General features: G+C 46.8%; 15 protein-coding genes across 30 annotated transcripts in view; 4 read left to right on the forward strand and 11 right to left on the reverse strand.

The window, feature by feature from the left end:
• fgd1 (FYVE, RhoGEF and PH domain containing 1) overlaps positions 1-5234 on the reverse strand; it is a 12618-nt gene extending 7384 nt beyond the window's left edge. Inside the window, exons 1-6 of the mRNA XM_054746230.2 lie at positions 5028-5234; positions 1954-2217; positions 1674-1872; positions 877-1597; positions 345-434; positions 29-177 (exon numbers count right to left, since the gene is read on the reverse strand). Of these exons, the coding sequence (XP_054602205.2) occupies positions 29-177; positions 345-434; positions 877-1597; positions 1674-1872; positions 1954-2217; positions 5028-5085 (1481 nt within the window). The 5' untranslated portion in view covers positions 5086-5234. The remainder of the gene's footprint in view (positions 1-28; positions 178-344; positions 435-876; positions 1598-1673; positions 1873-1953; positions 2218-5027) is intronic.
• Positions 5235-12669: 7435 nt separating this feature from the next.
• On the reverse strand, positions 12670-29766 carry mecp2 (methyl CpG binding protein 2). 2 transcript variants are annotated; one of them, XM_015968778.3, is made up of 6 exons: positions 29642-29766; positions 24031-24220; positions 23729-23919; positions 23450-23643; positions 23243-23370; positions 12670-18768 (listed from the first exon to the last, which is right to left on the reverse strand). In XM_015968778.3, the coding sequence occupies exons 1-6, from the start codon at positions 29671-29673 to the stop codon at positions 16108-16110; spliced, it is 3396 nt and encodes a 1131-aa protein (XP_015824264.3). In that variant the 5' UTR covers positions 29674-29766; the 3' UTR covers positions 12670-16107. The 2 variants fall into 2 exon arrangements, with proteins under 2 accessions (XP_015824264.3, XP_054602198.2); XM_054746223.2 differs by lacking the exon at positions 29642-29766 and having other exon boundaries at positions 24020-24156.
• A 2847-nt stretch (positions 29767-32613) lies between these two features.
• Positions 32614-77327, reverse strand: LOC107391406 (uncharacterized). Of its 4 annotated transcripts, none has more exons than XM_054746225.2 (7): positions 77273-77327; positions 52494-52683; positions 52192-52382; positions 51913-52106; positions 51712-51839; positions 35130-35672; positions 32614-34521 (listed from the first exon to the last, which is right to left on the reverse strand). In XM_054746225.2, exons 1-7 carry the CDS (start codon positions 77296-77298, stop codon positions 34054-34056), a joined length of 1740 nt encoding a protein of 579 aa, XP_054602200.2. In that variant the 5' UTR covers positions 77299-77327; the 3' UTR covers positions 32614-34053. The 4 variants fall into 4 exon arrangements, with proteins under 4 accessions (XP_054602200.2, XP_054602199.2, XP_054602202.2 ...); XM_054746224.2 differs by having other exon boundaries at positions 77201-77319; XM_054746227.2 differs by lacking the exon at positions 77273-77327 and adding an exon at positions 76060-77184.
• A 3096-nt stretch (positions 77328-80423) lies between these two features.
• tsr2 (TSR2 ribosome maturation factor) lies at positions 80424-82710 on the forward strand. The gene is made up of 5 exons (XM_015941576.3): positions 80424-80519; positions 81347-81437; positions 81564-81655; positions 81732-81887; positions 82331-82710. The coding sequence occupies exons 1-5, from the start codon at positions 80442-80444 to the stop codon at positions 82427-82429; spliced, it is 516 nt and encodes a 171-aa protein (XP_015797062.3). The 5' UTR covers positions 80424-80441; the 3' UTR covers positions 82430-82710.
• A 2064-nt stretch (positions 82711-84774) lies between these two features.
• On the reverse strand, positions 84775-121049 carry srpk3 (SRSF protein kinase 3). Its single transcript, XM_054746221.2, has 17 exons — positions 120783-121049; positions 120187-120283; positions 112266-113608; positions 111052-111160; positions 110882-110969; positions 110236-110323; positions 110051-110157; positions 107115-107280; positions 106885-106910; positions 106161-106253; positions 105595-105649; positions 103706-103888; positions 87087-87184; positions 86898-87005; positions 85453-85522; positions 85280-85372; positions 84775-85185 (listed from the first exon to the last, which is right to left on the reverse strand). The coding sequence occupies exons 1-17, from the start codon at positions 120790-120792 to the stop codon at positions 85001-85003; spliced, it is 2919 nt and encodes a 972-aa protein (XP_054602196.2). The 5' UTR covers positions 120793-121049; the 3' UTR covers positions 84775-85000.
• A 5915-nt stretch (positions 121050-126964) lies between these two features.
• plxnb3 (plexin B3) lies at positions 126965-174320 on the reverse strand. 3 transcript variants are annotated; one of them, XM_015968776.3, is made up of 39 exons: positions 174186-174320; positions 151333-151734; positions 148301-149033; positions 145958-146137; positions 145251-145379; positions 145057-145157; positions 144843-144975; positions 144460-144619; positions 144279-144387; positions 143958-144066; positions 143755-143871; positions 141214-141327; positions 141045-141135; positions 140421-140590; positions 140196-140347; positions 137931-138036; positions 137591-137727; positions 137286-137462; positions 137046-137211; positions 136836-136967; positions 136094-136198; positions 135858-136016; positions 134059-134210; positions 133832-133932; positions 133552-133769; positions 133293-133471; positions 131713-131779; positions 131490-131636; positions 131310-131390; positions 131148-131226; positions 130973-131076; positions 130807-130888; positions 130432-130598; positions 130074-130234; positions 129850-129997; positions 129710-129774; positions 129543-129618; positions 127407-127481; positions 126965-127298 (listed from the first exon to the last, which is right to left on the reverse strand). In XM_015968776.3, exons 2-39 carry the CDS (start codon positions 151716-151718, stop codon positions 127194-127196), a joined length of 5673 nt encoding a protein of 1890 aa, XP_015824262.3. In that variant the 5' UTR covers positions 151719-151734; positions 174186-174320; the 3' UTR covers positions 126965-127193. The 3 variants fall into 3 exon arrangements, with proteins under 3 accessions (XP_015824262.3, XP_054602194.2, XP_054602195.2); XM_054746219.2 differs by lacking the exon at positions 174186-174320 and adding an exon at positions 165654-165708; XM_054746220.2 differs by lacking the exon at positions 174186-174320 and adding an exon at positions 151833-151850.
• Positions 174321-178984: 4664 nt separating this feature from the next.
• abcd1 (ATP-binding cassette, sub-family D (ALD), member 1) lies at positions 178985-198037 on the reverse strand. 3 transcript variants are annotated; one of them, XM_015968775.3, is made up of 17 exons: positions 197129-198037; positions 193675-193930; positions 193480-193583; positions 193242-193399; positions 185800-185987; positions 183810-183984; positions 183540-183730; positions 183268-183448; positions 183043-183185; positions 182755-182935; positions 181976-182070; positions 181551-181696; positions 180945-181090; positions 180726-180810; positions 180293-180418; positions 179966-180053; positions 178985-179686 (listed from the first exon to the last, which is right to left on the reverse strand). In XM_015968775.3, exons 2-17 carry the CDS (start codon positions 193801-193803, stop codon positions 179543-179545), a joined length of 2280 nt encoding a protein of 759 aa, XP_015824261.1. In that variant the 5' UTR covers positions 193804-193930; positions 197129-198037; the 3' UTR covers positions 178985-179542. The 3 variants fall into 3 exon arrangements, with proteins under 3 accessions (XP_015824261.1, XP_054602192.1, XP_015824260.1); XM_054746217.2 differs by having other exon boundaries at positions 197059-198037; XM_015968774.3 differs by having other exon boundaries at positions 196904-198037.
• A 760-nt stretch (positions 198038-198797) lies between these two features.
• Positions 198798-208853, reverse strand: ccdc120a (coiled-coil domain containing 120a). 2 transcript variants are annotated; one of them, XM_070544960.1, is made up of 11 exons: positions 208715-208853; positions 206351-206502; positions 206167-206279; positions 205959-206064; positions 205751-205864; positions 205524-205665; positions 205324-205380; positions 204674-204767; positions 203620-204341; positions 202807-203062; positions 198798-201806 (listed from the first exon to the last, which is right to left on the reverse strand). In XM_070544960.1, the coding sequence occupies exons 3-11, from the start codon at positions 206214-206216 to the stop codon at positions 201701-201703; spliced, it is 1647 nt and encodes a 548-aa protein (XP_070401061.1). In that variant the 5' UTR covers positions 206217-206279; positions 206351-206502; positions 208715-208853; the 3' UTR covers positions 198798-201700. The 2 variants fall into 2 exon arrangements, with proteins under 2 accessions (XP_070401061.1, XP_015824259.3); XM_015968773.3 differs by having other exon boundaries at positions 205959-206083.
• Positions 208854-209134: 281 nt separating this feature from the next.
• irak1 (interleukin-1 receptor-associated kinase 1) lies at positions 209135-228691 on the reverse strand. Its single transcript, XM_015968772.3, has 15 exons — positions 227691-228691; positions 226670-226837; positions 226106-226207; positions 224988-225079; positions 222049-222249; positions 215384-215448; positions 215180-215291; positions 212990-213111; positions 212648-212861; positions 212432-212500; positions 212174-212261; positions 211713-211807; positions 210243-210672; positions 210075-210155; positions 209135-209951 (listed from the first exon to the last, which is right to left on the reverse strand). The coding sequence occupies exons 1-15, from the start codon at positions 227800-227802 to the stop codon at positions 209833-209835; spliced, it is 2070 nt and encodes a 689-aa protein (XP_015824258.3). The 5' UTR covers positions 227803-228691; the 3' UTR covers positions 209135-209832.
• A 132-nt stretch (positions 228692-228823) lies between these two features.
• On the reverse strand, positions 228824-241516 carry grm6a (glutamate receptor, metabotropic 6a). The gene is made up of 14 exons (XM_015968771.3): positions 238167-241516; positions 237613-237829; positions 237331-237466; positions 237063-237217; positions 236847-236987; positions 236575-236775; positions 236371-236510; positions 235841-235963; positions 233241-233505; positions 232934-233169; positions 232693-232854; positions 232392-232541; positions 231559-231699; positions 228824-231470 (listed from the first exon to the last, which is right to left on the reverse strand). The coding sequence occupies exons 1-14, from the start codon at positions 238710-238712 to the stop codon at positions 231381-231383; spliced, it is 2703 nt and encodes a 900-aa protein (XP_015824257.1). The 5' UTR covers positions 238713-241516; the 3' UTR covers positions 228824-231380.
• A 139-nt stretch (positions 241517-241655) lies between these two features.
• Positions 241656-243772, reverse strand: rad51c (RAD51 paralog C). Its single transcript, XM_015968769.3, has 4 exons — positions 243592-243772; positions 242964-243186; positions 242678-242894; positions 241656-242472 (listed from the first exon to the last, which is right to left on the reverse strand). Exons 1-4 carry the CDS (start codon positions 243710-243712, stop codon positions 242041-242043), a joined length of 993 nt encoding a protein of 330 aa, XP_015824255.1. The 5' UTR covers positions 243713-243772; the 3' UTR covers positions 241656-242040.
• Positions 243773-245051: 1279 nt separating this feature from the next.
• abt1 (activator of basal transcription 1) lies at positions 245052-248457 on the forward strand. Its single transcript, XM_015968770.3, has 5 exons — positions 245052-245665; positions 246124-246414; positions 247348-247523; positions 247754-247936; positions 248001-248457. Exons 2-5 carry the CDS (start codon positions 246135-246137, stop codon positions 248172-248174), a joined length of 813 nt encoding a protein of 270 aa, XP_015824256.1. The 5' UTR covers positions 245052-245665; positions 246124-246134; the 3' UTR covers positions 248175-248457.
• A 272-nt stretch (positions 248458-248729) lies between these two features.
• Positions 248730-268006, forward strand: cdk16 (cyclin dependent kinase 16). Of its 2 annotated transcripts, none has more exons than XM_015968768.3 (17): positions 248730-248864; positions 250245-250433; positions 252529-252672; positions 252879-252997; positions 254105-254233; positions 254309-254365; positions 255679-255793; positions 258568-258662; positions 258748-258810; positions 259738-259861; positions 260849-260969; positions 262686-262783; positions 262873-262978; positions 263067-263109; positions 263197-263287; positions 263365-263439; positions 264159-268006. In XM_015968768.3, the coding sequence occupies exons 2-17, from the start codon at positions 250319-250321 to the stop codon at positions 264242-264244; spliced, it is 1581 nt and encodes a 526-aa protein (XP_015824254.1). In that variant the 5' UTR covers positions 248730-248864; positions 250245-250318; the 3' UTR covers positions 264245-268006. The 2 variants fall into 2 exon arrangements, with proteins under 2 accessions (XP_015824254.1, XP_015824253.1); XM_015968767.3 differs by having other exon boundaries at positions 248732-248864; positions 250263-250433.
• A 124-nt stretch (positions 268007-268130) lies between these two features.
• Positions 268131-283571, forward strand: part of snphb (syntaphilin b) — a 25580-nt gene continuing 10139 nt past the window's right edge. For 2 of the 5 annotated variants that reach the window (XM_070544955.1, XM_070544956.1), the window contains exons 1-3: positions 268131-269361; positions 279792-279907; positions 281710-281868. In XM_070544955.1, coding sequence (XP_070401056.1) covers positions 279864-279907; positions 281710-281868 — 203 coding nt within the window. In that variant the 5' untranslated portion in view covers positions 268131-269361; positions 279792-279863. Of the gene's footprint in view, positions 269362-279791; positions 279908-281709 lie in introns of those variants that run through there. The other 3 variants (XM_015968766.3, XM_070544958.1, XM_070544957.1) reach the window with 2 other exon arrangements.
• Positions 281531-283571, reverse strand: part of sdcbp2 (syndecan binding protein (syntenin) 2) — a 27991-nt gene continuing 25950 nt past the window's right edge. Inside the window, exons 10-11 of one of the 2 annotated variants that reach the window (XR_011516698.1) lie at positions 281942-281982; positions 281531-281864 (exon numbers count right to left, since the gene is read on the reverse strand). The gene's annotated coding sequence lies outside the window, so the exon portion shown is untranslated. The remainder of the gene's footprint in view (positions 281865-281941; positions 281983-283571) is intronic. The other variant, XR_011516699.1, reaches the window with a different exon arrangement.

Here is a 283571-nt window from a genome sequence, read left to right on the forward strand (position 1 = left end):
AAGGGAGGTGGCAGGCACAGATTCTCACCACTCCTCCATGCGTTTCTGCAGAGCCGGCAGCAGGAACTGCTGATGGAAGCAGTAGATGGAGCAGATGTTTGAGAAGATTCCCTGAATGACATCGGGAGGGAAGAAGGGGCGAGACTGAGCTTCCTCCATGAGTCTGGCACAGAAGACCTGCAGAAGGAGGAGGGCGAAGAGGAGTCAGGCATTGATACCTTTAAATATCTGGGGTTGCTATGGCAACGGACAAGCGCTGAATCTCTCCCAGTTGATGGCACTGCAGCTAGGGAGGCGGTGGAACTCCTCGCCTCCTCTGCTGCTATTGGCCCTGCGCGACTCACCTGATCCAGCAGGTGGAGCTTAGATACGTAGGTGAGCTCCGTGTGCAGCAGCTCGTTGGCAATGTTGAAAACTCTCTGATGGACGGACAGCTGGACACAAAAACACAGACGTGATTGGGTAGGTCTAGGGTCGGAGGTTAGGGTTAGGTGCCGCCTTTGCACCACCGCAGCGGCGCTTTGCAGTAGAAACAGCTTTTATTTTAAACTCTTACCATCGTTTATTTTCTACCTGCTGCCCCGATCCTGTTCAGGATTAAACGGTTCTGAAATTTAGTGAGCAAGAATCTTTTACTTTGAAATTTTCCTGAATTATTGTGCCAGTAAAGAGACGCGGTGCTGGTTTCTGATCGTCCACCGAACTGCTGGACCTTCAGCAGCAAACAACACAGAGACTAACCCGTTGACCTGAGATGACGCGGACTACCTGCCTGACCAATGAAACGCCTGGGTCGCATCTCTAACTGGCGGGAAGTGATCGGCACCACTTTTACGATTCTTCCCATGTTGGATTGTCGGGATTTTCTCGACTTACCTCGGCAGAATCCTGTCTATCAGTCTTGGGAGGGGTTAGCACGAGAGTCAGCTCCACCTCCTCGTCGAGGTCACTGTCTCCCTCCTCAGACAGCCCCCTTCCTCTAACTCCTCCTCTCATCTCACCTTCGTCCCCCTCACCTCCCTCTCCAGCATAAGACGATGAGCTGGAGAGGCGGGGAAGGAGGGCGGGGCTACAGGGATAGGCCACAACTCCATCATCCACGCCGGCAAAGCAGAATTCCTCGCTGTGGGAGGGTGAGCTGATGCTGTCAATGCCACTGTCCCGATTAGCCAACTTCCCATCTGTCTGTGAGGAGGGGAGGGACAGACGCTCAGAGGGCAGCTCTGATTGGTCAAGAAGCAGCCTCTGCTGCAGGTCTGATGTTTCTACAGCAGCAGCATCATCTTCCAGGTGTTTCTCTGAGGTACAGCAATCAGGTTCGATGGACAAACGCTTCTCATGGGGAATGTCACTGCACGCCGCCATCAGCTCTTCATCTTCCTCCTCGTCATCATCTTCACATAACTCCTCCTCTCCATCACCACCATGTGTGATGTCATCAGGTCTTGTGGCCTCACGCAGTGACTCTCCCTCCTCAGGTAGAGGAGTGGTGGATGAGGATGACGCTGGTGGCCATGAAGGTCGAGGAGAGGGGGGGTCCAGTGGGCGGGGACACATGGCCCCCCCAGTGATGTCCGGGACCACAATAATCTGCTCCCTGTAAACAAACAACGAATGAAGAAAAACTACCAAACACAGCGATGTTATCCTTCATCTGACCAATCAGAACTCACCGCTCAAACTTCTCAATGAGTGACAACACACAAGTGGGGGAGGAGGTGCCATCTGCGTGGATTGGAGGAGTGCGTCCCCCCCATTGATCTGCTGGTATGGCTCTGCAGGGTGGTGGAGGTGGGAGGGGCTTGTCGGAGACTCGAGAGCGGAGCCTTGACCCGCCTGCCTGCTGTTGGAGATGGGGGGGCTTTGGCGGAACTACAAAGGGTGGGGGCACATGTTAAGCTCGTAACGACTCAAACATACACCAAACAGAAGACATAATGAGGTGATGTTCACCCTGAGGCTTGGGCCCTGGCAGCAGTGGCCGGATCTTGTTTATTGGTGTTATTGTGGTAGCTGGTAGCTCTGGAGGACCCGTGTCAATCACGGAGCCGCAACACTCAAGCTCCGCCCCTTCCTCTGCTGAACTGGGCCCCAAGTCAGAGCTGGACAGCTCAGGAGCATCAGTATCCAAGACCTGTTGGTGACCACATGAAGAGCAGGATGGCTCCAGAGAGAGGGTCTTACTCAGCAAGCTGGGACTGGAGGAGGAGGCGGGGCCTGAAAGACAGGTAAGAGAGGCCACATAGTGCTCCTCACGTAAAGGTGCATTATGTATGAATGAAGTAAGAATGACATCCTGTGGTCGAACTTGGTTACTACATCCCATTTTCAGAACAAAACGATTGACTGTCTCCCTCCCTTTCAGTGAGTTTCATGGCTGTTGCTGGTTCAGCGCCAGTGGCCGGGCCAAGGCGAGTCATACACTAGAAGTTGATGAACGGATAAATACATTTCACTATAATATCGAGTTCTTGGTAATTGAAACAGTAGCTTGAGATACTTTTAGAGCCGGCTAATGGTTTCTAACTCATTTTTAGCATTGTTAGCTCAACATTAGCTCAATATTAGAGAAAAACAAAAAGACGCTGTGGCTTCTTACGAGGTACGAGAAACAACTTCTGGGTCGCTCCAGTTTACTGGCTTAGGATCTTTAGAAAGCGCTGCTGTATTTTACCAGCTGGTGTCGAATGACCACGTTAGCAGCATTAGCTGGCGCAGACTCCGCAACCCTGTGGGCTTAAAGATGGTAAGCAACGTCTACCATGGACGTAATTATCACTTTAGAAGTCGGGGGGACACGGGGGGGGGGGGGGGGGGGATCTTTACAGTATGCTCTAATGGGAAACAGGCTTCAACACAAACGGTTGTTTTCCGTTTATTATTTCACTGTAGAATTATTGAATAATGTACCTTTAATGTCAACTAAAAATTCTATTCTCGCAAAAGGAGTTTGATGTTTTATTAGATCAGGAACGAAAGACCTTTGATTTGAAGTGCAAAGCTTTAGTTTATATTTGTTTTTTGTACTTTCCAGAAAAGAATGAGCCTTTTTAACCCTCTGGAGGCAGGCAGGTTAAAACCTACCTACCTGGTTACTCCACATACGTACTTCATGAGCATTTTTTAACTCAGAAGTACCCCTGAAGGACGTAGTTGTTTGTCCTTTTAGCAAAACTCATTTTGAGCCTGAGAGGGTTGCCTCTAAACCCTAAAAGGATGAACATCTAAGTCCTTCAGGGGTACTTCTGAGTTAAAAAATGCTCATGAAGTACGTATGTGGAGTAACCAGGTAGGTAGGTTTCAACCTGCCTGCCTCCAGAGGGTTAACATTCTCCCAGTTGAACTGTAGTCTGGATTTCCCGTTAGCAATGGAAAAGCACAGCTACAGCCACAGCAGCACCATATTTCACCGTTTTCAGCACGTTTGTTTTTATCTTCAGCCTCAAACTAAACTCAGAGTCCACAGAGGTTTGATCCGATCTGGCTACTGCGGAGAATTTGGGTTTTTATGACACCTCAGATATCTAGACCCAATCTCAGAGCTCTGATCCCTTGCCTCTGCTGTTAGCATTCCTAGCTGTGTTGTAGCTTTATTAGTGAGTAATCATGATGCTACCTGTGTGACCTCTGACCCTGTTGCTTAAATGGGTCCAACTTTCCTTCATTCTCTTCTGAACTCACCTGAGGACCAGACTTCATGCTGTCTCACAGAGCAGACTTCACCAAAGTGGGCTCTAGCAGAAGGCTGCATGGTGGAGCCGCTAGCACTGATGCCTCAGAGCAAGAGGGTTGCAGGTTTGAATCCCACCTCCAGCCTTTCTGGAAGGAGTTAGCATGTTCTCTCTATGATTGTGTGAGTTTTCCAAAACTTGCATGTCAGGTAAACTGGAGACTCACTGTAGGCGTGAGTGAGTCTGAGACCGGTTGATCTTGTGTGTCCTACTAGAGACACGTCTAGGCAGTGGACTGGCTTCATGAAACCACGCTTAGGAAAAAGTGGTTCAGAAGAAGAAGAGGAAGAACACTTTTGCAGATTAGAAGAGTTCAATGAGCCTTTTCCTAGGACTTGGTTTGGGAACTGAAAGTGATTCAGGCTCCTGGTTCCTGACAGACCCTTGGGTTTCAGGCCCGCTTCCCCTGACAAGAACTACACAGGGATCCTGAGGTCACCTTCAGACCTCCAAAACTGGAGATGATGGTTTGAGTCAGATATGATTGGCTAATCATCTTTAGAAGCATCAAAACTGGGACTGGATCGTTTAAAGGTTCAGGTGTTTGGTCTGCGCTGGTCCCCCTCGAGTTTATCTGGTTCTCACAGCACACACACACACACACACACACACACACACACACACACACACACACACACACACACACACACACACACACACACACACACACACACACACATTCTTGACATGAATTTGTCTCACCTTGCCTCTCCTCCGTCAGTTTGCCCCAGGGCAGCTGTGGCTACATCGTAGCTCATCACCATCAGTGTGTGAATATGTGTGTGAATGGATGAATGATACACTGTAGTGTAAAGCGCTTTGGAGTCCTTACTCTGAGAGGCGCTATACAAGTGCGGGTCATTTATCATTTGTCTGTGCGCGTGCTAGGAGGCACAAACTTCAGCCTCAACATCGCTGGATCGGGTGTGCACGCGCACGATCGGTCGTTGTTGGGGCCTTGTGATTGAATGGTGGAATAAAACAGACATTCGATCGTGGATCAATAACAGCTCGATCAGCAAACGGTCACGTGACTGAGGCTTGGCCTGATGTCGGATCAGATCCACATCTGGCAGCAGCTGCATCCTGCAGTGAGATGTCGGTCAGTTTGTGCGCGTGCACGCCCCTCCTCCCCCGTCTCCCTGTTAACCCCCATCCGGATTATTCTGCAGATTCATTTTATTTGTCAACAGAAATCATTCAGATAGGACAGAAAAACGCCGCAGATGTGCGCGCACAGGTGTAGGCGCGTGCATGTGTTTGTGAGCGCGAGATGCAGACGCAGTTTGGACTCACCCCTGGTCGCGCTGCTTCGGTCCATGTACATCGCGCAGCAAAACACAAATCCGGTCATGAAAGAGACGTTGTTGCGGGGGAAGAGCGCGCCCCCGGTCTACAGCAGCAGAACAAACCGGGTCACACACGCGCACTGACCGGTTCGGGCGGTCCGGACCGATAGCAGGCTGCCGCTTCAGACGGTCGATCAGCGCAGGCTGCTTCTCCCGGTGCGCGTGAGGCGACGGAGCTGGAGGGGGCGTGGATGCACGCACTCGCTTCCTGTTCGGTTTCCATGACAACAAATTAAGGAACGGGGGATGCAAACCTTTACAGGTGATGTGTGGGCTTCCTCCCGCAGACCAAAAACATGCAAATCAGGCTAATTAGAGACTAATCACTAAGTGTGTGTGTGTGTGTGTGTGTGGCTGTCCCGGCATCCCTGTGATGGGCTGGAGACCTGTCCAGGTGTGTCACGGTCTGAGGTGGATTCCTGCTGTCACTCCCTGTCTCTTGAGCTTTCCCTCTGCAGGTGGGCGTGTCTGGAGGTGACCAAGCTGCAGCAGATCTGTTCATCAGCCAGCCAGGTGTATTTAAGCAGCTGAGAGACTTCTACACTTCGCTGGATGATTACTCTACCTGGGTACCTTCTAAGCCACCTCTTCACAGTACTTTCGAGCTCTTAGGACCTTTTGAGACTTTAGATGTGTTTTGGATTTTGCATTTTACCCTTCCTGCTCTCGTTCACCACATCAAACCTCCACCTTCATCCCCGACTGGCTATTCTCTGGAACTCCAACCTGCTTGTCTCTCAGCTTCTCCCTGGCCAGAACCACCTCCAACAGCCTAAGCTCCCTGGATCTCCACAAACTCAGCTCCCTCCACGTCTCCCCTTCTGGATCCCAGTCTCAGGAATCCCCTCTCAGCCCAGACCGGACCACTCCTCCCTCGAGCTACTTTTCCCCCTCTCCAGACTAAGTCCTCCGCACAATTCAGATTCCTTGTTTTCCCCTTCGAGTTGGATCTAACTCCCATCTGTCCACAGATTTCCCGCACCGGCTCCCTTTGTGAAAGAACTCGGCTACGTTCAAGCTGCTTCCTTGGGTTCCCTTTTAATAAATTCTTATTTAAACCCTTTCCCCGTCTCAAGCTGATCGTGTATGTCGTGGGTTAGACATCTACGCCACAACATGACAAGGTGTTCTCCGCCTCTCACCTGGTGGAGGGTGGAGACAGACACCGGTACCTGTGACCATTGTGATGAATTAGTGCAGAAAACGAATGAAGATGGCTGCAGGTTTATAGCGATTTATAGAATCAGACAGAAAAACTCTGAGTGGGATTTTCAGTTCTGGTTCTGTTGAGTTACAGCATCTCTGTCCTGGGTTGGCCTGGTCACCGGAGCAGAAAAGGAGGTGCTGCAGTGAGGCAAGGTTCACAAACTCTTTTTTAATGACTGACATTAAAACAGAAGAGGCGACAGAAATAAAATCAGCTGTTTCGAACACGAGATGAAGCTCAGGGCGCACCTGAATGTCGGCGGGCCAAGTGGTAAGGATGCTGCAACAGGAGGAGTCCAGACAGGTTTCACACCTGAGAGCCACTAAACCCTAACAAGAGTCCAAACTCAGAGACAGTTCTCGGGAACCCTAACCCTGAAACTATCCTGAAAAATGTAAAAACGCTTGTTTTGCCAAATAAAAAATGTCTCAAGGGGCAGCAGCCCTAGCAGGAAGACCAGGACCATTCAGAATCTCCTCCTACACCTAAAACACCTCCCCAGTGGGAGCTGCTGGTCCACCTGATGGGACTACAAAGACCTGAGATCCTCCTGCCAGCAAACCGGACTTTGAGTCTAGACCCTTTTCACGCTCACCTGCCAACCCTACCTCCTGCAGCCTCCTCTTCATCTCTCTGAGCTCCTGCAACAACTGCCAGCTCTGCTGAACCGGGTCTCGGTAGCAGACAAACCAGCAGCAGGACACACACTCCGACACACACCACGAGTCACCACAGACACCAGTTCCTGAATGAACACGCCCCACCTGACCAGGTGAGAGCACTCACCATGCGCAGATGTTCTGGATGATCTGAGCACGTCATCATCTAGTAAATCTTCTTCCCACAGGCAGAAGTTCAGACACACCAACAACAGCAGCGCCAACCTAAAACACACCAATCAGACAGCTCCGTTAGGTCACATGACCTCCACTTCCTCCTGGATGTCCCAGCACCGTCCTCTCGGCACCTCTGATTCTCAACACGTTTCACTTTTGCCCACACTTGGATTGGCTGACGGAAAAGCTATAGGCGGCTCCTCGTTCAGCCGGCAGGTGTGCTCGTGAGACTTTGCTCAGGTGAGACATCAGGTTCTAGAGTCAGACATGTCTCAGTAGAAGAGACACAATCAGCAGAACCTGTGAGTCCATTCTACAGAAGGTTGGTCATCAGTCAGCTGACTAACTCTCTTCTAATTATTCAGGTAATTTAAAACCCAATGATCAGCAAGGATCAACCTGTAACGCCTCCTGCTGCTGCTGCCTGGAGGTGCTGCTGCGATCTGAGAACACTGACTGCAGACCTGAGGACATGGGTAGAGACAAGTCACAGGTCAATCACCTGGCACCAAGTCTAAGGATATTAGAGTAATTTTACCCTGGGTGGTGTGTCCTAGTTCCTCCCCACTGGAGAAGTAGCCCGGCCTGCCAGACTCGTCCTCTGTCTGCACAGAGAACGAGTCTGGTTACTCGAAGGCAGAGAGGCACACGAGGGGCGGGACTAGCCAGCTCAAACATAACCAATCAGAAAAAAAGACGGAAATGCCGACTGTACCGTGCGACGCTGTAGTTTTTTAGCTGTAGTCAAAAATTGCATGTGGCGACAGCGCAAACATCTTTTAGAAGAAAGGCTTTTAGCGCTTCAACATGTGGTTTTAAAGACATTTACAACAGAGGAGAGAGCTGCAGCGAACTCTGCTGCCGACACGTTTATGAGAAACTCTCAGGTGTGTGTGAGACGTACGCTGCTCCGCGCTGACTGGCTCGGTTAGAATTCTCAGGGGGTGGGGTTATTTGAATAGAAGAGTTCCCAGACCCAATGCTTCCCATAAGGCTAGTGGAGAGGATGCCTCTGTGAGCCTGTAAGGCAGCACTCTGGGCTTCAGTCAGCTCATGGGCCATCTCTTTGGTGTGGTGGAGCCAGGGGGGCTGCCAGAGATTTTGGGCCCCTGGCAGCTGTGGGCCCTTAGAATCTTCCTAATCCCTCACCGCTTTACGGCGCCCCTGGGCGGAGCTCCTCAGTGGCCGATTCCCAATACTCGCACTTCCACCCTTCAATTGTGCAATCCCGACCAGGGGCACGAGTGAGTGGGGTGTCCTGATTCTCAAGTGCGGAAGTTGATCACACCATTTTTGCACCTTTGATCCGCTCTTCACCTAAGTCTGCATCGATGCGGATTTGGGTGAAGGATGTTACCCACAATCCATTGCTGTGGGAGAAAAGGCTCAAGTGCCTTTTCTGAAAATACATATTTTCTAATTAAAGTAGTTTATTTTAGGACAATTAGTTGATGCTCTGAAACTTTTAGACAAAGGAGCAATAAATGTAAATTTATTTCAAATAATTGTTTGGTTGTTTGTTTGAAAGTTGTTAATAAAGGTTTTGTATCACAGCAACCAGCATTCCGGCATGTGTGTGGGCGATGACGCAATACTCCGTCTCAATTCGGCTATTAGTTGCACACTTGTGTACTACGTACTCAAAGTCTTCATGCACACTTTCTCCTAGAGCTTTGCTGAAGACTGCAGGACGCAGTGCAAGTTCTGAGTCTCACCTGTGTATGGTGCTCCCGGCTAAACGTTCCCAGATCTCAGACTGCAGGAAGTGACAGATGGCATATTGTGAAGAGCTCAATGTAGCTTTTGAAGGTCAAAGAGTCCATCCCAGCTGTACAGCTGCTGACCTCTGACCCCTCATGGCGCAATGAGCTGCAGGTGTGTGCACGCACAAATTCAGATTTCAGTTAGTCAGTTATTCTGTATAACTTGTTTCACAAAAGCACCAACTGAGTTCTAAGGATTTTGACATTAGTGTAGGATGATCTAGTCCGGGTCTAAAGAGTCTATTCGTTTTATAATTACAGCAGATCATTTTATAATTACGGGAGATCGACAGGCGGATTGGTTCGGCGTCTGCAGTGATGCGGACGCTGAGCCGATCTGTCGTGGGGAAGAGGGAGCTGAGCCAGAAAGCCAGGCTCTCGATTTACCGGTCGATCTACGTCCCAATCCTCACCTATGGTCATGAGCTTTGGGTAATGGCCGAAAGAACGAGATCACAGATTCAAGCGGCCGAAATGAGTTTCCTCCGTAGGGTGGCCGGGCTCAGCCTTAGAGATAGGGTGAGGAGCTCGGACATTCGGGAGGGACTCGGAGTAGAACCGCTGCTCCTCCGGATCGAAAGGAGTCAGTTGAGGTGGTTTGGGCATCTGGTCAGGACGCCTCCCTGGGGAGGTGTTTCGGGCATGTCCTGCCGGCAGGAGGCCCCCGGGTCGACCCAGGACACGTTGGAGAGGTTTCATCTCCAATCTGGTCCGGGAACGCCTTGGGGTCCTGCCGGAGGAGCTGTGGAGGTGGCCGGGGAGAGGACGGTCTGGAGCTCCCTAGTTGGGATGCTGCCCCCGCGACCCGGACAAGCGGAGGAAGACGACGACGACGATGACAAATTACAGCAGAGCAAAGACGAGTCAAAGATCTAGTTGGAAATTTTCTTAACAAAATTTCAGATTTGTAAACAGAAAAAATAACCCAACTTCAGCTGCATCCCACCCACAACAGAACCAGAACTAGCAGACTGTTTTCTTGGGTCCATGTGAACCGGCCCTTTAGGACTACAGATGGAAATTAGCCCTTGGCTATAATCTGACGTGTTTAAATTCATGTTTTTTATTTTGCGTGTGTGTTAATAAACATGCACTGTTACCAGCCAAATAAATAAATAAACACCAGAGTGGTTGATTTGCTTAAGCTGCTGATGTTTAGTGACGTTCTCGCCTGGTCCTTCAGCGAGAGGGCATGGTGGGGACACTTTGACCCTGGCGTAAGCACATTTTGGAAACAGGAAACGCGTGGCCAATGAGATTTAAATACAGTGTCATGTTATTTTACACCTTCCAGAGCAACAATAGGCACGTTAAAATATCACCTTTAGCTACTGAGGTATCGTTGAGAAATCTTAGGGTTAGGATATTTTTTGTGAGCCATTCCTTCTAACCAGAAATAGGACGCGTTTCCGATTGTGAATTCCACAATAGTACACGGCTGTAGACCCGGAGACCACAGATTCACACCAACATGCCTCACTCAGCTACTAACAGGCTACTCAAACACAGAAAAGGTAGCTCAGACGATGGATTCCCAGCCTGAATCCTTGTCCCGGTCCGTCCTTGACAGTCACACAACAGACACCAGTTCAGCTAGCGGCTAATCGTTTGGTTGTACTCACAGCTCTGGCTCTCCACGGGCAGTTTTAATGTTGGAATGGTGCCGGTTTGAAGAAGTAAATCGTCTCAAAACCCATTCCAGTAATAGCAGTCTGTGAAATCCAAGTCACATTCTGGCTTGGTTTTTGAGAACTCCTGAAGCTAAAACCCAAACAATTCTACCAATTCTTCAGGAAGACTGGCCAGGGATCCTGTCCTTCTTGCAGACAAAAATTCATTTTTGGTTTCTAGGCGTTTAAAGTGTAGACCACAGGGTACGATTGAGCAATTATTCACTTTCTTTTGTTCGTTATTTTGAAATCCAAAACCTGAACTTGCTTTTATTCAGGAACAGATTTGTGGGGTTGGCCTTCTCTTTAGCATACACTGAACATAATAAAACAAACAGCCTATTTATATAAACATATTTATCTTTTCTGGTGGGGCTGGAGATATGTTCCCCCACCCACCTTTTCAGTATTTGCCCAATCACGATTTCTACCGAAACGAGGCAGAACTTTACGAGGTTTATTGATCGGACCTCTGAATGGAAAGGCAGAAGAGAAAGAAAGCACTTTTATCATAGTTATAAGTTAAAGGAAGGAGCCTCTCATCTTCACTCATCACCACATCCGTTGCTTGCTGAATTTTGGAATGGAATCACAGAACAACGGTTAAACATGAACTTCTGGGACAAGTGATAAATTATGCTTCTAATCACCCGACTGTTCGTCAAAATCCCATGTTTTGGTTATGCTGCTATAGAGCTCCGGACGTCACGTGACTCTCAAAGAGAGTAGACGCCATGTTGGCAGGCAACAAAGGTAAACAAAATGAACGGGATCGGCTTGGATTTTACTCCGTCGGAGTTTACTTCACACTTTAAAACCGAAGAAATCATTTTATATAGTCAGAAATTAAATAGACTAAGCATCTCCGACCCTTACCGTGCCCCTGGGATACTTTTTAAAAACGTCAGAAGCTGTCGGAGCGGACCTGGCCAGGGAACACCTTGGGATTTCCCCAGAGGAGCTGGCCCAAGTCGCTGGGGAGAGGGAAGTCTGGGCCTCTCGACTTAGGCTACTGCCCCCGCGACCCGAATCCGTATAAGCGGATGAAAATGGATGGATGGATGGACAAATAGCATAGATTTACATGTAAGTAGTTTAAATAGAGTGCTGTGCTGTTTGAATGTATAAACTGAACACCAAGAGAAATCACTAGTCTGATTTTTTTCCGTGAATAAAATAAAAATGTCAGGCAGGAGCGTCTCAGGATCTGTCTGAGATCTGTCTTGGTGAGACAGATAATAGCAATCCAAAGTGCTTTTTATGTGTGATCTGACAATTGATCAACCATTGCTTAAAAATTAAATACAGCTTAGCCGGTTAATTGCTGTGATCATAAAACACGTAAACGGCAGCACGCAGAACTCACGAGGCAACGTTTTAGGTGACGTTTACTTGTTGCTATGAGTAATAAGACAGAAAAAGCCCCGCCAACATAAGTTTAGGAAGCCCACTAAGAATTGTAATAAAAGCATTTAAAATAAATACCATACACAGTTGAGGAAACGTTGGTTTAAGTACCTGATATGAAGCGGTCGCTGCATAAGCGAAAACCTTTACTCTCGGGATCCCAGTTTCATTTTAGCCCGGTCACTAGCGCGTTTTATTACAATGATCCAACGTTTGTGGCGCTCCGGATCTTGGGGAATCCTGTAGAAGGCTCATTCCTTATGTCGTCCGCGTCTGTTCTGCATCCTGGGGCACAACAGGAATCTACCATATTTACCGTTTGTTTTCTGACAATAACAAATAGTCCAGCTGCGGGCTTCTGCCTGCCAAGATGGCGCCGTTTCGATTTGAACTGTTGCATGCCGGGAGAAATGACGTCAACTCCCGGAGCTCTATGGGCTCAGACTTCTGTAGGACATAATGAGTTATTCTGGCTCATCCCTTTAGTGATAACGGAACACAACTTAGGTCAAGGTTCTTCCCAGTCACTCCCAGGAAAATTGTCAGCTCTTGTTTACATAACTATCTCTTTTTGAGACAAAAAAAAGTACAACTTTTTGCCTTTTGGCTGTGAAACTCTAGAAATGCTGCGGCAGCAGTGAAGGGAAGCTGCTTCTCTTCATCCTATAAATGTGTAGAAGATGAGATAAAACAGCAAGAAGACAAATCAGGGGACAACGATGCTTTTAGTTAGAAAGAAAAATAAGAAAATGTTAAAAACAAGTTCGTCTACAGCGACACAGTATTTTGGAGTTTCACTGAATTCCAACCAGAGTAAAAGCAGAATATTCATCCTTAATATTAGCAACTATGAAGTCACCACACACATCACTAAGTCTAGAAACACAACATGGCTTGGCTGACATGGTGGCTTCTGGCAAGACGCACAATATTATAGGCACTAATCTCTGGAACATGCAACGTGGTGGCTGGTTACTGCAGATGGTGCCGGGTTTGAGTTTGGTCACAAAGGAACCTTTGCTGCAGCAGCTTGAAGCTGAAGGACGCACCACTCTGAGTCGGTGGTGCTGCGTACAAAGAGGCCTCATCACCTGTGTTAGTTCACAACCACACTTTCAGGTGCGGTGCCAGGTGCACGCATTTCAGCTGCTCCAAAGTACAACCTAGGGACTGAAAGGTCCAGATCAGGAAGTCACAGAGGCCCTGTTCTTGTTCTAATCACCTGAAATATTTCTGAAAGCACAGCTGCTCCATTCAGCTTCTAAATGTTTTTGTTTTGTTTCTTCTTTCTGATAATAAAATTGTACCACACCCTTGATTAAATATTTTGCTCTTTAAAGTTCAACTTCCATTTTAAACCAATCTGAGCTGAATTGAATACGATTGACATCTAATTCTAAAAGCATCTTACTGTCCAACGAAAACCGTAAAAATCATCAGACAAAATAACAAAACTCCTCGAAAACCAAACTGTTGACAATTTGCTCGGAATTCGTGACGCAAAACATTTAATCACACAACCGTTAAAGCATCAGTAACAGTGCATCAGCGCTCACAATGACCCCTTACGGATCATTACAATATTTTTAAATGTTTTCTGGTGTTTCATAATAATGATGTTATAGTCCCGAATATTTTTCTGATCATTTCTGTTGGTTTATCGTATTTTTCTGAACAGTGACTGTCCAAACCTCATGGTAGGAAATTTTTTTCATTTAGCAAAAAATCCCATTGATGTTTTTTTTTTCAAATTATTCCAACCAATATTTGTTGCGGTAATAATATGTAGAATTTTCAAATGGTCACTACAGTACCCACTGGTAAACGCATACGAATCTGCAGTGCGTGAGGACATTGTTCTACGTAGTTCAAAAATGTCCTCCTTGAGACACTCCCACGTCTGCCAGTTGGGTGGGACTAGCTCCAAACGTTTTCACAGGTTACACTGCATATGAAGAGGAATTCCTTTACTTCACCGTATAATTTTCACGTGCAGCTTAACCGGGGTTGGGGCTAGATCAATACTAACCCTAACTCATAGATATAATTTTGAGCCAACAGAGACCACATCCCAGCATGCTAGAGATTATTTGATTTAACCAGCCTGACCAGGCCCTTAATCCTGAAACCCATCTTCCACTCACAAAGATCACTTTTGCTGTAATCATCGGCCTAAAGCAGACACCCTAATAGAGGTTGTTGACACGCTTTACTTTGAAGTTCTGCCGCCTAACTCGTACAAACCTCACAGAGACCCAGAATATTGGGTATTTCCTAAAAGGAAACAAGAGGTCTGTGAATGTCCCAAATGTCCGGACTAAACTACAGCAGGCACCATCCACACAGACACAAATATCTTCCACATTAATCCTGACATACAGCCTAACACAGTCTGCTGCTTTCCCTGCCAACGTCATGAACAACGCTCCAGATTCAGTTGTTCGCCAAATAGTTTTATGATCTAAAATTAACTCAATAAATGGCCTTTGAATGGAGTGGAAATTTATCATCATGTGAAACATCTCAGACACAAAAACTTGACTGAAGTTCAGGTGAAGGCTCCCTGTAGTCTGAATGAGTGGAGCAAAACCAAGTCTCCGGTTTTCTGAGATGTGATGCTTTGGAGGATTTTGTAGTGAATTCCTGTTGTTCTGCATGTTCAGAATGACTCATCTGCACAGATCTGCATCCGATGAGGTGGTAAAATAGTCAATGGATTTTTTTAGACCAGATGTTGCTGGTTTTAGCAGTGACAAAAGAACTACACAGCAAAGTTTCATGGAGTGCAGGGAATACGGGGGCCATATTTCAAAACTGAAAGTGAGTTTGTAAGTATGACGTTCTGCGAGGCTTACTTTCCTACTGACTCTGTGACTTTCAGATGAGAACCTACAGTCGCAGTTCAAAACGTTTTCTCTTTTGTCTTTTTGCCGGAGCCCACCTTAACCAGATCTTGGGCCAGAACTGACGCCTGCAGCAGAACTCAGTGGATGGCCTCTGCATACGAACACTTCCTGTTGAAGGCCTGCAAGATCTCTGCGCAACATGCAGGCAGTTGGTTGTCCAAACTGAAGAAGTAGAAACTGTTCCAGACATTTGACACAATGAGTCCAACACATTCATCAATACATAACTAAAATAAAGCTACCATAGAAGTGTGTTTGGTTTGATAGTGAAAGTGCTTCCTTAAGAAACAAACCATGACAGAAACAACCAGACTCATAAAAACCAGTTAGGAGAAATCCTGGAAGAACTGGCTACACTGGAAACATCTGGAACATCAATGAGCAGATTTTTTTTATCCACCTGTCTCATTGGGTTCTGGTTTTATCAGAAGGAACAAAAAGCCAAAAAAGTACTTCAAGCTGCATGTAGACTCAGGACTAAATGGAACCGCAACTTGAGTATGACCTCTAGATTCAATGGGCCTGGAGGTGAACTAGAGGAGTCCTTGCTACAGATCCAAGGCAGAGAGACAAGAAAAATGAGAAGTTAGAACTCAAATATTCTTTGCTCATTGGAGGTTTAAAAATGCAGGAAAAGCAAAAGAAAGAATCCTAGGCGACTAGGTTAAGGTGCAAACTGCCCTCCCCACACTATACTTCTGAGTCTATAAGTCCAGGACCAGTTTCAGGAAGGGATTGTCAGTTAACCGGGGGCGTTTTTAGTCGGAGAATGACATTAATTTTAAATATTAAAGCTATATAACAAAGACCAAACAAATAAACTACTTCATAAAAACAGATTATACTTCGGAAGAAATGTTTCATTAACATGTTAAGCTCCAGACTAGGATCCCCCACTCAACCCCCAACCCCTAATCCAGAGACTAACAGGACGCAACAGCTGCCTTTTGATTATGTACACACACGCCTTGTTGGTTTTTGCTTTTCAGTTCATTTTCCTAAAAAAAGACATTATTTGTTGTCCCCATCTGTCCTTCGGCACCAGGCTGGTACTTGCATCCAGAGATTACAGTCTCCAATCAGCATCAGACAGATCAGAAGTTGCAGCAGTCCTTTGAGCTCATTTACAGCTGGACCACAATCCCCTTCCACCTGGTGCTGTCTCACTCTGTCAAGCTACCAATCAGCTGGTCTTTTTCTTTACTTACCAATCAGCTGGACTTCATCTGTCCAACTAATCAGCTGACCCTTTCGCTGACAGCTGTTCGTGACTCTACCGTCTCCTCGCAACTGGGACAGGGTACGGTGGATTGGGGGACAATGTCTCTAAGCTCCCTACCCTCACCTACTGCCTCTGGCTCTGCCCGTAACCTAGCCCTGCCATCTGCTGCAGGCACAATACCAGATCCTGCTACTCCAGGTGGCCCAGAGCTGTGAGGTCTCCTGGTACTGTTGGACCCTCTGTCCCCCCCTAAAACCTCTCTACTCTCTGATGCTGTGCCCAGCTCCCTTATGCCCTCTGTTCTGACACTCTCCACGCTGGCCTCTCTGCTTGAGAGCTGACTTTCTCTGTTAGGCCGCGTGGTGCTCAAGTCCTGGGGCTGTTCATTCTGGAGCTGCTGAGCAGAAATGAGGTTTGTCTGTGTCAGAATGGACGATGATCGGTGGGATGACAGGCTCTGCATTTCCAGTCTGGAAAGCTGTGAGTGGGGCTGAGCTTGAATCTGCTGAAAGTGGGGTTGTGCTTGGGACTGAGACACATGTGGCCTAGACTGAGACAGAGGTTGTCTGGGTTGGGCTCTGTATTGAGTCTGAAGTTGGTATTGCAATGGATCCCTTGTTTGTGGTAGCAAGTGAGTCTGAGTTTGTATTGGAGTTCTGGTCTGGGGCTGAGACTGAGTTTGTGTTGGAGTTCTGATTGGGGGTTGAGATTGAGTTTGTGTTGGAGTTCTGGTTGGAGGTTGAGACTGAGTTTGTGTTGGAGTTCTGGTTGGAGGTTGAGACTGAGTTTGTGTTGGAGTTCTGGTTGGAGGTTGAGACTGAGTTTGTGTTGGAGTTCTGGTTGGAGGTTGAGACTGAGTTTGTGTTGTGGTTCTGATCGGGGGTTGAGATTGAGTTTGTGTTGGAGTTCTGGTTGGAGGTTGAGACTGAGTTTGTGTTGGAGTTCTGGTTGGAGGTTGAGACTGAGTTTGTGTTGGAGTTCTGGTTGGAGGTTGAGACTGAGTTTGTGTTGTGGTTCTGATCGGGGGTTGAGATTGAGTTTGTGTTGGAGTTCTGGTTGGAGGTTGAGATTGAGTTTGTGTTGGAGTTCTGGTTGGAGGTTGAGATTGAGTTTGTGTTGTGGTTCTGATCGGGGGTTGAGATTGAGTTTGTGTTGGAGTTCTGGTTGGAGGTTGAGATTGGGTTTGTGTTGGAGTTCTGGTTGGAGGTTGAGACTGAGTTTGTGTTGTGGTTCTGATCGGGGGTTGAGATTGAGTTTGTGTTGGAGTTCTGGTTGGAGGTTGAGACTGAGTTTGTGTTTTGGTCTGAGGTTGAGTGTGAGTTTTTGTTGGAGTCCTGGTCTGTGGTTGAGTCTGAATTTGTGTCCTTGTCTGAGGCTGAAGTTGTGACTGTACTGACATCAGGGACTGGGACTGTTGTTTGAGTTGGGTTTGGGGTTGTGACTCGGTTTTAGGTAGGATCTGAGAATGAGATGCTGTAGAGGACTGGGTTTGTAAATGTGGATGTCCTGTATTGGGTGGATGAATGTGCAAGAAGGGTGGAGAGTAACATGGAACATTTGCAGACTGAGCTTCATGATAGATTGCAGACTGGACAGGCTGTGTCTGGGACTTCTGGTTGGTACACTGGGACTGAAAATGGGTTTGTGTTGGGGGCTTTGGGGTCTGGGGTGATATGTGTCTGGTTGGAGTGATCTGAAGTACAGGGTCTTGAATGTGGGCTTGCGATGAACTAGGGAGCTTGATCTGAGGACAAAACTGAACTTGGTGGGGTGGTTTAGGGACACGATGCTGAGGTTCAAGCAGAGACTGAGGTGCAGACTTTGCCTGTGTCTTGAGGAGAACTTCCTGTTGAGGAATGAGCTGAGGCATACTTTGGGGTTCAATTTCCAGCCTGGATTGGCTGGAAGATTCTAGGAGTCCATATGCAGTAGGATTAGGAGATGGCTGCTCATCTAATATAGAAACAGATGACTTTTGGTGGTGATGATGATGGTGGTGATGGTGGTGGTGCTTATGAAATGGTCGTTCTTTCTTTTTGTGGCCTTTTGTTGGGCTAATGCTACTAATGCTACAACTACTCCTTCCACCCCCACCTTCATCTTCCTCTAGCTCATCTCCTCGGCGTCCTCCATTGCCAGATTCTGTTTTCTCCTTGTGCTTACGACCTTTATGAGTTTTATGTCCATGTGATTGGCTGGTATCTGCAGAAGATGGTTGCCTTTGTAATTGTGTTTGCTCAGTGGGTATGGACTGAGGATCAGAGCTTGAAGTCCCTTCTGCTCTACTTCCCTCTTCCTCTGTGGTGGTCTTCTTTCCGGTCTCTGTTGTTAGAGTTGGAATCTGGACGCTCTCCATCTCTTCCACTGTCTCTCTTGTTTTACGTTTTTTGATTGGCAAGGCTGTTTCCTGAACAACAGGTCTAGTGGAAGACTCTTTGGCTGCTTTCCGTTTAGCTTCTGCAGCCAAGATGGCAGCTGCCGTGTAGCTGACAGCTGTTAAGCTACCAGAGATGGCTGCAGTGGAGGTGGAGGTTGTAGCAGCTGATGAGGTTTCTGATACTACTGTTGGTTTCCTTCCTCTTTTCTTGGGGGCAGTTTGAGGTGGAGGTGGAAGTTCCTGTTCAGATTTCCTTTTTCTGCCTGGACGTGACTTGGACACAGTGATAGGAGACTCCACCTGTACGGGAAGTACCACATTGTTAAGACACATTAGCATCAGTTTGATTTGAGTTGAGTTTTATTGATTGATTTGAGTTTTATTATTGGATCAACAATCACAAATTTCAAATAAACAAATGCACAGTGAACTAGATAAAAGTATTCTCCAGTGCATGCAATCTGATGTTCAGTCATGGTTGGGATGAGTTTTATTACATTCATATTTGAGATAATAACATCCATCCATTTTCTTCCGCTTATCCGGAGTCGGGTCGTGGGAGCAGCAGCCCAAGTCGAGAGGCCCAGACTTCCCTCTCCCCAGCCACTTGGGCCAGCTCTTCTGGGGGAATCCCAAGACGTTCCCTGGCCAGGTGAGAGACATTGTCCCTCATAAGTGTCCTGGGTCTTCCCTTAGGCCTTCTCCCGGTTGGACGTGCCCGGAAAACCTCATCAGAGAGGCATCCTGACCAGATGCCCGAGCCACCTCAACTGACTCCTCTTGATGTGGACGAGCAGAGAATCTACTCCGAGCCCCTCCCGAACGACCGAGCTTCTCACCCTATCTCTAAGGGAGAGCCCAGACACTCTGCGGAGAAAACTCATTTTGGCCACTTGTGTCCGTGATCTCGTTCTTTCGGTCACTACCCAAAGCTCGTGACCATAGTTGAGGGTAGGAACGTAGATCGACTGGTAAATCGAGAGCTTCGCCTTCTGATTCAGCTCGCTCTTCATCACAACAAATCGGTACAACGCCTGCATCACTGCAGATGCAGCACCAATCCGCCTATCGATCTCACGCTCCAGTTTTCTCGTACTCGTGAACAAGACCTCGAGATACTTAAACTCCTCCACTTGGGGCAGGACCTCATCCCTGACCCGGAGAAGGCATTCTACCCTTTTCCGAATCAAGACCATGGTCTCGAATGTAGAGGAGCTGATTCTCACCCCAGCTGCTTCACACTCTGTTGCGAACCGCTCCAGCACAAGCTAAAAATCACGTTCTGATGAAGCCAACAGGACCACATCGTCTGCAAAAAGCAGAGACCCGATCCTCAGGCCACCAAAACGGATGCCCTCAACACCTTGGCTGCGCCTAGAAATCCTGTCCATAAAGGTTATGACCCGAATCGGTGACAAAGGGCAGCCTTGGCGGAGTCCAACTCTCACTGGGAATGAGCCCGACTTACTGCCAGCAATGTGGACCAAGCTCTGACACCGGTCATACAGGAACCTAACAGCCAATATCAGACGGCCTGGTACCCCATACTCCCAGAGTATCCCCCACAGGGCCCCACAAGGGACGTGGTCAAATGCCTTCTCCAAATCCACAAAACACATGTAGACTAGTTGGGCAAATTCCCACGCACCTTCCAGGACCCCCCTAAGGGTAAAGAGCTGGTCCAGTGTTCCACGGTCAGGACAAAAATCACATTGCTCCTCCTGAATCTGAGGTTCGACAATCCGACAGATTCTCCTCTCCAGAACCCCTGAATAGACCTTACCAGGAAGGCTCAGGAGTGTGATCCCCCTGTAGTTGGAACACACCCTGCGGCCCCCCTTTTTAAATAGGGGAACCACCACCCCGGTCTGCCAATCTAGTGGAACTGCCCCCGATGTCCACGTGATATTGCAGAGCTGCATCAGCCAACACAACCCCACAACATCCAGAGCCTTAAGGAACTCCAGGCGGATCTCATCCACCCCTGGAGCCTTGCCACAGAGGAGCTTTTTAACCACCTGAGTGACCTCAGCACCAGAGATTTGAGAGCCCAACTCAAAGTCCCCAGACTCTGCTTCCTCACTGGAAGATGCGACGGTGGGATCGAGGAGGTCTTCGGAGTATTCTGCCCACTGATCCACAACGTCCTGAGTAGAGGTCAGCAGCATCGTCCCCACTACAAATGGTGTTGGAATTAGGACTCTAGTTGGAGCTATATCAAATACAGGCCATTTACTTCTTTTTTTTTACCATCTACAGCTTATTCATGCATTGTGATTTGTTGTGAAGCACAATGCATTGTTATGTATATAAAGTCTTGATTGATTGATTGATTGATTGAACTCTGCAACAGTATAATTTCAATGGTAGGTTTTTAAACAGTGATGCAGAACAACAATATAATAATTCCAGAATCATGAATTTCTGGAATGGAATCCCTTTGCGAAACATGCTTTAGTACTTGCTGGCAGTCACAGAGGTCAAAAGTGTCTTGTAGCTGGCCACAAGTTTTGAGCACATCTCATCTTTGCAGATTCTCTTTAAGTTATTAGTGTTTGGTGACCAATTTTTGGTAATTGGAACCTTCAGCTCCCTCCAAAGATTTTCTATGAGATTAAAGTCTAAACATAGACTAGGCCACTCCAAGACCTCAATGTGCTTTTTCTTGAGCAAATCCTTTGTTGCCTTGGCCATGTGTTTTTGATCACTGTAATGCTGGATTACCCACCCATGACCTGTTTTCAATGCCCTGGCTGATGGAAGGAAGTTTTTACCCAAGATTTGATGGTGCATGGCTCCATCTATCCTCCCACTGACTTGATACAGTTGTCCTTTCCCCGTTGCAGAAAAACATCTCCAAACCATCATGTTTCCACCTCCATGTATGAAGGTAGGGTGTTCTTGGAGTCATGCGCAGCAGTCCTCCTCCTCCGAAAAAAGCTGAATTTTGTTGTCATCTGTTGACAACACTTTCACCCAGTCCCACTATCAGGGTTTCCCCCAGAAAACTTGCTAGACCCGAAAGACCGTAAGGGGGGTGGGGGGGCGGTTCATTCTGCTGCCGTCCACCAGGTTTATAAAGTGCTGGGGGAAACCCTGTACTATGTAGCATTCAGATGTTCTGAGACAAAATTCAACTATGCTTTTTTGAGCAAGGGGCCTTTGTGGGTCATGCAGGATTTCAGTCCTTCATGGCGCACCAAGTGATGTCACCATCTCACCCAGCTGCTTGGATATGGTCTTGTAGCAGATTTCAGCCTTGCATGGCTCAACAATCTTGTCCCTGACATCCTTGAAAAGCTCTTTGGTCTCAGCCATGATGCAGACTTTTGGGATCTGGATGCATAGATTGCTTCTATGGACAGGTGTCTTTTGGGCCTTTTCTGCCAGTACCTACTTAACACTGCTCAACTCAATTTGGCCTGGTTCAATGGGAATTCCACTGGTATGAGGTATCAGGTTCCAACCTCCTTTTTAGTACCTCCTTTGAAGTAGTTCCAAGCATCTCTGTGCTGAATTTGATCCAAAACGTGGCATCAGAGAATGTGAGACACTGATTGATAAGGGGGCTCAACTTTTGGTACTTTTCTTAATCTGAAATTAGGTTTTACTCTTTTTTATATTTATATTCTATACCTAATATTTTAAATTACTTTGACATTTGAATCAATCCGGTACTAATTCCTGGTACCTTCGAATCGATCCCAGTACTTAACGGTACCAATTTTCGATACTTTTGAGTGTTTAATATTTTTAATTCTCTTTTATAATTAAATATATATTTTTCTCAATATATAGCCATATTTGATATCATGATAAATAACATTCAACTGTTTGTATTTTAACATCGTCCTTGTAGTTTTATAAGCTGATAATTAAACTGAAGCAAACATCTTTACTGTGAACTAAATTTACTGTGTATCTTCATTCCTTTTACCGTCCTTTTTCAATTGATTTTTCCTACTGGGAAGTTAGAATTTCCGAGGAGAAAGCGAACGCACCATTTGCTGATAACAACGGTGGCAATGGAAGCTAACATATCAAGCTAACGTTATCTTTAACAGTTTATTTAGCTGCTGGAGCAGATTAAAACGATGATGCCTCACACTTAGATCGTTGTCACTGGTTTCATCTTCACCCAATCACCCGTTGCATTTAGTAAAGTGAAGCCAAACTTTAGAGCGCGTTCATGTTCTTCTAGTTGGAATTTTGGAGTTCCGAGGAGAAAGCAAACGCACCAATAGTGAAACGGAAGCTAACAAATCAAGCTAACATTATCTTAAACATTTTATTTACCTACCAGAGCAGATTAAGATGAGGATGTCTCACTTAAGATTGTTGTCGCGTTTCATCATCACCCAGTTACCCATCACATTTAGTGAAGTGGACCCAAGCTTTAGCTTTCGTTCTTTCTACCATGCTGCTCTGTTTACAACTCGCTCGCAGCGACCGATGACATAACGCTCTTGCGCATGCGTAGCTGTCCAGGCAAGTTCTCGTTGTGAAGGAAGGGTACCGAAACGAGGCACCGTTTCAAATGAAGTGAATCGGTGCTCGGTCGGTACTGTGGAATTTGGTCGGTACCTTAAAAAGTACCGAATTTGGTACCCATCCCTAGCCACAGCCTCCTTGCCCTGGGGCACACCAACAGAAGTGAGGCTGTTATTCCTGCTGGCCAACACTTGGACCACCACTAGCAGTCAAATCAGGTCAAGCACAAACCTTTGGCAGCAAACCAATTACATGTAATCATAAATTCATACAAATCAAATACCTTTGATGAGGTGCCAGCAGATGAGTCTGCCTTACCAAAAGGCATTTTAACCAGAAGTTTGCCTGGAGTCTTTTCAACAACTCGTTTCATGGCTACACCCTCAGTGACCTGTCGCATCTTTCCACTGCCTACACAAACATAAAGGATAAACATACAACTGCAGAGACTTGTTACCGTTACCAGATTCACTTTCACATCACCGAGTACCTTTAGGCCGCCCACGACCTCGCCCTGACGGCTTCACCACCTTTGGTTTCTTGAAAGGCCGCTTCTCACGACGGGAAGGGCTTCCACGTCCAGTGACAGTAAAATCAAAATCGTTGGGGTCAGTAGTTGTATCACCAATCTTCTCAAAGTAGGCAATAAGTTCCACCTTGGAACGAAAAGCCTTCCCCTCTGAGCTTTACAGCACGGAAACAACAAAACACTAACATTATTCATCTGTATCTTTACTACACTGCAGCATAACCACTGAGTTTGGCTTACTTGATTAGGTAAACGTCAAACTTTCCAGCAGAGCGTCCAGACTTTCTTTGTTTCAGTTTACGGGTCCAGCCTTCGGGCAGTGTAGGGTCCTCATACATTGGCCCCCGGTCCCGAATGATGGAACGTCTCTGCCTGAGAGATGCTGCAGACTCAGACCCTGGCTCTGAGGGGCCCGCCTCTGGTTCCAACACCTTCAAGGATGAAGTGAAGAGAAAATTCTGAAAGTGTTTATATCATCTTGGACTATGTTGTGTTGTTTGGTGAAGGATCAAATGGAGTCTAAAGGTTCACCTGTTCTGTACCTGACTCTGAGGCTCAATGCTTGTCTGGGTGTGCCCTCTTGCAACTGAAGGCGTGGTTGTGGTCTCAACCCCCTGGTCGGCATGGTGACGCTCCCGACGGGCCTTCTTGCTCTTACTGTGAGAGCTATCTCTTTCTCTGGTGGGGGGTCTGGGGTTGGCTTGTTCCTCATCATTTGCTTGGCTCTTCTCCCTTTGGAAAAAAGAGGATATTCTGAGTGGGAATACTAAACTGCATAATGACAGAAAAGTGCTTGTTGTCTGACAAACCGGAACGTGTATGTAAGGGTGAAAATGTATTAAACTAGGAAACTTGTAACAGCTCATCACCATCATTTCCAAACCAGTAATCAGTCACTGTGCGCTCAAGATTCAGTACATTTCCTCAGTAAAACGATATATTCGCTTTCCTCCTGTGTGCAGGTGAGTGGCGTTGCAGAAGCAACAAATCACGTTTTCAGCATGTGTGCAGCCAGCCAATGTATCAAACAGCCAGCGACCCAGATGTATAAAAGTTGGTAGTTCACTCTGTGGTCTTCATTGCAACTTCAACTGGATGCTTGAACTCTTTAGAGTTTTATTTTTTTTTCAATAAAATATTCCAATTTGTGGAGGGCTAGGGTTGGCTTTTTGTTAGCCCCAAGACTCTCTGCCTGTGTGTTGGGGTTTACCCCGGGGGAAGAGAGGGTAGCTTCCCTGCGCCTTCGGGTCGGGGAACGGGTCCTGACTGTTGTTTGTGCTTATGGGCCAAATATCAGTTCAGAGTACCCACCCTTTCTGGAGTCCCTGGGACGAGTGCTAGATAGTGCTCCATCAAGGGACTCCATTGTCCTGCTGGGGGACTTCAATGCTCACGTGGGCAATGACAGCATGACCTGGAGGGGTGTTTCGTTATTGGACTTCTGTGCAAGCCGCAGTTTGGCCATAACGAACACCATGTTCGAACATAAGGATGCCCATCGGTACACTTGGTACCAAGGCAGCCTAGGTCGTAGGTCAATGATAGACTTTGTAGTCGTATCATCTGACCTGCGGCCGTACATTTTGGACACCCGAGTGAAGAGAGGAGCGGAGCTGTCAACTGATCACCACCTGGTGGTGAGTTGGATCAGATGGCAGGGGAAGATGCTGCGTAGACCTGGCAGACCCAAACGCATAGTGAAGGTCTGCTGGGAATGCCTGGCAGAAGAACCTGTCAAGACGGTCTTCAACTCCCACCTCCGGCAGAGCTTTGACCGTGTCCCGAGAGCAGTGGGGGACATTGACTCGGAGTGGGCCTTGTTCCACTCTGTGATTGTTGAGGCGGCTGTTGCTAGCTGTGGTCGCAAGGTGGCTGGTGCCAGTTGTGGTGGCAACCCCTGTACCCGCTGGTGGAAACCAGAGGTTCGGGATGCCATCAGGCTGAAGAAGGAGGCCTACAGGGCGTGGCTGGTCTGTGGGTCTCCGGAGGCAGCAGACGGGTACCGGATAGCCAAGCGGGGTGCAGCAGTGACAGTTGCCGAGGCAAAATCTCGGGCGTGGGAGGAGTTTGGTGAGGCCATGGAGAAAGACTATCGATCGGTGCCAAAGAGGTTCTGGCAAACTGTCCGGCGCCTCAGGAGAGGGAGGCAGCAACTCGCTCACACTGTTTACAGTGGGAATGGGGAGCCACTGACGTCAACTGGGGCTATAGTCGGATGGTGGAAGGTATACTTTGAGGAGCTCCTCAATCCCACCTACGCGCATTCCGAGGAGGAGCCAGAGCTGGGAGACCTGGGGATGGACTGTCCAATCCCTGGGGCAGAAGTTGCTGAGGTAGTCAAGCAACTACACAACGGCGGAGCCCCGGGGTGGATGAGATTCGTCCAGGGTATCTCAAGGCTATGGATGTGGTAGGGCTGTCGTGGTTGACACGTCTCTGCAACATTGCGTGGTCATCGGGGGCAGTTCCTGTGGAGTGGTAGACCGGGGTGTTGGCCCCCATCTTTAAGAAGGGTGACCGGAGCGTGTGTTCCAACTATAGAGGGATCACACTCCTCAGCCTCCCTGGAAAGGTCTACTCCAAGGTACTGGAGAGGAGGGTCTGATCGATAGTTGAATCTCTGATTGAGGAGGAGCAATGTGGTTTTTGTCTTGGCCATGGAACTGCAGACCAGCTCTATACCCTTGCAAGGGTGATGGAGGGGGCATGGGAGTTTGCCCAACCAATCCACATGTGTTTTGTGGATTTGGAGAAGGCTTATGACCGTTTCCCCAGGGACACCCTGTGGGGGACGCTCCAGGAGTATGGGGTGGGTGGCCTTTTGTTAAGGGCCATTCAATCCCTTTATCAGAGGAGTGTGAGTTTGGTCCGCATAGCCGGTAGTAAGTTGGACCTGTTCCCGGTGAGGGTTGGACTCTGCCAGGGCTGCCCTTCGTCTCTGGTTCTGTTCATTACCTTTATGGACAGAATTTCTAGGCGCAGCCGTGGTGTGGAGTGTTTCGAGTTTGGTGGCAGGAGAATCTCGTCTCTGCTTTTTGCGGATGATGTGGTCCTCCTAGCTTCATCCAGCTCTGACCTTCAGCTCTTGCTGAGTAGATTTGCGGCCGAGTGTGAAGCGGCTGGGATGAGGATCAGCACCTCCAAATCTGAGACCATGGTTCTCGACCGGGAAAGGGTGGCTTGCCAACTCCGGGGAGGGAGAGAGGTCCTACCTCAAGTGGAGGAATTTAAGTTTCTCGGAGTCTTGTTCACGAGTGAGGGTAGGAGGGATCAGGAGATCGACAGGCGGATTGGTTCTGCATCACTGCAGACACCGAGCCGATCTGTCGTGGTGAAGAGGGAGCTGAGCCAGAAAGCCAGGCTCTCGATTTACCGGTCGATCTACATCCCAATCCTCACCTATGGTCATGAGCTTTGGGTAATGACCAAAAGAACGAGATCGCGAATACAAGCAGCTGAAATGAGTTTCCTCCGTAGGGTGGCCGGGCTCAGCCTTACCCCAAAATTCCACTATCTCCGCTCCGGCACGAACTCCGCAGTAAAAACGGTCCTGTTGTAGTCAATCAGAGCTGCTCCACTACTGCGGCCATGCGGCGCAGTGCGCCGCCCGCCGTTCCGTCATCCGGCAAAAATAGGATCGATCCTATTTTTGCCGGACGCCAGAGCACCTCCGCAGTCAATGGACAGAAATCACAACCGCCCAACAGGAAAGGGGAGCAAGCACAACTTCCGTTATTTCACAATAAATCGATAAACAAAAAGCGTTTTTTGTTTCATGTGCACAGATTTAACAAATTTTAACAACTGTCAATGGCGGTTGAACTTTAAATGCACGAAAATAAGCCATAAATACAGTTTCCACTATCAAAGTAGTCACGCTTTGTTGATCCAAACACTGCTGATCTCTCAACACAAATGATGGGCAGAATTAACAGTTCATTTCGATGCTTCTCCCACACAACGGGTGTTTGGATCTAACTTCCGCGTTTATTGCTCGGACTGTATCGCAAGATCTCGAAAATCCTGCGCATGCCTGTTTGCGCACCTCAGGTCTCCACACTGGAGCGGAGCCGTTGTAGAGCGGGTATAGTATAATTTGAGTTTGGAAGCGAGCGGCAGCGGAAAGCGGGGGCGGAGCGGAGCAGAGATAGTGGAATTTTGGGGTTAGAGATAGGGTGAGGAGCTCGGACATTCAGGAGGGACTCGGAGTAGAACCGCTGCTTCTCCAGATCGAAAGGATTCAGCTAAGGTGGTTTGGGCATCTGGTCAGGATGCCTCCTGGACGCCTCCCTGGGGAGGTGTTTCGGGCATGTCCTGCCAGCAAGAGGCCCCCAGGTCGACCCAGGACACATTGGAGAGGTTACATCTCCAATCTGGTCCGGGAACACCTAGGGGTCCTGCTGGAGGAGCTGTTGGAGGTGGCTGGGGAGAGGACGGTCTGGAGCTCCCTAGTTGAGATGCTGCCCCCGCGACCCAGACCCGGATAAGCGGAGGAAGACGACAACAACGACCTCTTGTGCTATTGTGTCTTTAGGGTTAATATAAATGTTAAATTTATCTACATGAAAATCAAACTTTTTCCACAGTTTAGCCATTTTTTTAAATGTTTTGCTCATAATTAGTTAACATTGTGAGTTATTTTCAAAATTTAAATCTGCCTTACTATCACTTTATTTCTCTGATTTAATTTATTTGACTCATCTCAACACACAGGTGCTTTTGTCTCATTCTAATTAACACCAAAATGACTAAAACAGGACTTTCCCTGCCAATCATGTCATTTTTGCCAAACATAATGCTCTTCAGAACATGGCTCACGCATCACCATCATCAACCCACCAAAAATGAATCTCACCGATAGTTTTCCAAAAGTTGGCAGCCTTGCCTTAATAAACATTAATATGTCCATATCACATGAATTAACTGAACAAAAACATTTTTCCTTACTCGTTTCTGCACTGATTCAATTGTCACACTGTCATTGTGTATGCCTAGTATTTTACTATTTATTTATACTAATGTTTACATGTATACACAAGTGTATTGATGATGATAGCACCTCATTGAAAGTGTATTCATAATTTTCTTTTACTGTCTCAATTATTGTAAAGTGACAATAAAGTCATTTATTTAAAACAACTTGATAAATGGAAAATGCAAACAAGTGTGGCAAGGTGGATAAACGAGGGCCCGGGCAGGATTCGATCCCCAGACTCCCGGGTGAGAGTCACACGCTCTAACCAGTCAGCCAAAGTGACATCCCCTTGGCCAAGTAGCCAGGGCGCATGATCAATCGGGACATTGTGACAGGACACACTGTCACACAAGCAAAACAGCAGAACATTTGACATGTTGCACAAGACCAGCTCTGGCTTTCCCTTCTGATCAGCTGTTCCAAGCTGAGAACGTGCAATTGGTGCACATCGTTTCATGGATAGGTTAGGACTGAATCATAAAGAACGGGCGCTCACTGTGATTGTATGGTGTTTTTTTATATGGGATTTTACGTTTTGAGGGTCATTAAAATAACTTATTCTTTAGAAGAAAATACATTTATTCGGTATGTGCAAAAAGCTGCACCTTGAATGTACTGCACATTTTACTGTATAAATGATCCGCTGTGTGTGTTTTTGTGATGCTGCAGATGAACCAGTTGCTACCGGAACAGGAAGTGAGCTCCTAAGCGAACTGGAACGCACGCACAGGCTGCAGCGACAGTGCGCGCGCGCTTTAACGCGCACACATCTACTCAGCCGCCTGCTAACATGCTAGTAAGGTGCTAATAGTAGCTTGGGCTTAACCCGGTCACTGAAGTTAGCAGATAGCATGCCGTTAGCTTAACGGAACCAGACGGAGACTCCGCCGCAAAGTTCGGAGCTTCATCCCCGGACTCAATGTAGCCAGCCTCCGGACGTCCTGACCGAAACTGGGTTGATGTCGTAGCATCAGGCGGTGCGTTTGGCGGAGGCTAGGCTAAAATATCAGTACAACCTGATTTGGTGACGTATTCCCACTAACCCCGCTCGGGGGAGACGGGCCGAGGTTGAAATCAGCACACTTCATCAAACGCAGAATAAAATATGACTTGGGTGGGTTGGAGACGACGGGTTCTGCGGGGCTTAAACGGAGGATGGAATATAAAAAAAGACTTACAGTTTGTCCGCTCCGCTCCCCTCGGCGGCCATTTTTATTTAAATAAATAAATTTATATGAAAAAAACTCACAACATCTCAGTTGCACACCGCCCCCTCTAGCCACAAACACCGCGATATCTGGGACTACTTAGGCACAAGTAAGTAGCAAGGGCGGCGTAGTATCGCGAGAGCTGTTCTTAATGACGATAGGTCGAGGCGTTCAGGTACAGCTCGGAAACTGTTAAAAAGTTTTGCTTGTTGATGTTAATTTTAATAAGACACAAGAGCACGAGATTACATTTTTGTGATAATTAGCTGGAAGGTTTATAATAAAGTGTTAAATTTTCAAGATAACGTTAATCATATCAGAATTTCTATGAAAATGAAAGCACCATGTCTACAGTAGCATTCGCTTTCTTGTTTTCCCGTTTCTCTTTATAGTTTATTATTCTGCTTCTGTACGTTATTTGGCATTTAACTTCTTCCACAATTCTTCAGCTACTTACACAATTTTGGTATCAAAACGTTCAGCTTATACCAGCTATGATTTTTGGTATTGAAATACTTTATACTTTTTGAGGCATTCAGCTTTTTATGCTATTTTTCCCCCGTTGAAATGAATGGAACTGCTCAATTTTCAGTAAAATCCTGTCACTTTTTGACCTTTTACTCTAATAGGTTAACCTTAATCTAGAGACTTCATTCAAGGTTCAACAAACTCACAAGACGTTCGGCTATTACTGGTTAAAAAAATTTTATATCTTCCCAGGTTTTTCTAAAATCACAGGTAGAAGTTGAGGTACGGCTTGAGATTTTCAGAAAAATTCACAAAAATTATAATGGACAGAGATAAGAGCAAGGACCCTCCTTTGCTCTATTTCTGCTATTGTCCTGAGAGAACCGTAGGTCAGATTGAAATGAGACGCACACTGGTTTACAGGTAACGGACATACCTTCGTTTTGAGCCTCCATGACAACCCAGGGTCCAGACCAGGAAGCAGAGTCGTAGTTTAACCCACCCCTCTGCAGCTTCGGTACTGTTACCCGGGCCACACTTTGGATGCTCCTGCCTTTGGGACTGAACCCAGAGTGTTAGTAGTGCTAAAGCATCAGTGGATAAAAGGCTCAGCATCAGAACCCGGTTCTGAATAATGCGAGTCCGGGATCCGGGTCTTCTGCTGTTTCCTTTTAGAAACGCTGCTTTGAACATGAAACTAAAACTAGCAGATTAACAAAAGACTGTATTTCCTTTCATCTTTTCTATTTTCAGAATTCTTTTATTTGTCAGCATTTCCATTTCAATAAAAACGAGTAGAAACAGAACAAAGATTTTTTCTACCGCTGAGGTGGACGGCCACAGACGGCCCACAGGCTGCAGCCAGGAGCCGCAGGATGTGCCGACATGTACAGGAACGCCTGACTGACAACAATCTGGAATAAAACAAATTTCCACGAGCCCTCTGGTTTCAGGAGGAGGAGATGAGCCCATTCATAACAGAAGGTCACTGGGAATACTGGGAGACCCCCACTCAGAGGTTACAGGTCACTTAAACAGTCCCAGCTCCCTACCAGGGCCATTTTCTGGGGTCAGGTTCCTGTTTTGCCTTTTGTCCCTGTTGTAGGAACCAAAGGGGATAAATCCTGACTCCACATAAGGGTCCTGGTTCCTGGACCAGGATTTAGAGGAGGAAACATCTAAACCTGTGAGACTAAATTGGTTTTAAAGCTATATGTGGTGGAGATGTTCTCAGACCAGTTTAACAGAAGTACAGAAACATCACTGCTGCCCCCTGGAGGTAGAAACACCAGATTACAACAGTCTCCTCCACCTGCTTTCAGTGGATAATTTAAATCTTCTCAACCTACTGTCTGTAAAACACACAGAGCCTGCAGACACCGCACAGGGCGGAGCCTGCAGACGCCACGCCTGCAGGCGCTGCACAGGGCAAGCGCCACGCAGGGCGGAGCCTGCAGACGCCGCACAGGGCAGACTGCAGACGCCGCACAGGGCGGAGCCTGCAGACGCCATGACTGCAGGCACTGCACAGGGCGGAGCCTGCAGACGACACGCCTGCAGGCGCTGCACAGGGCAGGCGCTGCGCATGGCGGAGCTTGCAGACGCCGCGCCTGCAGGCGCTGCACAGGGCAGGCGCCGCGCAGGGCGGAGCCTGCAGGCTCCAGTCTCCTCCACCTGCTTTCAGTGGATCATTTAGATCTTCTCAACCTGCTGTCTGTAAAACTCTCAGAGCCTGCAGACGCCGCACAGGGCGAAGCCTGCAGACGCAGCACAGGGCACAGCCTGCAGACGCCACACCTGTAGACGCTGCACAGGGTGTTGCGAGCGTGTCCTTTTTATTGGTTCCGTTAGAACCTTAGAATACGCTGCTTTCTCAGGGAGGTTGGGGCCACAGGTGTTTTGTTGTACTGGACCCTGGTTTGGACCAAGCACCTGAATTAGGACTCGCTATTTTCAGGTTAAATGAAATTTGCGCTACTTGTTTTTCCGTACTAACACACTTTCTTTCCTTTTAACTCTCCCGTTATTTAGTGGTTTTAAATACTAGGGCGAAAGTTCACGAGGCCATCTTTGTGATTATTATTTGGGTCCTATCAGGATTAATTTGCGCCTTTGTCAGCAATGTGGGCGGTGGTAACTAGAAAATGATTCTTGTTAGTTGATCAGGCTAACGTAGATTTATCGATTAATCTAATTAATGGTTCCTTCCCACGCTAAACAAAGACTTTCTAGTGCAAAAAAGAGCCTGTTTGAACCAACGAACCGTCATGACCTAAAATCCTTAGGATGTCCCACTACCAAGAGGGAGGGGGGACAAGCTCCCTTACCTAAGGTATCTTTTCTTAATCTGTCACAACCTGAAAACAAGTCCTGAAGCACAGGTACAAGCAAGGTGACTTACCTCTCCTAGAGGTCTGGATCGGGGCTCCCAACTCAAAAGGTTAAAAGAGACCTTTAAGAATCGAGAACGAGGATTCTTTTTCCAAAAAATGTATTTCAAAATTAAAAAATACAAAAAATAGGTAAATATAAGACTAACCAATCCCCTTTGGAGGATTCTAATACTAAAATCTTCCTGAGAATAACTGATTGACTTGTGTCAACACTAAACTGTCACACTCTAACTCTAAGTCTCTGCATCTGCCGACTACCTCGCTCTAAGCTCTCCGTCTCGTCATCCTCTGTCCGGGTGACCTCTTCTATCCCACCTCTACTCTCTACCTCTGCTCTGTCTCTCTCCTGTCGACTCTCTAACTCTTCTAGCTGCCCTTTTTATACTTATCCTAAACAACTGCCAAGCAATAACTCAAACAGTCATGAGACAGCCTAAACAATGTAATCGTTTTTCAGGTACATACATCTCATTATCACAAGACAGCAAAATAATGTGTTCATTTGTCAGTTTCATATCTTAGCTCAACACAAGACAGCCAAACCCATATGATGTCATATATGTAAGCTGGTCTCCGTCTCCACCCAAAGTCCAGAACTTTCCACAGAGGACTTTCACTTCCTGGGATGTCCCTTTAGTTGGCCTTCTTCGGTACCACCTCTTCTGCTGTGTCATGTTCAGTTGGACCCCTCCTCCTTATCTTCTGGCTGTGTTTACTCACATGAGCAAGTTCAATCTTACCTCTGTGTCCCTTCTGTTGACTCCGTTTTTTGCCACCGTCTTTGGCATGCGAGAACTTGCAACAAGGGCAGAGCCTGCAGGCGCTGCGCAGAGCGGAGCCTGCAGACGTCATGCAGAGCGGAGCCTGCAGACGTCATGCAGGGCGGAGCCTGCAGACGTCATGCAGAGCAGAGCCTGCAGACGTCATGCAGGGCGGAGCCTGCAGACGCCGCGCCTGCAGACGTCATGCAGGGCGGAGCCTGCAGACGCCGCGCCTGCAGACGTCATGCAGAGCGGAGCCTGCAGACGTCATGCAGAGCAGAGCCTGCAGACGTCATGCAGGGCGGAGCCTGCAGACGCCGCGCCTGCAGACGTCATGCAGGGCGGAGCCTGCAGACGCCGCGCCTGCAGACGTCATGCAGAGCGGAGCCTGCAGACGTCATGCAGGGCGGAGCCTGCAGACGTCATGCAGAGCGGAGCCTGCAGACGTCATGCAGGGCGGAGCCTGCAGACGCCGCGCCTGCAGACGTCATGCAGGGCGGAGCCTGCAGACGCCGCACCTGCAGACGTCATGCAGGGCGGAGCCTGCAGACGCCGCACCTGCAGACGTCATGCAGGGCGGAGCCTGCAGACGCCGCGCCTGCGGGCGTCTGCAGGCTCCGCACAGGTCCAACCTGAGCCATTTAAAGAGCTCAGGTAAAACTTCGGTTTCTAGCTGAGTTTGTGCTGCTGAACTGAAATGTTACATCTTAACTGATTTAATATAAATAATAAAGTTAACTTAGACTCGGGGGGGGGGGGGTTAAAACATGGCCGACGAGTAGAAAGCAGCGGAGTCCTGCATTAGTTTGGCTTTCAGCCGAGCAACCCGCTCCTGGTTTTCCAGCGTGGTGAATTCTAAATCCCCGAGCATCGAGGATCCAGCAGATGACTCGATCCTGGTCCAGGTCTGGGCCACGCTCCGGTCGGCGCCCGGACCGTCTGTCTGTGTATCCGGGTCATTCCAGGCAGTGCCGGGCGTGTCTTCCTCCCCAAAGTCGTGCATCTCGTAGCTGCTGGTCGTGATTCTCTGGTCCTCCTGAGGGGGAACCAGAACCGGCTGCAGAGCTGCTTCCTCTGAGACCGGTTCTGGTCGGAGAACTTTAACGAACGGTTCGTCCTTGTTGTCAGAGGGCTGAGGAGAGGAACGCTCTGACCCCACCGTGGATCCGTTGGGTTTAATTTGACCTGCAGCGTGGTTGACCTTGGCTCTGCCGTCGCTGAGCTGCACCTGGAATGAACCAACATCACATCAGCTCATCTTCTACTAACGGTTCCTCCAGCTGCAACCATCTTCATCTCCTCCCAGCCTGCTTACATCAAAACATGAAGCTTCTTAAGGAGGACCAGAGCGCAGATGTGTGATGAAACCATTTTGGTTATTTTGTTCTAGTAAAACACATTTTGGTGCTTTAAGATCAAGAAGAACTTCATGTTTTCCGAGGGTTAGGGGCCTCGCTGATTCTGCTTTAAGGCGAGTCTCATCCTAACAACTGCTCTCTCTACGCGTTAACTCCTAAAGCTGCTCAGATGGGAACTGAAACTTCTGCAGGGAACCAAAAAAGTCCAGTTTCCTTTTTTCTGACCCTGCTGGGGTCACTGAGACCCGGAAAACCTCATGAACCTCACCTGCAAGTGTTTTGTTACCAGCTTATTCATTCATTTATTTATTTACTGTGACTGAAACATTCACAACCTGCTAAAAGACCAGAACAGAATTAAAATAGTCCTGGTCCTTCAGAACGTCCACACCTGCTCTGGACTCTTCTACCTAACCAAATAAGAAGTTTGGAGTTTTCTCTCCTCGTTTGTTCTTCTGTGGTTTAAAGATTCGGTTACCTGCTTCGACTTTCCAGAAGGCAGCTCAGATGACCGGGAGGATGTCTGGAGCTCACGTGTCTTTGGTTGACCATGGTTCCCCGAGGACTTCCTGGTGCACAGGTAGATCAGGCCGTTGTGGATGAAAACAGCGTTCTGGCTGACCAGCGGGGCAGAGTCCTGACGCAGAAGTGGGGTTTTAGAAAACTGTGCTCCAGAGATGTTCGTCAGAGCCTCCCAGGCTGCTCGACTGGAGGAGCTAAAACTCGTCTGCTGACGAGCTAATCCGGCTTGAATCTTTGCTTCCAGCAATGACTTTGTGTTTTCTGCAGAGCCTCTGCCTTGACCCGAGGCCGGTCCCTGGTCTTTCCTCCTGGGGACAACAGGACAGATCCATATGACGTCTGGAGAGCCTGCAGACATCCTGGAGGCTTTGCCGTCAGCGAGACCCATCTTCCTGAGCACAGGCTTTGGTAAATTCTGCAGGGGGAGGATGATCACTTCAGCAGCCTTTGGAATGTAAACATCTAGTTCTTTATGCACGTCCATTCTTTCTGCGGTCACCTGTGTGAAGAAAGATTAAACGCTTTGTCAGAAAGCAAGTTCCAGTCCGGTTCTGCTGATAAAAACACAAACAAGGACGAAAAGCACAAGAACAGAAGTCGATCTGTTTTCTGTATTGACCGGCTCAGTGGCCGAGTGGTGGTGTCCATCCTGGGACTGGGCGATCGCGGGTTTCAATCATACCAAAGACTTTAAAAATGAGACCCAACGCCTCCCTGCTTGACACTCAGCTTTGAGGGGTTGGACTGGGGGTTTAAACCACCAACGGGTTCACCAGCACAGCTGTGTCTGCAGCTCACCGCTCCCCCAGGGGATGGGCCCACAGCGGAGAGCAAACTTCACACACACCAGGGTGACATCTAGTGGGAATGTACCTTGGGTTTGAAGTGACCTCAACGTCTGCTTACAGCGAAGACGAAGAACTCTTTTGATGAACACATAATCAAACAACTTTGTTATTACCAATAATAATGTGAGCCCAATGTTCAATCAGTCTGTGAAATGACAATGTTATTACTTGATGTTATAATCCTGTGATCAGTAGTATTTTACAAGTTATTATAATCCTGGACATTTGCACTAGACGCTGATGACACGTAATGCTAAAGTCACACGACACATTTCCTTTTGTCTGATCCAATCAGAACCTTCCTTTCTGGCTAGGCGTGGTTATCTGTGGTGTTTGTAGAAACCCTCTTTTGCACGTCGAATTCTGATTCGCCAGTAAACCAAAATATGACAATTATAAAAACTATCCCACGCCACCTTTTCTTTAGTTCAAGCGCTCTAGAGAAGTCTCGGACCGGCCATCCGGACTTCCTCTTCAGCCGTAAAGAACCTCGACAAGCTGGATAAAATCTGTTGCAGTTACACCTGACCGCAACGGTTCCTTCAGAATAAAAGCTGAACCTCACGACCCCTTTAGGGTCACGGAGACGCCAGTGATAACCTGTCTTGACCTGGAAGCATTCCAAGACTAGTTTGGCCGGCACCGCTGCTTTTCTACCGGCCGCGGTACCAAGGAGGGTCCAAGAGGACCTCGACATTCTGGATCTGACGGAGACTTCCCCTGGGGTACGTGGACCAACAGATGGCGTCTCATGTGTGTTATAAATCTCCTACTAAAGCTTAGAGCGAAACGTTCACTCCCACTCAGAACTAAATGCTTCTCCGGATCCGCTGGTTCGGATAACAACATTCCACACACACGTCTCACTCCACCTTAGTCCATCAGTACACTGAGTGTTAAAGTTAGTCTTGTTTAAATTGTGTAGAAATAAATGTCTTAACTATTATAAACCTGACTCTCTCTCTTTCCTCAGAGTTAATACGAAGTGTCGCTTAATCCCTGCAATAAAAAGTTCTGATCTTCTGGTTAAAATATTCAAAGATCCATCAGATTGATATTTCATATTTCTATGGAATCTCACATTTTATGGTTCATTAGTAAGATGTTAATGACCCATCCTTTACAACATTCATACAATAATATAGAAATAGTAATTATTTGTCATCAATATTATTAACAGTGATGAATCGTCTATTTAGTTAAGCCCATGTATACACAGACATTTTACCAGAACCATAGAACACTCTCCTTCACTGTTAGTCTTTATTATTCTCCAATTTACTCAATTCATTCACTTTCTTTTCATTTACAACTATTTTGTAAGCATGAGCCTGCAGATAGTTACTCCGAACATTTAGTGTGATGAAAAAACCAAACGAAGACACAAAAACAAAGGGCCATCCCAGCGGTCTTGTACTGAACACATGCACGGGTCTGCAGAATGAGCTCGAACTTTTAACTTTTATATCTGTCTAAAACAGGTCACAGCTGTTTGTTACATAGCAGAACACTAGTGATGTGACGTTCAAGAACGAATCGAATCTTTTGAATGGGTTTTCAAAGTGAATGATGAGAGCCGAGTCCCTGCAGAGAGCCGTTCATCTTAACTCATTCACCGCCAATGACGACTAAAGTCGTCATTTGCATTTTTTTACTGTTTGAGCAATGGAACGAGCCCCCGCGCTGAGAGAACAAACATCTCAGCCCTGAAGCCGATCTTCATCCGCATACGTCACAGATCACATGATAAGGAAGCAACACGTCCATGTGTTTGGAGATCGTTTTGGGCCGTTCCTGTAAAAAAAAAAGTGAGGCGCGAACCGGAAAAGCGTCTGCCGATCACAATTCGACAACGGATTATGAAAGAACGGATAACGCTCGAAACACACGGCTTCTTCCTGATGTAAGAGGTGAGTCTCCTCTTTGTTTAGGTTGTTTTGGCATCGACATCATGCTAGCGCGCAACGTTCTGTGACTCTTAAAAAAACAGTAAAAATGGTGAGAAACACTGGCAGCGAATGAGTTAACAAACCTCCTCGGAAGTCGGTCAAACTCACCCGCTCAAACCCCGCCCACTGCTGTGACGGACGTAGGAGGAACCATAGATATGTATATAAACACGTGTTTATATACATATCGATGGGAGGAACGCTAACCAACCCCGTGCGCCCTCACGGACACCGCAGGAAAACATTGCTCCCGCTCTCTTGGCTTCACTTTGTTCAAAGGAGCCAGTCTTTTGAACGGCTCTTTCAGGTAAACGCCCGACTAATGAACGGCTCCCATGAAAGAGCCATAAATCCCATCACTACAGAACACTGAAGTTAGTAAAGATTAGTGTGCGTTCATTTCAACTAAATCAATCTGAACAATAAAACATGATCTTTAACGTCCGTGAGGTTCATTTTGTGTGCGTTAGAAAAACAGGTTTCACCTTATTAACAAAATTATTAGTAGAGTTTCACAAAAACCAGCAGCAGCTCTCAGAGGTTAAGGACCAAGTTCACTTCTTTTTTTTATCTGCATCTCTCTCTAGTAGCAATGATGCCTCCGAACTCATACTCTGGAAAAAATGCTCTGGCGCTCCTGTTTCAGGAGCTAGAATGAAACTAAATCAGAGGAGAGCTTCAGACGACAGGATCTGGAGTCTTTATTTCCTGATATCTGGACATCTCTCCTCTGATTGGCTAACAGCAACACGACTCCACTGACTCTGTTTGCTCTTTAACGTTGATGTTTTACCTCCACAAATAACACAAGCCTGGAGGAGTTCTGCTGTGTGGTGAAGTTGCTATTGCTAACGGTTAGCTTCTACTAGCTGAGACAGTGTTTTCCCTAGGAATTTTTCAGCTGTGGTGGTGGTGGTGGGGGGGGGGGGATTATGACACGTCTCACTTTTATGTTAATATTGTTTTATTTGATGCACTCCACTTTGAACTGCACCAATCCAGCAATTGCTGCATTTTAATAACGAGTATTAAAGGTGAATACACCAATTTTTGCACAAGAATAATTTTTGTTTTAAACTCTCAGTGACACACTTTGCAGGGGGGTTGGCATTTAATTTTTCTTGGTGTCTGGAAAAACATCTCCTTTTGCCTCCCTTTATTTGACTTTCTGCCCCTTTATTTTGGTCCAAGATCATTACTGGGCTGGCCCTGTTAAACACGTCCTACACCCCTGCTTAGTAGACTTTTTACAGAGCAGCCTCATAATTGAGATTAAATATTTTTTATCACAATAGTAAAGGAACTATTACAGAACAAGTTTTTCAGTAAAATCAAAACATTAATATTTAAGTGCATGAATTAATGCATCTGAACTCATGCAGTAGGAACTAGGAAATATGAAGTACTAGAACCATTTTATTTTAATTTGATTAAACTGATTTTTTCCTAATGTTGTTGGCATTTTTCCCCCACACAGTTAAACAAAACAATGTTGATTAAGCTGTGTGTGTGTGAGAGAGAGAGAGATAGAGTTAAAATAATAAAAAAATAAACAAAAAACCCGACCGGAGCAGAGGCAGTGACCGACGCAGCACGAGCCGTTTTCAGCTCTGTCTTGTCAGATCCACCACGTACGTCACGAAAAATGTAACTTTAAATATTCAGCCGAAAAAGAGGCGAGCTGAAGAAAACCTAGGGAGTTCTGAAGAAATGTGAGCAACAGTGAAGCAAGCACAGAGAGATCCGTTACTGTCTGTGTGTGCGTGGATGGGCTGGACGGACTGAACTCCCGGCTGCAGTTTTGTGTGTAGGGAGGGGCGGGCGCTCTATGTGACTGGCCAATCACAGAGCGTGAAGACAGTCAGTTACCCAATGAGGATTTTCCTTCAGCACGATTACAGACATTTACGAGTTTTACTCGTTTCATGCTCGTATTCGTCAAAAATGCTTTATCCGTACCGGATACTCGTCTGAAATGAGTGTCCGGCTCATCCCTAGCTGTAACGACCCTGCCCTGCCTCCTCCTCCTCCTTGCTGCCTGCCGGCTGTGATCACAAGCAACAACATATTTCCCGCTGCTTCTTTGGGAAACGGTGCAAAAAATATTTTCAATTCAACTTGGGATCTTGTAGGCGTGGCGCTGGGATTTCAGCCGTGGCGGCCCGCCACGGCTACGCCGATGTAAGGGAAATATCACACCCTGTCCTGTCTCCCCTTATGGTTTAGTCTTGTGTCTGTTAATTGCTCCCACCTGCCTCTCGTTTTCCAATCACCCAAGTTCCCAACCCTCTTGTATTTAAACCCCTTCAGTTCTTTGTCTCGTGTTGGGTCATTGTTTCTGTGTCGGGGTGTCTCATTAAAATCCTTTTGTGAGGCCATTCCTACTTGTCTCCCTGCCTGCCTTTGCACCCGCGTGTGGATCCTGCCTCCACTTCACTCACCGGCACGCGTCTGACAGAATGATCCAACCCGTTAAAGGATCCAGCGGGAAGATTCTCCCCTGGGAGTGCCTGCTCCAGTTCCTATCCTCCGACCACCGGCCGGCTTCTCCTCCTCCGGCGTCGCACCGACGCCGTCACCGACCCTCAGCCTCGGCGTTCCTCTCCACCCTCCCGGAGCCAGATGAGAGGTTGGACCGGGAGACGCTTCCGGATCACTCCAGCTTCATGCGCACCAGACTGGCTGTGTGCTTCCCCGGAGCTGGCCCACGGCGTGGGGAAGGATGCCGGGCTCCACCGCAATCCTGTGTCCCAGGACGGAGCCGCGAGCTCGCAGCTGCCCCGGCACGGCGCACCTGCTTTGACCCGCCCCCTGTCAAACCAACAGTCCCGTCTCTGGTCCAATCCGCGCCTCCGTCATCTGCAGGCGGAGGAACCATGCCCACAGCCCAGCTGACAGAGCTCGCAGGTCTCCAGGCGGAGCTTGGCCGGATCCGTCAGCTCGTCAGCCTCAAGGAGTCCCACTTGGACACCCTGTCCTCCCCGAATCACCAGGAGAGGGTTTCAGTCCAGCCAGCAGCTCCCTCGTCTCAGAGCCAGAGGAGCAAGCCTGCAGTCCACCCAGCAGAGCTCACCGGTCTCCGTGCTGAGCTGGCCCAACCCCATCAGAGCCTCAGTCTCCAGGAGCTCCAACTGGACACTATCCTCCCTCCTCTCCCAGTTTCCAGCACCACCGGTTCAATCGCATCCTGTTCCCGTGGTGGTCCCGGAGGTCGCACCGCATCCTGTTCCAGCAGTGGTCCCGGTGGATGCACCACATCCAGTTCCAGCGGTGGTCCCGGAGGTCGCACCGCATCCGGTCCAGCCTGTCCAAGCGGTCCCGTCTGCAGCAACTCCTCCTCCACTCCAGAAGCTGGCGGTCCAGAGGCCGGCGGTCCAGAAGCCGGCGGTCCAGAAGCCGGCGGTCCAGAGGCCGGCGGTCCAGAAGGCGACGATCCAGAAGTCGACGCTCCCGGACCAGAAGTCGACGGTCCAGAAGTCGATGCTCCCGGACCAGAAGTCGACGCCCCCGGACCAGAAGTCGACGGTCCAGAAGTCGAGGGTCCAGAAGCCGACGGACCAGAAGTCGATGCCTCCGGACCAGGAATCGACGCCCCCGGACCAGAAGTCGATGGTGGTCGACGCCTCTTCCAGTCCTGTGGCCGACGCCTCTTCCAGTCCTGTGGTAGACACCTCCTCCAGTCCTGTGGTCGACGCCTCCTCCAGTCCTGTGGTCGACGCCTCTTCCAGTCCTGTGGTCGACGCCTCCTCGTGTTCTGAAGTCGACGCCTCCTCGTGTTCTGAAGTCAACGCCTCCTCGTGTTCTGAGGTCGGCGCCTCGTCCGCTCCAGAGGTCGGCGCCTCGTCCGCTCCAGAGGTCGACTTCTCGTCGGCTCCAGAGGTCGAGGCCTCGTCCGCTCCAGAGGTCGAGGCCTCGTTCGCTCCAGAGGTCGATGCCTCATCCGCTCTAGAGGTCGACGCCTCGTCCGCTCCAGAGGTCGACGCCTCGTCCGCTTCAGAGGTCGACGCTCTCTCCAGTCCAGAGGCCGACGCTCTCTCCAGTCAAGAGGTCGACGCTCTCTCCATCCCAGAGGTCGACACTCTCTCCAGTCCAGAGGTCGACGCTCTCTCCAGTCCAGAGGTCGACGCTCCCTCGTGTCCAGAGGTCGACGCACCCTCGTGTCCAGAGGTCGACGCACCCTCGTGTCCAGAGGTCAACGCGCCCTCGTGTCCAGAGGTCAACGCGCCCTCGTGTCCAGAGGTCGACGCGCCCTCGTGTCCAGAGGTCAACGCTCCCTTGTGTCCAGAGGTCGATGCTCCCTCCAGTCCAACGTCTCCGCCCTCTCCAGTCCCGTGGTCGATGCCTCCAGCCCAGAGGCCGACGCCGCCGCCTCCAGTCCAGAAGTCAAGGACGTCTCCTCCGGCGTCTCTGCCTCCGGTCACCGCCAGTCCTGCCCTCATCAGGCGCGGGCCCCCAAGAGTCCATCCTCGTCTCCTCCTCTGTCCCAGACGCAGGCCTCCTAGAGCTCGTCGTCGCCCCCTCCTCTGCCCCAGACGCAGGCCCCCGAGAGCCCATCATCACCGCCTCCTCTGCCACAGACGCAGGCCCCCCGAGAGCCCGTCGTCACTGCCTCCTCTGCCACAGACGCAGGCCAACAAGAGCCTGTCGTCACCGCCTCCTCCTCTGCCACAGACGCAGGCCCCCCAAGAGCCCATTGTCGCCGCCTACTCTGCCACAGACGCAGGCCCCCAAGAGCCCGTCGTCACCGCCTCCTCTGCCACAGACGCAGGCCCCCAAGAGCCCGTTGTCGCCTCCTCTGCCCCAGGCGCAGGCCCCCGGACTCTACTGGTCCCCGCCTGCTCTTCATCGGGCCCTCGGTCCCTCTCGGCCCTCCCTCCGGGTCGCCCTCCTCCCGCCCTGCTCTATGTTCCTGTGGGCGTCTGGAATCCACCCTTTTTGGGGGGGGGAATACTGTCACACCCTGTCCTGTCTACCCTTATGGTTTAGTCCTGTGTCTGTTAACTGCTCCCACCTGCCTCTCGTTTTCCAATCACCCAAGTTCCCAACCCTCTTGTATTTAAGCCCCTTCAGTTCTTTGTCTCGTGTTGGATCATTGTTTCTGTGTCGGCGTGTCTCATTAAAACCCTTTTGTGAGGCCATTCCTGCTCGTCTGCCTGCCTGCCTTTGCACCCACGTGTGGATCCTGCCTCCGCTTCACTCACCGCACGCGACTGACAGGAAACACTGTGAGAAGTTCTCTGCTGTTTCCTTGACGCTAAACAACAACAGCCTTCCCCGTCGTGAGCCCAGATGGGTGAGTCCATGAATGTTAGTGACAGTGTGACGTAGATCTGTCAGGATTTTCTATCCTAGAGTTTCACCGTCTGTTTTCTATTAGCAGCTAAAGCAGGAGATAGGTGTAGGAGACTATTTTTATGTTCAGCCTGCATGAAACTCTCAGAGACCGATCATTTTTCAAAAATAATTAAAAAGGGTTCCTTGGTGAACTTGGTCTTTAAAGGTTTTGCTGAAGGCACATAACCACAGTTTTCCAAAGACGGTTAAAGAGACTAAATCATTTGGAGACATTTATGTCTCTTTCTCTCCGTGAAGTCCTTTGAGACATCCTGTCTCTTCGTGTCTGCTAAACTTGTCGGTGGACGTGGAGGACAAACCTGCAGCTTCATGTATTTGACAGTCCTGGTAGCTGATCTTCACAGATATTCGTCCATCTTTTCTAGAAGCTTTGGCTTTTCCTACTCGCTTTCCTGTCTCCTCTGTGATGAACATCCACACCTCCAGCTCCTCTAAACTCACTCCCGACTTAAGTACGGGATGCAGAGCTGCCGGGATGCAACACGGACACATGGTGCGCCCCCTCGTCCGTCCAACCCGTCTTTTTTCTGCTGACGTCCACACACGTCTGCATCTGCAGATGGTGAGTTGTTCCCTCTGATTTGACACATTCATCTGGGAAATCTTCATTTATTGGTTCCCAGTAACCTATCTCAGACGACCTCTGACCAGTCCAGCAGCTGTCCTGAGACTTTGAGTGGAAATTCAAACTGTCCAGAAGCCCAGTCTTTGTGTGGAGAGGTGCTGAGAGCCCACAGTCAGTCCCGCTTACCTTCTCAGGAGTCGTTTTGTTTTCTTTCAAGCGTTTTGTTGCTTTTCTATTATTTCTATTATCCTCCAACAACCGTTCTGCTGCTGATTCATCCAGCTTCTGTAGGAAAACTTTCACATCAGATGTAATCCCAAAGATCCGCCTGAGCTGCTGGTCGGACCTTGGGCAGAGTTCTGGTTCTGGTGCCGGTGGGGAAGTCCAGTGAGGAGCAGAAAGTCTGGAATTCTGCAAGTAAGAAAACAAAAAACATTAAAATAGATGAAACAAGTGGCCTGAAGCATCAGAGACAAACAAACACAGGTTAAGTCCTGCTGGGGAAGGAGAGAAGATCAATCAATCCCAAAATCAGGATGAAACATCATCTCTGGGAAGAAGGGATGTAAGAAAATATCGATATGTTAATATATCGCAATATTTTTTCCTGCGATTTTATATCAATAATCAAAAGTCGTGCATCAAATTTTTGTAAGAATTTACTGGCAAACATTTGTTTATTTTCTTCTCTTTTGGTGCAATTCAAACACTGACCACTAGTTGGCACCAGAGTGCACTGGGCTTGGTTCCACAATTGTAATGTAAATCGCCCTGTTACGGTGCAGATAGCTCACGTTAAACGTGTTAGGGATCGGTTTGGACTGTATATTTCATTTCCTACAATAAATTCAGTCTAAATAAGTTGCTAACATCATCTGGCTGAATGTATTGAGATACATCATATCGTCTCTCCTGTCTACGTATAAAATAGCCAAAACTTCACCAATACGCATCCCTGCTGAGGAGGAGTCTCAGCTGCAGGGTAAGAAGAAAAACAGACATAAACTAGATCAATTGCATTTCTTGCAGAAATGTTTGAATGCTGGATAGCTTAAACTGTTAGCTGAATCAGCTTAATAGCTGAACTGAAGTTAGGGCTGCACGATATTAGGAAAACCTGCGATATTCGATAACAGTGCTTAATATTGCGATATCGATATTACTTGCGATAAATGAACAAATACTAAAGTATGCAGTGTTGATGTCGTCTGGCGTGTGACGTCTGCTCTGGGTTCAAAGCAAACAAAAACTAATGCATGAATTCCATTACAACATAACATTTTTATTGCAAAAACATGCAGCTGCACCTGCTACTGTATTAGCAGCTGCACCTGCTACTGTATTAGCAGCTGCACCCGCTACTGTATTAGCAGCTGCACCCGCTACTGTAATAGCAGCTGCACCCGCTACTGTATTAGCAGCTGCACCCGCTACTGTATTAGCAGCTGCACCTGCTACTGTATTAGCAGCTGCACCCGCTACTGTATTAGCAGCTGCACCCGCTACTGTATTAGCAGCTGCACCCGCTACTGTAATAGCAGCTGCACCCGCTACTGTATTAGCAGCTGCACCCGCTACTGTATTAGCAGCTGCACCCGCTACTGTAATAGCAGCTGCACCCGCTACTGTATTAGCAGCTGCACCAGCTACTGTAATAGCAGCTGCACCCGCTACTGTATTAGCAGCTGCACCCGCTACTGTATTAGCAGCTGCACCAGCTACTGTAATAGCAGCTGCACCCGCTACTGTATTAGCAGCTGCACCAGCTACTGTAATAGCAGCTGCACCCGCTACTGTATTAGCAGCTGCACCTGCTACTGTATTAGCAGCAAAACAACAAACTGCATGCATGCAGTTTCTCAGTGACTTTAAAACATCACCTCCACCATAAAACTTTTTCTGATGCTCCAAATACAGAAAAACATCCCTTACCAGGGTTTTTAGAATAAATAAAAAAGTCTGAAAGTAAGTTTAAATGTTAAATAATAGTTAACATCACTTAAATGCAACAGCAAATTCTCTCATTGCTACTGAACATTTTCTCCACTTATGTGGTTATGATATAAGGCTGTTGCTGTAATTGGGAAGTGAACTGTGCTGGGCCAAACTAGGAGAATATTAAGATTTTCTGAGGGAAAGAGAAAAACAATTGTCTACCTTTCAGAAGAGGAACTGGCAAAAAACTACATGGAAAATATGTGAAAACGTTTGTTTTTAACCCCAAATTGAACAAGTTCACCTAGATCTTAAAAGGCAAATCACCCCAAATAAACTTTTTTTTTGCTGATAAACTAAATAAACGAGTGTCTAATTGTGCTGCAGACACATGTAGTCAATAATTTGTTACTTCAGTGCATTTTAGTTAAAATTGAAATATTCTGCCTAAAACTGGCAGTGTTGTGCCGTTGTCAGGTAAAAACTCTGCACTGCATTTGAATTTAAATCTGCCACCGCTATTGGCTAACAGGTATGCTATGATGTAAACTGGTACATTATGATGTCACAATGCTGTCGTGAGCCTGTGTGTGTGTGTGTGTATTTGTTAGTGGCTCCGCCCTCTCGGTCTGCCTGGCTACAGCATTTGTTGCATTTTTCAAACAGGAAGTGAGAGTGGAGTTAGACTCTGGTAGGGGTTGACTTGCTCTTTAAAAAGCAGCCCTGATGATGAAACTGCAACTATGATTCTGATAACAAGCTAACAAATTGAACTAGCTCTTCTAAGATAACCGGCTAGCAGAGCTTCTGACTGACAGTTTATGTGCAGCAGCAAATCAACTATCCTGATTAACAAGGTTATAAATGCTCATAAATGAAAAATCACTTTGATGTGTGGGGGAACTTTTCCAGGCCCTCTTTAGCAGGGTGGGACTGGGAGGAGAGTGCTGTAGCCTTTTAGCTGGAAGCTAACCGGAGCCTGGGGCTAACATCACCACCCGGTGGAACACTAGCGACATGAAGGTGGGTTGGTTCACAGGCACGTGTCGGAGTCAGCCCGGTAAAAATGATTAACGACACCGAGCAGACTCACGTTTGAAAGCAGCGCTGATTCCAGAAACCTCAGCACAAAGTGCGTTCGTTGCACTGAGCCAGCATGACGAACAAGGGAACGGCGCTGTTAACTCAGTTCAGGTGTTGCTTTCCATCCAAAGGGTCTAAGTAGGGGGCGGGCGTATTACGTGAACGGACCCATCTGATTGGCCGCATATCAGAAGGGCTACATTTGATTGGTCGAATAATACTTCAGCGTAAAAAAAAACAGAGCTGGTTTACAAAAAGTTGATGCATGACACGGATGGAAATGTTTGAACCAAACATTTATCGCCGTTTCTGACGTGCTTTGCGATGGGCCTATCGCACGTCCTGTTATCCCGATGACGATAATTTTTCGATATATTGTGCAGCCCTAGTTAAAGTGATTTGTAGTTCCTTGTGTTGCCATGGTAACAGATGACAGGAGTCTGCTTTAATAAAGCAATGTACAATGTCACATGACTCTTTTAAACTTTGAATAACATTTCTATATTAAAGTATGTTGATACAGTGGTGTCTAAAATGTTGTTAAATGTTGTTGCTAAGCATGTTGCCATGGTAACTCAGAACACAATATCAAGTTAATACAAGACTCCTGGGACAAAGCAGGTTGAATTGATGCATCATATGTGTGGGTGCATATTCCCTTTTAGGTAGAAGACAACTGAAAACTCTCAGCCAATGAGAGAGCAGCAAAGGAGGAGGGGGCGGTTCCTGCCTTCTATGCTGCTAGTTTTAAGTGTATAGAGCTCAGAAAGATAAGAAACGGCAGTTGATACAAGACTCCTGGGACCAAGCAGGTTGAATGGATGTATCATATGTGTGGATGTCAGCTATGCTGCTAGTTTTAAGTGTATAGAGCTCAGAAAGATAAGAAACATCAGTATGTTATAGGTTCAATATTAGGCTTTTCACGTTCATTTCAATGAGACTTGTTTGGGGATATCCTTATGCACTTGTGTTACCATGGTAACAGATAACACATTTAAAATTTAATACAAGATTCCTGAGACCAAGCTGGTCGATTTGATGTATCATATGTGTGGGTGTTCGATCCTGCTTGGACAGAAAATGGTTGAACACTCTCAACCAATCAGAGAGCAGCACTGTTTTCTCGCCTTTTCCCCCGGCTGTTGGAGGCGCTGCACTCCTGTTAATGAGAGAAGCCTTTAAATCTGTCCTTCAGAAGTGAAATTGGACCTGTCAAACTTCTCATCACCGTTCGAAAAGTACTGCACCGAATAGAAAAATTCAAAAAGCGTGGGCGGCAGAAGGCTTTGGTGGTCATCTGTGTGGTCTTGTGTGCCTACCACAAATGTTCTAGAAGATATGAGGAGAGCATTTCAGCTGTCTGTCGGCCACAGGTGCCTTTTTTTAAAGGGGCTTAAATGGAGGAAAGCTGACACAGTCCTGGGGATTGTAGTACAAAAAAATGTAATACCAACAGCAAAACTGAAGACAGCACTTTGAAGCTGACAAAAAACCTACTAAATTTGAGGAGATCATTAGGGTACTATAAAAGATGTGGTCAGTGGAAATTTTTGTTTCAAGATTTCATATATCATGCATTTAACAGAGCTCAGCTGCTCGGATGTCATTTCAGACCTCTGAAACGTCTCATCGCCATTCAAAAACTGCTGCAACTATTGGAAAAATTCAAAAAGCGTGAGCGGCAGAAGGCTTTGACGGTCATCTGTGTGAATTTTTATGTGCCTACCATGAATTGTCTAGAAGCTATGACGAGAAAATTTTAGCTGTCTGAAGCCGATCGTCGGAGAAAATCTCTGTTCCTTTAACATGGGTTTCAATGAGACAGAATCAGGGTCTCTCCTACTTCTGAGGTATGTAGAGAAAGAACCGTAACACTTAAGGACAAAATTAAACTCATTCTGAAAAGCTGACAGAAATTCCTACTTTTTTAGATATAATTTGTTTCGGTAGTCCAAACGGTCTGGGTGTTGGAAAGAGTTGTTTCCAGATAATGTGAAGGTCAAAAGTTAGAGTTCTACCTGTGATTTTAGAAAAACTGTAATAGATATCAAAGATTTTTTAACCAGTAATGGTTTAAATTCTTGTGAGTTTGTTGAAACTTGAATGAAGTCTCTAGGTTAAAGTTAAACTATAAGAGTAAGAGTTGAAAAAAGTGATAGAATTAAGCTGAAAATTGAGCAATCCCATTCATTTCAGTGGGACCAAAAATCGCAGAAATGGCTGAATATCTCAAAAAGTATAAAATATTTTAATACCAAAAGTCATTGCCGGCATAAGCTGAACGTTTTGATAGCAAAATTGTGTAAATAGTTGAAGAATTGTGGAAGTAGGTAAATGTCAAAAAACGTACGGAAGCAGAATAATAAAACTAACTATAAAGAGAAACAGGATCACTATAGTTTGAATGTTTTACAGCATTCAAACAATAATTAATTAATTAATTAATTAGGGCTGCGCAGTGGTTAGAGCTGTTGCCTTGTAGCAAGAAGGTCCTGGGTTCGCTTCCCGGCCTGGGATCTTTCTGCATGGAGTTTGCATGTTCTCCCTGTGCATGCGTGGGTTCTCTCCGGGTACTCCGGCTTCCTCCCACAGTCCAAAAACAAGACTGTTAGGTTGATTGGTCTGTCTAAATTGTCCTTAGGTGTGAGTGTGTGTGTGTGTGCATGACCGTTTGTCCTGTGTGTCTCTGTGTTGCCTCGCGATGGACTGGCTCTCTGTCCAGGGCGTACCTCGCCTGATTGCCCATTGACCCTTCCCCACCCCCCACCCCCGCGACCCTGCATGGACAAAGCGGGTTCAGAAAATGGATGGATGGATGGATGGAAGGAATTAATTAATCACAAAGCATCTGGAGAGAGCTCACCTGTAGCGTTTGAGCCGCTGGACGTCCCGTCTCCGTGTCCCTCACCATGCTGTCCAGCTGCAGATCTGAGATGCTGAAGAGACTCTGTGTGCTGGACACGTTAATCTCTGTTGGAGCGTAGACATCAGTCACTTTGCTGATGGACATGTTCTGACCCAGTCCTCCTCCTCTCAGAACCGGAACATCAGCTTGGCAGCTGAAGCGGCACGCAGCTGCCTGGCCCGCCTGCCTGGAGCCAGAGTCCGACTTGGGTGGAATATACGATACAAAGATGACGTTTTCTTCACCCTGATGAGAGACGGGGGATGTCTCAGAGGACGGAGCTGGCTCCTCGTCATCGTCACACAGATCGATTACATCATTTGAGTGGTTCTGAACTCTTGGGTTCTGCCCTGTTTGGGTCACAGCTGGATGGCAGGACCGCGGTGCTGCGGAGGACGAGCCGTTATTTTGGGCAACGAAAAACACCCTCCCATCGTACATGACCAGGGCGTTTTCTGTCCCCCCCAGCAGCCCGGGGAGCTCCTGAAGGAGAACTTAAAGGTGATGTAGTCTCAGCTGCACGCCCCTTCACCTCCTCGATCTCCCATCTTATGGGACTGTTGGGCCTTTCTGAAACCTTTGGAACCAGTTTTATGTGTGGTTCTGCTCCTCTGGGAAGATCTGGGTTTGATGGGAGCTTGAGAGGTGTGGGGTTGATTCTGCTTGGTTCACGGTGGTGACGGGTGACACGTACACTACTGTGGGAGTAGAGCTGCTGGAGGATGAGGTGAAGATCTGATCTTTGATCAGAGGGGGGAGCTGGGACACGGGGACTCTCTGGACTTGTGCGTTGGGAGGGATCCTAAGGAACTGACCTCTGGGAAGGGCTGGAGAGCTCACCATCACTGGAAGTTGATGTGAAGGTCTGGTGGGAGGAGCTGCCTGAGGTGGACGCTTGCTTACTGAGACCAAACGGGCAGAACGCATTTGACCGGGGACGACGTTAGCAGCAGAAACCGTCTCTCTGGACAATTCTTGAGTGACAGCGCCGGTTTTAGTCACGGGGCTGAGGATTTCTGTCTGTTGACTATTTTAATAGGAATCAGCTTCATGATGTTCATTGTGTGAATTATCGCACCAAGTGATGTCACCATCTCACCCAGCTGCTTGGATATGGTCTTGTAGCGGATTTCAGCCTTGCATGGCTCAACAATCTTGTCCCTGACATCCTTGAAAAGCTCTTTGGTCTCAGCCATGATGCAGACTTTTGGGATCTGGATGCATAGATTGCTTCTATGAACAGGTGTCTTTTGGGCCTTTTCTGCCAGTACCTACTTAACACTGCTCAACTCAATTTGGCCTGGTTCAATGGGGATTCCACCGGTATCAAGTATCAGGTTCCAACCTCCTTTTTAGTACCTCCTTTGAAGTGGTTCCAAGCATCTCGGTGCTGAATTTGACCCAAAACGTGGCATCAGAGAATGTGAGTCACTGATTGATAAGGGGGCTCAACTTTTGGTACTTTTCTTCATCTGAAATTAGGTTTTACTCTTTAATTTGTTTTCACCTTTTTTATATTTATATTCTATACCAAATATTTTAAATTTGTTGGACACTATAGGAACCACACCCAATTTTATTGTACTTGTTTTAATGACAAAGATATTCAGAAGATGTAGAGACCACAACGCAGGGATGTCATTGAGTAAATGGTAGATGGCCTGGTGCTTTACAACTAACCAGTCATTCACCCATGCACACACACACTCACACGCTGGTGGTGATGGGCTACAATGCAGCCACAGCCTCCTTGCCCTGGGGCACACCAACAGAAGTGAGGCTGTCGTTCCTGCTGGCCAACACTTGGACCACCACTAGCAGTCAAATCAGGTCAAGCACAAACCTTTGGCAGCAAACCAATTACATGTAATCATAAATTCATACACATCAAATACCTTTGATGAGCTGCCAGCAGATGAGTCTGCCTTACCAAAAGGCATTTTAACCAGAAGTTTGCCTGGAGTCTTTTCAACAACTCGTTTCATGGCTACACCCTCAGTGACCTGTCGCATCTTTCCACTGCCTACACAAACATAAAGGATAAACATACAACTGCAGAGACTTGTTACCAGATTCACTTTCCCATCACCGAGTACCTTTAGGCCACCCACGACCTCGCCCTGACGGCTTCACCACCTTTGGTTTCTTGAAAGGACGCTTCTCACGACGGGAAGGGCTTCCAAGTCCAGTGACAGTAAAATCAAAATCGTTGGGGTCAGTAGTCGTATCACCAATCTTCTCAAAGTAGGCAATAAGTTCCGCCTTGGAACGAAAAGCCTTCCCCTCTGAGCTTTACAGCATGGAAACAACAAAACACTAACATTATTCATCTGTATCTTTACTACACTGCAGCATAACCACTGAGTTTGGCTTACTTGATTAGGTAAACGTCAAACTTTCCAACAAAGCGTCCAGACTTTCTCTGTTTCAGTTTACGGGTCCAGCCTTCGGGCAGTGAAGGGTCCTCATACATTGGCCCCCGGTCCCGAATGATGGAACGTCTCTGCCTGAGAGATGCTGCAGACTCAGACCCTGGCTCTGAGGGGCCCGCCTCTGGTTCCAACACCTTCAAGGATGAAGTGAAGAGAAAATTCTGAAAGTGTTTATATCATCTTGGACTATGTTGTGTTGTTTGGTGAAGGATCAAATGGAGTCTAAAGGTTCACCTGTTCTGTACCTGACTCTGAGGCTCAATGCTTGTCTGGGTGTGCCCTCTTGCAACTGAAGGCGTGGTTGTGGTCTCAACCCCCTGGTCGGCATGGTGACGCTCCCGACGGGCCTTCTTGCTCTTACTGTGAGAGCTATCTCTTTCTCTGGTGGAGGGTCTAGGGTTGGCTTGTTCCTCATCACTTGCTTGACTCTTCTCCCTTTGGAAAAAAGAGGATATTCTGAGTGGGAATACTAAACTACATAATGACAGAAAAGTGCTTGTTGTCTGACAAACCGGAACGTGTATGTAAGGGTGAAAATGTATTTAACTAGGAAACTTGTAACAGCTCATCACCATCATTTCCAAACCAGTAATTAGTCACTGTGCGCTCAAGATTCAGCACATTACCTTACTAAAACGATATACAGTAATCCCTCGTTTATCGCGGTAGATGCGTTCCAGACCTGGCCGCGATAGGTGAAAATCCGCGAAGTAGGGACTCCCAGCATGCCCCTCGCGGGGATTCCCTCCACGTCGTACCTACGTCACAAACCGCGGCTATAAACGGAAGTCGCCTTTCCAGCTCACCACTCAGTCATCGTTTCTTCAGATTCATGATCAGAGTTTCTAACCTACCGATCAATCCAACGAACTATCAGCTCATAGTAAGTTATCTTACTTACTTCTGGAAAGCCCGGCATTTCCGTGTCACTTCGTTGACGCTCGAACGCTCGGGGGTTTCCTAGATCAGCTGGCGTTTCACCGACGCTATCACTTCCGCGTCTGTGAAACCACGCTCCCTATTGAATTATCGTATGATCACATTCTCTTTTTGTGGGTAAAACTCAAGAAAAAAACTTTTTACTTGGTTTTTTTTAGTTTTATTACAAAAAGTGCATTTTATGATGAAATTGATGAAAAAAAAACAAGAATGTCTTGATATTTCGCATAGAAAAATACCGCGAATCAGTGAAAAATACCGCGAATCGGCAAATTCCCCCTGAAAAATGCTCCAAAGAAAAAATCCGCGAAGCAGCGAATCCGCGATGAACGAACCGCGAAGTAGCGAGGGATTACTGTATTCGCTATCCTCCTGTGTGCAGGTGAGTGGCGTTGCAGAAGCAACAAATCACGTTTTCAGCATGTGTGCAGCCAGCCAGTGTATCGAACAGCCAGCGACCCAGATGTACAAAAGTTGGTAGTTCACTCTGTGGTCTTCGTTGCAACTTCAACTGGATGCTTGAACTCTTTAAGTTTTTTTTTTTCAATAAAATATTCCATTTTGACATGGCTAGTTCAAAAGGTTTGAAAATGGTTGGAGATAAAGGCACACTGTGAATGGGAAAAATCTTCAGTAGCCTATGACCCAAAGCTTTGGATGGGAGCAAACTCACTCATCTCATTTGATAATATCATGACATCATCATGCTGCCATACTGGATTGCATAATTTTTTACAGATGTTCCTTCTTATGTTTACATGGTTTTTGTTACTCTAATGATATATTTAGAATTTATATATACATAAATACAGTTGTGTTTACGTTTTTATTGAATATTTAATTTTTCGTATTTGTATTTTTTATCCATTCTTGGCTGAAAATGGATGGATGGATTTTTTAATATTTGTATGGGCCTGACTCAAGACAAATGCTTTATATTTTTATCAGGTTTTTGGGACTTGTACAGCATCAGGGTTGACCTTTCCTTCAAGGCAAGGATCTTTTCATCCAAGGAAAATTTTTGTGTGGACCATAAAAAGCTGGAATAATCACATAAATTTAGAGCATTTTGTGACTATTTGTAAAAGCTGAGAAAATGTGAGTTCCATCGTTCCTCTATCTCCTTCCTTGGTTTTTCCATCTCTCCCAATCAGATGGCCATGGACCCTGCCAAGACCTCAGCTGTCGTCAACTGGCCCGTACCCACAACCCGGAAACAACTTCAACGATTCCTGGGCTTTGCCAACTTCTATCAGATTCATTAAGAATTACAGTACAATCGCCGCACCCCTTCATGCTCTCACCTCCAATAAGGTCAGTTTCCTATGGAATAACTCAGCTCAAACCGCATTTCAGACACTCAAAAACTTGTTTACATCGGCTCCCGTCTTGCATTCTCCTGATACCTCAAGGCAGTTTATTGTGGAGGTTGATGCCTCGGCCTTTGGCATTGGTGCGGTGCTCAGTCAAGAGGTCACAGGATGATAAGATCCACCCCGTGCATATTTTTCCAAAACACTCTCATCCACAGAAAGGAACTATGATGTCAGGGACCGGGAGCTGCTGGCTATAAAGCTGGCTCTTGAGGGATGGCGTCACTGGCTAGAGGGGGCTATCATCCCATTCATTGTCTGGACTGATCATAAGAATCTGGAATACATCAAGACAGCTAAACGACTCAACTCTCGCCAAGCAAGGTGGGCCATATTCCTTAGCAGATTTAATTTCACCTTGTCTTATCGCCCAGGTGACAAGAATACCAAGCCCGACACACTGTCCAGATCTATGGAACCCATGAACCCTGACCCTGTCCAGGACCATGACTCCCTCATCCTTCCAAGAAGAGTCCTACTAGGGGTTTCCAGACTGGACCTGGAGAACCAAATCCGGCAGTCCTATCAGCAACATCCTGTTCCTTCCTCATGTCCAACTGATCGCCTGTTTGTTCCTGATGATCTTCGCTCCCAGGTACTCACATTTTGCCATAGTTCACGTCTCTACTGTCACCCAGGCTTCTCCAAGACCCTCGCCCTCATACGCAGTCACTTCTGGTGGGCTACCCTGCAAAAGGACCTTAAAGAATTTGTTTCAGCCTGTCCGGCCTGCGCCAAAGCCAAGTCTTCCCGCAAACCCCCAGCAGGACTGTTACGTCCCCTGCCCATACCACATCGTCCATGGTCCCACCTGAGCATGGACCTCATCACTGGTCTTCCCTCCTCAGACGGGCATAAGGTAATCCTTAACATTGTCGACCATTTCTCTAAAATGTCTCATCTGGTGCCTCTTAAAAAGCTCCCCTCTGCTAAGGACATGGCTGACATCATGGCTAGGGAGGTTTTCCGCCTTCATGGGATACCTGTGGACATTGTTTCGGACCGGGGACCTCAGTTTGTCTCAGGCTTTTGGAAAGAGTTCTGTGCCCGGCTGGGCATCCAAGTAAGCCCCTCTTCCGGCTTTCATCCCCAGATGGACGGGCAATTGGAGAGGGTCAATCAGGAGGTGGAGACCAGGCTCCGGCTACTCTGCGAGGATGATTCCACCTCTTGGCCACGTAACCTGCCTTGGGTGGAGCATGCCCTCAACTCTCTTCCGTCAAACTCCACAGGTGTGTCACCATTCTATGCTGTTTATGGCTTCCAACCCCCTATCTTCTCCCTACAGGACCGTGAGTCCAAGGTCCATTCTGCCCAGGTGGCTGCTCTCAGGTGCCATCGTGCGTGGCGGTTGGCTCGCAGGAACCTCGTCCGGTCCTCTGCTGTATACTCCCGCTCTGCCAATCGTCGCCGCCTGCCGGCCCCGACCTACAACATTGAAAAAATCGGGTGTGATTGTCCACGAAGGACATACCCCTGCGGGTGGATTGCCGCAAGCTGGCCCCTCGCTTCATCGGGCCCTTCCTGCGGCGGTTCATCTGCGCCTTCCCAGGCCACTGCGCATCCACCCTACGTTCCATGTCTCCAGGGTCAAGCCCTTCGTCTCCTCGGCCCTTGTGCCCTCCTCCGGGCCCCCTCCGCCCGCCCAGCTGGTGGGGGGTGGGCCGGTCTGGGATGTCAGGCGGATCCTACGATTCAGGCGCTGGAGTAGGGAACTTCAGTACCTGGTGGATTGGGAAGTTTATGGCCCTGAAGAGCGTTCCTGGGTCCCCGCCAGGGACATCCTCAATGGGTCCCTCATCCGCGACTTCCACCGGACCCTCCCTGATCAGCCTGGTGGGCCGGCTAGTGCCGGCCCTTGAGGGCGGGGGGTACTGTTAGGGCTGGGCGATATGACGATTTTAGACCGTTTTATGATCTACACATCTGACGGTCTGTCATTTTTGAGAGACCGTTTTATCACGATTCACAGCTCTGCTGTTGAATTTCTGCCTCTGAATGAAAAGGGAACTTACCTCAGGCGAATGACACGCCTTTGTTTGACCCTTAACCAATCAGAGTGAGTCATAGTAATATATTAGTGCCTGCCCCGCTTGTTTTCCCCTGTGTGTGAACAAACATGGCTTCGCCGCAGCTGAGAGCGACAACGAGGTTTTCGTTCCGAAGAGGAACGCAGGGTTTCCTTAGCGCGCGGCGCTAACAACTTAGTGACTTGACATGTCTCGGAGAAAGCGTAAAAACACGTTGGACGCTTCTTCTGAAGCAGGAAAATAACACCTCTTCTTAAGCAGAGCACGACGTCGCCTCGGCTCGTTCACCCTCTGCCGAGCCGGTGTCGGTACCGGACTGAGCTCGGTCACTGGGTCGCTGGAGCTGCCCCGTGACTGCCTGATGGAAAACCAGCGGGTTTCATCAGACTCGTAGTTTCTTGTTTTTGCTGTATTTTACCGCTCCCTCCTGCAGTCTTCCCCTATTAACATTTAAAATGATTCTGTAAACTCCGTGTATCAATAGAAACAATCTCTGCCTCTGCCAGCTGCAGTAAATGTAGTCTCCAAATAATAAATAAGAGGTGCATTCATCTGTGTATCTCCTTTGACCCACATTAGTGATGTTTTCAGCACCAGAACAATGAAGCAAAGAAAGATTCCTGAGTTTGTTAGTAATTTTATTTATTAGGTGCATCTAACCTGTTCTATTTTTCTCTGAAATGAGATCAAATCAGTGCTTCTATGGGTTGTCTCCGATCTGCACTGGAAAATTTTACTTTATTTAGAGACTTGTTGCAGAAAATATTCAGAATGCGCAGTTTTTTGCTACCACAAGCGATCTCTGGTCCAGCCGCACATCAGAGCCGTATTTGAGCTTAACTATCCACTACATGAGCTACTGGGAGCTACATAGTATTTTGAACAAGTTAATGTTTGCACAATACGTTTGCAATTGACATGTTTGCACTTTAAATATGTTTACGATTTTAATTTATGTTAAGTTACTTGAAAAACGAGAAAAACTGATTTTTGTAATAGTTTCTCTCAGGGCTTTTATCATCTCTGGTGTGAGTTTAAAATATAAGTGTGTTAGCATTGTGTTGATTATCCCTAATATGAATAAATGTTTATTTATTCAATGTTTCTCTTCTTTAATACGCAATTGAAGTTATGCTATTCATGGATAAAAAAATCGTGATAAAATCGAAATCGTGATAAAATATTGGAAAAATCGTGATAGTCTATTTTTGCCATATCGCCCAGCCCTAGGTACTGTCGTGTTCCTGCTCCTGCCAGGCCCCGTTTCCATAGCAACCCCAATCATGCCACCGCTCCAGCCAAGCCCCATTTCCACAGCAACCTAACCTACACCTCATCACACACACCTGCTCCTCCTGCTATACAACTCCCAGCCCGCTCTCCTACCAGTGCCAGATTATTGAACGCTTTGCTAGTAAATTCTCCAGCCTTTCACAGATTGTAATTAACACCCGGTCTCATGCAGGTGTTCTGACATTGTAAACCTCACACACAGAACATTGTGGATGTAACAAAATAAATCAAGAAATGATTCCCATCTGAGCACACACACACACACACACACACACACACAGATTCAACAAGCGCACGCTGCGCTGTACCGTCAGACTGAAGGCAGAAATGAGCGCTGCCGCTTCCGTGATAAAAAACTTTTAAGAGGTTTTATATCAACATTTTTCATTCAAGGTCATATTAGCTTCAATTTTGGGATGACGTATTAAAATCGAGTCCGCTCCAGCCAGTGACTCCTCATGAACTTGACCACATCTCATGTTACTAAAGCATTTGTTATTCCAGTCTGCGTGGCAGCAGATCGCAGATTCAGCCACACCATAAAACAGCAATAAGTCGGTCTGAGGCAAAAGTGAACCTCATGGCTATATCTTTTCCATCGTTTCCCCTGTAGACATTTGATTACGCACAAGTAGGTGGCCAGTTCAGGTTTACGCAGAGCAGAAGGAAGGAGAGAGCTCTGGTTAAACGTTCCTGCTTTATGAAAACCTTTAAATTACATTGTTTATGTGCTACCTGGGCACTCTAAATATTGATTTAAAATTAAATCAAAGGAAATTGTAATGGTATTGAATGTTTATTAATTACTATTTCAAAAATACATAATACATAAACATAAAAATGAAAGTGATGGGGAAAAAGGTCGATCATATTTTTTTAACCCTGTCTGTCGAGTGACTGTTTAGCGTAACGTCTGATTATATATGTATATATATATATATATACATAGATGTAGATATAGCCATGCCCTGATGTGGGGCTGGGGAGTGCGTCGACATGGTTGGGACATAGAAGGGGGTGCGCGGCTTAATAAGTTTGGGAACCACTGGTTTAGACAATTAATCTAATGATTATTTTTCTATTGCATAGTTAATAAAAACCAAAAAATCTCTAATAAATTCCTCAAAAAAATTGATAAATTGTTACTGTAAGAGAATAAACACTACAGGCCTTCCATTTTGTATAACACTGCTTTTATTGTTTTGCGGCTGGTTATGTTCTGGTGACGTGTAGAACTTGGGAGTGCAGGCTGCTGCCTGAGAGGTGGTTGGAGACGGAGTGTCTCCATGCTGCTTTGTTTTGGTCACTTATGTGTGTGAGGCGAGTGGTGTTAGGACCCTTCCTGGGGAGTTTGGCTCGTGTGCAAAAGGTAAGGGACAATAACGGGATTTAAAAGTTAAAATGATGATCAGGTTTATTTACAACTACAAAAAATCATAAACCTTTCCATCCACAGGTTGGGAATAATAAAACTAATTCTGCCTGTGGGGAATTAAAACAAAAGTACAAATAAGTAGGGATGTCCCACTGGGCAAAGATTACTGGGTTCTGGACCAAAATAAGGATCTCCAAAGGTCCAAACTCTAAACTGGGCGGTTAAACCAAACTCAAGGTGATATTTTACACTAAACCGAAAACCCACAACACTCTAAATGTAATAAAAGGGAGATCTGCACCACAAAAAGATGACCTCTAAACCAAAACGTAACAGCTTATCCAAACGCAAGAACCTGTTAGCGAAAATGCTAACAGTAGCTTTGCCAACGTTAAGTTCAAGTTACCAAGTTTAAATAAACCAAAGATACCCAGCATCAAACAGACCAGCACGAAGGAGAGACTGCTACCACAAAAACAGCTCTCCTAATGTCTGAAAGAAGCTCCTTTATGAAGGGAGAAACGCTCCCGGTGATTTTCTACATCTGCGATAGACACGAAGCAGCGCATCTGACCCCGGAAGTTGTTGTCCGTTGCCGGGAGATGAAGGCGGGCAAAACAGGAAAGGAATCTAGTAGCGGACGGACATTGTTCCGGGTATTCAGTATTTGGTGGAGATGTTAGTGAAGGAGGAGAAGAGCAGGGTTTCCCTTACATAGGCGTAGCCGTGGCGGGCCGCCACGCCTGAAATCCCACCGCCACGCCTACAAGATACCAAGTTTTTTTTTTTTGCGCTGTTTCCCGAAGAAGCAGCGGGAACTACTATGTTGTCGCTTGTGATCACAGCCGGCGGGCAGCAAGGAGCAGGCAGGGCAAGGTGATGCTACAGCATAAGTTACTGAGTTTAGAATTAGAAAGGTAGCAGTGGATATAATGCTTTTTGGTTTACATGTTTCAATAGCATTAAGATAAATGAGTGTTGACGATCTTGACAGGGTTTCCTCCAGTGCTTATTAGGCCAGGTTCTCCTCCCCCCACCAGGCTAATCATGTAAAATTTATTTATTTTTTTCATGTCTGACTTTAACCGCATCTAATACTGTATTATGGCGTGAGCGCAACAGCGACAACTTAAGATCGATGTGTGAGCAGCGTGAGAGGTTGGGTGTTTCATCTGAACCCTTAAAACCTCCAGCAGGCTATGCTGCACTATTGACATGTTAGCGCGCGGCGCTAACAACTGAGCAACGTGACATGTCTCGGAGAAAGCGTAAAAACACGTTGGGTGCTTCTTCTGGAGCGGGAAAATAACACCGCTTCTTAAGCAGAGCACGACGTCGCCTCGGCTCGTTCACGGCCGAGCCGGTACCGGACTGGGCTCGATAACATTGACCCAGCACAGCCACTGGGTCGTTGGAGATGCCCCGTGACTGCCTGATGGAAAACCAGCGGGTTTCATCAGACTCGTAGTTTCTTGTTTTTGCTGTATTTTACCGCTCCCTCCTGCAGTCTTCCCCTATTAACATTTAAAATGATTCTGTAAATTCGTGTATCGATAGAAAAAATCTCTGCCTCTGCCAGCTGCAGTAAATGTAGTTTCCAAATAATAAATAAGAGGTGCATTCATCTGTGTATCTCCTTTGATCCGCATTAGTAATATTCTCAGCACCAGAACAGTGAAGCAAAGAAAGATTCCTGAGTTTGTTAGTAATTTTATTTATTAGAATCAGGATCAGAATCAGAATAAGCTTTATTGCCAGCGCTCCAGCGACCCAGAGCATAGGAACTTGACTCCGCAAACACAACCTGACCAAGGTTAAACACACACACATGTAGACAAAAACAGGAACATGCAATCACGAGAGCAGCCAGAACGGCGCTCATTTCATTAGATGAAAAGGGTGTTACATGAGGATAACTTGGGTAAGGTGAAAAAGGCATAGCAGAGTTAGACCCAGCGGGGAGTAACTCTATTATACAAAAAACTCCTCAACATAGAAGCACGAACATCACAGTTACAAAACATCAGACTCCGATAGGGAGGCGGGGTGGGGCGGGATCCTGAATCCTCCAACGGGAGCTGCCAGTACGGCGCTCAGCCAGCTGCAGTCAAACAGGTGGGAGGGAGAGATGAGGGACAGAGAGCACATTGAGTTTCCTGCAGGTTGATGACCTCGAAGCAGAAGACACAATCTGAAGGCAGGGGGGGGGAAGGTCGGGTCACAGCATTTGTCAGCATTCCTCCTTTCGTGGGGGTGTGTTGATGGCAGCCTTGGAGGCTGCCTTGGCGTCAGATAAGGATAAACAAGACTTTGTTTAGGGCAGACAGAGATAATTTTCCTCTCTGCCTTGGAGTCTATTAAGTGATCATTCATGTCCACCAGTGAAGCCAATTATACGTTCTAAACATCCCCACACCGTCCGGCGACCCTCTCCGAGATGACATCCATCTTGCGCACTAACACAGGCAACGCCGCGAAGACATTGTCCAGCTTACGGTTCACCTCGAGTAACGTCCCAGTCTGTGAGGTCACTGCACGGGCGGTACATTCCGTGGGTACGGGTCGCACTCCAATCGCTCCCGTCTTCCCAAATTTCCAGAAAATCAGATATCCTCCCACTCCAATCAGAAGAAATCCAGTGATCATTAGGCCGAATATCCACAAATCTTCCACGTCCTCAATGGACAACTGAGAGAGGCACACGATTCGCCAGACCTCCCAAGAATCGAGTGCATATCCCGCTGTGAATGTCCCTTGAGGACAGGTGGGAGCCCTGCTCCGTTCTCATCGTAGAAAAAATCTTATCACTCGCGTTGAATGACCAGTTAATTAAGTCCATTTTCCAAAAGAGAAGTAGTGATTTCAGGAGAAATGTAGAGAAGTGCTCTGTAGGCAGACAGGACAGAGAGCCTTGGGAAAGCAGATAAGGGAGCTGAAGAAAACGCGTCTGTACTCTCTGAGAGCCGGATAAGACAAGGTGCATCTAACCTGTTCTATTTTTCTCTGAAATGAGATCAAATCAGTGCTTCTATGGGTTGTCTCCACTCTGCACTGGAAAATTTTACTTTATTTAGAGACTTGTCATAATTTCTCAAAAAAGCCCCCTCCCATATCCCCCGCCACAGCTGGAAAATTTCCTAGGGGAAACACTGGAGGGCGAACTAGAGGAAAAACAGGCAGATTCCTCTTCTATTTACAAACTCCTGGGGATGCAACAAGTGGGCGTGGTGCGTTGACTACCGGATCTGACGTCGACAAATTTTTAGTATAGAGCCGTCGACGTCATCGAGGCTTCGCTACAGCCCTAATAAACAGAGATCTCATTTATCCCGTATAGACTTTTAGCTTATCCACAAAGAATTTAAAAACAAGTCAAAAGCTAATATTCTCTCCACACCATTGACTGACCATAAAGCAATCGAGTTAAACATTTTCCTAAGCCCTCAATCTAATTGCTAAGTTAAAAATAAGGTTAGAGGCATTATCAGTTCCTTTTGGTAACAGGCACTAAAGGAAGGCTCATGTGGTCTGAAATGGGAACTTCTAAAATTTGAAGTAGGACAGTTCTTTAGTAAATATTGTGGTGATGCTGCTGCTGCAAAAAAAAAAAGAAAAAAAAAAAAAAAAGAAAATGGAGGAAAATGAGATAATTTCGCTGATCACATACCTAACTTCTACATGTCCAAACAAGTTGTCCCTTCAGGAGAAAGAGGCTTTGGGTGAATGTCAACTTAAGTTAGACATAATTTATCAAGCAAAAGCTGAAGGAGCATTTGTAAGATCTAGAAGGCAGTGGTTGGAGGACGGGGAGAAAAACTCAGCTTATTGTTTTAAGTTAGAGAATTTCATTCTACCAATAATACTATTAGTCAACTACGAATAAATATGAATGTAAGCAATGACCTAAATCAAATTGCTCATTTCTGTTACAAATTTTACAAAGATCTTTAAAGCTCCAACTACAGCTGCATGTTTCATAGTCTCTGGAAAACAATGTCACTAAAATTGACGATGCCGATAAAGAATTTTGTGATCAACCACTCTCCCTGCAAGAAGTCATAGACTCAATTACCAAACTAAAAATAATAAAGCTCCCGGAACGGATGGTCTTGCCTCCGAATTTTATAAGGTATTCTCTGATGATATTGCTCCATTTTTATTACAAGTTTTTAATGAAAGTCTAATGAAAGGGTTTTTACCTCCTACTATGACACAGGGTTTGATGACACTTTTCCCTTAACCAAAAAAAGATTGATTAGGAATAACTAACTGGTGTCTGATTAGTTTAACAATGATTATAAAATATTGGCTGCCATCTTTGCAAAACGCCTAAAAACTTCTTTGGATTCGATAATTGATGAGTCACAGTCTGGTTTCATGACTAAGACATACATCCAATAATATACGGCTAGTATTGGATATTCCTGATTATTCTGATTTAGTTGATAATAGTTTCATTCTATTCTTACGATTTTTACAAAGCTTTTCATTCGATCGAACATCAATTTATATTTGCAGTTTTAAAATTATTTGGATTTGGTGAATTTTTTTGTAATGCAGCTAATACTTTGTACGCCAATGGAAACAGTTCTATTAAATTAAAAAGTGGTACACAGATTTGAGCTAAATCGAGGCATACGTCAAGGCCGCCCAATTTCTCCTTACTTGTTTCTTCTCTCTGCTCAACTCTTAGCCACCCATCTAAACAAAAGTCAGTGGAAAGGTATGTGTGTCGCAAACAGAAATATTCTCATTAGTCAGTTAACTGATGACACAACTCTGTTCTAAAAGGATTCGCCCAGATTCCTGTAGCGTTAAATATTATTCAAAAATTCTCAGATGCTTCTGGACTTAATCTCAATTTAAATAAATATGAATTAATGGCTGTCAAAGATAATGTGTTGTACCTGAAGTAAGTTGAACCTAATGCCCATATTAGAAAAGACCAAAAAAAATAATTTAATTCATGGCTTCAAAGAGACCTATCGTTAAAAGGCAGAACATTACTATCTAAAGCTGAAGGCTTATCCAGGCTTAATTATGCTGCCATCTCATTAGATATTGATAAAGGGATATGTAAAGATATTGATAAAAAATTTTGTTTGGAAAAACAAAACCCATTACATAAAAAAATCTGCAATAATGAATACTTATGCTAACGGTGGTCTAAATTTTCTTGACTTCACCACTTTGAATAACACATTGAAAGTCAACTGGATTAAATATTGTTTGAAAAAAACCCTTGTCGATATGGCATTTAACCCCCCATCATGTTTTCTCTAGAACTGGTCGATTAAAATTCTTTTTAACATGCAATTACAATATTGAACGGATTCCAGTAGCTCTTTCTAACTTTCATAACCAGACATTACTGGCATGGTCACTTATCTGCAAGCACACTTTTTCTCCAAACAAGTATCTTATATGGAATAATAGGGACTTGCTTTACAAGAACAAATCACTGTAAATTGAGAACTGGTTTAGGAACAATATTTTAATGGTGAAACAACTGCTTGATAAGAATGGTCAGCTTATGAGTTATACTCAGTTCCTTGATAAATACAATATGCCAGTGACAACAATACGCAATTGTTTTTGATGCCATTCCTTCAGGGGTGCTGATGCTTTTAAAAGGTTATACCTCTGTACATACAACTCAGTTTTCATCTCTGGATCCATTGGATACACCTGTTGTGGGGAAATTGTGTTTGACTGACTCCCGCAACAAGAACAGAAGTATTGGTAATTTATTTCAGATGGACTGTGTCTGTATCTCTTTTGTGGTTGCACATTGGAACAGCATATACCCTGATACTGACTGGAAAACAACGTGGACACTTCCAAACAGGCTCTTATTGACTAACAAAGTTAAAGAAATATCATATAAGATCATCCATCAGTGCTATCCTGCTAAATCCCTCCTGACTAGATACAAGAAAGAGATTGATACAACCTGCACCTTTTGCAACTCGGACCCAGAGACTGTTACTCGCTTATTTTGGTCACGTACACTTACTCAAGAACTAAGGAAGGCTTTCTGTTTGTTTGTGAAAGAAAAAATTCTGCCTTCCTTCCAACTTTAAAATAAAAATGTGCTGTTTGGATGTACAAAATATGGAAGAAAAAAAAAATGAACCTGCTATTTTTATAGTTAATTTTTTTTTACTTTTGGCTAAATTTTTTGTTCATAAATGCAACGTGCTGAACACCCAACCTTTATTCTGCATTTTCAAAAAGGAAGTTAAGATATACTTGCACACATTATCTACCTCACAAAATATTAAAGCTGTAAAGACACAGAAAATATGTTCTGATTATAATATCATAATGACTTTGCTCCGACCTGGACAACTTTAAACATGCATCGTTATTCTTTTCTCTTTCTTCTTTTATTTATTTCAACCAAAATTAGCAAATATCAGGTTCTGTATGTCAACAAACCCCTGGCACCTCCTGTTAATTCATGCTATATTTTATGTCACTAATTTGTTTTTGCTTGTTTATCCTCTTTGTAATTCTGCTGCAAGTTGGAAATAAAGTTCGAGGGGGAAAAAACATGTTAGTAAGGTGCTAATAGTAGCTTGGGCTTAACCCGGTTACTGAAGTTAGCAGACGGCATGCCGTTAGCTTAACGGAACCACCGCAAAGTTCGGAGCTTCATTCCCGGACTCGCTGTAGCCAGCCTCCGGACGTCCTGACCAAAGCTGGGTTGATGTCGTGGCATCAGGCGGTGCGTTTGGCGGAGGCTAGGCTAAAATATCAGTGCAACCTGATTCAAGTGGTGCTCGCTGCAGAACCACAAAGGCGGAGCTGCACCAGAGTCAGCCCCGCCCATTCCATCAGAGTCAGTCCAATTCCTTCTAGTTGTCAGACTTGATAGCATTCTGGAACCAAAGAGGGTGTTATAGCTAAAAAATGCAAGGCTTCGCCATGGGTAACCCGTTATCAGCCACCCTGTGCGAGTTTTTCATGGAAGACCTGGAACAAAAAGCCATAGCCACCGCCCCCCAAACTGCAAAATAAAACTATGGAAACGCTACGTGGATGACATACTGGAAATCATACCAAAAGACCAAACAGAAACACTAACACAACACTTAAACAATATTGACGACACGGGCAACATAAAATTCACTTATGAGTTAGAAACAGAAGGCAGCATAGCATTTATGGATATGAAAATCACCAGGCAGACCGACGGGACCCTAAACATAAACACATACAGGAAACCAACACACACAGACCAATATTTATTATGGACATCAGAACACCCCACCATACACAAAATGTCAGTAATCAGAACATTATATCACCGAGCAAACATAATAACAGAAGAGAGAGACCGTAAACAAGAGGACAAACACATACAACACGCTTTAAAGACCTGCGCATACCCGACATGGGCGATAAACAAAGGAAAACAACAAACAAAAACAGAAAGCAAAGAACAACCCAAAAAAAGAACCAGAAACCCAGAAAGACAAGAACCAAAACCAGTGATAACCCTACCATACATCAGAGGCATAACGGAAAAAATAAGAGCAACAATGAAAAAACACAACATAAACACACCTACAAAGCCATACACAACAGTTAGAAACAGACTAGTACACCCAAAAGACAAAATATCAGCTGGACAAAAATGTGGAGTCATCTACGAAATCCCATGCAAAATATGCAATAAAACATACATAGGAGAAACCGGACGCCAACTCAATACACGGACAATAGAACATAGAAAGGAGTGCGAGAAAGAGGCAAATCGTAAACACACAAGAGCAGCAAAAGAAGAAGCAGAAAGTACAATAAAAAAGTCAGCCGTAACAGATCATTGCTTAAGAGAAAACCATATAATGGACTGGGACAGCACACGGATCATAACCACCGAACAACAAAAATACAAAAGATGGATCAAGGAAGCAATCGAGATGAGACGTGGATGTGGGACCATGAACAGGGACGACGGAGTTTACACGCTGGACCACGCATGGGACTGCATCGTCGGAGAGGGGAGAGCGGGCAGTAGAGGGCGACAACGTCCTCTGCTGCCCGCAGATAAACGGAGAAGGAAGTGACGCGCCACCATCAGCGTCAGCCTGAAGAAGCCGGCAGCCGTCGGCGAAACTGTAGCTACAAACAGGTAAACAAAACTGTTTCTGTGTTTAAAAAAGAACGAAAGCATGGATTTAGAAAGACACAGCAAGAACACACCTAAGATGTTCTAAGATTGCTGACGACCCCACCGAGAATCGAACCAGCATCAGCTGAGGGGAAAGCAAAAACTAAACTCAGACGATTTTGCCACTAGACCACCAGAGCCAGTTAGACACCCTGAAATGCTGTTGTACACCACTTTTATTAGACCGGCTGTGGGCAGATATTCGCTAAAAGAAACCTTTTCATTTCGAGATATAACCAGTCAAGTTATATTTATCTTGTTTAATTGGAGCATAGAACATAGCATTAACGACTGTAAACTAGTAACAGCTGTAATTCATGTGGATCAGGTCAGTTTGCGATAAAGTTGAAAACAAAAACGGAAGTCAGTGGGTTAGGCTGAGTTTCCGTGATGGGCGGGGCTGACTCTGGTGCAGCTCCGCCTTTGTGGTTCTGCAGCGAGCACACTCTCACCTGATTTGGTGACGTATTCCCACTAACCCCACTCGGGGAAACGGGCCGATGTTGAAATCAGCACACTTCGTTTCCATCAAACGCAGAATACATTCATTCATTCAAACTTCATTTCAGACAAGGGATATGTCCATAACAAGAATAAAATAAAAGTAAAAAAAAAACCACATTCTAATTACAAACCATAAAGACAGTTGTTCCAATGTTTAAAAAGGACTGAGGAGTACCTCGTGTCACTGTAAGTTAAAGATGACAGCGCTCAAACTCAGTCGGCAGATGAATTTATACATGAAGAGCCTCGGAAGCGCATGAAAAGTAGGGATGTTACTCACAACAAACATATGACTTGCAGAGGTGCATCTAGGGAGCTTCATGAGGATTCTAAAAGCATCCTGATAAGCCACTTGAAGCTTCTTCATTACTACCTTACTATAGTTGCACCACAAGTGGGCTGTATAGAGAAGAGTACAAAAGGAACGAAAGAGGGACACTTTAACAGGATCTGAGCACATGCCAAAGTTACGTGCCAGTGTGTTAGCCTGCATGTACAGCTTACCGCATTGCCTCTTAATGTCCTCGTCATCACAGAGGTCACTTCTTAAAATGTGCCCCAAGTATTTTACTTTGCTTACCACTTCGAGGACCTGATTTGTTAAGTTAAAAGATGGAACATTAAGCTTCAGGTCCCCTTTAGTAGCAGCAATCATAACCACACTCTTTTTAGGGTTAACAGGATGTCAAATTGCTCAGCATACTTAGCACATGCCCTGAGCAGCTGCTGCAGGCCTGCGTTATAGGGAGACATGAGGACTAGGTCATCTGCATATATTAAATGATTTACCAGTCGGTCACCCACCAAGCATCCAGTCTTACTATCATTCAAAGTAACAGACAGCTCGTCAAGGTACAGGTTAAAAAGGACAGGAGACAGAACCCCACCTTGTCTGACTGCATTCGATACGGAGAAAGGTTCAGACACTTCTGTCCCCCACTTTACCTGCATCAGTTGATGAGAGTACCAGAAGTGCAAAATCCTAACTAGGTATGAAGGGACCCTTCTGTTTTGTAGCTTGATGAATAATTTCTGATGATTGACTCTGTCAAAGGCCTTAGAGGCGTCTAAAAAACACATGAAAACAGAAGTATTATGCCTCATGTATTTGCTTACAGTTTCTTTTAAAGCGTAGATACACAAGTCAGTACTAAGTTTACCTTTAAAACCAAACTGATTCTCTGTCGTAGTTATACAATTTTGCAGTCTTTCCAGCAAAATATGCTCAAGCACTATTGGCGACTGTCAAGCCTTTGAGTCGCCGAGCAGCTGAATAGGGGAATAATGTTGACGCGCCCGCTGTTCCACTCCGAAGTCAAAGTTCCAGGTTAAAAATTCCTTTATTTGTTATTAAAGCCTTAAAATCCGTTGAAAAACAGTGATAAATAAAAAACATTCTAAGCTTGAGCGGTCAGCAAAAAGTTGACTTCCCCCATCACCCACTCATTCTCCCATTCCATCACCTGCACAGGTGATAGCAATCACTATTATTATTACCGACACCATGTGACCCAAGGCAACGCCTATCCACAACATTCCGGCCCCTAATTATTACATTCTCACAGTAATAATTACACATCTGACACCATAACTCATATGCTACATCACAACACAGACACCCAGTGAGACCACATATCATACTCAAAAGTCCAGCAAAGTTGTTTTCTCATTTCCTCTCTTCCTTTCTTCTGTCTGCACACGGTCAGTCAGTCATAGGCCAGAGGTTACCAGCACTTAGCCTAAATATAGTCAGTCTGCGACGTACATCTCATAACGAAATCAGTTCAAAGTTAGCCATGTCACATCGTGTCAAAAGTCACCGTCATGGGTCAGAGGTCTCCTGAAGAAGGCATATCTTTGTAACGGGTCTGCGCACATGGCTGGTTGGGGTCTTAATCCAGACCTGACGCACAAGCCCCTTTTCATCTGGTACAGCACCGGTGACCCTCCCAATGATCCAGGAACCACGAGGTGCAGAATCATCCACTATGAGGACCACATCTCCAGGAATAAAGTTACGTTTAATCCTTCCCCATTTCTGGCGCCGCTGAAGTTGTGGCAAGTATTCCTTAGTCCATCTTTTCCAAAACAGGTCAGATATATACTGAACTTGCCTCCATCGTTTGCGTACGTAGAGATCGTCCCTCCGGAACAGACCAGGTGGTAAAGACGGGTTGGACTTGAGAAGAAGGAGATGATTTGGTGTTAAGGCTTCCAAATCATTTGGATCAGTGGATTCCAGTGTAATGGGTCTACTGTTGAGGATTGACTCCACTTCACAAAGAGCAGTTTGGAGCCCTTCCTCGTCCAAATGCTGCGTTTGGAGAGTGGAATTAAGGACCTTTCTGACAGAACGAATCAGCCGCTCCCATGCTCCGCCGTGATGCGATCCAGTTGGGGGATTGAAGATCCATTTCACTCCCTTCAAGGACAGAGCATCAGAGATCTTTTGCTGATTCCACTCTTCCATAGCTCGTCTCAGCTCGCGCTCTGCGCCCACAAAGTTAGTCCCATTGTCCGAGCGCAATTCTTGTACCTGACCTCGTCTTGCAATGAAACGTCGTAAGGCGTTAATGAAAGAGTCAGTGTCAAGAGATGAGGCAACCTCAATGTGTACTGCTCTAATCGCCAAACAAGTAAAAATAACACCATACCGCTTCACAAGACTTCTCCCACGCTTCACTTCAAATGGACCAAAATAGTCCACTCCAACAAAGTTAAATGGGGGTTTCTCAGGGGTCACTCTGCTTCCGGGCAACTCAGCCATCCGCTGCTGTCCTGCAGCTCCATGAAACCTTCTGCAGGTCACACACCTCGACATGATGCTTCGAATCAGAGTACCAGCACCAGGAATCCAATATTTCTGATGCAGCTTTGAGAGCATGTGGTTCCTTCCACCATGACCCACCTCCTTATGAACATGCTGTAGAATGAGATTGGAAATGTGAAGCTCTTTAGCGATTATGACAGGATGCTTGGAGTCTTCTGACATGACAGCCTTACTGAGACGTCCGCCAACCCGCAGCACACCATCCTCCAAAACAGGATTCAACTTATATATGTGACTGCTTCGTTTCACAGATTCTCCCCTTTGGAGACAAGAAATTTCTTCAGCGTAACTCTTCCTCTGACAGAACTTAATTATTTGCATCTCAGCAACCTCAATCTCTCCCAATGAAAGAAAGCCATGCCGGAAATCAACCTTATGTTGAGCATCTTCAGACTGAATTGGATCAGATGCAGGCTGAAAATGTATCTTCCTGCGATGCAATAACAACATCTTGAACCTTAAAATCCAACCCATCACCCTGATGAGACGAGTCCAGGATGAGGCACGATGGATTAAAGGGGTCAGAGGATGATCATCACCGTGCACTTGTGAGACGTTGATGGCAGCAGACACCTTAACTTCAGGATCTTCACGTGGAAGTTCTTGCAAATTTTCTGGGTTAACAGGCCAATTGTTCTCTGGCTGTGTAAGAAATGCGGGGCCACATATCCATTCAGTGTCACGCAAAAAGGTCTCAGCCTTCACACCTCTGGAGGCAAGGTCCGCAGGGTTATGCGTGGTGTTCACATACCTCCATTGGGAGGCACTAGAAGCCTTGAGGATTTCTGACACTCTGTTTGCCACAAAAACACGGAACCTGGAAGACTCATTATTTATATATTTCAACACTGCAGTGCTGTCCGTCCAAAAGACAGAGTTTAGGAGAGGTAGTCTCAACTCCCTCTTCCACGTTCTATCCATGCGAACTGCTACCACTGCTGCCGTCAATTCCATGCGAGGGATGGTGACTGGTTTTAAAGGTGCCACCCTGGATTTTCCCATTATGAAGGAACTGTGCGTCTGTGAGCAACTGTTGTGCAGCAACAAGTAGGTAACAGCCCCATAGCCCTTCTCACTCGCATCTGCAAAGTGGTGCAACTGAGCAGTGGTTGTCTCTCCAAAATCAGGAGGTTTTAAACATCGTCCGATGCAGATATTGTTCAACAGATGCAATTCTTCTAACCAGCTTTTCCACTCTTCAGCAACTGCTGATGGTATAGCATCGTCCCATCCTATCCCCCTCTGGCACAGATCTTGAAGGATCCTCTTGGCTGTGAAGATAACAGGAGCAAGGAACCCCAGAGGGTCATAGAAGGAGCTTACTGTGGATAGGATCCCTCTCCGAGTCAATGGTCTGTTTGGGATGGATATGCAGAACTTAAATGCATCTGACTGCAGGCACCACTTCACTCCCAATGCTCGCTCAACAGGTAAAAGGTCACGATCGAGGTCTAGGTCCTTAACTTCATTTGCTCTTTCCTCCTCAGGTATGACTGCCAGAACACTGCGGCTATTGCTGATCCACTTTGTTAAGTGGAAACCACCCTTGGCGCAAATGTCTCTAAGGCCTGAGTAAAGATTGATGGCTTCTTCTTCAGAGCATATTGAAGCAAGGCAGTCATCCACATAAAAACTATACAGAATGGTGTCAGTCACCTGCTGGCTGAAGTATGCTTTGTTGTCCTCTGCACATTTCCGCAGGGCGTAGTTAGCACAGCTTGGAGAAGACGTTGCCCCAAACAAATGAACACCCATTCTGTACTCTTGCATGCTCTGATTGAGGTCACCACCAGGCCACCAAAGAAACCTCAAAAGGTCAGCATCTTCTTCTGGCACATGCACCTGGTGAAACATAGCCTCGATGTCAGACATCAAAACAATTGGCTCTTTTCTGAACCTCGTCAGTACGCCAACCAAGCCGTTTGTTAAGTCAGGACCACTCAGGAGCTGCGCATTAAGGGAGACACCCTGGAATGATGCTGCACAATCAAAGACGACCCGCATCTTCCCCTTGGTAGGATGGTAAACCCCATGGTGAGGGATATACCAAAGCTTCCCATCGCTGCGCTCCAATTCTGCGACTGGCACTCTCTTTGCATATCCTCTAGATATGAGATCTGTCATGAAAGCAGTGTAGTCTTTGTGAAAGTCTTTATCTCGGATGAGCCTTTTCTTCAAACCTAAGGCTCGTTGCTCAGCAATTGCACGGTTGTCAGGCATTCTTATGTCTCGGTCTTTCAGTGGCAGGGCAATGCTGTAGTGCCCATCCCTCAAGGTCACCGTCTTGCTGGCCAATTCCATGAACTTCATGTCTTCCTTTGACAGCCCCATCTGTTCATCATTGCTGCTCTCAGGAAAGTCTATCTTAAACTGCTGTTTCCATAGCTTGTCCAGTGTGACAGCAGAAAGTCTGTTGGCAGTAACTGTTGCCAGACATCCTGGCCTTCCACAGCATTCTTGATTAAGTAGCCCATTAACTGTCCAGCCCAGCACAGTCCTAATGGCAAAAGGTCCTTCACCTACACTCCGGATGACCTCCAAAGGTTCTAGAGCTCTGGGCATATTCATGCCAATCAAAAGCTCCACATTGGCCTTAATTTCTGGCAAATGAACATGCTTCAAATGTGGCCAGTCATCCAGGTCCTGTTGATTTGGGATGTTACCAAGATCTACAGGCATTTTATGCTGAGTGAAGAGGTTAGGCATATCACAGTACATGTCACTGTCCAATCCAGCAACTTCAAGTTCAGGTACAATGAAACTGTCCACCACTTTCTCCTGTCCCATGGTGCGCAGGAGAATCTTTGTCCTCCTCCCGTCAATATTCAGCTTACCCATAAGACCCACTGTGCAAAAGGACGCTGAACTCCCTTGGTCCAGAAAGGCATACGTTTCCACTATTCTTTGACCTCTCTTGGATTTTACTTTAACTGGCACAATGGCAAGCTTACAGTCTTGTTCACCGGCCCCAGTAAGGCCACTAGTCTGGATCGTAACTGGAATGTTATCTGCCTCATTACCAGGTTTAACTTCACTCTTCTCTTTATGGTTTATATGGAGTATACTTGCATGTCTAAGACCACAGATTTTACATGAAAGGCGTTTTCTGCATTCTTTGCTTATGTGCCCAGTACACAAACAGCCAAAACAGATGCTGTTCTTTTTAAGAAAAGAAATCTTCTCATTATGAGGTTTCTTATCAAGCAGAGCACATGACTCCAGTGTGTGTCCGCCTTTGCAGAAAAAACAAACCTTCACAGTGCTGTGCCGATCTTTAATCCATGTCTGATTCTGTCTCTCGACATCAGAGACTGTTGTAGCGAAGCTACTTCCTTTAGCTCTTAGGTGTGGAGAACGTTTCCCTCCATTGCTGCCCTTGGCTGAAAGATGTGTCGCTGGAACGTCACATAAATTTCCAAAGACAGGATCTATTGCAATTTTTACTTGACGCTCAAGGAAGGAAACAATGTCAGTGAATGCGGCTCTGCGATGTTGCCACTCCTGAATGTCACATGCTACTGTTCGCCATTTGTCTTTTAACTTATATGGCAGTCTTCTAATCACAGCAAGCATATTGGCGGGTGTATTTAATTCAGAGAGATCGCTAATCTCTTCCATTGCATTGCAGCATCCACGTAAGAACAAACAATATGCCTGAAGAGCTTTTCCATCTTCTGATCTAATCAGTGGCCATGAGTGAACTTTGTTCAAATAAGCGGATGCAATCACATGTCCATTCCCGAAGTGCTCATACAGCAGAGTCTTTGCCTTTACATATCCAGCACTCGCAGACATATTTTGACAGCTTTTAACAAGTTCATTGGGCTGCCCTTTGGTGTACTGTGCAAGATAATGCAGGCAGTCGCCAGCATCACCAGTCTTTGCTTCTATGACCTGTTCAAACGAGCGCATGAAGGCCTGAAAATGTAAAGGGTCACCATCAAAGGTTTGAATCTCCCTTTTGGGCAGTGAAGAAAGACTCTGCTGATGGACCAACATACAAGTCAATTCATTTTGTTTTTCCATAATGGACAACAGATTTTCACTGGCTACTGGATGAGCAGCTTGTGGCTTAGGAAAAGGTGGAATTGATCGAAAAGCATCAGAAGGCCCCATAAGAGCGGGTGCAGGCTTTTCCCTTTTCATAGTCTGTTGCACTGTTTTTACTTGAAGCTCTGCATTACCAGTGATTGTGTTTCCCTTTGTAAGCATCTGTGGAACAAAAGTCTCTGCATCCGCATCAAGAATTCCATGGCTGTTTCTCTTTGTTTTCAAATATGATTCCATTCCATTAGATTTCCGTGAAGCGACGCTCCGCATAGTGGATCCAGTTCTCAGCACGTTAACCTTTGCAACAGTTGCAGCTATATCTGCTTCAAGCTGAAGTTGTTCTTTCTTTCTCCTCAATTGTTCCTCTTGCTCTTCCAGAGAGTGTTTTTCCTTCAGCATATGTTGACGTGCGAGCAAGACAGCCATTTCAGCTTCCGCCCTGAGACGTGCAGATGAAGTAGATGATACTCTTGAGCTTGACCTACTGCCTTGATTTGACACACTGTCGGATGGTAACACATCATCATTAACATCATTCTGGGGATTAAGAGATGACTGAGGTTCTTTTCCAGGGTGCTCTAACATCTCCATTTCTCCTCCCAGGGAAGTTTCCTGTGATTGTGCTTTGTCAAATGATGGCCTCCCCGAACGTTTATCAGTTTCAGAAAGCCATATCTTAACATCCTCCATAAACCCTTTATTGTATTTAGCGATGCTTGAGAACCATGTATTTTGTTTATTTTTCTCATCAAATGAGATTAGAGAAAGTAAAGATTCATGCAAAGCACTGGCATGCTCAAATAGGTGTGTTAACTCATCAAACTGTTTTTTGACTTGTGAATGATTTGTATCATCTTTCATTAGCTCTTTAAGAGATGTAATGAGACTTTTCATTTTATTTACATGCCTTTTCCGATCTGTTTGGATGGTTTCAACTTTGTTTGCAAGGGCTTTCTCAGTGAGAGAAATTAATCTTTTATCCTTTTCAATTTTTCCAGCAACAGATGCCTGTGATCCACTCATTTTAAGCATTCAACATCAGCAGCATTCCAAATCCAAAACAAAGGCAACAGGAAATCCTTCAAACTCAGTTGAACGCCTGCAGAGCCACAGCACACACATACACCATGTCCAAGAGCAAACGCAGCGGTGGGCGTGTCACAAAAACATCCTCAAATGATCAGAATCCACACTGCGTTCCAACAAGCAATACGCAGCACAAAACACGGTTTACATACCACCGTCGTCTCCTCCTTATCTGTCAGACGAGCCGCTTTAATGGGTGAAGTGGCGGCGGTGTGTGGGCTTGCGTCGGCGTTTATTCAGCGCAGATTGCGGGCAGCTCCATTGCCGTCCCACGCAGTCTTTTTTTTTGCTGACAAATATTGGCGACTGTCAAGCCTTTGAGTCGCCGAGCAGCTGAATAGGGGAATAATGTTGACGCGCCCGCTGTTCCACTCCGAAGTCAAAGTTCCAGGTTAAAAATTCCTTTATTTGTTATTAAAGCCTTAAAATCCGTTGAAAAACAGTGATAAATAAAAAACATTCTAAGCTTGAGCGGTCAGCAAAAAGTTGACTTCCCCCATCACCCACTCATTCTCCCATTCCATCACCTGCACAGGTGATAGCAATCACTATTATTATTACCGACACCATGTGACCCAAGGCAACGCCTATCCACAACAAGCACCTTGGACAACACACTTGCCATAGCAATAGGCTTGTAGTTATCAATACAGGCGATTTGACCAGTTTTCTCTTTGACTATAGGGACTAAGAGAACAGATAACATATGGTCAGGCAAGATTCCATGCTTCAAAAAGCCGGTAAAGCACAATGAGAGTAACACCTGAGCTCTACAGCTAGCATACTTCATGTGCTCTGCTGATAGTTGATGAGGGCCGCAAGCTTTGTTTAATGACATTTTCTCTATAGCGAGACGGACTTCATCAGCTCTGACAATCATACCATGATTGTAGTCAATGTTGCCAAGATTGAACCTTTCACTATTTACACAGTTAAAAAGTCTGCTAAAGTGATTCCTCCAGGCTTCTACAATGTTCTTATCTCCTGAAACCCCATTTATAGATGCGGGTAGCAGCTGCTTACTGATACAGGAGCGTTTTAACTCCTTCCAGAACTCCGACACATTATTATTCTTTAGTTTGTTCGCTAAGGAGTTTGCCCGCATCGTTTGCTCATTCCTTTTAATATAGCGAACAGCATTCTTGAACTTAACTTTCTTATTAGACTCCGAATTTTTGTTTACCAGCAGCTGCCTAGGCTTTATAGGCGGCAGAATAAAATATGACTTGGGTGGGTTGGAGACGACGGGTTCTGCGGGGCTTAAAAGGAGGACGGAATATAAAAAAGACTTACAGTTTGTCCGCTCCGCTCCCCTCGGCGGCCATTTTTATTTAAGTAAATCAATTTTTATTAAAAAAAACTCACAACATCTCCGTTGCACACCGCCCCATCTAGCCACAAACACCGCGAGATTTGGGACTAGGCACAAGTAAGTAGAAAGGGCGGCGTAGATATCGCGAGAGCTGTTCTCAATGACGATAAGATCAAGGCGTTCAGGTTCAGCTCGGAAACTGTTAAACAAGTTTTGATCGTTGATAATAATAATAATAATAATAATAATAATAATAATAATAATAATAATAATAATAATAATAATAATACATTTTATTTAAAAGCGCCTTTCAGGACACCCAAGGTCACTTTACACAAAACAAAATGCAATAAAACAATAATAAAACCCAAAGAAGAAAAAAAAACAGAGAGAAACAGTTCAATAAAATCAGAGGTTGTAGGCAGATTTAAACATATGTGTTTTGAGTTTTGTTTTGAAAAGGGTAAAACTGTCGATGTTCCTGATGTCTGGGGGAAGTGAGTTCCAGAGTCCAGGAGCAGAGCGGCTGAAAGCTCTGCTCCCCATGGTAGCGAGACGGGCAGAGGGAACCGCGAGATGAATGGAAGAAGAAGATCTGAGAGAACGGGATGGGGTGTGAATACTTATAAGGTCTGAGATATATGGAGGAGAGAGGTTGTGGATTGCTTTGAAGGTATGAAGGAGAATTTTGAAGATGGACCTGAATTTAACTGGGAGCCAGTGAAGCTGCTGGAGAACCGGGGTGATGTGGTGAAAGGAAGGGGTTCTGGTGATAAATACGGGCTGCCGAATTCTGGACCAGTTGCAGTTTATGAAGGAGTTTGTTGGGGAGACCATAAAGAAGTGATGTTAATTTTAATCATAAGACACAAGAGCACGAGATTACATTTGTGTGATAGTTAGCTGAAAGGTTTATAATAAAATGTTAAAGTTTCAAGATAACGTTAATCATATCAGAATTTCTATGAAAATGAAAGCACCATGTCTACAGTAGCATTCGCTTTCTTATTGTTTTCCCGTTTCTCTTTATAGTTTATTATTCTGCTTCTGTACGTTATTTGGCATTTAACTTCTTCCACAATTCTTCAGCTACTTACACAATTTTGGTATCAAAACGTTCAGCTTATACCAACTATGATTTTTGGTATTGAAATACTTTATACTTTTTGAGGCATTCAGCTTTTTATGCTATTTTTCCCCCGTTGAAATGAATGGAACTGCTCAATTTTCAGTAAAATCCTATCACGTTTTTGACCTTTACTCTGATAGGTTAACCTTAATCTAGAGACTTCATTCAAGGTTCAACAAACTCACAAGACGTTCGGCTATTACTGGTTACAATTTTTTTTATATCTTCCCAGGTTTTTCTAAAATCACAGGTAGAAGTTGAGGTACGGCTTGAGATTTTCAGAAAAATTCACAAAAATTATAATGGGCAAAGATAGGAGCGGTGACCCTCCCTTGCTCCATTTCTGGCATTGTAATTGTACAGATAACCACCAAAGCCTTCTGCTGCTCACACTTTTTGAATTTTTCAGTTCGGTGCAGCAGTTTATGAAAGTGATGAGACATTTCAGAGGTCTGAAATGACATTTGATGCAGCTGAGAAACTGCATGAGTCATGAACACCTTGAAACAAAAATTTCCTCTGAACATATCTTTTATAGTACACTAATGATTTTCTCAAACTCAGTAGGTTTTTTGTCAGCCTTGAAGTACTGTCTCTGGTTTACCTGTAGGCAGGGGTGGACTGTCCTATCTGGCATTCTGGCCCTGTCCCGGTGGGCCTCTCAGCCAAGTGGGCCACTTGCCCATGGGCCGCCCCAAACCAAGCCCCCACCCCGTCTCACATGCGGTTATAGAGACAAGTCCGCGAGCAGCACACAAAACACCCCGTCCCTCCCCCACATTTGGCGGGATAGACGAGTCGCAAGCAGCAACCTCCCCTGTCGAGGGCCGATGGTTCATTAAAACCCCAGGGCCAAATTTTGGTCCCAGTCCACCCCTGTAGGCCTGCAGCTAAACCATAATCCCGGTATTACGGTTTTTAAGCTATGAGCCTCAGGAGGAGGACTGTGCCAGCTTTCCTCTATTGTAAAGAAGGCTTGTGTGGCTGACAAACAGCTGAAATGTTCTCCTCATATCTTCTAGAACAGCGGTTCCCAAACTAATTTGGCCATGCATTCCCCTATGTCCCGACCATGTCAATGCACCCCCCAGCCCCCACACCAGGGGGTCGTTCCCGCGTACAAACCAAAACGCCCCTTTTAGCGGCTGGCCGGATGATACACTATGGGAGGAGTTTCTGTGAACCGAATGATGTCATTTATGTATAAAATAATTATTAATAAGAATAAAATACTGATTAGAATTTAGGTGTGCTTATCTTTTTCTACAGTAGGCCTACCAAACTCAATCCACGAAGGGATTGTTTAAATGAATGTTAGCCTCTCCTTGAGAGACTTCCACATATTTAAAATTCTATCACAGAAAAGATTTTTAGTTGATTAATCTCTGTTGACATAAGTGACAGAAACTACATCAAATTTAAACTCAGCAGCCTTTGTAAACTGATTCTATACAAATTACTATTTGAAATTGATTTCAGAGCAGGTGAATTTATAGCCTAGTGAACTAGACCAACTTCTTGCTTTATGTTTATGTATTTAGCAGACGCTTTTGTCCAAAGCGACTTACAAGTGATAATCGGCATATTGCCCTTGAGGCTAACAACAACAATAACAACAACATTGACATCAATCATGGAGAGGAGGGAACAAGGAGTGGACAGTAGAGAGGGGGGACGGGTGCAGGCAAGGTGCTAGTTAAGAAGATGCTCTCTGAAGAGCAGGGTCTTCAGGAGTTTCTTGAAACTTTGCAAAGTTTGGTCTAGGAACGCTCCACTGGAACCTCTGCAGCCCCTAACAGCATTCTGGCTGGCCAATCACAGCCCTCTAGAGGGGTTTCAAACACATAAATAATACATTTATTTAGTCTGGCTTGCCAGGCTAGTGAGTTTATGGAAGATTAGGGGTATTATTATTTTTATTTACCACATTTTGTATTTAAACTTTTCATCAATTATTAATCAGAAAACCTCCGGCTCTCCTCTCCTGGACCTGCAGGCTTTACAGAACCAGCTCTAGTGCCCGGATCTGAACTCCGATCATGAGCTGTTGCTTTTGTCTGATTACCGATTTCATCGACCCGGTTACAACTAGCATGGCGACATCTAAGGCGTCACGTGAGCTACTTACAGACGGAATTCGGGCGGTTCTTCACACATGGCCGGTTTTACAGGTGAGCTTCGGAACCAGGTCCACCTGAGACGGACAGGTGGTTTCACAGAAATACAAACATGTGACGTTTAGACGGACAGAGACATGATCTGCGGAAGCTAACAGACCGATGCTAACAGGTTCACGTGTTTTTATTTAGGCTTTTATGGTTTTTGAAAAAAATCTTGGACTTCAGTGCAGATGTGATTCTGGTTCTGGTTCGTCCGAACTCCCTCTAGACGGACCGGTTTGATTTAAAGTTCTGACACGACTCGGTTAGGGTTAAGTTATGGATAACACACACTCAACACTGTAGCCACAGCTGCCCCGGGCATGCTACAGGAGCCACCGGTGCCTCCGGGCGGCCACCAATAGCAAGGCTTGCCCAAAGGCACAACTCACACTGATGGAGCCTGGGTACGAACACCCCTGTTACCCTGGCCTGGCCTGCCAGACTCGTGTTCTGTTTAAGAAAGCGTGGATCTGGCTGGTCAGGCTACTGTTACCCACCGGTTACAGGGCGAACTCCTACCCCACGAATTTGACATGTATTTATATTGTTTTGTGGTCTTAATTATATGTATAATCGCAGTAATTATATTTATTTAGAAGATATGCAGTAATTATCTTGAATCACTTTCTAGACAAAACTTCAGCAGCTGACCAGGGTTTGGCCCACATGGGTCAGCCACGCCCACCTGCAGATAATTGGTGGAGAGAACTGCTAGTCCAAATGCTCTATTTTAGTAACCAATCAGTGTTATCAGGAAACAGCCTGATGTGACAGCATCTTCTTCAGTGCCTGTGAAGTTCTGGTGGGTCCGAGACGTAAATGTGTGTGTTTGTCAGATTGCTGTGGACAACGGCTTCGGAGGCATCTACGGCCAGCAGAAGGCCGAGTGGATGGTGGATGTCATTCAGCAGTATTTCTACGACAACAGTAGGTAACCATAGAAACAGCAGACAGAACATCTGGTCAGGTGACCTTCAACCTTTTACTTTTGAAAAGCAGCAGCTCAATTCCTGTTTGTCCCTTATGCACGTGTGTGTGTGTGTGTGTGTGTAGCTGACCTGCAGCAGTATGAGGTTGAGGACTTCCTGTCTGAGCTGATGGATCAAGAGTTCAACACCATGGTGGAGGATGGGAGTTTGCCCCAGGTATGCGCACACTTGTGACATGTCATTCGGATGCTATCTCACCTGTAGTAACCAGGTACCTCCCGGTTGTGCACAGGTGTCGCTCCATCTGCTGCAGGTGTTTGGTCTGTGGCAGCAGGGGGCGCTGCAACAGCTTCAACAGAAGGTTACCACATTAACTCAAAACAGGTCGCAGAGGGCAAAGGTCACGGCTCCACCTACTGAGTCTGATGAGAGCACTGATGAAGCTCCGGTAAGCATCACCTGTGATTGGTTTAACTTTTATCTGGTCATGTGACCACATGGATCAGCGCTTCACTTTGTAAATGTAAACATGGCTGCAGAATCAGAGCAACACCGGGTCAGAACCTGTGGACAACCAAACATCTGTTTGCTCCAGATGTTCTTTAATTGATCATTGGATGGGATTAAAGTTGAATCAAAGATCCGACTGGTTCCAGCTGGATTTAGGATCTTACAGGTCTGGTTTGAAGGTCTGCTGGAACCAGTTGGACCCAGTTACCTCTGATTGGTTCTGAACCAGAGGTCACCTGCTGTTCAGATGAGTGGGAGACAATTCATACTCATAAATCTGTCATCCAGTGGAAACAAGAGATTTAAATATTTGTTGCATCACCATGTAAAGTTACAGGTTACCATGGCAACAGTCAAATAAAAAACGACCCGTGTGTGCAGGCAATGGAGTGTGACGAGTCCACCCCATCAGGCAGCTCAACCCCTCATCCCCCACAGGACACCGAGGACAGCTGGACGCTGGTCAGGAGGAAGAAGTGAGAACATGAAGAGCAGAACTGGAACCGTATTAACTGGACTTAATGGTTCCAGCTGCTCACATCTGCAGAAACTGCATGTTCAAGCATGAGCTGCTGTGTGAAGACAAGTCCATTCAGGAATCTGGTGGAGCTTGACCAGGGGTCGACTGGAGTCGGAGCATCATGGCCGATTCACACGGGTCAGGGTTAACCTAACCAAGGCTGATGGGTAAGGGTTAACCCTAACCAACCACAAATGTTTCAGCGTGTAGAAATAAACCTTTTGGAATCCTGATGTTTAAATGATCCGTTTTATTTGCTCTGATGTCATTTTCTCATTTCAAGTCAGAATTCTCACAAGTACAGGAAATGAAAGGCTGAAATATTTCTCTTTGATGTTTCTATACGAGTTTCTGAGTGACGCAAAAAAAAAAACACCTTTATTGTAATTTTTTAGATGAGCCTCAGAGTAAAAGCAGCGTTCAACCGGCAGTCCATCAGCATCCCTGGAACTAAATAGTCTGTAGAGTACAGCAGTGTCCACATTTAGACAGAAGAGTGAAACGATCCTTTGGTTAAGGATGAAGGGTTAATCATCGTTAAACCGTGGAAGAGGACTCTTCTCGGGAGGTTCAGCGCCACGCCGGGACGGCTGGAAGGATTCAGCTGATGGGTGGTTTGGGTTTGTGGTTGGAGATGGGCTGGACTCCGACTAGAACTATTCCTAACCTGGTTAGGTTAGGGTTAACCCACCCCATGGAGTCAGGTCAGAACACGTTTTTATTTTCACAGGAAGTGTCCCACACAAGCAGATAAACACGTCACTCTACATCGTCAGTAGCTTCTCTGGAACAGAGAGGATGGGTTGTCTTAAGGCACTTAAGTAAGAAAAAGGTAAACACAGGTGAGACAGGATTATTCAGTAAAGCGGTTTGTTTCAGCTGCAGACCCGTCCTCACCACCAGGGGGCTCCAGCAGTCTGATCAATAATCACATTAGGAAGTAATCAGGAGGTAAATACTGATGCTACTTAATGAAGGGTATTACAGTTCTTCAGTTGTCCAATCAGAGCAGTCAAAACCGACGAGTCACAAGACTCAGCTCGTTCCCACGTGATCCTTTAATCTGCTTCCCACACAGATTAGTGAAATCAATCACCTGTGTCTGGTCTCTGTGCCAGGGACGTAAAAGTCTGAGGAAATGTGGCGATTTCATTCAGATGGAAGTCGCATTTATAAACATCACAAACGTCAGACAGGTGAGTCGAAATCAGGTGCGTCTATATCAGTCACAGGTGTGTGTAGATCAGTCAGACAGGTGCGTAAAGATCAGTCAGACAGGTGCGTGTAGATCAGTCTGACAGGTGCGTGTAAACCAGTCAGACAGGTGCATGTAGATCAGTCAGACAGGTGCGTGTAAATCAGTCAGACAGGTGCGTGTAGATCAGTCTGACAGGTGCATGTAGATCAGTCAGACAGGTGCGTGTAGATCAGTCTGACAGGTGCGTGTAGATCAGTCTGACAGGTGCGTGTTAATCAGTCTGACAGGTGCGTGTAGATCAGTCTGACAGGTGCGTGTTAATCAGTCAGACAGGTGCGTGTAGATCAGTCAGACAGGTGCGTGTAGATCAGTCTGACAGGTGCGTGTAGATCAGTCTGACAGGTGCGTGTAGATCAGTCTGACAGGTGCGTGTTAATCAGTCAGACAGGTGCGTGTAAATCAGTCAGACAGGTGCGTGTAGATCAGTCAGACAGGTGCGTGTAGATCAGTCAGACAGGTGCGTGTAGATCAGTCTGACAGGTGCGTGTTAATCAGTCAGACAGGTGCGTGTAGATCAGTCAGACAGGTGCGTGTAGATCAGTCTGACAGGTGCGTGTTAATCAGTCAGACAGGTGCGTGTAAATCAGTCAGACAGGTGCGTGTAGATCAGTCAGGTGCGTGTAGATCAGTCTGACAGGTGCGTGTAAATCAGTCAGACAGGTGCGTGTTAATCAGTCAGACAGGTGCGTGTAGATCAGTCAGACAGGTGCGTGTAGATCAGTCTGACAGGTGCGTGTTAATCAGTCAGACAGGTGCATGTAGATCAGTCAGACAGGTGCGTGTAAATCAGACAGGTGCGTGTAGATCAATCTGACAGGTGCGTGAAAATCAGTCAGACAGGTGCGTGTAGATCAGTCTGACAGGTGCGTGTTATCAGTCAGACAGGTGCGTGTAGATCAGTCAGACAGGTGCGTGTAGATCAGTCAGGTGCGTGTAGATCAGTCTGACAGGTGCGTGTAAATCAGTCAGACAGGTGCGTGTAGATCAGTCAGACAGGTGCGTGTAAATCAGTCAGACAGGTGTGCGTCTATCAGTCAGACAGGTGCGTGTAAATCAGTCAGACAGGTGCGTGTAGATCAGACAGATGAGTGTAAATCAGTCAGACAGGTGCGTGTAGATCAGTCTGACAGGTGCGTGTAGATCAGTCAGACAGGTGTGCGTCTATCAGTAAGACAGGTGCGTGTAGATCAGACAGATGAGTGTAAATAAGTCAAGACAGGTGCGTTGATGATTTCCAATATTACTAAAATCAGCCCGCGGCTGTGCACGTGGATCACGTGCACAACCAGGCGTGCTGGAGGCATTGCGCCGCTGTTGCTCTGTGATCCGGCTCCAAATCCAACATGGTGAGCAGGAAGTCGCTAAACTGTGCCGCTTGGTCCAGAGGCCACTCATACTTTTCCAGCAGGACCTCGAACAGACCCCAGGGTTTCAGGTTGGAGATGTGACGCAAGTCACCTGGTGAAGGTACACAGGTAAACATGATCACAACCACTTGCTGAGCTGGACTATGAGGTCGGGTAAAAACCAACACAACTTTAGACGGTTTTACCTCTCCTGCTGAAGTACTCTCTGGAATACCTGCCAGACAAAACAAAGGGCAAAGGGACGGGGCCAAGCAGCTCGATGATGTGAGCGATGTGGTCTGAAAGCACGATAAAAACACATGAAGACTGCATGTTCCTGTGAAAACACAGAACTGTAGAGTGTGTTCAGAACCCTAACCTTCGTCCCTGGTGTAGTCTTCTCCTGAGTGAGGCTCAAACAGATAATCTCCTGTCGCCAGCTCAAAAGCCTGAAACACCAAAGAGCAGGGATGTGGATCTCCACCTCGGAGGCCGATTCGATTCATATCTCGATTAACAATATGGCAAAACCCCGAGCCGATACGATTCACCCCTGCTCACAATTCGTTGATTTGAGAACGATTTTTGATTCGGTCCAATTCGAAACGATTCAACACGTTAAGAAGAATTTACAAGCCCACGTCTGGGTTTGAAAGATTCTCACAATGCTGCTCCCTCTTTGTGAAGGACGTATTTGATCCTCTATGGTTTTATCAGTTCATTCAACGTGAACACTTCTTCAGTGATATTTACACAAGGTTTAGACGGTCTCTACTTAGAAAAATAAACCAACAGAATCAGGAAATTTATTAGCATTCATCTTATAATTATCAGGAATTGTTATGAAACACTGTAAGCATCTGAACGTCATTTTCAAATACTGTAATGATCCATAAGGGCTATCGAGAGCTGCTGTAGCCTAAAGTTGCTGTTCCTTTAAGAGAAGCGTGGCTGCTGGAGATGCGAGTTTACCTCAGCTGTTTATTGGACTTCTCTGAACCGCAGTTAAGGGCAAAATGTCTTTCCACCTGGAGTTTTTTAGTTCTGCACTAACGTTACAATAATCAGGAATTATCTTAAGTGACCTCACACAAAGCTTCAGGTGTGCAGAGCAACAAGTCTGCTCTTAAACCAGAGACCGTGTCATAGAGGAGTTTATTTTATTTTGGCAAGTTGAGACAGGAAGCACGTATGTTGGTTAATATTCTCCTGCTGCGGCTGCGTAGTGCACAGCACCTGGCTTTTGCTGCGAGATGTGGCGTTCAATGCTCCTCAGGAAAATGAAGACATGGCGGTTAAACTAAGAAGTAACGGATGTAGCCATGATTTTTACCGACGAGAGACCGGATGTGATACGGCCGTCAGTTGTAACCGATGCACACTGAAGGTACCGGTGCAGTCGCGTCACTAACGTCGTTAATGCACCACCGGTTCCGATCGGTGAAGCCCCCACCAAAGAGCAGACAACTTCACCTCGGACCAACCGAAGAGTGGACAAAAGTTTGGACATGTCCAGAGGGGAGACAATGATTATGGTGAAACAGCTCGCTGAGACAAAATCGTCCTCCAAAACCTAAAAACGGCAAAGCTGAGTGTATAGATGTAGTCGGAGACGGAGAAGCAGCAAGCTAGCAGGAGCAGCGTCTGCTGGTTGTTTAGAATATAAACATTCCTGAAAATATATCAATAATTTAAAGTTAATATAAGGTTATGTTGTAAAGAAGTAGTTGAAAGCAACCATTAGAAAAAAGCTGCATCAACTAACAAAACTAACGATGGCCGCGCTCCTACCGTGCGTGCATGTGTCATGGTGCATGCGTATACCATGCAGGCGGTGCTCCAGATGTCTGCTGGCGGCCCGTAATCTGCTCCAATCAGAACTTCTAGGGCTCGGTACTGCCTCGTTTGAATGTCCTCGGTGAAATGCTTGTGCTAATTGAGAAACAGACAGGCGAGATTTTGATTGGTCACATGTGAAGGTAAGCAGTAAATGAGAAAGAGAAGGAATCTCACCACCCAGCAAGCATTTCCCAAGTCCGCAATCTTCACTTGAATTCGGTCAGCGTTCTGAGGCTCCAGAGGGTTAACCATAAAGTCTGAGGCACCGAACACTGGAGACACAATGGAGACATTCAGTCCGACTCGTCCCCAACTCAACCGTAACAGTTCAGTCTGACTCGTCCCCAACTCAACCGTAACAATTCAGTCTGACTCGTCCCCAACTCAACCGTAACAATTCAGTCCGACTTGTCCCCAACTCAACCGTAACAGTTCAGTCTGACTCGTCCCCAACTCAACCGTAACAATTCAGTCTGACTCGTCCCCAACTCAACCGTAACAATTCAGTCCGACTTGTCCCCAACTCAACCGTAACAGTTCAGTCCGACTCGTCCCCAACTCAACCGTAACAGTTCAGTCCGACTCGTCCCCAACTCAACCGTAACAATTCAGTCTGACTCGTCCCCAACTCAACCGTAACAATTCAGTCCAACTCGTCCCCAACTCAACCGTAACAGTTCAGTCTGACTCGTCCCCAACTCAACCGTAACAGTTCAGTCTGACTCGTCCCCAACTCAACCGTAACAATTCAGTCCGACTTGTCCCCAACTCAACCGTAACAGTTCAGTCTGACTCGTCCCCAACTCAACCGTAACAGTTCAGTCCGACTCGTCCCCAACTCAACCGTAACAGTTCAGTCCGACTCGTCCCCAACTCAACCGTAACAATTCAGTCTGACTCGTCCCCAACTCAACCGTAACAATTCAGTCCAACTCGTCCCCAACTCAACCGTAACAATTCAGTCTGACTCGTCCCCAACTCAACCGTAACAATTCAGTCCGACTCGTCCCCAACTCAACCGTAACAATTCAGTCCGACTCGTCCCCAACTCAACCGTAACAATTCAGTCCGACTTGTCCCCAACTCAACCGTAACAATTCAGTCCGACTCGTCCCCAACTCAACCGTAACAATTCAGTCCGACTCGTCCCCAACTCAACCGTAACAATTCAGTCTGACTCGTCCCCAACTCAACCGTAACAATTCCGTCCGACTTGTCCCCAACTCAACCGTAACAATTCAGTCTGACTCGTCCCCAACTCAACCGTAACAGTTCAGTCCGACTCGTCCCCAACTCAACCGTAACAATTCAGTCTGACTCGTCCCCAACTCAACCGGAACAATTCAGTCTGACTCGTCCCCAACTCAACCGTAACAATTCAGTCCTACTCGTCCCCAACTCAACCGTAACAATTCAGTCCGAATCGTCACCAACTCAACCGTAACAGTTCAGTCCGACTCGTCACCAACTCAACCGTAACAATTCAGTCCGACTCATCCCCAACTCAACCGTAACAATTCAGTCTGACATGTCCCCAACTCAACCGTAACAATTCAGTCTGACATGTCCCCAACTCAACCGTAACAATTCAGTCCGACTCGTCCCCAACTCAACCGTAACAATTCAGTCCGACTCGTCCCCAACTCAACCGTAACAATTCAGTCCGACTCGTCACCAACTCAAACGTAACAATTCAGTCCGACTCGTCCCCAACTCAACCGTAACAATTCAGTCCGACTCGTCCCCAACTCAACCGTAACAATTCAGTCCGACTCGTCCCCAACTCAACCGTAACAATTCAGTCCGACTCGTCCCCAACTCAAACGTAGAACTTCAGTCCGACTCGTCCCCAACTCAAACGTAGAACTTCAGTCCGACTCGTCCCCAACTCAAACGTAGAACTTCAGTCCGACTCGTCCCCAACTCAGCCGTAACAGTTCAGTCCGACTCGTCCCCAACTCAACCGTAACAATTCAGTCCGACTCGTCCCCAACTCAACCGTAACAGTTCAGTCCGACTTGTCCCCAACTCAACCGTAAAAATACAGTCCGACTTGTCCCCAACTCAACCGTAACAATTCAGTCCGACTCGTCCCCAACTCAAACGTAGAACTTCAGTCCGACTCGTCCCCAACTCAACCGTAACAATTCAGTCCGACTCGTCCCCAACTCAACCGTAACAATTCAGTCTGACTCGTCCCCAACTCAACCGTAACAATTCAGTCTGACTCGTCCCCAACTCAACCGTAACAATTCAGTCTGACTCGTCCCCAACTCAACCGTAACAATTCAGTCTGACTCGTCCCCAACTCAACCGTAACAATTCAGTCCGAATCGTCCCCAACTCAACCGTAACAATTCAGTCCGACTCGTCCCCAACTCAACCGTAACAGTTCAGTCCGACTCATCCCCAACTCAACCATAACAGTTCAGTCCAACTCATCCCCAACTCAACCGTAACAATTCAGTCCGACTTGTCCCCAACTCAACCGTAACAGTTCAGTCCGACTCGTCCCCAACTCAACCGTAACAATTCAGTCCGACTCGTCACCAACTCAACCGTAACAATTCAGTCCGACTCGTCCCCAACTCAACCGTAACAATGCAGTCCGACTCGTCCCCAACTCAACCGTAACAATTCAGTCCGACTCGTCCCCAACTCAAACGTAGAACTTCAGTCTGACTCGTCCCCAACTCAAACTTAGAACTTCAGTCCGACTCGTCCCCAACTCAAACGTAGAACTTCAGTCCGACTCGTCCCCAACTCAACCGTAACAGTTCAGTCCGACTCGTCCCCAACTCAACCGTAACAATTCAGTCCGACTCGTCCCCAACTCAACCGTAACAGTTCAGTCCGACTTGTCCCCAACTCAACCGTAAAAATACAGTCCGACTTGTCCCCAACTCAACCGTAACAATTCAGTCCGACTCGTCCCCAACTCAAACGTAGAACTTCAGTCCGACTCGTCCCCAACTCAACCGTAACAATTCAGTCCGACTCGTCCCCAACTCAACCGTAACAATTCAGTCTGACTCGTCCCCAACTCAACCGTAACAATTCAGTCTGACTCGTCCCCAACTCAACCGTAACAATTCAGTCTGACTCGTCCCCAACTCAACCGTAACAATTCAGTCCGACTCGTCCCCAACTCAACCGTAACAATTCAGTCCGAATCGTCCCCAACTCAACCGTAACGATTCAGTCCGACTCGTCCCCAACTCAACCGTAACAGTTCAGTCCGACTCATCCCCAACTCAACCGTAACAGTTCAGTCCAACTCATCCCCAACTCAACCGTAACAATTCAGTCCGACTCGTCACCAACTCAACCGTAACAATTCAGTCCGACTCGTCCCCAACTCAACCGTAACAATTCAGTCCGACTCGTCCCCAACTCAACCGTAACAGTTCAGTCCGACTCATCCCCAACTCAACCGTAACAGTTCAGTCCAACTCATCCAACTCAACCGTAACAATTCAGTCCGACTCGTCACCAACTCAACCGTAACAATTCAGTCTGACTCGTCCCCAACTCAAACGTAACAATTCAGTCCGACTCGTCCCCAACTCAACCGTAACAATTCAGTCCGACTCGTCCCCAACTCAAACGTAGAACTTCAGTCCGACTCGTCCCCAACTCAAACGTAGAACTTCAGTCCGACTCGTCCCCAACTCAACCGTAACAATTCAGTCCGACTCGTCCCCAACTCAACCGTAACAATTCAGTCCGACTCGTCCCCAACTCAAACGTAGAACTTCAGTCCGACTCGTCCCCAACTCAAACGTAGAACTTCAGTCCGACTCGTCCCCAACTCAAACGTAGAACTTCAGTCCAACTCATCCCCAACTCAATCGTAACAATTCAGTCCAACTCATCCCCAACTCAACCGTAACAATTCAGTCCGACTCGTCCCCAACTCAACCGTAACAATTCAGTCCGACTCGTCCCCAACTCAACCGTAACAGTTCAGTCCGACTCGTCCCCAGCTCAACCGTAACAATTCAGTCTGACTCGTCCCCAACTCAACCGTAACATTTCAGTCTGACTCGTGCCCAACTCAACCGTAACAATTCAGTCTGACTCGTCCCCAACTCAACCGTAACAATTCAGTCTGACTCGTCCCCAACTCAACCGTAACAATTCAGTCCGACTCGTCCCCAACTCAACCGTAACAATTCAGTCCGACTCGTCCCCAACTCGACCGTAACAGTTCAGTCCGACTCGTCCCCAACTCAACCGTAACAATTCAGTCCGACTCGTCCCCAACTCGACCGTAACAATTCAGTCCGACTCGTCACCAACTCAACCGTAACAGTTCAGTCTGACTCGTCACCAACTCAACCGTAACAATTCAGTCCAACTCATCCCCAAATCAACCGTAACAATTCAGTCCAACTCATCCCCAAATCAACCGTAACAATTCAGTCTGACTCGTCCCCAACTCAACCGTAACAATTCAGTCTGACTCGTCTCCAACTCAACCGTAACAATTCAGTCCGACTCGTCCCCAACTCAACCGTAACAATTCAGTCCGACTCGTCCCCAACTCAACCGTAACAATTCAGTCCGACTTGTCCCCAACTCAACCGTAACAATTCAGTCCGACTCGTCCCCAACTCAACCGTAACAATTCAGTCCGACTCGTCCCCAACTCAACCGTAACAATTCAGTCTGACTCGTCCCCAACTCAACCGTAACAATTCCGTCCGACTTGTCCCCAACTCAACCGTAACAATTCAGTCTGACTCGTCCCCAACTCAACCGTAACAGTTCAGTCCGACTCGTCCCCAACTCAACCGTAACAATTCAGTCTGACTCGTCCCCAACTCAACCGGAACAATTCAGTCTGACTCGTCCCCAACTCAACCGTAACAATTCAGTCCTACTCGTCCCCAACTCAACCGTAACAATTCAGTCCGAATCGTCACCAACTCAACCGTAACAGTTCAGTCCGACTCGTCACCAACTCAACCGTAACAATTCAGTCCGACTCATCCCCAACTCAACCGTAACAATTCAGTCTGACATGTCCCCAACTCAACCGTAACAATTCAGTCTGACATGTCCCCAACTCAACCGTAACAATTCAGTCCGACTCGTCCCCAACTCAACCGTAACAATTCAGTCCGACTCGTCACCAACTCAACCGTAACAATTCAGTCCGACTCGTCCCCAACTCAACCGTAACAATTCAGTCCGACTCGTCCCCAACTCAACCGTAACAATTCAGTCCGACTCGTCCCCAACTCAACCGTAACAATTCAGTCCGACTCGTCCCCAACTCAAACGTAGAACTTCAGTCCGACTCGTCCCCAACTCAAACGTAGAACTTCAGTCCGACTCGTCCCCAACTCAAACGTAGAACTTCAGTCCGACTCGTCCCCAACTCAGCCGTAACAGTTCAGTCCGACTCGTCCCCAACTCAACCGTAACAATTCAGTCCGACTCGTCCCCAACTCAACCGTAACAGTTCAGTCCGACTTGTCCCCAACTCAACCGTAAAAATACAGTCCGACTTGTCCCCAACTCAACCGTAACAATTCAGTCCGACTCGTCCCCAACTCAAACGTAGAACTTCAGTCCGACTCGTCCCCAACTCAACCGTAACAATTCAGTCCGACTCGTCCCCAACTCAACCGTAACAATTCAGTCTGACTCGTCCCCAACTCAACCGTAACAATTCAGTCTGACTCGTCCCCAACTCAACCGTAACAATTCAGTCTGACTCGTCCCCAACTCAACCGTAACAATTCAGTCCGAATCGTCCCCAACTCAACCGTAACAATTCAGTCCGACTCGTCCCCAACTCAACCGTAACAGTTCAGTCCGACTCATCCCCAACTCAACCGTAACAGTTCAGTCCAACTCATCCCCAACTCAACCGTAACAATTCAGTCCGACTTGTCCCCAACTCAACCGTAACAGTTCAGTCCGACTCGTCCCCAACTCAACCGTAACAATTCAGTCCGACTCGTCACCAACTCAACCGTAACAATTCAGTCCGACTCGTCCCCAACTCAACCGTAACAATTCAGTCCGACTCGTCCCCAACTCAACCGTAACAATTCAGTCCGACTCGTCCCCAACTCAAACGTAGAACTTCAGTCTGACTCGTCCCCAACTCAAACTTAGAACTTCAGTCCGACTCGTCCCCAACTCAAACGTAGAACTTCAGTCCGACTCGTCCCCAACTCAACCGTAACAGTTCAGTCCGACTCGTCCCCAACTCAACCGTAACAATTCAGTCCGACTCGTCCCCAACTCAACCGTAACAGTTCAGTCCGACTTGTCCCCAACTCAACCGTAAAAATACAGTCCGACTTGTCCCCAACTCAACCGTAACAATTCAGTCCGACTCGTCCCCAACTCAAACGTAGAACTTCAGTCCGACTCGTCCCCAACTCAACCGTAACAATTCAGTCCGACTCGTCCCCAACTCAACCGTAACAATTCAGTCTGACTCGTCCCCAACTCAACCGTAACAATTCAGTCTGACTCGTCCCCAACTCAACCGTAACAATTCAGTCTGACTCGTCCCCAACTCAACCGTAACAATTCAGTCCGACTCGTCCCCAACTCAACCGTAACAATTCAGTCCGAATCGTCCCCAACTCAACCGTAACGATTCAGTCCGACTCGTCCCCAACTCAACCGTAACAGTTCAGTCCGACTCATCCCCAACTCAACCGTAACAGTTCAGTCCAACTCATCCCCAACTCAACCGTAACAATTCAGTCCGACTCGTCACCAACTCAACCGTAACAATTCAGTCCGACTCGTCCCCAACTCAACCGTAACAATTCAGTCCGACTCGTCCCCAACTCAACCGTAACAGTTCAGTCCGACTCATCCCCAACTCAACCGTAACAGTTCAGTCCAACTCATCCAACTCAACCGTAACAATTCAGTCCGACTCGTCACCAACTCAACCGTAACAATTCAGTCTGACTCGTCCCCAACTCAAACGTAACAATTCAGTCCGACTCGTCCCCAACTCAACCGTAACAATTCAGTCCGACTCGTCCCCAACTCAAACGTAGAACTTCAGTCCGACTCGTCCCCAACTCAAACGTAGAACTTCAGTCCGACTCGTCCCCAACTCAACCGTAACAATTCAGTCCGACTCGTCCCCAACTCAACCGTAACAATTCAGTCCGACTCGTCCCCAACTCAAACGTAGAACTTCAGTCCGACTCGTCCCCAACTCAAACGTAGAACTTCAGTCCGACTCGTCCCCAACTCAAACGTAGAACTTCAGTCCAACTCATCCCCAACTCAATCGTAACAATTCAGTCCAACTCATCCCCAACTCAACCGTAACAATTCAGTCCGACTCGTCCCCAACTCAACCGTAACAGTTCAGTCCGACTCGTCCCCAACTCAACCGTAACAGTTCAGTCCGACTCGTCCCCAGCTCAACCGTAACAATTCAGTCTGACTCGTCCCCAACTCAACCGTAACAATTCAGTCTGACTCGTGCCCAACTCAACCGTAACAATTCAGTCTGACTCGTCCCCAACTCAACCGTAACAATTCAGTCCGACTCGTCCCCAACTCAACCGTAACAATTCAGTCCGACTCGTCCCCAACTCGACCGTAACAGTTCAGTCCGACTCGTCCCCAACTCAACCGTAACAATTCAGTCCGACTCGTCCCCAACTCAACCGTAACAATTCAGTCCGACTTGTCCCCAACTCAACCGTAACAATTCAGTCCGACTCGTCCCCAACTCAACCGTAACAATTCAGTCCGACTCGTCCCCAACTCAACCGTAACAATTCAGTCTGACTCGTCCCCAACTCAACCGTAACAATTCCGTCCGACTTGTCCCCAACTCAACCGTAACAATTCAGTCTGACTCGTCCCCAACTCAACCGTAACAGTTCAGTCCGACTCGTCCCCAACTCAACCGTAACAATTCAGTCTGACTCGTCCCCAACTCAACCGGAACAATTCAGTCTGACTCGTCCCCAACTCAACCGTAACAATTCAGTCCTACTCGTCCCCAACTCAACCGTAACAATTCAGTCCGAATCGTCACCAACTCAACCGTAACAGTTCAGTCCGACTCGTCACCAACTCAACCGTAACAATTCAGTCCGACTCATCCCCAACTCAACCGTAACAATTCAGTCCGACTCATCCCCAACTCAACCGTAACAATTCAGTCTGACATGTCCCCAACTCAACCGTAACAATTCAGTCTGACATGTCCCCAACTCAACCGTAACAATTCAGTCCGACTCGTCCCCAACTCAACCGTAACAATTCAGTCCGACTCGTCCCCAACTCAACCGTAACAATTCAGTCCGACTCGTCACCAACTCAACCGTAACAATTCAGTCCGACTCGTCCCCAACTCAACCGTAACAATTCAGTCCGACTCGTCCCCAACTCAACCGTAACAATTCAGTCCGACTCGTCCCCAACTCAACCGTAACAATTCAGTCCGACTCGTCCCCAACTCAAACGTAGAACTTCAGTCCGACTCGTCCCCAACTCAAACGTAGAACTTCAGTCCGACTCGTCCCCAACTCAAACGTAGAACTTCAGTCCGACTCGTCCCCAACTCAGCCGTAACAGTTCAGTCCGACTCGTCCCCAACTCAACCGTAACAATTCAGTCCGACTCGTCCCCAACTCAACCGTAACAGTTCAGTCCGACTTGTCCCCAACTCAACCGTAAAAATACAGTCCGACTTGTCCCCAACTCAACCGTAACAATTCAGTCCGACTCGTCCCCAACTCAAACGTAGAACTTCAGTCCGACTCGTCCCCAACTCAACCGTAACAATTCAGTCCGACTCGTCCCCAACTCAACCGTAACAATTCAGTCTGACTCGTCCCCAACTCAACCGTAACAATTCAGTCTGACTCGTCCCCAACTCAACCGTAACAATTCAGTCTGACTCGTCCCCAACTCAACCGTAACAATTCAGTCTGACTCGTCCCCAACTCAACCGTAACAATTCAGTCCGAATCGTCCCCAACTCAACCGTAACAATTCAGTCCGACTCGTCCCCAACTCAACCGTAACAGTTCAGTCCGACTCATCCCCAACTCAACCGTAACAGTTCAGTCCAACTCATCCCCAACTCAACCGTAACAATTCAGTCCGACTTGTCCCCAACTCAACCGTAACAGTTCAGTCCGACTCGTCCCCAACTCAACCGTAACAATTCAGTCCGACTCGTCACCAACTCAACCGTAACAATTCAGTCCGACTCGTCCCCAACTCAACCGTAACAATTCAGTCCGACTCGTCCCCAACTCAACCGTAACAATTCAGTCCGACTCGTCCCCAACTCAAACGTAGAACTTCAGTCTGACTCGTCCCCAACTCAAACTTAGAACTTCAGTCCGACTCGTCCCCAACTCAAACGTAGAACTTCAGTCCGACTCGTCCCCAACTCAACCGTAACAGTTCAGTCTGACTCGTCCCCAACTCAACCGTAACAATTCAGTCCGACTCGTCCCCAACTCAACCGTAACAGTTCAGTCCGACTTGTCCCCAACTCAACCGTAACAATTCAGTCCGACTCGTCCCCAACTCAAACGTAGAACTTCAGTCCGACTCGTCCCCAACTCAACCGTAACAATTCAGTCCGACTCGTCCCCAACTCAACCGTAACAATTCAGTCTGACTCGTCCCCAACTCAACCGTAACAATTCAGTCTGACTCGTCCCCAACTCAACCGTAACAATTCAGTCTGACTCGTCCCCAACTCAACCGTAACAATTCAGTCCGACTCGTCCCCAACTCAACCGTAACAATTCAGTCCGAATCGTCCCCAACTCAACCGTAACGATTCAGTCCGACTCGTCCCCAACTCAACCGTAACAGTTCAGTCCGACTCATCCCCAACTCAACCGTAACAGTTCAGTCCAACTCATCCCCAACTCAACCGTAACAATTCAGTCCGACTCGTCACCAACTCAACCGTAACAATTCAGTCCGACTCGTCCCCAACTCAACCGTAACAATTCAGTCCGACTCGTCCCCAACTCAACCGTAACAGTTCAGTCCGACTCATCCCCAACTCAACCGTAACAGTTCAGTCCAACTCATCCAACTCAACCGTAACAATTCAGTCCGACTCGTCACCAACTCAACCGTAACAATTCAGTCTGACTCGTCCCCAACTCAAACGTAACAATTCAGTCCGACTCGTCCCCAACTCAACCGTAACAATTCAGTCCGACTCGTCCCCAACTCAAACGTAGAACTTCAGTCCGACTCGTCCCCAACTCAAACGTAGAACTTCAGTCCGACTCGTCCCCAACTCAACCGTAACAATTCAGTCCGACTCGTCCCCAACTCAACCGTAACAATTCAGTCCGACTCGTCCCCAACTCAAACGTAGAACTTCAGTCCGACTCGTCCCCAACTCAAACGTAGAACTTCAGTCCGACTCGTCCCCAACTCAAACGTAGAACTTCAGTCCAACTCATCCCCAACTCAATCGTAACAATTCAGTCCAACTCATCCCCAACTCAACCGTAACAATTCAGTCCGACTCGTCCCCAACTCAACCGTAACAATTCAGTCCGACTCGTCCCCAACTCAACCGTAACAGTTCAGTCCGACTCGTCCCCAGCTCAACCGTAACAATTCAGTCTGACTCGTCCCCAACTCAACCGTAACAATTCAGTCTGACTCGTGCCCAACTCAACCGTAACAATTCAGTCTGACTCGTCCCCAACTCAACCGTAACAATTCAGTCTGACTCGTCCCCAACTCAACCGTAACAATTCAGTCCGACTCGTCCCCAACTCAACCGTAACAATTCAGTCCGACTCGTCCCCAACTCGACCGTAACAGTTCAGTCCGACTCGTCCCCAACTCAACCGTAACAATTCAGTCCGACTCGTCCCCAACTCGACCGTAACAATTCAGTCCGACTCGTCACCAACTCAACCGTAACAGTTCAGTCTGACTCGTCACCAACTCAACCGTAACAATTCAGTCCAACTCATCCCCAAATCAACCGTAACAATTCAGTCCAACTCATCCCCAAATCAACCGTAACAATTCAGTCTGACTCGTCCCCAACTCAACCGTAACAATTCAGTCTGACTCGTCTCCAACTCAACCGTAACAATTCAGTCCGACTCGTCCCCAACTCAACCGTAACAATTCAGTCCGACTCGTCCCCAACTCAACCGTAACAATTCAGTCCGACTTGTCCCCAACTCAACCGTAACAATTCAGTCCGACTCGTCCCCAACTCAACCGTAACAATTCAGTCCGACTCGTCCCCAACTCAACCGTAACAATTCAGTCTGACTCGTCCCCAACTCAACCGTAACAATTCCGTCCGACTTGTCCCCAACTCAACCGTAACAATTCAGTCTGACTCGTCCCCAACTCAACCGTAACAGTTCAGTCCGACTCGTCCCCAACTCAACCGTAACAATTCAGTCTGACTCGTCCCCAACTCAACCGGAACAATTCAGTCTGACTCGTCCCCAACTCAACCGTAACAATTCAGTCCTACTCGTCCCCAACTCAACCGTAACAATTCAGTCCGAATCGTCACCAACTCAACCGTAACAGTTCAGTCCGACTCGTCACCAACTCAACCGTAACAATTCAGTCCGACTCATCCCCAACTCAACCGTAACAATTCAGTCTGACATGTCCCCAACTCAACCGTAACAATTCAGTCTGACATGTCCCCAACTCAACCGTAACAATTCAGTCCGACTCGTCCCCAACTCAACCGTAACAATTCAGTCCGACTCGTCACCAACTCAACCGTAACAATTCAGTCCGACTCGTCCCCAACTCAACCGTAACAATTCAGTCCGACTCGTCCCCAACTCAACCGTAACAATTCAGTCCGACTCGTCCCCAACTCAACCGTAACAATTCAGTCCGACTCGTCCCCAACTCAAACGTAGAACTTCAGTCCGACTCGTCCCCAACTCAAACGTAGAACTTCAGTCCGACTCGTCCCCAACTCAAACGTAGAACTTCAGTCCGACTCGTCCCCAACTCAGCCGTAACAGTTCAGTCCGACTCGTCCCCAACTCAACCGTAACAATTCAGTCCGACTCGTCCCCAACTCAACCGTAACAGTTCAGTCCGACTTGTCCCCAACTCAACCGTAAAAATACAGTCCGACTTGTCCCCAACTCAACCGTAACAATTCAGTCCGACTCGTCCCCAACTCAAACGTAGAACTTCAGTCCGACTCGTCCCCAACTCAACCGTAACAATTCAGTCCGACTCGTCCCCAACTCAACCGTAACAATTCAGTCTGACTCGTCCCCAACTCAACCGTAACAATTCAGTCTGACTCGTCCCCAACTCAACCGTAACAATTCAGTCTGACTCGTCCCCAACTCAACCGTAACAATTCAGTCTGACTCGTCCCCAACTCAACCGTAACAATTCAGTCCGAATCGTCCCCAACTCAACCGTAACAATTCAGTCCGACTCGTCCCCAACTCAACCGTAACAGTTCAGTCCGACTCATCCCCAACTCAACCGTAACAGTTCAGTCCAACTCATCCCCAACTCAACCGTAACAATTCAGTCCGACTTGTCCCCAACTCAACCGTAACAGTTCAGTCCGACTCGTCCCCAACTCAACCGTAACAATTCAGTCCAACTCGTCACCAACTCAACCGTAACAATTCAGTCCGACTCGTCCCCAACTCAACCGTAACAATTCAGTCCGACTCGTCCCCAACTCAACCGTAACAATTCAGTCCGACTCGTCCCCAACTCAAACGTAGAACTTCAGTCTGACTCGTCCCCAACTCAAACTTAGAACTTCAGTCCGACTCGTCCCCAACTCAAACGTAGAACTTCAGTCCGACTCGTCCCCAACTCAACCGTAACAGTTCAGTCCGACTCGTCCCCAACTCAACCGTAACAATTCAGTCCGACTCGTCCCCAACTCAACCGTAACAGTTCAGTCCGACTTGTCCCCAACTCAACCGTAAAAATACAGTCCGACTTGTCCCCAACTCAACCGTAACAATTCAGTCCGACTCGTCCCCAACTCAAACGTAGAACTTCAGTCCGACTCGTCCCCAACTCAACCGTAACAATTCAGTCCGACTCGTCCCCAACTCAACCGTAACAATTCAGTCTGACTCGTCCCCAACTCAACCGTAACAATTCAGTCTGACTCGTCCCCAACTCAACCGTAACAATTCAGTCTGACTCGTCCCCAACTCAACCGTAACAATTCAGTCCGACTCGTCCCCAACTCAACCGTAACAATTCAGTCCGAATCGTCCCCAACTCAACCGTAACGATTCAGTCCGACTCGTCCCCAACTCAACCGTAACAGTTCAGTCCGACTCATCCCCAACTCAACCGTAACAGTTCAGTCCAACTCATCCCCAACTCAACCGTAACAATTCAGTCCGACTCGTCACCAACTCAACCGTAACAATTCAGTCCGACTCGTCCCCAACTCAACCGTAACAATTCAGTCCGACTCGTCCCCAACTCAACCGTAACAGTTCAGTCCGACTCATCCCCAACTCAACCGTAACAGTTCAGTCCAACTCATCCAACTCAACCGTAACAATTCAGTCCGACTCGTCACCAACTCAACCGTAACAATTCAGTCTGACTCGTCCCCAACTCAAACGTAACAATTCAGTCTGACTCGTCCCCAACTCAACCGTAACAATTCAGTCCGACTCGTCCCCAACTCAAACGTAGAACTTCAGTCCGACTCGTCCCCAACTCAAACGTAGAACTTCAGTCCGACTCGTCCCCAACTCAACCGTAACAATTCAGTCCGACTCGTCCCCAACTCAACCGTAACAATTCAGTCCGACTCGTCCCCAACTCAAACGTAGAACTTCAGTCCGACTCGTCCCCAACTCAAACGTAGAACTTCAGTCCGACTCGTCCCCAACTCAAACGTAGAACTTCAGTCCAACTCATCCCCAACTCAATCGTAACAATTCAGTCCAACTCATCCCCAACTCAACCGTAACAATTCAGTCCGACTCGTCCCCAACTCAACCGTAACAGTTCAGTCCGACTCGTCCCCAACTCAACCGTAACAGTTCAGTCCGACTCGTCCCCAGCTCAACCGTAACAATTCAGTCTGACTCGTCCCCAACTCAACCGTAACAATTCAGTCTGACTCGTGCCCAACTCAACCGTAACAATTCAGTCTGACTCGTCCCCAACTCAACCGTAACAATTCAGTCCGACTCGTCCCCAACTCAACCGTAACAATTCAGTCCGACTCGTCCCCAACTCGACCGTAACAGTTCAGTCCGACTCGTCCCCAACTCAACCGTAACAATTCAGTCCGACTCGTCCCCAACTCAACCGTAACAATTCAGTCCGACTCGTCCCCAACTCGACCGTAACAGTTCAGTCTGACTCGTCACCAACTCAACCGTAACAATTCAGTCCGACTCATCCCCAACTCAACCGTAACAATTCAGTCCAACTCATCCCCAAATCAACCGTAACAATTCAGTCTGACTCGTCCCCAACTCAACCGTAACAATTCAGTCTGACTCGTCTCCAACTCAACCGTAACAATTCAGTCCGACTCGTCCCCAACTCAACCGTAACAGTTCAGTCCGACTCGTCCCCAACTCAACCGTAACAATTCAGTCTGACTCGTCCCCAACTCAACCGTAACAATTCAGTCCGACTCGTCCCCAACTCAAACGTAGAACTTCAGTCCGACTCGTCCCCAACTCAACCGTAACAATTCAGTCCGACTCATCCCCAACTCAACCGTAACAATTCAGTCTGACATGTCCCCAACTCAACCGTAACAATTCAGTCCGACTCGTCCCCAACTCAACCGTAACAATTCAGTCCGACTCGTCAGCAACTCAACCGTAACAATTCAGTCCGACTCGTCCCCAACTCAACCGTAACAATTCAGTCCGACTCGTCCCCAACTCAACCGTAACAGTTCAGTCCGACTTGTCCCCAACTCAACCGTAACAATTCAGTCTGACTCGTCCCCAACTCAACCGTAACAATTCAGTCCGACTCGTCCCCAACTCAAACGTAGAACTTCAGTCCGACTCGTCCCCAACTCAACCGTAACAATTCAGTCCGACTCGTCCCCAACTCAACCGTAACAGTTCAGTCCGACTCGTCCCCAACTCAAACGTAGAACTTCAGTCCGACTCGTCCCCAACTCAAACGTAGAACTTCAGTCCGACTCGTCCCCAACTCAAACGTAGTACTTCAGTCCGACTCGTCCCCAACTCAACCATAACAATTCAGTCCGACTCGTCCCCAACTCAACCGTAACAATTCAGTCCGACTCGTCCCCAACTCAACCGTAACAATTCAGTCCGACTCGTCCCCAACTCAACCGTAACAATTCAGTCCGACTCGTCCCCAACTCAACCGTAACAATTCATTCAGACTCATCTCCAACTCAACTGTAACAATTCAGTCTGACTCATCTCCAACTCAACCGTAGAACTTCAGTCCGACTCGTCCCCAACTCAACCGTAACAATTCAGTCCGACTCGTCCCCAACTCAACCGTAACAATTCAGTCCGACTCGTCCCCAACTCAACCGTAACAATTCAGTCCGACTTGTCACCAACTCAACCGTAACAATTCAGTCCGACTCGTCCCCAACCCAACCGTAACAATTCAGTCCGACTCATGCCCAACTCAACCGTAACAATTCAGTCTGACTCGTCCCCAACGCAACCGTAACAATTCAGTCCGACTCGTCCCCAACTGAACCGTAACAATTCAGTCCGACTCGTCCCCAACTGAACCGTAGAACTTCAGTCTGACTCGTCCCCAACTCAACCGTAACAATTCAGTCCGACTCGTCCCCAACTCAACCGTAACAATTCAGTCCGACTTGTCACCAACTCAACCGTAACAATTCAGTCCGACTCATCCCCAACTCAACCGTAACAATTCAGTCTGACTCATCCCCAACGCAACCGTAACAATTCAGTCCGACTCGTCCCCAACTCAACCGTAACAATTCAGTCCGACTCGTCCCCAACTCAACCGTAGAACTTCAGTCTGACTCGTCCTCAACTCAACCGTAACAATTCAGTCCGACTCGTCCCCAACTCAACCGTAACAATTCAGTCCGACTTGTCACCAACTCAACCGTAACAATTCAGTCCGACTTGTCACCAACTCAACCGTAACAATTCAGTCCGACTTGTCACCAACTCAACCGTAACAATTCAGTCCGACTCATCCCCAACTCAACTGTAATAATTCAGTCTGACTCATCCCCAACGCAACCGTATCAATTCAGTCCGACTCGTCCCCAACTCAACCGTAACAATTCAGTCCGACTTGTCACCAACTCAACCGTAACAATTCAGTCCGACTCATCCCCAACTCAACCGTAACAATTCAGTCCGACTCATCCCCAACTCAACTGTAACAATTCAGTCTGACTCATCCCCAATGCAACCGTAACAATTCAGTCCGACTTGTCACCAACTCAACCGTAACAATTCAGTCCGACTCATCCCCAACTCAACCGTAACAATTCAGTCCGACTCGTCCCCAACTCAACCGTAACAATTCAGTCCGACTCGTCCCCAACTCAACCGTAACAATTCAGTCCGACTCGTCCCCAACTCAACCGTAGAACTTCAGTCTGACTCGTCTCCAACTCAATCGTAAAAAATCTTTATTCCCTGTCTGAATCAGACTTGCATCAGATTTAACAACTAAAATACATTCGGCAAACTCCCATCCTCCACCATGGTGTTGAACAAGGCTGAGTCAACAGTAGGTTTATATCTAAATGGTCCTAGTGTGTGTGCGCGTGTGTGTGTGTGTGTTCTGACCGTCATGTCCACTCGAACATCCCGACTGAGTAGAAAGTGCTGACTCAGATGTCGCTGACATCACAGAGCTGGAGAACCCCGAAAGGCCGGAGGCGGGGCTACAGAACCGGCCAGAGGTGTCCTCCACCCAGGAGCAGCTGGACTCTGAGCTTGTTTTAGTGTTGCCGTTGTGCACCACAGAAGCTGAGAAGAAAAAAGCACGCAGGTGTGATACAAGTGAAAATGATTTGAAACCATTTTAAACGTGACTGAACACCATCAGTTCCCAGGGGGAGGGTCTATTTTCTCACTGCTCCCTACAACGCAGCCATTTTCTTCATTTAACACATGTAGTGATGTGAAGGAACGGGAGTAATACGGAATCTCTGTGGAACGTCAAAATAAAATAACTTTCAAAATAAGATCGTGTTTGATAAATAGTTATTCTATCAGTAGCTACGTTTACCTGCGCCATATTCCCCCTAGCCGATTCAAACCTTGGTTGATCAGAAATCTCAAATCTCCGTTTACATAGACACCAACTGAAATGATCAGATCATGCCGTGAGTACACACACACCAAGCATTCAGTCAGATTAAATACGTGAGCATACGCAGAGTTGTCTTTCCCGCAAAAAATTTGTTAACAAACGTCGTCTTGTCCGCACGTCTTTCCCCTCGCATTTCATCGTCTTATTCTCTAGTTTGTCCGTTGACTTACGTTTTTTCCCCGTTATGGACCTTCTTCGCATTTTTTACCTGTAAGCTTTTATGTTTATGTTTATTTATGTAGCAGACGCTTTTATCCACATCGACTTACAATTTATAACCTGTAGGGCATGTTGTGATCTGTGGGGGAAACCGGAGTACTCGGAGGAAACCCACGCATGCATGGGGAGAACACGCAACTCCACGCAGAAAGGCCGCAGCCGAGTTTCGAACCTGCAACCTTCGTGCTGCGAGGTAACAGGGCTAACAACTGCGCCACCATGCAGTGTGGCACCACACACCACGCTTTTGTTTTTACTGATGGCTTTAGCTAAGCTACAGGCTCAGTGGTACGTCATGCTACCGCTCCTCCGCTAAAGGAGAGGAGAGCAGGATCACTTCTGTTTACCGACTTGTCCTGAGCGGCTGCAGAGACGGAAAGACGTCACGCTGAAGTGTGCAGTAGGAGTTATTTTACTCCAAGAATCCGAATGAGTGTGTACATGGACATCAATCGGAACGATGATCAGACAAAACCACATACACCAATCGGAATGGATTTTCATTCCGATCAGGCCGATCAGAATATTCCGATTGGCATGGTTACGTGAAGAATATTTTATCTGATAGGGCGTTCTTTTTGATTGTGTATGCTCATGTAAACATAGCTCATGCTTGTTGCATTATGGATCAATGACCATAACATGTAGATGGAGGTATTGTTATGGTCTGAGTTTGGAACAAAGGGTTATCAGCCTACGTCTTTGAGCCATCCTAACCTAGCCTATCCTCATGCCACACCACCACCAAGCATGGTGGTCTCCATCTTTTCCTCCAACTGTCCAAAGGACATTCCTTGGACAAACTGTCCTCTATACCTCCTGTCCATAGTAAAACCATCTCACTGGAGGATGAAGAGCTTTCTGATTGGTGCAAGCAAATCAGCTTTAGTAGCCATGTGGGAATGTGGTGGACTTCAGAAGGAGAGCTTCAGGACGCCACACCGAGACCACCCTGTTCTTAGAGAAGCATGAATGCTGCCGTCTTTAGGCCACCAAGTGTAGCTTAGCAATTAATCATCACCATTACTCCAACACTCATCTTAAGCACCATTTGTTTTGTGAAGAATCACAAAGTGGGAGGGACTGAAGGCAAAACTAGCTCTTGTGCACTAGCGTAGCCTCTAGTGTGCTCTGTACTCACAGCAGGTGGCATCAGCGTCGTCAGGTTTCAGCAGACCCTCCTCTTCCTCCATCCTCTGAAGACAAACAAATCAAAAGCATTCTCTGACCAATGACGTGTTTCAGTGTTGATGCATCATTGTAGATGTGGTATAATTGTTGTTGTACCACAGTATTATTACTCTTATTGTAGTACCATTAGTACCTACTTAGCGCAGCTCCAGTTGATTCAACTCAACTCTACACGGTTCAGGTGGTGTTCCATTACAACTGAGAAACGGTGCATGGTAGTGACGTTGAACACTGCTCAGCCTCTGGCTTTTTGTCAGACTGAACCAGAAAAAGGCTGCAGGTGGTGGAGCAGCAGCCAAAAAACTCTGGAGCAACCAGTGACTCCGCCCCCTAGCCGATCAGTAGCAGACAGTGGCTGGCGTGCTTTCGGCCTGACACGCTTGCAACCAAATCAAAGCTGGTACTGAAAAACCCTGTAGCTGTTACTGATGGAAATGGCGGCCAACCGGACCAAATGGATTTAAGTCACGCTGACTAGGTACTGATGGAGTCGAAGCTTTAATGAGGTGTTCTTACCCGGATATCCAACAGCCTCTCCTCCAAGAGGCGCTGCTGGCGTTTCGCTTTTCTCTTCAACTTTTTCTTCTTGTTTTTAGACAACCTCCCTACCTGCACACACACACACACACACACACACTGAGACACTGCAGCAGGACAGTAGAGGCTCAAATGTACGAGTTGAGGGGTGTGGCTAGATGAACCGTTATGTGCTTGAGGGAGGATGTTTGAAGATGTCGTTTCTGTGATGTCCACTAGGTGCTGCTCTCTAAACTTGAAGGTTGTAAATGAACTCTAACTTATTGATGAAGCTGCAGTGACCCCACCCAGTGCTTGTACTGGTTGAAGTGGTCACATGATGCAGCAGAAATCTGTTTGGAATCAAACTGTTCGACACACAGAGGTGATAAGCTTTGCTAAAGGTTCACACACCTGAAAGATTGCTACCTAAGCAGGTAAATGCAACACCCGGGTCACAGGTGTCGGCTGTGAAACTACCCTGAACTAAATGGATGCGGCGCATTACTGGAAAAGATTTAAACCTCCAATTAAAACCGAAACACAGAGATTGGCTTAGAATTCATTTCCTTATTAAACAACCACAGAGACTCCTTTTCTGGAGTCCTGAGACAAAAGACTTTTTCATCAGGACTTGGGGCTTTTTTTTCTTTTTATGTTTGTTTGATTAATAGTGTTCATGTAACCAATCAGATCACAGCAGACATCACACCTGGAAACTTACCTGTACATTCCTAGGAGCCATACTAACTAGAACACGGATGAGAAGGAAACATCAGGAAGCAAAGATGAAAAACAGGAAAAGACAGAAAACAAACTGTAAGAGCAGAAAGCAGGAAGACGGAAAACCAGCACTCCCAGTAAAAGCCACAGCTCCTATGTAACTAGACTGTTCTTGTCTTGTCTGAACTCCCAACACCTCCAACCTCTGATGACCAACCACCTCCTACTTACCTGATGAGCCAGAAGGGGGTGGGGCTCCCTCTCTCTGCCAGATGGTGGCTTCAGCTGCCAATCTTCTGATGTAAACATCATCAACAACCAATAAGATGTTTTCTGGTTTGATGTCTGTGTGGATGATCTTACACTTGGTGTGGAGGTAGTCAAGTCCCTGCAGCACCTGCAAGCACAGACAGGTCCAACTCAATCTCAGTCAGAGCTGCTCAACTAGCCCCAGCTGGACATTAACGCACCCACAGCTAGTTAATGATTCAGAATCCTAAATAGCCACCCTGTTGGTTTGTTTTTATTAAGATCCCCAATAGCCACCATTAAAACAGTTGCTTTTCTTCCTGGGGTCACATCATCATCAAATAAACCTAAGAAATGCATCAACACTGGGCTCACAAGCAAACAATCCGTTTTCATCTACAATATTGATAAGAATACACAACAATACAACAACTAGATATAACGCATCTCACAGCAACATAAAAACACTATTTCTCCACACACAAAAGACAATAAAATAAACAATTAAACCATAAAGGAAATAAAACATCAAATTCATAAGTTCTTCCAACTCATGTCAAACAAAACGGGTATAAATAAATAATCTCAACCTCTTACAAAAATCATTCCTTTGTAACGGACCCCTCAAGAATTACGGTAAACCATTCCATTCCACCATTGCTCTATAAAATACTGACCTTTGAACAAAGTTAGTTCGACTAGCTGGCAACATGAAACAACCATCAGCTTGACGTGTAGCATGATGGTGAACATCCTTAAAGGTGCATTATGGAAGTCTGACAGCCAAAACTTGTATAGAAATAATAAATGTCTTCTTCATACGTTCTCCTGCAATGCCCTTGTCCTGTAGAATGAGCCCTGGCATTTTTACTGTGATTGCCTGTTTTTCTGTAAAATCACAGAAAAAGAGAGATGCTCGGGTCGAGCAGGCTGCTTCATGCGCGTTCACGCTCAGGCATCGCCCGTAGCATTTGCTATCCGTAGCTTTAGCAGCAAAGAGAGAGGCAGTGCCACTTTGTCGCTGTTCCTAACGTCTAGTGACAAAGCTAGCTACATTTCTGAGGACCCTTAGCTACTTTCTGTAGAACTTTCTTCTAGATATTTCCTGCAAATTAGCAAGAAAATAGCCATTTTAGCTCCGAACCGTTCTTTGAACGTTGTTTCAGCTGTCATCAAGGATATAAATGTTAGTCTGAATGTTACTGGTGTTTAGCTCACCTTGTAAGATGTCTGACTCTCATACAGAAGACCTGGGTTTGATTCTGGATGTGAACATTGTTCATTTAGAGTTTCTTTTTTACATTAATGGTATATTTTTACAGTAAGATGCCCAAATATTTATTTGAGACTCGCCGAACGGCATTGAATTCACAGATAAAAAAGATGTGGGTTCAACTTTCATTTTGGAACAATTTTTCAAGCAAGGGAAGGGAATGATCTGAGCATGCAGGAGGACTGACCCATCATAAACCTTTGTCGGCTGTGCTGAAGAGAAAGGTACAGAACCAAATTATTTAATTAATTAGCTGCACGTTCTCCTGTCCTCTGTCCTTCGGGCCAGCCACACACACACACACACACACACACACACACACACACACACACACACACACACACACACACACACACACACACACACACACACACACACACACACGGGACTGTCTCAGCTGTTATTTTCATTAAGGAGTGTGCACGTACAGCATGTGCGCCTCGTGCACGAGCCTACTAATGAAGCTGCAGTTACGCTTTTGGCCTGAGGGGGCAATCGCGAGCATAAAAATTCAAAAGTCTGTAAAGTCCCTTTAAAGAATGTCAGCTGATTAAAAAAATGTCAGCTGTTTGTGTATTTATAAAATTCCTAATAAGTTTTATAAGTAAATACTTTAATTTGATTTGAAGTTTGTATATTTAAACTTTGAGTGAAATAAAGTATTGAATTGAATTGAATTGAATCTACTCCTTACACCCATCCTCACAGCTCTCTCTACATGAACAATTCAGAATCAACCCAGCTGCCTTGTTTTGTGCTACCTGTAATTTGTTTAAGCTAGCTTCCGTAGTGGCGGCCCAAATTACTGCACAACAGTCCAAGTGACACAAAACTGATTCAACCAATTATTTTCTACTTCAACTCAAGTTTATTTATAAAGCGCCAAATCACGACAAGAGTCGTCTCAAGGCACTTTGCACAGTAAACATCCCAATACAGGTCAGTTCATTAAGCCAGTCAGTTAAAAGTTTCCTATATAAGGAACCCAGCAGGCTGCATCAAGACACGATGCACAAATTCAACACCAGGAGCGTACTGCAGATTTCCTTTCTCAGCATCTCGATTCACTCCCAAAATACGTACACGACATTTCCTTCAGTGGTTCTCCAAGCGATCCATCTTCTCCTTTAGGTCAGAATTCTCTTTAGTCAAACTTTCAGTTGCATAACTCTGGTGACCGTGCTGTTTCATGACTCCTCCATTCTACCGACTCTTTTCGCCCATTCAGTCACATCCCTTTTAATCTCATCCAGTTGAGGCTGAAGTTTTTCAACAACAACATTAATTTCTTCCTTTATGATGGATCTGATCAACTCCGACAGCTCCCCAACATTCATCTTATCTGCCGTGATGATCACCGACACCTGTTCCTCCAGACCCAGTTCACTCGGCTTCACTTGCGTCCTCCAATCCCTTTTCGACATATCACACGTCGTCCCTTTCTGATCATCAACTCTCAATAACTTGCTTCACCGCTTTGTATCAGAGAGAGAGAGAAATAAATCTTATTTTACAACCATTTCTCAGGTGTTAATCCATTCATCTGAGAATGGCGTCTCACTCCGCTCAGCTTCGACGCCCACACCATGTGCATGCATAGCTGTGCGTCTAATATAATAAACGCTCAGTGCTTTGTGCCTGTTACCTGCTTGATGATGGTTTTGACGCAGACCAGAGGAAATCCCATATAATTTGACTTAATGATCCATTTTAACAACTGGTGACCCAAAACCTCCATAACCATACAAACATCTGAGAGACGCTGAGGAAATTACTCACTCACAGGTGGGCAGACAGACAGACAGACAGACAGGTAATAGTGAAGGATACGAACTCCATTGGCCCCAGAAATTTTGAAGTCATCAATAAGCTGGACAATGGTTTCCCTGTGAGGGTCAGAGGGGTCACTATCCCTGACCTAGAGAGGGTTAGAGAGACAAGTTTTGTGAGTACACCTGTTGATGTGGCTGGAGGAGACGTCTAAAGCCGGTTTTCCAACAGCAGTGCTCAGCCAAAAACGGTTTGGTACAGCGTGGGTTAGACAGCTCAACAGAGTTGTTGGGTTTCCGTGCCAACTCTAACAATAAGTGGGTGTGCTTGTCATAGCACACTGTGGGACCAGCGGCCCTCACAATCTATTCTCGAGACAAAAGTAGTAAGAGGTGATCAGTATGCCACACAGAAACGACACAACAGTAGCACTCTTGAACATTCAGCTCAGTCTGGCTTTTCGTTAGACTCTAAACCAGGAAATGGTTGCAGCCGGCGAGGCACCAGGCAGAAAACTCCGTAACACTTGGTGACTCCACCCCCTAGCTAATCAGTGGCTGACTGTTGTGGATACAGACTGGGTCAGCCCGCTAGGATCCACAATAAAGTAGGTGATAAAATGTTTGGGGAAAGTTGGAAAAGCTTTCCAACCGAACCCTCCGAGTTACGCTGAGTAGTGCTGTTGGAAAGGGGTCAAAACACTCACACATCGAAGCAGTTTGATCTCATCCAGAGCTGTCTCAGTATAATGTGGAGCACTCTTCACCACCTTCATCGCCACAAAACGCTTCTTTCTAAAAGAAGAACATATTCAGAGCCTTTGACAACACCATCTGTGGAAAGTTTGCAAAACCCTTTAAATGTGGCGCATCTTACTGCAGGTCCCAGCAGAGCCAGACTGTGGAGAAATGTCCCCAGCCCAGTTTCCTTACAACATGGTACCTCCCATTAAACAGATCCCCAATCTTCACTGGATAGTAACCACCTGAAACAGACCAGAGTGACACTCATTTAAAGTTCTCAGGATCCTCTTTGGTGGAACCTGATTCCAGTTTCCATCTGTGACATTCAGACATTCTTTTGGGATTACTCTTTATGGTTATCTAGGGTTAGGGTTAAGAGATTCATCTCTTTAGTTTTCAGTGTTTTAGTGAAAACTGGACTCCACCAGGGCTACCCTCTGTCACCGGTTCTATTCACAATTTCATTTTGAATCCAACAGAACCAGTGCTGTAAGTGGGCCGGTACGCACCAGTAAACAGTATCAGAACATTTCAATTTAACCTCTTAGCGCATTGTGTCTTATTTCTAGCATCCGGGGCATACAGGTAGCTTTTTCCTGCTATTGAGCAGTCAAAATCTCCAAAATGACTGAAAAAAACTGTTCTTTCTTTATGTAGACATTAGCTGACACAGTCATCACATGCCTGTTCAATGTTGTGTGGTATACCACGACAACACCTGGGTTGTGGTCCCAATTTTTCAAAAGTAGGACAAGAGAGCCTGTTCTAGCTGTCAAGAGATCAAACTCCTCAGCTACCCTGGGTAAGTCTATTCTAGAATCTCATCTAGGGCCCACCTCTCACCTAGGGTGGATATTTGGATGTAAGCAGTTGAAATTATGTTCCTTGGCAGAGTTGCTGGTCTCAGTGTCAGAAGTCAGATGAGGAGGTTCGTCATCTATCACACAGAAGACCTGCTAAACCTTCACATCTAAAAGAGTCATCTCATGCAATCTCAGTATCTGTTTAGCATGCCTCTTGGTCACTTTTTCTCGAAGTCTTCCAGCCACATGCCAAAGGAAAAGTACCCCATGTATTTTCTTCTTGACCAGGTAACACATTAGGATCCCTCAGAAGAAGCTGGAACATGTTGCCTGGGAGTAGGTCTGAGTCTCGCCCAAAAGACACCTGGAGAAGCTGACTTCCTACTACACCACCACTTTGCACGGATCTCTGAGATTACGTAGTTGTAACATAGTGCAATATAAATATAAAAACCATAAAATGAAAGTGTTTTACTGAGCTAAATAGCCCATTTGCATCATGCATCAACTAATTCTTGTAATGTTTTTATTTTTATAATCATACCTTTACAATAATCTGATGGGTCTTCCTGTTCTTCATCATCAGACCCCAGCAGCTGAACAGGTGGTGGGGTTAACCCTATAGGAGGGCTCTGAGCTGAGGGGGGTGGGAAAGGTTGTGTTGGTCCTGAGGGGGTTGTGGGAGCAAGGCCAGAAGGACAGTCAACAGAGTCCAGAGAGCAGGGAAAGGGGGTAGAAGAGGAGCCCAAAGAGGAGTAAAGGTGTGGAGAGACACTGGAGGCAAATGTGACTGAGGACGGAAGAAACTGATCAGTGTAGGTGGAGTTTAAGGAGAGAGTGGGAGGAGTTTGAAAATTATATGAGGAAGATTCTGGTAGGGATTCAGAGGCAATACCTTGAGATATACTTGGAGATGTTTTGAAGAGCTCAGTTTGGCTGTCTGAGCAAATTAATTGTAGAGATGGGCTACGCAAATTAAGACCACTTTGAATAATATTATGATTAACAGTTGGCAGTGATTGGCCAGATGTGTGGATGGGCTTGTCTAATTTGGAGGAAGATGACTGGCTGAGACACTGGGATGTTTGAAAGGTAGTTTCACAAATACTGAAGGCGGCTACAGGGAAATCTCTGATATCTAGATTGGAGAGTGGTCTACACTGAGGGCTGTGGGCCTTTGGTGACCTTGATCTCCGGTGGGGGCTGTGTGGTTTTGGTGACTGGATTGCCTGGTGGGGGGTGGGGGCCATTGGTGACAGGGATCTCTGGTGGGGGCTGTGTGGGTTTGGTGACTGGATTGCCTGGTGAGGAGTGTATGCATTTGGTGACTGGGTTGTTTGGTGGGATCTTGGTGACTGGGTTGTTTGGTGGGGGCTTTGGGTGTTTGGCGACTGGGATGTCTGTCGGTGACTTTGGGCATTTGGTGACTGGGTTGCCTGGTGGGAGCTTGGCGACTGGTTGGTGCGGTGGGGACTGTGGGCCGCTCTTGACAGGTTTGTTTGTTGGGAGTTATGGGGATGTGGTGAATGGGTTTTCTGGGTGAGGTTCTGGGGGTCAAGTGACTGAGCCGTCAGGTTAGGGCTCTGGATGCATGGCGAATGGCTTCTTTGTGGACTCTGGGGGGGTGGGGACGGAGTTTTCTGGTGGTTGCTCTGGAGGTACGTGGACTGGATTGTTTGGTGGGGACTCTGAGAGTGTGATGGTATCTGTGCTACACTTTGAGACACTAATGTGGTAGCTTCATGTAAATCTTTTGCATCTGTTGTTGCAGTGTTAACTGGAGATCTTTGAGGGGCTTGATGGTCTTTTTGGAGATCGCTTTCCAATGGTGTCTGGCAAGGATTGCCATCAGCTTTTACACTCTGAGACTCGGAGAGCTCATTAGGCCTGAAATGGAAAGGAACATTTAAAATATCTTCAAAGAATGAAAAAAACTACGGAATACAACACAAGACATTTATAAAACATTGATAACATTAATCCAGTTTAATTTGTCACAATTTTTAAACAGAAGGGATCTTAAGAAAATTCAATCACTTTTACATCATCTGCAAACTGCCTCTTCCCAGTAGGCTCACAAGGAGCTGGTGCCTTTAGCAGTCACCAGGAGAAAGGCAGGGCTCACCCTGGATGGCTAACCAGTCTATCTCAGGGTCACACATAGAGAAACAATCTCACACACACTGTTACGGAAATGTTATGTTATTATTTCTTAATCATTGATTCAATCATCTGAATGTAATATGTATTTCTCTATGCCTAAATGTATGCTCATTTATTCAGCCACACCCACACTCACACAGACACTCCCACACACACACACACACTTTCTTATCTAATGTTATAAATAAACTGAGAATTCAGGAGCTCGGGGCAGTAGCCTTGTAGCTTCCGCCTCCTCACTGCAATCTGGAAACTTGTCTGTCATTTGTCTATTTTTCTCTGGTTGCAGGCACTGAGTTGTTAATAAAATCCTTGACACACACACAATAGGGATAAATAGGAACACCCAATTAACCAAATACTGTGTGCCTATTTCCATTTGTGGGTGGAAACCAGGGATACTCAGAGAAAATCCAAACATGCAAGGAGAGAACTTTATTTATTTGTTATGGAAAAATTTATGCTTATTAATTCTTGATCATGGACTCAATTAACTGAATGTAAATGTATTGCTCTGTTACGGCTACCAGTCTGGCCAGTGAGATCCAGGAGCCAGGATCACCCAGCCCCGGTGATCAGCCTGACACCGCCCCTCCTCCTCCTCTCTTCCAGGCTGCCGAGGAGCTCAGCTGAGCTGAATCCTGCTGATTACCAACACCTGGATAAAAAGGCTGCTCCTTCCACACGTAGCCGGGGGATCTGCCAAAACGTAAATATTTTTCTACGTTTTGGCCTGTCATCCACACGAAAACGGAGTTTTTTCACACGAAAACGGATCTTTTTAAAAACTCCGGCCAAAGTGAAGATCTGCGTTTTCTCCGTTTTGGGTGTCTGCGTGTGGACAGACAAAACCGGAGTTTTAAGGTCCGCAACGTCACTTTCCGCGACAAAAAATGCTGACATCACGTGTGCGACCTGTGTTTACACTAGCCGACAGCATGGATGCCCTCAGAGCTGCGCTCGCTTTATCAATTGTCCAAGCGCTTTTTGCTCGTTTGTTTTTGCAAGCGGAATTACTGCTCCTTGCGGAAGACCACAGACGAAGGACGAGGTTAAGAACGGGGGAAGTACTGCCACCTACAGGTCTGGCATGTCCTTAACAACGTATTTATCCGGGTACGTGTGGACAGAGTTATTTTTTTAAACGAGGTGGTGTGGATGCAAGTTTTTGGAGGGGCGGATATTCGTTTTTAAAAAACCCGGCTAAGTGTGGACTAGGCCTGGGAGGCAGCAGTGCAGGGGTTCTGCTGTCCTCCAGGTCTCGTCTCGTTTTCAACCCTTTTGTTTGGATGAGTTTTATCGTTTAAACTCTGAGTGATCCAGAGGGACCTTTTTGTGTGTTTGTTTTAAGGTTAACTTAGTTTGTTGCAATTTTATTGACTCCGGTTTTAAACACCTTCGTTCCGGTAAAACTTTTTCAATAAGTGTTAACCAGGTGTTTTTCGTCAGTAGATTGTTTTCAGACTTTTATCAACTTCGGGATTTTAAGAACACCTTCGGATCGGTAAAACTTAGTATAAGTTTTTACCAGGTGTTTTTATAGTTGATGATTTGTGTGATGTTAACCTTTTTTGAGAGTTTTGTTTGTTTTTGCATTATCTTTATATGCTAGCCATCTGTTTGCTTGTTTTTAGAACCTTTTACTACAAATAAAACCATTTTAAACTCCACTGTCACATTTCTTATGTTACCCCCTCCTTCGCATTTTAACATCTCCTGTCGGGGACGTAACATGCTCTATGCCTCTTTGCATCACACACACACATACACACACACTCTCCCCCTCTCTCTCCATCTCTTGGCATAATAAACTCTGTGACCGGATGTTCGGGGCATTTTGCCTCGTGCATTATGCCACAGTTATAACTGTTTGACTTGTCTGCTCATTGTCTCCTCCTCTCTTCACTATAGCAAATGGGTTATTGATAAACATATTGATGAAATCCATGACAATTTATTTAACATTTATTTAACCAGAGGAGTCGATTGAGAACTCATTCTCATGTATGACGGTGATCTGGCCAAGAGGCAGCAGCAACAGACACATAGTTAGCTTTACACCCTAAATAACGATAAGATAAAAATAAGATAAAACAGTTAGAGACAAAGGACAGTTCTAATATATGTACAAGCAACCAAAACAGACTTTAAACAATCTTTAATTACTCAGAAGCAGGAACATTGATCAGAAACGATTGATTGCAATAAATTATTGAAGGTAGATAATGGAAAGTAGGCAGTGAGCTTTAGTGATTTTGGCAGCTCATTCCAGTCGTTGGAAGCAGCAAACTGGAATGTGGAGTGGCCAAAGGAGGTGCGAGCTTTGGGAATAACCATAGAGATTAAGTTACTGGAACATAAATTGTGCTGGTTGTTGGAAGTGATGAGTAATGAGCGAAGAAGTGACGGGATCTACCGATGATTGGTTTGTGTATGAACTGATACCAATGTAACATCCTGCAGGAATGGAGTGACGGCCAGTTAACGAGTGAGTACAGATCACAATGATGAGTAGTGAAAGGGGCACCAGTGACAAAACAGGTAGCTGAGTGATAAATGATAGAGTTTATGAAGACGTTTGTTGGAAGCAGTTCTATAAATGATGTCATCGTACTCTAAAGCCTGGTTTATGCTTCTCCGTCAGCTCCGCAAGGGACAGACACGCACGGATTGACGGAAGCGTTTTGCTCTTTTACTTCTCCGTCTCCTGGAGAGTGTTGCAAAGCAATTGCCCGGCAGGACAACAGAGGGCGTAGCGCTGTTCTGTGGTATCCTGCCGTGTATCCGGTCCAAGATAGTGTGTTTATATTGTTTTTTGTGTATGTAAGAGACTTTTAACACGGACATATTTGTCTCTCATTCTCCCACCTCTTCATGCGCTCCCCACCTCTAAACCCACGTTTCCTGTCATTTCCGTCCACAAATAAAACGCTTGCTGCGTATCTTTTCACTCCTCCAGTCACGGGAAGATGAAACTTTCATATTTTTAGAGTTTTTTCGCGAGGTATTCTTCAAGCTTCTCCCTGTCTGCCGCTAGTTATCCTCGGCTCTCTTTGCAATGGCGGCGCTGTAAACAACAGCGGGTTCTCCTTCCCATGGGCTCACCACTTGTGGGAGGAGCCAAAGGAGTCGGGTGTAATGTATGATGGCCGAAGGCAGGGACCTTGTCTGATCCTCTGCTACAGAAGCTCACCTGACGCATGGCTCTGGAACCAGTTTCCTTGAGAGGGGCAAAACACTCTACCACTCTGGAGTTGCTCAGACTGAAAGGCACCAAGCAAGGGTGGGCATACAAGTTGCCCGATCTTGGTGCCTGTATGTATGGGTTTACCTCGGTGAATGAAAGGGTAGCCTCCTACTGCCTACATGTGGAGGGAAGGGTTCTGACTGTTGTCTGCGCTTATGCACCAAACTGCAGTTCAGACTACCCACCATTTTTGGAATCGTATTGTAAGGGTCTGCTGGGAATGTCTGTCAGAAGAAGTTTAAATTCCTAGCTCCAACAGAACTTTCAAAATGTTCAGGGGAGGCAGGGGACACAGAGTCCGACTGGGCCATGTTCCGTGCTTCCATTGTCGAGTCAGCCAACCAGAGCTGCTCCACCATCCAACGCCTCAGGAGGGGAAAGCAGTGAGCTACCAACACTGTTTAATGTAAGGATGGTGTGCTGCTGACCTCGACTCGGGACGTTGTGGATCGGTGGGCAGAGTACTTCGAAGACCTCCTCAATCCCACTGGTGCATCTTCCAGTGAGGAAGCAGAGTCTGAGAATTTTGGGTTGGCTCTCTCCACTTCAGTCTCTGGTGCTGAGGTCACTAAGGTGTTCAAAATGCTCCACGGTGGCAAGGCTCCGGGGGTGAATGAGATCTGCCCAGAGTTCCTTAGGGCTCTGGATGTTGTAGGATTGTGTTGGCTGACGCGCCTCTGCAATATCGCGTGGACATTGGGGGCAGCACCACTGGATTGGCAGACCGGGGTGGTGGTCCCCCTATTTAAAAAGGGGGACCGCAGGGTGTGTTCCAACTACAGGGGGATCACACTCCTGAGCCTCCCTGGTAAGGTCTATTACGAGCTTCTGGAGAGGACGACCAGTTCTATACCCTTAGGAGAGTCCTGGAAGGTGCATGGGAGTTTGCCCAACCAATCTACAAGTGTTTTAAAGATTTGGAGAAACGGTTAGACCGCGTCCCTCGGGGGGCACTTTGGGGAGTACTTCAGGAGTATGGGGTACCAGGCCCTCTGATACGGACTGTTAGGTCCCTATATGACCGGTGTCAGAGCTTGGTCCACATTGTCAGTAGTAAGTTGGGCATGTTTTTGGTGAGAGTTGGACTCCGCCAAAGCTGTCCTTTGTCACCAATTCTGTTCATAACTTTTACGGACAGAATTTCTAGGTGCAGCCAAGGTGTTCAGGGGAACCATTTTGGTGGCCTAAGGATTGACTCTCTGCTTTTGCAGATGATTTGGTCCTGTTGGCTTCATCAGAACGTGGCCTCCGGCTCTTACTGAAGCGGTTCGCAGCAGAGTGTGAAGCAGCTGGGATGAGAATCAGCTCCTCTAAATTTGAGAACATGGTCTTGATTCGGAAAAGCGTAGAATGCCTTCTCTGGGTCAGGGATGAGGTCCTGCCCCAAGTGGAGGAGTTTAAGTATCTCGGGGTCTTGTTCATGAGTGAGGGAAAACTGGAGCATGAGATCGATAGGCGGATTGGTGCTGCATCTGCAGTGATGCGGGCGTTGTACCAGTCTGTCGTGGTGAAGAGAGCTCAGTCATAAGGCGAAGCTCTCGATTTACCGGTCGATCTACGTTCCTACCCTCACCTATGGTCATGAGCTTTGGGTAGTGACCAAAAGAATGAGATTGCGCATACAAGCGGCTGTGATGAGTTTTCTCCGCAGGGTGGCTGGGCTCTCCCTTTGAGATAGGGTGAGATGCTCAGTCATCCGGGAAGGGCTCGGAGTGCAGCTGTTGCTTCTCCTAATCGAGAGAAGCCAGTTGAGGTGGCTCAGGCATCTGGTCAGGATGCCTCTCTGGTGAGGTTTTCCGGGCAGGTCCAACCGGGAGAAGACCTAACGGAAGACCCAGGACACGCTGAAGGGACTGTCTCACGGCTGGCCAGGGAACACGTTAGGATTCCCCCCGAGGAGCTGGCCCAAGTGGCTGGGGAAAGGAAAGTCTGGGTCTCCCTGCTTAGGCTACTGCCCCCGCGACCTGACTTCGGATAAGGGGCAAAAAATAACGTGACGGACCATTCAGAAAAGTTTCTGCAATCATTAGATTGTCGCTCTCAGCAGTAATAACTGCCACAAATTACTTCCTGTTTATGACTTTTGTCAAAAAATGACCAGTTTCTGTGAAGGTTTTCTGAATATCACTGCTAACCAGATTTAAATGTGACATTTTATTAAAAAAAAAAAACGAAAACAACTCACATTATTTTGTGCTTCCATGAGGGGTCTCTGCTGCCTCTATCAAACCTTGTTAGCCTAAAACCATTTCAAAAATTTCCAGATTGTGACATCACAATAAGTGAAACTAGCACAGAACTCCCCTCGGCTGCAGATTCTAGAGTAGCAGCAGCTCTACTCAGAGCCCCTCACCTCAAAGCAGCCAATGAAGGAATTAGTGGGTGTGGCCACTGACCACAGAACTACTATAACTTATAAAAAGTCAGAATATGTCTCCTTTAACCTCCTGTCGAGTTTTGGTTTACATTAAAGTCAAGAGATTTGCGCATGCACACGCACACGCACACACACACACACACACACACACACACACACACACACACACACACAGTCTATTTTAATGCAGATGAGGAGATCCTCAGAGGTGTCATGTAGAGCTGGTGTGTGTGTGTGTGTGTAGAGGGACGGGGTGCATGATCCTAGTCTCTGGGTCTATTTCGGGATCAGTTTGAGTCACTGAACCTGCTCCTGTCAGTGTCACTACAGTTCAGAGGCGTTTGATTCCCATTAAAAAGTTCATTAAGTTTTACCTCCAGGCACACAAGACCAGTTAGGGACTGGTCAGGGGCCGGTGAGGGGCCAGTAATCAGGAGACTCTTAATTAAGATGAATCAAAGATTAATCAAATTCAGAGTAGGGCTCTGAGGTCACTTCCTGTAGAAGCAGGATACAGGATTTATCTATATGGTTCCTGTGTGTGTGTGTGTGTGTGTGTGTGTGTGTGTGTGTGTGTGTGTGTGGTGTGTGTGTGTGTGTGTGGTGTGTGTGTGTGTGTGTGTGTGTGTGTGTGTGTGTGTGTGTGTGTGTGTGTGTGTGTGTGTGTGTGTGTCTCACCGGTTGTCATCAGCTCGAGGTCTCCGATGTTTTTTGCATCGTCTTCTGTGCTTCTTGCCTGTGCCACCGGAACTTCCGGTCGCTGTGTTGACAGCAGCTGATAGAAGGAACACCACCAAACTCCAGTCAGAAAACGTTTAATTTAAGAAGCCGATGCAGACATTTCCAAACCTTTGAGGGTTAAATTAGAGGACGCAGTTTTCCTCTATTACACTGACCTGAAAAATACTCAGGCCTGACGTCACACCCCATTCAGAGACAGATACGCAGTAAAACACGAGACAGACCCCTCAACAACTCACTTTCTCATAGCAGCAAAACACCAACAGAGGAAGGCAGGAAATAGCAACAGCTGAGGATTCAAACCTCTGACCTGAATTAACCAGAGGTCCTGAGAGCTCCGATCATCAGCCGAATTTATCCTTACATGTTTATAAAAAATAACAAATAAAGCTTAAACGATTCAGGAGGAATCTATCTGCTGTGAGGGAACGCTGCACATAAATATTCCATTACTTAACTGGAGTCCGGCGGTAAAGTTTGCACACGACAACTTGATATTTCTGATTGACAGACGATCTGGACCATATTTTTACCTATCAACATCTTGGCTCTGGCCCTCCAGCCGAACCGAGTCGGGGTCCTTCTTAAGACGCACCACAATAACTTGCTGACACCGGGAGACAGAACAACCGGAGGGAGAGCGGTCCGGTGGTCCACTAGAGCCCTCCCTCCACCACCACACGGGTCGGACCGGGCTGCGGCCTGTAAGTCAACTGATGAAGGTTCGCTTCCTTTAGCCGCGTTAGCAAATGGACCAGCGGTTGTCCGGGTTCCGACCCAGTCTCTGTCTGTGTGCCGCCTTTAGGGGCAGGTCTTCTCCGTTATCCTGGCGGTTCCACACGTGCTGTCTCGGTTCTACCGACAACGAACTCAACAGCTGTTCACATCTACACACTGGACACTAGGCTCTGCGCATGCGTACTGACCGAGAACCCTCTGTTAGCCCCGCCCACCATCACCTCCCACTCCATTGGAGGAGTGGCGTGCAGCATGTGAAGAGGGTCAAATGCATGAGTTGGCAGGTTGGCGGCAGTCACGTGTCCCTCTCTCACACACACACACACACACACACACACACACACACACACACACACACACACACACACACACACACACACCGATCTCATGAGCTCTATTCCATTTTCAGTCCCTTCCATAATGAACCATGTCATCATTGGCTGCTATCAGGTAGGCTCTGATATCTGGGAGGGACTGGGAGTAGAGCTGCTGCTGCTCGTCCAGCATCACAGCTTGGGGCTGCTAATTTATCCATTTGTGACATCACAGTTTAGGACTTTTTGTAACGGCTCATTTTAGGTACATAATTCAAAAGCTGTTTTAGCAAATCTGCAAACACGCTAAACGCAAACACGGTCACAGAACACTCATCCCTCCCATCACGTATCTTCTTTGAGATGCTTCTGCTGAAACAGAAACCTGCGATGCCAGAGGAAACATGATAGCGCTAAACACCATTAGCTATATTTCTAGGTCCAAACCTGTTTTGTTGTCCATAACTTTAAATGGTGTTTTTCTTTTTGGGAATCTGGTAGTTTGTCCAAAACAGTGTTGGGCATCTTACGTAAAAAAAAGTAATTAGTTATAGTTACAAATTACTGTTTCCAAAAAGGAATTGAGCGAGTAACTCAGTTACCTCATTGTTTAAGCAATTAGCAAAGTAACTGACATTTATATGTTCTATGACGCAGTTACGTTCAAAATATCTATAAAATATCTATATCGGGGCGACAGTGGCACAGGAGTTAAGTGCTCGCCCTGTAATCGGAAGGTTGCAGGTTCGAGCCCCGCTCAGTCTGTCGCTGTCGTTGTGTCCTTGGGCAAGACACGTAACCCACGTTGCCTGCTGGTGGTGGTCGGAGGGACCGGTGGCGCCTGTGTATGGCAGCCTTGCCTCTGTCAGTGCGCCCCAGGGCAGCTGTGGCTACATCATAGCTCATCCCTACCAGGGTGTGAATGTGTGAATGCCTGTGTTGTAAAGTGCCTTGAGGGGTTCCAGGACTCTAGGAGGCGCTATATCAAATACAGGCCATTTACCATAAAGTCAAGGATTTTTATAACTCACTGTTACCATCTAGAATAAACATCTAAGCGGTTCGGTGAGACCGACAATCGGATGGTCCAATAGTTGCTTTTCAATCAGTCAATCAATCAAACTTTATTTGTATAGCACTTTTCATGCAAAGCAAGCAACACAAAGTGCTTAACAGATTAAAATGACCCATATAACCCACATTCCCTCTCTTTCCCACACTTAAAGCAAATTATGACAGTTTCAACCCCCAATCCACAAACAATTCCCAAGCGCGCGCACACACACACACACACACACGAACACATTAAAAGACAGCTCAGATTGGACTGGTAATGAAAGACACGCCATCAAGGGAGCCATCTGCCTCGACAGCAGCAGATCAACGGCACCAGCAAAGACACCAATCCAGGGCACCCTGGGAGGGAGGGTGGCAACCTCCACCACTACCTGGACACTCCCCTAGGAGCGCCCCAGCCGCCGCCACCGACCACCGGTCCCGAGGCAGAGGGCCCTACTGGAAGGATTAAAATACGTAACATGTAAAATCACACGAGCTGTAAAATATCCAATAAAATGTGATTATAGAAATAAAACAACTTAAATATGTAACACAACAGTAAATAAAATAGTATTCAGTTAAAAGCTAAACTAAAAAGGTGGGTCTTGAGAAGTTTTTGGTCCGAAACGTGTTGTTGGCTGAGGATTTTAGACAAATGCAAGAAAATTACTTCATTAATTTCTAACATACGATGTTAAGATGCATGAAAACATGATTCAAGCTCATCTGTTTTGTGGGGATTATATGAAGTTTCTGACACGACAAAATTTCTTTCCAGCGAACCCACGTGAACTTTTTCAGTGGGAAATTGTTGAGAGGTTTGCAGTAGAAGACTAGTTACTAGTTACTAATGTAATGATTTAAATTACATGTTATTTAATAAGCCATAAGACGTAGGATTCCACAGGAAATATGAAATCAACCTTATGGACCTGTTGGGTTATTTTAACCAGAAGATTGGAACTTTTTATTGCAGGGATTAGATAACAGCTTCGTATTCACTCAGAGACAACAGAAGAGAGGGTCGAGTTTAAAGTTTAAAGATTTATTACTAAACAAATTAAACTAGACTAACTTTAACACTAAATGTATGGTGTAACTAAGGTGAATGAGACGGAGAATGGTGTAGTGTGGAATGTTGCTCAGAACCAGCAAATCCGAAGAAGCGATTAGTTCTGATGGGAAATGAAGGTGATGTCTTCGCGCTAAGCATTGGTTAGGAGATTCATAAATACATGAGACGCCATGTTATCGGTCTACGTACCCTTAGTGGAAGTTCCCGTCTAGATCAGGAGGTGTAGAGGTCCAGCTTGACCTTATGGAGCCGAAGCCTGTAGAAGCAGCCGCGGCAGCCGACCACCAGTCTTGAGATACTCCCGGGTCACGATGGTTTTGTTGGCATCTAGTGAGACCCAAAACTGGGTCGTGATGGTTCAGCTTTTATTCTGAAAGGAACCGTTGCAGCAGGTGGAACAGCAACAGGTTTTATCCAGCTTGTCGTTGGTTCTTTCGGCTGAAGAGGAAAGTTACGGATTGGCCACTCCGACAACTTCTCTAGAACGCTTTGAACTGGCGTTAAAGATGACGTGGGCATAGTTTTATACTTCGGATGTTTTGGTTTGTGGTCGAATGAAAAGATGACAGATTTACCAAGCACCACCAAAACCACGCCTCCATCAGATCTGGCAGATTCTGATTGGGTCAGTAAAAGCAATGTGTCATGTCTTAACGCTATGCGAGATCAGTCCTAGTAGAAACATTTAAAGTCATATTACTTATTATATTCTATAGGATTATAATAAAGTAATTAATATTTTCATTTCACAGATTGGTCACATCTTATTATTGACTAACACTTTGTTTGATTAGCTTTATTAAAATAGAGTTCTTTGATTTATTAAAAGGAGAGAGTCCTTTCTTCAATCTTCTCTTGAGCTGGAAAGGAAGCAGTTTATAGCAAATGCATGAGACCTTGAGGCCACATCTCATGCAGACTAGTTCTGTGTCAGAGGGGGAAAATGACTTGTGGTGGAAAACAGTCATTTCATACCGTTACACTAACGGCCATTTTAAGAAAACCGTTTGTGAAGCTGAATAATGTCTGATAGCAGAAATAATGATAAACAAGCAGCTGATAAAATTAGAATTTTATTTTACAAGATAGAAACGGTTTGGCCTTCTGCGTCTTCATCCCCTTCATCGACGTCTTCCTCACACATATTTACAGGCACATTTACATACTTTTAGTAAACTGTACAATCAGTAGAAAAGCTTTGTCACTCTGGGCTCAAATTCTTCAGGAACAAACAGCTCGACCAATCAGAGCTGAGCATCAACATAGGATGAGTGTAAGCCCCACCCCTCATTTGATAAAGTAAACAGTGAAGAAAATGTAGAAGAAGCACCAAGCATCAACATCATCATTGCATGCAGAAGTCACTGGGACCAAAAACTACAACTACGGGTAGAAAAGGGGCTCAAAACGCACACTGAAAAAACAGAGAAGAAGGAAGAGCATTCAGTAAAGCCTGGTCCATGTCTACAACCGGGCCAGCACCAGATTTTATCCGGTGGGTCAAGGGGACATGGGCCAGCAGGGTCCAAAACATCTTGGTGGACTCCACCAAGTATGTCTTTTGAGTTCTGTTCAGTCATCTAGAACCAAGAGAGTCCACGACAGTCCAGAGTGGCTGAAGAAGTCCAGATCGGTCCGAGAGTGCTCAGCAGGGTCCTGGTTCTGGATCAGTTTGGTTATTCACACCAGCAGGTACAAAAACGAGAGTTGACACAGAGACACAGCTGGTGTGGTGATGAATCCAACTGGTGGTGAGTAGATGGGAACCATCCATCACCAGTGAGAACGGAATACAGTTGGATTCATCTGAAGAAGGAAACTGCTCTGAGTTAAACAGAATGAAAGCGAGGAACACCGGTGAAACCAGTAAGACCAACAAAACCAGCTCAGCACGGCAAACCACTAAAACCAGCTAGGCTGGTGAAACCGGTTAAACTGGAAACACCTGACCAACTATTTAAAGCAGCTCAACCATTCGAACAGCTGGAGCAGAAGAGGGCCAGCTGGAATGGCTGAAGGACACACGTGAGTCCACCTGTTTGATTTTCCCATCATGCAATGGGACACATGGCACCGCACGGCTGCAGGAGTGAAGGCACAGCTGGGATCAAACTCGCGCACACACACACACACGCACGCACGCACGCGCGCACACACACACCTCTGATTGCTTTTATCAGTGATTGGCAACTTGAACTTTGGGTTTCAGTGCAACTCCACTTCCTGTTTCAGGTCACATGACTAGAGCGTAAATATAAGTGCGGGGGCAGAACTAGTTCAGCACCTGCAGAGCGGGTCCCTCGCGGCTCACCTCTGAGTCGAGGCTACCGTGTGTGAACCAGAGCTCGGCTGACCCTAGTAACCAGGTGACTAATGCCTTTGTTCTATTATCAAACGCATCTCTATGCAGCTCTACTGTTGTCAGATCTACACAGTTTGGTTCGGAGTCCAGCTTGAACAGCAGCACGACGTGATCTGTACCCGACCACAAACATAACAACGCAACAATGGATGCAGTTCAGTCGACAGGTTTGCAGCGGCTCAGGACAAGATGTTAGATGCAGTCAGTGACTCCACCAGTGGCCGTCTCTGGTAACCTGTTCTTGGCCCAGCTCGGCTTGTGGGCAGCAGCCTGGTACTGGTTACTAGCAGAAACGCCCAGAAACAGGCCGAGTAGATGCTAGTGTGCTAGTTACCAGGTTGGCTGGTGTCTGGGTTACCTAGATAGCAGGCTTCCTTGTCACCATGTTATCTAGTTACAAGGTCAAATACGCACCTGGTGTCTTGGTTGCAGGTTTACCTGGCTACTGGGTGAGCAGGTTACCATGGTACAGCTGCAGACAGCGCACAATGGTGAGGTGTTCAATCCAGGATGAATGAAATGTTTCAGATCAGTTTAACTTAGCATCTGTGGGATGAGTGTAATTCATGGAATCTCTAACTCAAACCCTCCAGGATGTAAAAAGATTTCCTAGTGAGAGCCACAGCAAAACTTCAGAGGAGAAGATGTTCCTGCTCTCGTCTGACCCGGTCAGATTTATGCTTCCATCTTCAAAGGCCCCGGATGAAAGCAAATGGGGAAAAAGCAAGAAGGAAACCCTGGAACACAGCTAAGAGGTGTGAGGCGCTCCGGTACGATCTGTGAGGAGCTGAAGGTGCTGCTGCTGGATCAAATTCTGGAGAGAAAAGATAAAGTTTAGGTCTGAAGGTTCAAGTTGAAGTTGCAGTCTTTTTGAAGAACTGACGACTCAACAGTCCTTCCGAAGCAGCAGATTCCCGGGACTCAGGTGTGGGAGAAGGGTTTGGTGGTTCCTCCAGGCTGGCAGTCACAATGAAATGTTCCCTGTTTCAGATTCTATTATTGCATTCAGGAAAACTGGAACAGATCCCAGATCTGCTGGGATGTTCACAGTCTGAGCTGCTGGCTTCAGAACAAACAGCAGCTTTGCAATCCAGTAGAAAATACAAATTGTGCTTTTTGATTTGCTGACAGCAGGGAACTCCCTCAGGTAAGGATGAGATTTCTTCATCTCACTGGATAGATTGTCGTTCTCCACCACATGGCAGCATAATTTGATATGTCTGGATTGGTTTAACCTGACATAAACTTGAGTTTAATATGAGATGCTGCTGCATGAAAGACCTGGAAGACTGACTCAAAACTGTCTTTAACCAACATGCAGCAGGAAGACGTCGAGTCCCAGCTGTCCAATCAGTTCCGCAGCTACAGTTGGTTCTTTTCCTCAGAGGCTCAAAGGTCAAAGGTCAGTGACTTTGTTCTCCACCAGGGCAGCAACCTGCTGTAGCCGATAAGCCAATTGCATCTTCTGACCTGAGGTGTCCTCCTCCAGAGACATGATGATCTGAGGACAGGCGAAGGTCAGGTTAGAGACAGACAGGTGGAGGCTTATTCTACGAGAGTTTACATTTGTACAGGTGTGTGTCACATGACCTGTATGAGTGTGAGTTACCTGGTCGTAATATTTGTTGATGTACTTGTAGAGTTCATGAAGAGCAACAAGACTGTTCATGTCTGAGGCAAAACTCTGCAGGAAGACAGGTAGAGACAGGGATGAAGAGACAGAGACAGGTAGAAACAGACACAGGTAGAGACAGAAATGAAGAGATAGACAGGTAGAGACACACACAGGTAGAGACAGAAATGAAGAGATAGACAGGTAGAGACACACACAGGTAGAGAGAAACATGAAGAGATAGACAGGTAGAGGCAGACACAGGTAGAGACAGACATGAAGAGATAGACAGGTAGAGACACACAGGCAGAGACAGACATGAAGAAATAGACAGGTAGAGACAGACACAGGTAGAAACAGACACAGGTAGAAACAGACACAGGTAGAGACAGAAATGAAGAGATAGACAGGTAGAGACACACACAGGTGGAGAGAGACATGAAGAGATAGACAGGTAGAGGCAGACATGAAGAGATAGACAGGTAGAGACACACAGGTAGAAACAGACACAGGTAGAGACAGAAATGAAGAGATAGACAGGTAGAGACACACACAGGTAGAGAGAGACATGAAGAGATAGACAGGTAGAGGCAGACATGAAGAGATAGACAGGCAGAGACAGACACAGGTAGAGAGAGACATGAAGAGATAGACAGGTAGAGACACACACAGGTAGAGAGAGACATGAAGAGATAGACAGGTAGAGGCAGACATGAAGAGATAGACAGGTAGAGACAGACACGGGTAGAGACAGACATGAAGAGATAGACAGGTAGAGACACACACAGGTAGAGAGAGACATGAAGAGATAGACAGGTAGAGAGACACACAGGTAGAGAGAGACATGAAGAGATAGACAGGTAGAGACAGACAGGTAGAGAGAGACATGAAGAAATAGACAGGTAGAGACACACACAGGTAGAGAGAGACATGAAGAGATAGACAGGTAGAGACACACACAGGTAGAGAGAGACATGAAGAGATAGACAGGTAGAGACACACACAGGTAGAGAGAGACATGAAGAGATAGACAGGTAGAGACACACACAGGTAGAGAGAGACATGAAGAGATAGACAGGTAGAGAGACACAGGTAGAGACAGACATGAAGAGACAGACACAGGTAGAGAGAGACATGAAGAGATAGACAGGTAGAGACAGACACAGGTAGAGACAGACATGAAGCGATAGACAGGTAGAGACAGACATGAAGAGATAGACAGTTAGAGACAGACATGAAGAGATAGACAGGTAGAGACAGACACAGGTAGAGACAGACATGAAGAGATAAGACAGGTAGAGACAGACACAGGTAGAGACAGACATGAAGAGATAAGACAGGTAGAGACAGACACAGGTAGAGACAGACATGAAGTGATAGACAGGTAGAGACAGACATGAAGTGATAGACAGGTAGAGACAGACATGAAGAGATAGACAGTTAGAGACAGACACAGGTAGAGACAGACATGAAGAGACAGACACAGGTAGAGACAGACATGAAGAGATAGACAGGTAGAGACAGACATGAAGAGATAGACAGTTAGAGACAGACACAGGTAGAGACAGACATGAAGAGACAGACACAGGTAGAGACAGACATGAAGAGATAATACAGGTAGAGACAGACACAGGTAGAGACAGACATGAAGAGATAAGACAGGTAGAGACAGACATGAAGAGATAGACAGGTAGAGACAGACACAGGTAGAGACAGACATGAAGAGACAGACACAGGTAGAGACAGACATGAAGAGACAGACACAGGTAGAGACAGACATGAAGAGATAATACAGGTAGAGACAGACACAGGTAGAGACAGACACAGGTAGAGACAGACATGAAGAGATAAGACAGGTAGAGACAGACCCAGGTAGAGACAGACATGAAGAGATAAGACAGGTAGAGACAGACCCAGGTAGAGACAGACATGAAGTGATAGACAGGTAGAGACAGACATGAAGAGATAGACAGTTAGAGACAGACACAGGTAGAGACAGACATGAAGAGACAGACACAGGTAGAGACAGACATGAAGAGATAATACAGGTAGAGACAGACACAGGTAGAGACAGACATGAAGAGATAAGACAGGTAGAGACAGACATGAAGAGATAGACAGATAGAGACTGACCCCAGACAGTTCAGTTAATGTCGAGTTCATCTCCTGATAACATCCTGACGCGGCGCTGTGGATGTCCCCGTAATACCTGGACACAGAGAACCAGACTGCTCCCAGAACCAGAACCAGAACCACTACAAGACTGTTTCTAAAACAGCAGAGACAGAACATTGTCTCACCTTTCAACCAGCTGTTTGTATCGTGGGATCTCTCTGGCATACAGCAGCTTGTTGACAGGTGAGTCCTGATTGGAGTAGAAGAGCATTGATGTCACTGACTACGAGTAGAAAAGGCACAGAGACACGGAGACATGTCCTACCCGTCCAACTTTGTGCTCTGAGGTGGTGCACGAGTCGATGAAGGTTTGGGCGATGACCGACAGGACGGCATCAATGCTGTCGGTCACCTGGACGTCCAGAACAAACTGAGGATTCTTAAGGATGTTGACCCAAAACCTGAGAGGAAGACTGGATAAACGCAGACAGGTGAGAGGAAGACAGAATCATGTCGCTCAGAGCACCCCGGTCTTGGTGTGAGCTTTACCTGTTGGTCTTCCAGATGTGGACGGTTTCCTTGTCATCAATACCGTGTTTCTCAGCCATGTCATCGAGGAAGTCAAAGAAAAATCTGACAGCGATAGGAGGAGAACGTTTGGTGCTGAGGATGGCCATGAAGACGTCATCAACAAACTTTTGCAGCGTCCCCTAAAGAGAAGTAAAAACATGTAGACAGACAGGTGGTCTCAGGTAATTCTAGTTTTAGCTCGGATTAGCTCATTTTAGTTTAAATTAGCTTAGCTCGATATAGCTAGCTTAACTTAGCTTAGTTTATCTCAGTTTAGCTAAGCTTAGCGAAGTTTAGTTTGTTTTGCTTAGCTTAGCTTAGCTTGTCTGTGTGTCACCTTCATGGACAGAAGTCTGGTCAGATAAATCTCAGGTATGGCCTTGGCCCTCTCCCGCTCCTTCATGCTGCTCTTCCTGTGTTTGGGGATTTCTGGATCTTCGCTGCTCTTAACCAGGTGCCAGAGACGCAGTCCTTCCTCCTCCTCGCCCTCCAGCATTGGTGTTTCTATGGCAACCAGACAAGACACTAAGAAGGATGCACGTCTGACGATACATCTTGTATTTTAGTTTGGAGTCTGACATGCTGCTGACAAACTGCGCCTGTGTTTGGGCATCAGCCACCTACACAAGGGCGCCCCCAAGGGGTGGCCATGGCCACCCCTAGAAAATTTTCTGGAGGCGCCCCTGCACCTACAGACCAACTTTGTCCTTACTCTCTCCGGTCTGGAACACCTGGTTGACTCCTCCTGAACTGTGAAGTCGAGGGATTAGTGCAACTGTGGCTCCATCTGGCACCTGAGGACGAGAAGGACATGACACTGAGAATGACCGTGACTAAAAGGAGGTGGTGGTGAACAGCTGTGAGAGGGTGAACCCTACCTTGTAGTGCTGCAGCGTGTTGAGACGCTTCCAGCGACCCTGAACCACGGCTGTGACATCATCATCTGAAAGAGTCAGGTGACCTGCCTGACCCGAACGCCACTCTAGAGATGAAGACAGGTGAGTATGAGCTGCGCATGAAAGCAGAACCAAAGAGAGAGCGGCAGGTGTGTACCCAGGTCCAGGCTGTCAGTCGCTGGTCTCTGAGAGAAAGGAGCTCCTCTGTAGACGTGATCCAAAATTTTATCTTTCACCTGAAGACAAGAATCATACAGACAGGTGAGACGCAAATGTACAGGGGACATCCAGACAGAGACATCCAGGTGAACCTGTGTACCTGTGTGATGGTGTCAATGTCAAGCACTTTAACAGGACAAGGCTGAACTTCGAGTCCGTTCTTTACCAGGACATTCAGCGTCTAAGAGACAGGACGAAGGAAGCCCACGTGATAAAGGAACCACTGAGGTCAGCCTTTCCAGGTGACCCATACAAAAAGATCTGGGATCACTACGGTTACCACTGAGCAGTAGTCCATGTCCTCTCGTAGCAGGTGGCTGTCATTTAGCGTCCGCTTGGCTTTTCCGGTCACGGCGTCCACTGGGCCCTTGTCCACCTGGTATTTTATAGCTCTGTAGAGCATGTAGAGCGGCTCTCCTGCCACTTCCTGACACACAGATGGGTAAAGGTGAACCAGGAGGAGGGGCAGTGAGACAGGCAACTAGAGACACACAAACAGCTACCTTCAAGAAGGAGTACAGACAGATGGACATCCAGTTGGTCAGCATCTTCTCAACAACTGTCTCTGTTCTGAAAGACAGCACAAGAGATCACCAGGACAGTGAAGATATGGGTTAGCAAACAGCAGCAGTGTTTTTTGACTCGGCTGACATCGTCTGCTGGAGGAAGAACGAAAACGCCAGAGATGGTTCAGCTCAAACAAGGAAGTCAATTCAAAACAGTCTCCACTGACCAAAGCGCTCAAGCACAGGTCAGGACTAGGAGACAGGCAAGAGGCCTCGCTAGGGCGTTCGTCCCGATGAGGACGCATCGGGACCAAGCCCCCATAATACTGGTATGAAAGTGAAGCCAACACGGAAGTGAAATAAATTGCAGTTCCACCCTCATCCACTAGGGGCTGGTGTCAGAAGCGAGCAAATCCTCATTGACTCCCATGATAAAAATACCAATTTCACAGCAGAAATAATCATGTTTACAGCCTGGTACCAAAACATGTTTTTGGTTTAAATGATCTAGTTTACACTCATGACAACTCTGAGGGGGGTGAATTTTTTTGTCACTCTTCTGTTTAAGTGTATTAAAAGCCTAAAATTCTGTATAATTAATGAGCATCAGACCCACGTGACCACAGAGCTAGCTCCGTGGAAAGACCTCAGTAGAGCCTCGGCCTGGCCTGGAAACTGCTCCGTCAGTTTCAGTCTCTCACCTTAGACCATTAGTTGTAGCATTTGTGCTTTCTTTTTGGATATTTTTGTGCAATTGTTGGACAAAATGACTTGCTGTGGCATTAATTGCACTAATAGAGCGTCCAAGGAGTCTCCACTTCATTTTTTTCTGTAAGTAAAATTATATTTATGTATTTTAGGTCACTGCCGAGCTGAGCTTAGATTTTAACATGTACTGTTTAACCATGAAATTTAAATGTAATAGGGTAAAACCCAGTGCATTTAACATAATGCTGCACTTTAGAAAATGGGTTGAAATATGACACGTTGGTGGAGCTGGGTTCCGACTATCGGTATGGTCCCCTCCCCTCAGCGGCAGCTCGGCGCATCAGACCGCAGCGGCGCCTGTCTGCTGCGCGGCTGCCGGCTTGTGGAGCTCGGGAGACCTCTGTGTTCCACCCGGTTTTATCCGGCGGTCAGCCCGGCGTATCTCTGACTCAGAAGCTCTGGTGTTGTGCACAGTTAACTCCGGTTATAGCTAGGTAGCTACCTCCGTTAGCTTAGCTCCCACCTCCATGTTAGCTTTGAGTTAGCTTGTAGCTACATCGCTTCAGTTTGACGGGTGTCGTCATTCGATCCCAGCCTTGCAGCCTGACCCTCAGCTCCTCCTCTCTTCCCTTTTATGGAATTGTCTGGGCTTGACAAAACCTGTGACACGGTCAAAATGGCGGTGGTGGCCACCTCCCATTTTGGCCTAAAAACGTATCATTGGAGCCCATGGACACGAATTGTCCAGTATATATGTCGATGATCGGGACATAAAAAGACAGAAACTGATCAGGGTTGAGGAGGATGACAACTAAACTTTGTGAGTTTTACATGTTCTTCTGGGTTTGGACGAGGACTGTGGTACCTACCGGCGCAGCATGAGTTTAGGGTTTTTGGCGACGTACTGCTGCACCAGGTCCTGAAGCAAAGTCTTCATGACCTCAGTGAAGTACTCCAGCTTATCGTGAAGAGCCATGGTGAGCAGACTGGCCACGTAGCCCCGGTCCCTCTGAGAGAAACCCTGCTGGGCCTCCAGAGTGTGGATGAACTGTGAGACAGAACCACAGAGTCAGAGTCACCTGCAGCTCCAGGTGCCACCTGGTCTGACAGACCACCTGTAGCACCCACCCTGGTGAGGAAGAGTCTGTTGTTGAGAAGGTTGTTGAGCTGCTGAAGGCCCTGCTCAACAGTCTGCTTCCTGGAGTCTGGCACGTCCAGCTGTCGGATCAATAGCGCCATCTGCTGACCGGGGAAGAAAACTCTCTCTGCATAGGTCTTGTAGTCCAGCAGAGGAAGTCCAGGTCCTCCAACATCACTGCTCAGGTCCATCATCTCAGTCATCAGGTCTATGGTGACAAAAGAACGAGAAGAACATCTCCGGGCAGCTCAGAAAAGTCGGGACAATTACCTGTGAATTCTTTGCGGCACTGATCTCCCACGTTAATCTCCAGAGTTTCCAACTGCAACAAAACCTTCTTGTAATCCCTGAGAGCCTGTTTACTCTTCCTCCTACACAGGAAACAGGTCCAAACCAGTCAGCAGCACTGCAGAACCACACCAAACCCTGACCAACCTTCATCAAGCCTCTTTTTAAAATCCAACCGTCTGTTCTACACCTCACAGACAGGTGCACACCTGTACATCAGGATGACGATCAGCACCGACAGGATGACGACGGCAGTTCCAGCCCCCAAACCAATCTGAGCAGCCAATGGGACGGGAGACAGTAATGAGTCACTGTCATACTGAACCTGTCCCAGATCCACCTGGAGGTTTCCCATGAACACCTTTGGAACACACAAGGAGGCAGAGAGTAAGACGTCAACACCCTCAGAGCAAATCCGGATCCTGGTTCAGGCTCCTCTTGAGCAAACAAAGGACTGGTTTGGTTCTGAAACCACAGAACCGGTAAGTTTACCTAGAAAGCTGCTGGAGAAGCTTTAGGATGCTCCCCATGTGGAGGGTGTTGTCCAACACCAGTTTTATTGTTGGTTTAAGCCTTCCTTTAACACGATAAAAGGCGGAAACACATACTCAGAGAACATGCCAGTCCCTATTCCGGACCAGATTGAGTAACCGTGTGTTTGCCAATAGGGATGAGGATTTTCTCCTCAACAGCTGACGGCTCATGAAGGTTTCAGAAAAGAAGCTGAAACCGTCAGCTAACAGCAAAAAGGTCTCCATTTTCCATCTTGTCTGTTTAAGAGAAAATCCTCTTTACCGAGGCATACTGGATTTAATTAAAGGTGCACTATGTAAGAACGGCATCCTGTGGTTAAATGCGGGTACCACAGCACAAACAAACAAACGAGTGACTCTCTCGCTCCCGTTCTGAGAGTTTCAAGGCTGTCGCCAGCTACCGATCAGCTCCAGAAGATTCTAGGTGACGAGTGAAGTACACAGTAAGTTCATGGGTGGATAAATACATTTAACTGTAATATCAAGTTGTTGGTATTTGAAAAAAGTAGCTTGGAATTTTTTTTGGAGCAGACTAATTGTTTATAATTCATTGTTAACTCACCCTTAGCCTCGAGCCTTCTTCAGCTGATATTAGAGTAAAGCAAAAAGATGCCGTGGCGTCTAACGGGCAAAAGAAGTAACTTCTGGGTCGCTCCTGTTACTGGTTTAGGATCTTTACAAAGTGCTGCAGAATTTTTACCGGCCGAAGTACAAATGTACGCGCAGCCGTTTTAGCCGTCGCAGACCTGGCTACCCCGATTTATGATTTACCCTATGCTTCCCCGAGTGCTAAAATCCAGATGTATGCAGATGAAACTGTAGTTTTTACGCAGGCAAAGAAGTCCACAGAGAATCTGTCGCTCTTCCATCTGAATCAGGTACAAGACGAGCTTTTAAAATCCTGCTGGGGAGGTCTGGGTGCTCTAGCTTACTCTAGATCCAGAACCAAGCTCCAGTTGATTCATTACAAGTGGAAAAAAAGAACCAGCGGCTGGTCATCTCCATGTTTCCAGAAAACCACCGGGAGGCACTCACATTTGAACTGAGGACCTTGCTTTAGAGAGAAATTAGGTTCTGTATGAGGTGGCCAGCTAGCTCAGGAGGCTGAGCGGGATATCCAGTAATCGGAAGGTTGCAGGTTTGATCCCGGCTCCGACCAGAGAATGCTGAATGACACGATACCCGCCTTGCCTGCTGGTGGTGGTCGGAGGGACCGGTGGCGACTGTTTGGCAGCCTCGCCTCTGTCAGTGCACCCCAGGGCAGCTGTGGCTGCATCGTAGCTCATCCCCACCAGTGTGTGAACGGGTGAATGACTGATTGTGTTGTGAAGCGCCTTGGGGGGTTGTAGAACCCTAAGAAGGCGCTATATAAATTCAGGCTGTTTACCAGTTACTTGGTTCTCTAGCGCTTGTAAACGGTGAGTTTCGTTCATGAATCTGAAATTAAAGGGCAGAACGTATAACTAACATGTTACCTTGAGGCTGGGCAGCTTGTTGTCATCCAAGCTCCTCGGTTGAACCTCTGGCGGTTCGCAGTACAGGTGAGTGCTGTCCAGAGTTTTCAGTTCGCACTCCTGGTCTCCAAGCTGAGCCCGCACCTCCAGCCTAGACATGGCTCTCGTGAGGTCCTGACCCTGAGTAGCGCCATGACACCAGGACATCAGAGTCCACACAGTTTGCTCATGCATCCTCAGTGAGAGCATTACTCTACCTCCACAGCTATTACTCCTCCTGGTTTGAAACGATACGGAGCTTCCGGAGCATCCCGGTTCAGAGGAAACAGCTGAGGGTTCTGATGATACGTGAAACCTTCACCCTGGGTGTAAACAGAAGATTACAGATGGTGAGGGAGCTCAGAAGACTAGCTGGCTGTTTCTAAAAGCCTCAGTCTTCCGATCTTCATGAAGGAAGCCTAACGAATCAGAGGGGTGTTAGATTCTGGACTAGCCGTTGTCTTACAGACAACTGAGTGCATTTTCCTTCAGTTATTTTATGACAAAAGAAAGGTTTTTAATATCTGCAGTTCCAGAAGGACGTTGTGTTTTTATAATCTCTTTTACCATCACCAAGTTTTGTTTGGGACAATAATTGGGATCATCTCTCCTAGTCCCACCCACATGCACGCATCATCACAGTCCGCATGAAACATCAACTCTGTGCCGTTTAATCTATTCAGTTCCTTCCTGGTTGCAGTCCTTCACACTACCTTTTCAGGATGTCTATGATACTCTAGAAAGCATGGAGCTGACATAAATTCATGTGGATTTCCTCGTGACCTCTTCGTTTCCTAAGGGGTTTCTTCAGATTGGCTCTGACAAAGCCGAGAGTGGCAATCTGTCCCTCCAAACTCAGTCCACACTAGTTCGGACCACTTCAGGTCTCTGGAACTGAGACGTGAGAGATGACAGAAAGGTGTCCAGGTCAGGTGGTCGGGTTAGAGAATCAACAGGTACCTTTATCTTCTCAAAGTGGATTTTGACGTTGTCCAGTTGAAACCAGACACCTTTAACCTTCAGCTCTGGGGACACTGTGGGGGTCGGACAGGTCATCTGAGAGAACGAATGGACAGAACAGAGCTCCGACACCTGGGAGACAGACAGGAGGGCAGACAGGTGAAAACAGGAAGTTAAATGATGCTGCTTTGATTGGTTGATGGATCTCACCATCATTACAGTTGGATTAAAAACCAGTTGCTGCTTGGAGGTTAGGACAGCCAATCGTCGTCTTCTTTTCACCCTCTGGACCTCCATAGTCTCCACTGCAACAGAGATCTTTGGCTGCTGCACCACATCCAGGTTCCTGCCCGTTACCATGACAACACGCCCACCGCTGCAGGCAGGAAGTGGAACCATTATCAGGAGGATTATTAGACAGTAGACTTTTGATCAATGATTGGTCCTTACGCATAGAAGCTCTCAGCAGGTGTAGCATCTGTGATTACGGGGTCGTCAAGGTAACGGAAGGGAATGTTGGGAACAGTCCGCTCAGCTTTACCAAAGAAAACCCGAACTGGAACTGGACTGGTCCGATTACTGGAACTGGTCTCACACACCAACTGGGAATCCTTAACCTCGTTCAAACTGAAAGGATGAAGGGAAGCAAGGACGCAGAGAAGGATGTTATCAGGTAAGGGTCCTTGTGACGATTAGTTTCTGCAAAGTGCTGGAGCTGAGCCCGCCTGCTGCAGAGGAACCTAGAAGGCGCTCACATGTAACAGGGATGGGAACCCAGGAAGGCACTCAGGTCTGATGGCTGTCCAGTCAGCAGCTGCTGTCCTTTGATGGTAAGCCTAGTTCCACCAGAAACTGGACCTTTATCCGGAACAAGATCCAGGAGCCGGGGGTCCTGAAATAGACCAGATCCGATTTGGACACAACAGTATGAAACTGGAAAACCTGATTAGTATCTTCAACCAAAAACAGCCACAAAAATCCAGAGTTCCAGAGGTGAGACATTCCTTCGGAACCGGAGCCTTTAGAGCTGCTCCAGAGTGAAGCAGGGTTCAGAACCAAAGCCTGGACCTACCACATCTGGAGAGAAGAACTCACCTGATAGGTGAACATCTGCACTGACTGACCAAGTGAAACGTTTCCCACTGCAACTTCAACAGGCCCCACCTTCCTTATCCCACTGGACTGCAGCTCACACACAACCCTAGAACACACCAAGTATAGAAGTACATAAACACACAGGTACAGGTGACTCACATGTGTGAACAGGTGTACATGCAGGTAAACACACAGGTACAGGTGACTCAGTGATGTGTGAACAGGTGTACATGCAGGTAAACACACAGGTACAGGTGACTCCGCGATGTGTGAACAGGTGTACACGCAGGTAAACACACAGGTACAGGTGACTCACATGTGTGAACAGGTGTACACGCAGGTAAACACACAGGTACAGGTGACTCACATGTGTGAACAGGTGTACACGCAGGTAAACACACAGGTACAGGTGACTCCGCGATGTGTGAACAGGTGTACACGCAGGTAAACACACAGGTACAGGTGACTCAGATGTGTGAACAGGTGTACACGCAGGTAAACACACAGGTACAGGTGACTCAGATGTGTGAACAGGTGTACACGCAGGTAAACACACAGGTACAGGTGACTCACATGTGTGAACAGGTGTACACGCAGGTAAACACACAGGTACAGGTGACTCACATGTGTGAACAGGTGTTCACGCAGGTAAACACACAGGTACAGGTGACTCAGCGATGTGTGAACAGGTGTACATGCAGGTAAACACACAGGTACAGGTGACTCAGTGATGTGTGAACAGGTGTACATGCAGGTAAACACACAGGTACAGGTGACTCCGCGATGTGTGAACAGGTGTACACGCAGGTAAACACACAGGTACAGGTGACTCACATGTGTGAACAGGTGTACACGCAGGTAAACACACAGGTACAGGTGACTCACATGTGTGAACAGGTGTACACGCAGGTAAACACACAGGTACAGGTGACTCCGCGATGTGTGAACAGGTGTACACGCAGGTAAACACACAGGTACAGGTGACTCAGATGTGTGAACAGGTGTACACGCAGGTAAACACACAGGTACAGGTGACTCAGATGTGTGAACAGGTGTACACGCAGGTAAACACACAGGTACAGGTGACTCACATGTGTGAACAGGTGTACATGCAGGTAAACACACAGGTACAGGTGACTCAGTGATGTGTGAACAGGTGTACATGCAGGTAAACACACAGGTACAGGTGACTCCGCGATGTGTGAACAGGTGTACACGCAGGTAAACACACAGGTACAGGTGACTCACATGTGTGAACAGGTGTACACGCAGGTAAACACACAGGTACAGGTGACTCACATGTGTGAACAGGTGTACACGCAGGTAAACACACAGGTACAGGTGACTCCGCGATGTGTGAACAGGTGTACACGCAGGTAAACACACAGGTACAGGTGACTCAGATGTGTGAACAGGTGTACACGCAGGTAAACACACAGGTACAGGTGACTCAGATGTGTGAACAGGTGTACACGCAGGTAAACACACAGGTACAGGTGACTCACATGTGTGAACAGGTGTACACGCAGGTAAACACACAGGTACAGGTGACTCACATGTGTGAACAGGTGTTCACGCAGGTAAACACACAGGTACAGGTGACTCAGCGATGTGTGAACAGGTGTACATGCAGGTAAACACACAGGTACAGGTGGCTCAGATGTGTGAACAGGTGTACATGCAGGTAAACACACAGGTACAGGTGGCTCAGATGTGTGAACAGGTGTACATGCAGGTAAACACACAGGTACAGGTGACTCAGAGATGTGTGAACAGGTGTTCACGCAGGTAAACACACAGGTACAGGTGACTCAGCGATGTGTGAACAGGTGTACATGCAGGTAAACACACAGGTACAGGTGGCTCAGATGTGTGAACATGTGTACATGCAGGTAAACACACAGGTACAGGTGGCTCAGATGTGTGAACAGGTGTACATGCAGGTAAACACACAGGTACAGGTGGCTCAGATGTGTGAACAGGTGTACATGCAGGTAAACACACAGGTACAGGTGACTCAGAGATGTGTGAACAGGTGTACACGCAGGTGTGGACTCATTCAAGACCTAATCAGGCAGGACTGCTTTTCATTCAAAGGTTTTGTTCATCGTTTTGCAGGATAATGTGTACCTGTGGGATTCACAGCTACAGGTATGGTACCTGACCTGTCTACCAACTCTAGGTGAACCTGTGCCGAAACAGGAAGTCTGTGTTTCCTTCATATGTATTTAACTTTTGACCTTGACCTCAACCTTGTGACCGTACCTGGTGGAGATCTGATACCCTTTCGACTGAGGTACACACGGGATGTTTGCCACTTTAACTCCGCCCATCACATCCTGGTATCTGGTGCCCAGATTTGACCCTGAGATGGTCACCAGGATTCCACCTTCTAAAGGCCCAGATAAAGGTAGCACCTGCACAAAACAGGTTACATGTTTCTATAGTACCACAACTTCTACAGACATCCTGATGGATCAGTAAACACACCTGAGTTATGTGAGGAGGTGGACAGGTGTCTGCAGGTTTACTCAGACATGACTTGCTGTAAACGCAGCTGGGAGAGGGACTTCCTGGACACCACACACAGCCAAACTCCTCAGGAACCGCTTTGCATTGTGAACAGTCAGACTGACCAGCTGCACAGTCGTAGAGCTGGACTGAAAGGTGATGAGAAGAAAATAAATGATCTCAAGGTGCCTCCAGATATTTACTGGACCTTGAAAATACTCTGTAAGTCCACCAGTATTCTCTTCCTCCTCCCATTTTGGTTCAACTAAGTTTCAACCATCTGGATTCAGTTCAGAGATGTGAAGGTGAGAAGCAGAACTTTGATTCTAGAATCTGAGGATTAGGGTGGAGACACTGAGGGACATGGCAGGAGCTGCAGCCTATGAAGGGATGTGTGGGAGAGAACATCTGAAAGGTGATGAAACTCTGGGCAAGGACTGATTGAGGTGAGGTGCCACCGGTCCCTCTGAACATCACCAGCAGACAAGGAGGGTGAAGAACCTTCACCCGAGTACAAATCAACATTTTCAGACACTTCTGATTTAACAGATTCAGCCACAGGTCTCACATACACGCATGCATATGAAATGGTGAATTTCTCACGTTTGAGTCCAGGTAAGGTGTCAATACGTCTATGTCCCCTTCGTAGGTAGACTGTAGCTGCATACTGCAGGTGACTGATTGGATACTGAAACTAACAATACGTAGAAACAACCTCAGTATCTCTAACAAGTTACTTTAGTGAAATAATGTAATGACATGATTGTGCTACCTTGTGTGACCTGCAGGTGAAGATGCAAGTGTTGTCACTTGTTGTCTGTTCAGCAGCTGTCAGGTTAAACTGGACTCCTTCAATATCAACAACACACACATACGGATCGCCATCCTGCAACGACCAGACACAGATTTAGGTAAAGGAGAGTACCTGGACGTCACCTGGACTACACCTGAGATGCACCTGGACTACACCTGAGATACACCTGAGATACACCTGGGATAAGCCTGGGCTACACCAGAGATACACCTGGGCTACACCTGAGATACACCTGGGCTACACCTGTGCTACACCTGGGCTACACCTGAAAAACACCTGAGATACACCTGTAAAACACCTGAGATACACCTGGACTACACCTGAGATACACCTGGACTACACCTGAGATACACCTGAGATACACATGGGATAAGCCTGGGCTACACTGGAGATATACCTGGACTACACCTGAGATACACCTGGGCTACACCTGGACTGCACCTGAGATACACCTAGACTACACCTGGGCTACACCTGGCCTACACCTGAGATACACCTGGGCTACACCTGAGATACACCTGGGCTACACCTGGGCTACACCTGGGATACACCTGGACTACACCTGAGATACACCTGGACTACACCTGAGATACACCTGAGATACACCCAGGCTACACCTGAAAAAAAACTGAGATACACCTGGGCTACACCTGAGATACACCTGGGCTACACCTGGGATACACCTGAGATACACCTGGACTACACCTGAGATACACCTGGACTACACCTGAGATACACCTGGGATAAGCCTGGGCTACACCGGAGATACACCTGGGCCACACCTGGACTACACCTGGAATACACATGAGATTCACCTGGGCTACACCTGAGATAGACCTGGACTACACCTGAGATACACCTGAGATACACCTGGGCTACACCTCAAAAAACTGAGATACACCTGGGCTACACCTAAGATACACCTGGGCTACATCTGGGATACACCTGAGATACACCTGGACTACACCTGAGATAAGCCTGGGCTACACCGGAGATACACCTGTGCTACACCTGGAATACACCTGGAATACACCTGAGATTCACCTGGGCTACACCTGAGATTCACCTGGGCTACACCTGAGATTCACCTGGGCTATACCTGAGATTCACCAGGGCTACACCTGAGATACACCTGGGCTACACCTGGGATACACATGGGCTACACCTGGGTTACACCTGAGATACACCTGGGATAAGCCTGGGCTACACCGGAGATACACCTGAGCTACAACTGAGATACACCTGGCCTACACCTGGACTACACCTGGAATACACCTGAGATTCACCTGGGCTACACCTGAGATACACCTGGACTACACCTGAGATACACCTGGACTACACCTGAGATACACCCAGGCTACACCTGAAAAAAACTGAGATACACCTGGGCTACACCTGAGATACACCCGGGCTACACCTGAAAAAAACTGAGATACACCTGGGCTACACCTGAGATACACCTGGGCTACACCTGGGATACACCTGAGATACACCTGGACTACACCTGAGATAAGCCTGGGCTACACCAGAGATACACCTGTGCTACACCTGAGATACACCTGGGCTACACCTGGAATACAACTGAGATTCACCTGGGCTACACCTGAGATTCACCTGGGCTACACCTGAGATACACCTGGGCTACACCTGAGATACACCTGAGATACACCTGGGATACACTTGGGATACACCTAAGATACACCTGAGATACACCCGGGCTACACCTGAAAAAACTGAGATACACCTGGGCTACACCTGAGATACACCTGGGCTACACCTGGGATACACCTGAGATACACCTGGACTACACCTGAGATACACCTGGACTACACCTGAGATACACCTGGACTACACCTGAGATACACCTGGGATAAGCCTGGGCTACACTGGAGATACACCTGGGCTACACCTGAGATACACCTGGCATAAGCCTGGGCTACACCGGAGATACACCTGGGCTACACCTGGAATACACCTGAGATTCACCTGGAATACACCTGGAATACACCTGGGCTACACCTGGAATACACCTGGGCTACACCTGAGACACACCTGAGATACACCTGGGCTACACCTGGGCTAAGCCTGAGATACACCTGGACTCCATGTGAGCTAAACCGGACATACATCTGGGTTACACCTACGCTAAACCTGGGTTATACCTGAGCTACCCCTGGGGTACACTTGAGATGCACCTGCCTGAGCAACAGCAGGGCAACACTGGAACTACAACTAGGCAACATTTGGACATCACCTGAGATACACATGAACCACACCTGAGACAGTTGAGCTACACCTGAACCACTGGTGGGCTACACTTTAACTACATGTTTCATCTGTAAGTCGCTTTGCACAAAAGTGTCTGCTAAACACAAAAACATATAAGCTACACCTGAGAAGTTCATATGGCTGCTCTGGTTAATTCTCAGTGTGACCCAAACCGGGTTGTGGCCTACTGAGCTGTCTGATCCAAATCACAAACATCAGCCTTAACCTCACCATGTAAATATCCAGGTTTCGTCCCTCCAGCACCACAGTGGAGCTCAGGCTCATGGGCACGAAGGCAGAACTCCTAAGACTAAAGACCATTGGACACGATGTAGGACCGGAGATGTCCTACAGACACAGAAAATCAGACCATCAGATGCACAGAGAAATCAGGAAGACCGAGAGATGCACGGGCAGACAGACAGATGTCTCACCCTCTGGTTCAGAATGATGTGTTGGTTGGGGCAGCTGTGTTTGTGGGTGCAGAGTTCATCCAGAGGACACCAGTTACACCTCCACACTGAGCTGACACAAGCCAAACACCTAAAATACACACAGGACCGGTTCTAACTTAGCTCAGGCTACATGGACCAGACTCCCCATAATAGTCCTAAACATCCGTCCATCACCAGCACTCCCTCACTCCGACAGGTTGGACTGATGCTGCCTACCAGAAGGAGCTGAGGGGAGTCTCTGGTTCTGGTGCTGTTTAGCGCTGGGGTTAGGGTTAAATGCATTCATTGTGGAGGTCTTACTGGGAACTCTGGTTCAGTTGGCTTGCAGCTCTGCAATCATAGAAGGTCATGTTTCCTGTGGTGATGGTCACATGACCGAACATCAGAGACATGGGCAGGATCATGTGATCTGTGGACAGAGGAGTTGTTCAGCTGCACGTCAGGGCTGAGAACCAACTCTGCAGAGATGTTATCTACTTACCTCTTCCTGCGGGTGTGGCTGGGAGGAGCTCTGGTGCAGGGGACTGACAGGCAATGCTTGTTTCCTTGACAACCGCAGGTTGCGGTGGGAGGTTTCCAAAGACACAGGAAAGGACCTCTGCCCCTTTAAGAGCAGGAAGCTGAAGGACTGTCAGAGTTACCTGAGAGACAGAGCGAGCTGGTTCTGTTATGTGGTTCTGCTCCAGGCCGACAGGATCTTTTTATTTTTTGACTTTATAAACGAGACATGAAACAAACAGAAGACATTCTGCGGACTGACACCATGCCGAACAGAACCTGCTCTTCACATTCCCCTGTGCTGTTACAAGAAGCAGAACCCGGATGCTGGTCCTAGATCAGCAGCTTAGACTCATCTTGACACACCTGTGCCTGCTCCTCTTTGCTCTGATTGGCTGGCTGCAGGCTCTGCACTGTGATGCACTGATTGGTTGGTTCAAAGCTCCAAAGCCAGTGGTTTGCCAGCAGGTGGCGCTGACACTGATGTTTACGGGAACACCTGAACATGATCAAGGAACAATCATTGTCTGCATGACGTGAACAAACCTGGGGACACGAAGGACAGAGGACAAAAACCTACCGGCCCTCCAGGACACACCAGCCACAGTATGGGTCTTTGTTGGACAGGCAGGACTGACAGTCCCTCTGTGTCTCACAGGATGACACAGGAACCTTTGACAGCTGAGCTCGAGACATGAAACAGCTTTATTTTAGTCGTGTGACCGGACACAAGGTTAGAGAACAACATAACATAGGGAAAAGGACGTCTTTCACCTGGTCATCAGATAACACATAAACATGCTGAAGGCTGCCGTCCAATAGCAGATCAGCACTGATGGCGCCATCACTGTTCACCAGCAGGCTGCCATACAGGTCACCTGACCCATCAGGACGCACCAAAACCTGGATCCCAACCACACAGGTAAGAGTGATTAGGCCAGGTCTGTCTGATCGTGGTGGCAGGAACGAGTTTGGCTCAGCAGACTGCTGACACCACATAACTCCATGTCTAAAACAGGTGCATCCTGGGTAATGCTTTCTCCTGGAACAGTTGTGTGATTAAAAATTAATGAACAGAATCAAACTGCTGAGCGCTTGTTAACGTGCACACCTTAGGGCCAAACTGATCCTCATTACCCACAATGCACCTGGGACACGAATAACCAACCAACCAACAGTTAAAGTCTGAGCAACTTCTCAAGGGAGTTCCTCCCCCAAACCCACCCCCTCACACCCCCAGGCTAAACAGTTGTCAGACACACACACACACACACACGCACACACGCGCACACACACACACACACACACACACAGTCAGATGCAGCAGAATCTTCTATATAACTTTTACCCTTTGCTGGTGTTGATTGTTTTAATACACGTTCCACCTTTCTCCTTTTAATTTGACCCAAGTGTGTGTGTGTGTGTGTGTGTGTGTGTGTGTGTGTGTGTGTGTGTGTGTGTGTGTGTCAGACTCTGGTCACCTTGTGCAGTCGTCCCTCTTGGTCTCCTAGGAAAGCAATGGTGTGACCAGCCTCTGAAGCTGCTGTGACAGCAGTCAGCTGAGTGGGTAGCGTGATGGTAGGCCCGGCCTGCAGAGGCACAGCACTGGCGATGGGGTTGGGGGTGTGTTCCCACCCACAGGGGTACTCTGAGAGAGAGTCCTTAGAATAGAATAGAATAGAATAGAATAGAATAGAGAAAGTGAGAAACACAAACAGGTTTAAAACCGCCAATGTCCACATGTGTTCAAACCGGTGACTGGAAATTGAAAACGGGTTAAGGAGTTCTCTTCTTCCAACAACTGTAGGGAGGGGTGGCATTTGATTTCGATTGGGGTGGTGGTGGTGGGGGAGGGGAAGGGGGTCCTGTCAATCTAATATCCATGAGAGCGGGGGTGGAGGCATGCATGGGGCTCCGTGGCAGCGAACAGAAGGCTCCCCCTTAGTCAGTCAGTTCATCGCTTTCGGGGGAGCCCATCACCCCTTTAGGGGAGCCGGGGCACCCTTAGCTCTCCTGATTACAAGAGAGCCTGTGAATCTTTGCTCGCTGACAGGGAACATGTGCTGTGGCCAGCTCCCTTAATGGTAATCACAGAAACTTCAAGGCAACCAGCTTGACAAAGGCCTTGACTCGTAAGTGCGACGGAAAGCAGGGAGTCAAAAATGAACCTTCTCCATGTCTCAGACATCGAGGACATGGGTGGCCCACGCAGAAGACAAAGATGAAGGAAAGCTGGCCTGGGCTGAGACCGTCCTTGTGGCCAGGAGGATGTGTTCAGCTTCTTTGGCCAGCGAGTGATGACCTTTTTGCTGCAGCGGCGCAGAATTAGCAAAGACTGATGACCCGTGAGCTGACAAGAGGAAGGGGTCCACAAAGAAGAACCCGTCGTTGTTAGAACCCAGGTAGGACAACATGAGCTCCAAGGCAGTACCATCAGCCACACCGGTGGGAGAAAGAAACTCCTCTGCCCGTTCAGCATTTGCTTCTCCCAGGTTAGAGGATTTCAGAGTAGGCTCATAACTTGACAGGTGGACAGTAAAGCAACCACATTGTAGAATTTCATGTCATCAGTAGATAATTCACACAGGGCCAACTGCGCTTCAGTGTCAACCAAAAATGATGGATTGTGCATCCCACAATCTGGAAGCTCAACAGCCACGGCAGACAAAAGAGTGCAGCAGCAGTGAGCAGGGCTTGAGCCACTTGGGTTGCATTGGCGTTTTCCAACTTGTTTGCTTACCTTCACCAGTGTGAAGGACTCGAGGACTCTGAGCTCTGAACCAAGACGGGCAAACAATGACATCACAAAGGCACCGAAACATTTGCATACAGTCCCAAGATCCTATTTTCAATTCAGTTCAGTTTACTATATAAAGCCAAACCGCAACAAGAGTCGTCTGAAGGAACGTCACGGAGTAAACATTCTGATCGAGTTCGGTTAATTATGACAGTTAGATCGACCCGGGGCCCCCGGGTCGACCCAGGACACGTTGGAGAGGTTACATCTCCAATCTGGTCCGGGAACGCCTTGGGGTCCTGCCGGAGGAACTGGTGGAGGTGGCCGGGGAGAGGACGGTCTGGAGCTCCCTAGTTGGGATGCTGCCCCCGCGACCCGGACCCGGATAAGCGGAGGAAGACGACGACGATGACAGTTAGATCATTATTACTTCAGGGTTTATGGATAAATATAACTCAGTATCCAAGCATAACAGTGGAAGTTTATCCATGCAGTTGGAAGAAAAGAATTGGACCAAGTACTGAACCCTGTGGTACTACATTCTGACCTTTGTGAGTTTAGCTTCCTAGAGGCCTGCCCCCACATACTAATGATTTGGGAATCTCAATCAGCTGTGTCCAATAAATTTACCTGGTGTACTTAAGTCAACCCAAACATCAATACTGTAAGGATTCGGACTGCATGAAATGACACCATGAGAACTGAGCATTACGCTAGCTGAAGTGGTTTCAAAAACCTTAACGAATACGAGTACACAGCCATAAAATTGGACCAATAGCTGATGCTGGCATTGGTGATTCCCAATTTGACCTTTCAGGATGTCAGCTTGCTGCTCTGACTTGTAGAGAAATTCCTTGTTGCTATGGTAGAAAGTAGGAAAGTTAAACAAATTAGCATTCAAGTTCCTTCATTCTTAGAAACAAATAAAAGAATTTCACAAAATCGCTATTAACCAAACAGCTACGTCAACAAGCTAACTCTGTGTGGTACTATTTTCAGAAGAGCTAAAGAAGAGAAGGTCAGGAGAGAGGAGACAGGGCAGGTAAGGTGAGAGGGGGGAGGGCAGATGTCAGGTGTTCTGTGTTACCTTTGGTAATCTGAGACACTTGGATGACACGGCGTACTCGATGTATGCTTCTTCCTGTCCGCCGCTGCCTCTTCCTCCCTCTGTGTAACACACTTCCTGTGCTCGCAGCATCATGGCATCAAGCTTTGCCATCCCATAAACACAGAGGGCAGAGTGACTTGTTGCAACTGGAGTAGAGGCCTGCCCAGCCGCCATGACAATGAACAGAGATGGCTCCCCTGAGTGGTTTCCTAGCCACGCCCCCTGGGCCAGGTTGTAGCCACCATTGCACTGCAGCGGCACCTCCACGTACGAGTAGAAGCTGCGGTCAGAGGTGCAGAGCCTGGAGACGTAGGTCCTGTACTCTTTCTTGTGCCACATGTCCCGTCGAGAGAACAGGAAGTACACATGGTCGCTGTGGACAACAGCCTTCACAAAGTGGTTGTTGTACTCAGAGTAACTTCCGACAACAAGTTTTCCAAGGTCCTCCTCCTGAGAGAAGGCCCTGCGGGGTGGAATCGTTGGGTACAGTCGTCGTGTGGTGATCGGGGGGATATCTCCAGGACCTTTACTGGTATAGCCTCGACCAACCAGCATCAATCCCAGCACACCATCAGCTCCTCCTGCTACCGGTTTGCCTTTGGTGGTTATTACCACACCTACTGTGGACACTCGAGGGTCATTGGCTGCAACGTACTGAGTGTCCACGGGGTTGGAGGTCTGATAAAGAATCTGAGAGATGTTGGACAGACTCCTACAGAGAAACAAGAACAGAAACATCATCCAAGTTCAGAATTTAATTAGTCAAACAGTAACCATCAGATGTTTAAAAGCCTCATTTTTTTTATTGAAAAGTCTTTTTAAATATCAGATAAATCAGCTGAGTCAACGTCTATCTTTATGCAATCTGCTTGTGTAAAAACGGCTCAGATTCATCTATGAAACCGTCTGAGCGGAACCGAAACAGGCCAAGACGAGTCAGCAACACCCAGACGCAGAAGATCCCTCTGAGGGACTCTGTAGATCAGAGCATCAAACTCAAATTCACACGGGGCCGAAATGAAACTCTGGGACGAATTTGCGGGCTGAACTTAATATTTTTTGAAAAAGTGACGGCAAATTTGCACATTTTCTTTATCAACATATTTTGAACCTTTTAATTTGGAAACTAACTTATTTTTGCATCAACACTGAATGTGGAATAACCAAATTACACACGAGCAAGTCAATTTTAAATAAAACGCATCAGCGGTATTCATTACTTGTGGTATAATCAGCATTTTTAAAATCTATTCAGGATTTATGTTTTATTGTTTGTTCATTTTTCTGATCTTTTATTCTCCTTTTTTCTCCTGTTATAAGTGTCATCGCTGCTGTGACGCCTAGCTTTCCCCACTGAGGAACAATAAAGGGATTTTCTATTCTCTTCATCTATCTGCAGCCTTTCCACTTCCTGTTTACTGTAGGTTAAATCTTTTTTCACGGGCCAACAACAAAATAAAAGTATTATTTTATCTTAAATGAAAATGCAACATCTCACCTGTTAACTTTCATGTTTTGGAGCAGAAAAAGAGCATAAAACCAACATATTTAAAGCTCAGTTTGCTCCACTGGTTTACTGTGATGCTCACCTGTTCCAGCCAGATACCTGCATCATGGGGTTGATCTGAGCTGAGGAGGAGACTCCTGTTGTTTTGTTCATCTTCATCATAATAATGACAACATTAGATGACAACAGGTGCTCACATAGGTTTGTGCTGATGAACATGTCTGAGCAGCTTGACCACGATGTTGTGTGTCGGGGAGGAAAAATAAAAACTACAGCAGCCACAGAGTCGTGCTGGTTTGAGTGTGTCGCTGCTCGCTGGAGTTAGTTCAGCTCTGTCTGGAAGTTAGTTGGAAAACTTTCTCTTTCAGTCGTGAACACGTTACTGAGCGGTTAAAATCTCCGTTTCTGGGCTTCAGCGTCGGCAAATAGCTGCGTAAACTCGGCGCCGAGTGAGAGGAGTGTTTAGTTTGTCGAGACAACGGAGCTACAGACACCGGTGTTACACCAAATTCTGCGACCCGTCACAATTTGTGACCCCAGGGGGCAGTGTTGCGTTTTGCTGCGTCTGTACATCCTGAATTGGCATAAAAGAAGAAGATGCTACGTTAGAACCGTGAACTGCGTAAGCTTTGAGGAAGTTGTGCGGCACGGACCATGGATATTAGACAGAGCATTTGTTAATGTTTATTGCAAATAAACGGGACAATAAATGCAGCGATAACCAGGGCTTTGACAAGAAATGTTTGCTAACGTTAAACACTGGTTTTACAACATGCGAGATCCGCAGGAAAAATGTTCAGAACTTCCATTTATTGAAATAAATTGTTGTGATCCACATCCTCAGTTTATTAGAAACCACTGCAGATTGTCTGGTTGCTACAGTTATTTTCCTGTAACTCCACTGCCGCTCATATGTACTGGTGGAGATAAAAGGGAAATAAAATGACACAAACATAACGAAACGCCTTTTGTTGTTATCATCTTTAGTGAAAATTAAAGACATCTGCATTATTACTGAGATGCAGGTGGTCACATTCTGTGACAGCCACTATCGTATTGTGTGACCACGGTCCGCGCCGCACAACTTCCTCAAAGCTTACGTAGTTTACGGTTTGAACGTAGCATCTTCTTCTTTTATGCCAATTCAGGATGTACAGACGCAACAAAATGCAACACTGCCCCCTGGGGTCACAAAATGTGATGGGTCGCAGAATTTGGTGTAACACCGGCAGCAAACGTTGGAAAAAACACAATGGAGGGGGGGCGCTTTGGCTCCGCGCTAACGCCGCAAAGCATCATAGCAGTTGTAGTCTTTGCGGTAAAACTGGCCAGCGGGTCAGTTTTAATATATTTTAGATATTTGTCTCGCGGACCACATAAAAATGCGGTCTTGTGTCTGACACGTGTGGATGAAGCTCATCTCCAACAAGTATCAATTTCTAATTAAATATTTATCATCGAAAGAAGAAGACATCAGTAACATGACAACAAACAACAGATTTACCTTTTGTCACAGATTCCTTGGAAGAGTGAACCACAGACAATCAGGCTTCCTGGCTCCGCCCCCTGCCCCTCCTCCATCAGCAGCAGCTTATTGTAGTTGTGAGTGGGCGTGGCCGAGTGGCAATCTTGGGGAATGATTGGGGGAAGACAGTCTGGGGAGTCCAGTTGAGGACCAGTTACAACGTGTGAAATCACCTCCAGGTCAGAGGTCAGCTGGTAAAGGTGGTCAACTCCGCCCACATACAGGTGTCCCACCCCGGGATGCAGAGAGAGGTGGGAGAGGGGGGAGCCTTCCAGCTTCACCCGGAGGGGATCCGCTGGGTGGGAGAGATGGGGGAGGAGGAGGAGGGGGAGGAGGAGTACTGCTGAGATGGAGGAGGCCAACATGGCATCTCCTCTTTACCTGCAACAAGTAAATCCAACAGAGAGACGTTTGACTCGCCTGAGGGAGCAGCAGCTGATCATCACATGAAAAAGCAGAATCACCAATCAGCTAATCACCAATCAGAGGACATGATGCCGTTTCCCGGTCAGAATGGATGAACCAGATAAGATAGTCCCACCTAAACACAAGACCGTGTGAGCTGCCTGAAAAGATGGAGCCTGAGGAGTGCTGCAGCAGAAACTGACCTGAGATCAGCTTCTTTGGAGAGAAACCGCCCACGAGAGTTTTGGAAAATTCATCTCTGAGCTGGGAGTGAATCTCATTTCCACTCTGAGCCCGGCAGGCAGAGCCCTCTCCCTGGTTTCAGAGCCGAGTGAAACCGTGACGTTCTCAGATTAAAACCCGAAATCAGAAATATGTAAAACACCTGAGCAGGTAAGTCTCCTCATTGTGACTCTGAACTTGTTCAAACATTTTCTTCTTCCCCTTTTCATCTGACTGTCAAACTGTAAGTGCCTGTTGTAATGTCGCCATGGCAACAACCCAGTCTCCACAGCAACACTGCCAAATCACCCAGTCTGGGAGTTAAACTGGTCTCAGTTTCACTGCTGCTGATAAATAAACTGGAGCCTCATTTATCAAGCTTGCTTACGCACAAAACGGGGTCGGAAAACTGCGTAAGCAACTTTCCACGCAAACTTTGGGATTTATCAAAGAAAACTCAGTGGAAAAATGTGCGCAACTTTAATTTGACTAAGGACCTGGCTTACGCACATGTTGGACATGGAGAGCACCTGCAGTGCTGCTGCTGAGAAGGATAACTTTATGAAATCCTGCAGCATTATCCTTGTACCGCTTCGTTTTCACACAGAACAAGACCCCCCCCCACACGCACACACACACACCATGAACACACACACACACGCACACGCACGCACAAACAGCCTGAAGCGCAGAATACGGAATGCAGAATATCAGCAGGGGGGCAGATTGAGACAGAACATCATGCGTCTGTGACAGTGTGTGTCCTGTCACTGTGACCCAATTGATCATGCGCCCTGGCTACTTGGACTAGGGAGATCTCTGTTTGGGTGACTGGTTAGTGTGCGTGACTTTCACCTGGGAGTCTGGGGATCGAATCCTGATTGGACCATTTTTTTTAATATCCGCCACAGATCTCTCTGAAGAACTCAGCATTGACGGCTTCAGCAACGCTGTGCCACTCTGTGGATTTTCTCTTATTTGTTTTGCAAAAGCACTTCCTTTCATTTCTCCACCTCACCCACAGGTACCTCAACTTCTGCTTCTGTGAAATTGCACTTCCTTGATTTGCCTTGATCTACGGTCGCCATGTCATTGGCGGAGCGCTGCAACAGCCGGCTCATGTATATGCATGAGATCCACAAGGCACTTTGCATTGACTATTTATGGCAGTAAGTGGGCGCGGTGAGGGCGGGATGTGACTAAAAAGCAGCTGAGAAACATTCTCGTTAGTCTCTGATTTATGAAGCGGAGATTGCGTGCAGCTGTGCGTCCTCCAGGTTTGATAGATCACACACCTGCTTGGCGTAAGTACATTTTTTTTGCTGAGCTTAAGTACGGTTTTAGTAAGGATTCAATGCAATGTTTGATAAATGAGACCCCAGATCTTTAGTTCAGAGGTTGTCGGCTTGAAATGTTCTGGCACTTTGTAGAATTTTTTCTAAAATATTTAGCAAATCTGTAAGAAAAAACCCAAATTAGAAGAAGACTGAGTCCAGCTGAGTCAGGAGAGCTGGTTCAGGTCTCAGGTTCATTTATCCTTCAGAGAGAGAAGACTCGTCTCTGTGAAACGATAAACCGGAGACGCAAAACCAGACTGAGGTAGGAAGAGGAAGATGAAGAGGGCCTGAGGGTTTCTGGGTTGTCTTTAGCTTGGTCCAGAAGACTTTATCCATTCTGTTTGGCTTCATGACAATCAGAAGTTTGGACGTTTCTATGTTTTTGCGTTGATTCTGGAAACAAACAAACCAACCAATCATGCACTTAAAACTGAGAAATGATCGTGTGTGTGGGCTCGTCTTAGTGGAAGGGGAGGACGCAACACGCGAGGTGATCTGTACTCGACAAAGCCTCTGAACCCTGAAAAGGCTGTGGACAGCAAGAGAAAAACTCTGGAGCAATCAGGAGCTCCACCCCCTAGCCAGGCAATGACTCCGCCCCTAGCCAAGTTGTGACCAACAGCCTGAAACGTTGCATTTTTGGCCTGATTCGGTGTGCATGGTCCCACATCGTAGCAGATCATGAAAAGGGGAATGCGACCATGGGCCTGTTATTAAATGGGAATACATTAGAACTGGGTTGAGATGAACCAAGCCGCACTGAGTAGGTACTAAATGAAAAGGTCTTTTTAGAAGACCCCATTGGAGATCTTCCTGCAAACAAACTCAACACTCTCGCTAGCTAGCTCAGGTCCTTCTTTTTTCAGTAGCAACTGTATGTCCTCCTCTGGTCCTCTCTAATATGGTGTCCCACCAGGATCAGTTCTAGACCCCCTCTCTGCTCACCCCAGGTGCACTCCAGTCCCTTCCCGAGGGCCGTTATCCAGCATGTTTTTACTGTTTTCCTGCTTCAACACACCTGATTTTGATCAACAGGGATGGCCGCAACAGGCTTCTGCAGAGGCTGATGAGCTGCTGAACAGGTGAATGTGTTGGATTAGGGAAACAACTAAAACATGCTGGATACTGGCCCTCGGGGAAGGGAGTTGGGGATCACTGCACTAGGGGATCAAGTACCAAATATTATTCTGATCGATTTAGTTGATTTTATGTTTTTCATGTAGAGAGCTACTTTCACTCATGTTTTTATTTATTTATGTTAATTTAAGCCGATTGTGTCGTCAGCTCTTTGATTCTGTGCAGAAGTTTTAAAATAAAGTTTCCTCCGTGGATCAGGTCTCTGATTCGCTTTAAGTTCGCCTCTGTGTTCATGCCTAAGCTCCAGGTGTTTTGTAGTGCTGGTAACCATGGCAACAGCAGGGATGCTGCAGCTGAAACATGGACACACACACACCACCCTTATGCAAATGAAGGACACACTGCTTTCATCACAGAGAGGTGATGATTACAGGCTGCCTCACCTCTCTCTCTCTCTCTCTCTCTCTCTCTCTCTCTCTCTCTCTCTCTCTCTCTCTCTCTCTCTCTCTCTCTCTCTCTCTCTCTCTCTCTCTCTCTCTCTCTCTCTCTCTCTCTCTCTCTCTCTCTCTCTCTCTCTCTCTCTCTCTCTCTCTCTCTCTCTCTCTCTCTCTCTCTCTCTCTCTCTCTCTCTCTCTCTCTCTCTCTCTCTCTCTCTCTCTCTCTCTCTCTCTCTCTCTCTCTCTCTGAGTTTCTTTGTTCATTCCTATCCTCCCCCGTTGGCGATGCCCCTCCCTTAGCGTTTGAACTTGTCCTACTTTCACTCTTCAGAGGAGACACACAGCGGATTCTGTCCAAAAACCTGGTCCCTAAATTTGTTCCGCACACTGATCCTGGGTCAGATTTTTGTAAAACTGCTTCTGTTTCCTTTGGGTGAACCTACAATCCAACCACCGTCGTCTTCACCACCATCCTACGATAAACCAGAATAACAAAGTCCACTGGGACCAGTTTCTGGACATCATTAGCAGAAAGTGGTCTACAGCTCACACACCACACTCGCCTCACCGATCAGAATGGTTCTGCTCAAGGACACATGTGGCAGGTGGGTCGGGATCGAACCTCCAACCCTCTAACTATAAGTGACTGAGGAAACAATCTGAGCTTTGTGAAAGACAGGAAGACCAAAGAGACTCCAACCTCTTTGTTAGTCATTTTTATTCTCTTCGTCTCTCTTCTCTCCTTCACTGACCCACTCCACCCCCCACCCCCCCACACACACACACACACAGATACACACACTCCCTCAACCTCCATAAGATCCCCCCCCCCCCCCCCATTCTCCATTCCCTCCCTCGGTGAGATCATGAATATTTTTTGGTGTTTGGATTTGAAAACGGCAGGATCTCAATGAGCCAGTTTGACAACTGTGACAATCCCAGCAGGATGTGTGTGTGTGTGTGTGTGTGTGTGTGTGTGTGTGTGTGTGTGTGTGTGTGTGTGTGTGTGTGTGTGTGTGTGTGTGTGTGTGTGTGTGTGTGTTCAGATGAACAGGGATCTTGGTGTGTTGTGTACAGGTGAGTGGTTCTGCTGTGTTCTTCTGGTTCTGAGGATGTTTTTGTGTTTTCTGAGCCCGGTGTCGGTACAGGATCGGCTCGGGGTCCTTCCGACTGCCGATGACGTCACATTACTGCAAATCTAAAAAGGGAGTTTTCCTCTCCACTGTCGCTGCATGCTTGCTTAGTATGAGGATTGCATCAAGTCACTGACTACCGATCCTGCACCGACACCGGTTTGATACACTGGTTCTGTAAAACTAAGCATCAGATTTACATTTTTTAAACTAAAATTGGATTTGCTATGTGACCGCTTCTCAGGCGTGTTCATCAGAGATTCGCTGAATGGTTTGGTCCAGGAGCTCTCCCGGACCTCCTGCTGGACGCTTTCAGCGCTCCTCTTAACGGATTATCAGGGTTTGTGAGAAGGTTAAACGTCATGATGGTTGGTTTATTTCAGTTTAATTCATGTTGCTCTAAAAGCAAAGCAAAAGAAGAACCAGTCAAGGTGAACATTTGATGAACAAAGTTAACAAACTAAATCACAAAGGCTTAGGATGAAGTTAAACAAAACCCAAAGACTCAGGTTAGATTAAACTAATCTTCCATTAAAAATATAACATGTTGTTCAGTAAATAATAATATAAAATAAATTAATGAACAAAATACATATATAGTACACAATGAGTCTGATTAATTCATTTATATCAGGGTTCCCCGATCCTGGCCAGTCGAGGGCGTGACCGGCATGTTTTAGTTGTTTTCCTACTTTAATCAGCAGATTATCAGCAGGCTTCTATGAGCTCCATGAGCTTCTGAACAGGTGAATCAGTCACTGAACCAGGAGTATTGGAGCAGGGAAACAACTAAAACATGCTAAACGGCAGCCTCCATAGCTCAGGATTCGCCACTCCTGCTTCTTTTACAGTTTTAGATGTCTTCACTGCAGTTACTCCATGACCAGACCTCCCTTAGGTCTTAGGGTTACTCTCACAGCTGGTTTTATAAACATGTGTTTGTCTCTAAAACTAAACTCACTCTTAAATGATTATAAATGAATCTGGAAAAACACCAGAATTCACCTGTGATTTACCTGATCCAGCCCAAATCCTTGAGGCAGCAGAGCTGCTATTCTGGACTCTAATCTGGATTAGATCCTGTTTTTGTTTACATCACATGTAAACAGAGTTTTTAACAAGAGGATCAGATCTGAATAAGAAAAAATAAACTAGAGATTCTCCTCACAATAATCCGCAGCAAAAAATCCTAAAAATAAGTGAATCCCAGAGATTAGCAGCAGAGAACTGGGTCTCCTGCAGGGAACATCGTGGGTGTGAAGCTGCAGGAGGACTTTAGGATCCATAACTCTGATTGGTTTTAAGACATCTGATCAGAGGTCAGTGTGACATTGTTCTGTTGACTTCTGCAGTCAGACTCTACGGGTTTGTCTTCCTGCAGCAGCAGCTCCTCTGAAGCTCCACACACGGAATACTGATCACTGCCAGCATGAAATATTAATAAACACGAGGCTTTGATACAGATGTGTGTGTGTGTGTGTGTGTGTGTGTGTGTGTGTGTGTGTGTGTGTGTGTGTGTGTGTGTGTGTGTGTGTGTCTTAGCAGCCCCACCTTTAATTATCTACTTACGTCCCCTTTCATCTAAACACGTGTTATTTAATTCACACTATTAATGAAATTAGCCAAATAAGACTCTAGATCAGTAAATCGTGAACATCTTATAAAAATGGCTAATTGCCTGTATTTGTAAAGCGTTTTCTTAGGATTCTACAGGCGCTTCACGTAGCCACAGCTGACGCTGGCACCACCGGTCCCTCCGACCACCAGCAGCCAATGCAGGCTAAGAGTCTTGCCTAAGGACACGTCAGAGCCGGGATAAAACCTGCAACCTTCTAATTACAGGACAACCCGTTCTACCTCCTGCACTACTGCTGTCCTAAAAATAAACTAAACAAAAAACTCTGGTCTATTGATTAGCTCTAGACTAGGTCTGATCAGGTCTATTGATTAGATCTAGACGAGGTCTGATGGTCAGGTCTAAGATTAGTTCTAGACTAGGTCTGACCAAGTGTATAGATTAGCTCTAGACTAGGTCTGATCCGGTCTATTGATTAGCTCTAAACTAGGTCTGACCAAGTGTATAGATTAGTTCTAGACTAGGTCTGATCAGGTCTATTGATTAGATCTAGACGGGGTCTGATGGTCAGGTCTAAGATTAGCTCTAGACTAGGTCTGACCAAGTGTATAGATTAGTTCTAGACTAGGTCTGATCCGGTCTATAGATTAGTTCTAGACTAGGTCTGATCCGGTCTATAGATTAGTTCTAGACAAGGTCTGACCAAGTGTATAGATTAGCTCTAGACTAGGTCAGATCAGGTCTATAGATTTGCTCTAGACAAGGTCTGATCAGGTCTATAGATTTGCTATAGACGAGGTCTGATCAGGTCTATAGATTAGTTCTAGACAAGGTCTGACCAAGTGTATAGATTAGCTCTAGACTAGGTCAGATCAGGTCTATAGATTTGCTCTAGACGAGGTCTGATCAGGTCTATAGATTTGCTATAGACGAGGTCTGATCAGGTCTATAGATTAGCTCTAGACGAGGTCTGATGATCAGGTCTATAGATTAGATCTAAACGAGGTCTGATCAAGTGTATTGATTAGATCTAGACGAGGTCTGATGATCAGGTCTATAGATTAGCTCTAGACTAGGTCTGATGATCAGGTCTATAGATTAGCTCTAGACGAGGTCTGATGATCAGGTCTATAGATTAGCTCTAGACTAGGTCTGATCAGGTCTATAGATTAGTTCTAGACTGGGTCTGATCCGGTCTATAGATTAGTTCTAGACTAGGTCTCATCAGGTCTATAGATTAGTTCTAGCCTAGGTCTGATCAAGTCTATTGATTAGATCTAGACTAGGTCTGATGGTCAGGTCTATAGATTAGCTCTAGACTAGGTCTGATCAGGTCTATAGATTAGCTCAAGACGAGGTCTGATGGTCAGGTCTAAGATTAGCTCTAGACAAGGTCTGACCAAGTGTATAGATTAGCTCTAGACTAGGTCTGATCAGGTCTATAGATTTGCTCTAGACGAGGTCTGATCAGGTCTATAGATTTGCTATAGACGAGGTCTGATCAGGTCTATAGATTAGCTCTAGACGAGGTCTGATGATCAGGTCTATAGATTAGCTCTACACTAGGTCTGATCAGGACTATAGATTAGCTCTAGATGAGGGCTGATCAGGTCTATAGATTAGCTCTAGAGGAGGTCTGATCAGGTCTATAGATTAGCTCTAGACAAGGTCTGATCAAGTGTATAGATTAGTTCTAGACTAGGTTTGATGGTCAGGTCTATAGATTAGTTCTAGACTAGGTCTGATCAGGTCTATAGATTAGTTCTAGACTGGGTCTGATCCGGTCTATAGATTAGTTCTAGACTAGGTCTCATCAGGTCTATAGATTAGTTCTAGACTAGGTCTGATCAAGTCTATTGATTAGATCTAGACTAGGTCTGATGGTCAGGTCTATAAATTAGCTCTAGACTAGGTCTGATCAGGTCTATAGATTAGCTCAAGACGAGGTCTGATGTTCAGGTCTATAGATTAGCTCTAGACGAGGTCTGATCAGGTCTACAGATTAGATCTAGACGAGGTCTGATCAAGTGTATAAATTAGTTCTAGACTAGGTCTGATCAGGTCTATAGATTAGCTCTAGACGAGGTCTGATGATCAGGTCTATAGATTAGCTCTAGACGAGGTCTGATCAGGTCTACAGATTAGCTCTAGACGAGGTCTGATCAGGTCTACAGATTAGATCTAGACGAGGTCTGATCAAGTGTATAAATTAGTTCTAGACGAGGTCTGATCAGGTCTATAGATTAGTTCTAGACTAGGTCTGATCAGGTCTATAGATTAGCTCTAGACGAGGTCTGATCAGGTATATAGATTAGCTCTAGACGAGGTCTGATGATCAGGTCTATAGATTAGCTCTAGACAAGGTCTGATCAAGTGTATAGATTAGCTCTAGACAAGGTCTGATGATCAAGTCTATAGATTAGCTCTAGAAGAGGTCTGATGATCAGGTCTATAGATTAGCTCTAGACGAGGTCTGATCAGGTCTATGGATTAGCTCTAGACGAGGTCTGATCAGGTCTATAGATTAGATCTAGACGAGGTCTGATCAAGTCTATAGATTAGTTCTAGACTAGGTCTGATCAGGTTTATAGATTAGTTCTAGACTAGGTCTGATCAAGTCTATTGATTAGATCTAGACAAGGTCTGATGATCAGGTCTATAGATTTGCTCTAGACGAGGTCTGATGATCAGGTCTGTAGATTAGCTCTAGATGAGGTCTGATGATCAGGTCTATAGATTAGCTCTAGACGAGGTCTGATGATCAGGTCTATAGATTAGCTCTAGACGAGGTCTGATCAGGTCTATAGATGAGCTCCAGACGAGGTCTGATGATCAGGTCTATAGATTAGCTCTAGACGAGGTCTGATGATCAGGTCTATAGATTAGATCTAGACGAGGTCTGATCAAGTGTATTGATTAGATCTAGACGAGGTCTGATGATCAGGTCTATAGATTAGCTCTAGACTAGGTCTGATGATCAGGTCTATAGATTAGCTCTAGACGAGGTCTGATGATCAGGTCTATAGATTAGCTCTAGACTAGGTCTGATCAGGTCTATAGATTAGTTATAGACTAGGTTTGATGGTCAGGTCTATAGATTAGTTCTAGACTAGGTCTGATCAGGTCTATAGATTAGTTCTAGAATGGGTCTGATCCGGTCTATAGATTAGTTCTAGACTAGGTCTCATCAGGTCTATAGATTAGTTCTAGACTAGGTCTGATCAAGTCTATTGATTAGATCTAGACTAGGTCTGATGGTCAGGTCTATAGATTAGCTCTAGACTAGGTCTGATCAGGTCTATAGATTAGCTCAAGACGAGGTCTGATGTTCAGGTCTATAGATTAGCTCTAGACGAGGTCTGATCAGGTGTATAAATTAGTTCTAGACTAGGTCTGATCAGGTCTATAGATTAGCTCTAGACGAGGTCTGATGATCAGGTCTATAGATTAGCTCTAGACGAGGTCTGATCAGGTCTACAGATTAGATCTAGACGAGGTCTGATCAAGTGTATAAATTAGTTCTAGACGAGGTCTGATCAGGTCTATAGATTAGTTCTAGACTAGGTCTGATCAGGTCTATAGATTAGCTCTAGACGAGGTCTGATGATCAGGTCTATAGATTAGCTCTAGACGAGGTCTGATCAGGTCTACAGATTAGATCTAGACGAGGTCTGATCAAGTGTATAAATTAGTTCTAGACGAGGTCTGATCAGGTCTATAGATTAGTTCTAGACTAGGTCTGATCAGGTCTATAGATTAGCTCTAGACGAGGTCTGATCAGGTCTATAGATTAGCTCTAGACGAGGTCTGATGATCAGGTCTATAGATTAGCTCTAGACGAGGTCTGATCAAGTGTATAGATTAGCTCTAGACGAGGTCTGATGATCAAGTCTATAGATTAGCTCTAGAAGAGGTCTGATGATCAGGTCTATAGATTAGCTCTAGACGAGGTCTGATCAGGTCTATAGATTAGCTCTAGACGAGGTCTGATCAGGTCTATAGATTAGATCTAGACGAGGTCTGATCAAGTCTATAGATTAGTTCTAGACTAGGTCTGATCAGGTTTATAGATTAGTTCTAGACTAGGTCTGATCAAGTCTATTGATTAGATCTAGACGAGGTCTGATGATCAGGTCTATAGATTTGCTCTAGACGAGGTCTGATGATCAGGTCTATAGATTCGCTCTAGACGAGGTCTGATGTTCAGGTCTATAGATTAGCTCTAGACGAGGTCTGATCAGGTCTATAGATTAGCTCTAGACGAGGTCTGATGATCAGGTCTATAGATTAGCTCTAGACGAGGTCTGATGATCAGGTCTATAGATTAGCTCTAGACTAGGTCTGATGATCAGGTCTATAGATTAGCTCTAGACTAGGTCTGATGATCAGGTCTATAGATTAGCTCTAGACGAGTTCTGATGATCAGGTCTATAGATTAGCTCTAGACGAGGTCTGATGATCAGGTCTATAGATTAGCTCTAGACGAGGTCTGATCAGGTCTATAGATTAGATCTAGACTAGGTCTGATCAAGTGTATAGATATGTTCTGGACTAGGTCTGATCAGGTCTATAGATTAGCTCTAGACGAGGTCTGATGATCAGGTCTACAGATTAGATCTAGACGAGGTCTGATCAGGTCTATAGATTAGCTCTAGACGAGGTCTGATCAGGTCTACAGATTAGATCTAGACGAGATCTGATCAAGTGTATAAATTAGTTCTAGACTAGGTCTGATCAGGTCTATAGATTAGTTCTAGACTAGGTCTGATCAGGTCTATAGATTAGCTCTAGACGAGGTCTGATCAGGTATATAGATTAGCTCTAGACGAGGTCTGATGATCAGGTCTATAGATTAGCTCTAGACGAGGTCTGATCAAGTGTATAGATTAGCTCTAGACAAGGTCTGATGATCAAGTCTATAGATTAGCTCTAGAAGAGGTCTGATGATCAGGTCTATAGATTAGCTCTAGACGAGGTCTGATCAGGTCTATAGATTAGCTCTAGACGAGGTCTGATCAGGTCTATAGATTAGATCTAGACGAGGTCTGATCAAGTCTATAGATTAGTTCTAGACTAGGTCTGATCAGGTTTATAGATTAGTTCTAGACTAGGTCTGATCAAGTCTATTGATTAGATCTAGACAAGGTCTGATGATCAGGTCTATAGATTTGCTCTAGACGAGGTCTGATGATCAGGTCTATAGATTAGCTCTAGATGAGGTCTGATGATCAGGTCTATAGATTAGCTCTAGACGAGGTCTGATGATCAGGTCTATAGATTAGCTCTAGACGAGGTCTGATCAGGTCTATAGATTAGCTCCAGACAAGGTCTGATGATCAGGTCTATAGATTAGCTCTAGACGAGGTCTGATGATCAGGTCTATAGATTAGATCTAGACGAGGTCTGATCAAGTGTATTGATTAGATCTAGACGAGGTCTGATGATCAGGTCTATAGATTAGCTCTAGACTAGGTCTGATGATCAGGTCTATAGATTAGCTCTAGACGAGCTCTGATGATCAGGTCTATAGATTAGCTCTAGACTAGGTCTGATCAGGTCTATAGATTAGTTATAGACTAGGTTTGATGGTCAGGTCTATAGATTAGTTCTAGACTAGGTCTGATCAGGTCTATAGATTAGTTCTAGACTGGGTCTGATCCGGTCTATAGATTAGTTCTAGACTAGGTCTCATCAGGTCTATAGATTAGTTCTAGACTAGGTCTGATCAAGTCTATTGATTAGATATAGACTAGGTCTGATGGTCAGGTCTATAGATTAGCTCTAGACTAGGTCTGATCAGGTCTATAGATTAGCTCAAGACGAGGTCTGATGTTCAGGTCTATAGATTAGCTCTAGACGAGGTCTGATCAGGTCTATGGATTAGCTCTAGACGACGTCTGATCAAGTGTATAAATTAGTTCTAGACTTGGTCTGATCAGGTCTATAGATTAGCTCTAGACGAGGTCTGATGATCAGGTCTATAGATTAGCTCTAGACGAGGTCTGATCAGGTCTACAGATTAGATCTAGACGAGGTCTGATCAAGTGTATAAATTAGTTCTAGACGAGGTCTGATCAGGTCTATAGATTAGTTCTAGACTAGGTCTGATCAGGTCTATAGATTAGCTCTAGACGAGGTCTGATCAGGTCTATAGATTAGCTCTAGACGAGGTCTGATGATCAGGTCTATAGATTAGCTCTAGACGAGGTCTGATCAAGTGTATAGATTAGCTCTAGACGAGGTCTGATGATCAAGTCTATAGATTAGCTCTAGAAGAGGTCTGATGATCAGGTCTATAGATTAGCTCTAGATGAGGTCTGATCAGGTCTATAGATTAGCTCTAGACGAGGTCTGATCAGGTCTATAGATTAGATCTAGACGAGGTCTGATCAAGTCTATAGATTAGTTCTAGACTAGGTCTGATCAGGTTTATAAATTAGTTCTAGACTAGGTCTGATCAAGTCTATTGATTAGATGTAGACGAGGTCTGATGATCAGGTCTATAGATTGGCTCTAGACGAGGTCTGATGATCAGGTCTATAGATTAGCTCTAGACGAGGTCTGATGTTCAGGTCTAAAGATTAGCTCTAGACGAGGTCTGATCAGGTCTATAGATTAGCTCTAGACGAGGTCTGATGATCAGGTCTATAGATTAGCTCTAGACGAGGTCTGATGATCAGGTCTATAGATTAGCTCTAGACTAGGTCTGATGATCAGGTCTATAGATTAGCTCTAGACTAGGTCTGATGATCAGGTCTATAGATTAGCTCTAGACGAGGTCTGATGATCAGGTCTATAGATTAGCTCTAGACGAGGTCTGATGATCAGGTCTATAGATTAGCTCTAGACGAGGTCTGATCAGGTCTATAGATTAGCTCTAGACGAGGTCTGATCAGGTCTATAGATTAGATCTAGACTAGGTCTGATCAAGTGTATAGATATGTTCTGGACTAGGTCTGATCAGGTCTATAGATTAGCTCTAGACAAGGTCTGATGATCAGGTCTATAGATTAGATCTAGACGAGGTCTGATCAAGTGTATTGATTAGATCTAGACTAAGTCTGATGATTAGTTCTATGGATTAGCCCTGGAGTGTACCTGGTCTGATTTGACCTATGCATTCGCTTTTAACCTAATCTGATCAGGTCTATGGATTTATTTACATTTCTCCCACCAGAAAAAAAAAAAAACTTTTAGTTATTTTTAGACATCCTCCATGATCCCGATTCTTGGTTTGAGTTTTTGTCCGACTTGTTGACTCTTTATCTGATCTATTTTTCAATAAGTAGAATTATTATAGTTGGGAATTTTAGTTTCCATGGCAACATTGGAGATGACAGCCTAGAACTTATTTTCTTGCAAATGAGGACAAAACAATGCCGTCAATATCAACGTTAACGTCAAGCTAATAGAGGGTAGAACCAGCCAGGCTGTGTGCAGTAGAGTAGAGGAAGACGCTCTCCAAAAAGCCGGGTTTAGCTCATTCAACCATCATGGAACCACACAGGATAAGAGTCTAGATTGCCTTGAGCGTGGTGTCGGCACTGCTGGCTAACAATCCTTAGATGGCCAGAGTTATGATGTCAGCCTTTACAAGAGGACTCAAGTAGATGGGAGCCATTCCCTTCAGGACTGTGTCGGCTAACATCGGTGACTGGAATCTGATGCAGGTGTCCAGGGAGGCTACAGGAGCTCACTTAACATGAAGGTGGTGTGTGCTTGTTAAGTCTGACGGAAGACCAGGGGTCACCTGGGAGAGTTGGGCAGGTGTAAAACCGTTCAGTCGGTTGGGTCAGACGCAGACAGGAGGAACACACAATGTAACCTTTCAAAACAAAAGCTGTTGAACACTGGGAGGTCTTTTAATGCATTATTAATGCACACACTGTTCATCAAACTGTAGTCTACCAAAACGCAACCAAACACACCCAACCCCTCCACGCCCATCACTAAACGTCCCTTCAGAAGGAAATGGCTGCAGCAAACTTGGCGTGAAAGTCAGTGACTCTCCACCGCTCAGCTGATTAACGAGACTTCGTTAACACTGCAGCTGCCAATCAAACCTGAGCAGCGAGTGAGTCCGTCACAAAGAGAGAGAGAGAGACAAACTCACCTTCTTTCTTTCATTCCAACAACAGACTCGGAGAGAGGGCGTGCGAGCAGCTGTCATTGTTCTGGGAGAAAGCAGTGGGCGTGGCTAAGAGGAAACGGCCAGGGGGGCTACCTCATTAATATTTAATCAGAGGAGAAACTCCCCTCCCCTCCTGCTGCAGCAGCTGCTCCCACCAGTAAAACCAGTCAACTACAGAAACCAAATTAACAAGTAAAACTTCTAATCCAACAGAACCTGTAGCAGAACCAGAACCTTGTACCTGGACCAGGTGATCTTGGCAAGATGAGCCAGAAGAACTGGACCAGTTGTCATTTGTGCCAAAACTAATTGGACCAGATCAAAACCAGTTTGATGAAGAACTTTAAGTCGCTTGTGAACAACCGGGCTGAGCAGAACCACGAGAAAAGCTTTGATACGGACCCAGCCGGCTCAGTGGTTAGGTCCACATTGGGGGGAGTCTCTGTGTGTGTGTGTGTGTGTGTGTGTGTGTGTGTGTGTGTGTGTGTGTGTGTGTGTGTGTGTGTGTGTGTGAGAGCTTCATACATGCAGGCTGCAGTGTCTTTGCAGCATTATGACCATCAGATTAACTGCAGAGATTAGTGAATGAAGGACAGCAACCTAATCTTGTGTGTGTGTGTGTGTGTGTGTGTGTGTGTGTGTGTCCATAGTTGGCACAGATAAACTGGACAGTCATGATCATGGACAATCCTCAGAAAGGGGTCATTCCATTTAACTGCTGGCCAATCGCATGCCTCTGAACAACATGGAAACTCCCGTCAGCCATCACAGACGCACAGATGAATCCAAAACATGTAGATCAGCAGCAACCACCACTAGTTAACATAACTGTTGGCCGAGTCAGACCAGACACTAACCTGTTTATTGCCTGGACTGACTACCAGGTCACATCTGACTTGATGGCACGCCGATTACTCCGGTGCTTTGAAATGTAAAACTCCAACAGGACACAAGAAGGGCTCAACGGGAAAATGGAAAACCAGTTTGGAGGCCAAGTCAAGGCCAACCGCACAAGTTACACTGAGAGTGGTGTAAGCATCAAGGGGACGCTCCGTCTTCATTACGGTCCAACATCAGCCTGAAGCTCCTCAGCCAGATCAGCACAACAGATGCTGCGGACACCGGTTAGAAAGTGGAGCAGTCATCAGCCACCTCTTCTGCATGGATGACATCAAGCTGTGTGCCAACATGGAGATGTCTACTCCCTGATCCACTACACTCGCACTTAAACACCTCGAGGCTTCCTTCAGACCGGAATAATGTTGTTGAATGAAATGCAAGAGAGGCACAGTGATGACTGAAGAGATTGAAGGACCAAAGGCAACATGGGAAAATCATGGGAGAAAAATGAGCATCAACCAAGTAGCTCCAAGAAAAAGGGTAGGTTCAGAAGAGCCGGCTGGATGGTAGGAGCTAAGTCCATCGGCTAACCTGCTGGTATGATAGCCCGGCCATTAGAGGAGATCAAAGTTGCTGGTATCAAGACAGGAAAGTTCCTGACACAAAGACAAAGATCTGCACAGCATGTGCCACAGGCTGGAGGAAGTGGCATAAACGGTGGCTACAGAAGGCTAGACTGAAGGACAGAGACTCTGATCACAAGCACAACAGCAATCAAGATCATGGTCCATCACACCAGATAGAAACCAAGATGCCCCTGAGACAGTCCATGTAAGCTGCAGGCTGGCAAGCATAAATAAAACACCAGATCCAAGTAGCTGGAAACGTGCACAGGAACATCTGCGTCACCGATGTGGAAGCTCCACCCTCAGTGGTGGGGAATGAGAGCTAATGCTGCCAAACGGATGATGGCTAACCAACCAGACTGAGGTGGTCAAAGACCTGCAGAACTAAGTAGTTCGGACCTTTCAGATGGTCGAGTCAGTAAAACTAATTCTGACTGGCTCAAGTCTAATTTTCAGATTATAATTTCGGTGTCCGTATACACCAAATCATCAGATCTTCTATGTGGGATTCCCCAAGGCTCTGATTCAAGACCACTCCTGTTTGTTTACCATCTGCATCCTCTTTCACGGATTCTTAATAGATTTCATGTCATTTCCAACCACCGTTTTGCACCAGTAACATTCAGCGTTCGCCTCCTGTAACGGTTCTGAAATTTTAACACATCTGAAGACCCGAGTGGCGATCAGAAATCATTCACTAGTTAGAAAAAACACTCACTTTCATTAAACTATGAACAGAAGGAACGTCGGATTGTTGTCCCAGAGAGCTGGGTTCCTCTGATTAACCTCAGAAAGCTGATATCTAAACAACAGTACGGTTCTTTAGTTTTATTTAGTGATTTTATTATTTTTATGTTATCTTTGGTCTAGACTCCTCAAGAGAGCATGTGAAGAATTTCTGATTCGCTTTTTTTTTTAAAGATGCGTCTAAAATATCAGTTTAAGTCAGTGTTTTCTGATGGTGTTGGTGTCACCTTTGTGAAGCGCCGAGTTTTAGCTGAGAAACAAACATTACCCTTCTGGAGACCTGAGATGGCGTTAGATGTTAGGTGATTGATCACATGGGTGCCCCCCCCCCCCCCAGCCCCCAGCTCATTAAGTCATGAGGAGCTCCAGCGGGCCAACAGGAAGTGATTCATTATTTGACCTCATGGTTGACCTTGAAGGCAGATGGTTGACGACAAGCCAATAAAGGACCGAGTGCTGTTGTACTGACGGCCCGTGCACACACCTCCTTTCACGTGCACGCTGAGCGCACAAATCGTTGCGCGTTTCAGTCTTTTGCTTATTTTAGACGTAAAATTTTTAATATGGTTACAAACCTCAGCCTGGTTCTTCTGGTGCAAATCATCTAATAACACAGATTAAGGTGGAATAAGACCTGCAGGGTCAGGCCGAGCTGGAGGTCGGGCGAGGACCCAATCAGGTCTGGTGAGGAACCAGTTCATTCGTTTGGTGTCCGGAGAACCAGAGCTTCAAATCTATGGTGATCCAGATAAATCCGATCTCCTGAAGACGTGGCGTGAGTCAGTCAGAAGGTTTTTGTCCAAGCTGGGTTTCTGTACCCCCCCCCCCCTCCCAATTATTACTTCTGGTCAGTGGGTGGGGGTGTTCGCTACGAGATCACACTCCACAGACCCCCAGCGTGTGTGTGTGTGTGTGTGTGTGTGTGTGTGTGTGTGTGTGTGTGTGTGTGTGTGTGTGTGTGTGTGTGTGTGTGTGTGTGTGTGTGAGTTTCATGTATCAAACTGATTCTAAGTTTAGGTGAAACAGAAGCAGCTGACTGAAGACAGCTGCATGCTCAGTTTGATCTTCAGTGATGCAGCGACTTAAACCTGTAATCTCAATAAAACCTGGAAGAGTACGTGATTTAACACGATTCAAGAGTAAAAACTATTTAATTAGACTTTATTTTAATAAAGTCGGTTAAACCGGCTGAAGTCATGAACTCGTGTGTGGGAGGAAAGGGACGTCTGAGAGGAAACGGAGACAGAGAGACAGTAAAAACAGCTCATTGTAGCTCACAGAGAGGGCTTCCTCCGACACACACACACACACACACACACACACACACACACACTAAAACAAAGAACAGTGTCTCTTCAGGCCAAACTGTCCTTTTGATGGAAACTTTGTTGCACTGAACCCAGAACCCGACCCAGAACCCGACCCAGAGCCAGGCTGAAGAACAAAACCCTCCTCAGAAGCTTTTCTTTCCACTTCCTGTTAACTAGAACGTGTGTTGCTTTGTTTCGGGCTGGAGAACATCCACAAGAGAAGCAGAGAAGACCCAGCGAGTAACAGATAATTATAATCTTTGTAGTGGTGGTTGTTGGTGTCGGTTCTCATCAGAACCCGTCATGGACTTCTGAACCATACAGAAGTTCTGGTTCTGCTTTGGGGAGCTTTCTCAACACAACCTCCACTCACTGGGATTCAAAGTGGAAATGGAATGATGACCCAAAACAACAGCTTATGAAAGACGGTCATTGATTTCTGGACTGGCCCGACTGTGGTTCTGACCCGTCTTAGTTGTGTTTCAGAATGCCGGAACAGAAGGGCAAGAAGAAAGCTGATGAGATGCAGCTTCTTACTGGAGCATGACGTCAACGTTTCCGTCCTCCACTCAGGAGCTCCAGAACACATCCGAACCGGGCCGACATCATCATCAACAACAACAAAACACAACCGCTGTGTGTGTGTGTGTGTGTGTGTGTGTGTGTGTGTGTGTGTGTGTGTGTGTGTGTGTGTGTGTGTGTGTGTGTGTGTGTGTGTGTGTGTGTGTGTGTGTGTGTGTGTGTGTGTGTGTGTGTGTGTGTGTGTGTGTGTGTGTGTCAGAAAGTTGGCTCCACGGGGAACAATTGAGAGAAACCAGCTTCTTTATGGATTATTAATATCACCTCCAGCCACGCACATTTAGTATGTGAGGGAGATTTGACGAAAACAGAGAAGGGGGTGTTACTGTGTGTGTGTGTGTGTGTGTGTGTGTGTGTGTGTGTGTGTGTGTGTGTGTGTGTGTGTGAGAGAGAGAGAGAGAATGGGGGGTGGTTCATTAAAGCAGCTTTAGGATGGGGGGGGGACCCAGCAGTTGGTGTGATCAAGGACGTTTCCTCCACATTCACACTCCACTTGACTGCATGTGTGTGATTGCATGCTGGAGGCCCCTCCCTCCACTAGAAGCCACAGTAGCATTACCCCCACCCCACCCCCCACGGAGAGGCCTTTATTCTTCTTTGTGAGCATCTTTCACCCAAAATCACACAGCAAATTAGAATTAATCCATCTTTACGACTTATAACTCCGTTTTACAAACCCAATGACGATTGGGAGGGGGGGGGGTGTAACTGAATCCATAACTCTTTACAGAAGTGTTCAAATTAACCGAATCATAATGAACATTCATGTAGTCATGGGTGTCACTGGGTGTCTATGCTGGTCCGGACAGCGAACTGGTGTCTGCACTGGTTCTGTCAGGCCTCAACAGCCTTTGATCCATTTTGATCCCAGTGAATTATTCCAGATGCTTGAACAGGGTGGGAATAACGGAGCAGCACTAAACTGGCTAAACGTTCGTTTAGCTGATGGATTTTCATTTGTTCCCATTAATAATGAATCTTCCTCCTGCACCCGCGTCACGGAGTTCCTCAGGGTCCGCTGCTTGGTCCAACAATCTTTACTTTATATTTGCCTTCACTGGGTCAAATTTTCAGAATCGCAGAACAATTTTCTTTTATAATTTGTTGATGACGCTCAGTTCTATTTATTCCATTAACATTCCAACAGGATATCACCGAGCATCCTGAAGCACAGACCCGGTAGAGTGGCCAGCCCGAAATCCAGACTGAATAACTTCCAGGACATTACACTATTTCAGAAATACCATTACTTGCTTGTATACAATCCTAATAATTGTCCAGAGATAGGGTAACCTTGGTACTGGTCTCTGTAACTCGTTAAAGGCAAGAAGTCGAGACCAGATCTTTGTAGGCATGCACGCACCACAGGCTGCTTGAAGGATTTGGGAACTACTGACAAAAACTACTAATAATCATGTCCTGAATCAACGGGCCTACTACCAGAAAGAGCTCTTCATAAAGACGTCCTAGGAGAATATCGTCTGGTAAACCAATGGGTTACTATTGATCAATCAATCAAATCAGCTGGGTACATGACGGAATGGCAATCAATGCTCTAGAAGACAACCTTACCAACAGAAAATGGACAGTCCAAGCTTCAAACCAGCAACCCACCATTTACAGGGTGAACTAACCCCTGAGCCACCATCACCCTTGTTGACCAGACTTGGTATTACTCTTCATCGTTTAGGTTGTTCAAACACATTGTGACACACAGCATCAGACTGACATCAGCATGCATGGTGGCAGAACGACGACAAACGGGTTCCTTCTGACACAAGAAGGTTCAGGAAGTGACAGCTTGTTGCCTTGATTTCAACAGGTCTTTAACACCCACCAGATGGATGAGATTATTGTGGATTTTAAAGCCATCAGAAGGACCACCCACAGACCAGGTCCCTTAAGAGATACTGTTCCGGAACCAGTCCACCATTAGCACGAACCTAAACATGGAGGGAACTTCTCCAAGAAGCTGACAAGCCCACATCAGTCTTGGTCTTACTTCATGTTGTGGGTCTGGTTCCAGGTCCTGGTTGGCGTCCAGTTGGGTTAAACCAGCAGATAAGAGCACATTGACCGTGTTTTTGGTGTGTGTGTGTGTGGGTGTGTGTGTGTGTGTGTGTGTGTGTGTGTGTGTGTGTGTGTGTGTGTGTGTGTGGATTAAAAGTGATTAGGCACTAACAGTAATCTGAATCTGGACTCAGATTAAATCCTTCAGATTAGTCAAACCCACGTTTCAGTCTAATAATCTTCATTTCTGTGATAAAGGGGGTGATGTCACTACTTCAGACAAGTCACATGACCTGGGGGACGTTCGAGTCTCACTGTCCTGTTGTAATAAGTGCTGCAGTAATACCGGGCCTTTCTGGTGATTCGCGGTGCGTAACGTAGATGCGTTTCCCCGGTGAGCTCAGCGCCGCGTCCCTTCCCACCGAAGCGTTTTACACCAATCAGCAGCAAAGTGTTCCATGCAGCTAGCGCTGCGAGGTCGCAAATTCACCAGGGAACTGCAAGACCAAGCGCGATTCTGGCACTTCATGCAAGCAAATAGCAAGATAGCAGCATTTATCCAAAAAAGTCTTTTCTATTTTGTTTACTTTTGTTATAAAGACATCACTGGTAATAGAGTAATTATTATTATTAGTTAAGCGATACAAAATCTACATGTGTCTTTTATTTTGAAAGTTGCCAGGTGTTTTACACTGCTCCTGTGTTTGACTTCCTGTCTGGCCTGATCTGAACTGCAGCGGAGTGCGTAGAAACAGATTTGAGGTGTAAATTTAGTGGATTTAGCGCTTGCTAAACTTTGTGACTTTTCCAAACAGCGCCACTGTGCAGCCGGTAAACGTACACCTACAGAACAGCGGCTAGATGCTACGTCCTACGCTGCAGATGTTACTCGACGCTTGCACGTCACGTAGAAAGGCCCAATCATTGTTTCCAGGTGACAAGTTGACAGAAGGCAGGAACCTTAATGTGACCTCCTCGTAAACTGGATGTTTATAATGTGTCAGAAGGTCCATCCCTTCAGTTATGCTGCTCTACAGCGCATTCATAAAGTCAGGGCTGCCACCTGGCAACCACGGCCCTGGCCACATCAGTTCTCTAAGCATAATTTTATTTTGAAAATACTCTAGAGAAGGGTGTGTGGGAGGGCTCTGATGTCTTATCTCACCTTCTGGCTGTTGTTGACGGTGCTCAGCATGTGGAATACCTTGTGGAAGTTTTTTTTAAGCCTGATTAGTTGGAGCGCCGGTGCTGTTCACACACTCTCACACCACACCTCTAATGTCTCAAGCAGGAAAGGGGACAGCACTAGTTGGCTTTTTCCCACTTGAAGGAAACCAAGCCACTCATCACAAGGCCAACACCATTTCTACAAGTAAAGCATGGTGGTGGCAGCGTCATGCTGTGGGGATGTTTTTCAGGGCAGGAAATAGTTAGGGTTAGGCCAACCCGAATTCTTTTAATTCAGTTTGGAACAAAGCTGGAACATAAAATGTGGGATGCATATATTCCAGATGCACTATAGGCTTAGACTAGAGGACATACTGGGTTACCCTGGCTCATCCCTTTAGTTAAGCTGCTAATGGCTCCATGCTTGTATTAACTTTGTTATCCTCTGGTTTAAAAATGGAGACTGGTCCTGTCCTTCTGGGATTGTCCCCGTTACTTCCCTGTCCCTTCGGACCCACCGGTCCTGGTTCTGCTTAATGTTTCGTTCTAATGGAGTTTTTCTTCCCACTGTCGCCCTCCTGCTGCGCTGCTTCGGATGAGGGGGGTGCATTAACATGACTCTGCAGGTCCAGTTTGACTAACCAGCTGTCCCACATCTGGACCTGATGCTGCTTCAGCAGCTGAATGAAACCTGATGTAAACAAAGGGACCTTGATCCCAGATCGGATGGGTTGGACTTTAGTTGACAGGCTCTGTTACCATGGTGACACACTCAGACTTTCAGCTGCTCTCTGTCTCTGCATGTGCAGGAATGCAAGTTATTCCGCTGCGTGCCGGGTCGAACCGAGCCGAACCGAACCTAAAACTGCTGAGAGGAATCACTGACAACCTGACCGAACCGAAGAGCCGGTGTCGGTTATCCTTCCCTGTCCAGTCATCAGTACAAAAGCGTTCACTTTCACCACCCCGGCTCTCCGTGCGGCTCTACGCTGGTCTGAGTGAGCCCAGAAGAACCGGCACCAGAACCGGTCCCTGTCATCAGCCGAACCAGAGGGCGTGCACCCTCAGACTGGACCCGACGGGACCGGTTCTTTTGAGACAAACGTCCACAAAAGAAACCAGGAATGAACGCAGAGCTGCGAGTCCTACGGGGTCCGGATAGGGACACGCCTGCTCCTCCCGCAGATCGCTACAACTCAGGAAAAAAGGTCCAGGGTGACCCGGTTCGGACTCACCTGAGCTCTTCGGAATGTCCTGCGCTCCACCTGAGTCCAACACGTCCAAGAAAAGTTCTGCAGAGCCACGGAGAGTCCGGCAGAGACCCGGAGCCGAGAGATCCGAACCGAGAGCCGCACAACAGGTCCGACAAAGACCCCGCCCCGCTGCGCAGCTCTCCGGGACGTTTCCTCACGCCCCTCCTCAACGATCACCGGGTCTCTAGTCCTTCAGGAGAGACCGGACCCGGCGTGGACCTGTCCAGGTTCAGGTCTCCCTGGTGAGTTCTATGGCTGGAACCAGAACCAGATGGATCTTGTCCAGTTCGAGGTCAACATGTCAGCGGGGGTCTCCAGAACTGGAAGCTCCTGGTCCTGGAAGCTCATGTCCAGCTTTAGTTGTTTCTCTGCTCCAACACACCTGACTTACCTGATCTGAAGGCTCTGCAGAAGCCTCTTAATCACCTGATGATCAGAACCTGGTGTGTTGGAGCAGAGGAACATCTAGAACCTGTAGGATGGTGGGCCCGGACGACTGGACAACCCTCTCATGCCTCAGAACATCTACTCAGAACTTAAGGCCACATGCAAGAATATAGTGGGAATTTTACAGAGAAAGTCTGATGTTCCAGTCATTTTGGAAGGAAGGTTCTACTGAAACATTTTCATATCCAGCTGTCAGTTTTTCTCCTGTCAAAACACCGGAAGGAGGGACGTAACTCCTGTGGGTGTGGGGGTGCTGTGGCTCCTGCTAGCTAACACCGCAAAAAACGCTCCAGGGCTTTTTAAAGTGGTGGCAGTTGCCAAGTTTTACTGCAGGATATCATTTTCACTCGATTTCTACATAATGCACCTTTAACAGACCAGGGCTGTTCGGACTCTGGTCCTGGAGGCCCACTACCCGCTCCGACACACCTGGTGGATGAACAGGCTTCTGAAGACGTTGAGGACCTGCTGACTCGGGTGCCAGCTGAAACCATCAGGGCTCTGTGGGACGTAGGTGGTAAAAAGGGTGTGACGTGACCCTACCTGCATGAACATGTTTGTGTTCGTCGTTCCTGTCTGAGGGAAGCTGAGCTGCTAGAACCTGTCTATCATTCTGATGTAGAACCTAGCCTCTCATACCAGAACCTAAACGTGACATCATGTGACGTCATCAAGAGGAATTTTCAGACATTCGTGGCATCCTCAGCAGAACTGTTCTTCCTGTAAGGCCCGAGACCACCGACTGACCCAACAGAACCCCTTCAGCAACACCAGCCTGATTGTTCTCTTTAAACAAGATGGTTCCATCCAGGGGCGTGTCCAGGGAGTGGCCTGGGGTAGCAAATGCCACCCTTGGAATCTGACCACCCCAGGTGCCACCACACTGAATTCCCTTTAGACAGGCTTTTCATTATCCACAAAAGGCTTGGGGTTAAATAAATAAATAAATAAATAAGCATAACCATTGGTGCCACCCATGCACAAAGTAGTGCCTCACCTGGACCACCCCATTTTAAAAGATCTGGACACGCCCCTGGTTCCATCTGACCCAGGCAATTCCAAATCAGATTTCTTCAACTCACCTAAGAAAGAAACACAAAGGACCTCTAGTTGATGGGGCGGAGCCTAAGCTCTGAACATTCCAAACCTACTTCCTGTTTGAGTTTACCTTCAGGTTGATGACCATTTGATTCATTTTTAAATCATGAAGTTATGCAACTGTGCAGAATATGTCATCCATTTTTAAATAAAATGTTTTATTATTTATTTCCGTTGTGGCATCACAAGTCACCATCATGATCCTCTCCATCATGTACGTCAGACCAGCTGATCAATAACCAGCGATTGTTTACACATCAACAGCAGCTCTCCGACCTCTGACCTCCGACGTGACTGACCAGCTGTGCTGGTAAGTTGGGCCTGGGAAACCCGCACCCAGGGCGTCCCGCAGCATCTTCAGCTGTTCCGATTGGCCATTCATCAACTCAGGTATATGTCGATGTTAAGGGGGCGGTGCCTCCAGCCATAACTCACTAATATACCGCCTCTGCAGGGTTTCTGCAGGTTGAAGGGAGCCAAATTTAAGACTTTTTACGACCTTTTTTAAGGACACTTTGACCAAATTTAAGCAATTTTTTAAAATTAAATTAAAGCTATAATTTCCAGCTATTGTCTGGAACCGGTGCTAACCACGTCGCAAACGTGGGATTAGCCATCCAGCTACCATTAAACTTGCACTTCCCCATGGGGCAAGCTCCCACTAGCTTAACCAGCTAATGTGTTCATCTAAAAATAGCCCCCTTTCACAACCAACTGAATGTGTACGGTTCCGCTTACGCCAATTTCACACACAAAAAATGCTTAACACCAACTAGAAATTCATGAAAATTTTATAGAAATTAAATAATCTTGTTTATTGGGTCTTTAGTAATTTAAGACATTTGGAAACTGTATTTAATGATTATTTGTCATTTTTAATGATTTTTAAGGCCTTAAATTTGGAAAAGCTAATTTAAGACTTTTTAAGGACCTGCGGATACCCTGCTCTGGGACTAGATGATCAAAAGTAATCACTCACATAGGTACTACCTGAGTAATGACAAGTAGAAGTATACAGGTAAAAGTATGCAGTTATAAAAGTAGAAATATACAAGTACACAGGTACCAAACAGGACAAGAAGAAGAGTACAGATATTAATGTATAAAAAGACTTCTCTAAAGTTTGACAGTACTTTATGTATAAAAGTAGTCATGTAAAAACTTGAGTCGCACCCCGGCACTACCACATTAAGGCCGTAATAACTACGTTGTGCACTAGGCAACATAAATATGATCTTATTGACTATAACGAGTTTTAGCGCCATACACATACTTTGAAGAACCGTACACGGATGCAAACCAACGGGGAGTCAGAACGGTCGATGTTCAGAATGAACCGACCCTCGCCTCACGGTGAAGTTTATCTGGACGCGTTTCTGGTGTTTGTGTCTTTTTGGGGCGACGGTGACGGAGGAGTTACCCGGAGGGTTGCAGGTTCCTGCTCCGCTCAGTCCATGCCAGTCGATGCGCCCTTGGGCAAGACGCTTCACCCCAACTATAAATACCGTTTTAACAAGAATGAGTGGAAATTAAAACCAGAACAAACAGATTTATGGATGTTAATGAGTAATGGCCTACTGCACATTAACTTGTATTTGTACCATGTTCCTTCCTGAAACTGCTAGCCCCCCCCCCCCCCCCCCCCCCCCAACACACACACACACACACACACACACACGTTTTGTTGTATTACGAAGACAATAAAGATTTTCAATTCAATTCAAAACAAATGGTAAATGGCCTGTATTTGATATAGCGCCTTCTAGAGTCCGGAAACCCCCCAAGGCGCTTTATGTTTATGTATTTAGCAGACACTTTTGTCCAAAGCGACTTACAAGTGATAATCGGCATGTTGCCCTTGAGGCTAACAACAACAATAACAACAACAACTTGACATCAATCATGGAGAGGAGGGAACAAGGAGTGGACAGTAGAGAGGGGGGATGGGTGCAGGGAGGGTGCTAGTTAAGAAGATGCTCTCTGAAGAGCAGGGTCTTCAGGAGTTTCTTGAAAATTGAAAAGGAAGCTGCTGTTCTGGTAGTGTTAGGAAGGTCATTCCACATTTGTGGAACGATGCATGAGAAGAGTCTGGATTGTCCTGAGCGTGGTGTAGGCACTGCTAGCCGATGATCCTGTGATGACCGGAGCGGCCGGGCCGAGACGTAAGCCTTTGCAAGAGGATTCAGGTAGATGGGAGCCGTACCATCTCGGACTTTGTATGCTAGTGTTAGCAATTTCAATTTGATGCGTGCTGCTAGCGGTAGCCAGTGGAACTCAATGAACAGAGGGGTGACGTGTGCTCTTTTTGGCTGATTGAAGACCAGACGCGCCGCTGCGTTGTGGACCATTTGAAGAGGTCTCACAGTACTGCCAGGAAGACCAGTTAGAAGGGCGTCGCAGTAATCGAGGCGGGAGATGACAGTAGATTGCACCAGGAGCTGGGTGGCATGTTGTGTTGGGCATGGTCTGATCTTACGTATGTTATACAGCGCAAAGCGGCATGAACGAGCAACAGAAGCAACATGATCTTTAAAGGTCAGGTATTCATCAATCACAACACCCAGATTTCGAACTGCCTTTGAAGGAGCCAGAGATAGGAAGCTTTACAACACAATCAGTCACTCACCCATTCTGGTGGAGATGAGCTACGATGTAGCCACAGCTGCCCTGGGGCGCGCTGACAGAGGCGAGGCTGCCCAGCACAGGCGCCACCGGTCCCTCCGACCACCACCAGCAGGCAAGCTGGGTTAAGTGTCTTGCCCAAGGACACAATGACAGCGACAGACTGAGCAGGGCTCGAACCTGCAACCTTCCGATTGCGGGGCGAGCTCTTAACTCCTGTGCCACCGTCGCCCAAGATGGAGTAATGGGGCTATTTTTAGAATTTAAGGAGTTGCAGTAAAAAGTTGGCTAATAGATAATTAATGAACATTTGTACTTAAGTAAGGTAACTATGTATTTGTACTTAGTTACATGACATCCTCGCCTGGTGAGAAAGCATCCTGAGAATGCTGAATGTTAAACAAGGTCCTCTGATTGGATATTAACGTTCATAAGCTGGTATTAACTGGTTTACCTGGTTCCCTAAGCACTGGTTGGTCTTCCTGTAGACTGATGTCTGAACATCAGCCGTCTCACAGCCGGTGTTTGTGAACGCCCTTCACAAGGCCGAGCAGCATCTACGGTTTCACACAGGATTTGTAAACGCCAGCTGGTGGCGACAAAAGACCAGAGTATGTTTATGAACAACGCTTTAATCACATCAGCAGGAAGAGGACAGTGAGCTTGGATCTGTTTCACTAATTCCATTTTCAACAATAAAATTGAGGTTTTTTTCATCTGAATTAAATTAAACGTTAAAATTTTAAATGAACTCAGAATTCCTGATTTGTTGTTGGACTCTGTTAGTCCAAAGAGGTTCCACAATGAGACACGAGTGGGTTTTCTGTACAGGAACTGGTGCTGAGAACGCCCGGACTCTGGAACCCACTGGGTTAAAACCTCATCTGTTACTCCGATCATTAAAGTCTGTCCACTAACATGTTCTCCTATGTGATGGTCGCCGTCTGACTCCTCGACCAATCAGGGCAGGAAGTAAAAGGTAAAAGTTCTTCCTCTAAAAAGGAAGAGATTTAAAAACGCGTGTCAGTCATGTGATCAACCTTCCAACACCAGAATTGTAAGGACCTTCTCTCTCTCTCTCTCTCACACACACACACACACACACACACACACACACACACACACACACACACACACACACACACACACACACACACATCTCCGTGATGTATTTAATGTGTGTGTCCATCTAATCTTGTATCCGTCTCATCTTCGCTCTCTGGATCCGCCTCACCGAGCAGGACTCGCAGCTCGCTCAGACGATGCTGCATCTTCGGGATCCCCAACAGCTGATTCTCCAGACGCTGTTTCTCCTCCTGAACACACACACACACACACACACACACACACACACACACACACACACACACACACACACACACACACACACACACACACACACACACACACACACACACACAATAAAACAGAATATATTTCTCTTTCAACAACCAGCTGTTTCTCCCTCTTCTGAATGTTCAGCTCTCTTTACTGTTGTTTTATTTACACATTCTGAATCAAACCCTATGTGTTTCATTTGAAAAGGTCGTGACCTCAGCAGAAAACCAGCCAATCACAGGCCACCATGACGCTACCTGTAGGGACAAGCGCGTGGAGGCATCCAGAGTTTCAAACTTCCATCCTCCTTCTCCATCAAACTGCAGCAGGTGAGAGTGGTACTTCCTGTCAGAAACAGAAGACGGAGATCATCCCCCAGCCGCTTGGAGCTCTGCTGCCCCCTGCAGGCTACAGGCAGAGTCACATCATCGGTTTAACCCTTCGTGTTAGCACCACGGCAACGTTTCTATTCAGTCGCAGGCTTCGTCTTTCTAAATATCAGTAAATCTGTTTGACTTTAATGACCCGTGGAATCGTGGCCTGGAGACCAAAACCACCTGAGCCACCAGAGCGTGTCTACTGACCAGAGGGAGGGTCTGTGTGTAATTGATAGAAGAGAAATCCCAGCATCCTTTGCTGCCTGGAAGATTTTCCCCTCCACGTCGATACTAACAGCACTGGTGCACTCATCCAGGAGGGCGTACCGCGGCCTGAATGAGACAATCACACAACAGAGAGAGAGAGAGAGTTAATCAGCCAATCAGATTGCTGTCCTAAATTATCAGTGGTAGGTCATGTGGGCAGAGCTGGTGAGGGAAAAGGCGGAGCCAGCTAGTCACACTCATCCAGCTGATGAAGCACATCGAGCACCTGAACATGGAGCTACTTACAAGTGGGAGGAGCATGAAAACAGCCAGGTGAGGTGTGGTTCAGGTGCTGATCTGGGATCAGCTGATGGAACTTTGTTTTTTATCGTTGGACATGAACACCAAGTGAGACATCCGTCAGTAACGTTACCGGTGGTAGAACATGCGAGCCATCCCCATCCTCTGCTTCTCTCCTCCAGACAGGACATCCTTCCAGTCGCTGATGGACTCCCAACCTGATGAGACACCAAGTTCCATTGGTACTACTACATCACTACTACATCACCGCTGTCTCAGGGCTACAGCAGGTCTGCTCCATGTTTTAGTACTTCATGTTGTTGCAGAAGAACCCAACGTGACTCAGACAGACCTCCTTCCCGTTCCAGGATGTAGAGAAGATGAACGGTACGAAGGATCTCCTCCAGATGTGAGTCTGTGATCCCCTTCTGAGACATGTCCTCCACAGAGTCTGGGTAGATCACCTGGTCTCTGAGCGTCCCCTCTGACATGTAGGGCCTGTGGAGCGTGTACCTGGTCAGTACTATAGGGTACTACTACAGACTACACCGATGTACTACAGGTTACTATGGACTATATCAGTGTACTACAGGTTACTATGGACTACATCAGTGTACTACAGTTTACTATGGACTATATCAGTGTACTACAGGTTACTATGGACTATATCAGTGTACTACAGGTTACTATGGACTATATCAGTGTACTACAGTTTACTATGGACTATATCAGTGTACTACAGGTTACTATGGACTACATCAGTGTACTACAGGTTACTATGGACTATATCAGTGTACTACAGGTTACTATACAATACACTGGTGTAGTACAGTTTGCTGTGGAATACACCGGTGTACTAGAGATAGTACTTACTAAGTAGTACTTATAAAGAGGGTTGTGGCTCAGTAGGTAGAGCATTATATGTTCTGGACCAACAGCAGTACTGCAGTAAAAGTACCTCTGAGGGATGTAGAACATGTGATGTGGTTCTGGTCGGTACAGAACTCCTTCATAAACGGGCCACAGTCCACTCAGGATCCGGAACAGGGAGCTTTTCCCACAGCCGTTTGGACCGGTGATCAGCACGTGCATGCCGTCGTCCACCTGAGGAACAACAACGCAGGTTAGCAGGTTCTGGCGCTACGATCCAAGCAGAAGGTTCTGGACCGAATCTGAGGGTCCTAATGAAAGGAGTCAGGATGGAGCTGCAGAACCTCCTGGATTCCACCTGGACCTTCTGGACCAAACAGCTACTGCTCCGTGGAGAAACTGAGATTTGGATTCAAACACACAGAAGGCTGTCTACTCATGCCCCACTTCCATTGGCTCAGAGCAAAGTGATGTCATTTTTCAGATCACGTTGGGCTGTGTGTGTGTTTTTACCTGAATGCTGAGGCTGGACACCACCATGTCACCTGTGGGTGTGATGATCGGCAGATTGTCACAACGAATGCCCTTCTCCACACTGACCACCTGACCTGCAGAAAGAAGGACCAGTGGTTCTACTTCCTGTGTTTTGGATCTCCAGTCCTCAGAGGGAAACAGGAAGTGGCTGTGGCGCTTCTTAACCCTTTGTACTTGTACGTCCAATCAGAAGCTGACTAAGAGCCCCTCTGAGGAAACCTGACTAAGCACTCAGGACCGCTGGGCTGCACAAGGCAGCAAGCAGAAACCATTTCATTTCATATTTCCATCAGAGAAACCTGCCGCAAACACACACACACACACACACACACACACACACACACACACACACACACACACACACACACACACACATGCACGCTCAGTTGAACCGCTCGGTCAGAGGAGCGTAGAGAGAAACAGCAGCACACTAGAGGACTTTCTCTCCACCTCGTTCACTAGAAGACAAGGAGGACAGCTCTGAGCTGTATTGTTTCGTATCGCCGCGTGATTGGCCGAATCAGCTGGAGGCGTGGCCGAGACTCAGCTGAAGTCCATTGCAGCCGCCGAACACGGTACCGGCAACTTACTGGATACCTCTTAGCCGTCAGCTGATTCCAAATGAATGCGGTGCCGAGTTTTACCCTGAAGATGGTGCAAGAACGCCGGTTTTAAGTAGAATTTAACATCTAGGTAAGAGGCACTAAAAGGACTAAACAACGACCACAGCAGGGTGAAAACCAGCTTCTAGTACTCACCTCTGATCTCCAGAGGACCACAGACTCTCTGCCCGTGTCGAACCGTTGCTCCTCCACCTCCTCCTCCTGCTGCCGGCTCCTCATCCCTCTCCACAGATCGACGATAGACGCCCTGGTTCACATCTTCAAATACGTCCAGCATCTCAGACACCCGGGAGGTGTAACCTGCTAGCTCAGTCACCTGCACAGGAAGGGTCACCTGAGGTCATCTAACTCCACAAGGAGACGAGCGTTAGAGAAAGAGGACGAATCGGGCAAAGGAGAAGGGAGAGCGTGTGGTCAACTCACCTCTTTGTAGGAGCTCATGATCCTCTCCACAGCATCAGCTGCGGCGTTCAGCAGGTTCCTGGCCGTGGTGAAGGCCTGCGTGCGCTCACTCACAAGCTCCTCCTCCTTCATCTCCATCGCTGCCTGCTTCACCTCCTCGGAGTCTGCACACATCACGGGTCAGAGGTTACACAGCTGTGTGCTGGAGCACCACATCTACTGCAACTGGCCTGGGAGTCCATTTACCGCTCTTAGAGTATCCTGTGGCAGTGATGATGGGCAAAGCGACCATCACCAGGCCAGAGGCACTCCACACGTACTTCATGAGGAACTGTTCTAGCATGATGTACCAGAGACGCTTCCGCAGGATCTGACGGATCTGGGAGGACAGGGCTGAGTAGCTCTTCTGTAGCTGAGCCAACTCCACCTGTAAATCACACACACACACACACACACATGCAGGAACAATAGAGACCGTGTCCTTTTGAGATTCAGATGACCCAGCAGAGTGTGCTCACCCTGTGTCCCCCGTAGAAGGCGATCTCCTCAGAGTTGGTGATTATCCGTGAGTGCATGTACCTCAAGTCTCCTTTCCTCTTAGCCTCCTCAGCCACCAGCGTCCCAAAGTGTGGCGAGCAGGAGCGGAGGACTTTAGCGGTGAGCACCACCACCAGGCCAGCAATGGCAGCAGGCCACGTGGTGTTGGCTCCTGCAGGAGGAGGAGGAGGCGGCAGGACAACATCAGACCATGTGAACATATCAAGTGTGTCACCTGACGCGGTGTGTACCTTTAGAGTGGGCGGTGCGCAGCAGCGTGTAGCAGGTGACTACCACATCCAGGATGGGTTTGGTCAGGTTGGAGTACAGGTGAGCAATGGAGGCTGAAAACACCACGATGTCCTCCGTCAGGGACTGATCGGGATTAGACAGACGTCCATCCATGTTGCTGACGCGGTAATAGGTCTGTTGAAACAAGCGGTTTTCCGTCAGCTGGTTTCAAGTTCTAAGTCTTCCCAGCCAATGGCGCCCCCGAGGGGTGGCCAGGGGTGGCCATGGCCACCCCTAGAAAATTGCTGGCCCCCCCAGCAAAAGGCAGTATTAATAAATCATATTAAGTCAAGTCAACTTTATTTATAAAGCACTTTACAACAGCATAAAAGCTGACTAAAGTGCTTAACAAGCCAAAAAGAACAGAAGTTCCCTAAAAATTCTAAAAACAAGATAAAAAGTTCATCACAAAGTAAAATCATGATAAAACAAACATATCAACCTGACATAAAAGCCACTAAAAACAGATGCATTCTCAAACTGAATTAAAAGCAGCTGAGAACAGATGAGTCTTTAAAAGTGATTTAAAACCCGACAGTGATGAAACCATCCTAATCTGGATTGGGAGTGCATTCCACAACCTTGGAGCTGCTACTGAGAAAGCTCTATCACCCCGGAGCTTTCTCTTTGTTCTCGGCACCTCCAGGAGAAACTGGTCGGCTGACCTCAGTGACCGAGATGGGGAGCGAGCAACTAAAAGTTCACACAGATACTGCGGAGCAAGGCCATGTACGGCTTTAAAAGCCAGTAAAAGAACCTTGTACTGGACCCTAAAATCCACAGGCAGCCAGTGCAGCCAAGCTAAACTTGGGGTGATGTGCTCCCTCTTTCTCGAACCCGTCAACAGGCGTGCTGCTGCATTTTGAACCATTTGAAGACGGGAGAGGTGAGACTGAGGAAGACCAAGGTACAGAGCGTTGCAATAGTCAAGGCGTGATGTAATAAACGCGTGAATCACCGTCTCCAAGTCATGACTTGAGAGCAGACGCTTGACCTTGGCGATCCTCCTTAACTGATAAAAACTGGCTTTGGTGACGGCACTGATTTGCTTTTCCAGAAGCAGATCGCTGTCAAGCCGGACTCCCAGACTGGTCGCTACAGGTTTCAAAAATAGGGCCAGTGGACCAAGGTCAGCAGAACGTGGCCCACTGGACACACTAGGACTAAAAAGCATGACCTCAGTCTTGTCATTATTAAAATGTAAAAAATTTGCAGACATCCAGCTTTTAACCTCATCGAGGCAGTTTAGAAGAGGATCTAAGGAATTGGGTAAGCCATGTTTAACGGGAATATAAACCTGGGTGTCGTCTGCATACAGATGAAAAGAACATCCCTGTTTCGTAAAAATAGAACCCAGAGATAGCAAATTAATATTAATATTAATGTTCACTCAAACCATAAATCGATCTTACTTATTCAAGACAAAATTGTAACCTAAAATTAAAATAATACAATTCATTAGTATAATCAGACTTAAAAATACACGTTTCTGCTGCTCACCATTTAAAACAGTTTTTATCTCCGTAGCTTTTTGTGAACACAGCAACAGGTGAGTTAAACTGAAAAATTATTTTTAAAATAAAATTTTAAATAACTGAAATTTATTTTTCTGAATTGTTTGTGTTTGTAAAACTTAAGTAAAACGTTTTTGATACGTACTGTTTAAAAAAATACAAACAAATAAAGGAGCAAAGCAATACATCGCCACCAGCTGAACTCTCCCACAGTTACCACAAGGACCAGTTTGGTGTGCCACCCCGTCTGGCCACCCCTATCAACATTTTCTGGAGGCGCCCCTGTTCCCAGCACCAGTTCTCCCTGGTCTGCTACTGGAACGGTTGTGCTATAAAAACCCTGAGAGGAATCTTACCTCAGAGCTTTGACGGAGGGACAGGAGATGGACATATCAAACATTACAACATCCAGACCGTCTGGTGCACGAGGAGTTACCTGGTTGGTGAAGTACAGCTGGTAGGCGTGGTTGACCAATCGGCTCCTGAACCTGAGAGTCAGCTGGCCCTCCAAAAACCTGATGGCGCTGTTGATGAAGGTTGCGGGAACTGCGACGAGAAGCCACTTTGACAGCTGCAGCACAAAGGCACGCGGATCCTTCTGAACGATGCACCTGACTATTACACCTGAGACATCAAGTCACATATTCAGAACCGTGCAAGCAAAAACCCAGAAGAGCAAAGAATACAAAACCAGAATACACGCTGCTGCATCTGAGCGCCAAAGCCTCAGTTTATAAGATTTCAGTTCCAGGAACCATAAATCAGATCCCGAACAAACACTGGCCAAGTGCTGCGAACAATAAACAACAAATACGTGCAATTTTCATTGAATAACCCCTGCAAGCAAGAATGCGTTGATGCATGGGATGTTTACTGGAGACCGAACTGTCTCAAAGCGTGAGTCTCGTTTCCACTGAGTGGTTCGGTGGGTTGAGCTCTACTTTGTCAGCACGGTGAAATCGGACCAAACAACCGACCCCTGGCGACCTCGTTCCTGTGCCCTCTTCTGTTTTGGGTCCAGCAGACAAAGAAAAGTCCAGTTGGGGAAGAGCCAATGGCGACACGCAATACAGAATATTGATTGAAGGATAGAAAAATATCACTTTTTGCAACAAACACTGAGCATAAGCGTCTGAGTGCTGTCAAGAGGCCAGACCCTAAGCTGTCAGCGATGGCCTAAGTTGGGCTGAGCTTGGTGAATTAGTGAGAAAGGTCAAAGTTTATACAGAGAATTCCAAACGCACATCAGAACAGTGTTGGGCGGAGCTTAGAAACGTTTAGAACAAGAACGGCTGCAGTGGATTCAGCTGAAGCGCTTGGTGGTGGTGCGACACCATAGATGCTGTTTATGGCTACAAGCCGCCAAACACATGCGATGGAGCAACGCTGGACTCAACACCGACTCAACCAAAGCTTGCACCCTAACAGCACCGATGCACGAGGAAGCCAAGACCTGAGCATGCATTTTCTTAAAGAGAAAGTCACCCCCTACCAGAGCCTTATGCCACCTTTGCATCCTGTTATCCCTTGCCCTGCCTCCAACATGCCTCCATCTAAGAGGCTAGGTTATCCAGAGTTATCTCTGTAGTTATGCTGCTATAGGCTTAGACTGCTGGAGGACACACTGACCACTTTTCACACTCTACTGCTTTCTTCTACAATCTGCTCTTTAACTGTATTATTTTCTGCTATTTCAGCTGTTAACTTTATTTTCTCTGTGTTTTTCTCCCCAGAAGAAGCTACAACGATGTTCTCCTGAGCTGTGGTGGCCTCATGGAGGGGGCCATCGACTAGCACACTGCTGCTAACCACTTAAACATTCTCCCTCTCCTGATAATAACTTTTTACTCTTTTTGACATTGGATGTGCTACTACTAGTTTACCCGTTTAATTATAGATCCTCTAGGATAAATACAATAAAGTTTATCTCTCACCAAATAGAATATTTACTAAGAAATCACAATGTAACCATAGAAACATGACTTGGTATATACAGGTGCTGGCCAGTAAATTAGAATATCATCAAAAGGTTGAAAATATTTCAGTAATTCCATTCAAAACGTGAAACTTGTACATTATATTCATGCAATGCACACAGACCAATGTATTTCCGATGTTTATTACGTTTAATTTTGATATTTATAGGTGACAACCAATGAAAACATCAAATCTGGTATCTCAGAAAATTAGAATATTCTAAAGGCCAATGAAAAAATGTTTGTTTCTCTAATGTTGGCCAACTGAAAAGAATGAACATGAAAAGAATGTGCATGTATAGCACTCAATACTTAGTCGGGGCTCCTTTTGCCTCAATAACTGCAGTAATGCGGCGTGGCATGGACTCGATCAGTCTGTGGCACTGCTCAGGTGTTATGAGAGCCCAGGTTGCTCTGATAGTCGTCTTCAGCTCCTCTGCATTGTTGGGTCTAGCGTATTGCATCCTCCGCTTCACAATACCCCATAGATTTTCTATGGGGTTAAGGTCAGGCGAGTTTGCTGGCCAATCAAGGACAGGGATACCATGGTCCTTGAACCAGGTGCTGGTGGTTTTGGCACTGTGTGCAGGTGCCAAGTCCTGTTGAAAGGTGAAGTCTGCATCCCCATAAAGTTGGTCAGCAGCAGGAAGCATGAAGTGCTCTAAAACTTCCTGGTAGACGGCTGCATTGACCCTGGACCTCAGGAAACAGAGTGGGCCAACACCGGCAGATGACATGGCACCCCACACCATCACTGACGGTGGAAACTTTACACTGGACCTCATGCAACGTGGATTCTGTGCTTCTCCGCTCTTCCTCCAGACTCTGGGTCCTTGATTTCCAAAGGAAATGCAGAACTTGCTTTCATCAGAAAACATAACTTTGGACCACTCAGCATCAGTCCAGTCCTTTTTGTCCTTGGCCCAGGCGAGACGCTTCTTGCGCTGTTTCATGTTCAAGAGTGGCTTGACACATGGAATGCGACACCTGAATCCCATGTCTTTCATGAGTCTCCTCGTGGTGGTTCTTGAAGCGCTGACTCCAGCTGCAGTCCACTCTTTGTGGATCTCCCCCACATTTTTGAATGGGTTTGTCGTCACAATTCTCTGCAGGGTGCGGTTATCCCTAGAGCTTGTACACTTTTTTCTACCACATTTTTTCCGTCCCTTCGCCTGTCTGTTAATGTGCTTGGACACAGAGCTCTGCGAACAGCCAGCTTCTTTAGCAATCACCTTTTGTGTCTTGCCCTCCTTGTGCAAGGTGTCAATGATTGTCTTTTGGACAGCTGTTAAGTCAGAAGTCTTCCCCATGATTGTGGTGCCTTCAAAACAAGACTGAGGGACCTTTTAAAGGCCTTTGCAGGTGTTTTGAGTAAATCAGCTGATTAGAGTGGCAGCAGGTGTCTTCTATATTCAGCCTTTTCAGAATATTCTAATTTTTTGAGATACCAAATTTGGAGTTTTCATTAGTTGTCACTTATGAATATCAAATTTAAATGTAATGAACATTGGAAATACATTGGTCTGTGTGCATTGCATGAATATAATGTACAAGTTTCACGTTTTGAATGGAATTACTGAAATATTTTCAACCTTTTGATGATATTCTAATTTACTGGCCAGCACCTGTATGTTGTGTGTGTGTGTGCGTGTGCGTGCGTGCGTGCGTGTGTGTGTGTGTGTGTGTGTGTGTGTGTGCTGTCTTCTCCATCCCCAGTGAGTCGTGGAGGATGGCTGCTTATACTGAGCCAGGATCCTCTGGAGGTTTCTTCCTGTTAAAAGGGAGTTTTCCTCTCCACTGTCGCTGCATGCTTGATTAGTATGAGGATTGCTGTAAAGACTCTGACACGAGTCAGTGACTCGATGCGACCTGCTGGGTTACTTATATAGGAAACTTTTTTCTGTTTGGCTGAATGAACTGACCCGTATTGGAATGTTTATTATGTGAAGGTCCATGAGACGACTTTTGTCGTGATTTGGCGCTTTATAAATAAAATGTAATTGAAGTGAATTGAATTAGAAAAACGCAACACAAGGAGGCATCGCCTGGCGCATCGACCGAGAGCGTGGCGCTGAGCTGACAGCAGTGACAAACCAGTGGCCGAGACTGAGCTGCAGCACAGCCGCGTGCTGGGAACGTCACTGGGTACTTCTGAGCCATCAGCAACGGCTGATTTAAAATAAAAGTACTGCCAAGTTTTAACCTAAACAGGGCGCAATAATGACCTTTTTTTTAAAAGATGCACTAAAATGCTAGATTCATGACTACACGTCCATGGCACTATTAGATAACTCGTTTAAAGTTCATCAGCAAAAAAAGTTCATTAGGGAGCAACTTGCTCTTTAACTTTTTTAATTATATGTTTGTGTGGTTTTGATTTAGTATTGGACATCTTACTTTAAACTCTGTTTTTGTTGTTTTAATGTTGTTGCTGCTGAGTAGGACAACTTTTTTGGTAATTCTGGTTTTTCTGTATTTTGTTTTTGTAGGAAAACGGGAGTTGTGTGTTAGCACTAGCCAACGCTACATCTTGTACTATGCTGGACAGCAACGTTCCTGTCAAATAACGATCAGATCAAATCAATATTCTCATAGTTTTTTTTATTGTTGCCTGAACTTCACTGTAGTGGTTTGCAGGCGTACGAAGACGGTTGCCTCTAGATTTATGTTAACAGGCGTCACAAATCGGAAATGTCACAACAGCTTTTGCCTGTCCTCAACGGCGTCCTTGGGCGGCCTGTTCCTGTTCTGGAAAGCCGCTGTAACCCGACGCCACTGCCCAGCCGGCAGCGCCTTACAGTGTTTTCAAAATAAAAGTTGTTCAATTAAACATGTTTTTGTGCATTTCCTCTAACGCCGTTCAAAATAAAATAAAATAAAATAAGCATTCAATTCATTTGAAATTATTAATAATGCAACTATCAAAACAAAAGGATGATTTGAAGAACCTTCCGTTTTACTTCTGCTTGAGCAGATTGTGAAACAAACGTTGGTTTGAAGTCGCTGGAATCTCGGCGTTCCATATAAACATTAGGTCGATAGAGGGGAAATTCCTTTTATCGTCCCTCAGCGAGGGAATTTGTTTAACGGCAATAAAAACTCACAAGTAGAATAAAAGTTAAACATTAAAAGAATTTTATGTTGTAAAAATCTAATTTACCACAACTTGGAAATGCTGTGTAACAATACTACAGCAGACTATTTACAGGTGGTGAGAACATGAATGGAAAACTGAATGAATAAATGCAAGTAGAACAACAATAGAAGCTGAAGAAGACAGAAGCAGCAGCTGTTGGACGCCAGCTTCCACAGCGGGGCGGCAAATCCGTCGTTCTGAGCGAGACGTAGCTTTGCACCAACAACCATTGGTGGCGTCGCTTCAAAACAGCCATCTAAAGGGAGAAACACACGAGTTATTATAAATGTCACCACGCAGCATAAAGTTTCTCATTTTAACGGGAATAAAGGAAGTTTCTGGTTGGATATTCAGCAGATGTTTGGTCTGGAGCCGCCAGCATCTCTGTTGTTCGACTGCTCACGTGGTTTAGGAGCCAGTGACGAATTTCCTGGAAAATCTGTTAATAATTAGGGATGCACGATATATCGGCATCGATATCGGTATTGGTCCGATAAGTAAAACCGTAACTGAAACAGTTTCAGAGGGTAAGGTTAGTAATTGTTTACACCAGTTCCCGTTTCCTGTTTATCAGGAACTGCTCTGGAGTGGTTCTCTTATCTTTCTGAGCGCTCCTTTTCTGTGGCCGTCTCCAAGTTTAGGTCCTCCACCACCTCCCTTACCCATGGTGTCCCACAAGGTTGTGTGCTGGGGCCTCTGTGCTTCCTCCTCTATCTGCTTCCTCTTCAGCACATCCTGAACTCCTTCAAAGGAATCTCCTACCATCTTTACGCAGATGACATCCAACTGTAAATCTCCTTTAAGCCCCATGAGATGTCTAAGCTGCAGCTGTTACACACCTGCTTAGACTCTATCAGAACCTGGATGGTGGGAGCTTTCTTCAGCTGAATGAAGATAAGACTGAGATCCTCATCTGTGCCCCAGACAAGCTGGTTCCCAAAGTCAGAGACTCTCTTGGTCAGCTTGCTACTCACACCAAACCCTCTGTCAGGAATCTTGGTGTGACCTTTGACCCAGCTCTCACCCTGGATTCTCATGTCAGTTCTCTCGTTCGCTCTTCCTTCTTCCATCTCAGGAACGTTGCTAAGCTGAGTCCCATTCTGTCCCGCTCTGAACTTGAGACAGTTCTCCACACCTTCATCTCCTCACGCTTAGACTACTGTAACTCTATTTTCACGTGTCTGAGCAGAACCTCCCTGAACCGTCTACAGGTGGTTCAGAACGCCTGTGCTCGGCTTCTGACCAAGTCCTCCAAACACACCCACATCACCCCGCTTCTCCTCCAGCTTCACTGGCTGCCAGTCAACTTCAGGGTTCATTTCAAGATCCTGGTTCTGGTCTATAGGGCCTTACATGGACAAGCACCATCTTACATTGGTGATCTTCTTAGTCCCTACACCCCCAGCAGGTCCCTGAGGTCCAGTGATCAAAGCCTACTGGTTGTGCAGCACCAGGCTAAAGGTCAAAGGTGACAGATCATCTGCTGCTGTGGCCCCCAGACTCTGGACCTCTCTCCCCCTGAGCCTGAGATCAGTGGACTCAGTGGTCTCCTTTAAAAAGCAGCTGAAGACTCACTTGTTCAAGCTGGCTTTTGTATGACCTTCTTCACCTCTCTCTCTTTATTCTGCTCTCCCCACCTATTCCACCTTCCTCAGGATCCACTGGTTTCCCTCTTTCCTGTTCACTCTCTCTCTCTCTTAACATTTTTAATCACAATTGTCTCTTTTTGCTCATTTTAAATATAATTTTAATCATTTTCTAAATTCTTTTTACATTTTTTGTTTTTGTGAAGCGCCTCGTGATTTTTGTCTTGAGGCGCTATAGAAATGATATTTTCTTCTTGATTAGTCCTGTGACAGTGATGGTAATCATCTCAGAAGCATACGTGTGTGTGGTGTGGTGTGTGTGGTGTGGTGTGTGTGGTGTGTGTGTGTGTGTATAATATATTGCAAATTCCACTTTATAGAAGTAAAGCAAAACATTCAAAAATTCAGCTTGCATAATTTCAGTGAATACAAAATTTGCTGATTTCAGAAGCATAAATCAGTATCAGCAAATATCGATTATCGGCCATAACAGTGATATTAATATCGGTATTGGCCCAAATAATTCATATCGGTGCATCACTATTAATTATCATCTTTATTTTTTTAGTCACTGGATATTATGATGCAGATTATAAAGGAAAAGTCAAATTTTTCACCTTTTTTGAGGTTTTCTGTTTCAGGGGATGCTGGTTACTCATTAATGGTCCCAGAAGGAAAATCTGTATAACAGCCAACCTGAAACTGAGTTTCACCACGGCATGAAGTCACTCACCATCCGGTACCGCCGTCTTCATCTTAGCTGCACAAAGCTGAGATTCCACTTCTGCCCTGAAGGTCCAAACCAAAAGATTTTGTCTTGAAGTTTTTCTCTTCGCCACACGAAGCCTGGCCTTGAGCGCTGTGGTAAGGTTTGTGTAGAGACGAAACCAAGACGCGGTCTGGACTCCATGTTGGGTCGTGGTCATCATCTCACTAGCATGACGCCGCGGTGCGATTTTACGCTTAACCCTGCCTGCGTAGGGAGAGTCCAACTCGCGGTGGAAACACTCTTCTGAACACGCCGGCCCATTTCGACCCACTCAGCGGATACGAAGCGCACCTGTGATGGACTGGGGACCTACACCGCCACTCGGTTTAATGGCCACAAACAGGCATGCTAGATAGTAAACAGAAATGTGACGGCAGGGATTAAGTTCAAAAGATCTAAACAAGTGCAGACCGTCCAGCGAAGCAACATAGATGGACAGGAAGGTCCGGGACATCAGGGTCACGGAGTGCAGGGCGAGCAGGCTGACCTCTGGACACAGTAACCGTGGAAACAGGAGCTTTAACAGGCGAGAAAGTCTTAGGATGAAATCCCTGTTGACAGCTGGAGATCTACGGACAAGTACACAGCACAGGTGAAGACATGGAGGAGTCAGGTGACCAGGTGTCACAGTCAGGTATCACAAGCTCACATGTTGACTTTCTTCTTTGGTTTCTTCTTTTCACCGTCATCCAAGCAGCTGACCACTTCCTCAGGTGCCTCAGCTCCACCGCTCCGCCTACCTGCTGCACACCTCTGGAAAAACAAGCACGTCCATGTTTACCTGGATCTAGTCCCACCTGTAGCTACCTCCTCATATACAGACAATGCGTGCGAGCCGTCTCACCTGTAGTCCCTTCCAAACATACGGAGACAGTTTTTTAACAGCGTAGGCGGTGAGCAGAACGGCCGTCAGCTTCCTGAGTCTGGAGCTCCGCCTCAGCTGTGCCGACAGCTTCTCATGACTCAGATTCATGGCGGTGGACAACCAACAGTTTACCAGTCAGAACACAAGAACCGTTGTGTGTTCTAACCACACCTGGAATGAGTTCTGGGGGCTGACTGTCAAGGAAACATGATGACATCACAGTCTGATGTTCCACCTGCACACAGGAGAGAGAGCGGTTTATTACTGACACTTTCAGTACCTTCCAGAATGAGCCGTTCCAGGGAAAACAAGCAGTTGCTGGCCACGCCCACCCATTGCCCAGTTTGGCTGCTATGAACCGGGGAGCTGGGAAGGACTCGTAGCTGCTCCTCCACACCAACGGGTGAATTCTAATTCAAAGATACTTTATTAATCCCAGAGGGAAATTCAGTTGTTTCAGTACACACAATTCCAAGATCAGACATACATACATAGACAAATGACAAGAACTGGTGACTGTGGTCATTCGCAACCCGAGTCGCGCTACTGTAATAGACCAAGAGAGTTTATGAGGATAGAGTCGGGGGGAGGGAAAAAGGCACTTCAGAGTTATCCCCCACAGAGAGGGCAGCTTTGCTATGCAAAAAAACACCTCAGACAGAAAGTGTCCACTAGGTGGGGAGGTAGGGTTGGGACTCTCCTCACTTCAGTGCGTGCAGCCACATGGAGCAGCGCTCATCACCTCCGTCTGGACAGGGGAGGGAGATAATGGGTTAGAGAGCACATCGACTCCCAGATACGGTTCCACGGCCTTCACCGGTCACAGTCCCGTCCAGGCTGGGATAGGGAGAAAGGGTTTCCATAGCGACGGCAGCATTCCTAATTTCTTCTGAGGGGGGAGTTTTCACTTCAGCCTCACAGGTTCCAAGGGCACCAGATTCAGATAACGGGAATTATTTTGGGTACAGACAGAGATCATTTCCCCTCTGCCTTTAGAGTTCTGTTGGTCTTCAACCCCTCGAGGTCCAATAATGACGTTATCAAACTATTCCAATCTGTGCTGATCCGTCAACTCTCTCCTTGATGGAATCCACCTTCTGTGCCAGAGCCCGAATCTCAGCCAAAGTTCCAAGCTTACGACTCACCTCGACAATTATCTGCGTTTGTGAGTTTACAGCACGATGCATTCCATCCCTGAGCTCCGGGATTGAGCCAATATTCCTCGAAAGCTCGTTATTTTTCCGGTATGTAAGTTAACCGCTCAGGCCAAACAGCAGGAATCCCGACACCAACACCACGAATATCCAAACATCTTCAGCTTCCTCTACAGACAGTTGAGAGAGGCAGATCAAGTTCCACTGTTTCCAGGAGTCCATGATACACCCAGCTGGCTCTGTCCCAGAGGGGCACCCGGGGGCCCCTTCTCCAGGTCTCATCGTTGAAAAGATTTTGTCAATCGCGTTGAGAGACCAACTAGGGGTGGGCAATATAAACGATATAAGGTAGAAACGATATAAAATTGGGTAATGATAAGAATTGTTGGTTATATCGCAATACCGCGATATCGCTATAACACATGACGTCACTAAGATGTGCACCCTGCTGACATTGGGGCAACAGAATGGCAGAGACTGCAAGCATGAAGTGGGCGGAGGAGGAGGAGGCCTTTATGCCTCAAGAGGCATATATTTGCCACATGAGGATATTTAAAAGCATGTCATTTTGACATATAAACAGAGGAAAAAATATATTGCAATATATATCGTTACCGCACATGCTTCAGATTATATCGCAATATAGATTTGAGGCCCTATCGCCCAGCCCCAAGACCAACTGACCAGATCCATGTTTCATAATTTCCAGTTTCCATAAAAAAATGCAGAGAAGCGCAGAGCACAGGCAGACAGGACAGAGAGCCTTGGGAGGAGCAGGGAGGGAGAGGAGAAAAAAGCGTCTGTACTCTCCAAGAGCCGGAGGAAGAAATGAGCTAATAAGCTTATTTTCATCATTGTGATGTCACAAACTGGGGCTTTATGAAACAGATCCTTTTTGGCGCATAATTCTAAAACAAACCAAACATTAGCAGAAAGCAGATGGACAGATGTTTTCCACATGTGGAGAGTTTATAGAGGCTGTATACACTCACACGGCAGCACAAACAGACTACCCCCCCCCCCCCTCAAAGACCACATCCACTTGTTTAATCAGTACATCCACAGTCGTCTCTAGAAAGAATGAATGACTTGTGAGTCGATCTCTGGGGTAAAAGACTTGGATGCACTTGTTTCAGGACCTAGAGGTGAGCCACACCAGAGAAGAGCTTGACACGGCATTTCCTCATATGTGGACATCTCTCCTCTGATTGGCTAACACAGCAACACGACTCTACCAATGACTTTGTTTGCTCTCCAACGTTGATGTTTTATCTCCACAAATAACACAAGCCTGGAGGAGTTCAGCTGTTGCTAATGCTAACAGTTAGCTTCTACTAGCAGAGACGTTCTCTGCCGTTTCCTGGACTAAACCAACACCAGCCTTCCCCGTCGTGAGTCCGGACGGGTGAGTCCATGAATGTTAGTGACAGTGTGACGTAGATCTGTCAGGATTTTCTAATCCTAGAGTTTCACCGTCTGTTTTCCATCAGAAGCTAAAGCAGGAGATAGGTGTAGGAGACTATTTTCATGTCCGGCCTGCATGAAACACTCAGAGTGACCGTTAGAATCAGAAACAAGTAAAAATGGCTGGTGGGTGAACGTGTTTACTCCCTTCTCCTTTTATTTGAACTTTTGCTTGAAAACACAAACAGATGGAAGTCAGCTGTTCTTATTAAAACTCATCACACACACACACACACACACACACACACACACTCTGGCTGTTGCTTATTCAGCTCTGAAATTGAATGAGTGAAGCTTTAACACTTTAAATCTGATTTGAACCCAAACTAACCGAACCGGTCCGCGTCCCAGCGGGACCTACTAGACCTCTCTTTCACAGAACCGACTGGACCAAAGCGGCACTTCAGAGAAAACAGCTGATGAACAACAACAAAGCCATGGTCCGCTGGGGTCTGGCTGCCTGTCGGGCGGACGGAACCGTGTTCTCGGTCCGAACGGAACCGAACAGTGCTGGTCCAAGACGAACTCAGAGTACACTTCCGTTAGTTTCAGGCCGTGCTGTAAACACCAGCCGGTCCGGTAACACTTACCGAACTTTGCTGTAACTTTGGTCCGTCGGACCGGAACTCGGCTCCGGACACGGAGATGCTAACCTTAGCTAAACGCTAACAGGAACTTTCTTCTTCCTCTGATGTGAAGATGAGAAAAGTTCCGGTTTAATCGCGTCTTCCGTCCCGGAACCCACCTCCCTCAGTCTGACCCTTATCTCATCACCGGACCGATCCAGAGGTCGCTGGAAAGTTCTGTCCGTGTACCTGACGGACGGGCCGCATTCCAACTCTACGCGAAGCAATCTTCCCCGCTCAGTTGGCGGATTGTGTCATCACCTCTGTCTGATTCAACAAGTTAAGGATAGAATGTGCCTGTAAGGGTCAAGTCTGTGGGTCAGGGACGGGGTGGTGACGTAGGCGAACCTGAAAGAGCCAGGAAAATTCTGTCACACACACACACACACACACGCGCGCGTGTCAAATACATACACACACATATATTTGATCACACACTTCTCAGCACCATTCTAGGGACTTGAGGCGATCAGGTGATTTTCCTGTCAAAAGTCCAGGAGAACAAACAAAAGCTGAATAGTTCTCTGAGGATTTGAGGTCCTCGTGACCCTCTGAGCTGAACAGAACCTCAGATCAGACCCAAACCGGAAGCAGCTGAAGCTCTACTTTTGAACGCTGCTGGCGCTTTCAGCTGACAGCAGGGTGCGCCGCTGGGACCATGAAGCAGCACCTAGAAAACCAACCCATTATGTCAGTTTTCAGAAGAAAAAAATAAAACACTGCCTGGCCAAAAAAATGTCTACCTGGATTTTACTAAGCAGACAGGTAGGAGCCTCCCTTTGGATAATTGCTGCATGGGTTGCAACAAGTTATTCAACCCAACTGGTGCAATGAGCAGCTTCTCATTTCTTAAACAAGCATGTGAAAAGACACATCTGGTGGTCGCGGAGAAGATGTTATTCTGTGTGAGAAGGGTCAGATCTTTGGCATCAAGCAGAGAAAACATCTAAGGAGATGCAGAAACGACTAAAACTGGGTTCAGAACTGTCCAACATTATTAAAACTGGTCTGATGAGTCCAGATGGACCCTGTTCCACAGTGATGGTACATCAGGGTAAGAAGAGAGGCAGATGAAGGGATCCACCCATCATGCCTAGTGCCTATTGTACAAGCCTGTGGTGGCAGTGCTATGATCTGGGTTTGCTGCAGTTGGTCAGGTCTAGGTTCAGCAACAGGAAGTGCTCCAAGAACGAGGTCAGCTGACTACCTGAATATCCTGAATGACCAGGTTGTTCCATTAACGGAGTCCAGACCTTAACCCCGTTGAGAATCTTTGGGATGTGCTGGAGAAGGCTTTGTGCCGCGGTCAGACTCCACCATCAGTGCAAGATCTTGGTGAAACATTAACGCAACACTGATGGAGATAAATCTGGTGACTTGGCAGAAGCTCATGGAAACAACGCCACAGCGAATGTGTGTGGTCATCAACGCTAAAGGCGGTCCAATAAAATGTTAGTGTGTGACCTTTTTTATGATGGCGACCTTTTTTTGGCCAGGCGAGAGAAATACCTGACTGCGTGTCCGTGTGGATGGCTCTTTTGTTTGCTCCAGGTGAATAACATCTGATTCTGGAACTTCCGGTCAGTTTGGGAGCAGTGATGGTCATGTCCAGGTCATGTGACCTGCTGATGACCTGGTGGTTTAAAGTGTTTATGGGTGCGTCATGGTTCAAGTTCCTGGTCAGACTCTCTCCACAAATCTGTGTGTGTGTGTGTGTGTGTGTGTGTGCGTGTGTGTGTGTGTGTGTGTGTGTGTGTGTGTGTGTGTGTGTGTGTGTGTGTGTGTGTGTGTGTGTGTGTGTGTGTGTGTGTGTGTGTGTGTGTGTGTGTGTGTTATATTGCAGTTGAGCAGTTAAGAAAACAGTGATAAGAAAACTTTATTAAAAATTTTCCAGCAGTGACACATTATACACACCAGAAAAAAACTACAACGCTGATGGTAAAATTGTCTAATTTACACAGTTTGCCTGAATGCAACGTTGTCAGCATCTGGGTGGGGGTGGTATTGGGGGGGGCAGTGATTTCAAAAGTACAGCGAGTTCAGTGATTAGAGGGTTGGTGGTTCGGCCCCAGCTCCACTTTAGAGCCATAGTGTCCTTGGGCAAAACGCCTCACCTGACTGTGAATGCTGGTTGGTGGTTTACCTGTACCGCAGTATGAATGGGTGAGGGAATGAATAATGAACTGCATGTGAAGCACTCTGGGTCCTTGAACAGCACTATAGAAACCTAATTCCTTCATATTATTGTTATTATTAATTCAGTATCCATCATGGTGCTTCACAAACGTCTGCGTCACCACGGCGCCACGCTGCATGTGGAGGAGACATCCCAAACCGTTTTAGATAAGTGAACGCATCTCGGCACAACACCCGCTCACTCCAAACAGAAAAGACCAAAACTTGTTCCAAACATCTCTGATCTGGGAAAAAACTTCAAACGCTTCTTGTACTTAAAGAGCAAGTCACCCCCAAATCATCTTTTTTCCTGATAAACTAAATAAACGCGTGTCTAATCATGCTGCAGACACGTGTCGTCAATAGTTTTGCACTTTAGTGCATTTTAGTTAAAATTTAAATATTCTGCCTAAAACTGTCAGTGTTGTGCCGTTGTCAGGTAAAAACTCTGCACTGCATTTGAATTTAAATCTGCCATCGCTATTGGCTAAGAGGTACCCTAGAACGTTAGTTGGTACATTATGATGTCACAATGTCGTTGTGAGCCTGTGTGTGTGTGTGTGTATTTGTTAGCGGCTCCGCCCTCTCGGTCTGCCAGGCAACAGCATTTGTTGCCTTTTTCAAACAGGAAGTGGGAGTGGAGTAATACTCTGGTAGGGGGTGACTTGCTCTTTAAACATGACTGACTGAAACCATGGAAACGAGCTAGCATCAGCCGCTTTAGCTAACCAAACATCACGATTTACAGAAAACAGACGATTGTTATGAGTCATAAATAATGCTTATATCTGGTGCTTCATTATAAAGTTTGACTATTAGATTTCTTTTCACACCTGTATCACACCATGCCAGCAGGCCCACTGAGGTTCTGTTCTTTCCTTAGCCGGGCTTGGTTGACCCAAACTTCACCCCACTCAGTACCACTGATACTGCGGTATTATAGATCAGAACCACAGTGACTCTGCAGCATTTACCTGTTCAGGTGAGTGTGTGCAGTGCAATCTGGGAGTCTGTGATGCTCCAGTCACAGAGAGACAGGTATGTTCAACCATCTGTGCTGCAAGGGGCGGGGCTTGTTATGCAAATCAGAACAAATTAAATAACTTAGCAATCAACATGGAATGTTCACAATCGACAGATTCATCATAGCAGTTCTGGCAACGATCCTAGGATACTAACGAACAAATAAGAATGACACAGGTGTGTCAATAAAGGTGAGACAGGTGTGTCAGTAAGAGTGGGACAGGTGTGTCAGTGAGAGTGGGACAGGTGTGTCAGTGAGAGTGGGACAGGAGTCACAATAAAGGTGAGACAGGTGTGTGAGTAAGGGTGAGACAGGTGTACAGGTGTGCAAACATGGATCCTGGTCATTGATACTGAAGTCCAACATCAAAAATGATTTCGTTATAAACTTTTTACACCAGTTTTCTGGAGTTTGGTGCAAAATGAGGATCAAAGCAGCTGAAAAATTTCAAAATAATCCATCATCGTCTGTGACATCATCGTCTGTGACATCATCGTCTGTGACATCATCGTCTGATTGCCCCTTTGAACTCTATTATTGCTTCAGATTAGACCTGGGTTTAGATCTGAGCTCCGCTCACCCTGCAGGAGGCCCGAAGCTTCGTGTCTCGTTTCGTCTCAGATGGAACGGTTCTGCTGGAGAACACGTGTAGCATCGTGTTCTGTAAACATGAGGTTCTGCGTTTGACCCGTTTGAATCCTACAGCGAGGCAGGGAAATCGGACCTGCAGGGTGAACAGAGAGGATTTGTGAACCTGGACATTTAGACCCGAGTTTGGACCTGGATCTGGTCCAAAGGTTCGTTTTAGATGGACCTGCTGCTAAAGAACTGGGTCCAAACGCCTCGGTGCCGGTCCAGGTTCTGCTGGTTCCTTTTGCTTCAGGATAAACTGAGCTGGACTTTTAGTGCAGACATGTTGAGTCCATATGGCAAGACAACCTGCCTGGACTCACCTGAGACGTGAACAGGTGTCCTAACCTGACCTTCACAAGATGGCTGCAGTGAGCTGGTGATGTCAGCAAGAGGGGCGGGTCTGACTGAGCGAGGCATCGCCATCCACTGAGAGAGGAGAAGTCTGATTGTCTGAGCTTTAGTGCAGAAGCTATTCTGTTCCTCGTTCTCCTGCCAGCCAAGGTTCTACCAGAACTGGTTCTAGTGGAACCACTGAGAACACAGATGCTGTCTGGTGGTCCCGTTAGGTCCTGGTGTTGGATCTTGGCTAACACAAACACCTGATGTTGGCTTTTATTTTGTAAATAAACATCTGGAACATTCGGATCTTGGCCCGGTTCTGATTGGCTGGTGGGATTCATGTTGATCTGCTGATACCTGGAACGTTGTCGGAGAACCTCGGAGGTTCGTGGTGTGTGTCAGAACCATCAGGGTCCAACCTGGACCAACAGGTTTCTGTTGCAGGTAAGTTACCTGTGGGGTGGGGCGGGGCAGCTGATTACATCACAGTGAAATCATCATCACCTGAAAGTTATGGCAGAAACCCTCCTCCAGAACCAGAACCCGGGAGGCCAGCACGGGAACGGCCTGTGTCCTGATTGGTCGGTGAGTCAGACCAGAGTCCCAGGAGAGGGCTGGTTTACCTGTGTGTCTCTGAGGAGGACTTCCTGTTTCTGGGAGCGACACATGTCTTGGTAGAATGACTTCTCCACAGACCTGGAAAAGACAGAACCGGCATCAGGTCCAAACTTGCAGAACTATTTTCTGTTCCAGTTAAATGGATGTTTGTCCCTTTGGACTTCCCGTCTCAGCTGGAGAGGGTCGGATAGGATAGTTCCCGGTTTCAGGATCCCGAGGTTCTGAGGAGCACTGCATGGTTTAGCGTCAATCAGAACATTTACAACCCATTTGGATCTAATGGTTCTGATGCATTTACTGCATAAACCCTTTGATCTGTGACAAGAGGACAAGATGAAGGAGAACCAGACTGCTGCACACCCACTGGCCACTTTATTAGGTATGAATGACCCACACTTGTATAGCGCCTCTCAGAGTAAGGACTCCAAAGCGCTTTACACTACAGTGTATCATTCATCCATTCATACACACATTCACACACTGATGGTGATGAGCTACGATGTAGCCACAGCTGCCCTGGGGCGCACTGACAGAGGCGACCACCACCAGCAGGCAAGGTGGGTTAAGCGTCTTGCCCAAAGACACAACTGCAGAATTCTCTGTCCGGAGCCGGGATCGAACCTGCAACCTTCCGATTACTGGACAACCCGCTTAACCTGTTGAGCTACTGCTGCCCGTTAGGTACTTAATTTAGGTAGTTTATCAGCCAATCAAATGGCAGCATCAAAGTCACCTGGACCACCTGCTGAAGTTCAAACTGAGCATCAGCTCAGAGAAGAATAGAGATATGAAAGGGACTTTAAGTAAAGTTAAATAAAGCAGAGTTTTGGTATCAGATTGGTCTGATCTACTGGGATTTGAACCAACAACCATCTCTAAGGGGCTAAGAGACTGGTCAGACTACTTCTACATGATAGAAACTCAACTGGTTCCCACTAAGGTCTGGAGGAGTGGGAGATTTCCACCACGATGATGTCATTTCACCTGCTTGGACCCATGACACCAAGAATTAAGGTGGTTCTGAAGGCAGATGGAGGTCCAACTGGGTACTAGCAAGGATGAGCCAGATGAGTCCTACCTGCTGTGCAGCAGGTGTCCGTGGAACGTCGCAGAATGTGGCAGCGTCTTTTTGGGATGTGGCGACGCGTACTGATGACTTGACTCTCTCTGATTGGCCGAAATGCTGTGAGATGTGAGACTTCGCTGCAAAGCTTCACCTCCTTCGGTCTGACCTTTGACCCCAGCGGTCACCTTAGTGCTGGCCCCGGTGGCTACTTTTCCATTGGTCTGGTGGGAAGAACCCAAGGTGTTCCTCAGGTACCAGTCCCTCAGACCTGTGGACCACAGGTGAGACCCTGAGTCAGTTCCACCTGACAACCACATGATGCATGAATCACATTAGCATGTAGAAACCCCTTTTAACCTGGACCAGGTGTTTCTAGCTCCCTCCCTCTGGTCCTCACCACTAGAACCAGTTTCTGCTGTGCCGCCGTTCTTTTACACACCAGTAGAACAATCTGGAAGTGGCGTTTAAGCAGCAAAGAACCCTTTAGACAGCCTCACCAGACTTTTGAGCTGCATCTGTCGTCAGGGTTTTTCCCAACATGCTAACTCCAGACATGCATGTGAGGCGGTCTCCTCAGAACCCAACGAAGAACGTTAAATCTATAAAGTTGGGTTCTGTCTCTAAACAGGTTCTATGTGCTAGGAAGAAACGGTTCTGCTGGATGAAGCTAGAAAGGTTAGCAGAGCCAGATGTTTGCTGAGCACACCGAACTCTAAAGACCTGAAGAGGTGATGACCTGATACCTTTGAGCCTGAGGACCTGGGGGCCTCAGTGGTTTAAAACCCAGTCGGACCTGGACCTGGCCAGACTGGAACAGCTGCTCACCTTCAAGGGCCAATGCCTTGTGGAGGCTCCTGGTGGCCTCTTCCAACTGGGAGTCCTGGTGGGGGGGCAGCTGTGAGGGTTGGGGGGGCAGCAGGTGAGGATGGGGGTCGGGCTGGATGGTGTCTGGAGCTGGATGGTGGGAGTTAGCCTGGCTCTTCTGTACCGGTAGGAACAGGCCGCAGGACTTGGCTGTGGTGACTCTGCATTGGTTGACATGGTGACTTTGGTAAGTGGGCGGGGCTCCGGGAGGTTGCCTGGTGGAGCAGCTGTTGTAGGGCAGCTGATGTGATGTGATTGGCTGCTTGTTAGGCTGGGACTGCTGGCGCTGCCACTGTTTCCCCCAGACATAGTCCAACAGAATCTCACTATACCCTCCTCCTCTTCCTCCTCCTGCCTGGCCCCCGCTACCCACACGGCCTCCCCCCTCAGGCACTTTGTTATTCCTCCTTGTCCATCTGTCCGTCAGTGTTTCTGGGCTCCAGAACGTTCTGGTGGAACCCTGTTCCTGGGAACCTGCCTCCCTCTGGACTCCACCTCCATCTTCTAGAGGGGGGTTGCTAATCAGTTGATCTTCTGAGCTGGTACCCCCCTCCCCCCCAGCTTCAGCTTCACAGGGGCTGGATAAGGAGGAGCAGGAGTTGTTAGAGTGAGGGGGAGGAGGGGGAGGATGGGAGGGAGGCTGAGGAAACTTCTGTGTCTGAAGTGTTTCACAATTTCTGCTTCTGAAGGGGAAGAACAGAAGATCAAGTTTACTTGCAAATACTACTAGAATCAAATGTGCCAGCTCTTATTGGCTGTGCTGGTTTCCCTTATTGTGACATCACAATCGGAGACTTTTTGAAACGATTCATTTTAGGCAAATAGTTCCTGAAACCAAACACTTGACAGAAAACGGCTGGACCATATTTTTTCACATTTTGAGTGTTTACAGAGGTAGCACACACACACACACACACACACACACACACACACACACACACACACACACACACACACACACACACACACACACACACACACACACACACAAACTGTGGGATGAGAACCTACATACCTGATGTGAACTGACTTCTTCCAGGTTTTGTTCTGGTTGAAGACCGGAGATCCAGCAGAGACCAGCGGAGGGCGACACTGAGATGCGTTGTCATCTAAAGCAGGAACGTCACACGATCACACACCTGGTAGTTCTTCTCAGTCATTAGTTAGCCTAACTAAAGAGAGAACCAACAGCTAGTTCTGTTTATGACTGACCCCCAGACTCTGGTTCTCTCTCCCCCTGAGCCTGAGACCAGTGGACTCAGTGGTCTCCTTTAAAAAGCAGCTGAAAACTCACCTGTTCAGGCTGGTTTTGGTGTGAACTTCATCACCCTCTCCTTGTTCTGCTCTCCCCACCTATTCCACCTTCCTCAGGATCCACTGATTTCCCTCTTTCCTGTTCACTCTCTCTCTTTCTTTACATTTTTTATCACAATCGTCTATTTTTTGCTAATTTTAAATATATTATCAATCATTTCTAAATTCTTTTTTATATTTTTACATTTTTTGTTTTTGTGAAGCGCCTCGTGATTTTTATCTTGAGAGGCGCTATAGAAAAGATCTTTTCTTCTTCTTCTGACTGGATCATCATAAATCCTCCCGTTCTGTCGAGCGTCGCCGAACATCACAAAGCTAAGGAAAACATGATTATTTGAGTATTTGTGTTACCGTAGTCATGTCCTGTCGAGTCTGACGTAGAGCTGCTCTCTGACTGCACCGTGTCATCTGGAAAAATCAAACGGGCGGTAAAACACTGATCTCCTACAATGCCGTGTGTGTGTGTGTGTGTGTGTGTGTGTGTGTGTGTGTGTGTGTGTGTGTGTGTGTGTGTGTGTGTGTGTGTGTGTGTGTGTGTGTGTGTGTGTTACCTGTGTGGCAGCCTCTGTGCACGGTCCTCTTGTTGTGGTGCGTGTGTGTGTGGCTGTGTGAGACGTGTTCAGAGCAGTTGTATTTCCTCAAAGCGCAGCTGAATAAAGTTTTCTTTGGTTTGGAACGCTGAGACTCGTCCACCTGCACCAAACCACAACACTCGGTCTCAGTACGGTCCTGAAAGCTTCTGGATTTAGACATGCAGGTCATTCACATGGCAACTAACCTCCGCTCGACACTTCCTGGTTCCCTGGTTGGAAGTCCCGCCTCGTCTCCGAATGCAAGGGGGCTTCTCCCCCACCTCTAGGGGGAAGTCGCTGGGCACTGCACCCGTCAGCTCCTGTCCAATGAAAAGACACGTGACATTAAGTTACACGACGCTTACCCACCTCACCCACCAATCACATTCCATCTGTTGTAATGACATCACTCACCGCTTCCTGCAGACAGATGTGTCTCAGCTCAGCTATTCGTTTGCTAAGCAGGGCCTGCAGGCTCCGCCTCCTCTGCTGCAGCTCCAGCATCCGCTCCTTCTGCTTCCTGCCAGGGCAGAGTGGCTCTGAGCACACAGGTGACACGAGTGAAACACAGGTAACATCAGTAATTCCTGACCAGGTGTGTCATCCGGCAGTTTGCTCTCACCGGGTGCTGAGATGATTTGACCTTTGACCTCCATGATGTGGGCTTTCCATGTGACCCCACCTCCGTCTTTCTTGCTGCTCGACACCTGCCAACCTCCCCAAGCTCTCGTTCACCTGCAGCAGCATTAATACAGTTTACCACATAGACCCACAAAACAGATCCACTGCTCTGAACATCTTCTCACCTGGTGACCGACTTCATAAGACCTTCAGATGTGACCCGTGGCCATCAGACAGTCTAATGACATCCCCCAGGTAAGAGACTTGGACTGCTCAGGTGGAGGCGGAGGATGCTGGAGTTCCGGTTCGGGCCTGCGGAGGGAGTGATGGTTTTCTCCTGAATGATGGCAGAAGACAGGTGAGCGTGAATCGCTGAGGCCAGGTGTTCTGGGTTTCAGTTACTGGGGCTAAGCAGGAGGTTTACTGGACGCTTCGGGCTAATGGTTTTAGAGGAGGAGGCGTTCTGACAGCAGGAACCGAGGAACACGTGAGCGCCTCCTGCTGGTCAGGCCAGGTCAGACACAGCTGGAGGCCGGTGTGGAAAAGCAACAATGACAAAGATTTCCCTTTCATGTGGTTGTTCTCATGTTGCCTGTTACCATGGCAACAGACTGGATTCTAGATCACCATGGTAACAGACAAAACGCTGGGTTCAACGGGTTCTAGTTTTAAGCACCGAGATACTCGGTTCTTTTGATCACATCCAAGTTTCTGTTAAAGCAGGTTGTTGGTTCCGTCAGAACCAGCGGGGACAGTCCGTCAGCCATTGTGCCCTTGGGCAAGAAACGTACCTCCCTGCCGGTGGTGGTCAGAGGGGGCAGCTGTGGCTACGACGTAGCTCATCACCACCGGTGTGAGAGTGGTTGACCGGGAAGCACTTTGGAGTCGTCTGATTTAGATCAGCAGTATTCAAATGGACAGGAAGTGACTGCAGGTTCTGAGGTTCACCTCGCTGAGACCAAAGTTCTGATTCAAACTACAACTCAGGGCCTCAGTTTAAACTAAATCACCCAGCTTCATATTAAACGTTTAGAGCTAGACCCATCAGAACCAAACAGAACCAGAACTCATCCCTGTACCAAGCAGCAGCACAAACATCTGCAGAACTTTCTACACGAGTTCATCTTCAGATTTTACTGCTTCAGACAATCAGCCCGTTACACCAGCAGCAGGGAATTCTGGGAGTCGGAGTTTTATTCATCAGGGACTCCACCCAACATAGACACAGAATTTGGTTCTGACCCAAACCGCCATCAGTACACATACATACAAACACTCTGGGGTGAAAGGTTATTGGCTGACTGGCTCCGGCTCTCAGCCAATCAGAGAGGAGCTGACAGTGGTTGCTGTGCAGAGAATCCATCTGACCTACATTCAGCTTTGAGGCAACGTGCGCACACACACACACACACACACACACACACACACACTGGGCGTTTGGCTCTGAGGCACTGCGGCAGAAGGAGAATCCATCACCTGGGTTTGTGGGACTCTGGGAGGACCTGACCGGTACTCTGCAGCAGCTGGGCCTCGGGGTTCTGACTGAGGCCCAGCAGCACCTTTGGTTCTGATCTTTGCATTTGTTGGCTTTACTTTTCTGATTAAAAAGCAGAATTGGACCCGTTTGAATCTTCTGACCGGTACCAACTCAGCCCGGGTCCGGTCATGTGTTTCTGCGTATGATGACATGTAGGGGCCCAGTTCTGTTCATGCCACTGGTTGGGTCAGAATCTTTTTTGGACTCATTTGGTTCTGGCATTATTCAGGTTCTGTTCAACCCAAACAGAACTGTGTTAAATTAAAGATCCATCGGCAGCTGAAACTGAACCATCCCAGAACCCAGATCCTGAACCTGTTGAGTCTATGATCTTCATTCAGAACCAAATAAGATCTGTTCTAATGGAGCAGAAGCTGATCAGAACCAGTCCTTCAGAGGGCCCGGGTCCACTTTAGGTTTCTTGAGTGAACTCTGACCTCATGGTTGTGATCCAGCTCTAGAACCAGGAGTCTGCTCCACGCTGATGCACTGGGTCAGAACCGGTCCTCGATTCATCTCCAGTTTGTTTGTTTTCACCTTCGAACAGGAAACCTTTAGAGCTCAGTCACGTGACCATTTGTCTGCTCTCTGATTGGCTGGAACGGCATCAGCGTGAAGTTTTGTTGTTTGGATGTTTTTTGTTTGTTTGCAGGAATCAGCTGACTTCACATGTCAACATAAAGGAACGCTCCAGCTGGGGTCACGTGACCTGTTGTGCCTCACACACCTCACGAGACTATAAACTCCCGCCACTAATCAATGTTCCTGAACCTGCAGCGAACTTGTCACGTGTCACCCGGTTCTGTTTACCAGCAGCAGCTAAACACTAGATCCAAACGAGCCGAACCCGAACCCGAACCCCCCTCCCCAGAGTAAACAGCTGGACTTCAGTTGTTTCAGCTCGGTTCGAAAAAAGAGCCGAACCGAACCTGGTTTAACAACACGGCGCACGCGCTGCTGCACGCGCCCCGCCAATTCTCATAAATGAGCGGAGTGGGTCGCGCATCCCTACCTGGATTACCTGGGCAGTCACGTGGTTTTCGTTCCGGTTCCGAACCCTGTCCGCTGGTCTGATCGATCATGTGGGATCATTGATCTGATCGCTCCTCTTCATCCTCCACCTCCTCCTCTTCAGCCGCGCTGCAGCATCAGCACCACAGGCGCGCTCACGACCACGGACACGCACACGCCTCGCCCATTGCGCGCGCACGAGACACAGCAGTTGCTCAGCGGCTGTTAGAGCATCCTGTTCAGGTGAAGTTCACCTGAGCAAGGAGCAGGGGGGGTCACAGGGTCTGACCTTTGACCTCCCAGCTGACCAGCGGTTCTGGAAGTCCAGTAACTGGTGATTACTGGTTTGTTTGTGGTGAGGACCTACACCCACAGGGGGCGCCATCCTCCCACAGGTGGAGGGGAGGAACATGAACAAACATAAAGAAGTCAGTTTTATTCTAATGTCTGCAAACAGTCATTTACAAACGGGCTCATTCAGCAGCGAACTTCCTGAATCCTGAAGCTAAACAGCCAATCGCGTTTGGTTGCTAGGGAGAAATAATGAAAAAAATGTGGCCAATCATCATCAATCAAGCTGGAACATCAACAAACCTGTTATTTATTTATTAATCATTATGGAATTGTAGTGATTCTCTGACTGGAAGCTTTTTCTGGTCCTGGAAGGGAATTCTGCTGGAACGTCGACCCCGAGACGCCCTCCTGCTGGAGAACGGCTGGTGTTTATTTCACGGAGGAAGAAAAAGGAATAACGTACTCGTCCATGATGGGACGGTTCTGGAGACGATCCGGAGCGAAAACGGGAGGCTGGAGTTGTTTCCACGCGCTCATGAAACCTGGTTTGGGGACATCTGTCATGTAGTCCATCAGAGGAGACGGGAGGGGACAGCCGTCCCTGTCAGGGAGACATTTGGGACTCGGCCGCCTGTCCAGAATGTGGTCGGCACACCAGAACTCATCGGTTCTGATGTGATGAAACCGGATCCATTCACAGCCTAAAATGTTTGGTGTTTTACAAGAAGGATTCGGAAATGCTTGTCTGTTGAATTTGTGAAACGATCACGAATAAATAAACGTTTGAGTCAAGAAGGCAGCAGAACTCGGTCCGGTCCGGTCCGGTTAGTGTGGTCCTGAGAAGAACTCCCTCTTAATTTGGGGTTCCATGGTTCTGTCCTGGAGATAATCCAGCTCGTCGCTTTCTTCTGGTCCTCTGAGCTCCTCAGAACGAGTCCCTCCACCTGACCGAACACAGAACCAGAACCAAACATCAGTCTGGAAACAACACCTCGGGAATCAGGACCAAACCGGAAAAACGAGGAACTCCGTTTGGACTGAGACCTGGAACTGTGAGTTCTACGTACAGAAGCCAGGTAATGACTGCAGCTCGGGGGTTCTGGTCCGGTCCAGCTCATTCTGGGGCGCCTGACTGGGACACAAACACACTGAACAGAACACCAACAGGGTTACAGGTCCGAACCGCTAACACCAGAACAACCTTTGGTCTGGTTCTGGTCCGGATGCTGACACACCTGAGGGTTGAGGTGAGGCCGACTGGAGGGAACCTGCAGGAGAGAACCCAGAGAGTTCTGTCGCCACGGCGCCGGGCCCGGAAATGCTGCTGGACTGGGAAGGGAAGTTGTACTGATCCTCGGTGGGAACCGAAGGCTGGTGGCACTGGTGTTCTGGAGGCCGCCGTACACTGTGGTCCTGGGAGCTGGTCTGAGACCGGAGTTCATACTGGGAGCATCCTCGGCTCTCGTCTGTTTCACACGGGCCGGCCAAGGAGGTGGAGGGGAGGGGAAGGGAGGAGGAGAGGAGGCGGTTGGGAGGGGTGAGAGCGGCGTAGGAGTCGCAGGGTTCCACACTGGGGTCCAGAGAGCTGGGGGGTGTGGGGAAGGACCGGTAGGGGTTCTGGGCCTTCTTCACGCCGTCGTTGAGACCGTGAAGTTTGTCAAACACCTGAAAGAAAAAAACTCATCAGTGAGAGACAGCAGGACACCTTCGTAGGGCGGACAGAGGACCGGGACCGAAGACAGGTGGACATTCTCCTCTTCTCTCCAGACGTAGAACAGCCCCCGTGTCAACAGTTTGTCCACGTTCCACACCGCAGCTGGACCTGGTTAAGCGTGGCTCCAGACCCCACAGCGCCCTCCTTGGGTCAAAGGTCACAGATTTTAGGGCTCAACAGTTTCCACAGACGGTAAGAGGAGAACTACGTTTTGATGTGCAACTCCTGCACAGGCTCCTAAAGATGTGCGAGACCATTTTGTAAAGGTGAGACACGCATGTGATCTGGAGGGGAAGCAGGAGAAACCCCAATGTTCCTACGGCCACATTCAGGAATTCTGTATCCAAAGGCTGGGAATTTTCTCCTTGGATCACCTGAAAAGCTTCGATTGGCCCTTTTAGCGAGGTATTCCTTTACGACTCCAGTGGGTGGGGTTGTGGGAGGCACCACCCAGGAGACTATGGTCTGAGTCGAAAAAGGGTAGAAGGCCTTCTCCGGGTCAGGAATGAGGTCCTGTTCACGTGCCAGGGAAAGATGGATCGGGAGATGGTGCTGCGTCTGCAGTAGGGATGCAGCGTATGTCTGCATCGGTATCGGTCCGGTAAGTAAAGCTGGGCTGATATCTGCTTCAGAGGGCGAGGGGGTGATGATGTTTCGTTGTTTGGTCATGTGACAGTGATGCTGGATGGTTTATGGCTTTTTCCCAGACTCAACCACGAAATGGCAGCAGGCAGAGACCCCGCCACCCGACCTCGGATAAGCGGCCGATGATGGATGGATGGCTTGGCAGGAAGGACGGAGGAAAACTTTCGACCCGTGACTCCGCCCTAGAGCCAAGCAGTGATGCGGCTGTTCTGGCCCTGCTCGGTACGCTTGGAACCGCTTGGAAGCTGGAGCTAAAAAGGGGACAGCAACCTGGAACCTGTTACTAATGCACCGGAACAAGAACCTAGACCCGGATCAGAGACGTGCAGAAGAAGTAAACCCTGACCTCCTTCATCGCTGGCCTCTTCTTCCTCTGCCTGTGGAGGCTTCTGCAGGCGAGTGCTGCCACCTGCAGGTATCCATCAGGCTCTGCAGCTCCTCCTGCAAACAGAAGCATCATGGATCTGATAAACGCAGCAGAACAGTCAAGTTCTGAAGGAGTCTGGATCATATCCAAGGCCATGGTTCTGGTATGGGGGGTGGGTCACCTCCTCTGGGTCGAGGTTCACTAGTGAGGGAAGTGAGCAGCAGGAGATCTAGAGGATTATCAAGACCAGCGCTCTGTGGTGAAGATGGAGCCCCCGTTGACAGATCGACTCTCTTTTGAAGATTTTATGACTTATTTGTTTATTTATTGGTGATTTTTTTAACTAATCAATGATTTACTGACTGACGTGACGACTTGACTGATTTCTGTGAGGATGTGAAGACTGAACCAGAAAACAAGCTGCAGCTTTTTTCACACACCTGCAACCAGTCGCCGGTCCAGATGTTTTCTCCACGCCTCTGCAGACGAGCCGTCTGGATGGTCCTCCACCTCCTCCACCAGGTCTTTCTGGGAACCAGAACCAGAACCCAACACACAGTGATATTTCAAAGCTCCTTCAGAAATAACTCGTTAAAATGTTTTATTTAGTGTTGCCGTCTGCAGACCACTGGAGACCCAGCTGCTAATTATTTCACGTGAGACCAGAATCAAACACATGAGGGTGCGTGTGCTCTGACCAGGAACTTCTCTCCGTACGTCCGGTCCTGCTCTGAAGCTGGACGCCCAGTCAGGACCTCCAGCAGCACCTGAAACACAAGGTGAACTCCTGAGGTCAGAAGGTCAACCGCGCTGTGCTTCCTGAAGGAATTTCTTTTTAGAATGGAGCCGTTACTTGATAGGATTCACCAGACTTTGTCTCACTACATTTCCCATCAGGCCCTGAGATGCCTCACCACTCCAAAGCTGTAGACGTCCACGGCGGTGCAAAGTTCTCCTTTCCTCACATACTCGTCTGGAAGGTACGCCAGCGTTCCTCTCACTGTGGCAGTCTTACCCACCGAGGCCGTCTGGGTGACGGAGCAGCCAGACGGCGGGCGTGGAACGCAGCGGGCCAGACCGAAGTCCGAAAGCTTCGCCACCAGGTGTCTGTCCAGCAGAATGTTGGAACTGCAGAAGTTCAGAAGGACAAACGAGGTCAGGTAAACACAGGTGGAGAGGAGGCAGGTGTGTGTGTGTGTGTGTGTGTGTGTGTGTGTGTGTGTGTGTGTGTGTGTGTGTGTATGTGTGGGGATGACCTCTTGACATCACCGTGGATCAATGGTTCTTGACCTGCGGGGGGGGAGTGTAAAAACTGAAGAGCTGACGCTGCTCCTTCAGCGATACTGACTCTCTGAGGCCACGAGAGGAAGTTATGTCCCTGAAACGCACAAACACACACACCTGAAACACACACACCTGAAACACACACACCTGAAACACACACACCTGAAACACACAACACACACCTGAAACACACACACCTGAAACACACACACCTGAAACACACAACACACACCTGAAACACACACACCTGAAACACACACACCTGAAACACACAACACACACCTGAAACACACACACCTGAAACACACACACCTGAAATGCACAAACACGCACACCTGAAACACACAACAACACACACCTGAAACACACACACCTGAAACACACAACACACACCTGAAACACACACACCTGAAACACACACACCTGACACGCACAAACACACACACCTGAAACTCACAACACACACCTGAAACACACACACCTGACACGCACAAACACACACACTTGAAACACACAACAACACACACCTGAAACGCACAAACACACACACCTGAAACACACACACCTGAAATGCACAAACACGCACACCTGAAACACACAACACACACCTGAAACACACACACCTGAAACACACAACACACACACACCTGAAATGCACAAACACGCACACCTGAAACACACACACCTGAAATGCACAAACACGCACACCTGAAACTCACAACACACACCTGAAACGCACAAACACACACACCTGAAACACACACACCTGAAATGCACAAACACGCACACCTGAAACTCACAACACACACCTGAAACACACACACCTGAAACACACACACCTGACACGCACAAACACACACACTTGAAACACACAACAACACACACCTGAAACGCACAAACACACACACCTGAAACACACACACCTGAAATGCACAAACACGCACACCTGAAACACACAACACACACCTGAAACACACACACCTGAAACACACAACACACACCTGAAACACACACACCTGACATGCACAAACACACACACTTGAAACACACAACAACACACACCTGAAACGCACAAACACACACACCTGAAATGCACAAACACGCACACCTGAAACACACAACAACACACACCTGAAACACACACACCTGAAATGCACAAACACACACACTTGAAACACACAACAACACACACCTGAAACACACACACCTGAAATGCACAAACACACACACCTGAAACACACAACAACACACACCTGAAACACACAACAACACACACCTGAAACACACACACCTGAAATGCACAAACACACACACCTGAAACACACAACAACACACACCTGAAACACACACACCTGAAATGCACAAACACACACACCTGAAACACACAACAACACACACCTGAAACACACAACAACACACACCTGAAACACACAACAACACACACCTGAAACACACACACCTGAAACGCACAAACACACACACCTGAAACACACAAACACACACACCTGAAACACACACACCTGAAATGCACAAACACACACACCTAAAACACACAACAACACACACCTGAAACACACAACACACACCTGAAATGCACAAACACACACACCTGAAACACACAACAACACACACCTGAAACACACAACAACACACACCTGAAACACACAACAACACACACCTGAAATGCACAAACACACACACCTGAAACACACACACCTGAAACGCACAAACACACACCTGAAACACACACACCTGAAACACACAACAACACACACCTGAAACACACAACAACACACACCTGAAATGCACAAACACACACACCTGAAACACACTAAACTTGTTTTGTGTTACGTCGCATTTTTAAACGTTACAAATGCGACTAAAAATGAGAATGTTTTGTAAAATAAAACATTTTCGTCACTCGTGACAGAAAGTGAAACACAAGTAGCTCCGCCCCCAGACACAGCATGGAATATCTCAGCCTTTACTCCTGTAATCCTGGATTAGGATTAGATCTGATGTAAGTTTCTGATCTGCAGCCAGAATCCTGACAAGCTAAGGAGATGGAGCTGTAGGACATTCCCTTTCTGAGATGAGTGACACAAAATGTGGAGCTTTTTCCTGAGTTTCTAACTTTGGCATGAACCTGCAGACGGCGTTACCTTGTGCAGCTGATCCTCCAGGGCTCGGTTCTCCATGAAGCTGTAGATCAGGCACATGGATCCTCCTCCTTCACTGAAGCCCAACAGATCGATGATGTTCGGATGTCTGAACCTGAAACCAACACACACACACACACACACACACACACACGTTCCTGAGTTGCTGCCTCACTCTGAAGGTGTTCCACGAGGACACTCACGCACTTTGACAGTTTCTCCACTTCAGTCTGGAAGCTTCTCCTCAGCTGGGATGAGTCCATCATGCAGACCTGGAGGCAACACCCAGTAGGTCCACATGCAGTGAGAGAAATCTGAATTATTACCGAACTCTAGGGATGTAAGAAAATACCGATATGGCAATATATCGTGATATTTTTTCCAGCAATATTATATCGATAATCAAAAGCCGTGTATCGGAAATATCGATATGGCAATTTATCGTGATTTTTTTCTCTGTAATTATTACATTGATATTCAAAAGCCGTGTATCTAATTCTTGAAAGAATTTACATGCAAACATTTGTGTATTTTCTTTTCGTTTTGTGCAATTCAATCGCCACCCACTAGTTGGCGGCAGTGTGCAACGAGTTTTGTTTCCACCATTGAAATGTAAATCCCTCCCTCATGGTTCAGAAACCTCATGTTAAACATGTTACGTATCAGTTTGGACTGTTTACTAAACATTCTTACAATAAATTCAGTAAAATAAATTGTTTGTAACGTCTGCCTGAATGTATCGCAATATATCGTGATTTATCGTATCGTCTCCCCTGTATCGTAATGTGTATCTTATCGCCAGAATTTCAAAAATACACATCCCTGCCGAACTCTGATTAAAGTTAGGCCTTTGAAATGCAACAAAAGTACAGCTGGGGTTCCCGGATATTATGGTTAGAAATAGAGCCCGTGTCCCGCCCGGCCCGAGGGGGTGGAGCCCCAGCCCGACCCGGTCCGAGAAGGTTTTCAGGATTCTCTGGCCCGACCCGAGCCCGACTTTTTTTTTAACCTTTCATGATGTTTTAGCGTGATAGAATGCTCAGCGTTCTGATAATCTGTGAGAAGCGTTCTGCGGTAAAAAAAGAAAGAAAAGAAAGAAAAATAGCATCAATGCAGCTTTTTTCTCTAACAGAGCGTATTTTTCGAGCGGCAGATGAAATTTACGAACACTATATTAATTGGATGCGTTAGTAAATTTAATCTGCTCTGAAAATGCGCTCTGCAGTTAGAAAAAACCCAGCAATGAATGCTGTATTTTTTAACTGCAGAGCGAATTTATTCACAGAATAACAGAATGCTGCCGTTTTCATGAAAATAAACGAATGGTTTCTGACATCAGAGTGGACATAAATGACATATGAGAACAGGGGCACATGTTTCAATCAGCAGTTTGAGAATTTGTTTATATCGGCGCGTTTATAAACCACACACACCTTAACTGAGCGAACGGTGCGTGAGAAGCAGGCAGGTGCTGCTGCGTTCAAGTGTTTCAGGTTTTTTTTAAAATGAATTTGATTAAAAATAAAGGCGCCCGGCCCGGCCCGTGTCCGAGGTAATTACACAGTCGTTGGCCCGAAGCCCGGCCCGACCCGAGGGCCTAGGGCTTCAGTGCAGGGCTCTAGTTAGAAAACCAAACTTCTCTGCATGTAAACAACATCTCAGCTTAGCCGAGCTACTCGGCCTGGGCACTCCCACTTCTGAAGTAACGAGACTGCGGAAGCGGTCTTCTGACAATATCATCACCACAAGACTTTGTGTGCATCTGACGATTAACGCCACCAGTAGAATACGAACAACGATGCTGCAGCGTTGTTGTCGTTCCTTCCTTCAGCCATTCTGCATTTCCTACTTTTCTCAGTCTGCTTCACTCCTGCCAGCGTTGCTTTACTAAATGGAGGAAGGCAACATGAAAGGGTGCAAGTCGCCGCCTACTATTGCAGGGTGAAAAATGCACATTATTCAATAATTAGATTTTCTAACAAACATGTAAACTAGGATAAAGGCTCCCACTCTGGTTAAAGTGTTAGCTTAGTTATTGCCATAGCTTCATTTACATAAGCACGTTCTCGCACTGACTGATAAAGTTAAGAAATTTACAAATAAAGCATGGTGCTTTCATTCAGCAGAAATCCTCACTGACTTTTGGATCCAGATCCGTGTTCAAATCCAGATCAAAATTCTGATCTACATCCAGATTTCAGATCCAAGTTCAAATCCAGATCAAAATTCTGATCTACATCCAGATTCCAGATCCAGATCCGAATTCAAATCCAGATCAAAATTCTGATCTACATCCAGATTCCAGATCCATGTTCAAATCCAGATCAAAAATCTGATCTACATCCAGATTCCAGATCCACGTTCAAATCCAGATCAAAATTCTGATCTACATCCAGATTCCAGATCCACGTTCAAATCCAGATCAAAATTCTGATCTACATCCAGATTCCAGATCCACGTTCAAATCCAGATCAAAATTCTGATCTACATCCAGATTCCAGATCCGAATTCAAATCCAGATCAAAATTCTGATCTACATCCAGATTCCAGATCCACGTTCAAATCCAGATCAAAATTCTGATCTACATCCAGATTCCAGATCCGAATTCAAATCCAGATCAAAATTCTGATCTACATCCAGATTCCAGATCCACGTTCAAATCCAGATCAAAATTCTGATCTACATCCAGATTCCAGATCCACGTTCAAATCCAGATCAAAATGCTGATCTACATCCAGATTCCAGATCCACGTTCAAATCCAGATCAAAATTCTGATCTACATCCAGATTCCAGATCCACGTTCAAATCCAGATCAAAATTCTGATCTACATCCAGATTCCAGATCCACGTTCAAATCCAGATCAAAATTCTGATCTACATCCAGATTCCAGATCCACGTTCAAATCCAGATCAAAATTCTGATCTACATCCAGATTCCAGATCCGAATTCAAATCCAGATCAAAATTCTGATCTACATCCAGATTCCAGATCCAGATCAACATTCAAATCCAGATTCCAGATCCACGTTCAAATCCAGATCCAGATCCACGTTCAAATCCAGATCAAAATTCTGATCTACATCCAGATTCCAGATCCAGATCAACATTCAAATCCAGATTCCAGATCCACGTTCAAATCCAGATCCAGATCCACGTTCAAATCCAGATCAAAATTCTGAACTAAACCCAGATTCCAGATCCAGATCAACATTCAAATCCAGATTCCAGATCCACGTTCAAATCCAGATTCCAGATCCACGTTCAAATCCAGATCAAAATTCTGATCTACATCCAGATTCCAGATCCAGATCAACATTCAAATCTAGATCCAGATCCACGTTCAAATCCAGATCAAAATTCTGAACTAAACCCAGATTCCAGATCCAGATCAACATTCAAATCCAGATTCCAGATCCACGTTCAAATCCAGATCAAAATTCTGATCTACATCCAGATTCCAGATCCAGATCCACATTCAAATTTAGATCTCGTCAGATCCAGATTTAGATCCATACGGGGAAACACCACTTCATAAATGCTGATAGGAATCAAACTACTTGAATTAAAAGCTGGTCGTTAACCAGAGCCTTCAGAAGGGATTTGAGTCGGAGCAGAGGTTAAGAGGCAGTTGCTTCCAGAGTCTAGGAGTAGATCCTGCAAAGACCTGATTCCTGCATTTGTGACCAACTGGAAATGATGGAGAGAACTGACCAAGCAAGTGAGCTGCAGTATTCGTCCAGAGGTGCTTTTCCTGGAGGAAAGATTCAACGTTTACAACTTGTATCTGGATAAAAACTACACTGCTGGCTCTGAACCAGACCTGGATGAGATCAGCTCTACAAGAGCATATTTAAACCCTCACCTGGCAGCAACACAGTCCAATGGCTGTAAAACTAAATCGGCTAAACGTGAAGAGCTTCTTCAGCCAGACAGGGACATTCTGGGGAGTTAATCTACTACCTCTCTTAATACTGAAAATGAAACTGGTAAAAACTGACAGGATGTGAAAGAGGACCTTCTAGAAGAGAGGTTCAGTCCACAAAGACATTTGTGACAAAGTAACAGAGAGTGTTTTGCAACCCTGCATCCTTCCTGGCTGGCCCGTGACCCAAACCCAACGATAAATGATCTGCACTTTAAGCATCTTTCTGAGTCTGAGGACTCCAAATTGCTTTACAGTCAGTCTTTTGTTCGTTCGTTCAGTCTCTGTTATGCTGCGGCCAGTGAGCCGTTCATAACAGCTCACGCGTGATTTAGCAGCTTTTACAAGCCTCTGGTAGCTGTCAGGATATTTGGAGAACGAGAGTGGATCCTGAAAAGAGCCGCAGAAAGCCAGACGCTAGAGTATGATGGAGAAGTTCTTCATCAGGGTCACGTTTTCTTCTTCCGGCTCTTGGAGAGTACAGACGCTTATTTCCTGCTCTCCTCCCTATCTTATCCCAAGGCTCGTTGTCTGTCTGTGGGTGTACGGCGCTTCTGCATTTTTTCTGGAAACTGGAAACTATTAAACATGGACCTGGTCAGTTGGTCTCTCAACGCGACTGACAACATTTTCTCAACGATGAGAACGGGGCTCCCGGGTGCCCCTCTGGGACAGATCCAGTTGGGCATGTCATGGACTCCTGGAAACAGTGGAACCGGATTTGCCTCTCTCAGCTGTCTGTAGAGGATTCTGAAGACGTCTGGATATTCGTGGTGTTGATGTCAGGTTTCTTGCTTTTCGACCTGAGTGGTTACCTGGCTTACCGGAAAATTAATGAGCTGTCGAGGAATATTGGCTCTTTCCCGGAGCTCAGGGTTGGATTACACCGCGCTGTGAATGCACAGACTCATATAATTGTCGAGATGAGTCGTAAGCTTGGAACTTTGGCTGAGATTCAGGCTCTGGCACAAAAGGTTGATTCGATCAAGGAGAAAGTGGACGGGACAGCACGGATTGGGAATAGATTAATTTACGCCATTATTGGATTCAGAGGGGTTGAGGACCAACAGAACTTTAAGACAGAGAGGAAATTATCTCTTTCTGGCCCCAAAACAAGTTCTTATCTGAATCTGGTGCCCTTGAGCCTGTGAGGCTGAAGTGAATAGTCCCCCTCAGAAGAAATGTGAAATGCTGCCGTCGGCATGGCAACTCTGTCTCCCTATCCCAGTCTGGGCGGGACTGTGACCGGTGAAGGCCGTTTAATCGTTCCAGGAGTCACTGTGCCCTCTAAACCCAAATACCTGCTTCCCCTGTCCAAACGGAGGTGACGAGCGCTGCTTATCGCGGCTGCATGTACTGATGTGTGGAGAGTCCTCTACCCTACGTCCCCACCTAGTGGACACTTATGTTCTGTAATGTCTGAAGTCTGCTGCGTTTCTGTCTGAGGTGTTTTTTGCAGAGCAAAGCTGCCCTCCCTGTGGAGGGTAACTCTGAAGTGCCTTTTTTTTCCTCCACCTGATCCAATCCTCATGTAAACCCTCTCATCTCTATTAAGGTAATTGAATTAATAAAGTATCTTTGAATTGAATTAGATTAGAATCATGTAGCCCAACCCTAAACATCTAAAATCACACTCAGCCTCAGAAAAGTGGTCCTTCGGGATGGCTGTCCGTGCTTTGAGGCGGCTCAGGCTTTAGTTCCTTTGTTGGATGAGTGGAGACAGTCATGTTCCTGGCCCCGGCTCTGCTTGTGTGAATGTCCTCTACCTCCCTCCTACACACGAATTAAAACCCACAACAGTACAGTTGAATACAGCGATGGTAGAGGTCTGCTCATCAGGAATGCCAAAACCCAGAATAGGGAAGTGAAATCCAGAGATTTCCCGATGCCTGTGTCCAGGTGAGTGACACCAGGTGGGCGGGGTACCTATAGAGCAGGACTGTCACACTCAAAAGGGCTGAAATGAGAAACTGGGGCGGAGTTGCGGGCCAAACTCGATTTTTTTGAAAAAGTGACGGCAAATGTGCACATTTTCCTTTTTCTACATTAGAAATACTGAGTGTGGAATAACCCAGTTACACACGTGACTCCAAGCTTTCCCCACTGAGGGACAATAAAGGGATTTTCTATTCTATTCATCTATCTGAAATTGTTCCAGTTCCCGTAAAGTGGGTTAAATCTTTTTTCACAGACCAACAACAAAAATAAACAAAATGGTAATTCTCTTAAATGAAAATGCAACATCTCGCCTGTTATCTCTCATGCTTTGGAGCAGAAAAAGTGCATAAAAACACAATAATTCAAGCTCAGTTTGCTGTGATGCTCACCTGTTCCAGCCGGACACCTGCACCTGTGGGGTTGGGCTCTGAGCTGAGGAAGGAGCTGTGCTGTTCTGCTCCTCTTCATCACAGACAACAGGTGCTCACACAGGTTTGTGCTGCTGAACACGGAGAGCATCTGAGCAGCTTGGGCCGGTGTGTCGGGTGGAAGATGAAAACTACAGCAGCAACAGCGTCATGCTGACTGGAGCGTGTTGCTAAACTGGAGTTAAATCATCTCGGTCTGGATGGTTGGTGAGTACTTCTCTGCCGGCCGAGAACAGATTACTGAGCAGTTCAAATCTATTTCTGGGCTAAGAGGAGAGTTTTCAGTCTGTCCGAGACCGAGGAGGTCACTCTGCAGACGCCGAGGAGTAGCAAGGAGGGGGCACTTTGAGAGGTGCGCTAACGCCGCAAAGCACTGTGGGATTTGTAGTATTTGCTGCCAAATGGGCCAGCGGGCCAGTTTTAATGTATATTTGATCTCACGGGCCAAATAAAAATAAACCGTGGGCCAAATGTGGCCCGAGAGCCTGGGTTTGACACCTGTGCTGTAGCGGGTGTGGTTTCTGTTCCCATATGGTGTGTGACCAAAAGCACCTTGGAGATGATGTGTTGTGATTGGCTGACCTCTCTGATTCTCTTGACAGCGCAGTCCATGCCCCTCAGAGAAGCTCGGTACACAACGCCAAATCCCCCCTCGCCGATCTGGAGGGCGGGGGAGAAACCTCGTGTCCCAGCATGCACCTCTTCATGTGCCCAACAGATGACTGCAGTGCTGTTAGACGCCACGGCAGCGAGAGGCAAAGGAATGACATCACACCGACTTTCCTGTTCAAAGTCAATAAGGAAGGTTAGTGAAAGGTTCAACAACTTGTTCACTTTATAGCTGCCTGGACTGTCGGACCACCATCTGACTAGTTAGGACAGTTGGCCAGCTCCCTGACTAGTCGGGAATATCTGAACATTATCTGACTAGTCGAGAGTGTTGGACCACTCCTTGACTAGTTAGGAGCATCGCCCAGCTCCCTGACTAGTCGGGAATATCTGAACAATAACTGACTAGTCGAGAGTGTTGGACCACTCCTTGACTAGTTAGGAGCATCGGCCATCTCTCTGACTAGTTAGGACAGTTGGCCAGCTCCCTGACTAGTCGGGATTATCTGAACAATAACTGACTAGTCGAGAGTGCTAGACCACTCCTTGACTAGTCAGGAGCATCGGCCAGCTCCCTGACTAGTCGGGAATATCTGAACAATAACTGACTAGTCAAGAGTGTTGGACCACTCCTTGACTAGTTAGGAGCATCGGCCATCTCTCTGACTAGTTAGGATAGCTGGCCAGCTCCCTGACTAGTTGGGAATATCTGAACAATAACTGACTAGTCGGGAGTGTTGGACCACTCCTTGACTAGTCAGGAGCATCGGCCAGCTCCCTGACTAGTCGGGAATATCTGAACAATAACTGACTAGTCGAGAGTGTTGGACCACTCCTTTTGACTAGTTAGGAGCATCGGCCATCTCTCTGACTAGTTAGGACAGTTGGCCAGCTCCCTGACTAGTTGGGAATATCTGAACAATAACTGACTAGTCGGGAGTGTTGGACCACTCCTTGACTAGTCAGGAGCATCGGCCAGCTCCCTGACTAGTCGGGAATATCTGAACAATAACTGACTAGTCGAGAGTGTTGGACCACTCCTTGACTAGTTAGGAGCATCGGCCAGCTCCCTGACTAGTCGGGAATATCTGAACAATAACTGACTAGTCGAGAGTGTTGGACCACTCCTTGACTAGTTAGGAGCATCGGCCATCTCTCTGACTAGTTAGGATAGCTGGCCAGCTCCCTGACTAGTTGGGAATATCTGATCAATAACTGACTAGTCGAGAGTGTTGGACCACTCCTTGACTAGTTAGGAGCATCGGCCATCTCTCTGACTAGTAAGGATAGCTGGCCAGCTCCCTGACTATTTGGGAATATCAGAACACTAACTGACTAGTCGGGAGTGTTGGACTGCTCCTTGACTAGTAAGGAGTGTCTGCCAACTCTCTGACTAGTTGGGAGCATCGGCCAGCTCCCTGACTAGTCGGGAATATCTGAACAATAACTGACTAGTCGAGAGTGTTGGACCACTCCTTGACTAGTTAGGAGCATCAGCCATCTCTCCGACTAGTTAGGATAGCTGGCCAGCTCCCTGACTAGTTGGGAATATCTGAACAATAACTGACTAGTCGAGAGTGTTGGACCACTCCTTGACTAGTTAGGAGCATCGGCCATCTCTCTGACTAGTAAGGATAGCTGGCCAGCTCCCTGACTATTTGGGAATATCAGAACACTAACTGACTAGTTTGGAGTGTTGGACCGCTCCTTGACTACTTAGGAGCGTCGGCCAGGTCTCTGACTAGTTGTGAATATCTGAACAATGACTGACTAGTCGGGAGTGTTGGACTGCTCCTTGACTAGTTAAGAGCGTCGGCCAACTCTCTGACTAGTTAGGATAGCTGGCCAGCTCTTTGACTAGTCGGGAATATCTGAACACTAAATGATTAGTAGGGAGTGTTGACAGCTCCTTGACTAGTTAGGAGCGTCGGCCAACTCTCTGACTAGTTAGGAGCGTTGGCCATCTCTCTGACTAGTTAGGATAGCTGGCCAGCTCCCTGACTAGTTGGGAATATCTGAACACTAACTGACTAGTTTGGAGTGTTGGACCGCTCCTTGACTACTTAGGAGCGTCGGCCAGGTCTCTGACTAGTTGTGAATATCTGAACAATGACTGACTAGTCGGGAGTGTTGGACTGCTCCTTGACTAGTTAAGAGCGTCGGCCAACTCTCTGACTAGTTAGGATAGCTGGCCAGCTCTTTGACTAGTCGGGAATATCTGAACACTAAATGATTAGTAGGGAGTGTTGACAGCTCCTTGACTAGTTAGGAGCGTCGGCCAACTCTCTGACTAGTTAGGAGCGTTGGCCATCTCTCTGACTAGTTAGGATAGCTGGCCAGCTCCCTGACTAGTTGGGAATATCTGAACACTAACTGACTAGTTTGGAGTGTTGGACCGCTCCTTGACTACTTAGGAGCGTCGGCCAGGTCTCTGACTAGTTGTGAATATCTGAACAATGACTGACTAGTCGGGAGTGTTGGACTGCTCCTTGACTAGTTAAGAGCGTCGGCCAACTCTCTGACTAGTTAGGATAGCTGGCCAGCTCTTTGACTAGTCGGGAATATCTGAACACTAAATGATTAGTAGGGAGTGTTGACAGCTCCTTGACTACTTAGGAGCGTCGGCCAACTCTCTGACTAGTTAGGATAGCTGGCCAGCTCTTTGACTAGTCGGGAATATCTGAACACTAAATGATTAGTAGGGAGTGTTGACAGCTCCTTGACTACTTAGGAGCGTCGGCCAACTCTCTGACTAGTTAGGATAGCTGGCCAGCTCCCTGACTAGTTGGGAATATCTGAACACTAACTGACTAGTCGGGAGTGTTGGACCACTCCTTGACTAGTTAGGATAGTTGGCCTTCTGCTCTTTAAACGCTGTAATAATGATCTTTGATGAGAACTGCTGACTTCACCTGTGGCTGGAGCTGATCCTTAGAGTACAGACTGACAGGTGGGGGGGCAGGCCTGGGTAACAGGTTTTCTCCTCCAACAGCAGAATGATACGCTGAAGTCAAAGAAGAGAGCTGACATCATCAGATTCACCAATCAGTGTCTCAATTACATACCTGCAAACCCAGAAGGTGTGAAAAAGGTGACATCTTAAACCAACCCTACCAAGCCCTAGGTATGATGCCTCCTAGACTCTTAAAAGAAGCTTTTACTTCACTTGGTCCCCGGGTTTTCCTGAAGCCTTTCCTGAAGAAGCCTGGCCTCGTCCAGGTACCGACCTATCTCCAGACTTCCTTTTATTTCTAATCTTCCGGAGAAGGTCATGTCTCAGAGGATGACATTCTAGAAACACTCCAGTCTGGTTTTAAGCCAGTCCACAAAGTTTGATCTATCCCTCTGCTGAGTTCTTACTTCCTGTCGTGGTTACCAGGGTTGGTCTTGCTGCGGACCGATGTGTGAATGTCAGCTGCATCATTAATAAGCACTGTTTAAAACCACAGCGAACGCCCTTTGCACGGCTGAGTGGCATCTCTATTTCAGTTGGTGTTTGGAAGCAGCACTGCTAACAGGAGTTTCACACGATTTACAAACATCAGCGCCGGTCGAGCAGCCAGAGGGACCTGGTGCTGAGAAGGCACAGACTATGGTTTAGTACTGGAATCCGTCTGATGGTAAAAATGGTAAATGACCTGTATTTGATGTAGCACCTTCTAGAGTCCTGGAACCCCCCAAGGCGCTTTACAACACAATCAGTCATTCACCCATTCACACACACATTCACACACTGGTGGGGATGAGCTACGATGTAGCCACAGCTGCCCTGGGGCGCACTGACAGAGGCGAGGCTGCCGAGCACTGGCGCCGCCGGTCCCTCTGACCACCACCAGCAGGCAACGTGGGTTAAGTGTCTTGCCCAAGGGCACAACGACAGCGACAGACTGAGCGGGGCTCGAACCTGCAACCTTCCGATTACGGGGCGAGCACTTAACTCCTGTGCCACCGTCGCCCCAATGATGATGATGATGGAAAACAGATGGAGAACAGCTGATCAGAGCAATGGGCAGGCTTGTTTTGGGTCTACCTGTGGGCTGCTCATACGGTGGAGGAGAAGGGAGACGAGGAGGAGGTGGCGGAGGAGGAAGAGGAGGAGGAGCAAAGGAGGAAGGATTCATCGCCTGAGTCCCTGCAGACATAAGAAGGGGTGAACATTCTTCTAATATGGAGCCTAAGTCACGTCCATCTACTTCCGGACCATGGGAGGAACGAAAAAATGAATGCACGTTATGCTAATTACGACCTTCCCCTCTGTGTTGGACAAGCCCAGTCACTGACTCGGTTCGAGTCGCTGCTGACATCCTTCTTTCTACCACCGTACAGCACTTTGGTCAGCTGCTGCACGGCGCTTTAAACGTGCTTTATGAATAAACCTGGTGCGGTACGATCGACCTCCACGTACGTGACAGGCGTGGTCGAAACACACTTCATTGCTTTTCATTTAAATTGCAGGACAACGTGTGCGATCCAGGGCGTGAGGCAAAGCGACTTGCATTCATTTTTTGGTTCTTTCGGAGACCCGTGAGCCGACCGGAGAGGGAGGAGACTTGGGCTCCCTGTATATAGGGTCAGAGGTCAGAGGTGTACTTACAGGTCAAGATGACATCTCGTGGCCTAAAAAGCTGCAGCGACTCTAACAAGTCAATCAGCTCTCCAACTCGACCGTTCCTGCATCCCCATTGGTTCATCACCCAGTCGGTCCGCTGGGCCTGCCTCTCAGCCAGTCGCACAGCCGTCTGGTCTTTCAGCACCTCCGAGGCTGCAGACAGAACGGTAAATGGTCTGTATTTGATATCGCGCCTTCTAGAGTCCTGGAACCCCTCAAGGCGCTTTACAACACAACCAGTCATTCACCCGTTCACACCCTGGTAGGGATGAGCTATGATGTAGCCACAGCTGCCCTGAGGCACACTGACGGAGGCGAGGCTGCCAAGCACAGGCGCCGCCGGTCCCTCCGGCAGGCAGGGGGGTTAAGTGTCTTGCTAAAGGAGCGACAAACTGAGCGGGGCTCAAACCTGCAACCTTCTGCAATCTCCTGTGCCACTGTCACCTCACTCAAGGGAAGGATTTGAGAATGTTGTGGAGCTGCTTCATCCCGAGTGGAGTCTCAGGGGAAAGAATGGAATAAATTCCATTGCCGTCTGGTCAGTTTAAATAAATATGTAAATATTTAGAAGATTTAATTAAATTTACCGCATTAAAAATAAAATTCTGTTAAGACTGCAGCAGAATATTCACGGGGAATGGAAAGCTGTGCAAATGAGACATGAATGAGTGAAAACCCGAAACTGGAAATAAGAAGTAACTAAATGCAGCAGGAATGTTTAACAAGTCACTGGGACAGGTGTGACGTTTGAACCAGGTGAGAGGCGGGGCTACACCTGCTCCACAACGGGCAAAAATCACAGCCAAGCTTCTCCGGGTCAACCCTGGGAGGGGGTGCGTGGGGGTCCTGTTTGTCGCTCCAGGTGTGGGCGGGGCCACATGACAGCAGAACAATCAGCTGAGACACTTCAAAGCAGACCGTCGCCCGCAGCACGTGACTCTGGTCAGGTGTAGATTGATACGGATCCAGGGGACCTGTTTGTCGAGTGTTCTAGAGGGGAACTCACCGAACCGGGTCCAGTCCAAGTCCGACAGTCCGTCCATGACTCGGCAGAACTCCCAGTTGACGGGAGAGGGAAGTTTGAATAGGAACTGTTCTCGTCGGAACCCTCCCGCCATTTTTGCTCGAGAACCGAACTCCTCCACTTTACAGAACCGAGTGGGTCACATCAGAACCAGGTTGAAAAACAACTCTTAACAAACCCGAAAGTTTCTCTTCACCTTGTACTTCCGCTTATTGAGGAAACCAGCCCACTGGAAGGCGACACGCTTCCGGTGGGCCTGACAAAATAAAAGCCCCCCAAGACTTTTTTTTCCTTTACTGGTTGGATGTGTTTTTCAAATGTAAGCCTATTGGTGATAAACAACCCACCATTTATAATTCATTAAATGAATGTTTTTGTTTTTAGATGAGAGTGTAATATCTGGGTTTCTGCTGTAGCTGCTGCTGTCCAGTAGGGGGCAGTGACAGCAGTAGGAAAATACGCTCGTCAATACTAAGCAACTTTTTCATTTTTTTAAACAATTTGTCTTGAAATTAGTCTGTGCTAAAATTACACTTTAAATAAAAAATGGCCCCCTAAGGTGCTTTACAACACAATCAATCATTCAAACATTCACACAAGCACATTTGGGGGGTGGAGGTCAGAACACGGGTTGCTCCACTAGATCAAGATGTTAAAAGCACACAGCAGAACTAGCACCATTCCTGAGTCGATGCCATCTTTGTAGTTTTTCTCCATCATAGCTCTGGTGCTGAGGCCATCCAATAAACATAGAGTGATGTGAATTGCAAGAAGCAAAACTCTTCAGGCCAGTGGTAGATCTGCTGAGGCTGTCATGTAGTGTGGCCAGACCGACCTGCAGAGCCAAGTCTTTTGCCACTACTACCATTAGATCGATTTCTAGGCAAATGCAGGGAAAATGAAAGTGAATATGCCTCTTCAGTAATTTTGTTGAATCCATGTTCTTTTCGCTAACATTTCTTTGAACATGTTTGGTCTGATTTATGAAGATTAAGTGTGAGTGCTTTCACAGATGTGTATATTTCATAATTCTGTTGCCAATCTGAACAAAATATGTGTTGAGATAAATTAAGGGAATAAAACAATCAGGAAAAAGACAAATCACTTGAACTAAATGACTGGAAATGAAACTGCTTTATTGTCTGTCCCAGAGGTGACAGAAGTTCTGCCTCATGAATAACATAGTACAACATAAGCCACGATGGAGAATACGGGCAGCAGGTCCATCAGGACTGTCCAGCTGATGTTATGTCACATGGTGGTCCAAAATACCTTCTAGGTTTCCAAATCACCCTTAATTATGCATGCCCCAACCCTCTTCCGAATCTGCCATTATAAATGTTGGTAGAAGTAATGCTGAACCGCAGAGCTACTGCAAACGCTAACCTGAGCTACAGCTAACGTCCTTGTTGGACAAGAGGAAAACAACAAAGAAGAAGAATGTCAGAGCACACAATGTCCAGGAAGTTCTGGGAATATCCAGACTATGAATAAATGCCAGATAGACCGATAGTTCCCCTATTAAGTTATCTGGATACTGGACACAGAGGATGTTTCTCAATGTCAAGGCGCCTGGCCTTGCGAGGCGATGTCTTGTGAGGCCAGGCGCCTTGCTTACGAGGACACGGTCCTTCCTTGGTCAAAGAAAACGGTTAAATGGAACAGACTTGCATCACGTGACCGTGGCTTCCATGGCGGTCACGTAACGTCACGTGACACGGGAGATGAGGTCATATTTTATATGTATTAGTTTCAATATAAATATATAACGAGATATGTTTATTAAATCAAAAATATAAGTGAGTTACTACCCGCTAGCCACCGAAGCTGCAACTACTAAACAACTAACCAACCATAGATAACTTCTTTGGATCTAAAAAAAAAAAAACATTTTAAATTAGCTGACTTACTTTTAAACTTGAAATTTGCCCCCGAAGTAGCCGCCGGCTTCTGATCCGCCGTCCTTTTGAAAATACCGCGGTGTATTCTGGGTAATGTTTGACCAAGACTAGGCTACAAGACATCTCCCATGTATCCCCGCTCAGCTAGCTAAATGGCTAACAAACGGAACCTCGGTAGAACATGAACATTGGAACACGTCTTGGCGGCTCCCGATGACGTATCTCCTAGGCAACCGGGGCGGGGCCAAGACATCAAGGCAAGGTTCCTTGGCATTGAGAAACACCCAGAGATAGCTTCAGGCAGCGTCAGAGCCATCGGGGTAAGTTGGCCTATCAGCACACAGCTCATTTAATATTCATGTCCTGGCCAAGTGGACGGGGCAAACCAGTCTTTCCATTGTAGGTCTTTATTATTGGGTTGTGTTCGGCCATTCATCAGGGCTCCTGGGCCATTGTGAGCCCCAACAAAGTGTAATTTTCTAAATAGAGGCTTTAAAGAACTGGTTTGAATTTTAGGAGTTCTAGACTAGGATCCCCTTAACAGTTCAACCAACGAGTACTTTTTATTCTTCACTGAGCTCCACAACGCTATCAAATCTGATATCTACTTTAGAGAAAACGTCCACTAAAACACCTGGTTTTTAAACACAAATAAATCTGTATTTATACATTTTACTTGAATGTCGGTGTGTGCTATTGTGATCTTTATGATGAAGTTGTCAAGGTCTGCACAGGAATTGGTCCCCAGGTGCCTAAAAAGAGAATAAAAACACGTTTTAGTTTTGTGACGTGATTCTATTATCTGCTAATATTAAGTAAGGAATAAAAAAGTCCTGCCCCAAGTGGAGGAGTTTAAGTATCTCGGGGTCTTGTTCACAAGTGAGGGAAAACTGGAGCGTGAGATCGATAGGTGGATTGGTGCTGCGTCTGCAGTGATGCGGGCGTTGTACCGGTCTGTCGTGGTGAAGAGAGAGCTGAGTCAGAAGGCGAAGCTCTCGATTTACCGGTCGATCTACGTTCCTACCCTCACCTATGGTCATGAGCTTTGGGTAGTGACCGAAAGAACAAGATCACGGATACAAGCGGCCGAAAAGAGTTTTCTCTGAAGAGCGGCTGGGCTCTCCCTTAGAGATAGGGTGAGAAGCTCGGTCATTCGGGAGGGGCTCTGAGTAGACCCGCTGCTCCTCCACATCGAGAGGAGCCAATTGAGGTGGCTCGGGCATCTGGTCAGGATGCCTCCTGGACGCCTCCCTGGTGAGGTTTTCCGGGCACGTCCAACCAGGAGGAGACCCAAGGGAAGACCCAGGACACGGTGGAGGGACTATGTCTCTCACCTGGCCAGGGAACGCCTTGGGATTCCCCTGGAGGAGCTGGCCCGAGTGGCTGGGGAGAGGGAAGTCTGGGCCTCTCGCCTTAGGCTACTGCCCCCGCGACCCGACTCCGGATAAGCGGATGAAGATGGATGGAATAAAAAATGAGTGATGGGGTTATTTAGGTGGGAGAGGAGAGCTTCTTAATCCACATCCAAAGCTTTTCTCACAAGTGCTAAACTGTATTTTTCATGTTCAATTCATTACATCACATTTATCATTAAGCTGATGTACGGGTCAGAATCAGGTGGTTCTGAATCAACTCCTCGGACTATGAGACTGAAGAAGATGATGACGAGGCGAGCAGTAGGATGAAGGTCCAACTGTCCAACGTTAGTGTCGTCTAAAGTCCTGCTGGATGTGTTTTGTCAGTTGGGGGTGGGAACCTGTGTCTTGTAGAGTTACTGAGTTCTATCTGGTTCAATCTTTGTTTCCCCGTTTCGTGTCTCTGGGAGTGACTTCTGAGAAAACGTGGCCGCCTGAACAACAGCCTGCAACAAAACAGTCACCAAAATAAAAGACGTCACTACAAACTCCAGTTATCACACAAAAACAGCATCGGGATTGTTTTTGTCCAACCTTGAAGCTCTTCTTTCTCTTCTGGACATTCTGCTCTGGTTGGAAAACGATGACATAGACTTTGGGCAGGTAGAGCATCCCAAGTGAGACAGAGGCACTCAGAGACATGGACACAGTCAGAGTGGCTGTCTGGATGAACATCTGTAGAGACAGAGACGCTCGCTGAAGGTGTTTGATAAAAGGTACAGTTACAGACGTGTTAGGACAATAAAAATGATTAAAAACGCGTTACATTTTCACATAAAACTATTTCAGCAGCTTTACTTTTCATGTTTTCAGTTCCTGCCAGAATGAGCCGTTTCAGGACTCTGACGCTAAGCAGTCTTAAACACTTTAAACAATTCCTTTAAAAGTGGGTTTCAGTGATTGTGTAAGTAGAAACGTTACCACCGTCGGCACCCTGCAGCCCTCTGCTGTCCAGAAACAGCACTCAACAGGTTCGTGGATCAGGTAGGTGCCCTAGGGGCCGCTCCCTACCTGCTTATTGGCTGGTAACTGTTTCCCCAAGCTAGCAATTAGCTTTTCCAATTCGCCGACTGTCCATAAAAAACACGAGTTTTTTACAGTAAATAAACAAAAAATATGTATAAAACTATAGCCTCAAGGCTGTTTTATGTCAGCAATGCTGAGCTGAAGGTGGGGGTGGAGGGGGGCATCCCCCCCCCCCCCCCAGAACTACGTCCATGCCAAGGACACAGCAGCAGCAGCATTCTCTGGCGGGAGCCGGGATTGAACCAGCAACTTTCAGATTGAGGCTCAACAACACAAACAGTTTGTAATTCTCTGGGTTTTCCCGGCTCTGCTGGACCTTACTGGTTCTGGTTGGTTCTTACCTTCTCAGTGGACTGAGCAGTACCAAAGAAGATGGGCACAAAGGCGAGCCACACGATGCAGGTCGTGTACATGGTGAAGCCGATGGGCTTTGCTTCATTGAATGTCTCAGGGACCCCACGGCTCTTTACTGCATACACCGTGCATGTTACCTAGCAACAGTGGAAACAACAATGGCGGTTTCTTAGCAACACCGTGACCGGGTTTCTCACTGCGGCTCTTTCACTGAGGAAGTTCCGACTGACAGGTGTCCAGTCAGACACCTGAAGGTGCTTCAGGTGATCAGTGACTTTGGGTCGTTACCATGAGAACGATGCTGTAGCTGAGGCAGCAGATGATTGACAGGTCAGACATGTCACACTTCAGAATGCCTCTCGCCAGGTCTGGGTTTGGGGGGCGGAGCTCCTCATAGTCAATGATGGTGTGAGGAGGAACCACAGCAAACCACACAAACACACCAAGAACCTGACAAAGATACAAAAACCTTAAACGTGGGAGGAGAGCCTGCTGTGAAAATCTGCACGTCGCCTGTTGATGCTCTCACCTGGACACAGATAAGGATGAAGGTGATGGCAAGTTGAGAAGAGGGGCTAATGAATTTGGGCGGGGTCACCGACCTTTTACCCTGCTCAAAGATGCGGTAGATGCGATTGGTTTTGGTTAACATGGCAGAATAAGTGATGGCCATGCCGAGGCCCAGCAGAAGGCGTCGTAACGCGCACACCGCCACACCTGGCTCAGCGATCATCAGGAAGGTGATCAGGTAGATCAGAAAAATACCTGCGGCGAGATCTTTGGTCAGGCGATTTCGTCCTGCCTATGCTGAGTACATCTGACTTACCTGGACTCACCTGTCAGGAGGACATAGCTGAGCTCCCGCCCTGATGCCCTCACAATGGGGGTGTCGTTGAAGCGGATGAAGGTTACCACCACAGCGCTGGTCGTCAGGATGCCTAACATGGCGAGTGAGGTGGGCACTACGGCCCAAGGAGAGTTCCATTCCAGCTTGATGATGGGGGTGGGACGACAGGCGGTCCTATTGGGGGCGGGGCGCATGTTTGATGGACAGGCCTCACAGGTAAACTCATCCAGCTGGTACTGATAGCCATCGCAGAGCTGCAGACAGGTAGGAGACTTGTTCCATCAAAACTATAGAACATAGCAGAGAACGTTCATGTTTTTAAGTCCAGGCTCAAGACCCACCTGTTTAGGTTAGCTTTTATCTAATTATTTATCATAGTTTTATTTCTCGTTTTACATGATTATATTTTAGCACAGTTTCATTATTTAATAATATTATTTTACCATCTATATGATTTTATTTATTACAGCTCTTTTAATTTTCATATTTTTACTCGTTTCAATCCAGTGTTTTCTCTGTAGGGGCCCTCTGCCCCGACTTTGCTTGTTTCCTTGCCTTACCTTACTTGGCTCATCTGGACTCAGCCGAAAATAATTTTTTACTGATGTGTGTGTGTGTGTATGTGTGTGTGTGTGTGTGTGTGTGTGTGTGTGTGTGTGTGTGTGTGTGTGTGTGTGTGTGTGTGTGTGTGTGCGTGTGCGTGTGTGTGAAGAGAAAGAAAATATAATTTCTATAACGCCTCTCAAGATAAAAATCACGAGGCGCTTCACAAAAACAAAAATTGTAAAAATATAAGAAAGAATTTAGAAAATGTTTAAAAATATATTTAAAATAAGCAAAAATAGACAATTGTGATTAAAAAAGTTAAGAAAGAGAGAGAGTGAACAGGAAAGAGGGAAATCAGTGGATCCTGAGGAAGGTGGAATAGGTGGGAGAGCAGAATAAAGAGAGAGAGGTGAAGAAGGTCATACAAAAGCCAGCTTGAACAAGTGAGTCTTCAGCTGCTTTTTAAAGGAGACCACTGAGTCCACTGATCTCAGGCTCAGGGGGAGAGAGGTCCAGAGTCTGGGGGCCACAGCAGCAGATGATCTGTCACCTTTGACCTTTAGCCTGGTGCTGCACAACCAGTAGGCTTTGATCACTGGACCTCAGGGACCTGCTGGGGGTGTAGGGACTGAGAAGATCACCAATGTAAGATGGTGCTTGTCCATGTAAGGACCTATAGACCAGAACCAGGATCTTGAAATGAACCCTGGAGTTGACTGGCAGCCAGTGAAGCTGGAGGAGAAGCGGGGTGATGTGGGTGTGTTTGGAGGACTTGGTCAGAAGCCGAGCACAGGCGTTCTGAACCACCTGTAGACGGTTCAGGGAGGTTCTGCTCAGACACGTGAAAAGAGAGTTACAGTAGTCTAAGCATGAGGAGATGAAGGAGTGGAGAACTGTCTCAAGTTCAGAGCGGGACAGAATGGGACTCAGCTTAGCAACGTTCCTGAGATGGAAGAAGGAAGAGCCAACAAGAGAACTGACATGAGAATCCAGGGTGAGAGCTGGGTCAAAGGTCACACCAAGATTCCTGACAGAGGGTTTGGTGTGAGAAGCAAGCTGACCAAGAGAGTCTCTGACTTTGGGAACCAGCTTGTCTGGGGCACAGATGAGGATCTCAGTCTTATCTTCATTCAGCTGAAGAAAGCTCCCACCATCCAGGTTTTGATAGAGTCTAAGCAGGTGTGTAACAGCTGCAGCTTAGACATCTCATGGGGCTTAAAGGAGATGTACAGTTGGATGTCATCTGCATAAAGATGGTAGGAGATTCCTTTGAAGGAGCTCAGGATGTGCTGAAGAGGGAGAAGATAGAGGAGGAAGAGCAGAGGCCCCAGCACAGAACCTTGTGGGACACCATGGGTAAGAGAGGTGGTGGAGGACCTAAACTTGGAGACGGCCACAGAAAAGGAGCGCTCAGAGAGATAAGAGGAGAACCACTCCAGAGCAGATCCTGATAGGCCTACCCAGTCTCTGAGTCTCTCCAGTAGCAGGTGATGGTCAACAGTGTCAAAGGCTGCAGTCAGGTCCAGCAGGACCAGAACAGAACAGTCCCCTGCATCACTGTGGGTCAGAAGGTCATTAGAGACCCTAAGAAGAGCTGTTTCAGTAGAATGAGCTCTACGAAAACCTGACTGGAAGATATCATAGATGTTCTGTTCATCAAGAGCAGCTGTGAGTTGTTTAGCCACAACCTTTTCCAAGATCTTGGAGATGAACGTGTGTGTGTGTGTGTGTGTGTGTGTGTGTGTGTGTGTGTGTGTGTGTGTGTGTGTGTGTGTGTGCGCTTTATAAATAAATCTGATTGATTGATGAGACTTGGTACTTTTGAACCCGTTTAAAAGCCGTGTACTCGCTGGCCTTCAGACCGGACTGAATCATGGATTACATTAACTCCCAACACTGGTCTTCAGAACTCTAATTGCATATTATTGAGTTTAAATGGACTCCAGCTGAACTAAAGTTTTGTGTCTTTACTTTTCCACAGACTGTTTCAGTTCTGGACTTTATATGAAAGCAGCGTGACGACACGGTCAGAAACAGCTTTACCTCACAGTGCCAGCAACAGGGAACTCCTTTCACCATCTTCTTCCTCTCACCTGGACGACACGGGAAGCTACAGATAGACTCCGGAACCGACTTGTCTCCTCCGGACCACTGCATCTCGTCTAGCTGCAGACAGAGAAACCGGAGGTCAGAAGGCAGAACTGGAGGTTGCAGAGCTCAAGATGTTCCGGCTCTCTCTGGGAGTGATGAGGATGGATGGGATCGATCCAACACGCTCGTGTTCGATGTTATGGAGATAAAGTCAGAAAGGACAGACTGAGATGGTTGGGACACGTCCAGAGGAGAGATGAAGACGACATAGGCAGGAGGACGCTGAGGTTGGAGTCACCAGGCAGGAGGCTGAGAGGAAGACCTAAAAGGACATGAAGTTAGTTGGTGAGAGGGTAAAGGACACAGACGGCAGAGCTAAATGGAGACAGGTGATTGGTTGTTGTGACACCTGAAGGGACACGGCCAAAGAGGAAGGAGGACCATAATCAGCTGTTTTACTTTTCCTACTGTTGGTGTCTTACATTAAGTCTTAAGTTGTTGGTCCACTGGCCAATCACGTGGTAACCAGGATGGCTGTGATTGGTCATCTGATATTGAAATATGTCATAGCGTCCCGGCGCGTCCCCGTTTTCATTGAACAGCACGCTTGTCCCTGCACTTCCTGTGAGAAACAGACAGAGGGGTCGCTTCACGGACGTTAATGAGACAAGGAATACGTTCTTTACCGTTAAAGTTGACTGCTCTGATGTAGTCCAGCAGCAGCCGTCCCTCCACGGGGTCCATGCCGCTGCAGACACCGTGGCTGTTTGGACACAAGTCCTGGTGCATGTTGTGCAGCGAGTGAGCGACGGCGTAGACAGCATCGATAACAAACTGGACCTTTCCCTCCTGCTCGTAGGATGAATCTCTGCCAATCCGCTCGTCGCCTGCAGGCAGAGTAACAAAATGCCAGAGGGTCGTTTGAGATGTTGCTAAGCACGCTCAGGTGAGAGGCTACCTGTACACTTCTTCTTGTCTGGGTCCAGTTTCATCTCAGGACGATTCAGCTTGCACCTGAAGTCATCTTCCCAGAACTCAGCGAACCAGATGTTCCTGCGGTTGTTTTCCAAAGAGCGTGACACGAAGTACTGATCAAAGCCTGTCCAACACAGCAGAGGCATTAAAGCCTGAAACGGCGTGAACGCTGGGGTCCAGGGTGTTTGTGTGGGTCTACCGTCAATGGAAGCCCGCTTTGGCAGTATGGTGACGGCTCCCTCGGCAACATCTTCTAGATCTGCAATCGGTGAACTCTTTGCTCCCCAGCTGTCCGAGCCGACGAACAGGAAGTGTCCGGTCAGGTTCGCGCGCCTCGCCGACTCAAGAACACGCCTACCAAAACCAAATGAGAGCAATCAGAAGGCAGCCAAGCGACCAGACGTTAAATCAGACGAAGCAGCTGGACGTTCAGGGATGAGATCTGGTGTTGTGATGTCATCGTTTACTTGATGTCATCCTCGTTGGCAAAAATGATCACTCCTCTGGCGTTGCTGGTCTCCATCAGACGTTTGATGATCTTATCAAATTCTCCAGCCGTTGGCTCACGGGGAATCTTCACTGACTGAGCAATACACACCCCACCTGACAAAGTCATGCACAGGTGATCCACGACGTTGATGGATGTGTGCAAAGTACTTCAGAGTAGTATTCAGTAATAGATGTAGTACTAAAACAGATAGACTTAATAAGGCAGCAGACAGGTGTCATGACAGGTGACAGGTGCATACCGGCCTCTCTGGAGATCTGTATGAAGGCCTCCACTCCGCTCTCCCCGTAGTTTCCTTCAGATGCCAGCGTGGAGACGTAGTTCCAGCCCAGGGCTTTAACGATGTCCAGCATGGCCTGAGCCTGGTACGAGTCGGGAGGAACGACCCGAGAGAAGAAGTCATAGCGGTTGTTGTCGCTGAGCTCTGGCGCTGTGGAAGCATAGCTCACCTGAGGAATCTGACAAACACAGTCCTTCGTGAACCAACCCCTCCACGTCAGAACCAACAGCAGCCTAACATGCTGGCTGAGGTGGAAACACTCAGACAGATTAGTGTTGTGTAAAAGCTCGGGGGAAAGTGTGTCAGACCCTCAATCAGCTGAAACACAATCACATTAGCAGGAAGGAGCCCTCGTTAGCAGCTGACCTCGTTAACCACTTGACCCTATTAGGACATCCCCATCACCGAGGTTTTGCTGCGTTCGGCTGCTCGCCGTTGACTTTAGAGCGGATGTGTTTACTCGTGACGACCTCACTGACCTGTCCCTCACCAGAACCAGTGCACAGTGGAGTTACCTCAAAGAGCCGCAAGATGTTCGCTACCATAATCGACACGGAGCTGGCCGATGCTCCGATCACGCCCACGACCCTCTCTGGTTTGCGGATGATTGGCGGCTCGCCGTTAGAACAGCGAATGTCCGATGTGTCCTTCTGGATCAGCGCCTGGACAAAGGTCAATGACTGTTCTAGGGCATAGGTGTCCCTGGAACAGGTGTCCAGGATCCGGGCCCCCAGCGTGATGTTCGGCAAGAGTTCAGGGTCACTGTTAATCTGATCCAGCGCGTACAACATGGCCTCCATGCGATGGATCCCCTTCTCCTTCTTCAGCTCACCACAGTTTACCCCATGGGGGCCACGGGAGTGGATGGGAAACAGCCCCCCCAGGGTGATGTCACCTGGAATCTTTATGGAGTGGGGGTGAAAGTGCTGGTGGGAGGCACTCGCCTGGTTACCAAACCAGAGCCAGAGGGTCAACAGGAAGTGGGGCCACAGAAAGACATGGCGGCCCAAACCAGAGGCTGGAAGTATACAGACAGATAGGGCGGGGCCTGATGATGTCATGCTGCAGTGAGGTTCCACATTAAACCTTTATTCCGTGAGGGACACCTGAGAAGAGATCAGTCAATGAATCAATCAACAATCAATACAATTGATCAATCAGCAGTTTCTGTGTTCAGCTGAGTCATAAATCTGTTTGTAAAGTCTGGGAGAACGTCGAGCTGAGAAGAAAAGCTGTTTTGTCCTGTCTGTGGTTTCGATGTCCAGCCGCAGCAGAACACAGCTGGATGCAGTTAGACCAGGACCCAGACCCACCTGGGGCCTCCCGGGCCCGTCTGGGGCCTCCCGGATCTGCCTGAGGCCTCCTGGGACCGCCTGGGGCCTCCTGGACCCACCTGGGGCCTGCCGGATATGCCTGAGGCCTCCTGGAGTCTCCTGGACCCACCTGGGGCCTCCCGGACCCACCTGGGGCCTCCCGGGCCCGTCTGGGGCCTCCTGGAGTCTCCTGGACCCACCTGGGGCCTCCCGGATCTTCCTGAGGCCTCCTGGAGTCTCCTGGACCCACCTGGGGCCTCCCGGATCTTCCTGAGGCCTCCTGGAGTCTCCCGGACCCACCTGGGGCCTCCCGGGCCCGTCTGGGGCCTCCTGGAGTCTCCTGGACCCACCTGGGGCCTCCCAGACCTGCCTGGGGCCTCCTGGCCCAGAGGAACCTGACGATCAGTTTGTGTCGTCACTCAGAAGGTGCTGCTGGAGTCATTTGAAGGTGAAGTCAAATTCGTCTGTGGCGGCTAAGAATTTAGCTTTACCTTTGTTAGAGAGAGGCTTTTATCCGAAGAGACCTCCAAACACGGACGCAACGCCGCCGCTAAGATCAACGCCAACCATAAAATAAGAACATGCTGTTTTTATCCGTGACTGGAAATCGATTTATTCGTCAATCCTCTGTGAGGGCATGAGTGACGGATAGTAGATACCATCAGAATCAAACAAACTGTGTTAGTTTAAATCCAAACAGTTAATATCTAATGTCTAAATAACTTTTAATTAAATTATATCTAATTAGTAAATAAATAACACTTAAACCAGTGCTTTTCACATCTAATAAATGAGGGTTGATAATCCAACACATAAGAAAATAACATCAGATTGATTTGAATGTTATTTAATCCATCACAGATGAAATAGTTCATGGATCTTCAGCAGGATGGAACCATCGTTATCTGATGAGTAAACCTTTACTGTCCCACAGTGGGTAAACGTCGGTGTACGAAGTAGACTCACAAAAGGAAACCAACGCAACAATAAGAGATTTACTGTTTAGCAAATGAAATCAAAGGTAAAATATCAGTCAAGATTTCTCATTTTGTATTCCCTGCTTCAGTCAGAAACTCACCAACGTGGATCCAGAAAACTCGCTGGAAAATTCTGAGGAGAACCAAGAGAAACGACCTCCCATGCGTCTGGGTACCAGAGGTTTAGAAATTCATTTGTTAATGCAGCCGGAGGTTTATCCCAGAGCAGCTCAAACTCTCAGTTCAGAGCCCCCCCCCCCCACACACACACACACACACACACACACACACACCCCCCCCACACACACACACACACAGTGCTTATAAAGCGTAGTGATGTTGCTGACTGAGAAAAAAAAACAGAAGTCGTGGACATCTTAAGTCCAGTTTCCTTCATTTGAAACTTCTGGACCAGAAGCCTTCAGCTACATTTGTTTAAGGGCCAGATGCTCCTCTAAAACAAATGTCAGTTACTACTGTAGCTTAATACAATAAATGTAATATTTATTGTTAAATTACATTCAATTAATTCTCCTTTCAAATTTCTATCATTTGTTCAGCGTTTATGTTCAGATTTCCTTTACTAACCCGAGCCACTAGAGGGCGACATATTAGTTCTTCTGTTTATGACGCGCTTTTGCTCTCCAATGCTTAGATGTCGTACCGTTTGGCAAAAATGGCTTCATCTTTCATTTTTCACCAAGGGAGCGTTGTATGTAACTTTATTTTAGACATTTATCTTGTTTCCTCCCTTAATTTAATTCATTTAGTTGGCTTTGCCCACCAACCTGCGAAATATGGTTTACCTGCAGCGACTTTGGTCAAGACACCGAAATTATGCGCTACTATGTATAAAAAAAACGCAAAAGCGAAGATTGTAAGAACTGCTGATTAAATAAAGAAATGTTGAATAAGAGCTGTCGTCATTTCTGATTAAAGGTTTTTCAGTTTTTTAAATTTAGTATAAAAAAATGTAGAACGTGCATTTTCTTTATTTATGATTCAGTAATAGTGGGGGTCTGAGTGGAAGGGTCTGGTGGGCCAGGTGTGGCCCGCGGACCACCGTTTGACATTCGCTGCTCTAGGATCACCATGACCTGGACGACTGAGAACCCTCACCGTCACGCCCACCTGCGGACCTACCTCGGCATCTACCTTTGGGTCCAACGTTCTACCGTGGTTGGGTTCTGTGTGGATCACGGAGTAACGCAGGAATGTGAGAAAATATCGATGCGCTGAAATGTTGCGATATTTCATGCGAGGATACAGAATAAATATTTGATGTGTTGATCTGTTATTTAGAATTTACATGCCAACATTTACGGTTTTTCTTTCGTGTGGCGTAATTCAGACTCCGACCACTAGGTGGCAGCAGCGTTTACTGCCTTCGCTTTTCGACCTAATTTCCTAAAAATCTGGATTTCAGTTTCGTGATTTATCGGAAGTCCATTCCCGCCACTCAGATAAAAAATAAATTATCTCATAATTACGACTTGCTAATTATGAGATAATTTTTTTAAATCTGAGTGGCGGGAATGGGCTTCCATACATATCGTTCCACGTGAATTGTGATTTCACCAAATTCTTGCCCTAGTGTACCTTCACGGTCTCTGTTTTCTACCTCAGGTGTTAACTATTTACCTGCTGACGTTTGAAAACACCTTGAGCTTCTCTCCTGTCTGGGAAAAGGTGGTACAGTCCAGTCAGACCCGTGCATGATGGCAGATTTATTGTTAGTGATGACTCAGCATCTTTAACACACACCTGCGTACTTGTGGTCAATAAAAAACGTTTTAAATGCCTCATTTGTGACACAAAGAAACTTAAACAGCGTAACGCTGATATTTATCTCAAGATGTCACCTGGATTCACCTGGAGGTCACTTGAGATGCAGCAGAATTAGCAGGAAGCACAGGTGAGCTGACGTCAGACAGGAGGCGGGGCCAAGCTAGACAAAACACACTTAATCGTGCTCAGCCAATGAGAAGCCAGCTGTATGTACACCTGGTTCAGGTTAATGATGAGTCATCAGTTATTAATATGCAGGTACAGCCAGGCCGACACCTTCAGCCTGGTTGGGTGGTGAGAGGTCTTTTCCTTTATTGTGATTGGTTGGCATCTCGGAAGCCCTCACATGTGATCTGGTACTGGACGGTGGCAGCCATGTGACATGGGGATTTAAGGATGGATGCCAGCCGTTGTGTCCTGTCCCAATGCAGGAGGAGTCTAATTGTGGGGGCGTGGCCCCAGAGGTCTCCAAGGGCTGGCACCAGATGTGACTGGTCGCCTCGCAGCCGGGTGGTCATGTGGTTGGTCACCACCACCGCCATGTTGTGACTCGTAGCAATGCTGATGAGCTGTTGGCTGAGGCCTTGGAGGAGGCGTGTCCTCTGTGACAAATCATCAAACAGCTGCAGGAATGGGAACGCTACACTGTCAATGACAAGGAGGCGGACCCTCGGCCAGTCCCGTAAGAAGTCGGGCAGCAGGTGGAGCTCAGCCATCAGCTCCACAAAGTCGTGACAACGCACCTGGGGCAGACATGACAGACAGCCAATCAGAACCATCGTAACCTGTTGCCACGTTACCATGACATTAGGAAGCTTAACTAGAGTTAATGATGACTGAACGTAAAGCATCCCACAGGAAGTAGTTTTATCTGAGCCATTAGAATAGTGATGGCTCAGGGTTAAAGGTCAGGTTTTAAGACTCAAAGGTCTCCCTTTAATACAGTACCAAGAAGATGTTGGATAGAATGGTCTCCACAGTGAAGGTTGTCATGGCAACTCGTTGCTCCTCATCCTCAGCCAGCAGAGAGCAGTGTCTGATGGTGGCGGTGGCTATGTCAACTACTCTCTGAGGTAGGAAGCTGCCCTCTGTGTCATAAAAGATCACCTGACCTTCGACCCCGCCAAAACACAGAGGCACCTGGACGTCCACAGCCAGCTGGAGGCTGAAGAGAAAACAACAGACCAAAGTCATCCACATCTACAGCGTGTGTGTGTGTCTGTGTGTGTCTGACCACAGCTGTGTTTTTCCAACTCCTGGAACTCCACAGATTTCAGTAGTCTTGCCAACAGGAAGTCCTCCATCGAGAGCTCCGTCCAGCTGTGAGCAGAACGTCACGATGCTCCTCAGTTCCTCCTCCTTTTTTAGGAGCTCCAGACCAGTCAGAGAGACTCTGTCTCCATGTATCCTCACAGCCTGCAGCACCTCCCGAGCCTCCTGCTGGGACACACCAGCATCTGCAACAGAACAACCCCATCAGAGACCAGGAGCTCATCACGTGGACCTCCAGCTCCTGCTGGAAATCTGATGTAGTGCTGACGAGGACTTGTTGACTTTTGAACAGTGTGTTGAGATGACATCATTGTAAATAAAGTTAACAGCTGATCCCAGCAGAGCTGAAGAGGGTCTGCGTGGGCTCAGTGCGCATGCGTAATGCCACAACTGTTTAATAGACAGGTGTAAAACAATCATGAGTGGCAGATTTGTGAAGATCATCAACGCCGAACTGCTGCTCAGAGCGGTGTGAAGACTTAATATAGTTCCGGGTCACGTGACTCCAGCTGCAGCGCGGAATTCCGTTAATCTGTGATTTTATAACCGAAGTTCGGCGCAGTGCCGTTTACGGGAGACTAAACTGGTACCTCTGGTGAGCTGCAGCGGGCTGAGGTCCACTAGGTCTGAAGTAAACTGGAAACCAGCTTGGACAAGTTTCACTTTCAAACTGGGGCTCAGTTTTAAACTGAAGATCGGTCTCCTCATCATCACTGCTCTCCCAGCATGCCTTTCGACCCGCACCAGTTCCGCTTTGGTCTTTCAAAATAAGAGTCTTGGCGTTTGCCTGGTTTCGGGTGAAAGGATCTGTCACATAGACTGTACATACTGTCATAGTGATGGGAATTCCGGCTCTTTTTAGAGAGCCGGTTCTTTTGGCTCAGCTCACCAAAAAGAGCCGGCTCTTTCGGCTCCCAAGTGGCTCCTCAGATTTTCTGTTGCGTAGAGTACATTTATAACCAAAATAATGCTAAACTATATGTAAAATAATTTACTAATGTAAAAAAAGAAATATATCAAATGTTTATAATTTCTATGGATTTAATAACTGAACACTTTAACAAATCTCCACTTTCCGACTGCTGGCGCTCATTTTCTCACCGTCTTTGTCGCACTCTCCTCCCTCTCGCTCGCCTTTTTCCTCCTCCTCATTCCTGTCTCCCTCCACTGGCATGTGCTCTGCTGTGTATCTGTCTGAGTCTGATCCTACCTCTTCCCCGCCCCTACTGCTCTGTGTGTGGACAGTCTGGACACACAGTTACACATGTTGACCAATTGCCTGTAGCTTTCACCAAGGCAGGGGGGGGGGGGGGAGGGGAGGGGACGGCTCCCAATGACGAGCCGGCTCCCGTCGTTCACTTCAAAGAGCCGGCTCTTAGAGCCGGTTCGTTCGCGACCGACACATCACTAATCTGTCATAGTTCTCAGAGTGTTTGCTGTTTATCTGTGGACATGGTGTGAGCATAACGGTGCTCAAGCTAAAACCAGAAAAACATTCATCTCTTACATTTTACACACTTTCATTTGAACTGCTTGGTGATTCCAGTGAACTTCTTTCTATCCTGCTGGTGTGATCAGGTTTCAGATAGGAATCAGAAAGGTGAAATTTCCAATATAATACATAAGTATCTATCTGAACATGATTACATTGCCATGGTTACAGAAACCTTGCTCTAGATCACTATGGAAAGACTTTGCTCTAGATCACCATGGTAACAGAGACTTTGCTCTCGATCACCATGGTAACAGAGACTTTGCTCTAGTCTAGACCACCATGGTAACAGATGTTAATCGTCTAACTTTATAAATTATTTCCTTATTTTCCCAAGAAGGCAAAAACAAAGATTAGAATTTTCAAATTCAATGAGATGCTAACATGTTCTCTTCTAAACGTTTTAACACAGACCTGTGAAAGACCTGACCTGAGAAACAGTCAGAACATCGCTGGTTTAACAGATCCAGAGTGTTGTTCCAGCTTGCCGCCACTGGAGGGCGTTTATTCTCCTCGTAATTTCCAAAAAAATCTAATGAAAACTCTGTTTTAGCGCTATAGCTAGCTAGGTTTAGCCCTTTTAACCCATACACCCATTGTGTTTACGCTGTTACATATATACAAGTTTATTAGTCTCTTTTTAGCTAAATAATAAATAAAACAACGACTGATAGAATGAGCCTGTAGCCTTTTATTTTGAAATAATTTACATGAAGTGTTGTAACAATTTACATTATAAATGTCCCTCTTCTACTTCTCCAACTCTTCCTTTTTCCTCCTTAAAAATAATACTCCCAAGAGAAAACAAACAAAAATCAGGATTTATTTTTAGCCTCACTGAGATGAGAGGCTAATATGTAGTTCCGGTTTCTCGCCACTGGAGGGCACCAGATCTCCCCTTCTCTTCTAAATGATTCGTGTAAAGAAAACCAAACCAGAGGGATCAAACTTCCTGCTAACCGAGAACAGGCGTCTACACCCGCGCTGGAGTTTAGAAACAGCGAGTAAAGCTCTGCAGTGTTTCTGAAAATAAATAAATAAAAACCAAGAACAGGAAGTTCGTCATTTTACCGACGTTTTGGCATTTTAAAAATACGTCATTTAGAAGCGACGGCGGTCGCGCGTGAGTTCGGCAAAGCTGTTCAGGAATCGATCTAAGGCCATTTAATCAGGTTTGTGGCTCCGATCAGAATTCCAAACGGATAAATAATCGATAGAAAGGTCAGAAGCAGGTGGAGAATAACGTCAGGGACGGAAGCTGGGTGGAAGTTGGTGTTTCTGTTGTGAACAGCGTGTGTTTACCCTTTAGCCATCTTTGTTGTTCTCTGAGATTAAGTTCTGCAGGAAACTTCATAAACCAGACTCAGCGTGTATAAGGACCAGCTTTCTCTGAGGCTTTGAGGTGAATTTGGGGCTGATGGACCGTGGTGTCCTCCTGTCACTGACTCCAGATCAGTGAACAGCACCCGGAATAGGTTCTGCTCACACCTGGTTAAAAGGACGTGATTGTAGCTGTTTGCCAGTACCACCCTACAGTTATTCACACTTTTGTTTTCCCCTGGTTCTCATGTTTTCCTCATCTGTTCCTAAAACCATTCATTTGAAATAAACAAATCACATTTGTCTGTAGTGATCCAGGAAATGAAGAAGGAAGAAGAGGAGGAGGAGCAGAGGAGGACTTCAGCTCAAAGCCCAGCAGAGAACGAAACCGCTAAAGACAGAAGAGATGATGAGGATGAGGATGAAGATGAAGAGCAGGCATCCGAAGAACAAGATAATTGTGATGGTGCAATAAAGAAGGACAAGCGTGTTCCTGGTATCATTTACCTGGGTCACATTCCTCCGAGGTTCCGACCCAAACACCTGAGGAACATGTTGTCGGCGTACGGAGAGATCGGACGCATCTTCCTGCAGCCTGAAGGTACGACGGCCCGGTTCTACAGCCGGGTTCTATTAAGGTTCCGTAAGGTTTGTTTCTAGAGCTTCAGTCATCGTTAACGTTGGCAGAGTTACTCGTCTAAACAACATCAGGATGTCTGATGGCTCTAAATGCGATTAATAAGAAATAAAATCAGTCAAACCAGGACTGACCGGGTTCTGAGAGGACCGGAAAGAGACGGGACCAGTCGTCCCTCAGCAGCATAACTAAAGGGATGAGTCAGAATAATTCAGAAGTAGTTAAATTCAGTTCTGGGTCTAAGGAAGCGGTTGAAGTCTCCTGTGTGGGAATATTTTAGATCTATTCCCACACAGGAGAATTCAGCTGCTTCCTTGGTGGAAATGGAGCCGTCCCGATGGTTCTGGTTCTGCTGCGTGAGCACGTTCAGTCTCACGTTTGTCTTTGGCCGTGCGGGTCGCGCTATTGTCTTTTTGTTCTTTACTGGTGGTGTTGGAGACGTCTTAATGGAGGTGAACCAGGGTCAGTATCCAGCATGTTTTTGTTGTTTCCTGCTTTAACCAGCAGGTGATTAAAAGGCTTCTGCAGAGCCAGAAGAGCTGCTGAACAGGTGATGGAGCAGGGAAACAACAAAAACGTGCTGCTTTAGAACATCCTAATCATAGAGAGTTACAATAATCCGGCCTGGAAGTGATAAGTGCATGGCTGAGTTTATCGGGACCGCCGTGGGCCAGGATGGTGTCGGCAGCATCCCGCAGATGGAAGAAGGTGGTCCTGGTGAAAGGGGCCGATCACGGTCCAGAAGAACTCCAAGGTTCCTAAGGAGCTCAGGTCTGAGTTAAACAACAGAAAAGTTAACGTCTCTCCAGTGACAGAGCGAGGTTCTGCAGTCAGGTACTAGATCCAGTGGGTCAGGAGGAACCGACCTCTGACTTGTGGGATGTGTCGATCTTCCAGACCACCAGGTGAGGAGGAAGAAGAAGAAGTCTGGCTCGAGGAGGTTGGACTTCACTGAAGGATGGGTGGAGTTCAGAGACAAGCGAGTGGCAAAGAGGGTGGCTCTGTCGCTCCACAACACACCTATGGGAACCCACAAAAGGCAGAGGTTCTTCTCCGACTTGTGGAACATGAAGGTAACGTCTCCTCCTGCTTGTTTTCCTTCACTATTCCTGGGAAGTCCTGATGGGATTTCACAGCGGATGAAATGCGTAGAAAGGCTGAAACTGCTCTCCAGACGTTCCAGCTGTGGCGGTAGCTCCTGTTGGGAAGCTTGGTTTTCCTGACTCCTCCCACCAGCTGCGGAAGGTCCTGGTGATGCATCAGGTGATCACTCAGGCTCTCCCATCTGTGTGTCTGTGTCAAGTACCTGCACAGGTTCCAGTGGACTCACCTGAGTGAGCGGCTGGCCTACGAGCAGACGGTGCTGCAGCAGCGACTCCGAGCTGAAGTTTCTCAGGCTAAGAGGGAAACAAACTTTTACCTGAACAACGTGGAGAAGAGCGTTCGTCTGGACAAGCGGAGGAAGCGGCGGAAGGACGGTGAACAGGTAAACACAACTCTCATCCGGGCACCTTTGGCGACACTTTTTATTGTAAAACGTTTATTCTCAGGTGAGCGAGAAGAGCTGGGACTTCACTCAGCGTCAAACAGAAGAGGAGATCCAGAAGAAGAAAAGAGCCTCCAAGACTGGGCAGCACCTGAAGAAGGCACACCTGATAGAGCAGAAGAGCCAATCAAACGTCTCGCTGTTGGCCAAGATTTTTAACTCCAGCAAATCGGAGTAGCTTCAAACCCCCGTTGGGGTTTCCTCCAGATATCTACATGAACTGACCTCAACGCCTTCATCTCCGGCCAGTCGTGTGGTCAGAAGTGGAAGGAGGAGCTGCACCTTCTGCTCTTGAATGACTAAATGGAATTTTTCCACTTTGTATGTTTAACGTCGTCAATAAACATTTTCTGCTTTATTTTGATGGAACATCATCAAATTTAGCAGCTTTCCTGCAGAAGAAACCCAGTTTCAGCGTTGTGATGTTTCTCTGTGTGAAGGAAATAAAAGGTTCTTACTTATGACAGAGTCCTGCTGAGAGTCCATGTAAAGAACCCTATGTGGGTACAAACGGGATGTTTGAGGGCTTCTAGGGGAGCTGGTCACCCTTTCGGGGGAGCTGGGCTCCCCTTCGCTCCCCCCTAACTCCACCCATGGAGGCAACCCCAGTTTATTTTATTTTATTTAAAAACTCAACGAAACAAATAAAACCGGAGCAGCCTCGGGAGGAGGCGCGACTGTTGATGTTTTACAAGCTCAAGCATCAAAAGCGGCCGACACCCGTGACGTCACGACGCAGCGGTGAAGCAGCAACATGGCGGCAGATTACTGGGAGATGGAGCAACCCCGGACTTGTTCAGACTGAACCGAACCACGGACGATCCGGTAGGCTGGGTCCGACCGTGACGGACCGGGCTCCACGCTGCCGGTGAGTAGTAACCCCCCGCTGAGTGCGCCGGTAACCGCCTCACCTAACGGAGCCCTGCAGGAAATACACGGAGCCCGATGCAGGCGAACGAGACGTAGACGGAGACGCACGCTAGCTGTGGGGAGAAGATCACGCAGCGTGCACGGCCAGGCTGCGTGGTTCTGCTGGAGGATGCTGGTCCGAAACCCAGCGGATCCATGGAGACCCAACCCATCCCTGACTGGAAACTTCACCCAGGAGTCTCCCATCTCCAGTCGTGGAGGAGAGGCTCTGCATCAGCTGCTCCAGCACACCTGGTGGAGCCTCCACCAGGTGTGCTGGAGCAGGCGAAACATCTAGGATGGTGGCCCCTGGGCCCTGAGCCAGACTCTGGGACCTTGACCTCCAAATGACCTGCAGACCTTCCTTTCACTTGACTTTGGACCCAAGGACGTTATTTTGGGGGGTTGCGGGGGGGACAAGTCCTCCCCATGTCCTTTTTAGGCAGTTTGGATCCATTTATAGTTTCTACAGATTTTTACTGAAATGAGGAAAAATGTCTTATTTTTATTTTAATGAAGTCTAGTGAACATTTAAATGTTAGTGTGAACGGTGAGATGGTTGTGGAGGAGCATACATGAGGATCTGTCCGCGTGGAGCAGAGCCGGCGTTCGGACTATCCGTGCTTCCTGGTCGAATATTCCTACCGCAGCGTGTTACGACCGTTCCACTCCTGTTTACGGTGTAGTAACGTGCTTATTAAGCGCGGTTTATTTTAAATCATGCATAAAAATACATAAGAAACGGTGTTTGTGGTGATTTATTTATTAAAATAGACTGCGTTTGTCATGATTTCATGATTGACTGTAAGCAATGGGAGAAATTTCTTGTTTACAGTATAATAACGATATTAACAAGCTAAATGTCAGGTAAACATACAACAAGCAGTAATATAACAACTTCCCGAGGTAGCGCGTCTCTTCAGGTGACCAGCCTGTGACGTAGAAGTCGGTCTGCGCGTGTATCGACGGGTAGCACGGATAGTCGTAACACCGGCTCTAGGCTAGGTGGTCACCTAGGAAAGCAGATGCTCAGCTCAAGTAGATCACCGGGCTTAGACTGGTTCATGGTGGCAGGCTCTCCCGTCCTGTTGATGTTGCTGCTTTGTTTCCTGCAACTCGCCTGCAAACCAGCTGTAGCTGCACATACTGAAGTCATTATTGCCCGAATGGCAATGTGCCCCGGTGCAGCTGTGGCTACATTGTAGCTCATCACCACGTGATGAATGGATGAACAGTAGTGTAAAGCACTTTGGAGTCCTCTGCCTCAGAAAGACACTAGACAAGTGCTGGTCATTTATTATTTAACTTGGTCAATGATGAGATGGGGTTACCTTTCCAGGTGTTTGGTTTTCTCCAGGTGGGAAGCCCCTCCTTCCATCAGCATCACACCTTCATCACCACCGGTTGCTTTTCATGGAGCGGATGAGAAAAATCAAACGGCAGCTGTCAGTCACACGGGGAAGAGGCAGGCCTAGGGGTGAAGAGGGTAATGACATCACCAAGGAAGCGACATCACACAGCGACTCAGGCAAGTCTCATCTGTGGTTAGATCCCCCGGAATGATTTAGTAAATCTTTGTGAATGCCTGATCCGAAGGTACTGGTTACGTTTACATCAACAGCATGACCCTGATTCGCGTCGGCTCGACGTGGTGTGGGTGGTTTTTGATGCACCTGGGAAACATCTTTAGTGGCTGGGGTTGTGGGCGGACCCCAGAGTTCCAAAGGTGATTGTGGGCGACGGTGGCACAGGTGTTTAGTGCTCGCCCCGTAATCGGAAGGTTGCAGGTTCGAACCCCGCTCAGTCTGTCACTGTCGTTGTGTCCTTGGGCAAGACACTTAATATAACGATATAAGGTAGAAACGATATAAAATTGGGTAATGATAGAGTTTTTCCTATATCGCAATACCGCGATATCGCGACAACACATGACGTCACTAAGATGTGCAGATATTTAAAAGCATGTCATTTCTACATATAAACAGAGGAAAAAATATATCGCAATATATATCGTTACCGCACATGCTTCAGATTATATCGCAATATAGATTTGAGGCCCTATCGCCCAGCCCTAACTTAACCCACGTTGCCTGCTGGTGGTGGTCGGAGGGACGGTGGCGCCTGTACTCGGCAGCCTCGCCTCTGTCAGTGCGCCCCAGGGCAGCTGTGGCTACATCGTAGCTCATCCCCACCAGCGTGTGAATGTGTGTGTGAATGATTGTGTTGTAAAGCGCCTTGGGGTGTTCTAGGACTCTATAAGGCGCTATATCAAATACAGGCCATTTTATCTGTACTCAACGCAAAAATGACGCAACAATGTCAAACGTGGTAGCATTGAAAAGAAGAAGAGGCCCAGAAAGGTTGAAGACTCTGGAGCGACCAGTAACCCCCGCCCTGTAGCCAACCAGTGACTCCACCCTCTAGCCAATCAATGACTCTTCTCGCTTGCCGACCTTTGGCTGATAGTCTCTCATGTCACATTTGCAGCTTGTTACGCCCAGGACCACTTCAAGGCAAGTACCTACCTAATTGTAATGGAAATGTCTTGGAGCTGAGCCGAACCGAGTCAAGCTGAGCTGAGTAGGTACTGGTGGACGGTACATCTGCAGGCCTAGAGCCAAGTGCTCTGTTGGGAACATCTGGAACCAGCAGTTCTCCAGTAGAAGAAGCTTGACCTTTTAGAGCTTTAGGAGTTAGAATTGTGACGTTAGATTCAGTTCTGGAGTCGAACAGGTGCTAAACTGGAGGAATCTTCTAACTCAGCCGCTTTCTCGATACGCGTAAAAATGGAAATGTATCCAGTGATTCTAATATTTTGACCCAGTGGAAGCATAAAAAAAAAGAATATTGGACCAAACGCTAAACCCTGAGGGACACCACCACTAAATTTGATGAAAGTGTGAATGTTCATTATTAACTTGAAATAACTAAATTCTGTAATTATATTAAAACACTAAAATAGCCTTGAGCTCTGGACAACCCGTAGCAGCAGCAAAAAGGTTTTCCTCTGCAGGTCGGTACAACCACGCTCCGTTGTCGCCCCGGCAGGTCTACCATTGGTCCCAACAGTTTTCTGTCTTACCAATCACAACGTTCTGTTTGTTGGGCGGGCTCAGCACCAGAGCCGTGACAACAAAAAAACTTCAAAGATGGCGTCGGCTCAGAAACAGTGCTAGTTGGAAACGTCTTTGGCATCAGCCTTGAACAATATACCCTTGAGTTTTTCTTCGAGTCGAGAGCAGACGTCCTTGTCTGGTCTGACTCCAGAAGAAGGACGTGGTATTTGCGTCTTTGACCGCGTCTGTTTGACGGCCTTGTTTACTGATGTCCACAGCGATTATTACTTCAAGTTCAGTCCTCTGATTGGTCCTGCCGCATGCCAAAAAAGCTTGGAAGTCACGGCTGGGTTCTTGCAAGGGGGCGTGGCCAGACTATATTATCATTTACAGGGTGGCTCGCCAGGCTACCAAAGAGGAATCTGGGGTAACGAACATTAAAAACATGGTTTGATGGATGGCTGGATTCATTTCATTCAAGCTGCCTGGTTGCTCATTTATTAGACTTGTTAATCTACATCGTGCATTCTATCTCCATCTTCCTTCTATCAATTCATCGTCCATCAGAGATGCCATCTCTTCAGTCCTCTGCAGCGCTGAAGGCCCGAGCATCAGCCTCTTCAGTTCAGTCGCTGCTGCAGACATATAGCAGGAAGCCAAGAGGCCTGGGACGCAGCCTGAGCTCTTACTTGAACCACGCCACCAGACTGGGTACGTCCGGCGCAAACACGACGCGTTTCATCCACCACATTGCTGCAGCTACACAGATCGGCCTTGTCGCAAATTAGGATGCTTGCAAAAAGGAAACGTCTCAGTTGTCCATAAATAATCTGTCTCAGCACGCGTGGACACACTTGCAACGTTGTACTTGTGTTTTATACGTGTGTGTGTGTGTGACTCTAAAAGTGTGTTTTCAGAAATAGTGCATGAAGATGCGAAGATGAACTCTGATGGAGAAAGTGATCTGGCTTCTTCTTCAGATGATGTTCAGAGCCCAGTGCGAGTACGACTGAGGAACAAAAAGATTTCCACTGAGGTACTGCTCCTTAGTACACCTGTCATGCACCTGCAACACACCATGTGGTAGACTTGTACACACCTTCAACAAAGAGTCACGTAAAACGAGTATTTTCTATCTTTTGTAGGTTTTTTGAGATTGCTCTGACTGTTAGCCGAGTTTTGGGAAGATTCAGTCGATATGGAGGAAAAAAACATAAGATGGCAAGATTCGTGGCGTCACTAATGCAGACGGAAGATATTTTCAACTTTAGGCGTCACAGAAGTGCTTGAAACAATCAAAACAGATTCCCATCGCAGCATCGTGGCATCATTTTTGACCAGGACGGCGTATCTGATAGGGATGGACAATATATCGCCATCAGTGTCGGTGTTGGCCGATGTTAGTCATTTTTTTACATATCGGTATCGGTTCGATAAATAAAACCGAGCCGATATAAACAACCAATATTTTTTCCATCTCGTCTCCATTTGTTTGCCTGTTTCAGAGGGTGGGGGGGGTGTAATCGTTTAGTCATGCGAACAGTGAATGAAATCATCTCAGAACCATAAATGCGTGTGTTGTATGTGTACATAATGACGTAAATTCAGCTTAATTAATTTCATTCAATACAAAATCTGCAGATTTTAGAAGCATTGATGTCAGTATATCGATATCGGCAAATATCGATTATCGGCCATAACAGTGATCTTAATATCGGATATCGATATCGGCCCCAAAATTCCATATCGGTGCATCACTAGTATCTGATGCATCTCACTATCCAGGAACAGTCCACAGGGTGTTGAAGAGGGTTAGGCTTTGGAGCGCGTCTGTCAGCGCTGTACGTCTGAGACCGGTGCAGGTGAACCGCTGATGCACCAGGAGCAGGTGCAAAGAGATTTCCTCCCGCTGAAGCTTTCAGGATCAGGAAACCCCTCGTTCACGGAGTGTTTGCTGACTTCTTCCTGGTTACACGTGCAGCCCCTGAGCTGGGGCACAGCATTCCGGGGACAGTTTTAATTCAGTTTGTTGTCATGGTAACGGTTCTCCTGCAGTGACGGCGCACCGGTGTGACCTTCCGTGACCAGAGTGAATGTGAAGACCCACCGGGATTCAAGTGCTTTGTAATCGTGTGTCTTACAGGACATCAACAAACGTTTGTCCTTACCAGCCGACATTCGTCTTCCTGATGATTACCTGGAGAAGTTTAGTGTGATTGGTCCAGCTTTGTTGGAGCAGCCAATCAGCAGGCGGCTCCGCAGAGTGTCTCTGGTACGTTGGCTTGGCTCAGTGGTTACGCTCGTTCATTTTCTCGTTCGCTAAGCTCAGGGTTGTGTTTGTCTGCAGTCGGAGATTGGCTTCGGGAAGTTGGAGACGTACATCAAACTGGACAAACTGGGAGAGGTAAGTGATCCGCAAATGTCTGCTGATGTTCCAGCCTTCAGAACCACCATGTCAGGTTTTTAGAGCCCCGGTTCACATTTGTAGTGGTCTCTGGAATAGACGAATGCCTTGTGAGTCGACGTCTGTGGGGAGAAAAGTTAAGGAAGTAGAAGTTAGCCAGAGCAGAGGTGAGCAGAACACGGCCGGATTTAGAGACTTATTTCCTGATATTCGGACATCTTGCCTGTGGTTGGTTTGTTCTGCAGCGTTGATGTTTTATCTCCACAAACAACTCTAGCCTGAAGGAGTTCTGCCATGTGGCACTACTAATGCTAATTGTTAGCTTCTGCTAGCCAAGACAAGTTCTTCCCCGTCACAGATGGGTCCACGAACGCTAACTTTCAGTGTGACTGAGGTCTGAGTGGCTTTCCTAACTCGTTTATTTTCTATCGGCGGCGAATGCAGGAATTTGGGGTAGACGACTATTTTCACGTTTACCGCAAAGCGAACGATAAACAACGATTTCCCTGTGAACTTTTTCTGTAATGTATTATGCAGGAGGGGTCATTAAAAAGTTTGTCTTTGTTGAGACAAGTGGGCGTGGCCTTTGTCAGGTGATGCAGAATCTTCCGGGATCGCAGAGCTACGTTTTTCACCGTGGGAGTAATGGTTAGGCGTTATTAGCCAAACCGTATTTACTGTTGCGTTAGCTCCCCCTAGGTGCTGAGGTATGAAGCTGAGTAGTGATATTTTTTTTCAATCATTTGGCCATATCAGAGTTTCTGGTTCTCATCCCCAACAAGGACGTCATCTTTCCACTTTGTGGCCAATGGTCACGACCACAGGTTCATTACCGTTCAAAAGCACAATGGTACATCGCACCAATAATCCACATAAGGCAATGCGAATTAGAGATGGACAATATATCGGCATCGAATTCGGTATCGGCCTGTGTTAGTCATTTTATAACATATCGGTATCGGTTCGCTAAATGAAACCAGGCCGATATTAACAACCAATATTCTTTCCATCTTAAATCCATTTGTTGGCCCTTTTTCAGAGGATGAGGGGGGTGATGTGTAATTGTTTAGTCATGTTAACAGTGAATGAAATCATCTCAGAACCGTAAATGTGTGTGGTGTGTGTGTGTGTACATAATAACGTAAATTCAGCTTTAATCATTTTCATTCTATTCAAAATCTGCTGATAATGTCAGAAAATCGGTTATCGGCCCAAACATTTCATATGATGCATCACTAATGTGAATAGTAAGAGTGAGTGGTGGGTTGGGAATTCATACCGGTTACTTACTTGTCACACCTGGATGTCTGCAGGGCACCTACGCTACGGTGTACAAAGGCTGCAGTAAACTGACTGAAAACCTCGTTGCTCTGAAGGAAATCCGACTAGAACACGAAGAAGGAGCTCCGTGTACGGCAATCAGAGAAGGTACTGGAGTACTACTATGGCAGTACATACACTAGTGGTACTGAAGCAGCGACTTTGGCCCTTAAGTGAATTATCTCAGGCATTTGGGACATAGACATACCAGAGTTTTTTTTTTTATGTTCCTCCTCCAAAGTTTTCACTTGTAACGGGGGCGGGGTCACGTCTGCTTTTATTCAACCAATCAGGACTGATGATTATCAGGTTGGAGTCAGGAATAAGTCATCATCTTCCACATCTGTGAAGGGATTCATATAAAGGATATGATAAAAATATTCTGTAGGAGTATTTATCGATTTATTTAAAGCAGCTCACAAGCGACAACGACCCAAATCACTCCCGGGACGGAGGGGAACGTCAGAGATTCACGTGACTCGTGAGTGTACCAAGCATGACTCAGAAACCTGCTCTCAGAGCTTAAAGGTCTCGTTCACTGAGACGCCGTGTAATACTTGCTGTGACTTTCACGTGCATCGCCTGCTGTAGAGCTCCGGACGTCACGTGACTCTCAGAGCGTAGACGCCATGTTGGCAGGCAACAAAGGTAAACAAAATGAACGGGATCGGCTTGGATTTTACTCCATCGGAGGTTACTTCACACTTGAAAACCGAAGAAATCGTTTTATATAGTCAGAAATTATTAGATAGAATGTATAAACTGAACGCCAAGAGAAATCACTAGTCTAATTTTTTTCTGTGAATAAAATAAATATGTCAGGCAGGAGCGTCTCAGGATCTGTCTGAGATCTGTCTCGGTGAGACAGATAATAGCAATCCAAAGTGATTTTTATGTGTGATCTGACAATTGATCAACCATTGCTTAAAAATTAAATACAGCTTAGCCGGTTAATTGCTGTGATCATAAAACACGTAAACGGCAGCACGCAGAACTCACGAGGCAACGTTTTACGTGACGTTTACTTGTTGCTATGAGTAATAAGACAGAAAAAGCCACGCCAAAATAAGTTTAGGAAGCCCACTAAGAATCGTAATAAAAGCATTTAAAATAAATACCATACACAGTTGAGGAAACATTGGTTTAAGTACCTGATATGAAGAGGTCGCTGCATAAGCGAAAACCTTTACTCTCGGGATCCCACGGCTTCATTTTAGCCTGGAGGCTAGCGCGTTTCATTGCGATGATCCAACGTTTGCGGCGTTCCGGATCTTGGGGAATCCTGTAGATGGCTCATCCCTTGTCTCATCTGTTCTGCATCCTGGGGCACAACAGGAATCTACCATATTTACAGTTTGATTTTGTTTTCTGACAATAACAAATAGCCCAGCTGCGGGCTTCTGCCTGCCAATATGGCGCCGTTTCGATTTGAACTGTTGCATGCCGGGAGAAGTGACGTCAACTCCCGGAGCTCTATAGCTGTAGAAAGGACAGAAAAGGCCGGTGTCTTCTACACCACAGGCAAAATTAGCATTCGTGGCCCCGCCCACATTGGCTTCCGACTGCACACGGGAATTTACACAGGAGTGCCTCTTAGGGTGTTTCTCAGTGTCAAATGTCAGGCGCCTTGGTTACGAGGACACTAAATGGAACAGACGTGCATCTCGTGACCGCGGCTCCGATCCACGTGGCACACACAGTCATTTTATGCATACACGTTTCCATATAGATGTATAACGAGCCTTTTACTTATGTAATTGTGTTTTTACTGGTTACTACCCGCTAGCCACTGAAGCTGCAACTGCTAAGCAACTAACCACGCACAGCTAACTGCTTTGGATCTAAAAAGCAATTCGTTGACTTACATTTAAAATGGAAATTTGCCCCTGAAGTAGCTGCTGGCTACTTCCATTTGAAGTATCCATTTGAAAGTACTGTGCTGTATTCTGTGCTAACGAATGGCTAACAGACGGTGGACGGACGCCTCTGCAGCACATGAACATCGGAGCACACCGTGGTGGAAACTGATGACGTATCTCCAAGGCGGCCGGGGCAGGACCGAGGCGTCGAGGCTCTTGATTAGCAGAAGCAACTCTTCACCTCAGTGGGCGACGGTGGCACAGGAGTTAAGTGCTCGCCCCGTAATCGGAAGGTTGCAGGTTCGAGCCCCGCTCAGTTTGTCGCTGTCGTTGTGTCCTTGGGCAAGACACTTAACCCACGTTGCCTGCTGGTGGTGGTCGGAGGGACAGGTTGCGCCTCTGTCAGTGCGCCCCAGGGCAGCTGTGGCTACAGTGTAGCTCATCCCCACCAGTGTGTGAATGGGTGAATGACTGATTGTGTTGTAAAGCGCCTTGGGGGGTTCCAGGACTCTAGAAGGTGCCATATCAAATACAGGCCATTTACCATGTACCTCAGTCAAGCTTGTGTTTTCTGCGGAGATGATAATATAAATGACCCGTCAGAGGACTCCAAAGCGCTTTACACTACAGTGTATCATTCACCCATTCACACACCGATGGCGATGAGCTGCATTGTAGCCACAGCTGCCCTTCTTGAGACGAGGCGCCACCGGTCCCTCCGACCACCACCAGAAGGCAAGGCGGGTAAGGTGCAGAATTATCTGTCGGTAACCGGGATCGAACCTGCAACCTTCCGATCACCGGGCAACCCGCTCTACTCCCTGAGCCTTTATGAAATGTCAGTGTTGCATCTTTACCCAAGAAAGAAGAGTGAATGACAGCAGTGGAAGAGTTGAAGTGCTGCTAGAGGAGCGCAGGAGGTTTTCTCCGTAGAAACGCGTGAATGAGAGGTGAAACATACCAAAACACCAGAGTTCACCTATTAAACGCTGAAGATGGTATGTTCTTGTCATTTGCACTCAGTGTCTCTGCTGAAGGATTTGAAACACGCCAACATCGTGACTCTTCACGACATCATCCACACGCAGAAGTCCCTCACGCTGGTGTTTGAGTATCTGGTGAGAAGACGCCACTCTACTCAAAAGTGCTTTTGATGTTTGGAAAAGTTGCAAACAGCCTCGCTTGTTTGACTCTACCTTTCAGGACAAAGATCTAAAACAGTATCTGGATGACTGTGGAAACACCATCCACATTCACAACGTCAAGGTACGTCCGGCTGTGGCTCTGGAGTTTAAAGAGCAAGTCACCCCCTACAAAAAATGTACTTCACTCCCACTTGTTGTTTGAAAAATGCAACAAATGCTGTTGCCTGGCAGACCGAGAGGGCGGAGCCGCTAACAAATACACACACACACAGGCTCACAATGGCATTGTGACATCATAATGTACCAGCTAACATCATAGCATACCTCTTAGCCAATAGCGGTGGCAGATTTACATTCAAATACAAAACAGAATTTTTCCCTGACGACGGCGCAACACTGACAGTTTTAGGCAGAATATTTAAATTTTAACTAAGATGCACTGAAGTGCCAAATTATTGACTACACATGTCTGCAGCACGATTAGACACTAGTTTATATAGTTTATCAGCAAAAAAAAGTTGATCTGGGGGTGACTTGCTCTTTAAAACCACAGCTTGTTATGTCACACGCACCGGGAAGTCTGCGCCGTCTACGTCCTGCTTCCCGTGTAAACAGTGATTAATGATGTAAAGGCCACAGAGTAGCGGTTCGTTCTCAGGAAAGCTGGTTTAACACCTCATCCCCCCCCCCCCCCCACACACACACACACACACACACTTAAACATGCATATCCCCACTTTTCTGTTTGTGGTAATGCTAACCGCAGAACAACGCTAGTCCGATATACTCCTATTGTCCTCGTCGGAGCACACACGTAACGTTCCAGGAAGTACTGGGAATACCCAGACTTAATGAATGCTAGACAGATCCAGTCCTACGCAGTACGGTGCCTGTGCCACACACACACACACACACATGCGTGCGCCCTGGCCCAACCCTCTCTGACCTTTACACATTAAATCAGAATAAGCCACAACTGCTGCCACACCTCTTTATGTCACCTACTTCTGTTTCAAGCTGGACAACCTGAGCTCTTGTGTGTCTCCAGCTGTTTCTTTTCCAGCTGCTGCGAGGTTTGTCCTACTGTCACCGGAGGAAAGTTCTCCATCGAGACCTGAAACCTCAGAACCTGCTGATCAACGAGCGGGGGGAGCTCAAGCTGGCAGACTTCGGTTCGTTTCCTGCCGGGTGGCAGGTCGACTGTAACCCCGGTTTCACACTGCAAGCATCAGCGAAGCGGCGCCGCTTCAAATAGAATCCAGTTGTAGTCTATGGAGTGTTTCAAACCAGCCGCGACAATTTTCCGGCGTGTCCCAGAAGCGGTTCGTGGAAGAAATAGAACTCGATCCTATCTTGCGCGGCGCGGCCGCGCAAGATAGGATCGAGTTCTATTTCTTCCACGAACCGCTTCTGGGACACGTCGATTTCCGCAGTTCACATAGTGCGAGACAGGAAACCACACATGCTTTCAGTGTAAAATCCCCGGTTATTTTCAAAATAAAATGCCACGTTGTTAAAACTTAGGTCAGCGCGTGTGACCGAACGGCTTTGATTCTTTCGAGAAGTGCAACGGTGTGATTCCCCGCGGGGGTTGCGATCTCTCGATGAGGAAGGTGCCGGACGTCTCGAGGGATTTTAGAATGTCGCGAGTACAGCGAGGAAGCCGCGACGTCACTCTCCCGGCGTGAAAAGGACCGCTTTTGAGCCGCTTCACTCCGCTGATGCTTGCAGTGTGGAAACCGGGGTGAGGATGGTTGGTGTGGATGCTACGATGAGTATTTATGAATGAGTTTTTAGTATTTTCCGGGGACGTTTGTTGGACGGCAGCCTTTCAGTGAGAAGGTTGCCGGTTCAACACCTGTTAACATTTGCTCCCCGTGCATGAGTGGGCTTTCTCCAGGCACCTGCTCCAAAAACACACGAGCTAAACTTTTACCATCGCTGCTTTTCATCCCAATTCAACAGTTAAATCTGATATAAAAACTTTATTTGGTTTCTGCCAATTGCACCAAAACGCCCCTTGACCCTTGACCCATGGTGGGTGGCCAACATCAGCTGTGCGCCACCGTGCTGCGGTTAACTGGTCGTTAAGCGTGTTGTGAAACAGACTGAGTGATGTCATTGTGATGATGTAACGAAGGGGTGTGTCTTTCTTGCAGGTTTGGCTCGAGCAAAGTCCATCCCAACAAAGACGTACTCTAACGAGGTGGTGACTCTGTGGTACCGGCCGCCGGACATCCTGCTTGGCAGCACAGACTACTCCACTCACATCGACATGTGGTACTGGGCTGTAGTATCAAGTACTACGTAATACACACAGTCAGCCATTAAACGATGACTTCTGGGTCATTAACAGAACCTCCTGTGGTCTTTTACCATCTAAGAGCTAAACATCTAACTGTTTTGTCCTCTTGAGATGCGGGGTCTCTTCTTTCAGGGAGTCCTGGTTACCATGGTGACACAGTCACAGAGGGAAAGAGCAGATGTTGACGTGTGTGCACAGGATGAGGTAGAGCGTTGAGCGGTACCTGAGAGGCCTTTAAGCCCGGCTAGAGAGTGAAGAGTCGGCCTCATTCTGGAGATGATTTCAGACGTCTGGGGCAGAAAAGGAGAAGCAGGTTTTCCTAGGTTTCAGCATCCAGCAGCGTTTCTGGTGTCATCCCTGAAATGTTGGTAGGCCGGTTACCTAACGGCAGTTTTGCAGTAAATAGCGGCACACGTGTGTTTTTCTTCTGTGGTTTAGTGAAGACCGTCCCACGGTTTCATACAGGGTGCAGGTACGAGTGGGACTTTGTGGGTGAAGAAGAAACGGCTCAGTAGGCTGCTGACTGACACGTGCACGTGTTGTGATGGTTTATAAAAACATCAAAGGTCATAAATTTCACTGCAGGAGGCCTTTGAAACCAGTTTTGTGATTGATTACATGTTTACATCTAGCACCAGATGGTCGACTCAAGGACCTTCACACAGTAAACATCCCAACACAGGTCAGATCATTAAGCCAATCAGTAACAAGCTTCCTATATAAGGAACCCAACAGGTTGCATCGAGTCACTGACTCGTGTCAGAGTCTGTACAGCAATCCTCATACTGAGCAAGCATGTAGCGACAGTGGAGAGGAAAACTCCCTTTTAACAGGAAGAAACCTCCAGAGGATCCTGGCTCAGTATAAGCAGCCATCCTCCACGACTCACTGGGGATGGAGAAGACAGAGCACACACACACACACACACACACACACACACACACACACACACACACACACACACACACACACACACACACACACACACACACACACACACACACACACACACACACACACACATAGCAAGAAGTGTTTCTACGGCTGCATACATTGCGATTTCTTAGCAGACATTCCGTTTCTTAACAAAATAAACATTATTGTCTTTATCTGCGTGAATCTGACGTTAATTCAACTTATGAACTAGTAGTAGCACATTCTGTGTTAAAGGAAATATATAGGTGTGTGTGTATGTTTAACTCATTCGCTGCCAGCGTTTCTTGCCGTTTTTACTGTTTTTTTAAGAGTTACAGAACGTTGCGCGCTAGGATGATGTTGACGCCAAAACAACCAAAACAAGGCGGAGACTCGCCTCTTACATCAGGAAGAATCCGCGCGTTTCGAGCGTTATCCGTTCTTTCGTAATCCGTTGTTGAATTGTGATCGGCAGAAGCTTTTCCGGTTCGCGCCTCACTTTTTTTACAGCAGCAGCCCAAAACGATCTCCTAACACATGGATGTTCTGCTTCCTGATCACGTGTCGCGTGACGTACGCGGATGACGATCGGCTTTAGAGCTGAGATGTTTGTTCTCACGGTGCGGGGGCTCGTCCGACATCCACACAGTAAAAACATTGGCAGTGAACGAGTTAATATCACATCTATATTTACTTTATTTTACGTCTTTATTCGGATACGTGTGAACGAAACTTTTATTCTGTCCTCCACCCACCTCTCTGTCTGTCCCCTTTAGGGGGGTCGGTTGTATCTTCTACGAGATGGTGACGGGTCGTCCTCTGTTTCCTGGATCTACAGTGGAGGAGGAGCTTCACTTTATTTTTAAACTTCTGGGTAAGCCAATCGTCATCTGTTTCATCATCACTGAGAGCCAATCAGCTCTCCCCATCCGTCGGTTTGAGCCGTGTGTACTTTGTGTGTAGGTACTCCAACTGAAAAGAGCTGGCCTGGGGTCAGTTCAAACAAGGACTTTGTGACCTTTAACTTCCCTCAGTACAGAGCTGAGAGACTGATCAAGCACACCCCCAGGTACCAGCACCTCCCTCTGGGGTCTAGTGTTCGTGTGTCATCACGCCGTGTTGTCGATGACCTGGAGGTTTGTTTGTTTCGTGTTCAGGCTCAGCACTGAAGGGGTGGAGCTGCTGTCGGCGTTCCTGCAGGTCAGTAAACGCCTCACCGTTTCTGTTTTATTGCTGGATGTTTGAAACGATTCTAAGATGAAGAAGCAAGTCTCTGTTGAACTTTAGTTTGAAGGGAAGAAGAGGAAGTCAGCAGAAGAGGCCATGAAACACAGCTACTTCAGTGATCTTGGAAACAGAGTGATGTCACTTCCTGACAGTAAGTTTAAGCGCCGCCCGGCTCTCTGCTGGTGATGTCGTGGTTTTGATGTCAAACGTTTGCTCCGAACGTTTCAGCGTCGTCCATCTTTAGTCTGCCGGAGATTCAGCTTGAAAAGGAAGCTGCGAGGCCGACAGCCTGGCGCGACGCAGGTGAGTCCCACACGCAGGATGGAGTGTGTGAGGTTGTCACGGTAACACACACCTAACAACCAGACTCCTCTTCTGTCCGTTCTGACTGATCTGGAGTCGGAATTCCTTTGATCACGTCAGGAGGGATTTTCTCTTTTAGATGGGATGAGGTCAGATTCCCAGATCCTTTTATTCCTTTCATCACCTTGACTCATTTATCTTAAACCACACACACACACACACACACACACACACACACACACACACACCTGTCATGTTTTCTTTTGTAACCTGATTCCCGATACTGACCCCCTGCTGCCTTCTTGGACCGGGTCACACATATGAGTGAGTTTTGGTCCAGAGGGGGACCGAAGGAATTAAAAAAAAACAGGAATTTGGGGATTTTAAGTACTAAAACGATGTAAAATGAATAAAAAGCCGCGTTGAATCCACGGAGCCTTTCCTGGTTCAGGTCAAACGTGACGGCATTCTCTGGTGGGCGGCTCTGTTTAGATGCGGTTGCTATGGTGACCGCAGGTATTGATGACTTCATCTCCAGGCAGAGAAACTCAGGGTTGACTTACCTTTGTGACATCAGAGTTTCCTGCTCATGGCGGGTTAAGTCCGAGCTCACTGAGGGAACCAGAACTTCTATCTGGAAGGTCGTGTTGGTTTGTTGAACCACCTAAGGACTTCGGGCCCTCAGGTGTGTCTCACCCAAGCCGTCTGTGTGTTTACAGCCAGCAGTCCGCTGAGGAGGAGGAGCCAGCAGCTCCTACAGCCTCAGGAGGAGGAGTCAGCTGAAGGAGGCGCTAAAGGGAACTGACAGGACAGGGAGTGCTGTTTCATTCAGGATCCGGGACTACTGATGAGTCTAATCAGCTGCACGACCAATGAGAGAGCAGCACACGTTACAGATGATTCAATCTGGTTGCGTCTTCCATTTTCACTCTAGTGTAAAGACCCACAGCAGCAAGGTGTGTGACATCACCAGTGGTGTCACCTTGTTAGCCTCTGCAGGTAAAATCCCATTTTAATCTCCTGTCTAGATGTTTCTGCTCAGGACAAAATAATAGAACCACAGGACAGATCAATAAGTACGAAGCTTTTATAGACTGTAATCCGAGTCGCCAGGTGAAAGCGTCTCCCAGCTGGAGGGACAGGTGTCTTCCCAGGTGAGTACGTCTTATTAAAAGGCTGAAGAAGACTGTTTCCATTTACTCTTTAATGTTGGTCTTGTGGAACCTCCAAGGAGAAGCCATGTTCTGTGTTACTCTGGAAGTCTGAATACGTCGTGTTTTTCTGCATGAGTGTGTTCAACCTGGTAACGTGAACACGACCTGTACAGGATCCAGTAACCGTATTTATATCAGAAATACTGCAGTGGTCCCTCACACACACACACACACACGGGTTAAGATGCTAGTCGCAGGCTTCAGCTGTTAAAAAACGACAGATTTTAATGTGTTTTAAATGCACACGAGTTAAAACGTTGGGAGGTTCTTTAAGGCTGACTCAGATGAAACCTGGATTATTTCCTAATCTGTAGAGCAAACCTTTCCATAAATGTTTGTGTTAAAGAGCTGAAAAGTTTTCTGCACTGAATGAGCAAAGCAGTTCACACACACACACACACACAGGTAATTCAACGTGCTTTCCGTTAGCGAGAATAGCGTGAACTCTAAAGTCGAGGTGACGGCACAATAAAGGTTGAATATGGAACACGAACACCAACGCGACATCTAGGTTGTGGTTGCAACAATAGAGCAAGGTTTCCAGCCGTCGGGATTCCAGGCTCTCCGCTGATAAATGTTTAATTTGGTCCGTCTGTTGCAGGCTTCGCCCAAACTCACCCTGGTTTTAGATCTTTTATGGTCGCTCCTCTTCTGAGAAGGTTAACGACGTCTTCTGGGCTCAGAAGCAGCTGCTTGACTTGTTTTCCACAGGGCCAGCCTCGCTGTGCCAGACTGTTACCAGCAACAGTGACCTCTACTGGCTGGTAGATGTAAACATAAACTCATCCAAATAAACGTTTGATTATTTTTCAGTTGAAGCTTTTGAATAAAAAACTGCACCTTCATTCTGCACACCTCCCTGTGGAGGGATTATATTTAGAAAAGACAGCTTTAATTGTTCCACAATCAACCTTTAAATGCACAAATTAATTTAAATCTAATCAAACACACAAATTATTTCACATATAAAGAGCAAGTCACTCCCAAATTACTTTTTTTCTGATAAACTACATAAATGCGTGTCTAATCGTGCTGCAGACACGTGTCGTCAATAGTTTTGCACTTTAGTGCATTTTAGTTCAAATTAAATCTTCTGCCTAAAACTGTCAGCGTTGTGCCGTTGTCAGGTAAAAACTCTGCACTGCATTTGAATTTAAATCTGCCATCGCTATTGGCTAAGAGGTACCCTAGAACGTTAGCTGGTACCATATGATGTCACAATGTCGTTGTGAGCCTGTGTGTGTGTGTATTTGTTAGCGGCTCCGCCCTCTCGGTCTGCTAGGCAACAGCATTTGTTGCCTTTTTCAAACAGGAAGTGGGAGTGGAGTAAGACTCTGGTAGGGGGTGACTTGCTCTTTAAGAATCAGAAAAAAAACAAAGTTAAAGGTTACGGTGCAGAAGGTGCAGCATCAGAACATTTATTCAAAGGCTGATTCTGATTTAAAAGTTTCTAGAGTCGGGGAACATCTGAGGTCACGAGGAAGCTGGTTCCATCTGTGAGCTGCATAGTAGCTCAAAGCAGCGTCACCCTGTTTGGTTCTGACCCGGTTCTACCAGCTGACTGTTTCCCAAGGACCTCAGAGTCCTGCTGGGCGTAGATACAGGAAGGAGATCTGACACGTATTCTGGCTCCATGCCACTGAGTGATTTATAAACTAGTAGGAGCACTTTAAGTTGGTTCTGTAGTTTACTGGTAACCAGTGCAGAGATGGAAGAACAGGAGTGATGTGCTCGGTTCTCTTGGTTCTTGTTAGCAGCAGCATTCTGAATAAGCTGCGGTTGCTTCACAGCTTTTTTGGGAAGACCAGTCAAAAGACCGCTGCAGTAGTCCAGCCGGCTGGAGAGCCCTTACAGGTCCCGCGTGAGCTGGGACGGGGGACGTTTAACACGAGAAGACAGCCGGTCAAACACCCGGGGACAACATAGCCAACCTGAAACAGGAGTACAGCTGGGATTCAAACCCGCAGCCTTTGTGCCGCATTTGTGTTTTCATTTTGTTCAACTTTAAAGAACACCCCAACTTTCCCGGGACTTAGTTGTAATTAACATCATTTAGGTTTGTTTTAGTTTACATTTCTTGTTTCTTTGCATGAAAACTTGGTTTTAATCTGCTGAGGGATGAGATGTGGAGGCGAGCCGCCGTCCTGGGCTGCAGACCAGTGCTAATGTGAATCAAACTGTTCTACTGAACGAAAAACAGCGATGCAAATGTAAAGGGAACCTTCCTCAGCTGCGATAACCGTCTCTGTATAAATGACTGTTGAATGTAACGACGAGCTGTTGATGTTTAGTTTAGAGCTTCTGGTTCCTGCTTCAGAACAGGTTCTGTTGCTCGTTTTCTTCTTCATGGAAACGAGCTGATCCAAGCGGGATGAAGTAGAACACGTCAGGGGTTAGAAAAGCCTCTTCAGAGGGTCTCGTTCACCGGAACAAACGCCGACATCTTCTCTTCGTTCAGACCAAACGGAGGGTTAGATGTTTAGTGACTCGGTGGAAAACCTCGACTATAAAATACAAGTCAGTTCTGTGACCTCAGGTCATTTTAACGCACCATAACAGTTCAGCTCCTGATCGTTTTTGACCTGTAAAACTATTATGGTCAGAAAAAAATAACGTTTGGCTTTATAACTAGACTGAAGCTTTGCTAATAGTTTTTTTTTTTGGAACAGAGATGAAGATTTTTTGTTTTGTTGAGACTAAACCAAAGTTTTCTGCAAAATACTCAACTGCATGATGGGATTATTCTGTGAATTTATCTTTAGTCTATTAATCTTCCATTTGCTGAGAATCAAAGTCGTTATGCAAGTCAGGACATGCACATGTGAACGGCGCCTTTCCAGATGGAGACCAGCCTTCGCAATCAAAACCAAGCAGATACACGCAGAAACCCTAACCCGACCCCGAAGCTCCAGGCCGAGATCAGCGTGTGTTAAAGGAGACCGTTGAGTCCGCTGATCTCTGGCTCGGGGGAGGGGTTCCCTGAGTAAAAGAGGTCTCTAATCTCAAAGGAGTCTTCCCGGTTAAGTCGGATAAAGACGAGAATCAACATATTCACCCCGGGGGCCGTCTGACAAGCTGAAGCTCCCATTTGACCCCGACCACAGTCAGGCGAAGTGTGTTGCTCAAGGACACGTGACAGCAGAATTCCCAGGAATGAGATGGGATCAATAACGATGGACTGAAAGCAGCAGAAACCTTTCCAGCGGTGATGAAGAGGTGGGGACGTAGAAATACTTTAATAATATGTACTTGAAACCTGATAAGTTTGACAAAGAAAATGTTACCCAGTGATGTTTACATGTATTATTGATCTATAAACAATACTAAATATCTATTAAAAGCCTTTAATACCAGTTTTTTCTGTTTGTTTAATTGATGTCACGCAAGTTTCCGTCGAAGTGATGCTTCCGTGGAATCTGCTGGTTTCTTCACTTTGGGAAAATTCTGCTAATTTGCAAAAATAAAATCATCGAAACGTTTATAGTCCGAATTGTTGCTTTGTATGTAGCCCCTGAAAATTATTTGTGTCATAAATGGACCTTTTCTGAATAATCTGGATGCAGTTGGACAGACTAGGTTCTGTCCATCATACAGAGGTTAAAGGACTTGGCATGTTCTCCGTGTTAATGCCTGTGCTGACTCTAGTCTCCTCCCACACACCAAAAACATGTATGCTTTGCAGGGGCGTGTCCAGGGAGTGGCCTGGGGTAGCACATGCCACCCTTAGAATCTGATTGGCCACTCCAGGTGCCACCACACTAATTTACCTTTAAATAGGCTTTTCATTGTCCACAAAAGGCTTGGGGGTAAAACAAAAGAAGCATAACCATTGGTGCCACCCATGCACAAAATTGTGCCTCACCTGGGCCACCCCATTTTAAAAGATCTGGACACGCCACTGATGCTTTGTAAATTGTAATCTGGGGGAAAAGGCTCTGGTGCATCAGTTTCAGGAACTAGAGGTGAGCCACATCAGAGGCCCTGTCCCAATACTCGCACTTGGTCCTCAGTCAAGTGCACTTGGAGGAAGTGTGCAGTGAGGCTTTGAGTGTGTAGTACACACACGTGCAAATAAACCGCGTCACCAACTGCACCACACGCCAGGATGCTGGTCGCCGTTTGTGCCACTTTTGAAAAAATCTTACTCCACAAATAACACAAGTCTGGAGGAGTTCTGCTGTGTGGTGGAGTTGATGATGCTAACGGTTAGCTTCTAGTAGCAGAGACGCTTTCTACGAATGTTATCTGTGCTGAGGTCGGGAGGTGAGCAAGACTTATTTGTAACAATTAGAATAGAAAAGAAAAGACTTCATTAATCGAGAAGGGGAAATCCACTCTTTAGAGAAAAGGGGGAATGAGTTGGGGTTGGAGGTCCTGGCTGGGCACAGGCAAGGAGGTCCTCAAGAAGAAAGTTTGGGAACCACTGCTCCGTCTGTGGCGTGTCCCTTTAAAAACAAACCAACGTGAGGTGACGTGCGCTTCCGTTCAAATACCCTTGTGCTTCTCCTCTCACGGTCTCCATCCCATCCAGCTCACCTCCTGCACCCCCCGGACCAGCCCCTCCCTCCTGCCCTGTCTCCTCCCCGGGCGTGTGAGCCGAGATCACCGCTCCGCCGGCCGGAGCTCCTGGAGAAGATCCGCAGAAAAACCGGAGACGATGTGAGCGCGAACGGAGCCGAAAAGCGTGGCAGATATCAAGGGGCACCAGGTGAGCTGCTTCTGTAAACATCTCTGACCAATGAAAGGCGCCCTTATGCGCCGGAAGCTTCTGCGGAGAGTTGTGCGTCAAGAAGTAGAACAAACAGCGCACGGAGTCGGAATATGGTGTCTGCGTGAAGGATGGCTGCAAGATCTGAGGCCTGCGTGAAGGATGGCTGCAAGATCTGAGGCCTCTCTCTCTCTCTCTCTCCCTCCCTCTCTCTCTCTCCCTGTTTGTTTTGGTGCAGCTGATGGATGTAGGGATGCTGCGCACTGCGCTCCTCCAGATGTTTTCATGACATCCTGTGCGCCTGGTGCGCGCGCGGCGCAGTTTTAATGTGCGCACTAACATAATCCGCTTCAGACCAGGAATGGGAAAAAGGACAAGGTCTCATCCTGCTTGTTGGATCGCTGCAAAGTCGTGACAGGTCTCCTGGCGCAGCAGTTTGACCTTGCAGCATTTGTTGTTTTTACCGAATCCTGACAGCCGATTGGACGTTTTCACCGTAAATAAATGAAGATTTGAATTTTAAGAATCTTAATATTTAAATCCGCTTCTTTTTTTTACCAACTGCAGTGATGTTTAGCTGTAAAGGGCTAAATAACGCAACAACGTTAAAGCCTCCAAACTTGTTTGTGTCTTTGAAACCAAACGCTTGAAGATGCTGTACATGGTAAACGGCCTGTGTGCAACCCCCCAAGGCGCTTCAACACAATCAGTCATTCAGTTGTTTACAATTCTCCTCAAATCTTTTGCTATCGTATTTTACATTTTGCTATTTTAAACCGTTCAGAACAAGCAGGCCCTCACTAAAACACGATGCCATTGGCTCTCGTATTCAGAATTATCAGTTCTTTTTAAGACATTTTATCAATTAAGAATCCTCCCGTTTCATAACGTAACCATCCATCACCAGCAAAGCATCGCGGAGCAGGAAAGCAGCGTTTGCAGCGGTAAACTGGCCGTGCAAAAGTCCATTAATGTCAGTAATCTGACTGAGAGACCCCCTAAAGGCCCAGGAGCCCTTTGCGGGTGTTCTGGATTCATTCGCTGATCAGAGGCTAGAATATTGAACCTTTTCATAATTTTCTCATATTCTGAGATTCTGAATGTGGGTTTTTTTCAGCTGTAAGCCATGATCATCACAATTCTAACAAAGATTTTAAATACCTGCATGTGCGTGGAAAGTGTCTGTCTCATGGACGTTTCACCTTAGGTTGGATTACTGACATAAATGAACTTTTGCACCAGATTCCCACTTTTCCACTTTCACCCGTGTTCCCTTGGACTTTCAAATTTCCAGTAGATAGAAAAAGCAGCTGGACTTCTTCGTTCCCTTGAAGGCCCACTAGTTTGAGAAGCTGCCTCGATTCAAGCAGGAAGTTGCAGGTTCGAGAGCTTCATTAATGCGGGTTATTTTACAAAAAGTAAAACACTTCCTTGTTGTCTAAAGAGATTTACAAACCAACCGGGAGCTCAACTATCCAAACTTCTGAAACCCTGACCTGAATCCAGTTTGGCAGAAAAGCAGCCTGGACCGGACGAAGCCTTGCAGCACTACAGACTCCCCAACTTCATCAAGAAAGTAAAGAGTTGTATTTCTTTAACTCACCCGGACTTATTCTTTCTTTTAGACTTCCTGTATCTTATCTTTCTTTTAACGGGCCTGGTTGCCCAGTCTGAGTCTGGTTTCTGCATGGCCATCTTGTCAGCTGCAGACTTCCCCTTGCATCCTGTTCCTCAGCATCCTCCACCAATCACAGCCCTCCTTCTGCTCACGTTTCACACAAGTGGCGGACTGACCGTCGCCATGGTGACGTAGCAGTCATCGCCAGAGCGTGGTGTTTGCTGAGAAGCAACCCGTGGCTCTAATCCTTCCCTTCCTTTCCCTTAATACGATAATAACAAACACTGATAAGCCGACGCTGTAACAGTCTTCCAGACTCATCTGCAGGAGGGGAGTGCTGCACTTGTAGCTCTCGTCTCTGCTGGACTGTTGCTTGTGATGCTAATGACACCGTTTGACTCGACGGCTCCAACCGCCGCTGAAGATGGCTCGGGAAGTCTGTCTGAGTGGTTTTAGCCAGTGGGAGCTGCAGCACATGCCCTCTCTGCTGCCGCTGTTGTGTTACTAATCATTTCACAGCTGTGCGGGGATTTGAAAACAAGTCTTGAGAGAAGCATCAGGGTTATGAAGGGACACGGACTCAGGTGAAAGATGTTCATCGTCATCTTTTACAAATGGTTTAAAATGTTAGAAGACATGCTTCATGCTAAACTTTGCTACCGTTAGTGCTGCCACGTGGGTCTGCACTAGCCTTGACTCTAGATTTTGCTCTGCATGCCGGTCTGGCCACGCTCCATTCGAAACTCCGCAGCCCCGGACAGTCCGGTCCAATCACAGCGCTCTCTGTTTGGTGGGCGGGATGTTACTGCGACTGAGTGAAATTAAGATGGGGACGCTAGTTTGACATGGCTTTGGTCGAGAGCAGATGGAGGTAATCAGGTTTATATAGAAAGATGTATTTGCATCCTCTTCAGCAGTGACCGGCGGACTACCCCACTGACTAACAGCATGTGGAGATCCCACTCCACGACTGAGTCAGTCATCACTGGGTCATGGCCAGACTATATATTCACATGTAGAGGATGGTTTGCCAGGCTAGGGCTCTTTAACCCTCCCACTGTCCTAATGGGTGTGACCCCGCGAGGAAAGTTGACCATTGAGCAGGATTGATGGCAGGGGCGTGTCCAGGGGGTGGCCTGGGGTAGCACATGCCACCCTTGGAATCTTATTGGCCACCCCACTGAATTTCCTTTAAATAGACTTTTCCACAAAAAGCTTGGGGCGAAAAAGAAAAAGCATAACCATTGGTGCCACCCATGCACAAAGAAGTGCACTACCTGGGCCACCCCATTTTAAAAGATGTGGCCACGCCACTGATTGATGGTTTACACCTTGAGGTCCATGTGGCAGCGGTGAGGAGTGAGCACCACCTCACCCCTGCTACATGGACCTCAAGGTGTAAACCATCAATCCTACTCAATGGTCAACTTTCGTTTTGGGGTCACCCATAAAGCCAGTGAGAGGGTTAAACACCCCAAACATGAAAAAAAAACTTGATTCCATTTTTAGTCAGTGTTTAATTTTAGAAATTATGTGCCCAAAACAAGACGTTCAAAACGTACCCATTTGTGATGTCACAAAGTCAGCATAGAACGCCCCTCATCTGTGGACACTGCACACGTTCTGCTCTAAGCCCCTCCCAGATATGGGAGCTTCCCACCTCATTGCAGCCAAATCAGGAGATGGGTGGGCGTGGCCAGACCCAACGCGTTTTCTTAAAGCGACAGAGTCGTGAAACGGCTCATTCTGGAAGGTCCTGAAAAGAACAAAACTGCTGAGATCGCATTAAGTGAGAGCGACTTTATGTAAGGAACTTCATGAACCTGTTTTGAGTCGACCACACAGCTGTTATAACTTTTACACAGTTACGATACGTCTCCGTTAAATTTGTTTGACCAGAACGGAGATGCTGCCGTTATTTTATGTCAGTCAGGTTGCCAGGGCAACGTGAAATGCAGTTTTAAAGTGAAGCATGCACTGAATTTAACTTAAATTAAACATGGAGACGTGTGTATATTATTATTTTAACATCTGGCATTAAATGATAAAACATAAGAAATCCAACCTGGTTTAAACAAAGCCATGTTTGGGGATTTTCATCACCAAGGCTACGTGTTTTGTGGTGCGTGTTTTAGCAGCAAACATAAATCCGACCTTAAATGATAAAATAAGATCAGACTGGGTGGGGCTCTGGTCAGCTGGATGTAAGAATAAGCTCTCTGTCTCAGGCGAGTACCCTCCGACCGCTAATGTGATCGCAGATATTGATTTGCTGTTTGTTATTTTTCCGAATGCTCTTTCGTTGTTGTGTTTTTAGTAAAAGGTTCAGAGCGGAGCGGTGGTGAAGCCTCCAGCCCCTGCTGATGATGACAGACCCATGGTGGGTCAGGTATTTTGGGCTTTGACCTGGATAAAGCCTGTAGTGTGACTGAAAAGCCTTTCGTCCTGAACCTGCTGAGAGCCACAGCTCGTCTACTGGAGTTCTGTCTGATGAGGAAAATTATGCTAGGACCCTCGGTGATTACTGTGCAGGTTCTGATAAAACGACTGCATCACCTTTTCAGTTCCTCCTTTCTCCTATTGGTCGTGCAGGAGCAGGTGACTGCTGTGCTTTGCAGAAGCTTAGCTAAGCTAGTCTGGATGCACTGCAGCAGAGTGACTCTGCAGATCAGCCTGATCTGCTGCAAAAGCCAAAAGTGACTGATTTAGCATCATCCTGAGGGTCGTTTGTTTCCCGTGCTTACTGAGGAGACACGTTCAAAGCTACTGAAATATTCTGCACTTTTACTCTGAGTAACACACACTGTTGTCCACTCTGCCCCTGTGGTTCATCGGTGGAAGTGTAGGCCTTTGGTGCATTTTACAGCTGCAGAGGAACCGGTCTTATCAAGGCCATTTCTGCAGATGCGTCATGCACCTTTGCACGAACTCAGCTCTCTTTTAACGTGGCTGACATGAGCGGATGAGGGTTTGTTTAAAGCTGCAGCAGCAGACCTTTTGGGTTCTCACATCTCCAGAGCTTTGAGCGTTAGCTGGGATTCTGATGCCATGAGCGGCCTCCTCCCTTCACGTCTGACCAGTGAGAGTCGTCGCCGTCGGCACGGTCCAGACAGCAGAATTCAGTTCAGTTCAGTTTATTTATAAAGCGCCAAATCACGACAAGAGTCGTCTAAGGTGCATCACAGGTCGGTTCATTCAGCCAATCATAAGATTTCCTATGTAAGGAACCCAGCAGGTTGCATCGAGTCACTGACAGGCGAGAACTGTCAGTCTGCGTTTCTGCTTCTTCTCATCAGTCTCGCTGACCTCTTTAACCTGGTATTCAGGTACATTTGATAATAAAAAGTACATTTATTATCTCACCTGTAGATAGCTTCTTGAACAGCCTCTGTTTGGAGAAATAGGCTAACGAGCTAGTCCGATAACAGCCCAGAAAACAGGGTAACGGGGAAAAGGGGCAGAACCATGTGATCATCTTTAGCCTGCTGTGTTAGTCGAAGCTAAAAAACATCAAAGTCTTTGGGTTTCGGATGATTGGAGCAGACAACAAAAGCAAAAGTCAAGGCAGTAGATGGTTTAACCCAGGGGTGTACAACAAGTCATCGCTCTTTGGACACCCCTGGGTCAAACCATGACATGCTACTTGTTTCTCATCTTCTGGACAAATATGGCCGCCTAGAGAGCATGTAAAACAATCCAGTCTGCTTTATTAAAGGAAACTTCAGGAGACACAGGTGGAGGCCTCCACAAGCACCTGGGCTAATGAGGTGACCTGTGAGATTTGTCTGCAGCACAGGGACACCACAGGGGGCGGTACTTTCACCACTGCGTTTTACTTTGCACACCTCAGACCTTCAGTACAAATTAGTCCCGTCTCTGCAGAAATATTCAGATGACTCTGCAGCTGTCGTCGGGTGTATCAGAGATGGACAGGAGACCGAGTACAAAGCCCTGGTGGACCTCTTTTGTGGCTCAACGTGTCAAGAATCATCTTAAATGTGAAGAAAACAGAGATGATTGTGGATTTTAGGAGAAGCAGGAACATGTGATGTGTGGTAGAGGAGGTGGATGGATATAAACACGCCGGTGTTCACCTGGACAGCAGATCGTAATTATTTATAACTTCTACACACGTCAGAGGGAAGAAATATCCGTTCACGCCGTTGGCCTCCGTCAGTTTTCTGATGCTGCAGAATCTGCAGAAATACTGAAGGTCACACATCAGGAGACACGTCCGTCTTCCCTCTGTGTGTCCTCTCCTCTGCTTTCCTCTCTCCGTTTTCTCAACCAATGTCTTCCCTCCTTTCTCTTGCCGCCTCCTCCTTTTAGCGGCTCCGTGTTTCCACCTCGGCAGCGTAGAAACCGCGTGGTGCTCGTCTCTCTCAGGTTGGGGACGGCCTTATATAACCAGCCTGACTTAGTAAATCCTGCATGACGATGTGCTCTGGTGCAGTTTGATCTGTGGTGTCAGCAGCTGGAGGAGGGGGACATGCTACCTTCTGACACCGTGTTTGAGAATTGATTCTATAAACTTTATTTTTCTCAAAAGGTTAAAAACTAGAACATTTGACTAATTTTGTCGTATTTTCTCAGAACATGTGAAGGAATTGGCTTCAGGCTTTCCCCTGAAGGATGTAAACAAGAGTTTTACACACTTGGTGTGAAAAATCCGCTCTAAATCTGTAGTTTTCTGGTCGCAGCTCAGTTTCGTAAGATCAGGCGAATCAAAGCTGCAGTCAGAGCGACGGTTGACCATTATTCAGCTGCAGAATAAAGACCCGCAGGCACAAGTTCAACAGTTCAGTCCTGGACCACCACAGACCATGATGCTTCACTGGTGTCGTAAACCACAGACTCCAGAAGAATACTTGTTGATGTTGAAATAAATGTACAGTAAAAATAATTTACATTAAAATAGCCCGGCTGATCAAAACCGTGAAATAAGGCACAGGCGTGTGTTGTATTTCACTAAGGTGCATCGCTCTCACAGGAATGGCTGCCGTAGCTCATGAGCAGCTCACGTCATGCACTGTCTTGTACTTTAGCAGGAGTTGTGGAGATATGACATCACTGCACAGGGATTGGACGACTAACTTTGATCCGGCGCCGATTACCTCTCAACCGTTGTTCTGTTTGACTTTGGTCATTTTACAGTTTTTCTACAGCTGCATTTGCAACATTACATGTAAATAAACATCCACACACTACTGTCAGTTACCAGTGTTGGGAGTAATGTGGTACAAAAGTAATTAATTACTGTAATGCATTGCTTTTTGCTGTAATGTGGTAATGTAAGGCATTACAGGGAAAGAAAATGGTAATATTTACTCGGTACAATTGTCAGTAACGCGGTAATTACAATGCATTTTTAAACCCAGAATCAAGATGTGTTCCTTAAAAATTCAAATTGCGGGAAACCCGAAGAAAGATCCAGTATCTGCATATATTACGTCATTTATGGACTCAGCTTTGCGGGCAGAGAGGACGCCGCCGTAACGGCTCAGCTCAGCACGCGGCCGCTGTAACGTTCACAAAATCGCTCCACTAAAACAAAATAATTCACTTGCGATCGTTCATATCAGCGCATATTCTCTGGTATTTTGTGCTTTTCTGACGTGCTTTGCCTCAGCTGAGTTCATAATCTGTGCCCCGGTGATTTCAACTCATTGCTGCTGGAGCGCCGCGCATGTGAAGATCCCTTTGGCTGATTAGTTAGAAAGTAGGAAATCTAGGAAACAGTTTTTCTGGAAGACGGAGAAAACATGCAGCATGCAGGAAGGTTAGAGAGAGAAAGGGCAGGAAATTATTCAAATAAAATCAAGAAAACAAAACAAAGTGCTTGAAAAGAAAAAAAGTAGGTAGATTTATCCCCAATACACATTTTTACCAGTGAAAAGCAATAATATATAAACATTTAATATTTATACATGTGATAGAATCAGATCACCCCAGAAGTCAGTCCCACATCCAGGGCCGTATCAAGGCATTTGGGGACCAAGGCAAATATAGGCTTGGAGCCCCCACCACCTCACTCCCTGCTCAGTTAATCTAAGATGGCAGCGTGCTGAGAGTACAGATTGTTGTTGCTTTTATTTAATAAACAATCATTTTAAAGCGCTGTTATTATATCTGACTGTTTTTAACAGCAATCCTAGCTCAGACACCACATCACCTTCCACATATATGTCATGAGCTCACTGAGCGTCACATGACCAGATTCATATTGAAGTTGTATTGGTAAAAGTAACTTAAAGTAATGCAAAAGTAGTGTAATGCCTTACATTTTAAAATCAGTAATATTGTAATGTAATGAATTACTTTAAAATGAGGGTAACAAGTAATAAATAATGCATTACAATTTTGAAGTAACTTGCCCAGCACCGCCAGTTAAACATCGGCTTGTTGCTTGTGGGAATAAACTGATGCAGATTGCGAATGCTAGCTAGAGGAACTGAAGCAGCAGAATCACACGCCGTTTGCTGACTAGTTAAAACTGTTTGACTCAATCTTGGTTGGCAGAGAGTCGACGCGGCAGGATGCACCTAGGAGCATCTATTTACTCAAATGCACAAATATGACCCTCAGCAAGCCATCGATTGTGTTTAATATCGGTTGTCAACCCCTTTTATCCACCGTTTCCTTCCCTCTGAGCCCGCTTCTCTTTCTTAGGTCAGATGCAGTTAGGACATTCTGTTGAAGTGAACCCCATCGTTTTAGGGTCATAGCTCTTGTTGCAGTGAAAGATGTAAATGTCAGTTGCCATTGCTCACCTCTTCCACTGGCAGTGGCCTGAGATGAGTTAAAGCTGCTATGGCAAATCTACAGAACAAGCTAGGTTTTGAACACGGTCAGGGAACACTCCCCCTTCCCTCAGGGATCTTCCCTAAGACACTTCCCCTGGAACCGGAAACCCGGAATACCGGAGTAAACGAGATAGCGCTAAACACCGTTCTCTAGGTCCAAACATCTTTTGTTGTCCGTGACTTCAAATGGTGGTTTTTTTTTTTTGGGACTCTGGTAGTTTGTCTTAAAGCTGAAGAGGTAGCAGCCGGCTGTTTCTCCTTCTCTGGTATTATTGAGCGGAGAACCTCTCACACCACTGGTGTTCTGATGCTTAATATGAGTGTGTGATGAGCGGAGGACCAAGCTGTACCACGTCAGGACGTTGTTAGCAGGTGTGGCAAGGTGGAGAAGCGAGGGCCCCGGCGGGATTTGGCCCCCAGACCCCCGGGTGAGAGTCACACGCGCTAACCAGTCAGCCAAAGGGACGTCCCCTTGGCCAAGTAGCCTGGGCGCATGATCAATCGGGACAGGATGCTCACACTCCCACTCAGGCATGAAAAAATGTTTTCAGCTAATTTGTTTTCCAAACTCGCCGTTGTAGCTTTAAGCTAAAGGTGATTGGTCAGATCTCACACATGACTGGATGTGATTGGCTGCTGAACTCTGCTGTCCCGTTGGTGCCAGCCAGTGTTGGGAACGTTACTTTAAAAAAGTAATTAGGTATAGTTACTGATTACGTTGTCAAAAAAGTAACTCAGTTACTAACTGAGTTAAAAGATTATAAAAGTAATTAATTACCAAGAAAAATAACTACTTAGTTACTTTTTTCATTAAAGCATGCAAGAATAACTACAATAGTGAAATATAAATGACTAATGACTGGAACATAATAAAATGTGTGTCCAAATGTTTTTATAAACCTGAATAATTTAAATAAATAAGTACTTAACAGTAGGAACTACTAACAGGAACATTACACTAATCTAGACTATTAAAAGGTCACTGTGTGATATTTAACAAGACCCCAATCAGCTAAAATTTAAAATTGTAAATAGAAACACCTGTAAAGGTTCCCGAGCCTTTAAATGGTCTCTCAGTCTAGTTAAATTACAGAAATAAATGTAATTTTGCACAGCATTTTAATTTTTCCAGCTTCACATAATTGTGTGTTTTTAGCAGCATTTCTGTTGCTGGTAATCTATTAACGGTTAAATAAATAAATAAAATCCTTTAAAATGACACTAGAAGAGGCACAAGCCTGATGGAGGACTTACATTTACTAACTTGGGTCAGACCCAACCACAGAAGAGCTGAAGCTGGGTGGTAAACACACACAGGTAGTTCTAATAACACCTGAGCTCCATGACGCCTGAGACTGATGCATCAGTGTTACAGCGGGGCTAAAGACATGATCGGAAACAGGTTACAGCTGGATGATCTAGGAAGGTAGAAGATCAGGACGTCTGAGCGGTGGACAGGTGAGCGGACCTTCAGGACGTCCCGCTGTCACGCTAAGAAGGGCACGGCTGCAGATCCACACCTGCAGCCGTAGACTATTCATCACGTCTTACTCGTTCTTCACGGCCGTGATGCGCTTGGATGAAAACATCTGCCTCTTTAACTCCTGATCAGCTGATGACAGCTTCAACACACCGCGCTGCTTAACGCACGCATTTCCTTATCAGTAACAGAAACAACGTTTTGTTAAAAGAAGACGGTAATTAATTAGTTTGCTCGTTACTGAAAGAAATATTTTTTTAGTAACGCGGTTATTTTAAACGGCGTAATTCCCATCACTGCTCTGTTGTGTCTACAGCAGGCAGTGACTGAGACAGTGAGGGTCTCCGCCCACCCGGCCAATCATCATCGCGTTACCGACACCTCTCTCTCCCTGGCTGCAGCTGAAGTGTGGCGGTCAGAAAGCCTCACACTGTTGCTGAACGTTCCACAAGCACATAGTAACGCCGTTATATTTAAACGGCATTACTCCCATCACTGGTGCCAGCTAAGTGTCAGCTTTTCTCTCCAGGCTTCGATGCTCTGAGCAGAAGGTCTCAGCGAGAGCGTAAGGACGGACGAAACATCAAGGCTGCCTGGCTCCATGTCTGCTCCTGCCAGTCGGAGGTCTACATCAGGCTCCTGCCGGTAAGTTTGGTTCTCCACGTTCCTTTAGGCTGATGTAAGTATTCTCTTGGTGTACTTGGCACAACACAAGAGTGACTCAGCTGTCCACCTACATCCCAGAGATTGCTAACACTAATTTGATTACAGAAGACTGAAGGAATGAAAAGTTGGCTGAAGATAAAAAGGAGAACTGGTGACACAGTCATGGCTACAAGTTATGACGCACGTTCCAAACGTTCTAGATTGCTGTACTGAAATCGTTGGTGATAGTTTTGATAGAAACTGTTCTGACCCTCGCCTGAAAGTGCCTGGAGTGTCGTACCTCAATCTGATGACCACCAAAACCTCTCAACCAACCGCTTACCTACACATCACACTCCAGTCCAGTAGGGGGCAGTGATGCATTTTTTAGATAAAAACAACTTCACTAGACATCTTTTCCTTCTTCTCATTTTGCAACGTGGAGTCAAACCGTCTCATTTAGAGGAGCTGCCGTGTCGTTTGAGACACTGAAGTCTGACGTAATCCAGGGCTTAATTTGAGCCGGATCTTGCCAGAACCAGATCCGGGAACTGTCTTATTTTGAAAGGACCGTTCCGGCAACTGTCTGCTAGGATCCGGCACCGCATGCGACCAACTTGTGATACACGCAGGGTTCGACTTATGGGTGAGCTGAAGGAACCCCGGCTCACCCCAAAGGATGACGCTCCCCTGGAAGCCCCCAGCTTACACACCCAGGGGGAGCCCAAAAACTATCCTGGTTCTACTGATATTACATTATCTATGTGGACTCTCCGGGTATTATTTAGAGCTGAGAGGCACAGAGCTCTGATCGTTGACGCGCTCCAGACAGATGCGTCCTGAGCACGGCCACAGTAACATTCTCGAAGTGTCGCCACCTCAAAAACAAACAACACGCAATCGTTTGTGTCCTTTTAAGATTTCTGTCTTGTACTTGTACCTGATGCGTTTCGCTGCTGCAGAGCAGAGCGCATCACCCGTTTTGTCCTCCGGTGACGTCACCGCACCGGTGCAGCGGCGCGCGGTGCACACTCTGCTATTTTTGCGGTCGGTAGATCTTTTTGAACTGCAGTTTAAAGGTAACTCAAAGTGAAAAGTACGAAGCCAGGTAGCAGTTTTTCCTCAGGATTGAGAGGAGATGCAGGGGAACAGTAAAGATGCAGAAACTACCGTTGTTAAAAGAAACGTGTGTTAACTTTGAAAATGTGGGCGCAATTTTCTATTGTCAAAAACTCCAGCGAATCAACCGGACAAGCCACCCCCCACCCCCCCCCCCCCCCCCCCCGGTGCGTGTTCCGGCATCTGTTTTGCCTTTGGTGAACTTTGGTTTGACGTCAGTATTTGCGTTCCGGGATCGTTTGATTTACAAATTAAGCACTGACGTAATCACCTGCACCCTACGGTGTTCAAGTTCTGCAAGTCTTCATGTGAAGAAATAAATGTTCTGACTAAAAATACATAAAATGTGTCTTGTTGCTTCATGTAGATTTGTTTTTCAGGGGGGATGAAAGAACTCTCACTGCTCCGAGTGAAAATAAAACACCAACAGAGCATTCTTTTAGCTTAGCTTTTAGCTTAGCTTTTAGCTAGTTTTCTCTTCACTGTTTAAATAGCAAAACAAACTAAATTATAATTTGTGTTTTAATTAATGTTTTTTTACAGGAATCTCAAACACAAAGTTCTGATACCGGTGTCAGACTGTTCGAGTGGTCGTACTGGTTTTACTGGCGTGGTGACGAGTCGTCACAGATTCCTCAGTCTGCATGTGTGGTGCCTCCTCTCTCATATCTCCTCTTCCTCAGATTCAACCCGCTGAAGGCGCTGCAGCCCAAACGCCGCTTGCAGCAAATACTGGCGTCTTCGCCCGCGCCGGCGCCCAAGCCGGCACCGAGGACGGTGTCGGGCACGGGGGCGCCTGCGGCTTCGGCGCCAGTGGCTGTTCCAGTGCCTGCCCCACCTGCGTGAGACACAATTCAGTTACAGTCTCAGAGAGCATGTGGTTAGCTCGGACACTGTAGCCACTAAAATACCAACCTGGCAAGTAACAGCAGCGTTCAGGCATCGTTTCACAAAAACTAAAAGAAAACAAACATTTGTTTACAGATCAAGAACGCTTGAAGCTTCAGCCTATCTAAATGACGGCTTCTACTATTTGAATTTCTCTGTTTAAATGTTGGTGTTTTTTGGGGTTATGAATGGTTTCCCTAATGCGAGCTTGAGTTTAGTAGCTACGGTGGACGAGCGGTGGTGCTTTGGAGGCATCCTGTGATCCCGAGTGATCACTGGTCAGTCAGCAGCATCGTCCCAGAAGCATCATCTCAGATGAGAGCTTGTTCTTCCGAGATCTGATTCTCGAGCAAAATCTCTTGTAAAGAAATGCCTTGGCACTTCGTTCACTCATGCTAACGTTTGGTGCTTGACCCCCTCCACCCTCGCTAGCTCCATCTGAGCAGATGGACGAGGAAGACCTGTTGCATCGTATTCTGTCACTCTCGAGGCTCATTGCTTGTTTGAAGCTGCACTCTTTCTGCTTGTTTCTGCTCTTAGCATTTTGTTGTCACATATTGACCTTCAATATCTGGCCTCCTCCCTTTGTGTCACACAGGACATGCTGACTCAGCACGGCTGCACGATGAAACAAGCCTTTGAGGATTTATTGGAGGTTACTGAACATTAGCGGAAAATAGAAAAAGTCAACAAGTTGCACAAATGGAAGGAAATCATCAAAAACTATAACATGGTCACGGTTAGCACCTTGTAGCAACCTCACTATAAACCGCTTCAAACCTTAATGGTGGGCCGGGAAATCTTTTCTCTGGAGTATCTTTTTGCGATATTGCTTTAAAATGCTCTTCACTCATCGATGGCAACCAATATCTTAAATGTTTTGCCAAAAATAGGAATGAATGTAACTGCCTCTGAAACGTACAATCCTCATCCAATCATTGTGAATGTCCAGTTCTTAATGATTGGACCCTGATCCCCATCAAACTGCCCTGTGACTGTCCCTCCCCCCGCTGCACATGACCCTCTATGTGCACGGTTCACACGTTCTTAGCTTGGTGCAGCTGAACAGGAAGTTAAACCAGAGGAGCGCTAGCTAAATTAGCTAGCATACTTCCCAGCAATTAGCTGTGTTATCGTGGACCGGTGCCTTTCCAACGACTGCACCCCTGGCCACCCCTTGGGGGCGCCCTTGCTGCTGGCTTGTTTTTGAGTGAACTTCCAAAATCACGAGTGGTGTTGCAGTTCTCCAGATTTCATGACCTTGCGGGACCAGCTATGTGGAAGGATTTTGCTCCCATTTTGCATCTGAAATGCTTCTGGTTGGACAGGAGCTCGTAGGTAAAATGTGTTTGTTACGCTACACACTGCTTATGCATCCAGTGGAAGCAGCAGAGAGGGTATCCAGTGCAACAAGTCCAGTCCTCCCTGCTGGATCTTCAGTCTAGGCCCCCAGTAGTGTCTTTCCCTTAAGCCTTCAGCGGGGACAGAGTCTGGAGAAGTGACCAGCACTGGATTAGGAGGCTCCCTGGCTGTAATGTTTTATGATTATGGCTGAATAGGTGCCAACCAAGGGTCAAAAAGATAAGATAACATGATGTGTTGGTTGTTTGACAGAATCGTCTGTGTCTGTCATTCTCCTGTATTTTGGAGGCAGGGC

The sequence above is a fragment of the Nothobranchius furzeri genome, chromosome 15, assembly GCF_043380555.1.
Source record: "Nothobranchius furzeri strain GRZ-AD chromosome 15, NfurGRZ-RIMD1, whole genome shotgun sequence".
NCBI lineage: Eukaryota > Metazoa > Chordata > Actinopteri > Cyprinodontiformes > Nothobranchiidae > Nothobranchius > Nothobranchius furzeri.

Excerpts from the sequence above, each read along its gene's own strand:
- mecp2 (XM_015968778.3), bottom strand. The coding sequence starts at position 29,673 with ATGGCCGCCGAGGGGAGCGGAGCGGACAAACT. Across the intron at positions 24,221-29,641 it reads GGGAGCGGAGCGGACAAACT|GGAGAAGAGCCAAGCAAATG; the intron begins GTAAGTCTTTTT and ends TTTTTTCCAAAG. Across the intron at positions 23,371-23,449 it reads AGGTCGTGGGCGGCCTAAAG|GCAGTGGAAAGATGCGACAG; the intron begins GTACTCGGTGAT and ends ATGTTTGTGTAG.
- LOC107391406 (XM_054746224.2), bottom strand. The coding sequence starts at position 77,232 with ATGGCCGCCGAGGGGAGCGGAGCGGACAAACT. Across the intron at positions 52,684-77,200 it reads GGGAGCGGAGCGGACAAACT|GGAGAAGAGTCAAGCAAGTG; the intron begins GTAAGTCTTTTT and ends TTTTTTCCAAAG. Across the intron at positions 51,840-51,912 it reads AGGTCGTGGGTGGCCTAAAG|GCAGTGGAAAGATGCGACAG; the intron begins GTACTCGGTGAT and ends ATGTTTGTGTAG.
- tsr2 (XM_015941576.3), top strand. The coding sequence starts at position 80,442 with ATGGCGACATCTAAGGCGTCACGTGAGCTACTTACAGACGGAATTCGG. Across the intron at positions 80,520-81,346 it reads ACACATGGCCGGTTTTACAG|ATTGCTGTGGACAACGGCTT; the intron begins GTGAGCTTCGGA and ends TGTGTTTGTCAG. Across the intron at positions 81,438-81,563 it reads GCAGTATTTCTACGACAACA|CTGACCTGCAGCAGTATGAG; the intron begins GTAGGTAACCAT and ends GTGTGTGTGTAG.
- srpk3 (XM_054746221.2), bottom strand. Across the intron at positions 110,970-111,051 it reads TGGCTCTGCTGGGACCTGCA|AAAGAAGCGTTTTGTGGCGA; the intron begins GTAAGATGCGCC and ends TTCTTCTTTTAG. Across the intron at positions 85,373-85,452 it reads AGACTACACCAGGGACGAAG|ACCACATCGCTCACATCATC; the intron begins GTTAGGGTTCTG and ends TCGTGCTTTCAG.
- plxnb3 (XM_015968776.3), bottom strand. The coding sequence starts at position 151,718 with ATGTTGGCCTCCTCCATCTCAGCAGTACTCCTCCTCCCCCTCCTCCTC. Across the intron at positions 144,388-144,459 it reads AGCCACACCCGCAGGAAGAG|ATCACATGATCCTGCCCATG; the intron begins GTAAGTAGATAA and ends CTCTGTCCACAG. Across the intron at positions 136,968-137,045 it reads TTAATCCAACTGTAATGATG|GTGTCGGAGCTCTGTTCTGT; the intron begins GTGAGATCCATC and ends TCTGTCTCCCAG.
- abcd1 (XM_015968775.3), bottom strand. The coding sequence starts at position 193,803 with ATGAATCTGAGTCATGAGAAGCTGTCGGCACAGCTGAGGCGGAGCTCC. Across the intron at positions 193,584-193,674 it reads ATGTTTGGAAGGGACTACAG|AGGTGTGCAGCAGGTAGGCG; the intron begins GTGAGACGGCTC and ends TTGTTTTTCCAG. Across the intron at positions 180,811-180,944 it reads CATCCTGGAACGGGAAGGAG|GTTGGGAGTCCATCAGCGAC; the intron begins GTCTGTCTGAGT and ends GTGTCTCATCAG.
- ccdc120a (XM_015968773.3), bottom strand. The coding sequence starts at position 206,200 with ATGGAGGTCAAAGGTCAAATCATCTCAGCACCCG. Across the intron at positions 203,063-203,619 it reads CAAGGCATTGGCCCTTGAAG|GTCTGAGGGACTGGTACCTG; the intron begins GTGAGCAGCTGT and ends TGTGGTCCACAG. Across the intron at positions 201,807-202,806 it reads GGACACCTGCTGCACAGCAG|GTCTGTGGAGAAGTCATTCT; the intron begins GTAGGACTCATC and ends TGTCTTTTCCAG.
- irak1 (XM_015968772.3), bottom strand. The coding sequence starts at position 227,802 with ATGGCGGGAGGGTTCCGACGAGAACAGTTCCTATTCAAACTTCCCTCT. Across the intron at positions 226,838-227,690 it reads CTTGGACTGGACCCGGTTCG|CCTCGGAGGTGCTGAAAGAC; the intron begins GTGAGTTCCCCT and ends TTCTGTCTGCAG. Across the intron at positions 212,862-212,989 it reads ATCCACGGTGATGTCAAGAG|TTCCAACATTCTGCTGGACA; the intron begins GTCATCCCCACA and ends GAACTTCTGCAG.
- grm6a (XM_015968771.3), bottom strand. The coding sequence starts at position 238,712 with ATGACATCATCAGGCCCCGCCCTATCTGTCTGTATACTTCCAGCCTCT. Across the intron at positions 237,467-237,612 it reads ACAGATCTCCAGAGAGGCCG|GTGGGGTGTGTATTGCTCAG; the intron begins GTATGCACCTGT and ends TGACTTTGTCAG. Across the intron at positions 232,855-232,933 it reads TCATCCTTATCTGTGTCCAG|GTTCTTGGTGTGTTTGTGTG; the intron begins GTGAGAGCATCA and ends TATCTTTGTCAG.
- rad51c (XM_015968769.3), bottom strand. The coding sequence starts at position 243,712 with ATGATGAGGAGACCGATCTTCAGTTTAAAACTGAGCCCCAGTTTGAAA. Across the intron at positions 243,187-243,591 it reads CCCGCTGCAGCTCACCAGAG|ATGCTGGTGTGTCCCAGCAG; the intron begins GTACCAGTTTAG and ends GTTCTGTTGCAG. Across the intron at positions 242,895-242,963 it reads GTTGGAAAAACACAGCTGTG|CCTCCAGCTGGCTGTGGACG; the intron begins GTCAGACACACA and ends TTTTCTCTTCAG.
- abt1 (XM_015968770.3), top strand. The coding sequence starts at position 246,135 with ATGAAGAAGGAAGAAGAGGAGGAGGAGCAGAGGAGGACTTCAGCTCAA. Across the intron at positions 247,524-247,753 it reads CCGACTTGTGGAACATGAAG|TACCTGCACAGGTTCCAGTG; the intron begins GTAACGTCTCCT and ends GTCTGTGTCAAG. Across the intron at positions 247,937-248,000 it reads GGCGGAAGGACGGTGAACAG|GTGAGCGAGAAGAGCTGGGA; the intron begins GTAAACACAACT and ends GTTTATTCTCAG.
- cdk16 (XM_015968768.3), top strand. The coding sequence starts at position 250,319 with ATGGAGCGGATGAGAAAAATCAAACGGCAGCTGTCAGTCACACGGGGA. Across the intron at positions 254,234-254,308 it reads GGCTCCGCAGAGTGTCTCTG|TCGGAGATTGGCTTCGGGAA; the intron begins GTACGTTGGCTT and ends GTTTGTCTGCAG. Across the intron at positions 262,784-262,872 it reads CTTTATTTTTAAACTTCTGG|GTACTCCAACTGAAAAGAGC; the intron begins GTAAGCCAATCG and ends CTTTGTGTGTAG.